The following is a 288,358-nucleotide window of genomic DNA, read 5'->3' as shown; positions in this document are numbered from 1 at the left end:
AATGAGTGTGTGTGTGTGTGTGTGTGTGTGTGTGTGTACATATATACATATATATATATATAGAGAGAAAGAGTTTTCTGGAATTAGTTATTCCAAATAAACACTCCAAATATTCTGTTTATTCTGAATACTCTGTTTCTTGCCCTATAGGCTGCAGTCTATGTGTGTTTGAACTCAAACAGTGGACCACAGACCTGGATGTTCTGCCCAGTAACAGCACAGAAGTAAAGATGATTGATTCTGCCTGGAAGGTATATTGTTAAGTTGACTTAATACTGTTACAGGTATGTTCCTCCTACTCAAATTTCACAACTCTCCTTTTCCTCCTTTCTCAAAAATACTAGAACAATGTAACCATATCTTCTAAACAGAAGTTGGGACTCATCGTGTGACAATGTTGTGTTCTTAGGGGGCTAAAGTGCAGAATCAGGAGAGGTAGAAAATCCAGGGGGTATAGACAGCATTGGTAAAGGAAAGAACACCCTGGTTTCCCACTAGGGGACCTTGGAGAGCTTACTCCCTGAACTTGGGCTTCCTCGTATCTACCACAGGCTTGGGACCAGGCCTTCTTAAGGACGTTCCAGCTCCAAAATTCTCCTCATGCTTATGGCTTAGGCAGAAAAGTCTTACAGATTGCTAACCAGTGTCGCTCATTCAGTACTATTTACACTCCTATCTGCACAGTCAACAAATCAACTTTTTGTTTAACAAACGTTTCGTGTATTCCTACAATGGGAGACTTTTTCCTTAGTGAGCACGTGCTCTCTACTGACAAGGCCAACGAGAGACAACCTGTACCCTTGTGGGTCGGAAAAGCACTAGCTGATGTAATAAATGCTTCCCATTTCCATCCCAGGAGGATGGTTCCACCTTCCTCCCTTGTAGCAGGCCTCAGAGGGGTGAGTGTGCAGCTAATATCGTGTGTGGGCTCTTGTTTTCACACGCTCTCCTTACTCCCCCATTTCCCTGAGCATTGGGCTTGTATCCTCCAACAGCGGAAGGTTTCACCAGGATCCTTCACACCTGATAGTTAACACGCTCAAAGGCCAGCTGTTATTCATCAAGTATTTGCTGGAGAGAAAACAGAAAGGAAAAAAGGAAGTCTCTGCAACGGCAGAAGCTTCTAAGCCAGCCTCTCAGTTTTCCAACCTGATTGCCAAGATGTCAGTTATGGTAGAACATGGCAGAGTTGGGTCCACCTTAACCAACTGGATAAGAGCTGGGACACCTGAAAGCACAGAGGATATTCTAGAGATGCGTGTTTGAAGGCACAGTTCCAAAATTCTCCGGGAGAGCCTGAAGTTAGGGTTCCTAACCAGGGTTTTCCAATCTCCAGTCCTGCAGTCAATTTGGAGAGTTGTAATCAGAATTCCTACAGTCAAACACATATTGGCGTGGATAAGAATAAATTATGTTTCATGAAACTGCTTCAGGTGTGTGTGTGTGTGTGTGTGTGTGTGTGTGTGTGTGTGTGTGTGTGTGTGTTATCTACTGGCTCATAAATCAAATGTATTCCAACTGTGGGTTGCAGGCAAAACACGTGCCATCCTCCATCACAGAAATCCAGTTCTTTTCATTCAAAAGTAAAACAAAGAATTAAAAGGTATAAGATCCTCACAAGGATAGAAATAAGGGAACTAGTTTTTCCCAAGGAAGAGGTGGGGGAGGGTTAACCTTGCATTTCTAGTAGCTACTAGGAGAGCCAGGGCTAGGTAAGCTTCAGTCACCGGGAAAGCCACAATTAGCTTATCTCCCTGATAAGTCCGGCTCTTCCCTCGGAGAATCCACCCTTTAACACCTTCTTTGGGGAGGCAGAGCTAAAAGACTAAGAAGTCATTTTTTTTCTTTTTTTCTTTATGTTTCTTGATTATATCTTTCTTTTCTGATTTGCCTTAGATCCAAGAATAGCAGAAAATGCATTTTGCAGGTATTTTTGTCTAGCACCTATGGTCTTCTGGAACCAGACATGCAAAAGTTGGCTTTACCACTTACAACTTACGTCACCCAGCACAAGTTGCTCACTTCTCTCTGCCTCAGTTTCCACTGTAAATGGGGAGAGCTATGTTATACAGATCAAATAAGAGTATACGATATACATTTAAATATATGAAAAGAGCTTAGGCTAGCAGCACCCTTGATTGTTACCCATCCTGGCACTGCCCTACTGGCCAGGGAACATGCTGGTGAAAGATTCCTCTCTGGTCTATCGGAGTTGTGCCCCATTTGCTCTTAGCAGACATATTCTGGGCAGCCTGGTGATATGACAGGAAGAACACAACCTCTGGAACCTCGACTTGGGCTCAAATTCTTAGCCTATTTATTTCCTCACCAAGTGACCTTGAGGAATTTAATTAACATCTGAAATTCTCTCTAAAGCAAATATCTAATACTCACCGGGTGGGAGATAATGCTTGTAAGACATTATCTGGAATGGACTGGCTCTCGTTAATTTTCTCCTTTCCCCTTTATAACAACTTCACAGGAAGAAGAAGAGTAATCCTAGTTCCAGGGCCCTTCACTGTGCTTTCCAGAAGTCCTTGGTGATGACTTTGAAGTCAGGGCATGACCCACAGTTCTGGCCCTCGCTAAGAATACGCCACAGGCAAATGTAACTTGAAATAGCAAGGCAAAGGATGCCTGTCCAATAAACTATATTCCAGACCCGGAGAACAAATGGTCATTCCCACCGGAATTGCCCTATTCTCATAGAATGATTTTAAATAATTAATAAAATAATTAATAATTAATAAAAATAATTAATAAAAGGATTTACAAGGTTAAAAATAGAGATTTTAAAGAATCATAATTTTCTTTAAGAAACAAAACAGGGGAGAGGCGCCTGGGCGGCTCAGTCGGTTAAGCGTCTGACTTCGGCTCAGGTCACGATCTCGCGGTCCGTGAGTTCGAGCCCCGCGTCGGGCTCTGGGCTGACGGCTCAGAGCCTGGAGCCAGCTTCGGATTCTGTGTCTCCCTCTCTCTCTGCCCCTCCCCCGTTCATGCTCTGTCTCTCTCTGTCTCAAAAATAAATAAACGTTAAAAAAAATTTTTTTAAAAATACATAAACATTTTTAAAAAATTGTTTAATTTATAATAGGATCATAATTCCCCTTCTTACTACAACTATTTTTTTGTTTCTCTGGTGATTATCTTGCAGTCTTTGCCCACATGCAGATAGTTTCTCATAGTTTCCATCTGGGAATAAACTATTTGTACTCCTACTTTTGTCCGTGGCATTCTTCATTTACCAGCACGGTTCTCACATTATCCCATAAAATAGCTCCAGAATTGACCATCTTATAAAAGTTTTATATACTATATTCAGGTTTGTGCTACGATAAATCTCTTTATGAACATAATTTTATTCCTTTTCATTTTTCTCTTTAGTAGATTATAATCTTTGGAAACATTATGATGACCCTGATGTTTTATATTCATAACGCATTTCCACATAAAAATGAGAATAACCCTTTGTTAACAAATTGTAGATTCTTCATCTAATGCAGCCAAGAATCTGGGGGTTAAATTCATACTTGGAGAAATTGGGGTATAAACTCGTTCAGACAGACCAGCCCTTAGAATCCATTCAGGCAATGCACCCATCCATTTAAATGACTGGGGAAAGTTGTGTGTTTCAGCAGCGGAGTCTCATGAAAAATCACCCACTGTTTCAAGAGATGGAAACCACCATGGACTTACTGGAAATCCAGCACAGAAGGAAAGAGATGGGGGGAGGGAGAACAGGAGGAGAGTTAGGTCAAATAATCTGTTACACATACATTGTGTGCAGCAAGAGCAAACTGAAAGGGAGCTCAGCATGCTTGAGGGGGTAGGATGTAACCCTGTCCTAAATGGGTATTATGTCCTATCGAAGTCTATTGTTTCATGGAGCCCAGACCTAACAATGTCCCATTGTGGCAAATGCAAAGACAAGCTGCTTAAATCCCAGTTTTCCCTTCATTTTCAGTCCCCGGGACTGTACCCCTGAGGATGGTTCTGCTCTCTCTGCCTGGGCTGTCACCCCACCGGCCATGTAAGTAAGGATGGTTTACAGTCTCCTTGATCTGGTTTGCGGGAACTAAAATTCTTTCGCGTCTTGGCTCTACTTTTTATTAAGTGTAAAGACTGTAGCACGTATTTCCAGGGAGATAACATGGAAAAACTATGCCTGGCATCGCCAACCTGGGGCCTCCTGCTTGTCTGCAAAGCCACCTTTGTAATTACGAAGAATGGCTCACACAGGTGGAAGATGCTCGTATAGGTTTTATGCAAATCAGTGGATGATTTGGTATTTTTCATTTTAAAAGGAATTTAAAGACCAACTTCAATTGCAATAAATGGTTTTTGCTTTAGATAAGCCTGGAATGGGCATTAATGCTAGGTGGATTTTAAAATCTCAGGACGAAAACAACGACTGGATGGCTACCAAACACTCTAGCTGCACACAAAATTCGGGGTCACGTGACATCTTTGTATTGCCACTGACCGCGCAAGGACTGGAGGACCAGCCACCTGGAAATGGTTCCTAAGGCGCTGGGATCACAGAAAGTTGCCTGGAAATCATCTACTTCATACCTCACCACCTAGATGGATGCTGACTTCTTACGGGAGGTTTTACATTGCCTATTGATGGTTTCCACCAGAAGCAAAGAAATGAAAACCCGAATATTTCCAAGAAGGGAAATGTTGTCCTTGCCAGTGTGCTGTGTGGTTGTGCCCTTCTGCTCTTTCCTCCCTATGTGAGTCAGAGGATCTTGGTACAGACTGACCCTGATACAAGACCCAAGACAAGAATGCCTGCTGGACTTGGACCTTCACAGAAAGAAGAGGCCGGGGGCGCCTGGGTGGCGCAGTCGGTTAAGCGTCCGACTTCAACCAGGTCACGATCTCGCGGTCCGTGAGTTCGAGCCCCGCGTCAGGCTCTGGGCTGATGGCTCGGAGCCTGGAGCCTGTTTCCGATTCTGTGTCTCCCTCTCTCTCTGCCCCTCCCCTGTTCATGCTCTGTCTCTCTCTGTCCCAAAAATAAATAAAAAAAAAAAAAAAAAAAAAAAAAAAACGTTGAAAGAAGAGGCGGGGTCTTGGGTCTCCGGGCTGATTCCTTTGAAAAGGGATGAGTTGCAGAAATGTATTTCTGTACTTGGTCAGGGAGCCAGTGAAGTGTAATTGGGAGAAAAGCATCCCAGCCCTAACACTTCCCTTTCTGGGGTGACCATGGGCTGACTGCTCAACCTCTCTGTTGTATCCCTTCCTTCACCTATAAAATGAGGGTGTAGCTGTCATGTCTTCCTCACTAGGACATCGTTGAGCAGCAAAGAGACAGGTAAAAGTGCTGTATAAAAGTAAGTCATTTGTATTTTGTGTTGATAGCAAACATTTGGGGAAGGATGGGACTTGGAATGCTTCTTCCAGGATCTACTAGTAACAAGTGTATCTCTTCTTAACAACCCCTCCTTTTATACACTGACTAGTTGAGAGGTGAGAACTGTGTTCCCCATTTGCTGAAGTCGTATTTCTTCCTTTCCTCCATGGGGGTTTGGGGTGATGGGAGACCAGCTGATACCCATTCAGATCTTGTGGGGGCCTATTAGGACTCAGCTCTGTGGAAAAGGTGGAAATGGGTAAAAGGAGGTGAAGTGCAAACCAGAGTACATATCTCTCTGGTTAGGACCATTTGATCAAATTTAATTTGTGTGTGTGTGTGTGTGTGTGTGTGTGTGTGGAAAATTTAGATTTAGATTGAGCTGGCTGGACTCAGTTTAGGTGATCCAAATTTTGTTGGCAACATCCAAAGTATCATAGTCAGGACCCAGTCGAATATATGCCTCCTTCTCTCTATTGGGCCTGATCAAGGTGTTGACCTTGGCCATGTCAATGTCATAGAGTTTCTTCACAGCCTATTTGATCTGGTGCGTGTTGGCCTTGACATCCACAACGAACACAAACGTGTTGTTGTCTTCTGTTTTTCTTCATGGCTGACTCAGTGGTCAGGGGGGAACTGGATGATGGCATAGTGGTCAAGCTTGTTTCTCCTGGGGGCGCTCTTCCCAGGGTATTTGGGCTGCCTTCAGAGATGCAGTGTCTTGGGCCTTTCGGAAGGTAGGTGACGTGCAGATCTTTTTTTGTGACTGTGGATGCCTCTCAGCACCACTGTCTCAGCCTTCAAAGCCTTTGCGTTGTTTTCGGCTTTGGGAAGGGCGGGGGTTTCCTTGTTCGCCTTTGGCACCAAATTTGTGAAAGAGATTTCTTTTAAATTACTTTTGTTTTTATTTTAGAGAGAGCGTGATTGGGGGAGGGGATAGAGAGAGAGGGATAGAGGATCTCAAGCAGGCTCTATGCTCAGCATACAGCCTGACTCAGGACTGGATCCCACAACCCTGGGGTCATGACCTGAGCCGAAATCAAGAGTTGGTCCCTCAACCAACTGAGCCACCCAGACGCCCTCATGAAAGGGATTTCTGATCAAACTTAATTTGGATAAACGAGACTTGGGTGACATTTTCGAAGTCGTATTATGATCTTCTTTACTTAAAATGTCTCTTTTTTATGTGTCTAGCATATTATGTATTTTTAAGATTCTCTGGGGTCCAATTCTTTAGATCTATCCCAAATCCCCTCATTCACTGAAATCCTTTTTCCTATCTGATTGTAAGCACATAGAAATATGTATGCTATCTAGGTAAGCACTGCATTCCCTTCACAGCCTCAGTGAATACTTAGGTGGTATGGGTGACTGAATGTCACATGGAACCTTGGTCATGATATAGTAGAAAAATAATAAGTTCAACTATAATTCTGGTATATGACTCATTAGAGCTGTTTCCCTGTCTATGAAATGAGGAATTTGGATTAGATTATCCCATCCAATTAAAAAATGGAGTAAACAATATCCTTCCGTATGGGGAGTTTCTCTTCTGCTTCTGCCCCTAGCCACCCTTTCCTCCCCCCACAGCTTAGTAAATAGTCAAGCCATCCATAGGAGCAGGGGGTGGGGAGAAGGAGAAGTCCTCGTGGATTCCTCTGGTCCGCTCAACCTTCACCAACCTCTCCAATATTCACCAATGGGAAAACCCAAGATTTCTCTAAGCATGTTTGATTCAGGTCTACAATCATGTGGGGATTGACTCCTAACACAAAATCTGTGCTACGCTCTGGGAATACAAAATAAGTGAGTGTCTGTCTTTTAAGGGTCTTCCTGTCTCACAGAACTGGAACATAATGAAGTCAGGACCCTGCAAGCCTGTGCTCAGGTAGGGAAGGCCACAGCGGGGCACCCGCGACACTACGGCCAGTCTCCTGGATCTCATGTCCCCGGATAGATCTCACAGTAACGTGGGTTCAGATTTGTGCGATTCCACGGCTAGCTTATACTAAATGGAGTGAACTGTAAAGGATTGGAACTCTAAGGACTGTTGAGCTACTTTCTCAACCTTCTAATATAATCAGATTTCTTTCTGTTGGAGGTGAGAGACCAGTGGCCGGAGACCCAGGTCTCCATTAACCTTCACACAATAGGGCTGATAAAGCCTCCTCTGCAAACAATGTCTCGGCAATCACTTTATCAGATGTAATTACATTTTCTAATCTTACAGTGACTTCCTTGCAGGTACTGAGGGACTCAGGTTAAGGATCTTCCCAAAGGTTATCTGTTTAGGTTCTGTCCAGTTTAAGGCTGCGGGTCTAAGCTTTATGAAGCATTGTCCTGGCTTTACAGGTGGTGTCCCAGCAGAGCAATCCTCTAAACCCAGGCAGATTGAACCCCCCATGCTAGGGGCCATCTAATCAAGGTCTATCTCCGAACAATGTCATCTAGGCACCACCCATGCCCCTCCCTTGTGCTTGTGGAGTCTGCGACTGATTCACCTCAAAGGCATTTAGTAAAATTCGGACTGAGGGACCTGGTTTATTTAGTGTGATCACCTAAGCTATTTTCGCCTCACCGGTGAGGTCTGGATTACACAGGAGGCTCATGGTTGCTAGACCCAAAGATTCCACATTCTAGGAAGCTGTCATTGTGATGATGTGATTACAGACGAGTGGCATTAAGACCTGCCCTGGTGTGAAATTGTGTTAAAACACACACACACACACACACACACACACACACACACACACATAGATGAGTGGCCCCGTTTGGTTATGTTCTTCGTCATCATCCAGCACTTCCGAGTTGTGAGTTAATTAAAGAAAAGAAGAGCTGGGGGTGAGAGGCAGAGGAGAAAATAACATTAAATATCTTAAAGTTACCCAATTCTTTCTCTTGATGAATTCTTTTCTTTTTGTGGAAATGCTTTTCTACTGGTTCTAGATGTTATCCAGCTCTGACCACGCTGCTTGCTTAGTGCTGATTTCATTACAAGCCCCTTTACCCTCTCCATCAACAATAGAGGCGTACCATATCCACCATACCAGCACCTACAAGATGAAAAAGCTCACTTTCTCCTTTCAAGTGAGAATCGGGGGTATCTGTCTGGTTAAGTCCTACAGACTTGCAGGGCCAGTCTTTGGAAAAAACTATGCAATACCTTCATCCCCAGCACATCGAGTCCTGTCCTTACACTCCCAGTCCTCATGCTTTACCTTTGTAAGTTACATCCAAGTTCAGGGGCGGCTATTAAAATGCAGAACAGCAGGGGCGCCTGGGTGGCTCACATTTGACTTCAGCACAGGTCGTGATCTCACAGTTCATGGGTTCGAGCCCCGTGTCAGGCTCTGGGCTGACAGCTCAGAGCCTGAAGCCTGCTTCAGATTCTGTGTCTCCCTCTCTCTCCGCTCCTCCCCCGCTCACATTCTGTCTCTCTCTTCCTCAAAAAAAAACATTAATAAAAAAAAATTTTTAAGATGCAGAACAGCAAAGGTGTCCTGATGAAAAAGTTCTCCTATATTTTTGTCACAAATTTGTCCTTTCAGAAGTGATCCATGCTTCTGACATCCAGTTAATGTAAGTACTGTCAGACAGAAATGACAAGATGGGATAAATTAGCACTGCTCTGATGTGATCAGGAAAGTCATGCCCAATGCAGTTTGGAAGCCTAGTGTCCTGTGAAAACCTGAAAAGCTCATCACAGCTCTGCTGCTAAGCCACCTCTGCGACTCAGAGTCACTGGACAGCTCCGTAGCTTGAAATTTGCCTTTTAATGAGGAATGGGACCTGTGATGTCACTTCTACGTTGCAAATGAATGTTCTGAAGGTTGTATTGGCCAAACACAGATAGTCTGTAGTGACAGTGGGACCTGAACTTGGACAGGACATCTTTCTTTCTTATGCCATCTTTAACTACGGGAACTGGTTAGTCTAACCTATTTATTTGTTTGTTTGTTTTATTTTAAAAAAAAAATTTTTTTTTCAACGTTTATTTATTTTTGGGACAGAGAGAGACAGAGCATGAACGGGGGAGGGGCAGAGAGAGAGGGAGACACAGAACCGGAAACAGGCTCCAGGCTCTGAGCCATCAGCCCAGAGCCCGACGCGGGGCTCGAACTCGCGGACCGCGAGATCGTGACCTGGCTGAAGTCGGACGCTTAACCGACTGCGCCACCCAGGCGCCCCTTGTTTGTTTGTTTTAATGTTTATTTTTGATGGGGGGCATAGCAAGGGGCAGAGAGAGAGGGAGAGAGAACAGGGGAGGGGCAAGGGGGAGGACAGAGGATCTGAATCAGGCTCTGCACTGACAGCAGAGGGCCTGTCATGGGGCTTGAACCCACAAACTCTAAGATCATGACCCCAGCCAAAGTCAGACACTCAACCGACTGAGCCACCCAGGCACCTGTAGCTTAACCTACTTAAACTTTTTTTTTTTTTAACGTTTATTTATTTTTGGGACAGAGAGAGACAGAGCATGAACGGGGGAGGGGCAGAGAGAGAGGGAGACACAGAATCGGAAACAGGCTCCAGGCTCCGAGCCATCAGCCCAGAGCCTGACGCGGGGCTCGAACCCACGGACCGCGAGATCGTGACCTGGCTGAAGTCGGACACTTAACCGACTGCGCCACCCAGGCGCCCCTGTAGCCTAACCTATTTAAAGAGAATGGTACTATTAATGCCAAGAGGAAAACTATCAGAAAAAAAAAAACCTAAATCCTAACCATTTTTTTGAAGTTACATTTATTAAATTAACATTTATTACCAAGTGCCAGGTAAGCTCTTCACAAAGAATCACCGTGTTAAACCTCACACCGACCTCTGGATATTTTTGCATCCATATTTGAGGTGAGGAAACTGGGAGTACAGAGAGGTTGGGAATGTGCTTGGGGTTACACCCTGGTAAATAGTGGAGCTGGGATTGGATTGAATCCAGGTTTCATGTTCTTTGCTATTATTCATGGCATGTAAAATTGACAGCAATTTGGGGGTGCCTGGCGGTACAGTCGGTTAAGCACCCCCTCTTGATTTTCGTTCAGGTCATGATCTCACAGTTGGTGAGTTCAAGCCCCGCATCAGGCTCTGCGCTGATGATGTAGAGCCTACTTTGGATTCTGTCTCTCCTCTCTGACTCTCCCCGACTTGTGTGTGTGTTTGTGTGTGTGTGTGTGTGTGCGCGCGCGCGCGCGCGCGTGCGCACACACACGCTCTCTCCCTCTCCCTCTCTCTCTCAAAATAAACTTCAAAATTAAAAAAAAAAAATTCACAGCAATTTGAATGGCATGTGTCCTCTGTGAACACCAAGGATTACATATAGGAATCAGCGTGTTATATAAGATTGGGGCTGGGACTGACCTACAAATTTCCTTTATTGACATGCACTTGGGTTTTTGTTTAAATGTCCTTTATAGACCTCTAAAGTAGGATCTGTAAGTTCTTGCACAAATCAGAAGACAATGCCAAAGATGCTTGTGGGGGAAGGGAAAACATGAAATATATTTAGATGGTTGAGGGCAGTGATCAGTTTCAAGCTCCTTTAATCCACTGACTGTTACTTGTACAAGTAGAATGGAAAGATCAAAGCCCATCGGTATTCCTACCTTTGGGGGGTGATCACTGTAATGGGTCAATTCCTGAAGACGTGTTAACAACCTCAGGTTGTCTCTACTCCTCCCACCACCACTAGCACTTCAGACCTGGAGACCTGAGCACCCTGCCCCCCTGTAATCTGTAGAGGTGGGGGAACATTGAGTGTAAGCACGCAAGCTGTGCGAAGAATTCACAGAGGACATAGAAGTTCCAGAACGGAACAGCCTCCAGGCTCTCCAAAGTATCTCATTTCCAATCTTACTTTGTATTAGAGAACGTGGTCTGGAACCACAGCCAGGCAGAATTAAAAGACAAAGGCCATTTTCCATGAGGGAGGGCCCTTCTCCACCTAACGTCTTTCCTCTCATATTCTTACAAAGTTATGACTTGCTGGCCCTCTAAGTGTGGACTCTCCCTTGAATTTCCCGTCGGCTGCCTTGCCCTGCAGCTAACACTGAACTCTCTGATAGCCTCCGCTTGTGAGTAAGCGATGGACAAATTTCCAAAAGAAGTGGGTGGGAGAGGACATTCAGGCCAAGGAAGCAAAGACCCGGAGAGGAGCCAACATGCAAGTAGCTGACAAACACTGAGCAAGGTTCTCCAACGTGGCTGCCCATTAGAATCACCTGGGGAGCTTAGGGAGGCTCCCATGCTCATGTGGCACCACAGATTAATGAATAGGACCTCCAGGGTTAAACAGCAGACATCGGTGGTGATCTTATGTGCATCCACATTTGAGAACGCGTATCCTGGAGTGCAGAGAGTGAGCCCAAAGAAAGGCCAGGAGTGAGCCTGAGGGCTGGCACTGAAAAGGAAGTAGAGGAGGTAGTGAGGCCTTTCATGAATTTTCTGTTTGCTAATGATGGGAGGACTGTGACCAGATGCTACTGATAGTGAATAAGGAATGGGAAGACAACAGTGAAATGGGAAGACCATGAAGAGACTGCTGTCATAGCCAGACAGGAGATGGCGGTGTCTGGCCAGGCCTAATTCCATATACAGTAAGTCTCCAGAGCACAGAGAAGGTGGGGTTGAGATGGTCGAAGAAGTGATATGGGAAGAATCAGGGATGGAGACAGCGACACAACCAAAGGGGATGAAGAATGAAGAGTGGCTCATGACGGTCCAAAGCAGCCTCATGGGCTTCTCCCACTATTGTTTTTAAGATGTGCTGAGACATGCATATGAGGCCAGATTTTGGGTCTCTGCACTGTGCTGTCATACTGGCCACAGGAGTCACTTACTCCCAACGGGATAGATAGGCAGATCCGAAGAGCAGAAGTTATTATCTACAGGCCAGCGGTGACCCACACCTATGTCTTAGGACCCTGAACAGGTTCCATCAGCATCATGGAAGAATCTCTAAAGTGACCATCTTCTCCAAACCAAAATTGGAACACATGATTTTGTATAACACTTCAAGTATAATCTCAGAGACATCATTTGGATACCAAAATCTTGAAATCCCTAGGCCCTCTTTACTTTCTATTTGAATATAAAGATAGGGTATTTAAAATAGGACTATCCCAAAAAATCCTGGAGGTATAACCTCCATAATCATATATAGTACATATTATATGCTTGGTAGAAAATCTTGAAAATGTTCACCAAAAATGAAGATATTAGCACAGGAAGAATAACAAGCTTTCTTATTCTTACAAATAAAATCAGAAGTAATACTCAATGCAGCCACCCAACCTAATTCAGTTCCTCTCTGTGCTACCTCTGCCATGTTATTTTTCATTATTGATTCAACTTTACAAAGTGAAAATGGAGCATAAGTCTTCTAAAATCTCTCATAACTCAAAACTAAGCGAAGTCATTTTGACAGAGGAAGGAGGAACCAAGAAATAAAGGAGTTTCCAGAAATGACAAAATAACAAGAAATCCTTTGATTATGTCTATAGAAAAAAGGTAATTTGATTTATGAACTAAAACTATGAGCAAGAGACTCACCCCCACAATTGCAAATTTAAGTAAGTATTTAGCATTCAATCCATTTGTAGATTTATTTCAGGGTACCAATAAATTTTACATTTCTTTTTTTTTAATGTTTATTTATTTTTGAAAGAGAGACAGAGTGCGGGTGAGGGAGGAGCAGAGAGAGAGGGAGACACAGAATCCGAAGCAGGTTCCAGGATCTGAGCCGTCGGCACAGAGCCCGACGCGGGGCTCCAGCTCATGGACCGCGAGATCATGACCTGAGCTGAAGTCGGACGCTTATCCGACTCAGCCACCCAGGCACCCCAGGGTACCAATAAATTTTAATGTCTAATAAAGACTGCTGAGTGGAGCATTTGGTCCTGACCTGGCAAAGCCCTCACACTTTCTCTGAGACCCCAGCGGCCCCTCCTTTCTGACCCTCAGATGCCACTTGTGTATACTGAGTCATTGGAATAAAGAAATGGTTTTTCTACAGTTCTGCCCGTTGGAATCCCCTAATGCAGAGTTTTAAACATATCAATGCCCCTAGAAATTTCCAAAACTGTGGAATTGGACTCTGGTAAATGGGTCCTTGGCATCAATAGTTTTTAAGGCTCCCCAACGGATTCTCATGCATTGCCAGAACTGAGAATCCCTGGATGAGGCAGATGATTTCTATGTTCTCTGTCAAAAACTAGGTCTCTATTTCCTTGGGGGCACTTCTCTCTCAGATTCCCATTCCAGAAAGAAAATGGCACAAGCTTCCTTTTCTTGTCAGCTATGAGACGCACACATGCAAAGAAAGACACCACACACAGAGGTCAAGACCAAGAATTTAAAAGGGGAAATGCTTTCAGACCTTGAACGTACCCTCACCACCACGGTGGCTTGGTCTGTCTTCAGGAGAAATTCTAAATGACTTCTAGCAGGTATCTGGTGTTGTCAGGTGCACCGTAAGGTCTTCGGGTGTGCGAGAAGAAAACGAAAACCGGACAGAGCCCTTGGCCAGGGGCGAGCGCTGTGCTACAGGGCGAGCGCTCACGTGGGAAACTCGCTCTCGGTGGTGGTGGCGGTCCCGCTGCTAACCTTTATGCCAGTGGAGTGAGCAGTTTCTCTAAATACAATAGAACCTCTGTCACTTTGAAGATAAGCTCGCACAGGCTGCTTAAAACAATAATTCTGTACTTTCTTTCCTGTTTCTAGATTTATTTTAAGTATTAGTATAAAATGTCAGAGCAGCTGATAGCCGCCAGATCAGTTTGTATAAAACTCAACTGCCTGTTTGTAGTATATTACAGCTATATTTGACACAGGAAAGCACTTAATCATGCATGCTATCAGCACACCACACCCACCTTTGTGAGGACCCTTGGAGGCTATGAGATTTATCACTGTGAACTTGAACTGGATGGACAGGCCCTAATGGATAATGCAGGCCGCTTCTGAGAAGCACGGGCTAAAAGTGTACCATCCACAATCCAACTGCCAAGAGACAGGTCAGGAAGGCACAGCCGCCTCCCAGGAATGGTCTGAGTGTGTCCCACCTATGCCCTGACTTTTATCTCAAGCCGCTGACATTTGGTGAGTGGAAACCTGATGACATCGTAAGAACGCCCGATGTCCCGTTTTGCCCTCAAAATTGCCTTTGATGAGGGCCCCCGAACCACATTTTTCTTCTCACCAACCAGTAAATCATACCGCGTAAATAGAAGAGGCTAGCATTCGCACAGCGTTTGCTACGCCCGTAGGCTAGCAACGTGCGCAGAGATTGAGCGGTGGTCATTCTCTGCGTTGTTTTGGACATCTGAGGCCGTGTGTGAGCCGAGCAAGAGGAGACTGTCCGTGGGGAACCCTGTGCAGAGGTCCCAGCCCTACGTCTTTCCTCTGAAATGTGAAGGGTTTCGGCCATGGGAGCTGGTGTTTGCATTTGATGAGAAGTCAAGAAATCTGGATTTCACTCTTGGTTTCGACATTCTCTAGTGAATATGTGACCTTACACAAATCACCTCTGACTTTCGCTTCCACCTCTGTAGCGGGGATGACTTGTACCCATGTACCCGATGAGGATGCACCCAGCCGGGGATGCCAATCTCAGAGGCCCGGAATAGAACGAATAGGAAAGGATCATCACGTTCTCATTAAACACTAATATTATTACATCCGTGTTTGGAATCACACTCTGTAACCAGACTGACTGGTCACAGCTCCGCTCCTCCAAGGCGTTTACTAAACTTCTCCTGGCCTCAATTTCTTCATTTGTAAAAAAGCAATAGGCGGAAATATAGATTTTTTTTTCTTTTTATTATGGACATTTTCAAACATATGTTTTACAGTAGAGGGAATGGTAGAATGCACTGCCATGTATACATCACCTGCCCCAAACATTTGTTCCTGAATTCCTTTACACCAAACCCCAGACCTCATGCCATTTTCACCCATCTCTCACTAATTGGGGTATGCATTTTCTAAGATCGCTGCCATGCCACTGTCACACCTAGCAAAATTAACAAGAATTCTTTGTCATCTAATACCTAGTCCATAGCCAATTTCCTCGATTGTCTCAAATATATATTTGCACAGCTGGTTGATTCACTCGGAAGGCCAATAAGGTCCAAATGTTGAATGTGGTTATTATATACCTTAAGCCACTTGTATTCTTTTTTTTAACATTTTTTTTTAAATTTTTTTTACATTTATTTATTTTTGAGAAACAGAGTGAGACGAAGCATGAGCGGGGGAGGGGCAGAGAGAGAGGGAGACGCAGAATCTGAAGCAGGCTCCAGGCTCTGAGCGGTCAGCACAGAGCCCAACGCGGGGCTCGAACTCACAAGCTGTGAGATCATGACCTGAGCCGAGGTCGGAGGCTCAACCGACTGAGCCACCCAGGCGTCCCATTTTTATTTATTTTTGAGAGAGAGACAGAGAGACAGAGAGAGACAGAGAGAGACAGAATGCGAGCAGGGGAGGGGCAGAGAGGGAGGGAGACACAGAATCCAAAGCAGGCTCCAGGCTCTGAGCTGTCAGCACAGAGCCCAATGTGGGGCTTGAACCCACGAACCATGAGATCATGACCTGAGCCGAAGTTGGGCACTCAACCAACTGAGCCACCCAGGTGCCCCCATTAAGTCCCTTGTATTCTACAACAGTTCTCTCTCTCTCTAAACCACAACATTGTTTTGTCGGAATAGCCCTATCATTCATCTTGTGGAATGTTCCACATTCTGGATTAGGTGGACTTCTTCCTTCTAGTGGTATTTAACTTTTTTCTCTCCATTTTCCGTATCTCCTGGGTTTAATGGTAAGGATTACATGAGTTAATATTTGCAAAACGCTTAGGGCATGTATTAGTTTGCCTGGGCTGCTGTAACCAAGTATCACACACTGGGTAGATTAAACAAGAGAAATTCATCATATCCTATCACAGTTCTGGAGGCCAGAAGCCTATAGTCAAGGTGTGGGCAGGGTCAGTTCCTTCTGAGAGCCAAGAGGGAAGGACCTGTTCCAGTCCTCTCTCCTTGTCGTGTAGAAGGTCGCCTTCCCCGTGTGTCTTTACATCACTTTCACCATATTTCTGTCCGCCTCTGTGTCCAAATTTCCCCCTTCTGTAAAGACACCTAATTAAGATCTAACCTAACGACCTCATCTTTACTAATCATATCAGCAATGACCTTATTTCCAAGTAAGGTCACATTCTGAAGTGTTGTGGGTTACCTCAAGATAAATTTGCGGGGACACAATTCAACCCAGAATAGCACAATACCTGGCACGCTGTAAAATTTCCATAAGTGTTAGCTAAGTTGTCAATAATTCCAGCATTAACATGTTATATTGTTACTCACTTAAGGATAAAGTGAGTTAATACATGTAAAATATTGACGGCAATACTTAACAGAGAGTAACATTTCTATAAATATTAGCTATGACGTTGTAACATATTACCCTATTTAGCAATTTTTAAATACTAATTGATATTCATGTTAGAATGTTACTTGTTTCGTAGTTTGTTAGTACCAATTTGAATTCATCAGACTCAATCAGACTGAGCCACAGGTGAAATAAATTTTAACAGGTAGGGGGACAGGAACTGGGAGCCCTAGAAGAAAAGAGGCCTCAGTGGGTACCCAACCAGCTCGGACCCCCTTCAAGGAAGGTCAAGTCCTGGCTTTCCTATGGTACCAGCTACACAACTCCAGGCAAGTCCCTTCTTCAGACGACGGTTTCCTTTCCTCTAACATGATCAAACGTGAGAAATTCTCCACGCCCCTTTTCATTTCTAAAATTCGAGGTTCTATGAGAAGGGTCAGGAACAACATAGGAGGCAACTGCCATTTATAAGAGCAGGAAAGCTATTTGGCAATATTGGTAATATCGGAAGTTTTTACTAGTTATTAGGCAATAAGTCACCCTTGAAATGCACTAGGAAAAAAATTATTCTAGTAAAAGTAGTCAAGTTGACATTCATCAATCTTCCTTTATTCCTTTATTTTCTTCACTTTGGTTCCTCCCTGGTTGTTGTGCCCCCCCACCCCTATTTCATGAACCATCTTTATTTGAATTTTTTGGCTAACAGTGTTATTTCTTCCCTGTTTTTTAAGCTTCTAACCAATTACTTCCTTTGTCTTCATTTTCCACTGTTTCATCAGCAAGCTCTCTTTCCTGACTTTTCTATTCCCCTCCTCAGTACATATTTTTTCCTCTCACTCATTTCTTTCTTCTCTCATCTGAATGAAAGAGCCAAAGTTTTTTTTGGTACAAAGATGGAATCACTTATAGCATCCCAGTGAGATTTCATGCCGAGAAATCTCTGCTCAGGCGAAAGCAGTAACACAGAAAGTTGCACAGCTGGGAAGGAGGACACAAGAGCCCGGGGTGGAATGACAGCTTTTCAGACCTCACGTGTGTGCAAACCCTCCCCTTCACCAGCAGAAAGTCCCTCATCCCCTGCTGCAATATTTCTCCTCTGGGGGCCGCTCCACTAGGAAGCTCAGCTAACAGGTGCATGCCTGCCCCGTAGCCCTCTGGGAAGACTGCTGGACGGGAGTGTGAGTCAGGAGGAGATCCCGCCACGGAGGCTAGGAGGAAACACGGCCTTTCATGATGTTGAGCATTTTCGGAAGAGTGAGAATACCCTTTCAGGTCATTAGAAATGCTGACTAATCAAGAAGAAAGCCTAGAGTCTACTGAGGGCTCTTAACATCTTTACATTGTTATTGCCATAATGAAAAGGGCCAAGAGGACAGCTGGCGGGGGGGCCGTAGGGAAAGGACAGACAGTGAGTCTCCTGCAGGGGAAGAGCGGGGCCGCCCCATGTAGAGCACCGAGGACATCCGGCCACTGCAGTGACACCTTCATCTTCTGTTCCCATCCATCTATCTGGAGCCCTTTTGATCTCAATCTAGCTTCCCTGGTAGGCTTCTCTCCTGAAAAGACGCAGCTCCCATTAGAAAAAAATTACGTGGCCTTTCTGTCGCAGACCAATCTCATTTGCTTGGACAGTATAGGCCAGTGTTTCCCTAAAACCTGTTTACCCTGGGGAAGCTGAGAAGCCAAGATGATATGACCGGAGCTTGGCAACTCTCCAGATACAAGGGATAAATGAGGAGGAAAGAGTCAAAGACAATATCAAATTTCTTTCTTTTTTTCTAAAGTTTATTTATTTGAGAGAGAGCGCGCAAGCAAGTGCAGAGAAAGAAAGAATCCCAAGCAGGCTTCCTGCTGTCAGCATAGAGCCCAGTGCAGGGCTTGATCTCACAAACCATGAGATCATGACCTGAGCTGAAACAAGAGTCAGACACTTTAATCCACTGAGTCACCCAGGCGCCCTGGCAATATCAAATTTCTTTTCTTTTTATTTAAAAAAATATGTTTTTTAATGTTTATCTTTATTTTTGAGACAGAGAAAGACAGAGCATGAGTAGGGAGGGGCAGAGAGAGAGGGAGACCAGAGAATCGGAAGCAGCTCTAGGCTCCGAGCTGTCAGCACAGAGCCCGACGCAGGGCTCGAACCCACAGACCTCGAGATTATGATCCGAGCCAAAGTTGGACGCTTAACCGACTGAGCCACCGAGTGGCGCCCCAAGAGTGAGACACTTTAATCCACTGAGCCACCCAGGTGCTCTGGCCATATCAAATTTCTTTTTTTTTTTATTTAAAAAAATATTTTTTTAATGTTTATCTTTATTTTTGAGACAGAGAAAGACAGAGCATGAGTAGGGAGGGGCAGAGAGAGAGGAAGACACAGAATCCGAAGCAGGTCTAGGCTCCAAGCTGTCAGCACAGAGCCCGACGCAGGGCTCAAACCCACAGACCTCCAGATCATGACCCGAGCCAAAGTTGGACGCTTAACAAACTGAGCCACCTAAGCGCCCCAAGAGTGAGACACTTTAATCCACTGAGCCACCCAGGTGCTCTGGCCATATCAAATTTCTTTTTTTTTTTTTAATTTTTTTAATGTTTATCTTTATTTTTGAGACAGAGAAAGACAGAGCATGAGTGTGGGAGGGGCAGAGAGAGAGGGAGACACAGAATCCGAGGCAGGTTCCAGGCTCCAAGTTGTCAGCACAGAGCCCAACAGGGGGGCTTGAACTCATCAACTGCGAGATCATGACCTGAGCTGAAGTCCGACACTCAACCGACTGAGCCACCCAGGCGCCCCTCAAATTTCTAAGTCAGAGTTTCTAGAAGGATGATACACCACATGTAGAATAGGAAAAAGTAGAATCTATCACAGTATTAATAATCCCAGGCTTTCCCTCGCTATCAACCCTCTATTTTAATTTTTCATGGTAGAAGGTCTGTTAGAAGCAGTCTATAATTGCAGGGGCTGTATTTCACTTCCATGTTCCTTTAGAAATATGGAAAGAACAGAGTCCAATGTTTCCATTTGTTTTTCTTTCATTTTTAAGGGCAGAAAAGTCTTTCTTAGATCTGCCCCCCACACTTTCCCCTATGTCCCACTTATCAGAATGATGTCACATGACCTTTCTTATACCAGTCACTGGTGAAACAAATATTAACCTGAAAGCCTGAACCAATCCTCTTGGTGAAAGCTTCAACACTCTGGACCTGAAGAGGGAGCCCTGGAGACCATACATGGAAACAAAATCTGGATTCTGCTATCAAGGGGGAAAGTGTGGGGGAGGGATGGCTGTTAGGCGAACAACCAACAGGATTTAGTACAACATGCGTATTGTCACTGGCGCTTTTACTTGAAGCCGTTTAGGCCCATCCCACTGATGTTTAGACAGATCTAGATGTGGACAATGAAATACCTGAGATCCTTCCATTGCTTTGCAAGAGACAGAAAAAGCACCATTCCTCACCCCCCGCCCCCCCCCCCCCACCAGAACTGAGATCGGGTCTTGAGTAAGTACATCCATCGCTATTCGTAGCCTCCATTATGTGCCAAGCACGGTGTGCCCGGGCACTCTTGCCACAATTCTGCAAAGTGAGTGCCTTGTCCCCATTCACACAGATTAAAGAAATCAAAAACAAAAACCCTGCTTCAAGGAAGGTCACCTACTTGTCAAAGTCACAGAGTTAAGCAGTGACAGAGGTGAGAGCCAGCCTAGTCCCGTTTCAAGTATATGCTCCTCTCCTTCTCTGCCATATAAATTCTCGAGCCCTTGGAAGCACAGGCTTCTAGGGTCTCTGCGTGAACGTGGAGTTGGGGGAAGGACAGTTCTCTGCTCTCCCGCAGGCATCCTGCTGCTTCAGAACACGGGGCTGAGGGTAGGGGTACCGAAGTCCTAGAGCTTGTGCAGGGGGAGGGAGCTGCCGACTGAGGAGCATCTGGGAAACCAGGGGTCAGAGTGGACAGGGCTTATGTCTCTTTCTGCCCAGGAAGGGTGAATGCCGGCACTGCTGATTATAAAGGGAGAAACAGGGCAGACTTGTGAAACTCTCAGACACATACGCTAGGGAGTCGGATTATTTCACAACACTTTGCTTTAGGAAATCTGGATTCCACTCTGCGTCCATCCAAACTACAAGTCAGGGTCAATGGCACAGTTTGTGTTGCACTTCACAAGGAACAGCGTTTCCGTGCACTATCTCCTCTGGGACCTGAGCTGCTACCCCCTCTCAGACGATAAAACTGAACCTGTAGGCCAGCGCGGTCCCAGAGAACTTTCCAGAACAATAGAAATGTTCTGTACCTGTCTGCCCGATACAGTAGCTACAAACCACATGTAGCTACTGAGCACATGAAATGTGACTAGTGTGACTGAGGAAGGGGGTTTTTAGTATAAACTCATGGTGGGTTAAGTTTAAAGAGCCATGTGTGGCCAGTGGCTACCCCAGTGAGCGAGGCAGTGGCAGCTGTTGGCTGACTTTTGCAAGGGTATTGCTTTAGCAAGCTCGACAACTCTATTTGTGGTAACACATTGTGACGGGAATTCTCCCCCGGTTCCTTGAGTTAATCATCAACCTGATGTAAGTGTTGGAAATTAAAATCTGTTGTGAAAACTTCTCGGGTATGAATTCGATAAAGGGAAGGAAACAAAAATAGTTGAACTGAACTTTCCCTTCTGTCAGGTCTTGATTTGTTGGGCAATGGGAGCATAGCATATATTCCATCACCTGAGGTAAGTTTTCCAGTCAGTTTGTGGGCAGAAGAATGAGCTTCTGCACCCAGCAACGCAGGTGATTGCATAAGATGGCCTATTCACTGAGGGGCATGGCCACAACTGTCCTTCGCCTTCTGTGAGAAAAAATAGAGTCAGAGTCTCTCTTGTGATTCACTCTGATAACCATAAATTCTGGAAGGTTCTAGGCAGCAAACAGAAATGATGATCTGACACCATTCCTGCTTACCAGAACTGGTTAAGCCCATTGAGGGGACATAGGGAGAGCAGGAGAAGGGGTGCAGGAAAGAATGGGCTTTCATCTGTGAAATCTCATGCTTTAACAAAAAAGGGGGGGAAGCGAATAACGAATTAGAGCACGTCTCCCAGGGGAAATATTTCATCCATTTTAAGGGTGTAAGTACAGTCTTCTATTAATTGAAACAAATACTTCCTCCTGCAGTATGGCAAGGACTCTCATCCCACTCTTTGTAAGGCCTTACATGCTGTGTCTTTATCTGGACTCTTTGCCTACTAAGGCATTTTGGAAATGGCTGAGAAAATCTGCCAATGACAACATCCATATCTCCCGCCCAACCATGACCTCTAGGAGGCTCAGGTTGCCCTATTGCGTGAAGCGGAGGGTTCTCAGAATGGACACTCCTATCTTCACAGCGTGCCTTCAGATAGGTCCCTTCCTTCCTGAACAGATAGAAGTGTAGTTTAGCCAGGCAGGTGACCCTTACCTCCACCCCAGATCTAGTCAGAAAATTCATTTCATCACCATTATTAATAGCTGGGTGTGCTAATGTTTCCTGAACATGATAAGAACCACACAGACTCAGAAGGAAACAAACCCATGACTCGGCACTTTTCCCTCCTGTTCGGCAGCCTTAGAAAGTTTCCTACTGGAGGTATGGATATCTATGGGACCCTGGACTCCTGGCCAATGTCTGCTTGAAGATCTAACATTGTGCAATTGAGTGTGCAGCCACTAAAATTCAGAAAAATAGTAGATAGGCTCTGTGTAATACCACTCTCTCACCCTCTGGCTACCTAAAGGTGATGAACAGAACTTAATTACAGCACCAGTTTCTATTTCCTGAATTCCAATTAGTTTGCCAAAGGGATGGAACCTAATGACCTGATATTTACTGCGAATTGTGTACAAGGTGTGTGTGTGTGTGTGTGTGTGTGTGTGTATACACAGAGTCACATCAGACTCTGTGCTGAGTGTGGAGGCTGCTTGAGATTCTGTCTCTCTCTGTCTGTCTCTCTCTCTCTCCTTCTCTCTCTCACTCATGCACTCTCTCTCCCTTTCTCTAAAATAAAAGAAAAAAGAAAAGTTAGAGCAGAGTATTTATGGGGGTTTAGGGCCTGGGCTAGGTGATGTCAAATATGATCTTGCAAGGTGGCGAATTGGCTAAAAGTGGGCAATTTATGACAATTGGCTTGGACCAAATGAGGACCAGATGGCCCTACTGGAAAAAGCAAAGTGGGAGTCTCATAGGACTTGGTAAACGAACTATTAGTCTTGATAAAAAGCACCATTTCCTAGCATTGTTTAACACACGAATTGAGAATTATTTGTTTCAGTTCTCACACCACAGAATGCAAGCTCCATGAGGGCATAGATTTATATTTCTGTTTGTTCACTTCTATTCTATCTTAAAGAACAATGCCTGGGGGCGCCTGGGTGGCGCAGTCGGTTAAGCGTCCGACTTCAGCCAGGTCACGATCTCGCGGTCCGTGAGTTCGAGCCCCGCGTCGGGCTCTGGGCTGATGGCTCAGAGCCTGGAGCCTGGTTTCCGATTGTGTGTCTCCCTCTCTCTCTGCCCCTCCCCCGTTCATGCTCTGTCTCTCTCTGTCCCAAAAATAAATAAACGTTGAAAAAAAAATTAAAAAAAAAAAAGAACAATGCCTGGCACTAAATAGGTATCAATAAGTATTTATTGTATGAAAGAATGAATGTTATTATTCTAATTTTTAAAATAAGGAAACAGAAGCTCAACTTCCCTAAGCCATATAACTAGATAGCAAACCATCTGAGATTTAAACACAGGACTCTTTGATTCTAAAGACAACTCTTTCTCCTGTACCACCCTGCTGAAGGTAATGAACGTTTATTGATGCCCCCTATTTAGTGTTTTAAAAACAGTTTATCATTTAATTCAATAACTTTACAGGGGAGGTTCCATCATTATGCTCTTATACAGATGAGACTTAAGGAAATTAAATTACCCAAGATCAAAAACTCCCAAGTGCAGAGAGATAGTTCTCAAAGTTAGATTATGGTGACTCAAAACATTATGCTATAGCCAGAAGGTGGAAGCAACTCAAGTGTCCATCAATGGATGAGTGGATAAACAAAATGTGCTATGTAGATACAATGGAATATTATTCAGCCTTAACGTAGCAAGAAAATTCTGGTATATGCTACAGCACGAGTGAACCTTGATGACATTATACTAAGTGAATAAGTGAGTCCCAAAAACCCAATCCCACGTGATTCTATTTATATGAGGCATTTACATTAATCAAAACCGTAAAGACAGAAAAAATGGTGGGTGCCAGGAGCTGGGGAAGATAAGGATGAGGATTATTGTTCAGTGGATAGAGAGTTTCAGCTTTGCAAAACTATGCTAAACAGTTGTGTGTCCAAAAAAAAATTATATAACCTTGATGAAATGGACACACAAAAACTACCAAAATTAACCCTTGAAGAAACAGAAAATCTGAACAGACCTATAACTAGTAAGCAAACAGAATCAGTAATCAAAAACCTCCCAACAATAAAAGCTGAGAATGACTTCGCTGGTGAATTCTATCAAACACTTTAAAAAGAATTAACATCAATCCTTGTCAAACTCTTCCAAAAACTTAAAGAGAAGGAAATACTTCTTAAGTCATTCCATAAGGCCAGTATTACTCTCACACTAAAGCCAAAGAAACCACAAACAATGAAAACTTCAAACCAATATCCCTTATGAATACTGATGCCAAAATCATCAACAAAATATCAGCAAACCAAATTTAGTGGTATATTACACCATGACCAAGTGAAACTTATTCCCATAAGAATAGAAAGAATGGTTCAACATCTGAAAAACAATGTAATGCAATGTAACAATGTAACGCACTACATTAACAGAATGGAGGGGGGGAGCCACATAATCTATTCAATTGACACATATAAAAATTCAAAAATTCAAAAACCTTTCATGATAAAAACACTCAGTATACTAGGAATATAAGGAAACTTTCTCAATATGATAAAGGCCATATATTTTTTTAAAGGACACAGAGCTAGGGGGGCCCTGGGTGGCCCAAACAGTTGAATGTCCAATTCTTGATTTCAGCTCAGGACATGATACCGGGGTCATGGAATCGAGCCCTGCATCAAGCTCTGCACTGAATGTAGAGCCTACTTAAGATTCTCTATCTCTCCTTCCACCTCACTCCCCCACTCATGCTCTCTCTTTCTCTCTCTAAAATTTAAAAGGAAAGGAAAGGAAAGGAAAGGAAAGGAAAGGAAAGGAAAGGAAAGGAAAGGAAAGGAAAGGGAAGGAAAGGAAAGGAAAAAAGAAAAGAAAAGAAAAGAAAAAGACACAGCTAATATAATACTGGAAAAAACTCTTGCTTATATGGTCAATTGATTTTCAATAAGAGTGCTAAGACCATTCAAGGGGGGAAAGACAATATGAAAACTTTTTCCTTTAGATCATTAACTAAACAAGGTTGCCTGCTTTTACCATTTCTATTCAACATAGTATTTAAAGTTCTAGGCAAAGCAATTAAGCAAGAAAAAGAAATAAAATGAATCCGAATTGGAAAGGAAGAAGTAAAATTATCACTGTTTGCAGATGACATGATCTTATATGTAGAAAACTCTATAGATTATACACACACACACACACACATTCATGTGCACACACAAAACCTGTTAGAGCTAATAAATGAATTCAGCAGTGTTGCAGGATACAAAATCAATACGTAAAAACCAGTTGCATTTCTATATGCTAGCAGCGAACAATTTGAAAAGGAAATTTAGAAAAAAATTTCCATTTACAGTAGCATCAAAAGGAGTAAAATACTTAGGCATAGATTTAACCAGGAAGACTTGTACACTGAAAACCACAAAACATTACTGAAAGAAATTAAAGAAGACATAAATAAATGAAAAGACATTCTGAGTTCATGGATTGGAAGACTTAGCATTGCTAAAAAGACAATGTTACCCAATTAGATCTACAGAATCAATGAAATCTCTATCAAAATTGTGTCTATCAATATTGTGTCTTGTGGGGCACATGGATAGTTCAGTCGGTTGAGTGCCCGACTTTAGCTCAGGTCATGATCTCACAGTTCATGAGTTTGAGCCCCACATGGGGCTCGTTGCTGTCAGTGCAAAGCTGGCTTCAGATCCTCTGTCCCCCTCCACTCCCCTCCCTGTCTCTCTGCCCCTCCCCTACTCATGCTTGCTCTCTCTATATATATCTCTCTCAAAAAATAAACATTTTAAAAAGATAATGTTGTGTTTTGCATAAATAGAAAAATCCATCCTAATATTTATGTGGAATCTCAATTTATGTGTTCTTAAAAAAAGAACAATATTGGAGGGTTCACATTTCCTGATTTCAAAACTTACTACAAATATAAATATAGAGTATTCAAAACAATGTTGTGCTGGCATAAGGACAGATGTATAGACAAATAGAATAAAATAACCCTGAAATAAACTTTCGTACATATGGTCAAATGATCTTCAACAACGGTGTCAAGACCACTCAATGAGAAAAGGCATTTTATTCAACAAATGGTGCTGGAAATTCTAAAATGAGCAAAAGTCTTAATTAGTCATTTCTCCAAAAAATATATGTCAGTGACAAATAAGCCCAGGAAGATGATGATAAACTCTACTAGTTACTAAGGAAATGCAAATCAAACCCACAGTGAGAGGATCCAGAATGTATAAAGAATTCCTAATCCAACAACCCAGAAACCAAACAACCCAAGTTCAAAAATGGGCAACAAGGAGCACCTGGCTGGCCCAGTTGGTACAGCATGTAACTCTTGGTCTTGGGGCTGTTAAGTTTAAGCCCCGTGTTGGATGTAGAGATTATTTTTAAAATAAAATAAAACCTTTTTTAAAGAGGCCATCAAAAGGATATACATGAAAAAATATACACAAGGGGGGTCAATAAGCTCACGAAAAGATGTTCATCATTAGTCGCGGGAGAAATGCAATTCAAAACCACAGTGAGATACCACTTCACACCCATTAGAATGGCTGTTATTAAAGCAAAACAAGACAAAAGCAAAAAATAAAAAGTGTTGGCAAGGATGTTGAGAGATTGGAACTTTTGTGCATTCCTGGTGGCAATACAAAGCAGTGCAGCTATAACGGTAAACAGTTTGGCAGTTTCTCAAAAAATTAAACATAGAATTACTGTATGGTCCAACAATTCCACTTCTAGGTATCTACTCAAAAGAACTGAAGGCAGGGACTCAAAAGATATTTGTACCCTGATGTTTTTAGTAATATTTTTTTAAGATTTTATTTTTAAGTAATCTCTACACCCAACTTGAGGCTCGAGCTTACAACCCTGAGATCAAGAATTGCATGCTCTACCAACTGAGCCAGCCAGGCGCCCCTTAGTAGTATTATCGATAACAGTCAAACAGCGGAAACAACCCAACTGTCCGTCAACTGACAAAGATGTTTCTAAATGTGTCATATACATACAAGGAAATATTATTCAACCTTAAAAAGGAAGGACATTCTGATACGTGCTACATCATGGATGAACCTTGACAACACAGAACAAGCCAGACACAAAAGGACAAATATTGGGGCGCCTGGGTGGCGCAGTCGGTTAAGCGTCCGACTTCAGCCAGGTCACGATCTCGCGGTCCGTGAGTTCGAGCCCCGCGTCAGGCTCTGGGCTGATGGCTCAGAGCCTGGAGCCTGTTTCCGATTCTGTGTCTCCCTCTCTCTCTGCCCCTTCCCCGTTCATGCTCTGTCTCTCTCTGTCCCAAAAATAAATAAATGTTGAAAAAAAAAATTAAAAAAAAAAAAAAGGACAAATATTATGTGAGTCCACTTACATGAGGTACTTAGAATAGTCCAATTCATAGCAAAAGAAAGTGGAATAGTGGTTACCAGGGGCTGGAGGGAGATGAGAATGGGAAATTTTGTTTAATGGGTACAGAGTTTCTGTTTGGCATGATGAGAAAGTTCTGGAAGTGTATAGTGGTAATCGTTGCACAACATGATGAATGTGTCACTGAATTGTATACTCTAAGGTGGTTGAAATGGCAAATTTTATGTTATGTATATTTTACCCCAATAAAATAAAATGAACACCCACATGCCTTAGTCCTTTATTAATGGTATTCTAGCCCCCATATAAAATCTTAACAATCACCAATCATCATTGAGCCTATTCATGTGGTGGGAAATAAAGGAGATGAAAAATAAGACGAAACATAGAAAGATGGAGAGAGGCAATAATAAGGAAAAAAGAAAAACACATGTGACTAGGTTTGTTGGCTGAAGAAAACCTTCTGCTACTTTGGAAAGTTTAAGGAAAAATGTGTTAAAAACTCAGGGTTTGTTTGTTTAATTTAATTTTAATTTAATTTAATCTTAATTTTTTAATTTTAATTTTGTTTTTTTTTTTTATTGTGAGAGAAGAAAGTCTTTTTATGTGCACTAATTCATTCCTTCCCTCTCTCCAATCCACAACTTATGAAATATTTAATGGTCATTTACTACTCATACTACTTACATAAGAACTGCTAGGGGTCTTAAATGTTCATTGGCTGATGAATGGATAAAGAAGACATGGTAAATATATATACAATGGAATATTACTCGGTGATCAAAAAGAATGAAATCTTGCCATTTGCAACAATGTGGATGGAACTGGAGGGTATTATGCTAAGTGAAATAAGTCAGTCAGAGAAAGAGAAATATCATATGACTTCACTCATATGTGGAATTTAAGAAACAAAACAGATGAAATAAGACAAAAAGAGAGAGATAGGAAAACCATAAGAGACTCTTAAATACAGAGATGAAACTGAGGGTTGCTGGAGGGGAGGTGGGTGAGGGGATGGGCTAAATGGGTGATGGGCATTAAGGAGGGCACTTGCTGGGATGAGCTCTGGGTGTCATATGTTAAGTGATGAATCACTAAATTCTACTCCTGAAATCATTATTATACTATATTTTAACTAACTTGGATTTAAATAAAATTTAAAAATTAAATTTAAAAAAAAGAACTCTGAGGTGTCTGAGAGTTTACTCTACTTAGAAGCTGGTAAGTTAGTCTGCTAGTATTTCATGGATGCTGGCAAAAGACACACAACTCCTAGGTCACAGACACAAAACATATATATATATATATATATATTGCTCCCTACATAGCAAACAGTATGAGCATCAGCATATTGTCATGAGTTCTTGCCCCCAAGTACCATGGGGTGGATGCAAATGAGCCCAGACAGGTACCTGCACACACAGCAAGTTCAGTTATAATACAGAAGAGAACCCTGAGCTTAGGGTATCTTTTATACTGAGCAGAAGGCTGCCTGCCCTTTGCCCCACAGGGAGACACTGCCTCTATCATCCAAGGATATTTACTATAAAAGTATTCTTGAAAAGACATAGAGCAGTCAATACTTCTGCAGGCAAGGTCTGCAGGAACTCAAGAGATCCATGGAGAACTGTTTCCCCATATATTCACCCCTCATTTCTACACCATCTTGGTTTCTAGTCAGTTTTCCCAAAAGTATGCCACTCAGTCATCCTCTACAATTTATCTGACCAACAGAGGCTGGGTCCAAACCCATTCAATGTTTCTCATGTGGCATTTAGTGAAGGCTAATGCCTTTAGGACTCTAGGCAGCAGGACGTGGCCAGTGCCGACCTCAACCATGCCCCTCAGGGTCCTGGATCCAATGAGGCTGAACGAATCCCATAGACCATCAAGGTCTTCTTTAGAAATCCAAGTGGCTTTCTCTTTAACTTACCATATTGATCTTTTAACTTGGCCCAATACATGAATCCACGTACAGAAGGAGGAAGTCTAGGGTAATTCTATCCATGGTAACAATCTTGGCCAATATATTTAGGCTGGCTTTCAAGGACAAGGTCATATCAGTACTCACTCCAGCTAAAATCAGGGGCAGATTCCATGCCACCTCCTCTAATTGGACGTTTCCCATCACAGGAAGAACTGGTGGTGGGGTGCATATAAATAAATAACAAGCCAATTATCCCTCCAGGACACTCCCTTGAGAACCAAGATATAGCTGTTTTGGGAAAGATCTCCACAGTTGTGTGAGGGCTACATGATCTCCTGATGGTATTTCCTTAAATATTGCAAAGTCTCCTACGGCCACCTTTAGAGGTGAAGTCCCCATGTTATCATGAGAAAGGCGGATTAACACCTGACTTCAGGCTAGACGTACAATACTGAGAGCGTGCAATTGTTGGGGCCATTCAAATGAGCCCTACATCGTTGGGGCGTATGTGAAAAGTCTGGCGATGTCAAGGACGTGGTCCTGGGCAGCTCATCTGGGTCTCAGTTCAGTTTAAATAATTGAGTCCAGTCCTTATTTTTAGGACGAAACCTATCCTGTTTGTACATGACACCAGAAGAGCAGTATTCATTCACCCCACGGAATGATGGAACAATGACTACAGGAATGGGGAGTGGGGAAGGTACCCAGTGGTGCCAACAAGGGTTTTGCATGACAAGGTCCTCCTCTGTTGCTCCCAACAAATTTCTCAGTAAGGTTAAGGCAAAGGATGATCAATCATGGTCAGAGTCGTCTGGTGGCAGACCCAGCAGTCTTAAATTTAAGTAACTTGCAACAGGACAAAGAAGGTGCACCAGGACATGTTCCTCTGAGAGGCTCCATTGTCCCTCACTCCCCCTCAGGAGGTCTAAGGCGTCCCCTTCCCAGGAGCCAGGATTCTTGCTCTCCCTCTATCACCACAAAATTGGTGTGGTTCATTCTAGTACCTGTAACTTCACCTGGTGTTCAAATATTTCACTATTCACACCAAGACCATTCTTTGGAAGGGTCAAGTACACAAGGGACAAGGACACTTTTATAGAACGTATAAGAGCATTTGTGTTAGTCTGCCAGGGCTGCCGTAACACAATACCACAGACTGCGTGGCTTATACAACAGCCATTTATTTTCTCCCAGTTCTGGAAGCTGAGAAGTCCAAGCTCAAGGTGCCAAGAGTGTTTTCCAGTGAGGCCTCTCTTTCCGACTTCCAAACAGCCGCCGTTTCAATGTGTCTCCACGTGGCCTTTCCTCTGCAGTTGTGCAGAGACAGACCCCTGGTGTCACTTCCTCTTCTTATACGGACACCAGGGCTAATGGATTAGGGCTCACCTTATGGCCTCATTTAACATTAATTACTTCTGTAAAGGCTGTAGCTAAAAATACAGTCACATCGAGGGTTAGGGCTTCACCATATGAACTGGGAGGTAGGGGGACACGATTCAGTCCATAACAACAGTTCCCCCCCCCCCAACCTTGGCTTGTGTGGGCCACTGTAGAAAGAATTGGTAAGCGGCGTATACTCGGTCATGTGATCATTATCTTTATCATCTAGGGCCATGCTAAGCCAACAAGAGAATTCAAGTGGCTGAAAGAGAGTATTATGTCTGTATAAGGTCTTCCTTTTGGCTCAGCTGCCCCCAGAAAGCATACCACCAGGCCAGCCTCGAACTGCCAATAGGTGAAAGAAAGGAACATAATGCTCAATTATCATAAGGAAAGTAACCAAAAAAATTTTTAAGTTTATTTATTTATTTTATGTGTGAGCAGGTGAGGGGCAGAGACAAGAGGGGAGAGAGAATCCCAGCACAGAGCCCGACGCGGGGCTCAGTCCCACAACCATGAGATCATAACCTGAGCCAAAAACAAGAGTCAGATGCATAACTGACTGAGCCACCCAGGCGCCCCTTTCAAATAGGTCTATATAACTATTGGGAGACAATTCCCCAGGGGGTCTCTCTGAACACCGTGAGCAAAGGCACTGGCTCTCTTTGTTCTGGACTCTTTTTCCCGGAATGTCTGTCTAGCATACAGCCTTGGAGAATGAAGATAATGTCTCCCTCCGGCGCAAAGAACAGCTGTGTTAACTTTCCAGTATAATCATGTTTCTCTCTAGGGCAAATATCAGGCAGTCTCATTGCCCATTACTAAAGATTTGGGCTCCTTGAACTTGGGGTTCTTTTCACGTATGCAACCCATTGCATGTGTAGGGTTCACATGCCCCTCACCACATTACTCTGTGGAATCGGACCCAAGAACCCTGACGACCCTGAGCAGCAAAGCCCTCCGTCTCTGGGACCCACGAGTCTCATGCCCTCTGCCAGCATCACTAAAATGGTAGCAGGCTAAGTCTCCAGTTTGCAAGTAGGATAAACCCTCCACGGTTCTTGATGATTGCCCCCCACTTCTTTTGTCCTGATCATTACCCAGGAAGCAGCCGAGGAGAAGACAACTCCTACCCGGGGACTCTGCCAAATTCAGCCCCCAAACTGTCTCACTAAGGGGTGTGGACCGGGAAAGGGGGAGAGAGTAGAGTCAGAACCTTTTTCTGTCAGTTCTTTCTTGTGTCAAATTTCGGGGAGGCTGTTTCAATGCTCAGCAACACAGGATGCCTGTGAGCAGTAGAAAATACAGAAGGTCCATCAAATGCTTGACTAGCAGCACACCGTTGAGCACCTTTGGCAATAAAAGGCTCGCCATTGTCCAGATGCAAATGGTCCAGAAAGCCAAACACTGGGCATGCATCAGTTTCACAGGCCACAATGCTCTGGCAGGGGTTGCTGACCGAACTGGAACAACAACAGCACAACCTTAAAAAGGATCAACGGCAGTGAGCCCTGACCAGGGTCAAGGGTCCCATTTAGCCTACCTGCCCGGCTGCCTGGAGCCGTCAAGGGCAAATGTCCCACAGGATGTGGTCTCCCACTTTGTGAGGGGAGGAAGGCGGCGTGGCTGAAGGGTGGAAGGCTGAAGTGTCGTCCTGGAGAAGTTTCAGCAAGGCTGACAGGGAGTCCTAGAGACACAGTCACCTGTCAGAGGCACCCCAGGAACGGAATCCATGGTGTGCTCAGCCATGGGCCGAAAACGGCCGTGGCGGCGTGTCTTCCGTGTGAACGTAGGCATGGATGGATATCAGAGCGCGTCACGCAAAGTCGTATCCAAACACGCTCTCCGCAAGAAGAAAGCCTAAGAGGTGCATTTTAGAGCCACCACCACCAGTTATGGTTATCGAGAAAATATTCCATAATAAACCACACTGTAAGGGAAGCGGGGACTAAGTAAGACTCTGAAATAGAAAAATGGAATAGCAAAACTACCGACGCCTGTCAGTATAATAGGAGCATTGTGAATACGTAATAGGAAAAGAACTAGACAGAGGGTCATATATAGTGTCAATCTGTACTACATAAATACTTGAACTTTAAGTAGATTCCATGAGGAACTAAAAACCATGTTTAAAGCTCCAGAGAGAAAGGCATTGTAGTATATATACAAGTTTTTTCATTGTGATAGAACACATTTCTCTTTTCTTGGTAACCACAAACAGCCTGAAGGCTTTCTTTCTTTCTTTCTTTCTTTTTAAGTTTATTTATCATTTATTTTGAGAGAGAGAGAAAGTGCATGGGCATGTGCGGTGCGGGGGGAAGGGCAGAGAGAGAGGAGAGAGAGAGAATCCCACGCAGGCTGTGTGCTATCAGCACAAAGCCGGGAGCCAGACTCAGGGCTCAACCTCGTGAGCTGATGAGATCATGACCTGAGCCCAAATCGAGCTGGAAGCTTAACCAACTGAGCCACCCAGGCGTCTCAGCCTGAGGCATTTCTTTTGGTCTTTTCTATTTATGGGACTCAGACAAGTAGGAGGAGGAAGGAGCAAGGAAACAGCCTCTCTCTTCTCGCAGCCCAGCTGGAAAAGGTCTTCCTTGGGCTGCCTGGGACCAGGATGTGGTGGAGGAAGAAAAGGGGAGCACGGGGTGCTGCAGGCCCAGAGAGCAAAGGCACATCATAATATCACGTGCCCACCTACATGTCAGTTCTTTTAAAGACCTATTGAGATATAACACACATATCCTAAAATTCGCCCATGTGAAGTATACAAATCAATGATTTTCAGTATACTCTCAGAGCCGGACAACTATCACCGTGATCTGAACTTAGGGTAATCACATCACCCCAAATATTGAAACCCGTTAGCAGTCATTCCTCCAACTGCCCCCACAACCCCCAGCCCTAGAAAACCACTAATGTACTTTCCGTCCTCTAGATTTGTCTATTCCGAGCATTCCACGTAAACGGAATCATAGTGGTCTTTTGTGCCTGACTTCTTTCATCTGACACAATGTTTTCACGGTTCATCCATGGGGTGGCGTGCATCAACATGTTGTTCTGTTTTATAGCCCAACAACATCCCATTGGATACTGTATTTGGACACACCACATTTTGTTTGTCCATTCATGAATTAGTGGACATCTGGGTTGCTTTCATGTTTGGGCTATTACGAATAATGCCGCTATGAACACTTATGTTCTGGTTTATATGCTTTGAATTTTCTTGGGCACATACTTAGGAGTGGAATTGTTGGCTCATATGACAACTCTTGTGTTTAACATTTTGAGGAACCACCAAACTGATTTAATTTCCACACCACCTGCACTGCACCAGGTCACATACCCACCAGCAGTATACGAGGGTTCCAGTTTTCCCATATCTTTGCTAACACTTGGTATTGTTGTCTTTTTGATTATAGTTATCCTTCTGGGTTTGAAGTGGTATTTCTCTATGGTTTTAATTTGCATCTTCCTAATGGTTAACGATGTTGGGCATATTGTCATGTGCCTTTTGGCCAGTTGCATATCTCCTTTGGAGAAATCTCTTTTCAAATCCTTTGCCCATTTAATTGGGTTACCTGTCCTTTTGTTGTTGACTTCTAAGAATTCTTTATATATTTTGGATACCCGTTTCTTATCAGACATGTGATCTCTGAGTAATTTTCTCCCATCCTGTGAGTTGTCTTTTCACTTTCCTGATATATCATTTGCAGCACAAAAAGTTTAAGTTTTGATATAGTCAAATGTATTTTTTCTTCGGTTCCTTATGCTTTTTGGTGTCATGGCTACACAACTAATTCAAGATCACAAAAATTTATGCATGCTTTCTTTGGAAAATGTCATCATTTTAACTCTTACACTCAGGTCTGTGATCTGTTTCGAATTAATTTTGTATATGATATGAGGAAGGGATTTGATTTCATTCTTTTGCGTGTGGATATCCACCTCTTCCAGCATCACTTGTGGAAAAGATTATTTTTACCCCATTGAACTACATGGCAATTTTAAGCAAAAAAACTGGTTCCGTTTCTGTGTGACCACGGTCTGAGGGGAGGGCAATCAGGCTCATTAATTCAGTCTCCTCACATTCCAGAATTCCTGGTACGCGGTATTTTGTGGGATAAGCCTCCTCCAAACACATTTGTTAACTAAACAAATACAAGAACCACACTTAACCTTGCCGAACTACCTAAGAACTTGAACCACTTCTGTTTGCTATAAATACACAGCGCTGTGAAGGAGACTGCTGGTCTCTATTGAAACTCGATCCCAAAGTATTTGTCTGGGAAGCTGGGGGACTGATTTTCCTGTTTCACCCATGACCTCTCCCAATAAATGCATTTATTAATTTCCATGAATTGTTGTGGCCTGTGGGAGGTGTGTAGCTGCCGACAGTTGTGTGGCTAGAAAATGCCGGCTGCCAGCTGAAGGCCACAAAGACTATTCAATCCCTCCTTCCCAGTTTCATCAATGCCAGGGTTCCTATGAGTTTATGGCACTGCTTGGCCTTCTATCTTACCGCAGAGAGAAGAATGGAGACCTGTAAGGATTCCAGGCCAATCCTACAGCAGCAGGGTGAGAACATCAAATTGGACCAACTCAAGCAAGCTACTTGGCACACGGAAGTCACTCAAAACATATTGGTAGAGAACATGAGAGATTTAATGCAAAGCCCGACAACTGTTCCATGGGGCTCCAGAAAAAATGGCCATGGAAGAGGTCTGGAAAGAGCTCAGAATCAAGCTCAAATGAAGGGTCATAATTATTTTAGGGAAGTCAGTCTCTAATTCAATCTGCACTGTTCTTTCAGGCTCCTGTTGCCCGTTCTAATTCTTGTACCACAGCTGGAGCCACAGATGTTCCAGGAAAATAACACTTGCACTGGAATCTTCTCAAATCCTGGGCAGGACCCACAGAAACATGGTTCGGCTTCCGCAGCCAGTCAGCACAGGGACACTGCCTTCTCCTCCCCCAGGAAGGGATGTGGAAAGGCTCATATCACAGGATCCTGACTCTGGAAGAGCCCTTACAGACTCATGACACTCTCTTTTTTTGTTTTAATTTTGTTAATGTTTGTTTATTTTTGAGAGACAGAGAGAGACAGAGCGTGAGCAGGGGAGGGGCAGACAGACTCCGAAGCAGCCTCCAGCTACAAGCTGTCAGCACACAGCCCAACGCAGGGCTCGAACTCACAAGCCATGAGATCGTGACCTGAGCCAAAGTTGGATGCTTAACCGACTGAGCCACCCAGGCGCCCCAAGACTCATGACACTCTCTTAAGCCCAGAGAATTAAGGCATTTGGCCTGTGTCATGCAGGGAATTGAGGTTGACGGACATATAGCTGTTTGGGGCATGTTAACATTCTGAGTCAAAATCACTGATGTAAAATAGTTTTTCGTTCAAAATCTGATGCTTCAAACATGTCACTGTTTCACCCAAATATTCAAGCTAAGGTTCTGATCATTGACATCAACTCTTAGGTAAGGGTGGGGGGCAGTTACTACAGTGTCAAAGAAAGCAAACCTAAATAGAATCCCCCTACCACCTCGTCGGGATACAAAAGACATCCTCTATCTAGTACCTTTTTCTCTGCATTAAATGCATCACAATGAGAGGTCAGTTGACCTTTTTTCCTTGGATTATTTCAACATTGTTCCGAGATCCTCCAGTGTGCACTTCACAGAGCCCAGGTGCCGGGCCACCGTTGAACACGGGTCCCCAGACCCTACTGTCAAGTTCGGCAATTATTTTCTCTCTCTCTGCAGCTGTGTTCCGAAGACGGCTTTTGTGGACCACCAGGAATTTCCTGTGATAGAATATCAGAAAGCTACTGGTGACTCGGAGGAGGTGACTTCACAGGGCAAAAGTTCCCTTTCTACAATAAACATTCTCAGTGTGGCCATGTCGGAGACTTCCTACACAGACCCCACACCTACGAGCCACTTGTCATCTTGACACCAAATAAGTCGAGAAAGAAACAGAAGCGTTTGTGAGGGATTCTCTGTTGTTAAAGTGAACTCGCCTACAGGTTCCTAGTGTATGGGCCTCATCATAAAAACCAGTGAAGAAGCAGCTCACCGAGAGAGGATTGTAAGAGAACTTAGGAGTTTTACAGAGCAAACAGGCAAGCCAGTTCGAGGGGGGAGGCCTGTCAAGTGACTCGAAGGCCCCTTAGCATCTTGAGGGGGGAGGAGCAGGCCGCCTCCCTGGCCCGCTGACCAGCCTCGTGCCCCACGGGAGGCCTGGGAGCAGCAGGGACAACCCGTGCCATATTCCAGGAAGCTTTGCCTCTCCAGCAGCCGCTGCAAAAGACCCCTTCAGATGAAAGCTACTCAAGACAAAAGCCAGAACCGCTCTCTGGTCAGCAGCAGAGCTGGTGCATACCTAAGACCTGTCTGACCTTCTACGTATCCGGGGCGAGAGTGGTCCGAGGGAAGGGGGCGGCCAGACACGCACCGCCAACGGGAGGCGACACTGCTGGCCAAACGTCCTTGACATTTTCTCCTCTATCTCTCAAATACTGCGCCGTACTCCCTAAGTTAGCGTAGGATGGTGGGCTCTCACCCACAAAATCTTATTCTTGGAAGCCGTCAGTATTATCCCTTGTAAATGAGAAAAATCTGGCTTGTTAGCTTGGTAGAGGATGAATCCATCAAAAGCCGAAGTGGGGGGGGGGGGTGCCTGGGTGGCTCAGTCGGTTGGGCGTCGGACTTCGGCTCAGGTCATGATCTCGCGGTTCGTGAGTTCGAGCCCCACATCGGGTTCTGTGCTGACAGCTCAGAGCCTGGAGCCACTGTTCGATTCTGTGTCTCCCTCTCTCTCCACCCCTGCCCAGCTCACGCTGTCTCTCTCTCTCAAAAATAAACATTTAAAAACTTAAAAAAAAAAAAAGCTGAAGGTGAGCCTCCACCCTTTGAAGGACCTTCTATAATAATCCGTATTCTCAGCAAGGGCTCTGGCCCTCACACTTGGCTGCCTCCGCCTAGTTTATAGGGTTGACTTCCCACTCTCGCTCGTTTCCATTGGTTAATATTTCTCGTTCATACTTGGAGGAGGTTGGTGTGTTCGTAGGCATGCACGCAGGACACTGGGGGGGCCGGGGCCTCACAGGGCTTTCTGGAAAAGGGTGAGCAGGCAGCCAGCCTCACACACCTCCTCCAACCCCTGTCCCGGGCATCGCCAAAGCCCTATCTCCCCCCAGGGGTCGAAAAGAAAAAGCCTGGTCCAACCCCTTTATCTTCATGGGGCTGGATTAATCCGTTCTCCTAAAGGTTTCCAAGTCAAAGAGCTTCATCCATTTCTTTCTTTTTTCCCTCTCTGTATGAATTGGAATCACAGGCAGGACTTCTACGCCTCTCACACTTTTTCTGAGTTTGCCTGTGGTGTCACATCCACTGCCTCCCTGTGAGGATTTGACAGGGGCTGCCTTCTAGACCACGGTGAGAGCGACCAGGCTCCCGCCCCCCTGCCGCCATGCCTGGGCATCCTGGTCAAGCCCAACATTGTGTGCAGGGGGCACGTCTGCCTGGAGATGATGATTCTGGGGACATGGTCTAGGAAAAGGAACCTTGCATGACAGGACTCGACTCCATCTGTGGCCAAAGGGCAGCTGAGATCTTTCAGAGGCATCCACGAGCCATCCCTCCATGCAGTAACCGGCCCAGGCACCACTGTCTCCGGGGAGGGAACAAAGCTCATATTGTAAAGTTTGGGGAACAGGGTGGAGACACACACCAGTCTCCCCACTTCTCGGAAGCCACTTAGGCCACCCTCAGTGGCCACTTTGTCCTGAAACACAGGCTACTGCCGGTTCCACAGAGGCTCCACTCCTGAGCTGCCCCTCCGTTTCTTACTGCTGTTTCTCCTTTCCCAGGATGCCTGGCTTCAGCCTTGACTTTCATCCATCGTTTAGCTTCCTCCTGGCCCATCTCCTAACCCATGGCTGAACCAGTGAAAATTAACATTTACAAACACATTTGTTTAGGTACAATAAACTGGCATGACTTCTCCTCTATAGAATATTCAGGAAGGATACATACAATGGGACCCGGACAGAGACCCAGGCCTGGAGGACTGGATGAGGAACCAGGAGGGATGTAATCTAGATCCCGTGAAGACGGCCCCTCCCCCCCGTAACAGAGGACCAGGTGCATCGTCTCCCCAGGCCTCCGCTGGCTTCCTCATTTATACACTAACAGTATCTCATCAGAGGGCCTCTGAGGCCTCGGGCTCTAAAGTTTCAGGTTTCTGAGATGGTTTCTGAGCACTTACCCAGGACCAGGTATAAAACAGCCCATGAAATTAGCATAATGGAAAAGGCAGAGGCTAAACAAAAAATTATAAACAAGAAACTGACAAGTGTCTAATCTTACTACAGAAGAAAACGGACAGTCCGGGTATTGGGACGGCACAAATATTTGCATCTGCCCAGTAGCACTCACTTGATTAAGGAAATGGCATGAATGAACATGTGAAGGAAAAGTACAGAAAATCGCAAGTTTCAGTGGGACATATGGAGGGCCTAATGATATCACCAGGACCACAGAACGTGAAGAACGAACGAAGAGCAAAGGAGCCCATTCAGGTTCTTACTTCCCTTGCCCCGCAGGGCTCATTTATTCTCAACAAACTGAAGATCCCTCAAGGGCACGGTCACTTTATGGTGAAATCTATGGCTGGTATCTTTTAAAGGCGGGAGTTGTCAGCAAAAGAAACTGACCGTGGCTGATTCAAACCAAAAGACGCGCTCTGAATTGTTCAGAGTATCTGTGGAGGCTGAAGAACTGGGTTCAGAAAACGGACAGGCACAAAGGCAAGCCAGGCCGGAGGAGGCCAGGCAAAAACACGGCACAGAACCAGACCAAGGTGGATAATGAGCACATACCCTGGGGGTTCAGAGTACACACCCTGAAGGCAGGCTCTTCTGTTCACATCCTATCACCAACTAGCTGTGCAACCTGGAGCAAATTGTTTAACGTCTCTGTGCCTCGATTCCTCATCCGTAAAATTCAACTAAAAAAAGATGCCATATTTCAACTAGTCTAAAATGCTGTCAACTGTAGAATGTACTGCTCTTTTATGAGCCACTAAGAGAAAACACTGCCAATTAAACTAGCACACAGGGCTTTCTCATCACTTCTAATTTGTTACATTCCATGAAAAGTCCTTATTAGATTTACTTAGACACAGGTTTTTATCCTGTCACTCTTATACATACATAAAAAGGAAAATACAATAAAAATAAACCAGGATACTTGTAGATCTTTCTCAGTTCAGAGCCCAACTCCCCTGAATGGCTTGTTGGGCTGGTCATTGTTGTCCACATGTGTCCACATGTTGGCTGCTAATCTCTGGGCCATCGGGGTCACTGGGCAGGATGTCTTCAAAGATAGCTCCACCATTTTTCTCCGGGACCTGCGGCAAGCCTCAGACACCCCTTCTCCAAGGTTCGGGGCTGCTGCTTTCTTGCCCTTAGCAGAAGCGTCTGGAGGTTTTCAGAACACATAGTCCTTGCCAAATGGTCCTCCAGGAGTTTGTTTCCTGAATCTGTGGGTAATCTCTTATGCCACCTAAGACAACTAAGCGTGTGCAGTAAGGCAAGGATAATGGCCACCAGCAGGCACGAACTGAACACCCACCTCCCTCAAGATGCCCCAGAAGCCGCGAGTGACAGCCATTCCTGTCGGCCCCCAGGAGACGGGTGTGAGGCTGTGTTCATTTACATTAAGGACTTACACCTAGGCCCAGACACTGTCAGCACTCAACGAGCATCAGCTCATTTTCTACGCTTAAGAAATACTTATAGCAGGGGCGCCTGGGTGGCTCAGTCAGTTGAGCGTCCGACTTCGACTCAGGTCATGATCTCGCGGCTCATGAGTTCGAGCTCTGCATCGGGCTCTGTGTTGTCAACACAAAGCCTGCTTCAGATCTTCTGTTTCCCTCTCTCTCTGCTCCTCTCCAACGTAAGCTTCTCTCTCTCGAGCATTAAAACAAAAAAAAAGTGTTTCTAAATAAAAAATACAGCAAATTGGGAGTGTGTCATAAAGGTGTACCTTTTTTTTTTTTTTTAAATTTTTTCAACGTTTATTTATTTTTGGGACAGAGAGAGACAGAGCATGAACGGGGGAGGCGCAGAGAGAGAGGGAGACACAGAATCGGAAGCAGGCTCCAGGCTCCGAGCCATCAGCCCAGAGCCCGACGCGGGGCTCGAACTCACGGACCGTGAGATCGTGACCCGGCTGAAGTCGGACGCTCAACCGACTGCGCCACCCAGGCGCCCCAAGGTGTACCTTTTTAAAAAAATGTTTATTTACTTGTCTTGAGAGAGAGAGAGAAAGAGGCAGAGAAAAACAACCCCAAGGGCTCGATCTCATGAACCGTGAGATCATGAGCTGAGCCAAAATCAAGAGCCAGGTGCTTACTGGACTGAGCCACCGAGGCGCCCCAAAAAGTGCACCTTTTCATCTCAGTTTTGTAGATTGAGCAGGGCACCTGGAAGACAAGGTTAAATGAGCTAAACTACTCTCCCACTTGCAAGCTTTCAGGAGAAATCTGTCAGGGGTGGCAACTATCAGAAGGGGAGGGGTAAGTGAAACAGGTTTTCTTTCGTTCGGCCAGATAGCCTGAGATCTGCTCTCCTCTGGACAATCAGTGTGTATGACCACTTAGCTGGGGTTCAGACCAGCTCAAAGGGTTGCTTCCAGCGAGGGCGGGGCTTTCCCTATGGTTCAGTGCAAGTGTCTAAATACGTTTGTTTTTTTTTTTCTAATCTCTATTTAAACTTAGCTCGTTAGTATGTAGTGTACTTGGGAACCCAAAACAGCCTCATTGGTTTTCTTTTGTGTTCCAAGAAGACTTGGAACATTGAATTCTATTTCTGTCCATGCCACCCCATACAACTTTCTCACCCAGCTCTTGCTGGGGGTGGTGAGGGTGGGGGAGGATGGAGAAGCTTCTGGCTGTGGAGCAGCTGTCAAAGGAGGGTGTGGAACAAAGACCAGGGCACCCTCTCCCCCATTCTGACCATATGCTTAATCAGAGAGCGGGCAAGAAGAGACCTGGGGTGGGGGGGGGGGTCAGCTGGCTAATGGGCCAACAGGAAAAGCCTTTATTCCACAATTCATTTTTTGAAATATAGGACATTCTAACCCTTAAAAACTGTCAGTCCCATTCCCCTGTATTTGCCTTTGGTACAATTTGGTGTTTCTAAGGGAAATATCTGAAGAATATTTTGAAATCTTGATGTGACAGGTCATTGGCTCCAGGGACCAGACTTCTGCTCTCTTTGGTTTTATCTATATGATGAGAATAAAGAGCATAGATCTAGGTGGCAGGCACACAGGAAAACTAAAGTAATTTTGGGCACTGGCCTTCTCTCTGCATTTGAAGGCCTCTGTGTCAGGCTTCTAGTGTTAGAACACCATTTCTAGCTCAGAATATGGCTTTGAGTGAAAAAGCATGAGTATTTTTTATGTTGGCAAATAACTGTCAAGTTGCACACTTAAAAGGCTGGGCCAACGTACGGTCCCAACAACAGTGACAGAGAGAACCTAGCTCCACACATTATCACCAACACTGGATTCTTTGAGGATTATTTCACATTGATAAGGTTATGGAGATTCCATACTTAGGAACTTCTTCTCTGAACTTCTCATTCCTCTATCACACTGCTTCATCTATCCAAGGTCATGCACATCTTAAGAGATGAATACCCATGCCTACTGAAGGACACAAGCCGATAAACTCGATGCGATAGGGCAAGATTCTCCTGACTCTCCCAGGGCACTAAGGCCCAACACAAGCTGGGAACCTCCCTCCAGGAAGCCTGTTCCTACAATCTGGAGGCACAGAACACAAAAGTGCCTCAAGGAGAGCTACTTGGGTGTTCCGGCCCCCCTAAAAAGACTGGGCAGCTCTTGGTGTGTGAAGACTGTGTGGCCGGGACTGCTGGGCAAGCAGTCATCACAAGTTCTGTTTGGTCACTTAGCCCCACCTTAGAGTTCTCTGGAGCTGGTAAGCCTGAAGTCTCAATTTATAGATTTCTTTGTTTATTCTAAAGGAAAGAACCAGGAAGTTCATTTTTACCAGTGACCTTGACTAGATGTCTTTGATGATGAAGTTTGATGGGTTAAAGGTTCATCATCGTTTATTTATGTCATTATAAAATGACGCCATCCTCGTTTTTATGTTTTTTTCACATTTAATGACCGTACTTCTTGTCGTAAATTATACCACATGCACACACGCACACACACACACACACACACACACACACACACAACTTAAAGCAAAAGTTTTTCATTTTACCTTACTCATTTTTATTGTAGCCCCAACAAAATTGTACATTATTGTACAAATAATGTCTTATCATTTTCAAAGATTTGCCCGGACTTTTAGAACAATAATTGTTTTAGTCTTTCTAAAAGGTTTTAGACTTTAACAGAGAAGTTTTAAACTATGTCCTCTCCACAGTCATTCATCAAATATAATGTGTATGTCATACTTAACATGTTTTGTATCATCTTTGTTTTCTCTTTGTTAACAGAGCAAAATGTTATTCCGATGTGGGGGGGGGGGAGGTGGGGATTGCATAAACAAGTGGCGGTCTTAGTTCACCCTTTAGAAGCAAAGGAAATATGAAGAAATGGGTCCCCCTAGTGTTCAGCATGTGCTACTGCAACATGCGAGAGCCGTAACTTGTATCCGAACTTCTCAAACTTTAATGTGTACAAAAATTATCTGGGGATCTTATTAAATTATCTGGGGATCTTAAAATTATCTGGCAGATTCTTATTCAGAAAGTGAGGGGTGAGGACTGAGATTCTGCATTGCTAACAAGCTCCCAGGGGATGCCCATGGTGCTGGTTCGTGGTATTTCAATGAGTTTGATAGTCGCGTAAATAGAATCAGAAAGTTGTAAATATATGTAAAGATCTTTTTACATGTTAAAAATTCAGAAGTCAAACTCATTTTCCCCTTTTCTACAAGAGGTTCTATGTTCGTTGAAATGAACTGGCGTTGTTGAATTACTAGTTTCAGAACAGCCAATTGCCCTAAATGAAATTCCTTTAATTACCAACCCTTCCTTTTTTGTAACTACAGCATCTAGGAACATGTCTACTTACTCCTTTGCCCATGCCTTACTGTTAAAACAGTTCTAAAAGTAACATTCCCATGTCCTATTTTGTCTCCCCAGCAGCTGGCACTGGCTAAATTGTACCAGGTGCCCAGCCTAATTGTCTAGAGACAGAAATTCTCCAGGGGAGAGAGCAAAACGCAGGGGGCACAAAACGCGTGGCCTCTGGCCACACAGCTGCAGGGAGGCCCAGCAAGCAGGGTTCACTATGAGATTCTGCCACGTAAGGAAAGAAGTCCGTGTTTTAGGCGCTGTCTTCCCTGAAGCAATCCACAGAATGTCTTTACAAACATGATGAGCGCGCGTGATTATTGGACCTTCACTCTGCTCAGCACTTGCTAAACGATCTGCATACCTCTTCTGTCGTTCTCAGCACCAGTCGTACTGAAGAAGGCAGTAATGCTCCTGCTGTTTGGCCGGGGAGGCTGCTGAGGCTTAGAGCTCTAATAGTTCTCCTGGGTAAGCAGCTGCTCTGGGACACACACCCAGGACCGCCTCATTCAAAACTCTCACTTTAAGCCACTTCGCTACCACATTTAATGCTAGCTTGACAGTGCACAACTTCCGGGCTTCTCTTCCTTAGACTGTTTGCAGCTGGATTTCAAATACGTGTGCATAGTGTATCACCTCAAAAAGCAAGAGTTTATCTATTCTGTATCCTTAAGATGCTAGCAGGGACTGTAAACGTCAGTTTTCCAAACTTGGGAAAGTCAGCGTCTATAGCTCTATAGTAAGAGACTTCAGTGAAAATCAACAGCCACTGTTGTCACCTTTAGTTTGCTCCCTGCCCTCCTCCTCCCCATTCTTTTTTATGGTCACCAACTCCAGGCAATGAAGAACTTGGGTCGGCCATGCCTAGACTGAGGTGCCAGCTCCTATAAAATTAAAGGTGAACCAGAGTATTGGGAGTAAGTCACTTACAGCATTTACTGCACTGTGATTTCAGTATTCATTCATTTAGCTGTCTGTTCCCTTCTACTGGTCTGTGTGTGCCTGTGGGGCAATGACTTTGCCTTTCTGATTTTAGTATTCCGGTGTTTAGCCTTGTATCTAGTGTGTGAGTACTTTATATTTGTTGAGTATATAAATTCATGAATAATTAATGATTCAAATTAAGTCAGACCAAAATCAAAAGTAGAAATTCCCTGAGAAATGTTCACATTTGGCCACTAGGTGGCAGCCTTGCCTAATCTTAGACGGCTAAATTGCTCCGTGTGGTGTCTTGGTGTGTGGGTGGGTGGGTGGGTGTGTGTGTGTGTGTGATGTTGACAGTCTCCACTTGAAGAAAGAACAATTTAGAACCACTTAGAGCTATACAGAGCCTCAGAGGTCATCGTTCCTTACTTCTGTGGATCCTTCACGACTATTTTTCAAAGTAGAAAGCCAACATCTCACTCTCAACAGCTACTACATACACAAAGCCAAGAGATCGCTAGGTAAACGAAGGAAAAGGCATGGACAATCCATTCATCTCAACATCTGAGAATGGACACCAGCTTCTTCTCCAACTTCAAACAATATCCAGCAGCATCTAATGCTTGCTTTGGAATTCTCCCTTTTCATTCTTCAGTCAATACAATGAAATTACAGAGATACTACAAATGACATTCACAAATGAGAAACAGTAAATGTGCATTAGGATGACTCCCCCACCCCAATCCCCTCAGGAGTTAGTTTTGTTCTAGGCAATGTGACTCCAGGGGGAAGCTAGGCTACCAGTACCACTGCATGGCAGCTGGGCTGTGCCCTAATTATTTCTCATCAGATGTGACTCCTAGCGGAAGGCAGAGCAAATAAATTCCTACCTCTCTCTCCCTTCAGCAACCTCTCGGTCTATGAACAGTAATCATGACCTATTTCCAGGGCAGCTCCTACCTGAGGAATTGTCCCCACCCGTATACTCAAGAGGCAATAAAAAGAGACCCACCTACCCCAAGAACTTTCCTGGACCAGAGTCATTCTTTACACTCAAGATAAACAACCTCCTACATTATAAATCTCTGGTCCTTGAGACCTATGGCCTTGTGTTATAAAATCATCTTTGAGTGGTGACTTGACGTTGACAGAATATTGGAGGCAAAGAAAAGAAAGACCCATAAGCTTCTGACTGATAGGAGAAGGCACTGCTAAGAAAAAGTTTTAAGACGTGTAGGAAGTACACAAGAAAAAGCATAGAATTCTTACACTTGAACAACCTGGCTGCAATTTTATGGCATGACACGTAGTATGTCTACTGCTATCATTTTATTTTAAACAAATTTTACACTGAAAAATGTCTTGATTTTAAAATATTTTAAAGTATGGGGTACCTGGCTGGCTCAGTCAGTAAAGCATGTGACTCTCGATCTCCAGGTCATGAGTTCAAGCCCCACGTTGGGCATAGAGATTACTTTAAAAATATATATATTCTTACACTTACAGTAATAAAGGTATTTTTGCCACATGCAGAGCAAATTACTAAATCAGAAATGAATAAGAGACACTAATACCAACCTTATGGAAATAAAAAGGATTATAAGAGAACACTGTAAATAATAGCATGCCAACTAATTAGGTATTCTAGGTGAAATGGATGAACAGCTAGAAAGACATAAACTACCAAAATGGATTCAAAAAGAAGAGAAATTTTGAAAAGATGTCTAACAAGAGATTGAATTGACAATTTATGAAAACGTCCCAATAAAGTAATTCATTAATTTAACTTAATAATTTAATTTAATTTAATTTAATTTAATTTAACAACTTCCCACAAAGGAAAGCACAGTATCAGATTACTTCACTAGTGAATTCTATCAAAAACTTTCTTTAATGTTTATTTATTTATTTTTGAGAGAGAGAGAGAGAGAGAGAGAGGCAGAGAAAGAGGGAGAGGGAATCCCAATCAGGCTCTGCACTGTCAGTCACTGTGCCAACTGGGCCACCCAGCTCCCCCCTCTACCAAAGATTTAAAGAAGAATTAACATCAACTCTTCACAAACTCCTTAAAAACCAACAAAAAAACAAAAAACAAAACAGGAGAGAACACTTCCAAATCATTCTATTTGCCCAGTATTAATTACTAAACCAGATCAAGACATCAAACTAAAACTAAACCAGATCAAGACATCAAAAGACATCAAGACATCAAAAGAAAACATCAAATATTGGGGCGCCTGGGTGGCTCAGTCAGTTAAGCGTCTGCCTTCAGCTCAGGTCATGATCTCACGGTTAGTGGGTTCAAGCCCATCAGGCTCTGTGCTGACAGTGCAGACCCTGCTTCCAATCTTCTGTCTCCCTCTCTCTCTGCCCCTCCCCCACTTGCTCTCTCTCTGAAAAATAAGATCAACATTTTTTAAGTTTATTAAAAATTTTTAAAAGAAAACATCAAATATAATTATATATGCAAAAATAATCAACAAAATACTAGCAAACCAAATTCAACAACATATAAAAATGATTATGTACCATGATCAAGTGGAATTTATCCCAGATACACAAGGTTTAGTATATCTGAAAATCAATCAAAGCAATACACCACCTTAATAGAATAAACTACAAAAACCACGTGATCATCTCAAAGACACAGAAAAGGCATTTGGCAAAATCCACCACCCATTCATGATAAAAGATGATAAATCCAACACCCATTCATGATAAAACACTCAATAAAATAGGAATAGAGGGGATTTCCTTACCCTGATAAAGCGCATGTATAAAAAAACCCACAATCATTGTTAAAGGTGATAGACTAGATAGATTTTACTCAAAATCAAGAACAAGGCTGACTGAATCCACTACTACTGTTCAACGTTGTCTTGGAAGTTGTACCAAGGACAATTAGGGAAAGAAAAGAAAAGGGAAAAGAAAAGAGGGAGGGAGGAAAGGAAAGGGAAGAAAAAAGAAAGAAAAAGAAAGAAAGAAAGAAAGAAAGAAAGAAAGAAAGGAAAAGAAAAGAAAAGAAAAGAAAAGAAAAGAAAAGAAAAGAAAAGAAAAGAAAAGAAAAGAAAAAGAAAAAGAAAAAGAAAAAGAAAAGAGGAAAGAAGGGCGCCTGGGTGGCTCAGTCGGTTAAGCCTCTGACTTCGGCTCATGTCATGATCTTGCAATCCATGAGTTTGAGCCCCATCAGGCCCTGTGCTGACAGCTCAGAGCCTGGAGCCTGCTTCGGATTTGGTGTCTCCCTCTCTCTGTCCCTACCCTGCTCATGCTCTGTCTCTCTCTGTCTCAAAAATAAACATTAAAAAATAAAAATAAAAAAAAAAGAAAGCATCCAATTTGTAAAGAGAAGGCAAACTATTCATAAAGGACACCTTTATGTTTTGAGTCAATAAACAAATATTAGCCCAAAATAAATCAAATGCCTAAATATAAAAACAAAAACTATAAAGCCCATAGAAGAAAACCTAGGAGTAAATCGTCACAATCTTGGATTAAGAAATCACTGGATATGACACCAAAATATGAACAATAATTGATACAACAATTGAAACAACAAATTGAGGGGCTCCTGGGTGGCTCAGTGAGTTAAGTGTCTGATTTCAGCTCAGGTCATGATCTCACAGTTTGTGAGTTTGAGCCCCGTGTCAGGCTCTGTGCTGACAGCTCAGAGCCTGGAACCTGCTTCGGATTCTGTGTCTCCGTCTCTCTCTGCCCCTCCCCTGCTTGTGCTCTCTCTGTGAATCTCTCTCTCTCTCTCTCTCTCAAAAATAAGCACTAAAAAAAAAAAGAAACAACAAATTGATGATTTGAACTTCAGAAAAATTAAAAACTTTTCTGCATGAAAGGACACTATCAAGGGGCGCCTGGGTGGCGCAGTCGGTTAAGCGTCCGATTTCAGCCAGGTCACGATCTCGCGGTCCGTGAGTTCGAGCCCCGCGTCAGGCTCTGGGTGGATGGCTCGGAGCCTGGAGCCTGTTTCCGATTCTGTGTCTCCCTCTCTCTCTCTGCCCCTCCCCCGTTCATGCTCTGTCTCTCTCTGTCCCAAAAATAAATAAAAATGTTGAAAAAAAAATTAAAAAAAAAAAGACACTATCAAAAAGCTGAAAAGATACCCCACAGAATGAGAGAAAACATTTGCAAATCATATATCTAATCAAGTTTTGTATCTTCAGTATATAAAGAACTATTACAACTCAACAATTAAAAGACAAATAACCCAATTAAAAAATGGACAAAGCACATGAACAGATAGTCTTCCAAAGAAGGTACATAAGTGGCAAATAAGCCAATGAAGGTGATGATTATATCACTAGGTATTCGGGAAATGCAAATGAAAACCAAAATGAGATACTATGTCACACTCACGAGAAAGGCTACAGGAAAAAACAAACAGACAGACAAACAAAAACCAGTCAGTCTTGGCAAAGATGTGGAAAATTGGAACCCTGGTAAATGGCTGGTGGGAACATAAAGTGGTACAGCTAATGTGGACAAGGTTGGCAGTTCCCCAGAAAGTTAAACATAGAATTACCAGACGACCCGGTAATTCTACTCCTTGGTATATATACCCAAGAGAATTGAAAACAGATACTCAAACAAATCCTTGCACGTGAATGTTCAGAGAAGCACTGATCATGGTAGCCAAAAGGTGGAAATAGCCCAAATGGCCATCAACAGATGAATGGATAAATAAATTGTGCTACATACACACAATGGAATATTATTCAGCCACAAAGAGGACTGAGGTTCTCATATATGTTATGACATGGACGAACTTTGGAAACGTCATGCTAAGTGAAAGGAGCCAGACACAAAAGACCACAGATTGTATGACTCCATTTAAGTGACAAATCCAGAATAGATCATTCCATAATGGTAGAAAGCAGATTGGTGGTTGTCAGGGACAGGGGAGAATGGATAGTGACTGCTGAACGGGTACAGGTCTCCTTTTAGCATGATGAAAATGCTCTAGAACTCGACAGAGGTAGTAGTCACACAACATTGTACATGTCCTAAATTGCACTGAATTGTTTAAAGTCGTTAATTTTGTTATGTGAATTCACTTCAATGAAGAAAATTGCTGTGAGGATGAAAAGAAGAACATTTATTCTCTGTAATGTCCAACCCTTACCTTATTCCCTATGACCTTCCTTTGCTTCTTTGCTCCAACAAGAGTTCAAAAGGTCTTAGAGAGCTTTATAAATGCGATGCTTCCTTCCTTGGTGGCAGTGCAATGCCCACTGCTCCCTTTGCATGAAAGGATTGCTCTCTCTGCCTTAGTTCACACCTACTTGGATTTGGTCACTTCAGAAGCCTTCCATGACCTCCCTGATGAGATCAAATTCCCTTTTGATATGCTGTCATCATCACACATAATTCTCAATCCAGCAATTATTACCTTTATAATGTTCAATTCATTTGCATAAGTATCTCTGCCAATTAGACTGTAAAGTGCAGGAGGGCAAAGATTAGGTAGTTTTGTTTTGTTTTGTTTTGTTTTGTTGGAGAGAGGGCGCACACAAGCACAGCCTCTATCTGCAAGGGAGGGGCAGAAGAAGAGGGAGAGAGAATATATGTATTTTTTAATATTTATTTATTTTTGAGAGAGCCATGACAGAAAGCGAGTGGGTTAGGGGCAGAGAGAAAGGGAGACACAGAATCCGAAGCAGGCTCCAGGCTCTGAGCTGTCAGCACAGAGTCTGACACTGGGCTCGAACTCACGAACTGTGAGATTATGGCCTGAGCTGAAGTCGGATGCTCAACTGACTGAGCCACCCAGGCGCCCGGAGGGAGAGAGAGAATCTTAGGCAGGCTCCACGATCAGCATGAAGCCCTACAATGGGCTCAATCTCACAACCTTCAGATCATGACCTGAGCTGAAATCAAGAGTCAGACATTTGGGGCGCCTGGGTGGCGCAGTCGGTTAAGCGTCCGACTTCAGCCAGGTCACGATCTCACGGTCCGTGAGTTCGAGCCCCGCGTCAGGCTCTGGGCTGATGGCTCAGAGCCTGGAGCCTGTTTCCCATTCTGTGTCTCCCTCTCTCTCTGCCCCTCCCCCGTTCATGCTCTGTCTCTCTCTGTCCCAAAAATAAATAAATGTTGGAAAAAAAAAAAAACTTTAAAAAAAAAAAAAAAAAAAAAGAGTCAGACATTTAATCACCTGAGCCACCCAGATGCCCGACAAAGATTATGTTTTATTCATCATGGCATACCCAGGGTTCAGTACTGAGGAGGTACTCAATAAACAAGCATTTGAATGTTTAATAGAATAAATGAATATTTGAAAATTCTTGGCACAGCGCCTTGCATATATGAGGTTCTTTACATGTAAAAAACCATTTTGGGAAAGAGTTTCGTGGTTCCTCAAAAAGTTAAACAAAGAATTATCATATGATCCAATGATTCCACTTGTAGGTATAAACCCCTCAAAAAACTGAAAGTAGGGACTCAAGCAGATGCTCACACACTAATGTTCATAGCAGCATTATTCACAAGAGTCAAAAGGTGAAAACAGCTCAAATGTCCATCAACAGATGAATAAGCAAAGTGTTGTAGATCCGTAAGGTGGAACATTACTCTGCAATAAAAAAGAATGAAGCACTGATACATGCTGCAACATGGATGGACCTCAAAAAATATTATGTCAAGTGAAAGAAATGAGACACAAAAGATCACATCTTTATCATATACTGATGTGAAATTTTCAGAATGGGCAAATCTACAGAGACAGGAAGTAGATTGGTAATTGCCTTGGGATGGGGAGAGGAGAAAAGAATAGATACTGACTGCTAATGAGCATGGCTTCTTTTCGTGATTATGGGAAAGCCCTTTAATTAGATTGTGGTGATGGTTGAATAACTTTGTAAGTATATCAAAAACTATCACATGCTGAGAATCACTATTATATGTGAATTATCTCAATAAAGCTGTTTTTAAAAAAATAAAAATGTACTAGAAAAAGAAGAGCAAATTAAATCTAACATAGACAAAGAAAGGAAATAATAACAATAAGCAGAAATCAAGAGACAGCATTATCCTGACACCAAAACCAGGAAAAAAAAATAGTACCAGAAAAAATATTACAAATTGATATCCTTCATGGGCAAAGGTGAAATAAAATCCTAATAAAATATTAACAAATCTTGGGATTGCACGGTTAGTTCAACATTAGAAAATCAATGTACTTCATCATATCAAGAAACTAAAGAAAACAAATATACGATCATCTCAATAAATGTAGAAAAAGCATTTGACAAATTCAACTAATATTCATGACAAAAACTCTCAGCAAACTAAGGATTAAAAAGCAATTTTAAAAAAGCTTCCTCAAATTCAAAAAGGTTATGTACAAATGATATATAGCCTGCATCATCTTTAATAGTAAAAGACTAAATGCTCTCTAATATCTGGAACAAGGCTAGGATGTGTGTTCTCACCACTTTCATTTGTCATCACATCTTCATACCGGAGGTCCTAGCTAGCGCAATAATACAAAACAAAGTAGGGTTGGGGCACCTGGGTGGCTCAGTCAGTTAAGTGGCCGACTTCAGCTCAGGTCATGATCTTGCGGTCCGTGAGTTCGAGCCCCGCGTCGGGCTCTGTGCTGACAGCTCGGAGCCTGGAGTCTGCTTCTGTTTCTGTGTCTCCCTCTCTCTCTGCCCTTCCCCCATTCGTGCTCTGTCTCTCTCTGCCTTTCAAAAATGAATAAATGTTAAAAAAATTTTTTTTTTTTAAACAAAGCAGGGTTGCAGGGATGGGATACAAACCAGACAAGAAGAAATAAAGTTGTCACTATCTGCAGATGACATGATTGTCTACATAGAAAACAGCCCCCACACACACAACTACCAAAAAGCTACTAGAACTAATAGTTGAGTTTAGCTTGGTTGCAGAATAAAAGGTCAACATTTTACAGAATCAATTTTGTTAATATGTTTATTTAAAAAAATTTTTTTAATGTTTATTTATTTTTGAGACAATGCGAGAGACAGAGTGCAAGCAGCGAAGGGGCAGACGGAGGGAGACACAGAATCCGAAGCGGGATCCAGGCTCCAGGCTGTCAGCCCAGAGCCTGACCCGGGGCTCGAACTCACAAACTGTGAGATCATGACCTGAGCTGAAGTCAGACACTTAACCGACTGAACCACTCAGGCGCCCTATTTATTTTTAATATATACAGTTAGAAATTGAAATTTTAAAGTGTCATCATTTATATTAACACCAAAAAAACCCCATATATGACATAAATCTAATAAAATAGGTCCAAGATCTCTATGCTGAAAAATATAAAGATCTAAATAAAAGATCTAAATAATCAAGATCTAAATAAAAGGAGAGGTGTACCATATATGTAGTTGGAAGTCTCAATAGTGTGAAGACGTCAAATCTCCTCAAACTTGTCTATAGAATGCAACACAAACCAAATAAAAATCCCAGCAGTTTGTTTTTAATAGAAACTGACAAGCTGATCCTAAAATTTAAAAGAAAATAAAAGGAGTTAGACTACCCAAAACAATTTTGGAAAGATAAAAGTTAGAAGACTTATACTACCTGATTTAAAGACTTACTGTAAAGGGTGCCTGGGTGGCTCAGTTGGTTAAGCGGCCAACTCTTGGTTTGGGCTCAGGTCATGATCTCATGTTTCATGAATTCGAACCCCACATCGGGCCCTGCACTGCCAGTACAGAGCCTGCTTGGGATTCTCTCTCCCTCTCTCTCTGCCTCTCCCCCACTCGTACTCTCTTTCTCTCAAAATAAATAAATAAACTTAAAAAAATAAAGACTAAACAGTGTAGCGATTCCTCAAAAAATTAAAAATAGACCTACCCTATGACCCAGCAATAGCACTGCTAGGAATTTACCCAAGTGATACAGGAGTACTGATGCATAGGAGCACTTGTACCCCAGTGTTTATAGCATCACTTTCAACAATAGCCAAATTATGGAAGGAGCCTAAATGTCCATCAATTGATGAATGGATAAAGAAGATGTGGTTTATATATACAATGGAATACTACTTGGCAATGAGAAAGAATGAAATCTGGCCATTTGTAGCAACGTGGATGGAACTGGAGAGCGTTATGCTAAATGAAATAAGTCAGGCAGAGAAAGACAGATACCATATGTTTTCACTATTATATGGATGCTGAGAAACTCAACAGAAGACCAGGGGGGAGGGGGACGGGGGGAAAAGTTACAGAGAGGGAAGGAGGCAAACCATAAGAGACTCTTAAATACTGAGAACAAACTGAGGGTTGATGGGAGGTGGAGGGGAGGGGAAAGTGGGTGATGGGCATTGTGGAGGGGCACCGGTTGGGATGAGCATTGGGTGTTATATGGAAACCGATTTGACAATAAATTTCATATAAATAAAATAATAAAATAAAGACTTACTGTAAGATAGGTCTAGTTATAAAGACCATGTATATTGATAGAATGATAGATACATAGATCAATGAAACAGAAGAGTCCAGAAATAGACTCATGCACATTTGACCAACTGATTTTTAAATTTTTTTTAATGTTTATTTATTTTTGAAGGAGACAGAGCATGAGCATGAGCAGGGGAGGGGCAGAGAGAGAGGGAGACACAGAATCCGAAGCAGGCTCCAGGCTCTGAGCTGTCAGCACAGAGCCCAACGTGGGGCTCGAACTCACAGACTGTGAGATCATGACCTGAGCTGAAGTCGGATGCCCAACCCACTGAGCCACCCAGGCATCCTTGATCAACTGATTTTTGCCAAAGGTGCAAAAATTATCTTTCAACAAATGATGCTAGAACAATAGAAAATCCATGTGCGGAAAAAAAAAGCTTTAATAACTTTGACCCATAACTCACACTCTAAACCAAAATTAACTTTATAAGTATCATAGAACTAAAAAGTAAAACCCAGAATTAAGAAAACTTTTGGGAAAAAAATAGGAAAAAAAAATCTTTGTAACCTTGGGTTAGGCAAAGGTATCTTAGATACAATACCAAAAGCATGATCCATTAAAGAAAAAAATTGATAAATTGCACTCTATCAAACTTAAAAGCTCTTCTTCAAAAGACATTGTTAAGAAAATGAAGACAAGTCCCAGACAGACAATATTTAAAAATACATACCTGATAAAGGACTAGTATGCAGTGTATATAAAAAAACACTCAAAAGACCATAAGAAAACAATCCAATTTAAAAATGTACAAAAATAGGGGCACCTGAGTGGCTCAGTCAGTTAAGCGTCCAACTCTTGATCTCAGCTCAGGTCATGATCACATGGCTGCTGAATTTGAGCTCCAAGTCAGGCTCTCCAGACAGCCACAGCCGCTTGGGATTCTGTCTCTCCCTCTCTCTCTGCCCCTCCCCTGCTCTCTTGCATGCGCGCGCGCTCTCTCTCTCTCACAAAATAAATAAATAAACTTTTAAAAAAATGGACAAAAATAGGAAGAGATTTCATCCGAGAAATGTGAATGGTACACAAGCACACGACAGTCAGTAGGGAAACCACAGTGAGATACCACCTCACAGCTATTACAATAGCTGAAATTGAAAAAGATGATTCACCAAGTGCTGGTAGGAATGAGAAGCATCTGGAATTCTCTTACACGTCTGATGGGAATGTCAAATGGCACACTCACTTCAGAAAACAGTTTCTACATGATGTTCACAATGTTCACATTTATCCACAAGAAAAAAAAGCATATATCTATACAAAGACTCACACGCCACTGTTCATCGCAGCTTTCCTTCTAATAGATAAACACTACAAACAATGCAGAGGCCTGTCAACAGGTAGCTGAATAAATAAGCTGCTTGATGGAACACATACTCCACAATAAAAAAGAGTGAATTATGTATACACACGTCGACATGGACAAACCCCAAATCATCTATAATCATAGTGGCTTTATTAATAAAACTGGAAACAACCCGAATGCAAACAGATGAACAAACTGTGGCACGTCCATAAAATGGAACACTATTCGGCAATAAAAAGGAGAAAATGAGCCGTAGAAGCAGTCAGCATGATTAAGTCTTCCAAATGCATTGTGTTAAGTGAGGGAAGCTAGACTTAAAATGCTATAAACTGTATGATTCCATCTATAGGAAATTCTAGAAAAGGCAAGGCTACAGGGACAGAAATCAGATCACTGATTGCTAGGATCTGGGCGAACAGATGGACTACAAAAGAACAAGAGGCAACTGTAGAGGTGACAGAACGGTCTTGACTGTGGTGGTGGCGGCGGTAGGACTGTATGAAGTTGTTACAATTCAACTCTACACCCAAACACCTTTACTACATGCAAATCACACCTCAGTGAACCTGACCCTTTAAAAAAGGAGATATCGCACACAGACAGTGCAGAGCCTGCTTGGGATTCTCTCTCTCCCTCTCTCTCTCCCTCTGCCCCTGCCCCACTTGCTCTGTCTCTCTCTCAAAATAAATAAATTAAAAAATAATAATATTTAATTAAATAAAAATAAAAAAGGAGATATCAATGCTTAGCCTTCACCAGGCCAAGGGAGCAGAGCCTCTTTGAAGAGGATGCAATCATGGAATGGGGTTGCAGTGGAAAGGGTTTGCCAAAGGATCAACAAACACGGGGGTTTTAGGGAAGAGGAGAAAGGCAAACCGTATGTACACAAGGCTGTGAACTTATAACACGAGAGATGCAACGATCATGACCCAACACATAAACGGCTCCTACTGACCTCTTCACTTAGGAAATAAGACTTCCTTTCTTGCAAAGGGATTTTACTTTAAATGTGGACTTACGAGAATTAGCAAGATCATGGCTACTTTTCGATTGATTTGGAGCAGGGCACACCGTCCAGGCTCTTCAACCAAAGCACACACTGAAAGCTTAGGATTCACACGGGACAGTTTATACTAACCCGATTACCTTGTTGAAGGGCACACATCGGAGTGTATTTGCCCTTGCATACGTATTCTGCTCCACACCAACGGAAAACGTACTTCCGGTTTCCCCACACGTAAGATGGAAAATACATTGACCTCAGAGGGCAGTTGTGAGAATTTCTGGCTCTTGATCTAAGTTCGTAGCAAGTTGTCAGAATAATTTTTGTACAGTCAGAAGAAATCAAGAAATATCAGGTTACCTTTTGGTTTCTTGTATCTTACAAATTGTAATGCTACTAATCTTAAGTTTGATGATGTTGCTTTTTTGAAATAATTACTTTCATTACTGAAAGTAAAATTAAAGGCTTTTAAAAGAGAATATAGGGGCATCTGGGTGGATCAGTCAGTTAAGCGCCGACTTCAGCTCAGGTCATGATCTTGCGGTTTGTGACTTTGACCCCCATGTCAGGCTCTGTGCTGACAGTTTGGAGCCTGGACCTGCTTTGGATTCTGTGTCTCCCTCTCTTCCTCTACCCCTCCCCTGCTTGCACTCTCTCTCTCTCAAAATAAATAGATAATGGGGTACCTGGGTTGCTCAGTCGGTTAGGTGGACTTCAGCTCAGGTCAGGATCTCACGGTTCATGAGTTCAAGCCCTGCGGCCAGGTCTGTGCTGACAGCTCAGAGCCTGGAGCCTGCTTCAGATTCTGTGTCTCCCTCTCTCTCTGTCCCCCCCGCCCCAACCCCGCATTCACATTCTGTTCCTTTCTCTCAAAAATAAACATTAAGAAAATTTTTTTAATAAAAATAAATAAATAAAAGAGAATATAAAGTTTTGCTGCTCATATTAATGAATTTTAGCCCTGATACTTCCATTTAAATCTTTTACACAATATGGGGTGCCTGGAAGGCTCAGTCGGTTAAGCATCTGACTTGAGCGCAGGTCATGATCTCACGGCTCATGAGCCTGAGCCCCATGTCGGGCTCTGTGCTGCAGCTCAGAACCTGGAACCTGCTTCGGATTCTGTGTCTCTGTCTCTCTGACTCTTCCTTACTCACACTCTCTTTCTCTCTCTCTCTCTCTCTCAAAAATAAATAAACATTTAAAAAAATTTTAATTTTTTACACAGTACTTAAAACATATATACCCATATAAAGGAAATTTAAACTACTTTGATTTTTATAAATCTATCCTATAATATATACACAATAACCTTAATTGGTGAAAATAAAACCATCATGAAAATGAAAAAATACATCTACTTACAAAAAAACAGAGGCTCCTGGGTGGCTTAGTCGGTTAAGTGTCCAACTCTTGATTTCAGCTCAAGTCATGATCCCATGATTTGTGGGATGGAGCCCCACATCAGGCTTTGCACTGACAGCACAGAGCCTGCTTAGAATTCTCTCTCTCTCTCTCTCTCTCTCTGCCCCTCCCCCTGCTTGCACTCTCTCCCCCCACCTCAAAAAAAAAAAAATACATACAGAAAAACAAAAAAAAGAGCATTACATAGTCAAAATCTTAAGTGATTAACTTTTATTTTCTTCCCTTTTTGTAGTTTCCAGATGTCCTATATATAGAGAGAGAATTTATAGGATCTGACAACATAGCCATTTAAATTTTTTCTCAATTTCCTAGATAGGTAAATGGCTTTTAGAAATTAAAAAAAAAAAATTTTTTTTAACATTTATTCATCTTTGAGAGACAGAGAAAGAGCGTGAGTGAGGGAGGAGCACAGAAAGAGGGAGACACAGAATCTGAAGCAGGCTCCAGGCTCTGAGCTGTCAGCACAGAGCCCAACACAGGGCTTGAACTCACTGACTGCAAGATCATGACCTGAGCCGAAGTCAGATGCTCAACCTACTGAGCCACCCAGGTGCCCCAATGGCTTTTATAAATTAACGGCAGAGCAAATCAGTGACTAAGTTACTGAAATTCAACTTAATCCTCCTGGTTCTGGGTCTAATTCCTACCATGCTCTCTCTTTAAAATGTACTTATTTGGGGTACCTGGGTGGCTCAGTTGGTTAAGCGTCTGACTTGGGCTCAGGTCATGATCTCACAGTTCGTGAGTTCGAGCCCCATGTCAGGCTCTGTGCTGACAGCTCAGAAACTGGAACCTGTTTCCGATTCTGTGTCTCCCTCTCTCTCTGCACCTTCCCCACTTGCACTGTCTTTCTCTCTCTCTAGCTCTCAAAAATAAATAAACATTAGAAAAATTAAAAAATTGGGGCGCCTGGGTTAAGCGTCCGACTTCAGCCAGGTCACGATCTCGTGGTCCGTGAGTTCGAGCCCCGCGTCAGGCTCTGGGCTGATGGCTCGGAGCCTGGAGCCTGTTTCCGATTCTGTGTCTCCCTCTCTCTCTGCCCCTCCCTCGTTCATGCTCTGTCTCTCTCTGTCCCAAAAATAAATAAACGTTGAAAAAAAAATTTTTTTTAATTAAAAAAAAATAAAAGAAAAATTAAAAAATAAATAAAACGTACTTTTTCAGCAGGTCCTGATACAAATAAGAAAGTGTAGCATGCTTCTCTTTTCATTAAAAAGACACTGATTATATATGAAAATTTTCAGGAGAAAAGCAACATCTATAGAATGGCTACCACAGACGGATGGTAAAAGAGGCTTAATTCACTAACACAGGCATTTATGTGCCAGGCATCGTGCTAACATTTTCTACAAGTAGTGACTTCTTCCAATCCTCATCATAATCATGTGTTAGGATCTATCACTATCCCCCATGGGAAACTGAGGCATGGAGAGGTTCAACAGTGATCACAAGGCCGCTACTGGGATCTGGGTCCAAGTAAACCACGGCTGGTGGCCCCCCAAACCGGCGCTCTGAGCCTGGTGCCTCTCCACAGATAACCTTCCTGAGTCCCCAAGCAGGAAGAGGGGGAATCCCCCCTTCACACCCAGGACAGCAGAACGCAGCGCTCAAGCTGCTAAAGGAGCCGGGACGCGGTCCAGGTCTCCGACAGGGACTTCTGCCCCCACCATTGTATGTCTCTCCAGCAAAGTGTCTAGAGACACAGCCATTCAGGGACCTGTATGAACATTAGCACACTTTATTCCCAGACACTAAGTTGGGTCACTCTGCCCTGTATCTGACATTCTGTTTACTATTCCAGAGCCACTCCATTGTCCGATAAATAGAGTAACATTTAAAAAAGAAAATAGGGGCGCCTGGGCGACTCAGTCGGTTGAGCGACCGACTTCAGCTCAGGTCATGATCTCCAGGTCTGTGGGTCGGAGCCCCGCATCAGGCTCTGTGCTGACAGCTCAGAGCTTAGAACCTGCTTCAGATTCTGTGTCTCCCTCTCTCTCTGTCCCTCCCCTGCTCACGCTCTCTCTCTTTCCCTCAAAAATAAATAAACATTAAATTTTTTTTTTAAAAAAAGAACTGCCTGTTTTATAAACAGAATGGACACTTTGGGGAACGTGCCTGTTTGGGCTGAGAATTATCTGCACAATTACAACACTAAGACCAGGATACAGCTGTTTGTGACTAAGCCCAGGTTCACTGAGTAAGTACTATCCAAGCATTACATCACCAGACATCTGTTTCCTGTTTTCAGTCTTCCTTCTATCATTCCATCCTGATTTCCCTTCACCTGTAGGCCACCTACGCGAGCCACAATTAAGCAAGTCTTGTCTCCTTTTCCGTCTTTAACTCAGGGTGACTTAGTCATTGTGCACGGAGGGGGTGGGGGAGATCCTAAGGGCCCTCAAAAGTGCATTCTGAGACTGGAGGGCTTTTCCCCGGGTAACCCATCTTTACATGACTAACTTCTCCCTCATTTCCAATTATGCACTTTTCCTGTGGAGGCAATACCAGCCCCTCCAAAAGGACAACTGTGAACTGAGTCACAAAAGAAAAACCTCCAGCAGCACAAAAAAGTCGAGGCACTAACTTACCTACAGCAATGTCCCCACACTCTGGTACACAAAAAAAATGGTATCTTTTGGGTTTGTTTCCATACTTCGTGTCCGGATGCAGAACAGGATGTGTTTAAATTTAAGGAAGTCTATGCAAATAGATGGAGGTCAAAGAAGCTTTCCTCAGCCCGAGGCAACATCTTTATCATCATGGCAATAGAGCTGAAAGAGACTTTAGAGGTCACTTTACACAACTGTTGGATTACACAGAGATTAAGTGTCACGCATTTCACACAGTTAAGAAAGGTAAAGTGACTCCTCCAATGACTCCTATTTCACATGGTTTAAGAACAAAAGCACAAAGGTTAAATACTGTAATGGAAAGTATTCAGAAAAAAGTGTCTTTGAAATACATTAGATGAAGGGCGCCTGGGTGGCTCAGTCGGTTAAGCGTTTGACTTTGGCTTAGGTCATGATCTCACGGTTTGTGGGTTCAAGCCCCATGTCGGGCTCCGCGCTGACAACTCAGAGCCTGGAGCCTGCTTCAGATTCTCTCTCTCTCCCTCTCTCTCTCTCTCTCTCTCTCTCTCTCTGTCTCTCGCTCTCTGCCCCTCCCTCACCAGTGCTCTGTCTCTCAAAAATAAATTTTAAAACTTTTTTTTAATAAAAAAGAAAAGAAATACATTAGATGTAATTAGCAAAGTCAAAACAGTGCAACAATCTATCCCTTTCTGATTAAAAAAAAAAAAAAAAGGCACCGAACAGTGGTTTATAGTTCTCTCTGGGAACCAGGTCAGGGACAGGCAACAGTAAGACAATATGGGCTTTTACTTTTTACATTTCGATATTACATCATTTCAAAATAAGTATGAAGTACTTTTATAACGTTAGAAAGTTTTGAGGGGGTCTTTTCCTAGCAGTGATTTAAAAGAAAAAAATGTATTCTACTCAACCCTTAGTGACTCACTGTAATCGTCAAAAAAACCCATTTTCCTTGTGCCTTGATATTTTTCTTTGCAACCTATCATCTCACTTCCTCTATACATGACATTCAAATACAACTGTTTAGATACCTAACATGGTAAGCGTAAGATGGCTTTATTGCCAAAATGTTCAGGAAAAGCAGGCACAGAGTACGAGGACTCCTTGGACGCTTCCTGGTGCTCTGTCAACACTCCGAAGACATTTGCTCACCCAGATTGATGAATTCACCAACTTTCTGACTTAATGTAAGTTACTGAACTCAGCATTCCGGAATGGTGAATGTACTAGTAAACAAAGAACTTAGAAGTTCTGCACTGTTTATGCTGTCCATTTCAGTCAGTTAACCTCGGAGTTCAAGTCTGGTCAATACCAAAACAGGGGTCAACCCCCTGCTGGTGGCCCAATGCATCCCACTCTTATTCACCCATCCTAAAGGAATTCTTTAGCTAAGAACATAAGCTACCAAGGTAAAGACTTCAGGCTCCCTTGCAGGAGAGAACTGTATCTAAGCTCTGGCCAATGGGATTTATGCGTAAGTTTTGCGTGGCAACTGCCAGGAATGTTTCTTAGGACAAGCTGGCTCTACTGCTCCCCGTTTGGATCATGAAGATGCACATCTCATTCTCGGGATAGGAGAGCTAAGCAGGGAGAAGCCATGGGCTTTGAGACTGGAACAGAGCCAGCAATCAGCCCTGCAGTGGTCTCAGCACTTCTGGGAAAAAAAATAAATAAATAAACATTATTTCCTTGAAGCCACCGTGATTTGCAGTTTCTATCAATGGGGCCAAAACTAATCCCAAAAACCCAACTGTCACTTGAAGTCTCTGAAAAATACAAACCATGTTTTTAAATTTTTGTCCTCTGAAATTCATAGGTGACTATCATAGAAGATGGTCCTAACAGTGATTTCTGTAAGTTCTGGGTTATTAAGGGTTTAATAACAAGCCAAACTATGTAATCCTGGATAAACATTTAAATCTTTTGGTGGGAGAGGAGCCAAGATGGCAGAACAGCATGGATGTTTTTTATGTGTCTCACACCCATGAAATCCAGCCAGACCAACACTGAACCATCCTACACACCTAGAAAACTGATTTGAGGATTAACACAACAATCTGCGCAATCTGAACCACAGAATTCAGCAGGTACGCAGCGTGGAGAGGCGAACTTGGGGAGCGAGAAGCCACGGGAAGGGAGGTGCTTTTGCAGGCAGAGAGGATGGAGACTGCGGTGGGGGGGGGGCGGATTTTGGGACAAGCACCCCTCCCCAAAAGCACCTGGAGAGAAAGTGGAAAATTGGAAACAGCCGCAGGGACTAAACGAAAAAGGGAGAAAGGAGATAGGAGAGGGTTTAAATTCCATTAAGACTATAAACAAGGGTAGCGCAAAGGCTGCAACTCTGCAGCTCCATACCTGGCGGTGCTCTGGTGGGAAGGGCGAATCCCCAGGAACAAAGTGGGGTCTGGGAGGTGCTCGGGCCACACAGAGAGAAGCGGTTCCACTGCTGGAAGGACATTAGGTGGAGACTGTGGAAGCCACCTGATCCCGGCAGACCCCGTAAGGCGGCCACATTTGCTGGTGCTGAAACAAGGTTGTCGAGGGTGAAGCCCGCTGCCAGGTGTGTGTTGTGATTTTCCATAATCCCTGAGACGCTGCTGCTACACCATCTTGCGACCTTTTTCTGGGGCGGGCTGGCACCTGGCCGCAGTCTCGGGGCACCGGCAACAGCAGGGTCTAGCAAGCGTACCTGGGTGCAGCCGACATTTGGCCATTGCTCATTCGGCCATTGCTCGGTGAGCCCCTCCCGCAGAGGGGCCGAACGGGTCAAGGCCGCAGTCCGTCAGAAGGAAGGGTCCGGGGAAAATAGCCGCATCTGAGACAAAACTTGGGAGAGAAGTAATGCCTGGGGCCTGGTCACGGAGAATCAAGCGGGGAGTGGACAGAAGCTGAAGAGAGAGGACAGGTGCGCAATCGCTGATCGGGGAGAACAGACAGGGTAGCTGGAGGACGCCATTTTCACGCTCCCGCGCACGCGCATACTTACGAGCGCCGCCACCATCCACCCCAGGAGGCCAGCGGCGCCATCTAGTGGAGAACGGAGCCGTCACACCGAGCCCGCCCGACTGGACCCACCGCGCTCTTCAAGAACACAAGTCTCACCGACGGCTTAGTTTATGGACTATGAAGCTCTACTGACTTCTAGGGGAAAACGAAGTAATTTCAGTCCTACTTCAATCTGTCAGCAGGCCCATCTATTCAATTTTCTTTCTTTTTTTTTTTTCTTTTACACGACTTTTTCTTGAATAAAGAGAAAAAAATTCATTTTTGTTTTTATTAAAAATATTTTTCTTTAATTTTTTTACTATGTTTTTTACATTTGTGTAACTTTTTTCAAAGTCTATCTTCCATTATTTTACTTCAGTGTATTCACCTTTTCAAATTTTCAAACGATTTCCTTTTTCTTTTTCATTTCTTTTTCTTGAATGCAGAGAAACTTCATTTTTACTTTCAATTTCTATTAAAAATATTTTTTAATTTTTTTACTATATTTTTTGCTTTTATGTAAATTTTTTCAAATTCTATTTTACTTCCATTTTAGTCTACTACAGTGTATTCACTTTCTCAAATTTTCAAATTCCTTTTTTTATTTCTTTTTTTTCTTGAATAAACAGAAAAAAATTTTATTTTTATTAAAAATATTTTTAATTTTTTTCTACTATATTTTTTTACTTTTGTGTAAATTTTTTCAAATTCTGTTTTACTCCCATCATTTCATTTTAGTCTACTTCAGTGTATTCACTTTTTCAAATTCTCAATGTCCCCCCCCCTTTTTTTCTCTAATCTATCAAACCACTTTCAACACCCAGACCAAAACACACCTAGGATCTAGCATCATTTATTAGATTTGTATGCATGTGTGTGTTCTACTTTTTTAATTTTCATTTTATTTTAATTTTTCTACCTCATTAATTTCTTTTCTCCCTTCAAAATGACAAAACGAAGGAATTCACCCCAAAAGAAAGAGCACGAAGAAACGACAGCCAGGGACTTAACCAACACAGATACAAGCAAGATGTCTGAACTAGAATTTAGAATCACGATAATAAGAATACTAGCTGGAGTGGAAAACAGATTAGAATCCCTTTCTGCAGAGATAAAAGAAGTAAAAATAGTAAGAATGAAATTAAAAATGCTATAACTGAGCGGCAATCACAGATGGATGCCGCGGCGGCAACGATGGATGAGGAAGAACAGAGAATCAGCCATATAGAGGACAAACTTAGAATAATGAAGCAGGAAAAAAAAAAAAAGGAGACTAAGGCAAAAGACCACGATTTAGGAATTAGAGAAATCAGTGACTCATTAAAAAGGAACAACATCAGAATCATAGGGGTCCCAGAAGAGGAAGAGGGAGAAATAGGGGTAAAAGGGTTATGTGAACAAATCATAGCAGAAAACTTTCCTAATAACCTGGGGAAAGACACAGACATCAAAATCCAGGAAGCACAGAGGACCCCCATTAGATTCAACAAAAACCGACCAACAACAAGGCATATCAGAGTCAAATTCACAAAATACTCAGGCAAGGAGAGAATCATGAAAGCAGAAAGGGAGAAAAAGTCCCTAACCTACAAGGGAAGACAGATCAGCTTTGCAGCAGACCTATCCACAGCAACTTGGCAGGCCAGAAAGGAGTGGCAGGATATATTCAGTGTGCTGAATCAGAAAAATATGCAGCCAAGAATTCCTTATCCAGCAAGGCTGTCATTCAAAATAGAAGGAGAGATAGTTTCCTAGAGAAACAAAAATTAAAGAGTTTGTGACCACTAAACCAGCCCGGCAACAAATTTTAAGGGGGACTCTCTGAGGGGAGAAAAGATGAAAATACATATATATAAATAAACAAATACCAGAAGCAACAAAGATTAGAAAGGACCAGAGAACACCACCAGAAACTCCAACTCTACAAGCATCATAATGGCAACAAATTTCTATCTTTCAGTACTCACTCAAAACGTCAATGGACTCAATGTGCCAATCAAAAGACATAGGGTAACAGAATGGATAAGAAAACAAGATCCATCTATATCTGTTTACAAGAGGCCCACTTTAGACCTAAAGACACCTTCAAATTGAAAGTAAAGGGATGGAGAACCATCTGTCATGCTAATGGTCAACAAAAGGAAGCCAGAGTAGCCATACTTGTATCAGACAATTTAGATTTTAAAATAAAGACTGTATCAAGAGATGAAGGGCATTATATCATAATCAAGGCGTCTATCCACCAAGAAGACCTAACAATTGTAAACATTTATGCGCCAAATGTGGGAAAACCCAAATATATAAATCAATTAATCACAAACATAAAGAAACTCATCGATAGTAATACCATAATAGTAGGAGACTTCAGCACCCCACTCACAGCAATAGACAGATCATCTAATCAAAAAATCAAGAAGGAAACAATGGTTTTGAGTGACACACTGGACCAGATGGCCTTAAGAGATAAATTCAGAACATTTCATCCTCAAGCAGCAGAATATAATTCCTCTCCAGTGCACATGGAACGTTCTCCAGAATAGAACATATACTGGGACACAAATCAGCCCTAAGTACAAAAAGATAGAGATCATACCTGTGCCTATTTTCAGACCACAACTCTGAAACTCGAAACCACCCACAAAAAAAAATTTGGAAAGGTAACAAATACTTGGAGACTGAAGAACATCCTACTAAAGAATGAATGGGCTAACCAAGCAGCTAAAGAGGAAATTAAAAAGTATATGGAAGTCAGTGAAAAGGATAACACCACAACCCAAAACCTCTGGGACACAGCAAAGGTGGTCATAAAAGTATATAGCAATCCAGGCCTTCCTAAAGAAGGAAGAAAGATCTCAGATACACAACCTAACCTTATGTCTCAAGGAGCTGGAAAAACAACAGCAAATAAAACCCAAAACCAGAAGACAGGAAATAATAAAGATTAGAGCAGAAATTAATGCTATCGAAACCAAAAAAAAAAAAAAAAAAAAAACCCGGAACAGATTAATGAAACCAGAAGCTGGTTCTTTGAAAGAATTAACAAAATTGATAAACCACTAGCCAATTTGATCAAAAAGAAAAAGGACCCAAATAAATAAAATCAAGAATGAAAGAGGAGAGATCACAACCAACACAGCAGAACTAAAAACAATAAAAGAATATTATGAGCAATTATATGCCAATCAAATGGGCAAACTGGAAGAAATGTACAAATTCCTAGAAACATACAAGACCAAAACTGAAACAGGAAGAAATAGAAAATTTGAACAGACCCATAACCAGTAAGGAAATCGAATTAGTAATCAAAAATCTGCCAAAAAACAAGAGTCCAGGACCAGATGGCTTTCCAGGGGAATTCTACCAAACATTTAAGGAAGACTTAACACCTATTCTCTTGAAACTGTTCCAAAAAATAGAAATGGAAGGAAAACTGCCAAACTCTTTCTAGGAAGCCAGCATTACCTTGATTCCAAAACCAGACAGAGGCCCCACTAAAAAGGAGAACTTTAGACCAATTTCCCTGATGAACATGGATGCAAAAATCCTCAACATGATATTAGCCAACCGATCCAACAATACATTTTTAAAAAAATTATTCACCACAACCAAGCGGGATTTATACCTGGGATGCAGGGCTGGTTCAATATCCGCAAAACAATTAACATGATTCATCACATCAATAAAAGAAAGGACAAGAACCATATGATCCTCTCAATAGATGCAGAGAAAGCATTTGACAATATACAGCATCCTTTCTTGATAAAAACCCTCAAGAAAGTAGGGATAGAAGGAGCATACCTCGAGATCACAAAAACCATATATGAACGACCCAACTCTAATATCATCCTCAATGGGGAAAAATGGAGGGCTTTCCCCCTCACGTCAAGAACAAGACAGGGATGTCCACTCTCACCACTGTTATTCAACATAGTATTGGAAGTCTTAGCATCTGCAATCAGACAACACAAAGAAGTAAAAGGCATCCAAATTGGCCAGAAGGAGGTCAAACTTTCACTCTTCTCAGATGACATGATACTCTATATGGAAAACCCAAAAGATTCCACCAAAAAAACTGCTAGAATTGATTCATGAATTCAGCAAAGTTGCAGGATATAAAATCAATGCACAGAAATCGGTTGCATTCCTATACACCAACAATGAAGCAACAGAAAGAGAAATCAAGAATCAATCCCATTTACAGTTACACAAAAAATCAGAAAATACCTAGGAATAAATCTAACCAAAGAGGTGAATAATCTATACACTGAAAACTACAGAAAGCTTATGAAAGAAATTGAAGAAAACACAAAAAAACGGAGAAACATTCCATGCTCATGGACTGGAAGAACAAATATTGTTAAAATGTCAATACTACCCCAAAGAATCTACATATTCAATGCAATCCCTATCAAAATAACACCAGCCTTCTTCACAGAGCTAGAACAAATAATCCTAAAATGTGTATGGAACCAGAAAAGACCCCGAATAGCCAAAGCAATCTTGAAAAAGAAAACCAAAGCTGGAGGCATCACAATCCCGGACTTCAAGATGTATTACAAAGCTATAATCATCAAGACGGTATGATACTGGCACAAGAACAGACACTCAGATCAATGGAACAGAATAGAGAACCCAGAAATGGACCCACAAACGTATGGCCAACTCATCTTTGACAAAGCAGGAAAGAATATCCAACGGAATAAAGACAGTCTCTTCAGCAAGCGGTGCTGGGAAAACTGGACAGCGACATACAAAAGAATGAACCTGGACCACTTTCTTACACCATACACAAAAATAAACTCAAGATGGATGAAAGACCTCAATTTAAGACAGGAAGCCATCAAAATCCTCAAGAAGAAAGCAGGCAAAAACCTCTTTGATCTTGGCCGCAGCAACTTCTTACTCAACCCGTCTCCAGAGGCAAGGGAAACAAAAGCAAAAATGAACTACTGGGACCTCATCAAAATAAAAAGCTTCTGCACAGCGAAGGAAACCATCAGCAAAACTAAAGGCAACCGACAGAATGGGAGGAGACATTTGCAAACGATATATCAGATAAAGGGTTAGTATCCAAAATCTACAAAGAACTTGTCAAACTCAACACCCAAAAAACAAATAATCCAATGAAGAAATGGGCAAAAGACATGAAGACACTTCTCCAAAGAAGACATCCAGATGGCCAACCGACACATGAAAAAAATGCTCAACATCACTCATCATCAGGGAAATACAAATCGAAACCACAATGAGACACCACCTCACACCTGTCAGAATGGCTAACATTAACAACTCGGGCAACAACAGATGTTGGCGAGGATGCGGAGAAAGAGGATCTCTTTTGCATTGTTGGTGGGAATGCAAGCTGGTGCAGCCATTCTGGAAACTGGTATGGAGGTTCCTCAAAAAACTAAAAATACAACTACCCTACGATGCAGCAATTGCACTACTAGGCATTTATCCACGGGATACAGGTGTGCTGTTTCGAAGGGGCACACGCACCCCCATGTTTATAGCAGCGCTACTGACAATACCCAAAGTATGGAAAGAGCCCAAATGTCCATCGATGGATGAATGGAGAAAGAAGATGTGGTGTGTATACACACACACACACACACACACACACACACACACACACAATGGAGTATTACTCAGCAATCAAAAAGAATTTAAGAGACAAAACAGATGAACATAAGGGAAAGGAAACAAAAATAATATAAAAACAGGGAGGGGGACAAAAACAGAAAAGACTCATAAATATGGAGAACAAACGGAGGGTTACCGGAGGGGTTGTGGGAAGGGAGATGGGCTAAATGGGTAAGGGGGACTAAGGAACGTACTCCTGAAATCATGTGGCACTATATGCTAACTAATTTGGATGCAAATTTAAAAAAATAAAAAATAAAACAAGTTTAAATAAATAAATAAATAAATAACATACTCTTGGTACATAAATTACCTTATAAACTGAATCTCAGATCAGCAATACAGAAGGTAGACAAGTGAACAAAATATTGCATTATTTAGGTTTTTAATTTTTTTATTTTAAGAAAATGAACAGCCAGGAATCATTTTATTCTTGCTGTGGAAAAATTATCATGAATTATTTAGATTTAATTGCAGCGGGACAAATTGCGTTTCTGTATGGTTTAGATACGACGTAACTTTGGAAAGCTAAATAAGCTTACAGATTGCTGAAACTTTTACATTAACTGAGTTTAATTTTCACAATACCAGCTGTTTTTATGGCTTACATAATTACTGAACAATTTTTCAAAAATCATTTAAAATGAATGAAAAACAAAGGTCTCCACTATCTATGAAATAAGTAAAATATCAGTTAGAACACTTACCTTGTTCAAGAAAAAGGCTAAGGGCTTAATCATTATTGTCTACTCTTTTCAGATGACTTGAGAAAATGAATTCGCTTGGAATTATTTCAATTTTGCTAGCAAATATTGTACTACTTATTCACTAGCCTTAAATCTTAAACTCCTATCCCAAATCTTAATAATCCAGAGTTGAAAGCTTTCCATCTTGACACTGGATAGAGCTTCCTGAGGCCCCTGATTAAGATGGGCAACCAGTAGCAACTGCTTAGCCTTGACAGGCCCACCCATCAATCCCGTTCCAGCTGCACCTTCATTTTGATTTGCAACAATGATAACACAGACCTGGACAAAAAGATCATGAAAAAAAGAACGCTCCCCTAAGAGTTATAATCTTCCTTTGGCAGAAAACCAGGGGGTTTGTTTCTTTAACTGAGAAAGAACCCGCACGGATTCAGTTCCTCTATACAGCCTTGCTTACTGCATTTTTATTTTAATTTTAGATAAAAATGGAAACGGGACTACATGGAAAATTTACAACCAGAGAAAAGATGATGAGAAATATACATGTTTCAGTCTCTTTTCTTCCAGAACTCTTTTACAACTCTGCTTTCTTGGAAGGAATTCATGAGCTGTAATACTTAAGGAGATTCTCATCTGTAGGTTTTAGGATTTTCTTATCTGCCATATTCACAACCCATCCAGGAGCAAGACCAAAGAAAATCTGCCTTGGATCCTTTCGAGTACTAAGCATTTTGAAGAGTTCATCTTTAGTGATATCAGGTAAAATATAGCCATACTTCTTGGCAAGTTCAAGTCTTGCTTCAGGAAATTTGGCAGGATCCGCCAGGTAACCACGATTCTTTGCATCTGTATAATACGGTACCAGTGCCTCGGGCGGAAGCATTCGTTTGGGAATGGGTTGTCCACGCAGAAAGAATGGAACAGGTTTGCACAGAATGTCTGAAAAGGTTTTAAATAAAAAAGATACAAATAGCGGCTATATGTATATGATTTTAATTATTAATGTGCTTAATGTTTATTTTTGATTTTAATTGTCAATGTGCTTAATGTTTATTTTTGAAAGACAGAGAAAGAGGGCAAGTGGGGGAGGGGCAGAAAGAGAGGGGAACAGAGGATCCGAAGCAGGCTCTTGTGCTGATAGCAGAGAACCCAATGCGGGGCTCGAACTCACGAACTGTGAGACCATGACCCAAGCAGAAGCCAGACACTCAACTGACTGAGCCACCCAGGTGCCCTTCTTTTGATTATTAATTTTTAACTACTACCAAGATGGGAACTTCCAAGAACTTTTTATTATTATTATTATTATTATTATTATTATTATTATTAAAAAGACTTGTCTTAAGTAAGCAAATGGAAATACTTCACTTTCCAAAATTTGGATCTTGAAAATCAAAGTTACCTCTGGGTTGCCAACAATGAGTGAATTTCTAAACATGGTATATAATATTGTATGTAAGTCCCATGTTTAAAAACAAAAAACCTGCTCATGACATAGTGACTGCGGAATACTAGAAGCCACACCACGAACAGGAAACCCTAAAACAGAAGACTGAGGTGTCCGAACCACAAGTCAGAGGGCCATGAGGCCTTTCAAATCCTCAAATGGCAGCCAGTAGGAGATGAAGAGGGAGAAAAAAGGGACTGCAGGACATCTTACCCAGGCTTCTTGGATCATAGAAGGCCGTAGTGACGACACCACCATTTCTTTCGATTGCAGCGATGGCTAGTTCTGAAGCCAACTGTACTTCAATATTAACTTTCGCCTTAAAGGTGTCAGCACCCTGCGACATGGCAAAGCAAAGTCTGTTTGTAGGCAGCTCGGCTAACGGTGGAGTATAAAATTATGGCAAGTTTTTTACACTGTGCTTTCTCCTCCAAAATGCCTACAATGTTACAGTAATTCCAACTCTAAATACCTCTGCTTCCAGGTCCTACCAAACAACATTCATTTCTTTTACGTTTGTTTAGGCTATCTTGTTTTACCAACTTTCATTCTCCGTAAGCAAGGACTACGCTTTCATCCTACATATTTAGTAGACAGCAACACAAGCATCCATCCCCAGTATTTCATTAATAGTGGACTGTTTAATCCCGACAACCCCATGACAAAATGATTGCTACACCAACTTCATAGATGGGGACACAAAGCACACAGAGGTTAAGCAACTTGTCAAGATCACACAGCTAGGATTCTAACCCAGGGAGTCCAGTCACAGCATGTGTTTTGTTTTGTTCTTTTTCAGAGCAAGGTTCAATGCTGTGTGTATCCAAACACGAAAGCCATTTTCACAAACATGGAGTCCTAAGTCATGCTGTAGATATCCCTGGGGCCTTTCCTGAGGGTGGGGGCTGTTCCAGGTACAGCAGGAGCTAACGTGGAAGGAGACAATACCGGCAGACATCAGAGGGATCCAAGAAGGGTCAGTTTACCTAATCATCCTTCTTAAACTTGCCATTAGTATAGGGCACCCAGTCCAGAATCAGCTGGCAGCCCATGGCCCATACCAGCCCTACAGTGCCCACAGTGCCCCACATGCCTGCTGTGGGAATCCAGGTTGTGGCCAGCTCGTGGTAGCACAGGCCCAGGAACGTGCCCAGCATCGCAGTGCGGGCCACAGCTCAGGGTGACGCCTGTATTTGTGTTCTTACACACAACATTCTACCATACTGAGATGGATAGAAATTTCTCTTCTTTATCCCTAAGTTAGCAAGAGGCCAAGAAATTTTTAATGATGGGATGAGTGGGCTGGAACCAGTGGAAAAATAAAAATCTGACAACAGAGGTGCCTGGCTGGCTCAGTCAGTAGAGCATGCAACTCTTCATCTTGGGGCTACATCTGAGCCCCCTGTTGTGTGTAGATTAAAAATAAAATCTTAAAAAAAAAAAATCTGGAGCACATGGGTGGCTCAGTCAGTTAAATGACTTTTTTTTTTTTTTAATGTTTATTTATTTTTGAGAGAGACAGAGACAGAATGCAAGTGGGTTAGGGGCAGAGAGAGAGAGGGAGACACAGAATCGGAAACAGGCTCCAGGCTCTGAGCTGTCAGCACAGAGCCCGATGCGGGGCTCGAACTCACGAGCCACGAGGTCATGACCCGAACCGAGGTCAGACGCTCAACCGACTGAGCCACCCAGGAGCCCCTAAATGTCTGACTCTTGATTTTGGCTCAGGTCATGATCTCCCAGTTCATGGGTTCGAGCTCCACATCGGGCTCTGTGCTAACAACACAGAGCCTGCTTGGGATTCTCATGCTCTCTGCCCCTCTGCCCCCATCTCTCTCTCAATAAATAAATAAACCTAAAAAATTAATTAGTTAATTAATTTTTAAAATTTTGACAATATCTGATCTTGGAGGGATCAGCTGCCTCTCAGACAAAAGATTCACTCTGCTTTTACTACTGATTTTATCACAGCCTCTAAAAGGACAAAAAAAGTAAGAACTTTTCCCTAGAATAATCAACACTAAAAAAGGTAGACTTGAACTTCCTAAAGTTCTGGTTTTGGTCATTTTAATTAGGCTGTACTACATTTTACTCTAATTTCAAAACAGATTCTGAATTAAAAGATGGTAGTATTACTATTTTGTGGTAATAGAATTTTTTTTTTGTTATTTTGGTGTGGTTGAATCAGGCTGGCTCCCAATCAAGTTCCTTTTATTAATTATGAAGCTTTAATGTACTTCAAAAACACTCCTTGGGGCGCCTGGGTGGCGCAGTCGGTTAAGCGTCCGACTTCAGCCAGGTCACGATCTCGCGGTCCGGGAGTTCGAGCCCCGCGTCAGGCTCTGGGCTGATGGCTCAGAGCCTGGAGCCTGTTTCCGATTCTGTGTCTCCCTCTCTCTCTCTGCCCCTCCCCCGTTCATGCTCTGTCTCTCTCTGTCCCAAAAATAAATAAAAAAACATTGAAAAAAAAAAAAAAAAACACTCCTTTGGGGTGCCTGGGTGGTTCAGTCAGTTAAGTGTCTGACTCTTGGTTTTGGCTCAGGTCATGATCTCACATGGGATCATGGGATCCCAGGGCTCGTTCGTGGGATTGAGCCCTGCTCAGTGAAGAACCGGTTTGGGATTCTCTATCTCCCTCTGTGTCCCTTCCCCAATCACACTTGCTCTGCCTCTCTCTCAAAATAAATAAACATTAAAAAAAATAGATTCCGGGGCGCCTGGGTGGCTCGGTCGGTTGAGCGTCCGACTTCAGCTCAGGTCATGATCTCACGGTTCGTGAGTTCGAGCCCCACGTCGGGCTCTGGGCTGATGGCTCAGAGCCTGGAGCCTGCTTCCGATTCTGTGTCTCCCTCTCTCTCTCTGCCCCTCCCCCATTCATGCTCTGTCTCTCTCTGTCTCAAAAATAAATAAACATTTAAAAAAAAATTAAAAAAAAAAAAAGATTCCACCCATTCCATCAAGTAAGACACAAATATTCCACCAAATAAGATGCATATTCTCACAGTTTTTTCCATCTATGATACTGGTCTGCATTTTATTAATCAATGGCACCTCTGACTCAATAAAATAAGGTCTTGGGGCGCCTGGGTGGCTCAGTCAGTTAAGCGTCCAACTTCAGCTCAGGTCATGATCTCACAGTTCACGAGTTCAAGTCCCATGTCAGGCTCTGTGCTTACAGCTCAGGGCCTGGAGCCTGCTTCAGATTCTGTCTCTCTCTCAAAAACAAATAAATTTAAATAAATAAATAAATAAATAAATAAATAAGGTCTTGCCATATTATTTGTGAATTTTAATTACTATTCCAAATTGCCCAACTATTTCCTTTTCTTGGGCATTAGAGTTAATTCTGGTGTTTTCAGTATTATAAGTACTATTTTTAGGAATGTCTTTATATCAGTTAAATTTCTTTTTTTGTTATTCCTTGAAAACATATATTCTGAAATTGGTAATTTTGTGCTCTGGATTAATTATTACCATTATTTATTGCAAATCTAAAATCCAGAAAAGGTCAACCAATTTACAGCTACAAATGTAACTGTACTTACTCAACTGTTGCCCTGGTGTAGTTTTCAGGATTATTTTCCTAGTTAATATAGATACATGCCTGAAAGCTGTTGGAATGTGCTGTCTATTGGCTGACAAGGTCACAGATTTTTCCATATTAATTTATATGTATATTCCCTTATATACCCAGAATAGAATACTGAGGCTTAACTGAGTATTTTGTATTTTATTTTCAAATCATTTTATTTGGAAAACTTTTATCCACAAGGTTCATTTTTTCAAAGGAACCTAAAAGATTTTTCCATAAACACATGCCTCCCTCTAGTGGACACTAAGTCACTTACATAGCTGTATTACTGACCTACAAGAAACAAAAGTATTAATGAAGAAATTTAACTGCTTATGAAACTCTTAGCCAATTTCTATAAATAGAAAAAGGTTTTGCTGCAGTTAGAATTAGATTTGATTCTGGGTGCCTGGGTGGCTCAGTCGACTGAGCATCTGACTTCAGCTCAGGTCATGATCTCACAGTTCGTGAGTTCAAGCCCCACATCAGGCTCCCTGCTGTTAGCACCGAGCCTGCTTCAGATCCTCTGTCTCCCTCTCTGCCCCTCACCACCCCCCTCAAAAATGAATACATATTGAAAAAATGAGAAATTAAAAAAAAAAAGAATTGGATTTGATTCATTCCTTGTCTCCATAAAACTAATTATTATGAGCCAGTATTTCCAATACTGAAAATATAGCAATGAACTAAAGTACTTGTCATTACATTTAGACATAGAATTTACATTATAGTGTGAAGAAGAGTATGAAAAAATAAATGCATTACTTGGTAATAAAGGTCAGGTGTTTATACATTCAAAGAAAAATACTTTGCACAGGGTAAAGCAGACAAGAGTATGAGGGGAGGGGAGGGAGGAGTTGTGAGTATTCTTTTATAAAAGGATGTCAGAAAAGATCTCCCAGATATGACATTTTGAGCAGAGAATCAAAGAGAGAGAGCCAGCTGTATCGATACACAGCAGAGCACCCCAGAACCAAGGACAAAGGCCATGCCAACTTCCTCAAACTACAACTGAGTATAACACAGTGTAATGGTTATATGGTAACTCAAAAGAAATAAAAATTGGGGGGGGGGGTGCCTGGGTGGCTCAGCCAGTTAAGTGTCCAACTCTTGATTTCAGCTCAGGTCGTGATCTCGAGGTTCATGGGTTCAAGAGCCCAGCATTGGGCTCTTCGTTGACAGTGGGGGGCCTGCTTGGGATTCCATCTCCCCCTCTTTCTGCCCCTCTCCTGCCCTCTCTCTCTCAAAATAAATAACCATTTAAAAAAAAAGAAAGAAAGAAAGAAAAATTGGGGCACCTGGGCTGACTTCAGCTCAGGTCATGATCTCACTGTTCGTGAGTCCGAGCCCAGCTTCAGGTGACCTCAAGCCCCACTCCGGGTAAGTTTGAGCCCTGCTCCAGGCTCTGCACACACTCACTCACTCACTCACTCTCACTCTCTCTGTCTCTCTGTCTCTCTCCCTCTCCCTCTCTCTCTGCCCCTCGCTCACTTGCTCTCTCAAAAAATTTTAAATTAATTAATTAAAGAAATAAAAATTAAAAAGGCAGAGTGTTGATTATATGATAATCAGAAATAGCCGCCTATGTGACACCAACAAATCTCATCCAGACTTACCTCCTCCACCAGCTGGACACCATAATCCCTTTTAAGTGGCTGGATGGTCACACCTCTCCCATTGACAAGCTGAGTTAAGTCAATAGGTTGAGTAGGATCCACTCGACCCAAATCAATAAGATATTGCAATCTATTCAGACTCAAAGGCTGATACTGGCGTCTGAAGCTACAAAACAAAGTAACAATTGGAACACTCAAACGGCTCTTCCCGTAAATTCTTCCGATCAACTCAAAGCTTTGTCCTCTATTTTCCTCCCTCGATTTACATGATTTAACAAAAATAAAACCATCCTGGGGCGCCTGGGTGGCGCAGTCGGTTAAGCGTCCGACTTCAGCCAGGTCACGATCTCGCGGTCCGTGAGTTCGAGCCCCGCGTCGGGCTCTGGGCTGATGGCTCAGAGCCTGGAGCCTGTTTCCGATTCTGTGTCTCCCTCTCTCTCTGCCCCTCCCCCGTTCATGCTCTGTCTCTCTCTGTCCCAAAAATAAATAAAAAACGTTGAAAAAAAAATTAAAAAAAAAAATAATAAAAAAATAAAATAAAACCATCCTGAGTGCAACAAAATCACATAATATCGCTTGCTTTTTGGCAATGAAACAGAACCAGAACTTCATTTCACTAAAAATAATTTGCCTAAGCATTTACTTCACTCATTTAAACAAATTTGTCAAATGTGACTTATGCATTAATGGAGCTCAAAGTAACAAGAGGAGTTGTCATTTATTGGGTGACTACAATTGTTCAGGTTTTTACATACATTATTGCTAAGCCTCTAACCAACCACAAGAGCTGGTATTACCATCTCCTTTGCCAGGTCTGAGCATCAAGTCCGGGCTTTTTTCCCCTCCTAATCCAGGCCAAATTTCATTACCAAAAATGATTCAGAGAAACAGCAATAAAAGTTTACCTCAAAGTGAATTTAAATTTCTACCAAGCAATTGTTTTTGTTTTTTGGTGGTTTTTTTTTGGTGACTGTCAGTGAAAATTAGGGATTTTTACTTTAAAAAGCAAAGCAACCTTACCTATGACCTTCATTAAACCCATATTTTGGGATTCGAATGTAAAATGGAGTCTGGCCTCCCTCAAAACCCAGTCTGGGCCGGGTTCCTCTCTGCCGCTCTCCCTTATGGCCTCTGCCACATTTTCGACCTCTTCTCTGACCTCTTCGCCGTCTTTCCTACAAGGAAAAGAAACGCCATTCATTTATCCAATCAACCAGTACTAACAGCTAACACTATGTGCCAAGCTCTGTTCCAACTGCTCTAACCTCCGCTTTTAAGTTAGCATCCTTGCCTCTGTAAATGTAGTGAATTCTTGTAACCAAAGTCCAAATTGTGTTTCAAAGGAAAAGTTCCAAGGACGGAATGGAGGTAAGGACTCTAGGATAGGCTGGAAATGAAAAAAATCCTAGAGTCGAACATCCACAACAAACAAGGTTTACACGGTATTTAAGAACACTTATTTTGTAATTAATTGTAAACACATAATCGTTACCCATGTGTATTATTTAAACCTTAATTTGTAAAGAAAGTATTTTTTTCCCAAATTAACTTCCTGTCACTTCGTGAAAACGAACCGATTCTTTAAATAATAGTGTGTTGGCGCTCAGTCCCGGGTTGTGAGTTCCAACCCCACGCTGGGTGGAAACAAAATACTTTTAAAGTTAAATAAATGACGGTATGTCAACTGACAGCTTTTCTAGCTGTATTCAGTGATTTGCAGAAAAGACAACTACCGTAATCAATTCAAATCTTTCCCACGAAAATAAAGTTAACGGGAAAGTAGCTCATCTTAAATCCAACTCTCCTGCGACTTCACGCCTCCGCCGTAATTACAGTATCACGCTTTACCATATGAACCTTATTACGAATTGGGACCGTGTTACGAATTGGGTTCTCCGTGCAGTTGAGAACAAGGGCTCGGCAACCCTACGTTTATCCCAACACCCTCCGCAAAGAGTGCGGGAGAACGATGGCGAGGGACAGGCCGCTTCCATCGCCCCTTCCCCCTGCGCGTCCTCGCACCGCCACCAGCCATTTACCGGTTTCCTGGAGCCTGGATTCGGCTTTAGGTTTGCCAAGCTCACACGTGGAAGGGCCCGGAGCAGGTCCAGAGCCCCTGTCCCACCGCCCTGCAGGGGACCGGCCATGACCCTCACAGCCAAGGCCCTCCAAGGGCGCCCGGGGTCGCCTCGGAGCCCACGTGGTCTCCGGGCGCTGCTTTACGGCCGCGGTCCCGCCCCTGTCGTACCGCAGGAACTGCTGCGCTCTCGGCCGCTGGGCTCGCCGGTGTCCGGGAGAGAACCCTGGTACCGTCCGAAGTTTTGCAACTTAGTCTCTGCTGCTCTACCTCGTTTTCAGGGTTTTAGTTCGCTGGGGGTGTGAGCGTAGTTTGGGAGACCGTGCCCTGACCTCGTCCCTGAGCCTACGACGTTTTCCCCGGCTTTAGAAAAGCGCGTATTGAAAACGCCATGCGTTAGGGAATCTAGGGAGTCCGTGTTTGGTCTGGCACGTTTTGTCGTGTCTTGGCCTCTAAGAAGGAGACAGTGTCTTCCCCGAGCTCCGCGTGGAGCCCAGACCAAAGTAACGGGAGCTAAGCCTTTAGCTTTGAGCTTCGCCTGGCTGCACGCGGTGAGAGACAAAAATAATACCCGGGGTCCAGCTATTAAAATGCCTGGCTCGTACCGACCTGTGAGTAAGACTCAAACTATGCGTTCTCATCCCGGTGTATCTACACTACATTGCTGTGCCTGAGCTGCTGAGATAACTAATTTCGCTTATTGTTTAATGATGTTAGCGCTTGGTTATGTGTCAGGCACGTGTTAAGTCAGCCTTATTCGGTTTATCTAAACAACCAGTCGTAGAGATGTTTTTATTTTTTACAGACCAAGAAGGTAAGGCTTGGCAAGGTCGAGTAGCTGGACCAAGGTCCCACGATAAAAAGCAGAGCCGGGATTCAAACTTCTACCTCCTTACAAAGTAGTATTTTTTATCATATAAAATTGAGTATCTGCAGCACAAAATACATAAGGTTGTTTTCATTCAAAAAATAGCAACTTCCCTATTTTTGCCTTGAAGGGATGTAATGTCAAAGACCATGTTCCCTCCTTTTGTTTTATTCTTTTTACATTTCACTGTCTTGCTATGGAGTTGTTCTTCCTGGTTGCTATTAGTTATACAATAGTGAAGTTGAGAAATTTGGGGAGGCGAACTACTTCTATGTTTGACAAAACCTTTCTGAAGTTATTTTGAATGAAATATAAAAGAAAGAAGATGCATCCATTTATTTAAGCATATTTATGAGCACGTCACTAACTTGTTACTGAGAAATATACAAAGATGAAATCAAATAGGATCTTGCTCCCAGGTTTTTTGTTTTTTTTTTTTTTTGAAATCTACAACAGGAAATTTGTCAAAATTGAGGGTTTTTTTTTTTTTAAGATTGTATTTCTTTTTTAAGATTTCCTTTTAAGATCATCTTTTTTTTTTGTTTGTTTATTTACTTCTTTTGAGACAGAGAGTGAGCAAGCACACGAGCCGGTGAAGGAGAGGCTGAGAGAGGAGAGAGAGAATCCCAAGCAGGCTGCACACTGTCAGCATAGAGCCTACTGCAGGGCTCCAACTCAACCCTGAGATGACCTGAGATGAGATCAAGGGTTTGATGGTCAGCTGACTGAGCCCCCCAGGCACCCCTGAAGTCTTTATTTTTAAGTAATCCCTACACCCAGTGGGGCTCAAATCCACGCCCTGGAGATCAAGAATCGCTTGCTCCACCAACTGAGCCAGTCAGGAGCCCCAAAATTGAGTGTTTTTTAAAAAGTAAAAAAAAAAAAAAAAAAAAAAGTAGGTCTCTTGTAGACCTAACAGCACAAATAGAAGAAAAATACAAATATGAGCTCTCTAAAACAATATAAAATACTCTATTGGGAAGTACAAAAGAAAATACAGAAAACAATAGAAACTAGTTCCTGACTTTAAGGGTTTCAATTCGATATATTTCATCATCTTTTTGTTAGAAATTTCATACTTCTGGGAAGAAAATTGCAAAATATACTGCAGAAAGATTCACAACTTTTTTTTTCTCTGCCTAGAAAATCGTTGCTTGAATTAAGTAGTGAATTTCTGGGTGAGTGTTAATACTAATAACATTTTTAAACATATGATAATTTTTATTGAATAAATGAGATACAGGAAATATAAAACAGTGTGCTGTACTTCCTGGAAGTAGATGTTTTTAGTCATGTAGGTGATATAATGTTATTGGGGCACATTAGTTAATAACAGTGGAAATAATTGTCGTAAATTGTAGGCTATATGTTTGTTTATCCCATATCCAACATGTTGAGGAAGCATATAAAACTCTCAATGTGATGAGTATCATCGTGTTGTGAAAATGTAAATTAAGGTTGTGTAATAAATAGGTCATTAATCCTTATCTTAAGCCTGTGTAAGGTTTACATCATCATTATTGTATGATAATATTTATTTAGCACCCACATGATTGGGGTATTGCAGTAATATATATTAAACACCCACAAGATTGAGGTGTTGCACTATACCCTGTTTAAATCATTGAGAAGACTTTGTAATAAAATATTTCAGGGGGGTGTGGGTGGCTCAGTCAGTCAAGCCTCCAACTCTTGATTTTGGCTCAGGTCCTGATCTCATGGTTCATGAGTTCAAGCCCCATGTTGGCCCCTGTGCTGGCAGTGAGGAGCCTGCTTGGGATTCTCTCTCTCTCCCTTTGCTCCTCCCCTGCTTGCGGACTCTCTCTCAAAATAAATAAATAAACTTTAAAAAAAAAAGTCTTCATAAAAAGAAAACATTTCAGTGACTGCTTAAGGTCCATCCTGATTCCAGTCCCAGTTAATAATGACTACTGCATCATTATATAAAAAGAATGAAATGAATCCTGTAAAGGTGGTATAATTTGAAATTCCTTGGGAAGTCCTCTTTCTCACACACTCCTAAATAATCTTTTGCCACTTATCCAAGGACCCTAACGGTCCATCAACATAGATTAATTCCTTTGAACTCATTTAAAATGAAAATTCTCAGGGTGCGGGGTAGCTCAGTCGGTTAAGCATCTGACTTTAGCTCAGGTCATGATCTCTCAGTTAGTGAGTTACAGCCCCGTGTCAGACTCTATGCTGACAGCTCAGAGTGTGGAGCCTGCTTCAAATTCTGTGTCTCCCTCTCTCTGCTCCTCCCTTGCTCGTTCTCTCTTTCTCTCAAAAACAAACATTAAAAAAAAAAATTTTTTTTAATGAAAATTCTCAAAGTGGGTAGAGAATGAGAGTTGGGGACGTGAAAATAAAGGGATAATTTTATCATATAAGGCAGTTTACATGAACCATAATAAAATACACTAGGAAGAGGCTAATCAACTTACCCCTCTGTTTCTGAGATTAAAAAGCAACAAAACAAAAACATGCACATAAACTCTCCTCCTAAATGAGATCACACATTAAAGAATATTTCGGCAGGGATGGGAACAAGAGGAAAAGAATTTCAGTTATTAGATTATTACTGACTTTTTCTGTGACCCAAGAACAAGTCATTTTTAGAGTGCAACCAAGAACAGGCTTATTTTGTGTTTATCAAAGTTGAGAATTGGAAAACAACTAGAGATGAGAGTTTCCTTAGTGAAAAGAGGAGGAACCCAGGTGCAGGAGAGCAGTAAATCCCTTTGATACTGGGAAAAAACAATACCAAGAGGGCATGGGAAGGGGATGGAAATAAATGTCACCCTGATAAAACCTACCTAGTTTTATCAAAGATTGGCCCTGACTTATAGGTCTTCATTTATACTTGAATAGTTTTTGTTTTAATTTTATTAAAGTATAGTAATGCATTCATTTGTTTGGAGAAAAATCAAATAGTACAGAAGAGTCTCATGAGAAACAGTTTTCCATAGGCAATCAACTTTTAACTTTCGTTTTTATTTCATCAGGTGAGTACCTCTATATTTATAAATTAAACTATCTCTACCACTAATTGTTTTATTAATTTTTGACATTGTATATTCACTTGTCTTAAGATAGATGAAGATTTAGATAATTTAAACTATTTCCTAGTATTTTAGTTTTCTCTATGGTAACTGTTTTTCAAATAATGTGAGTACTTTAAATATCTATCTCTTGAATTGTCAATTGTCAAAAGCATACAGAAACTCCTCACTCTGTGTAAGAAGAAGGCATTGACTCATCTAACCTCTCACACTTTTTGGCCCCTTCTACTTACAACATCTTTTAGCTATATATTTATATATATATATATATTTTTTTTTTTTAACATTGTCATGGATATAAATAAGAAGCTACAACAATTACTGTATCTGCTCTCTCTCTCTAGAGCAATTTTCAGTGTTTCTCTTTCCTGCCCATAAAGAACTAGCTGTCAGGCTAACAAGCTTTCTTTAAATTCAAGATCACAGGGGCGCCTGGGAGGCTCAGTCGGTTGAGCGTCCAACTTCGGCTCAGGTCATGATCTCATAGTCTGTGAGTTCGAGCCCCACATCGGGCTCCGTGCTGACAGCTCAGAGCCTGGAGCCTGTTTCGGATTCTGTGTCTTCCTCTCTCTCTGACCTTCCCCCGTTCATGCTCTGTCTCTCTCTGTCTCAAAAATAAATAAACGTTAATAAAAAAAACAAAAAAATTTAAATTCAAGATCACAGACCCCAAATTGGTCATCCTATTCCAGTGTCCCAGAATACTTACTTTTTCACTCTCCACAATGACTACTTTGTATCTTCCTTCTCAGCCAATGATTTTCCTTTCTACTTTACAAAAAGAACTCATGAGCTCAGGCATTTTCCCACATCCCACCATTAAATGTACAATCCTTCCCATCATTGCATGTATTCTCTATATCCTGTTAAAGACAAGGAAGTGGCTTCCTCCTGCTAATGGTCAGTCTTTCCAACTGTGATCTGGACTTCCATGCCTCCTACCTGCTTAAGGATTTTGTTGTTTTGAATATCCCCTATCTTTCCCACATCAGCATCATCAATCTCTCCTCATGCCAGGTGGTCTCATGAGCGTATAAAAACACATGACTAGCATTGATTAAAAAAAAACTATACCACTTTTCTTTATCCCATCATCCCTCCACATGCCTTCACCTGTATCCATCTTTCTGCTTGCTCTCCTAGCAAAACTCCTCAAAAGAGTTCTATGTAGGCTATCTCTGTTTCCTCTTCTTTAATCCTATGTTTTCCTATGAATAACCTCCATGTTGCCAATTCTGATAAGAAATGCAAATCAAAACCACAATGAGGTATTGCCTCACAAATGTTAGAATGACTACTGCCAAAACAAAACAAAACAAAAGATAATAAGTATCGGTAGGGATGTGACGAAATTGGAACCCTGTACGCTGTTCCTGTTCATGGGAATGTAAAATGGCGCAGGCACTTTGGAAGACAGTATACAGATTCTTCAAAGAATTAAAAACAGAACCGCCATATGATCCAGCAATTCCACTTTTGGGTATATACCCAAAAGAATTGGAATCAGGATCTCGAAGAGATATCTCCTATGTTTATTGCAGCACTATTCACAATAGCCAAGATCTGGAAACTGCCCAAATATCCAATGTAAGACAAATGGATATAGAAAATGTGGGATATTGAAACTAATGTAACATTGTGTGTCAATTATATTCAAAATTTTTAGAATATGTGGGCTATACATATAATTAGATATTATTCAAACTTAAAAATTAAGGAAATGCTATCATTTTTGACAAGATGGATGGACTCGGAAGACATTATGTTAAGTGAAATAAATCAGTCACAGAAGGACAAATACTGCATGATTCCTCCTCTATAATGTATCTAAAATAGTCAAATAAGCAGAAAATAGATTGGTGGTTGCCAGGAGATTGGAGTGAGTTTGATAGGAGTTGAGATGGGAGAGTTGTTTGATGGGTATAAAGTCTCAGTTTTGCAGGATGAGTATGTTCTGGAGATCTACAACATTCAACACTCTGTTGTTAACAGTGTGGTATTACGCACTTGTTAAGAGGGTAAATCTTATGTTCAATATTCTTACCACAAACAAAAAGCCAGGGGACAAAGGAAATTTTTTGGATGTGATGGATATTCTTTTCAAGTTTACTTATTTATTCAAGTAATCTCTACACCCAACATGGGGCTCAAATTCACAACCGCAAGATCAAGAGTCACAATGCTCCTCCAACCGAGCCAGCCAGGCACCCTGGTGATGGATTTTCTTATTACCATGATCGTGGTGGTAGTATCACAGGTCTAAGCTTACATCCGAACTCATTAAAGTGTATACATTACATGTGTACAATTTTTGTATATTATACCTCAATAAAGCTGAAAAAAATGGAAATTCTCTGTTCTTTTAAAGGAGTGCTTTGCATCATTCAAGGCAGTTGATCACTTTGTCCTTGAAATACTTTGTGTAGTTTCTGGACCACCCACATTTCTGGTTTTCTTCCATCCTGGTTGATCTCACTCACTTTTACCGAGTTGTCTTAAACTATCTGCTCTCTAAATGTTGAAATTTATTTTTTCTATTCAGATATTCTCTCAAGGTGATCTTAAATGGTTTATAGATTCTCAGATTTATATCTGTATCCCAAATTGGAGTTCAACTTGTATGTATCCAGCTCCTTAATTGATATCTTGACTAAGATGTCTTAACATCATCAAAAGGGGATTCTAGATTTCCAACACTCTACCACAATCTTCCCCAAATTCCTCTTCCCTTATATTCTCCTTGTCAATAAATGGCACCTCTGTTTCCCTAGTTATTAAAGCCAAGACCTAAGAGTCATTCTTAATGCCCCTCTTTGCCTATTTCATCCATCAACAACACCTATCACTTTTACCTGTAAACATAATGCTGGTTCAAACCACCACCATCTTGCCTAGAACAATGCTGCAGTCTACTGATGACTATTTTCACTTCCACTCCTGTGCCCTTCCAATCCATTTTCCAAAAAGTCAGAATGTCATTACCCTTCAGTGACTTCACATTGCTCCTGAGTAAAATGCAAACTTCTTACCATGGCCTATGAGAATCAGGCTGATCTGATTCAATTTCATTCAGTGAATAAAATAAGTCTTTTTTTTTTTTAAGTTTATGTATTTAAGTGGGGGAGGGGCAGAGAGAGCCCTGAGCAAGCTCCACACTCTGTGAAGCCTGACGCAAGGCTTGATCTCATGACTGTGAGATCATGACCTGATGCAAAATCGAGAGTTGGGTGCTTAACCAACTGAACCACCCAAGCACTCTAGGCAAGTCTTCTTATGGAATTTTCTGGGTTATTTCTTTTGCGGGGGGGGGGGGTGGTGAAATACAATAAATAAGTACAAATAAAACTATTTCTCAGAATAAGGAGTACCATGGAGACAATTAGGGGATTTTGTTAGGGAATAACTGATATTTGTGTTGTCTTTTAGACTGAATGGTCAAATATTGCCTCTCTGAAGGGACATTTGAACCAAAGGACACAAAAGATTTTTTTAGCATTTTCTAAGAAAAGGTTTATTTCTTGATTACATTATAAGCCCACTGAAGATGAGCTGGGAACTCTATTCCTTATCTTTCTAATCCTAGGACTCAGGATGAGAAAGCAGCCATATCATGAAACCTGCAGGTTACTATGACAGATGGAAAGAGGATTCTGGGGGGCTCTCACACCAGGAATGGAAATCTCTAGTCTGAAAGTGACACATGTCTCTTCTACCTACAATTTATTGACCGGACCTACTGACATGACCTCACTTAAAACAAAATCTGGGAAGTGCAATCCTACCATGTCCTGGAGGACAGAGAATCAGAAATATTTGAAAAAAAAAACCCACCACCTACAGAGTCCTTCATGTTCACAAAGGAAAGTTTATAAAAGGGAAAGGTATAGATGCGTAGTAGCAAGAGTTCTCCTACAACTATACAGTGCCATAGTGTTGCTAGGTGTGGTCCCTTTGGTAGATGTAAAATAGAAACAAGATGGTTTGGTGAGCCTTTCCAAGTCTTGCTGGTATCCAATCCTAAGACTCAGGAAATGATTTCCTACTATTATACAGAACTGGAAGAATGAGCCCACAGAATACTACCTAATTCTCCCTACTCAGGATTACAATTTGCTCAGCTTCAGTCTCACTGCCTTAAACTATTCTAGAAGTCAAGAACAGTCTGGAAATATGTGTATTCTCCACATCAGCATTATAGAGCAAAAATCAAATAAATGGGCGCAAGACTGGCTCGGTGTTTTTTTTTATGGCAGATTATTTAATTTCAAGACTATTTCTTATATATTACACATACATTTGCAGAAAGAGTAAAATGTTCAATCAAGGTTATAAATGCCACTAAGACATATATGTTCTTCTAGCATTTTTATGGTTTCTTTGTCAAAAAAAAAAAACCCACTTAACCCTTTGTCCTATTTGAAATCTTTCTATGGCGAGATATTTCAAGACCAATGTTAAATATAACTAACAATAAGCTGAACACCTATGTGCCCACCACCTACCTTGTGAAATAAAATAGTATTTTTATAGTTGTAAGTCTCTTTTTATACCTAACCATATTCCTATTTCTCCCAACTTCCCCAGAAGTAGTCACTATTCTGAACTTAGAATTTATCCTTCCTATGCATTTCTTTGTACTTTTACTCTGTCTCTATATATCCATTATCAACATATAATATTTTGAGATTTTTGGCTTCTGGCAATGATGGGGCAAGAACTGAATAATAATATTTAAAAAGAACAAGATTTATCCTCCCACCACACACAGCTAAGCAACCAGACAAAATATACAGCATAATGGCTGGTGGATATTAGACAACAGGCACTTCTCTGAGAGAAATGAAACAAAAATTTTGAGTTATATTATTGTTCCAACTGATGGCGTGGAGCGAATTTCCAGGCTACATCCAGGGAGGAAGTACCCAAACAGAGCCCTCTAGTCTCCCAGAGGTGAAGAGACAGAGTCTGTACCGGGAAAGCCTACTAGCGTTTATGGGATCAAGTACAAGAGAAGAGAAAGCTGCACAGGAAAAGCTCCAAATGTGTGTATCAGTCAGCACATGTGTGTGAAGAAACCACTCAAGGCCAGTGAACGGCCATGAGAAAGATGCAAGCAGAAGCTTTACCAGAGTTCACACAGGGCTAGGAATACTTTATCTTACCACTAGCCAAAAAAAAAAAAAAAAAAAAAAAAAATTCCTAACACAAGGACATTCTCAAAATGTTACTGCATAAGGGCTGGGACCAAATTAGCCCTTCAGTAAAGGCTGTAGTGGACCCGCCTCGCAAAGCAAAAATGCGAGCCTCAAATAGACCAACTTAACAAGTGACTTAACTGCATTCCCAAACAAAGGCCGAAAATATTTTAAGAAAAAAATTCAGAAACTCCAACAACTAACAAAATACGAAAATAAAATCCACAATATTTAGCATATTGTAAAAGAAAAAATTACCAGATATGCAAAGAGGCAAGAAAGAAATGAAATAAAAAATCAAAGTAGATCCAGGGGCGCCTGGGTGGCTCAGTCTGTCGAGAGTCTGACTTCGGCTCAGGTCATGATCTCACAGCTCGTGAATTCAAGCCCCGCGTCGGGCTCTGTGCCAACAGCTCAGAGCCTGGATCCTGCTTCGGATTCTGGGTCTCCCTCTCTCTCCCTCTCCTCCGCTCATGCTCTCTCTCTGTCTCAAAAATAAATAAACATTAAAAAAATGTTTTAAAGTAGATCCAGAAATGACAGAGATGATAGAAACAATTGGCAAGAGTGTTTAAACAGAATAAATATAGTTCATATGTTCAAGATAGAGGACCGATGAGCATTTTAAGAAGACACAGATGTTAAAAAAATATCTATTGCCCAGCAATGTAAATATACTCAACCCTACTAAACTGTACACTTATAAATGGTTAAGATGGTAAATTTTAGGTTATGTGTTTCACCACAGTTAAAAATTTTGCTAATCCAAAAGACAACAAACAAACAAAACTACAAATAAATGTCTAGAGGTGAAAAATACAATGTCTGAGAAGAAAATGGTATGGGTAAAATTACCAGCAAGTTATACACTGTAAAAAAAAGAGCAACAAACAAAGACTTAATAGAAATCATTTAAAATGAAATGGAGGAGATACTGGGGAAAATAAAGCAAAGAGGAAATTATAATCTTTTCGATGGATGATAATGGACAATCAGATAGCCATATGCAAAAAAAATCTCAATCGTTCTCTCATACCTTATGAAAATATAGTTCAAGATGGATCATAATAAATCTCCTAAATATAATAGCTAAAAGTATAAATCTTCTGGAAGAAAACATACAAGAAAATGTTAGTCATGTTGGGTTAGGCAAAAATTTCTTAAAGCATAAACTAAACTAAAAGGCATAAACTATAAAAGAAAAATTGATAAATTTGACTTCATGAAAACTAAAAATTTTAGTCTTTAAAAGGCATATAAGAAAATGAGAAGTTCAGCCACAGATTGGGAGAAAGTATTTTTTTAATGTTTATTTATTTTGAGAGAGAGAGACCAAGGGAGGGGCAGAGAAAGAGAGGGAAAGAGAGAATCCCAAGGAGGCTCCACACTGTCAGTGAACCAGTTTCATGAACCGTGAAATCATGACCTGAGCCAAAATCAAGTGTCAGATGCTTAACTGACTGACCCATCCAGGCGCCCCTGGGAGAAGTGTTTTTAAAACGTGTCTCTGATACAGTATTTGTCCCTAAGTGTGTAATTCTTACAACATAATATTGAGACAACCCAGTTAAAACATGGACAAAAGATGTGATCAGATATATAAAATAACTATTTTAGAGAATATTTTACCAGGTTTTTAAAGAGTTAAGGCTTCACCTTCTACATGATTGAGCAGTCCCACTCCTAGAAAAATGGGAGCATATGTTCACAAGAAAACTTGTACACGGTTGGTAATAGCAGCTTCTTTGTAATAGCCCCAAACTTGAAACAACTCAAATGTTCCTCAGCAGGTGAACAGATAAACAACGGTGTGTCGTGGGATGCTACTTAACAATTTAAAAAGTGAACAGTTGATACAATACGGATGGATCTCTAAATAGTGATGCTGAGCGAAAGAAGTGCTAGAAAATGATCAGGTCTCTTGAAAGAAACAATATATGGTATCTTAATGTGCTTTTAAACTTCTTACAAAATTTCATTTTTTTTGTTTGTTTTCAAAAAATTCAGTGTTGTTTTTGGGGCACCTGGGTGGCTCAGTTGGTTAAGCGCCCAACTCTTGATTTCAGCTCAGGTCGTGATCTCATGGTTCCTGGAATCGAGCCCCGCATCAGGCTCTGTGCAGACAGAGCTTGGGATTTCTCTCTCTCTCTGCCCCTCCCCGCCCCCCCAAATAAATAAATAAACATCTAAAAAAAATCAGCATTATTTTTGAAATCTGTTCATGTTGCTGTATTTATCCACCATTCATGCATTGTCACCTTTGTATAATATCATATGAAAATAACCATGAATTCATCCATTTCCTGTCAATGAGTGTTTAGGTAACTCTTGGTTTTTCACCTTACAAACTGATGCTTTTAACATTCCTATAAGTCTCTCTGTGCACATATATGTGAGGGTTTCCAAGGTATGCCCCAGAGCAGAGTTGTCAGGTCATAGTTGCTGGTAACCTTAAAAAGTAAAAACTGCTGGTTATTTTACCAGCAAAAGATGGGTTTGTTCAGGAATAAAAGCGAATTATAATCTGGGACAAAGACACTGTGGCAAAACCAAAGGTAAGTCCGGGGAACAAAGGAGAGGTAATATTATTCTTTTTTTCTTTTAAGGAGAAAAGGGGTACGTTGGGAAGGTTGCTATAAACTAAAAGTCCATTTGAGTACATTGGGAATTTGACATCTGGTGCCTTCTCATTGGTTGAGCTGCCTGGGGGGTGGAGGGGTGGAGGGAGGAAAGTGGCTCTTGCTCAAGCTGAAGTAGCAGAGTAGTAGCCACAGGCAAAATGAAGCCCAAGTAAGGTCAAGTCTATCTCTTCCTGTTGGGTCTGCAACTGACTAGGCATGGTAGGGCAGAGCTCCCCCTGCCCAAACCTCCCCACTCTGTTTTAGTGAGGTTTCATGTTACTGATTTTCTCACATTGCACATCTGCAACTTCACTAGATCTTTCCCAACTGTTCTGTAGCTTTATTCCATTTTTTCTTTAGCAGTGTGTGCAATTTAACATGGTTCTGTTCTTTCCAGTAACACAGGTCTAAAGTAGTAAATTGTTTTAATTTGTCTTTCTTTAATAATTTGAAAAGTGGGCACTTCCTTGTATTAGTCATTTGGATTTTCTCTTCTGGATATTGCCTACAATTTAGTGGGAGGAATAATGGAGAAACCATCTGAATTTTCTCTCAAAGGTAGCCAGTTATTCTGCTATCATTTACCGAAAAACTCATTTTTCTATTGATTTGAAATGTCACCCTTAACATATCCCTATTTCTCTTATGTTTCTTTTTTTCTTGCAGTTTTCATTCCATTTTACAACTAAATTGACTCAACTAAGGGAATTCAGTAAAGGATCCGATCTACTTGTACTTTCTTACATTGGTAATTTATTCTTGTAGCCAATGTAATTCTAGGTGATATTGATGGGCAGGGAAAACACTTTTTCTTCTACTCTCTTAGGTTCAGTAACTGCAGCCTGGCAAGCTGAATTGACAAAAAACGGATTAATAGGAGAAAAAGGGTCATTTCATATGCCTGTGTTGGGGACCTCACAGAAATGACACAAAAACTCTAAAGAGTTGGAGCACCTTGCTGGCTCAGTCTGTGGAACACGTGATCTTGATCTTGGGGTCATGATTTTGAACCCTACGTTGGTCCTTGAGATTACGTAAGGAGAAAAAAATGACACACAACTCTAAAGAGGTAGTCAGACATAGAGGCTTATGTACCATTTGAAGAAAGGGAAATAAATTTATGGAGAAATGATAAGACAAAAAGGGTTTTGAGCTTCTAGGGTTTGTAAATTATGGGAAGGTAAATTTGTGAGGGAACTAATGAAAGATAAAAGTTATTTAGCAAAGTTTGTCTGTGAAATAGCACTTTGGTGCCAGCTTTCTCTGTCTTCTTTGTGGCCATAAACCTCCCCCCAGGAGAGGAGATTTATGACCGTCCTGTTCTTTTTTTCTTAATGTTTATTTATTCTTGAGACAGAGACAGAGTGTGAACAGGGTAGGGGCAGAGAGAGAGGGAGACAAAGGATCTGAAACAGGCTCCAGGCTCTGAGCTGTCAGCACAGAGTCCGACGCGGGGCTTGAACCCACAAACTGTGAGATCATGACCTCAGCCGCAGTTGGACGCTTGACTGAGCCACCCAGGCGCCCCTTAGAGTTTCTGTTCTTAAAAATTTTTTTTTTCAACGTTTATTCATTTTTGGGACAGAGAGAGACAGAGCATGAACGGGGGAGGGGCAGAGAGAGAGGGAGACACAGCATCGGAAACAGGCTCCAGGCTCCGAGCCATCAGCCCAGAGCCCGACGCGGGGCTCGAACTCACGGACCGCGAGATCGTGACCTGGCTGAAGTCGGACGCCTAACCGACTGCGCCACCCAGGCGCCCCTAGAGTTTCTGTTCTTAAAGGAAACCCCAAGATGGCTTCTTTCTCCATCTATTGTTTCTCAGTGGCCTTAAGGCAAAATGATCAATATTGCCAAATGGCAGAATTTGGGGCATGAATTCTGACCCCCTTCAATGTCACATGTATGGTAGGGTTGGTACCTCAAATTGCCATATTTCTTTTTTTATATTCCTGGATTTTCCTGCATGTCTATTCTCCCACGCGCATGAATTTTAGAATTATTTTATGAAATTAGAAAATTTGATTGGGATATTCAAAAATAATTGTTATCAAAGTATAAACTATTGGGATTTTAATTGGAAGTACATTGTGTTAGTAACTCTGAGCAAATTAATAACCTTATAACAGTGCATCTTCCTATCCAATTATTTGCTCTCGTACCCTGGTGCCTTCATGCTTTTTCTGATATAGGTCTGATACATTCTTGTTAAATTTTGCTTGAATACATTTTTTTAAACTTCTATTGCAAATATTTTGTCTTCCATTAGATATTCTAACCAGGTATTGTTTGTAGACGGAAAAACCACTCATTTTTGTATATTGATTTAGTAATTAGCTATATTGCTAAATTTTCTTGTAACTACTCATTAAGTTTTCCCTATTTTCTGTTAATTCTGAAAATAACTATAATTTTGTCTTTTTTCCACTATAGTTCTTTCATTCCCTTACGGGAGGAAAAGAGAGATCAATTAATTAGAACATTAAGGTTCTTTAGAGGATGTATGACGGGAGAATCTTGCAGGAATAGTAGCATTTGGATAGGGAGGGAGGGGCAGGTGACTGAAATACACGAAATTGAGCAGTTCAACTCCGCATTGTTGGAAGTTAATCGTTAGAACGGATTGGTGCCCCGGGGAACTATACATATTACATCATAGAAAAAGTCACATACTAGGGAATATGTCGTGGTCACAGTAAGAACTAAAGTTTTTCTCTATTTAGATCACAACCAAATACTTAAAAGCCTGACATAAACACGTATACTCCTATGTGAAATGTGTCACATTATCATTTTCAAGAAGTGAGCACCAACTTAACATTTTTGAATTCTCAGCACTCCAATCCAAGATACGAGTCATAAAAACAGCACCAGTAAGATCCCCAACCCTTCAGCATTCTGGTTACCATGTGAATTAAAGTGGAGTGGGTTTTTGAAACCCTTTTGTTCACCAGCTTCCTTCCCTACCTTAGGTGCTACTCTCTAAAGATTGTATAGATCCTTTAAGTTTCTCCACTGAATTGCTAACTTCTTCAACGTGTATTTATTTTTGGGACAGAGAGAGACAGAGCATGAACGGGGGAGGGGCAGAGAGAGAGGGAGACACAGAACCGGAAGCAGGCTCCAGGCTCTGAGCCATCAGCCCAGAGCCTGACGCGGGGCTCGAACTCCCGGACCGCGAGATCGTGACCTGGCTGAAGTCGGACGCTTAACCGACTGCGCCACCCAGGCGCCCCTGAATTGCTAACTTCTGAAGGTCAAGGCATTTTGGTTTTAAGCGTTTCTGCCTCTTGTCGCCTCCCGGATACACAAAGTGATATAATTTGAGCCACCGTGCAGAAAAGGGACCACCAATCTTGTGCTTAAATCAGTACAGTGTTAATATTCGTCAGTCACAAATTGTGGATCCACAATTGAGTGTTTTCCTTTTTCAGGTGAAGTTTAAAGGAGGAGGGGAGTCGACCCCCAAACTGCACACTAGCAGAGCCCCGAATGGAAATACGGCAAAAGCTCCACCGGCCTCTCCAGTCCAGTCCTTCTTGACTCTTACGAACTGAGTACAGCCCTGGTTTCAGGAGACAAAGGAATATCCGGGACTGGGTACGACGACTGGCTTCGGGGATAATTATTTTCATTACGGGGCCCCAGGAGCGGAGGATAAAGCTGGGCTCCGGGGACCACGCTGCTGGCCTGGGCCTCCGAGCCTTCCCCGGGGTGCCCGGGACGCCCCACGGGCAGGAGCGCCGCGTGGCCACCCGCACCGAGCGCTCGCGGGCCGCGGGGCACCAGAAGGTCCGCTTCGGTCGCAGCCAATCGGGCGGACGGAGAAGCCGGGCATTGTGACACGCCGGCCGAGCGGGCGGCGGGGGAGGGGCGGGCCGACCGGCGTCTCGCAGCGCGGGCGCGCGCGGAGCCGGCGCAGGGCGGCCAGGCGCCTCGTTGGCGCGCACGCGCCTGAGCGCGCGCCCGGAGGGGCGGGCCGGGACTCTCCGCTCGCACGCCCTTGGGCCGGGGCCGGGCGCCCGCTCTCCGTTCCGCCGCCGACGCGCGCCGTCAGTCGAGCCGGTGTATGTGCGGCAATAACATGTCCGCCCCGCTTCCCGCCATCGTGCCCGCCGCCCGGAAAGCCACCGCTGCGGTGAGTGGCGGCGGCCAGGGTTCGGAGGGGCCCGCTCGGCCCGCCGCCGGCTGCCGCCTCTCGCGCGGGGTCGGCGTCGCAGGCCTGTGGGCGACCGGTGGGTGGGCGCGCTCCGCCCTGCCCCTCGTGGGGGTCGGGGGGGTGGGGAAGAGCGGCTCGGCGCGGGCGGAGGGCGCGTGCGGAGCGCCCCGGGGTCGCGGCCGGCCCGGAGGATTCGCCTCCCTCCCGCTCAACGGCCCCCGAACCCGAGTCCTCCGCATTGCGGAGCGAGTGCGGCCCGCCGGACCCCCGGAACCCTCCCCGCCGCCCCCCCCCCCGTCCCAGCTTGGGGACAGTGGCGTTAGCGGACAAGCGCCTTAACACGAGGGTGGCTTTCTAACCTGCTTCTGTCTCATTTGTGATGAGGGAATGCTTTATTTTCTTACCTCGCACTCTTGTTCTAAATTAAAGAAGTTTGAAGATTTCGTGTCTCCCAAAACCAGAGGTGCTGTTTTTTGGTTTTGTTTTGTTTTTTGTTTTTTTTTGTTTTTTTTTTTGTTTGTTTTTTTTTTTAGGAAACTTGGGTATGAGGATCTCAAACTTTTTATCCCCGCCCGGAAGTTCCTTTTTGCGATGGAAAAATTCGGCACCGTATGCGAAGCTTGCATGGTTTGACTGGAAAGAGACAAAGTCTTTTTCTCAAAATGGGTGGACATTCGCACCTAGGAATGTCTACTTGGGACCTCTTTTAAGTGCTAAAACGCCACCTCGATTGTCTTAGGAACTCGGGGAGAGAAGTTAAAGATTTTCGTCACTTAAGAGGTCTGTAGAGATTGATGGACTTGCTGAAGGCAGTGCTCTGTGATTGCGGCATCATCCACCGTAACCGAGGCCTCAGTGTCTAACGCTTCTCTGTGGGTTTGTTTAGGCATTGCTTATTAATTTTCCCTCTTCTCTTTTAGGTGATTTTCCTTCACGGCTTGGGAGATACAGGGTAGGTACCGCTGGTAGTAAGAGTAATGAAATGGGGTTATGCAACCCTACTTACACCATCAAAGGTTTGTTTAAGGCCTGGAGGATTGTATAAAAAGAAGATTGCTGTTAGTCCTGCTTCTTACAGCCCAGGAATAAGATACAACCTTTTCATTTTTGAATTTTTCTCTCATCATCTTAAATTTGTCATGTTTCGTCTCCTGTTTCTGGAACATATTAAAATTGCAAACTCTTCTCTGAGTTGCTGGGGGTATTGGATGCAAGAGATCGGCGGAATGTTTGTAGAGACAGCGTGCAATTGAGAACTTTCTCCAGGAGTTAAAATTGCAGGACGGGCTGAGAAGTAGTTGGTTTTGATAAGACACATAATAGCAACGTGAGGTCTACGGTGTTCTGATTGAGAGCTTAGATAGTCCCTTAAAAGAAGAAATCAGTTGAAGTGCAGGGGAGAACACGCAAAGATTTATTTGGAGGCTGATGAGCCAAATTTTGTTGTGCTAACTTTAGTCACATGATTTATCTTTCCCTTAGGCTTTTTCTGTATTGAGAGGTGTGTGTTTTGGAAAGGTTTTTGGTTTTTTTTTTTACTGTTTTGTTTTATTTTTGAGACAGAGAGAGTGCGAGCGGGGGAGAGGCAGAGAGAGAGGGAGACACAGAATCCGAAGCAGGCTCCAGGCTCTGAGCTGTCAGCACAGAGCCCGACGCGGGGCTCGAGCTCATGAACCGGGAGATCATGACCTGAGCTGAAGTTGGACGACTGCATCAGCGAGGTGCCCTGAGAGGTTTTTGTTTTTAATGTAAAGCAGTGATTATCAGGGGCACGTGTCTGGCTCAGTCAGTAGAGCCTGTGGCTCCATCTCGGTCTCAAGAGTGGTGAGTTCAAGCCCCACATTGGGTATGGAGCGATAAACCAACCAGTGATTATCAATTTGAAACTTGGGCAAAATTACAGAACTGGAGGAAAACTGAAGATAGATAAATTTTGGATAAAGTAGCCCAAAACCATTAAATGTTCTTTCCAAGGAGGTGTTGGGCTGGATGAATTGTTAAAAGTGACTCCTAATATTCTTTTATGTCTACTAAGTAGAGGTGCATGACACATACCTTGTATGGAGCTGGGGAACAGGTTGCAGGACTCTTTCTGGCAATCATGTTGTCTTCTGAAAATGACAGACTTTTTTTTTTTTTTTTTAACTATTATTTAACTGAAGAGAGTCTCCCAGCTCTTTTACAACCAATCCCTGACAAGTCAAGGAGGAACTTGCTACCCTGTAACTTTCTCTTTAAGGAGATCCAGGCCTAAAGAATCAGTCCAAGAGAAGAAAGCTTCAGTGTAGGAAGATTCTCTGTAGACCCCAATTTAGCCAGACTCCATCCATGAGCTGAAGTTAAAGACTGAAAATGATGAAGGAAATGTGAGATTAAAATTACCAAGAGCATCCAGGCATCTTGACCAAGAATTAAGTTTATGTAAAAAATTAAAGGTCTCCAATTCTAAAAATATTTCATGAGATAAAAGCTGACTCCAAATTGGTCCCATGAATACATGGTGAAATTCAGAAGCAATCAATCTGACAAGTGGCAATTTAATGTTTAAAATATGGGTTAAATTGGCGGATGATGGGGCTTAAGTGATTTTGTTCGTTGCTATAAAATTGGGCAGGTTTTGCCTTTTTTTTTCTTTTTTCTTTTCCTTTTTGGTTAAGACTTTTGTAGAACCAGCCAAGGTATACTGTCTGGTAACATAGGTCTCCAGGTCTGTGTCTTTTAGATTCCTCAGGAAAAAAATGGTGACCAAATATGATTGGAAGACCCATGTAATTCTATATTTTGACAATTCTAATATAGAATTTCCCCCACATTTTTGTTTCTGAGATTGGTGCTCATTTTACTACACGTGTGTTTATTGTGGTGGTGATTTTTTTTTTCCCCTTAAAAAGCTGTTTTTTTCAGTGGTGTCTCTTATTTAGATTATGTCTTACTGTCCAGGAAATATGAAGTGGCATATTGTCCTCTTGAAAAATTTTCTAGCATATGCACTAGCATGTTTAAAACTCTGAAAAGTTCTGCTGTAAAGGAACACCTAGGATAAAATGTTGCTAATAACATGTATAATAAACTGTGAAACTAGTATTCAAAGAAATACGTTTTAGACTATACTGTATGGTGTGAGATCACAGATTTCCTTCTAAAATAAGAGTAGCTGTTAGGATTATGAAAATGTTGTATTAGTATTGTAAACAAATTCAAACTGTAAATATGAGAGGAGAATGAAAATTAGTTGAAATCCAAAAACCCAGAAGTACTTATTTTTGATAGCAATTTAAAAAATGTTGCATTTTGAAGTATTTTCAAATTTGTGGAAGAGTTGCAAGAATAGAGATTGCTCAATACCTTTTACCCAGATTCACTAATCTCTGTCTATTGAATAGGTTACTATGTTTGCTGAACCCCCTGAGAGTAAATTGCAGTTATCCTGATTCTTTATTTCCAAACCCTTTAGCATGTATTTCCTAAGAACAAGGAGAGTCTTTTTTTTTTTATTTATTTATTTATTTTTTTTTTTAGGAGAGTCTTTTATGGAACCCCAGAACAGTTCATCACGTTTGGGAAATTGAACACTTAATATCATTGTCTAGTACAAGAGTTATTCAAACTTTACCTGGTGATACGTCCTGTTCATTGCATCATGTCAGGATGCAAATGATAGCATTTGTCCCCTTGTTGTTTACTTGGATCACTTGAGCATGATGGCATTTTCCGGGTTTCTCTACTGCAGTTATTGTCCCTTTGTAGTTTAAAAAGCAACTTGTAGGGAGATACCTTGAGACTTTGCAAATTGTACGTTAAGCTTTCACCCAATGTTTTTAGCATCCGTTGATGATTCTTGCTTGACTCGGTTGTTAATATGATACGATTTTCTAAGTCTGTCACTCTATGTTTATTAATTTGCCCCTACCCATTTTTTTGTACGGACTATAAATTTAGGGAACGGCATTTCATCATTGTTACTGTGTTTTAAAATTTTTAGCTCTTTGAAAACAACTGTAAATTTACATAAATGTTTAACAGAAGTAGTGTCTAGAGCTCCTGATGCTCTTCCTCTCAGATTACCCAGTTGTTAACATCTCTGGAACAATTGGGACATACTGAAGAAGTATTGCCTCATTACTCTGTAAAATTTCAGTGTGTATCTTGTAAGTACAGGAACATTCCCACATCACCACAGTTAACCATCAATCAAGAAGTTAACATTGGTCATCAAATATCTTGCTTTTGTCATCACATTTTTCTTGATTTGACCCAATCATGTCTCTTACGGGCCCAGGATCCAATTCAGGATCACATGTTATGTTTAGTTATCATGTGCCCTTAGTCTCCTTCAGTCTAGAGCAGTCTTTCCTTGTCTTTCGTGACTTGACACTTTTTGAGAATACGGGCCAATGACTTTGTGGACTGTCCTCAGTTTGGGTTTATGTAATGTCTCCTTCTGACTTAAGCCTTTTTTGACAAAAATAACACAGGTGTTGCTGTGTTCCTCTCTATGGATTGTATCAGACACATACTGTGTTGGTTTTTGTTCACTGGTGATGCTACATTTTTTCACCTGGTTAAGATAGTGTTTGCTCCATTTCTCCACAGTAAAATTAATAACTGTGTTTACTTAAAAATATTTTGTGGGGAGATGTAGCAGACTATGAGTCTGGAGTTCTTTCTTGTCCGGCAAGAGAGCAGATGCAGAATTGAAAGGCTAGTGTTCGGGAGGAGACAAGAGCCCTGAACAGGGGTTTTGTCTCCGGATTTATTGAGCTCATAAGATATTACTCACGTGGTGAACGTGAAGAAAACAAGATCTTACACACGTGAACGTGGAGAAAATAGACAGTAATCACTAACTTGTGTGGAAGAAGCAAAGGGTCTGGAGGGCAAGTGGAGTTTGTAATCAAAGAACAGTAGTATATTGGCGTCAGATGGACAGTAGTTTCCTGCAGGTGATGTAATAAGCTACTCCTGACCCCATTATAATGTCCTGCTAGCTATCCTCGGGTGCTTTCTCCCCCATGGTGGCGGCTTTCCACTCTAAGCTTTTTTCTAACCCATTTATGTAAGTAGAACCTATTTCCCCACAGGGAGATGCTTCGATATTATGAAAACATGTTTCTCACCAAATTTTCACCTATGGATTTAGTGTCCATTAATGATTCTTGTCCATACCTATTATTGTGAAAGTTCCAAATGATGATCTTTTCAAAAAATCCTTCATTCTAGATTTATTCATTGGCAACTCTCCCTTCTCCCTTACTTATTATGTATACATATATTCATTTACTCATTTTAAAGTGTCAAATCAGGACAGACTCTTGGATTGCTGTTTTACTCTGAGGGTTACAAACTTAAATCTATCATATTTTTGACGTCAAATCATCTTGTAGTTGGCTAGCGGGAGCCCCTTCAAGCTGCTCTTACGGGACATGTCTCGATCATTCCTTGAGCACTTCCCTGCTTTCTGATACAGCAAGATCTGTTCCAGGATCATCTTATATTTTTCCTACTTCAGTCCTGGGACTCAGCCATTTTTTTCAAGAGCTCTGGTTCCTTTTCGTAGAGGATTATTTAGGAACCTAGATCTGAGTGCCGGATGTGCTTGTTGAAGGAATCGTTACTTCTAGATCCTTTCCGTAGACAAAACTGGAAGTGTAGCTACATAACATACATGTGTGGACACACATCTATATCAGTTTTGAAATTTACATATATTAAAATTTGGGGCTTTATACTGATTTCCTCCAGTTCCAGTCAGCACTACTGGGATTGTGCTAGCCTTCCCTCTTTCCGTATTTGTAACTCCATAAGAAACCTGGCTTCTGTTCTGCAGTTTTGGCCAGTAGTGCGTTTTGGCATTGCCTCATCACCCCTCCAGGTGCCCCAGCCCACAGCTTTGCTTCATACATGGGAACCACCTCCACACCTGACCGCCCCCTTGCCCCCACACAGCTGAATGTGACACTTGAAAGCTCAGTTCCAGGGAAGGAGAAAAGGCCAGGTGGAAAACTTGGCCCTCTTCATGTAAATTTCCCTCCCTATGTTCCAGGAGTTACTGGTCTGTATTACCAATCTACATGAGAATTTTCTAGGCTGTGGAGATTTTAAAGCTTAGAAAAGAAAGTTTCAAAAGAAAAAAAAAACGGGGGCGCCTGAGAAGCTCAGTCGATTAAGCAGCTGACTCGATTTCGGCTCGGGTCAGGATCTCATGATTCGGGAGATCAAACCCTGCATCGGGCTCTGCACTGGTAGTGCGGAGCCTACTTGGGATTCTCTCTCCCTGCCTCTCTCTGCCCCTCCCCTGCTTGCACGTGCTCGCTCTCTCTCTCTCTCTCTCTCAAAATAAACGTTAAAAAGACAAAAATAAAGTTTCAAAGACAAATGTTTAAGTAGATTAAGTCTTAACTGAGAGATCAAGTAAGATCAAAAATAATATTGAATTGGCAACATGGGTATATTTTGTGACCGTTCATTTGCAGGTCTTTTTGTAATCAAGAACTAAGAGAATTATAGAGTGGGATTTGGGGATCATTTAGTTACAAGGACTAGAAAACTGTTCAACTAGTTTATACAAAATTTATGGAAGGATACAAGATAGCTCATTAGCATATAAGCTCCAAGAAGGCAAAGATTTTTTTTAATTTCATTGAAATAAAAGTCACCTGAGAACACAGGTTTTTTCTATTTAACTTAATACTTACCGTACCATACCATAAAAGTCACCTGAGAACACAGGTATTTTCTATTTAACTTAATACTGCATCTTCAGGGCTTGGATGCTACTGGATACGTAGAAGAACTAAGTGTTGAGTAGATAAATGAATGAATGAGGAATTAAGGGGCAAGACCTATAATGGGAATTAGTCACCAAGTATATTAAGTTTCCTAGGGCTGCCATAGTAAAACACTACAAACTAGATGGCTTAAAGCCACAGAAATTTATTCTGACAGTTAAAGAAGTTAGGAGTCCAGTGTCAGGGTGTCAAAAGGACTACAAATGCTCCCTGCAAAAGCTGTTGGGGAGAACCCTGTGCCTCTTCCAGGTTGTGACAGTTCCTTGGCTTTTGATAGTTACTTCCAGTCTCTGCCTCCCTCCTCACATGACCATTTTGCTGTTAATCTGTGTACTTTCCTCATTTTTTTTTCTCATTTCTAATAAGGACACCAGTTACTAGATTTAGGGCCCACCCTAATCCTAATAAATCCCATCTTGATCCTTAACAGATTACATCTGCAAAGAGCCTATTTCCAAATAAGGTCACGTTCTGATGTTCCAGGTGAACATGAATTTTGGTGGGTACTATTCAGTCAACTGCATGCACCAAAGTGCCTTTCATCTCTCTGCTTTTCATCCCCTTGTGGTTTCTTACTTTTGCTTCCTTCTGTGTATTTGCACAATTTCCTCAGCTGACACATTTTTCTGATCAAAATGGACCACCCCAGCTCTGACTTTATATCAACCCTAATTCTGGTGTTCAGTTAAGAATCTGACCCCATCTAGGGGCACCTGGTAGCTCAGTCAGTTAAGCGTCTGACTTTGGTTCAGGTCATGATCTCATGGCTCATGAGTTCGAGCCCTGCGTTGGGCTCTGTGCTAACAGCTTGGAGCCTGGTGCCTGCTTCAGGTTCTGACTCCCTCTCTCTCTCTGCCCCTCCCTGGCTCGAACTCTGTCTCTCTGTCTCTGTCTCTCTCTCTCAAATAGAAACAAACATTTTAAAAAACTAAAAAAAAAAAAAAAAAAAAAAAAATCTGACCTAATCTTGGGGCACTTGGGTGGCTCAGTTGGTTGAGCCTCTGACTTTGGGTCAGGTCATGATCTCATATCTTGTGGGTTCAAGCCCCGCATCGGGCTCTGTGCTGACAGCTCAGAGCCTGGAGCCTGCTTCAGATTCTGTGTCTCCCTACTCTCTCCCCATCCCCCACTCATGCTGTATCTCTCAAAAATAAGTAGACATAAAAAAAAAAAAAAATGAATCTGACCCACCTTGGATCATTTTGCTCTTAGCCAGATAGTTGGTAAGACTCATTAGGACAGGTAGGAGAGATTCTGTAACTGTGATGTGCTACTGGGACAGGGATGGTAATAAGTAGTGCTTCTTGTACAAACCTGGAATCTTTGTTTTTAGTTCCACACCATATTACTATGGAGTAGTGAGCATAATGGAAATAGACTTTAGTTACTTTGTTGTAGTCTTTTCTAAAAGCACAATTGAGAAATAAAATAGTGTGAATTTGTGATATTTCTTGGGATATGCCTGGAAATTTTTTTTGGACTCAGAAAACCTTTGTATGTATATGTGTGTGTGCATGTTTTGTTTTCTTTTTCTGTTTCAAATAAGTGAAATATATTCTGATTGATCTAGGTTTCTGAACAGTAGATTGTTCATTTAACTGAAGCTTTGTGTCGACTTCTTGAATCTTGAGGTTTCCACTGACTTTGAAAATTAACAAAAGGACTGGAAACAAGTTGGCCATACTTTTGTATAATTCAGTTACAGTCAAAGATCTTTAGGGGTACCTGGGTGGCTCAGTCGGTTGAGCATCTGACTTTGGCTCACGTCATGATCTCACAGCTCATGAGTTTGAGCCCTGTGTCTGGCTCTGTGCTAACAGCTCAGAGCCTGGAGCCTGCTTCAGATTCTCTCTCTCTCTCTCTCTCTCTCTCTCTCTCTCTCTCTGCCTGGAGCCTGCTTCAGATTCTCTCTCTCTCTCTCTCTCTCTCTCTCTCTGGTCCTCCCCTTCTCGTGCTCTCTCTTTATCTCTCTCTCTCTCAAAATAAATAAACGGTAAATTAAAAAAAATTTTTTTAAGAAAAATAATAAAAATAAACATTCAAAGAAGATTTTTTATAAGCGATGGGGAGATTATGGATGGGAAAACTAAGGACTGGAAAAGCATTGATTCTCATACTTTAATATGCATAAAAATCACCTGGAAGGCTCAATGTGGTCCCCACCACCAGAGTTTCTGATTCACTGGGTCTGGGATGGGGCCCGGCAATTTGCATTTCTGACAAGTTCCCAGATATTATTACTGATCTGGAGAGAACACTTTGTTTTGTTTTTTTTTTTTTTAATTTTTTTTTTCAACGTTTATTTATTTTTGGGACAGAGAGAGACAGAGCATGAATGGGGGAGGGGCAGAGAGAGAGAGGGAGACACAGAACCGGAAACAGGCTCCAGGCTCCGAGCCATCAGCCCAGAGCCCGACGCGGGGCTCGAACTCACGAACCGTGAGATCGTGACCTGGCTGAAGTCGGACGCTCAACCGACTGCGCCACCCAGGCGCCCCAAGGAGAGAACGCTTTGAAAGCCACTAGTCTGAGCTGTCTGTATCCACGCTTCTACATAGAGGCAGAGTTGGACTAGAACTCAAGATTTCTGTTCTTTTTCTCATAAGAGTTCTTAGTATTTCTTGTGTAGAAGAGTGGTTGGCAAACAGTGGGCCACAGTTCAGTTCTGGCCTGCCCCTTTTTAAAAACTTCTTCAGTTGTTAATGTTATTTATTGAAATATGATTTGCATATCATAAAAGCAACTCTTTTAAAAGTGTACAATTCCATAGTTTTTAGTATATATACAAAGTTGTGGAACCATCACTAAGGTGTTAATTGCAGGATATTTTCAACATCCCCCAAAGAAATGGCACACCCCTTAGCAGATATTCTTTATTCCCTTCCCTGGCAACCACTAATCTCCCTGTGGTTTCTATGGATTTACCTCTTCTGGATTTCTCATATAAATGGAATTGGACAATATTTGACCTTTTTGGTATGCATTCTTTCACATAGCATGTTTTTCAGGTTCATTCATGTTGTGACATGTATCAGTACTTTATTCCTTTTATTCTCAAATAATATTCCATGGAGTGATAGCCATGTATTGATCTTATGAATATACCATAGTTTTTAAATTTATCAGTTGATGAACATTTGAATTGTTTCGTCCTCTTGGCTGTTATGATTAGTGCTACTCAGAACATCCATGTGCAAGATTTTACATGAATATAGGTTTTCCATTCACTTGAACAGTTGCTGAGTCCGTGGTAACTGTTTAACCCTTTGAGGAGCTCCCAGACCGTTTGTTGTCCACAGTGGCTGTACCATTTTCCTGTTCTACTAACAGTGTAAGAAGGTTCTGATTTTTCCACATTCTCACCAGTATTTGTTATTCTCTTTCTTTTGGATTATAGCCATCCTATCGAGTGTGAAGTGTTTGGGTTTTTAATTGCATTTCCTAGTGACTGATGAAGTTGATCATCTTTTCATGTGCTTATTTGGCCATTTATATATCTTCATTAGAGAAATATCTGTGCAAGCCCTCTGCCCATTTTTAAAACCAAGTTGTCTTTTTTCTTGTTGATTTTTAAGACTTTAAAAATATATGCTAGGGTCTCCTGTGCAGCTCAGTCAGTTAAGTGTCCAAGTTTGGCTCAGGCATGATCTTGCAGTTTGTGAGTTCGAGCCCTCCATTGGGCTCACTGCTGTCATCTCAGAGCCTGCTTGGAATCCTCTTTCCCCCTTTCTCTCTGCCCCTTCCCCACACTCGTGCTCTCTCTCTCTCTCAAAACTAAAAATAATAATAATTAAAAAATAAAAATATATTCTAGGAGAGCCTGGCTGGCTTAGTTGGAAGAGCATGTGATTCTTGATCTCAGGGTCGTGAGTTCCAGCCACACATTGAATGTAGAGATTACTAAAAATAATAAATAAACTTAAAAAAATAAAAATAAAAATATATTTTAGATAATGGAAACCTCATATATGTGATTTTCAAATATTATCCCCCAATCTAAGGGTTATTTTTTCACTTTCTTGATAGTGTACATTAAAGCACAACAGTTTTAATCCTGATGAATTCTAGTTTATCTTTTTCTGTCTTTGGTCACTTGTGCTAATCATTCCATATCTTTGTTGCCAAGCTTCCCCAGTTGTTAATCTTATACTACATTGTGCAACTGTGCATGCATTCAAGCTCTTTCTCTGTCTCCATGTGTATATGCTCATTATCTAGTAATCAGAAGTCTTTTTTTTTTTTTTTTTTTTTGAGGGAGAGAGAGATACATGGCCCAACTGAGGGACAGAGAGAAAGAGAATCCCAGGAGGGGCGGGGAGAAACAGAGAGACAGAGAGAGAGAATCTGAAGCAGGCTCCAGGCTCTTAGCTGTCAGCACAGAGCCTGATGCAGGGCTTAAGCTCATGAACCGTGAGATCATGACCTGAGCCCAAGTCCGATGCACAACCAACTGAGCCATCCAGGCATCCCCTAATCCATTCAGGTTTTGCCAACTTTCCCAACTATGTGTTTCCTTCCTGGTCTAAGATCCTTTCCAGTAATTTGTGTTACTTTTAGCTATCATGTCTGTTATGAAACAGTTTATTAGTCTATCTCTCATTTCCTTTATATATAGATGTATATATATATTTTTAATTTTTTTAATTTACCTCCAAGTTAGTTAGCATATAGTACAACAGTGATTTCAGGGGTAGATTCCTTAATGCTCCTTACCCATTTAGCCCATCTCCCCTCCCACAACCTCTCCAGAAACCCTCTGTTTGTGCTCCATGTTTAAGAGTCTCTTATGTTTCCCCCCTCCCTGTTTTTATATTATTTTTGCTTCCTTTCCCTTGTGTTCATCTGTTCTGTGTCTTAAAGTCCTCATATGAGTGAAGCCATATGATCTTTGTCTTTCTCTGACTAATTTCACTTAGCATAATATCCTCCAGTTCCATCCACGTAGTTGCAAATGGCAAGATTTCATTCTTTTTGATTGCCAAGTAATACTCCATTGTGCATATATACCACATCTTCTTTATCCATTCATTCATCGGTGGACATTTGGGCTCTTTCCATGCTTCGGCTTGTTGTTGATAGTGCTGCTATAAACATGGGGGTGTATGTGCCCCTTCGAAACAGCATACCTGTATCCCTTGGATAAATACCTAGTAGTGCAATTGCTGGGTCATGGGGTAGTTGTAGGTTTAGTTGTTTGAGGAACCTCCATACTGGTTTCCAGAGTGGCTGCACTAGCTTGCATTGCCACCAACAATGCAAAAGAGATCCTCTTTCTCTGCATCCTCGCCAACATCTGTTGTTGCCTGAGTTGTTAATGTTAGCCATTCTGACAGGTGTGAGGTGGTGTCTCATTGTGGTTTCGATTTGTATTTCCCTGATGATGTGTGATGTTGAGCATTTTTTCATGTGTCGGTTGGCCATCTGGATGTCTTCTTTGGAGAAGTGTCTGTTCATGTCTTTTGCCTGTTTCTTCACTGGATTATTTGTTTTTTGGGTGTTGAGTTTGACAAGTTCTTTATAGATTTTGGATACTAACCTTTTATCTGATATGCCATTTGCAAATATCTTCTCCCATCGGTTGCCTTTTAGTTTTGCCGATTGTTTCCTTCGCTGTGCAGAAGCTTTTTATTTTGATAAGGTCCCAATAGTTCATTTTTGCTTTTGTTTCCCTTGCCTCTGGAGATGTGTTGAGTAAGAAGTTGCTGCGACCAAGATCAAAGAGGTTTTTGCCTGCTTTCTCCTTGAGGATTTTGATGGCTTCCTGTCTTACACTGAGGTCTTTCATCCATTTTGAGTTTATTTTTGTGTATGGTGTAAGAAAGTGGTCCAGGTTCATTTTCATAGCCTTTATATTTTTAAAATACAGAGCCTTACCTTTGTATATTCTGTAGAATGACCCTCAACTTAGTTTTAATGTTTTCTCATGACTGGGCTCGCGTCATGTATTTCTTTTGGCAACAGTTTGAGATATACCGCACAATTCACCCACTTGAATTCTGCAGTTCACCCTTTAATATATTCACAAAACTGTGCAGCCATTTTTATTCCAAAAAGAAACCCTATACTCGTTATCACCCTGAAACCCGTCCCCCTATATTCTCAGCCCTAGGTAACCACTATTTTCTATACCTATAGATTCACCTATATTGGACATTTCGTATAAATGGAATCATATAACGTGGTCTTTTGTAACGGCTTCCTTTACTTAACCTAATGTTTATAAGGTTCATCCATGTTGTCGCATATGTTAGTACTTCATTCCTTTTTCTTGTTGATCATATTTCTTTGAGTAGAATTGCTCGTTCATATGGTAACTTCATGTTACCAGCAGTACATGAAAATTCTGATTTCTCCCCATCCTCATTAACACTTGTTTCTGTCTTTTTTTTTTTTTTTTTAAGATTTTAAAGTACATCCAACATGGGACTCAAAACTTACTACAACCTTGAGATCAGAGTTTGCATGCCCTGCCGACTGAGCTAGCAAGGCACCCCTTGTCTTTTGATTATAGCCATCCTAGAGGGTGTGAAGTGGTATTGTGGTTTTATTTGCATGTACCTAATGACCCTTACTGAATGTATGTTTTGCAAATATTTCTCCCATTCTGTAGGTTGTCTTTTCACTTTCTTTGTAATGTTCTTTGAAGCATAATGGTTTTTAATTTTGATGATTTTTTTTGAAAATTTTGTTGTTGCTTGTGCTTTTGGCATCTAAGAAATCATTACCCAATCTAAGGCTACAAGATTTCCATGTATTTTCTTCTGGGAGTTTTATAGTTTTATCTCTTAGGTTTAAGTCTTTTGAAATTGGGAAGTGTGAGGCCTCCAACCTCACTCATTAAATTTTTTTTAAATGTTTATTTATTTTTGAGAGAGAGAGAGACAGAGCATGAACGGGCGAGGGGCAGAGAGAGAGGGAGACACAGAATCGGAACCAGGCTCCAGGCTCTGGGCCATCAGCCCAGAGCCCGACGCGGGGCTCGAACTCACGGACCGTGAGATCGTGACCTGAGCTGAAGTCGGACGCTTAACCGAATGAGCCATCCAGGTGCCCCCAACCTTATTCATTTTTAAGATTGTTTTGGCTCTTCTGGGTCTCTTGCATGTCCAAATGAATTTTGGAATTGGCTTGTCAATTTCTGCAAAGCCAGCAATGATTCTGATAGAGGTTGCATTGACTCTGTAGATCAGTTTGTGTGTACTGTCACCTTAAGAATATTAAGTTTTCTGGTCCATGAACATGAGATGTCCATTTACATAGATCTTTAATTTCTTTCAACATTTTTGTAGTTTTCAGAGTGAAGTCTCATATACGTACACACACACATGAACTCACATAGAAACACACATTTAGGGGCGCCTGGGTGGCTCAGTCAGTTAAGTGTCCAACTTCGGCTCAGGTCATGATCTCGCAGTTTGTGGGTTCAAGCCCCACATCAGGCTCTGTGCTGACAGCTCAGAGCCTAGAGCCTGCTTTGGATTCTGTGTCTCCCTTTCTCTCTGTGCCTCCTCTGCTCACACTCTCTCTCTCAAAAGTAAATAAAGATTTGAAAAAAATTAAACACACATTTACACATGCAAGCACTCCTACAACTCTAGAATAGTGCCTGACTTAGTGTTGTTATATAAGTGTAAATATTACTACAGTTGTTACTGATTTTTCTATATGCCTTTAACACTTTTGGGAGAGGTGTATTAAAATAGAAGAATAGTTAATACAAAAGCATTCAACATTTTTGTATTTGTTTATTTAATTTTAAATTGTTTTTTTTTTTTTTAATTTTTTTTTTTTTCAACGTTTATTTATTTTTGGGACAGAGAGAGACAGAGCATGAACGGGGGAGGGGCAGAGAGAAAGGGAGACACAGAATCGGAAACAGGCTCCAGGCTCTGAGCCATCAGCCCAGAGCCCGACGCGGGGCTCGAACTCACAGACCGCGAGATCGTGACCTGGCTGAAGTCGGACACTTAACCGACTGCGCCACCCAGGCGCCCCAAATTGTTTTTTTAATTTTAAGTAGCCTCCTTACCCAACATGGGGCTTGAACTCATCACACAAGAGTCGCATCCTCTACCACCTAAGCCAACTAGGTGCCCTGCATTTAACATTTATATCTGGACCATTTCACACAAAAAATGTCCTAAGTTACTTTTTAAAAATTTTTTTTAATTTCTTTTTTTTTTTAAATAAGCTCTGTGCCCAGCATGGGGCTTGAACTCATGACCTAGGGATCAAGAGTCCGTGCTCTACCAAATGAGCCCAATAGGCGCCCCTTAGGTTACTTTTCCTTTATGCTTTAATAGAAGTAACATGTAGGAAGTATCAGTTACGATGTCAAGTGTAAACAAGTAGGTACTGTATGTATGTATGTATAGTATGATCCCATTTTTGTAAAATCTGTATCTGTTGCTTAGGTGTTATGCGTGAAAAAAAATCAGAAGGAAGTGCACCAAAAGATAACTGCTTATTTGCAGCTAGAAGGATTGTGATTTACTATTTTATTTTTTTTAGTTTTTCTCGTATTCCATTTTGAACACGTATAATACACACAAGGAAAGAATGTTAATTAAAGTTATTTTCATTAGAGTAGAAGCATGTAGAGATATTAGACAACTGATTTACTTCTGAGGTTTCTTCCATCATATAAAATATGATTTATATTATCTGTCTTGTCTACTTTGTTGTGAGGTTATAGAGAGATAAATATACCTGTATTTTGTAAATAGTAAAGCCCTATGGAAATCTGTGAAAGAAAACACACTGCTCTTCAGAAATCAGGAGAGTTCATCTTTATTTGTAGACAAAGCTTAGTAGCCTTTGGGTTGTTGTGGCGTGTTTTTTTTTTTGTTTTTTTTTTTAATTTTTTTTTTTTTCAATGTTTATTTATTTTTGGGACAGAGAGAGACAGAGCATGAATGGGGGAGGGGCAAAGAGAGAGGGAGACACAGAATCGGAAACAGGCTCCAGGCTCTGAGCCATCAGCCCAGAGCCCGACGCAGGGCTCAAACTCATGGACCGCGAGATCGTGACCTGGCTGAAGTCGGATGCTTAACCGACTGCGCCACCCAGGCGCCCCTGTTGTGGCGTTTTAATAGCATTGACGGCCCATACTTTTATGGTATTATAAAGAGCTACATTTATCCTTGCAAGTTTTTTAAAGTACTATTCCGTTACTAATTTATTAGGATTTAAAACAGTATCTAATGGCTTTATTCACATAATTTCCCTCCAGGCATGGATGGGCAGAAGCCTTCGCGGGTATCAGAAGTTCACATATCAAATATATCTGCCCGCATGCGTAAGTATTTTAATCTTTACATTTGTGAGTCAGAATCTGGAGAGGAATCATTGTGATACCTTTACTTTTCTAGAAAAGCATTTAAATATAATTTGTTTTTGTCCTTTTAAATATTTGGTTTAAAAGTAAAGATTAGTAAATTCTTTAAAACTAAACTGGTGACTTGGCTACATAGAATTTTTTTCCTGTTATGTTGGGAAATTTAAAATAATGTTCTGTTGAAGGTCAGTTGAACTGAGAACCAGAAAAATTCCTTTAGATATACAAACATCTGAGATCTAAGGATATCCACAAGGGGATTTATTTACTTGTCAAGTTTGTCTTTACTATGTTGGAAACACTCCTAAAGTTTATCAGGTAAAGGCATTGTGATACACCATGGGGGAAAAAAACCACAGGTTTTGAAGTCTCATAGGTTTGGTTTTAAATTCTGGAGATGCTTGTGGATGTCAAAAAGAAACTAAAGTTTTCAGGAAACAGAAAATTGCTGAGATTGGCAACATTTTAGGTCAGAATGTTGCCGAGAAACAGTAGCCATGGAGAAGACAACTGTGATTCGAGTTCATGCTAATAGGTTAGTTCATCCTCAGAAGTGGTGGTAGCAGTAGAGCTGATAAATGTGAAAGGAGAAATGGAAGGAGGAAACATATCTGATTAGGTAAGAATACATTCTGTCCCCTTTTTATCCTTAAATAGGTGGTTCATCTTAACCTCTGTAGACTACCAAATACTCTGGCCAGGGTTACTGTGTCCTCTATTCTGACTCATGTAAGAGACAATTCTTTTTTTTTTTTTTTTTTTTTTTTAGTGTTTATTTTTGAGACAGAGAAAGACAGAGCATGAACGGGGGAGGGTCAGAGAGAGAGGGAGACACAGAATCTGAAACAGGCTCCAGGCTCTGAGCTGTCAGCACAGAGCCCGATGCGGGGCTTGAACTCACGAACCGTGAGATCATGACCTGAGCCGAAGTCAGACGCTTAACTGACTGAGCCACCCAGGCGCCCCAGAGACAATTCTTGATTAATTAGAATGTTCTCATGTGTTGTGATTGGCCCCAAGATTGAATTTGATTTAAGGCCATTTCCCAACCTAGGGAAATTCATGTTCTCAAAGAAATTGTGATAAGATTTGTAACCTGTAACTAAGGAAGACTTGTTTTATGAATCAGGAAGATAGTGATGAGATATAGTGTATTTATTTCTCTTTCCTTTTTATCTAGCTACATTCAGGTTATCCAACAGATTGTTCATCAAAGACTTGAACTGAGTGTAGTGGACACTGGCAAAACGTCTATTTCCCATATTTATTTAGAGGTCTCTTAAGCAACTACATAGCTGAAACTTAGAAAATAAGCAAAAATATAATCTGAGCATATGGGAATTGATGTACCATATCTGTGTGGTAAATTGCTCGTTTCCTTAGACTTAGCCAGAGTCTTATATTTTATGCATTTCCAACTGTCTTGGTTACACATTTTTGTAAGAAAATGTCTGGCTTGAAAGTATTAAATAAGAGTGTTGAGAAAGGAAAATGTTTTTATTTGCCAAGCGTGGTCCTGAACACCTGCTGCTCTGTCTTCAGAACACATTTGGAGGATGTGTAGAGAAAATGATGCAATGTGGATGTGGTGACACAGCTCAGTGTTGAAATTGTAGCATACAATTTTGTGTAAGCCTGAAGTAATTCTCTATCCTTCAGTGATGGAATGTATCAGGTTTTATGCCTTGTTATATTACTCTCACTTTGCGGTTTTTTTCTTTCCTATGTAGACCAGTTATGCCTGTAACATTGAATATGAACATGGCTATGCCTTCCTGGTAAGTAAGAATTATTCAATAAGACCTTTTTATTTACACTTAGTTTTTTTGTTTTTTATTAGAAGTGCTTTTGCATATAGCAATTTTTAATTAGCTATTTTTAAGTTGCAAAGTTACATAATTAACTTTACGTTTAACCTTTAATTATTTAAGTTTTGTATTTTAGATTCAGGGGTAAACTTGAGGAGCTGTGCCAAGAGGTAGAGGAATGGGAGAGAATAGGTAGATAGAAATAGTGTAGAAAATATCTCCTACTGCCTGATAAACCTTTGTTGGTTTGAGTGACCCCATGTGGCATAACTCTGATTAAGCCACAACCTTACACCCTTCCAACCTCTTGCTTTTGTGGAGAGTTGACAAGTTTTTAAGGAGACCACTTCCTCTTCCGCACTCTCAAGATATTTTCACATTCCCTGTATGTTTTATAGTCAGGAAGTAGAGGCAGTTCTTCGTTCCTCTAAGCTACTTCCAGTCTATTGTCCTCTTGTCCTCTCTACTTGTTGCCACCCATTTCTTACCCACCCCTTCACTTCCTTTCTGTCTACCCTAGATTTCTTGGCAGTTTTCACAGGTTCCTGCCTATTTTGCCCTTTGGTTCTTTCATCTTCCTTCTCTGGCAAAACTCCCATCCAGAACCACAGTTTCTAGCGAACGTAGCTAGAGACCACAATGAGAGGATATAACTCAGTAGGGAAATGGAAAGGGCCTGACAGAGAAGAGGAAAGCTTCCTTTGGGGCTCTGGTTTGAGGTACCTACAATGTACGATGAAAACATTTTGAAGAATGTGGCTAGAGATCAGTATAATACCTCTGCTTAATAGCTATGAGATGGTGCATGAGAGAGTGACGGCGTAAAGTAGCTCTGTCCCATTGGACTGACCTATGGTGCAGTAGAAGGGGAGGGGAGTGGCTGGAACTCATTGCAGACTTTTTAGGGGAGTGTGCATCGCAGTTCCTGCTTGGGTGTAGGACTGGATTAGGTATTTTCTTAGATGTTCTTACTCTAAAATTATGTGGCAGTGTGATTTTTTAACATTAGAATCTGTATCTAGTTGGTGAAAGGAACGTGTAGAATGTCATATTCACACATTTAAGTTCTATTTTGGCCTCTGTAGACATTTTAATTTGAGTTTCATGTTCATGGTTTGCCCTTTTAATCCAGACTACCATGAGTTTAGTGAAATGTACTTACCATAAATACATATTTTTAGAATCAAATAGCTCTTTTAAGATTTTGCCTTGTTTTCCAGGTTCGATATTATTGGGCTTTCACCAGAATCACAGGAGGATGAACCTGGAATTAAACAGGCAGCAGAAAATGGTAAGTACAGAAAAATTTTACGAAGACAAAAGAATTCTTATTTTAGTGGCTTCAGTAGTTTTATTGATACTGATGAAATCCGGTGTACAATTATCTGAACTTAGTAGGTGATGCTATTTCCTTTCTTTCTGATCACACTCTAAGTTGTTTGCCAGATGGACTCCCTTAACTGTAGGCAGCGAAGGTGAGGTGAATAGGGAAGAATGGTCTTTATCAAACTTAGTATCTGTGGATACATAATTTTGCTTTTATTTACAGCAGCTAACAGAGAAAATGGCAACTTAATCGTTGTGGCCAGTTATCTTCATTAAGGAGACTTGAATTAATGATGGATGTAATGATATAATCATGTGTGATGCAAATTATGTTAGTGGTTAATTTTCGTGTGGTAATAATAATAGATGCCGCTGATTGAACACTTAGCTGTTTAAAACGACAGGTAACTCTTGTATGACTTAGCAGGTGGGGTGACCTTGAGGAGTAAAGCTTTGCGAAATTCAGGGGAAGTGGTCCCAGCACTGCTTGCCGGTGGGCAAGCAGCTACCAGTCGCCAGGCCCCCACAAGCCTTCTCTCCTCCCAACTGGGCCTTTTCTGCCACTTCTGCTTCCTCCATGCCACTGTAAATAAATCCCTCAGGTTTCCCAGCACTTCTTTTATTTCTTAACCCCCTGTTCCTATTTTCTAGCCCATTCGTCCATGCCATAGTCAGGGTGTTGCTTGCTTTTCATGCTCAGTCTAAGAACTAAACTTTATATAAAAAAGAAAATAATTTTTCATTCGGGCGTTTGTTTTTTGCAGTGTTTTAGAAAAAGCAGATTTTTATTTTTTGATAGAAAGGAAGTATGAAATTGGAAATTCTGATCTTAAAAAATGAAACTCTTGGGGCACCCGGGTGGCTCAGGAAGTTGAGCACCCGACTCTTGATCTTGGCTCAGGTCATAATCTCATGTTTCGTGGGTTCAGGCACTATGTCAGGCTCTGTGCTGACAGTGTGGAGCCTGCCTAGGATTTTCTCTTTTCCTCTCTCACTGCCCCTCCCCTGCTCGCACTCTCTCTCCCAAAATGAATACATAAACTTAAAAAAATAAATAAAATGTCACATTGTTGTAAAAAAATTAAACTCTTGCACATATGTAAAAAATGAAAGGACGGGGCGCCTGGGTGGCTCAGTGGGTTAAGCATCTGACTTCAGCTCAGGTCATGATCTTGCGGTTCGTGAGTTCAGGCCCCATGTCGGGCTCTGTGCTGGCGGCTCAGAGCCTGGAGCCTGCTTCGGATTCTGTGCCTCCCTCTCTCTCTCTGCCCCTCTCCTGCTTGTGCTCTTTCTACCTCTCAAAAATAAACAAACACTAAAAAAAAAAACACATAGCACTGATTATAAAGAAAAATTTGAGGAGTCAGCAGTTTTATAGTTAATGATTTGTGTCAAAGTGTTCTGCAAAACAAAAGAACCCTTTGATTTTTTTCGTACATCATTTAGTGGCTATAAGAAAAATTAGAGTTTTAAAATAATAGAAATGAACTTTTTTTTTTTAATGTTTATTTCTTTTGAGAGAGAGACCGAGCAGGGAAGGGGCAAAGAGAGAGAATCCCCAGCAGGCTCCCCTGAGAGCACGGAGCCCAACACGGGGCTCAAACCTGAGAACCGTGAGATCGTGACCTGAGCTGAAATCAAAAGGTGGACACTTAACTGACTGAACCACCCAGATGCCCCTAGTAGAATGAACGTTTTATTTATTTATTTATTTATTTATTTATTTATTTATTTATTTATTTATTAAAAATGTTTGTTTTTTTAAACGTTTTATTTATTTTTGAGACAGGGAGAGACAGAGCATGAACGAGGCAGGGGAGGGTCAGAGAGAGAGGGAGACTCAGAATCTGAAACAGGCTCCAGGACACTTAACTGACTGAACCACCCAGGTGCCCCTAGTAGAATGAACGTTTTATTTATTTATTTATTTATTTATTTATTTATTAAAAATGTTTGTTTTTTTTAAACGTTTTATTTATTTTTGAGACAGGGAGAGACAGAGCATGAACGGGGCAGGGTCAGAGAGAGAGGGAGACTCAGAATCTGAAACAGGCTCCAGGTTCTGAGCAGTCAGCACAGAGCCCGACACGGGGCTCGAACTCACGGACAGTGAGATCGTGACCTGAGCCCAAGTCGGACGCTTAACCGACTGAGCCATCCAGGCGCCCCAAAAATGTTTATTTTTGAGAGAGAGTGCGAGCAGGGGAGGGGCAGAGAGAGAGGGGGACAGAGGATCTGAAGCAAGCTCCATGCCGACAGCAGACCGCCTGATGTGGGGCTCAAACTCATGCACCACGAGATCATGACCTGAGCTGAAGTCAGATGCTTAACTGACTGAGCAACCCAGGTACCCCTAGAATGAACTTTATAAACACTGTAAATCACAAACCATGTAATCTACATTTCTTAGGATTTAAAATGGCAACTTGAGGTACAAATTCCTATGATTCATTGAAGAGAGAGAAATATAGAATGTATATGGGCAGAATTGACGCAGGTAAAAGAATATCCATTGATTGGTAAGAGAAAGAACTTTTGTTTACAAATGACATAAATAATTGGACGGGGGTGTCTCACTGGCTCAGTTGAAAGAGCAGAGTATGCGACTCTTGATCTCAGGGTTGAGTTCAAGCCCCACATTGGGTGTAGAGATTACTTAAGAATAAAATCTTAAAAAAAGAAAAAAAAAAGGAAATAATTGAACTATTTAAGCAACACCTGCCAAATATGAGTTTTATAATGAAAATACATCCTCCTTTTATATTTTAATAGAGTGCTTCAAGTTTTTCACGTATTATTCACCTTTAACATACCTTGTGCTTTTCTGTAATTAATTTATCCTGTTTAAAATGGTATCAGGCTTAACTTTTACAGTGTTGGTGATTTAATTTTATGTTGTTTTTAGTAAAAGCTTTGATAGAGCAAGAGATGAAAAATGGCATTCCTTCTAACAGAATTATTTTGGGAGGATTTTCTCAGGTAAGGTAAAGTTTGGGTGATATGTCATTGGTATATTTATCTAGAAAATCTGTGGTTCCCATCCTTTTCTATGGAGGAGTCTTTTTTTTTTTTTTTTAGTAGATGTTGTAGAATCTGTTACACTATTGTTAATGCTGAATTAAGTTCAAATGGATTACATATAGTTAATTACAAGAGTGTTCTCTTTTGCTTTTCTAGTTTTCTCTCTTCAGCTATTGCCTTTCCCTTCTAAATTATATCTTTAAAATAAATTTATTTGGCAAATTGATAGGAACTTGGAATGTATTTTCTTAAAATACTAATACACACATAGCTAGGTTTCTAAGTTGATGCTATGTACCCCTTTAAACAAAACTCTAATTTAAACACAGGTATAACTCCCCTCTCCTAGGAGGAGACTACTGATAGGAACAATACATTAGAAGACAGGAGAATTTCTTCTCTCTTTCTGTCACAGATTCCCGGTGGTTGAGCCCCATAGACTCCCCCTGCAATCCCCTTGAGACAAGATCTAAGTAGGGGCTCCCACAAAGTGACCCACAATGCTGGGGGCTGCTGGTTGTCCCCGTTGCGTTCTTTCTTCCCACTGGAGGAACTGGAGGCTCCGGGGAGACTCTCTGGGTGGCGCTGCACTGGTCAGCGTGTAACCACTTCTCTTCCCTTCCAGTGTGGTCTTTCTTGGTCTCTGTGGGACAGGGGTGCCTCCGCCTCCCCTCCGTGTGCTAGGATTCTCTCAGTGGTGCCCTGTCCATGATTAGATGTTAGTTCTTGTAAGAGGGAGCAAAGTTAGGAATGACCTGTGTCCCATCTTGGTGACGTCACTCTGTCATCTTTCTTCTTTTCATCTTGTAAAATAGATTTTAGACTTTAAATATGTGATGTTTATTTTTGGTATCTTCTTCTTTCTATACTTTTTCTCCTACCTTCTATACTTTTTCTGCAGACGTAGTTACCTCATATTGACCTTATGTCTTTATTTCACCTATCCCCACATTGCTGTAGCTTCTAATCTGTGAATCTTCTAAGTCAACAACTTAGTGTGCAGACTGAATACCTGAATTTGGGCAATGTTAGAATTATGGAATTAATTATGGAATTATTTAGAAGTTAAAATCTAGTAGCCGGTTTGTTGATTCAATATGGTAAAAAAGATGTTACTGATTTGGTATTTATTGAAGTTCAAGATAATGTCTATTGTAATACACATTGTGCCATAAATATAGGTATAGAAATGAATGCTTGATTCGAGTAGGAAGCTAACATAGGAGGCTATGTGGTTGGGATTCATTGATTACAGAAAGCAACTCCTAGTACCGTAAGCCAGAAAGAGCAAGTTATGAGTCCGTGGGGTCACATCAAGGAAACCAAGGATGAGAATGAAGCAAGGCCTCAGGAAATATCTAAGACTTGGAGAGCCGTCATGACTTTCTCTCCATCTTCCTTGTTTCTCTGCCCATCTGCTTCCTTTGCCTGTTCATCTAGAGTTGGCTTTTTCTGCCGTCGCAGCCTATAACTTTGCCAGTTCTTGAGTTTACGTGTCACCATCCCAGCTGCACAGAGACAGACTCACAGTCACTGAGTTCCAGTTTCAAAATCTTGAGAAAAAGAACTTGACTGTCTCGGATGAGTTGGAATCTCATGTTCTCATGGGCCCCGGTGACCCGTGGGGATGGTCAGAGTGACGTGGCATCCAGGTGACTAACGGGAATACAGTTCCCAGAGTGCAGGGTATTTAAGCTGGGGTGGATACTCTAAAGGCATCTGCTACAGGGTCCTTATTGTCTTGAATTTTTTAGAAAAGAGTACCAAGTTACAACTAGATTTGATTTTATACCTAAGACTTTTCAGAGGAGAAAATAAGTAACTAAGTTTAGAATATTCCTAAGGCATCTGTAAGTGCAAATATACTGTTAACTCTTTCTCAACTGATTGGGTGGTCCCTGTGTTCTCACAGTGATCTTCAATGTAGAGAATCTTACCCTTTAGGACATGGTGGAGTGGGGTGTTTGTGTTTCTAGGAGCTTGTCTGATCTGACTTGACATCAGTCACCCGGGTTGATTTTTTCTTTAATGGACATTATAAATAACAAGAAATCAAGTTGCTGTTAGCAGAGCATGTGTTCCATTGACTCTTTCTGTTGTCTTTCCAGGGAGGAGCTTTATCTTTATACACTGCTCTTACCACACAGCAGAAACTGGCAGGAGTCACTGCCCTCAGTTGCTGGCTTCCACTACGGGCTTCATTTCCACAGGTAGCCTGATTGAAACTTGCAGCATAAGATTACTGAGTTAAGGCAGATAATGTTGTGAGAGGGTCATTTTTTTTTTTTAATTAATAAACTGTATATTTTTAGAGCAGCTAAGGTTCACAGCAAAACTGAGCAGAAAGCACACAGAGTTCCCACATGTGCCCTGTCCCTATACGTGCACAGCTTGTGAACACCCCGCAGCGTGGTGGTGCGTCTTTGATAATCAGCAAACCTACACTGACACACAATATTATTACCTAAAGCCCGTAGTTTACATCAATCATCCTTTTTTAAAAAGGATTTTCCTAGACTTTTGTGATCTGTATACTATACTGTCTTTACTGTAGATTGCATAGAATGGGGTAAAAAAGAAGTCCTTTTGTCACAAATCTTCTATTTGTCAACGTTTATTTTATTTTTGGGACAGAGAGAGACAGAGCATGAACGGGGGAGGGGCAGAGAGAGAGGGAGACACAGAATTGGAAACAGGCTCCAGGCTCTGAGCCATCAGCCCAGAGCCTGACGCGGGGCTCGAACCCACGGACCGCGAGATCGTGACCTGGCTGAAGTCGGACACTTAACCGACTGCGCCACCCAGGCGCCCCACAAATCTTCTATTTGAAGTGTTTGATACATTTTAAGATACTTATAAAAGGGGAATTTTTTACACATAGAAATAACATTTTTAAATATTCAATATTCTTGTTGATTGCTAGCAGAATTTTACCATAGAATATAATTTCTAAGTACTCTATAGTGTAAAGCAGCATATAACACACATGGGAGGTGTGGACATTTATTTTCAGATTCATCTTTAAATCTAGGATTTTTTTCCTTTATCATTATATAGCGTTTGTTTGGTGTCTTACACGTAGTAAGTGCTGCTGATTAACCGTCTTATTTAAATCGATTAAATAAGATCCAGCTAAAGTGTACCTCTCCTGTCAAGACACTGAATATAATAAAGAATAATTAAGATACAGTCTGCTTCAAGGAACCAGTTCGTTGGCAAAATAATAATACAAGACAGGATAATCATGTGTCCTGTAAAAGTTTATTTTTTTAAATTTATTTTTTATATGAAATTTATTGTCAAATTGGTTTCCATACAACACCCAGTGCTCGTCCCAACAGGTGCCCTCCTCAGTGCCCATCACCCACTTGCCCTGTCCTGTAAAAGTTTAAATAAAGAGTTGTGGGGAGCATAGGGATGGAAGGAATTTTATTCCCGTGGCCGAATAGAACCTGTGATGTAAGTAATAACATATGTACGTGCATATCTATCTGCAGTTGTAAATGCCTGGCATAATGCTCTATACATTTGAATAAATGATACTGGTTTTTTTGTTTTTTTTTTGCAGGGTCCTATCAGTGGCGTTAATAGAGATATTGCTATTCTTCAGTGCCATGGAGATTGCGACCCTTTAGTTCCCCTAATGATTGCTTCTCTTACTTCTGAAAAGCTAAAAATGTTAGTAAACCCAGCCAATGTAACCTTCAAAACCTACCAAGGCATGATGCACAGCTCATGTCAGCAGGTAACTGTTTGGAAGCAGAGACATATTTACCACTTTTCCATGTGATGTTTTTAACTTAAGTAGCATTTGATTCCTTGGGTATTTAAAGGAGTTAATTAATGAATTCACATTGAATCATAGGTGAGGACTTAGAGTTTCTTCAGTTTGATTCAACAGATATTCACTGTTTTTCCTATTACATGCAAGTTTTGTGCATAATTCAAAGACAAATAAAAAACAGTCCTTTTTATTGCAATTTAAGCTAAATTAATTGAAATTTAATAGGGGAGAAGGGTATATATCCAAATGTGTAGAAAGCAGAATGTGATACGTGTTATATTAGAAGTTTTTAAAAGCATTCTAGAAAACTGAGAAAAGCTGAGATTCCTTTTGTTTTGGGAAGTACAGAGATCATGAAGGAAGAGCTGGATTTGAAAGAATGGGTAGGATTTGGATAGCAGGTGTACAGAGAAAGGACTGTGGGGTAGGGAAAGCAAGCTGACCAGTTGGGCCATAGTCTTATGAAAAGCTGGGTGTCCTCATAAAGTAGTTACAAGGAAGAGTTTTAGGGTAACGGAGGAGACGATAATAATGATTGAGTTTAGTGAACGTACTGAGATTGATGTACCCCCATCATAGCAAAATGGGATGTTGGAAATACTTGTCTGGAGCTCAGGCCTGTAGTAGAGATTTAGAATAATGGCCAATATTATTGATCACTGAAGAATTACCATGGGGGAATATCAGGAAAAAAGCTGAGGGGTAGAACTTGTTTGAGGGGGGTAGGATTAGAAAGGAGTTAGGTGTTGAATGAGAGTACGAGAGGAGAGAGTTTCAGAGCGGTTGGGTGCCTGGCTGGCTCAGTCAGAAGAGTGTGTTGCGACTCTTGATACTGGTTTTGAGTTTGAGCCCCAAGCTGGGTGTAGAGGTTGCATACGTATATACGTACATACATGTGCAAACTTTTTTTTTTAATTGGTTAAATTATTTAAGGAAAAAAAGAATTTCAGAGTGGAGGGGAAGAGTGTCCCATGATTCAGAGAACAATTAAGGAAAAACAGGCCAGGAAGAAAGCCATCTGTGACCTTGGATGCTTGGAAATGGAGCCTGCAGCGGATTGAGTGAACTAGATAGGGATAAGGACCTTTATTAAAAAGGTTTTTGTGAAAGGGGGAAAGAGTAGGAAGGCTCTTTAGTCAATGGGAGAAAAAGACTCCCATGGGTGGGGAAGAAGGAGGGAGAAAATGAAGTGAAGAGAAGATAATAATCTAATGGGAGAATCTTAGGGAGATCAAATAATAATGTAGTTTAAAGCCCTAAAATGGGTAGTGCTTGCCTTCAAAGAGGAGAACATCACTTAAGAATCTAGAATAGGATGGATGAATATAAACAAGGATTGTTGAGGTGGGTAATAGTTGAGAGCTCACTTGAGATCTTCTTTGTCTTTTCAGTGAAGTGGGAGATATGGTCACTTGGCAAGAGTGAAGGAGGCCTGCATTGGTTTGGAGGCTTGAAAAGGTCTAGAATAAAAACTGATTACCAGTCGTTAAGGTAGTCCAACTTAACTTAGCTTTGCAACCACTGAGTGGGTCTGAATCGTTTGCTTTAGGGGCAGAGAAAAGAGGTATTAATATGATTTATCCAGAAAGACAAGGGGCCTAGGATTCTAGGGTGTTACTGAGAACATGGTTGAAACTGTCGGCAAGTTTTGAATCCAGAAAGCAGGTGGGCTGACACTCAGGATCCAGGAGGGACTGAGGGTCTAGAGCAGTGGGTTCTTTCTTTTTTCTTTTTTTTTTTTAATATGCAATTTATTGGCAAATTGGTTTCCATACAACACCCAGTGCTCATCCCAACAGGTGCCCTCCTCAACGCCCACCCCCTACTTTCCCCTCCCTCCACCCCCCTTCAACTCTCAGTTTATTCTCAGTTTTTAAGGGTCTCTTATGGTGTGCCTCCCTCCCTCTCTCTTTTTTCCCCTTCCCCTCCCCCGTGGTCTTCTGGTAAGTTTCTCAGGGTCCACATAAGAGTGAAAACATACGGTATCTGTCTTTCTCTGCCTGACTTATTTCACTTAGCATCACACTCTCCAGTTCCATCCACATTTAGAGCAGTGTTTTTCAAAGTAGGCTTTACATTACAAATACCCTGGAGCCTAATAGAAATGCAGACACCAGAACTTCAAACTCCGCATTTCTTTTTTTTTTTTTACCTTTATTTATTTTTGAGAGAGCGCAAACTGGGGAGGGGCAGAGAGAGAGGAAGACACCAAATCCCAAGCAGGCTCTAGGCAGGCTCTGAGCTGTCAGCACAGAGCCCAGCACGGGGCTCCAACCCACAGACCATGAGATCATGACCTGAGCTGAAGTCGGATGTCTGACCGACTGAGCCACCAATCAAACTCTGCATTTCTGATTCAGCACATTGGGGGTTAGCAGGTAAACTCAGGTATCTGTGTTTGTATAGATGTGTTTTTAAAATAAAAGCTCTAGGGGCGCCTGGGTGGCTCAGTCGGTTGGGCGTCCGACTTCGGCTCAGGTCATGATCTCGTGGTCCGTGGGTTCGAGCCCTGCGTCGGGCTCTGTGCTGACAGATCAGAGCCTGGAGCCTGTTTCAGATTCTGTGTCTCCCTCTCTCTCTGACCCTCTCCCGTTCATGCTCTGTCTCTCTCTGTCTCAAAAATAAATAAACGTTAAAAAAAAAAAAGCTCTATTGGGGCACCTGGTTGGTTCAGTTGGTAGAGCATGTGACTCTTCTAAGATTTTATTTAAGTAATCTCTACACCCAGTGAGGAGCTTGAACTCAAAACCGCGAGATTAAGAGTCTCATGCTGTACTGACTAGCCAGCCAGATGCCCCAAGCATGTGACTCTTGATCTTGGAGTTGTGAGTTCAAGGCTCATGTCAGGCATAGAGCTTACATACAAAGGAAAAAAAAAAGTAAAATAAAAGCTGATGATTCTTTGCAATCACATTGGAGAACACTGGACTGAATGATTAGGAGCAGAAAGTGAGAAGAGATAAAAGGCACAAAATATTTTATGCTATGGATTTAGCATTTCATTCTAATGAGGGAAGGCTAAAAGCTAGGTTTTTCCACCCAAGCTTAGTTGACAGTAATTGTATCCTTACTGATACTTCTCGGGATAGGTGTTGTCACTCCTAAGGCCCTTTGTCCGCACTCAGCCCCAGTGTTTTGTTCAAGTAGAGCAAAGTGCAGACCATTTTCATGGGACCTCAAAATAGTTGGGAACTATCATTTGAACGTACAATAATCATCATAGTCACGGGAAATGTTCTGAACTTTCTATCGTAGCCTCATTTCTCTGTTACAACTTTTCATTTAATAGAAGTGAAAATGTGGTTTCGCCTTACCTAGGCACACTGCAGATTTATTTGGTGGTATTTTAGTGGGGATTTAATTTCTGATTTTGTAACAGCTTGTTAAATCACTTTATTCCAAACAGGAAATGATGGATATCAAGCAATTCATTGATAAACTTCTACCTCCAATTGATTGACGTCACTAAGAGGCCTTGTGTCGAAGTACACACCAGCATCGTTGTAGTAGTGTAGAAACCTTTTCCCGTGCCCAATCTTGAAACTTCGGAAGTTTGCAGTGTTAAAATGTTTTGCAAATACGCACCGATAACACAGACTACGTAATAATATCTCCTTGTGGGAAATAATGGTCTTTTAAGTTTCTATACGTGTATTTGTATGATTCAGAATATACTAGTATTAAAATAGGTGAAGCAGCTGACTTTTTCCCAAATGTAATTCAGCAAAATAATAAAATACTGTAACCAGATTTTTTATTACATCATTTGAAAATTATCAGTATGCTTAATGAGAATTTGTTCAGGTATAAAGGAACAGTTAGGATATGAATTATTTGTGCATCTTGTGACTTAGTCTGCAGACTTACTCCAAAATGTAGACACCATGCATTATGTGTATTTTTATATATGTGTTCCTTACATACTTAATGATTGCACTACATAATGAGAGTGAGGTGTTACTGCATTATTCCCAGTAACGGGAGTAATGCTTCTAAGTGTCAGTAAAGAGTAATATTGCTCTCTCCAGTTGATGGCCCTTTTATTTTGGGGACCAGGCTTTACTTTCCCTGATATCATTTCTATTTAAGGTTTTTTTTTTCCTCTCCAGAAAGGTGTTTTCTTTTTTATCCTTCATAAAAGACCAAATATTGGCTCCTTGCTGTAGACCTCTCCTGCCAATACATGCTGTAATTTGACATTCTGGATCACAGATTTGATGGTATTTTAAATGTATTTACACTTACATAAAGACACCTGACATCACTTTAAACTTCCTACACTACTTACTTCTTAAACTATACCTTACTTAGTCCAAAGTTAGACCGATATAGTTATTAGAATCTTCAGTCTAGATAATTGGAATAATTCTGTGGTTGTATTTTTCTGTAATTAATGGAAGGGTAATTATGTCATATTCTAGTATGTTCTCGAATATTTAAGACAGATTTTAAAAACTGTAATTTCTAAGATGATTTGCTCTAAGATGATTCTCTTCGTAGCATAGTTTTAGTTTGTACATATGTTTGAAACCAACTACTGTAGGAAATGAACAATCCATTAGAAAAATTTGCTTTATTTTTATCTGCCAATGGACTTATTTGAAGACTTCACTTTAGTCAGATGTTTTTTTTTATTTGATTTTACATAGTTGAATTTTTCAGATTATTGGTAAAAATGATTTGAAAACATGTATGGGTGACAACAATGAATCACAACTCAATACATATGGTGTAGTTATCACAGTTTAACATGTAGCAAAAATGTACACTTGATATTTCTGATCTGTTGTTAATTTTTCTGCTGTATTCCAACTGACTAAAACAGTGTTAGGGATGCATCTTTATAAATGGGTGCTAATTGATAATGGAAATAATTTAGTAATGGATTGTACAGAATGTTAATAATGAAGCCATATGTTTATGTCTGGATTAAAAATTTTTAAACAATCATTTACTAAGTCATTTTGCTTTACCTTGAAGAATATAAATTGTTGTTTCAGTTATATAAATCAACAAGATCTAATTTATGGCAAGAAATATTCTGTTGAAATGTGCTGTTATGTGGGACGATGTAAATCTTTTTCATGGTTTCTACCAATGTGAAATAAAATTTAATTCTGACTTTTCTGTGACTCCTTTTTCAAATACTGTGTTTAATATTTGGATTTACCTTCAAGGGGCCGTCTGTACTGAAGGGGGAAAATGACAATGTAATCATAAGAACATATATTCAGAAGAGAATTTTTAATGATGGTATGGTTAGCCTGGAATGGAATTAGGCATGAGAAAAGCTTCTCTTGTTACTCAGTTTTTTTTTTAAGATTTTTGTTTTTTGTCGAGAGAGCAAATGGAGGGGCAGAGAGCAAAGGAGAGAGAAAATCTCAAGCAGGTTCCTTGCTCAATCGCACAACCTGAGATTGTGAGCTGAGCCGAAATTAAGAGTCAAATGTTTTTAATCGACCAAACCATCCAGGCATCCCTCAATTTTAATGACCTAAAAAAAATTCTGAAGTTTGGTTTTCAGTGTTTTTAACCTACTTAAGAAGTTCGGTTTGGGGTTTGCCAGTCTCTTCCTTATTTGCAGTATGCATGGTATTTTTAAATTAGTGTCATGAGACGGTTATCCAAATAGTTTTTTCTCCTTTTATTTCACCATTAACTTCTAGCATGTCTCAATAAAGGAATCCTTTCTGTTGTGGCTCTTAAGTGGTCCTTCATTTTCTGCTTTTGAATACTTCAAACGACCAGTACCCTTTTTGTGAAGCAGCTTGTTCTATTTTTGGACAACCCTGATGGGTAAGTGGGTTCTGGACCAAAACATTGTGTGCAACCTCAACTCTTTGAGACTTCACAGCTGTGCCTTATTTCATGTGATAATCTTTATTTCGTCATCCTTTTTAAACTATTGTGTTCACAGATGTGGTCAGAGTGTGGTATTATTACTCTATTGACAGGTAATAGCAGTGCCTTATGTATATATAAATAATTGGAAAATGTGTCTACTGTTGGAATCAGTCTTATTGCTACTTTTATTTTTTTAATTAAAAAAAAATTTTTTTTTGAGAGAGAGAGGGAGAGACAGAATCTGAAGCAAGCTCCAGGCTCTGAGCCATCAGCACAGAGCCTGATGCAGGGCTCGAACTCACGAAACCATGAGATCATGAACTGAGCTGAAGTCCGATGCTTAACCCACTCTGCCACCCAGGTGCCCCAAGTTTAAAAAAAGGTAAAAGTAGAAACATGACGTACATCTGCACTCCTAACAACATACCATTTTATTTTGTAAAAATTATTAAAAAGTGAAGATGTAGGGGCGCCTGGGTGGCTCAGTTGGTTAAGTGTCCTACTTCAGCTCAGGTCATGATTTCACAGTTCATGGGTTCGAGCCCCGCATCAGGCTCTGCTGACAGCTTGGAGCCTGCTTCGGTTTCTGTGTCTCCCTCTCTGTGTCCTTCCCCTGCTTGCTCTCTCTCTCTCAAAAACATTAAAAAAACTTTTTTAGGTGAAAATGTAATTTGTTAAGTACTTGAGATAGTCTAGGCACTATAATAGTGTTTTATAGCCTTTATTAATACAATCCTCACGTCAACCTTATCTTTATAGGAGAAACTGATAGCTAGAAAGATGAACTGTTTGCCTATAGTTACAGAGCTATTATGTGTAACAAGCAGGATTCAGAATGCTGTGCCTGACTCCATGGTCTGCTACGTTGCTGTATGCCCCCATGATTTCATTTAAACGCTGTAAACAGGGGCACCTGGGTGTCTTGCTCGATTAAGTGTCCAACTCTTGATCTCAGCTCAGGTCTTGATCTCGGTCGTGAGTTCAAGCCCCATGTTAGGCTCTACGCTGGGTGTAAAGCCTACCTCAAAAAATGCTGTAAACAAAACTTCTTCCATACAATTCAGAACACCTAGAATTGCCAAAGAACACAAAAAACAAAATGATGGTAAACCCCAGCCTACCATAAAGAAATTACAATCTCCAGTGCCCAGGGAGAACTGAAAAGGAAACGGAAAACCCACAAGGTACACCTGACTTTGGGGCTCGGAAAATAACTCCCCATTACACAGCCAGGACCCTTTTAAGAGCTACAATCTTCACCACAAAGTAGACTGGAAAAACAATCTGACCCCTCAGGAAGGGACGGGGGAAGCTTGTCTTATTTTGGCGTGGGCTCTGGGCTGGGAGAGGAGGGAGCTCTTCCCCTGAAATTGTTTAGCTGGAAGCTTGTATTCATATATATTTGGATCTTGAATTAATACTATTTATGTGGCCTGGAAACATAAGCTCATAAGTTAATGCGTCAAGCATCTCCTTGGATTGACTGCCCCTCAAGCACCTGGAAGAAACATTTTTTTTTTAATTTTTTGTTTTAACATTTATTTTCTTTTTTTTTTTTAACATTTTTATTTATTTTTGGGACAGAGAGAGACAGAGCATGAACGGGGGAGGGGCAGAGAGAGAGGGAGACACAGAATCGGAAACAGGCTCCAGGCTCCGAGCCATCCGCCCAGAGCCCGACGCGGGGCTCGAACTCACGGACCGAGAGATCGTGACCTGGCTGAAGTCGGACGCTTAACCGACTGCGCCACCCAGGCGCCCCTTAACATTTATTTTCAAGAGGCAGAGAGAGAGACAGAGTGTGAGTGGGGGAGGAGCAGAGAGAGAGGGAGACACACAGACTCCGAAGCAGGCTCCAGGCTTTGAGCTGTCAGCACAGAGCCAGACGCAGGGTTCGAACCCACCAACCGTGAGATCATCACCCGAGCTGAAGTCAGACGCTCAACCGACTGAGCCACCCAGGCGCCCCTGGAAGAAACAAATTCTTTACGGAGAGTGACATCCTCAATGTAGGCTGCATAAATTGTCTGCCAAAAGTGAGCTCCACTTTCTTCCCCAAAGTACAAACCATAGGAGGGAACAGTCTACCTGCCACAAATGAATACAAGTGGCACAAAAGAGAAAAAGATCATTAGACTCTTCAGGAACTTTAAGAAATAGAATAGAGAGTGTTGAGAGTGTTAATCAGAATAAACAAGTGTAAAGACAGTACCAGAAAATTTATAGAAACAAAAAACAGCCACTCGAGTGAAAAATATATCAAGTGAGAAGCATTTATGACAATAAAATATTTGAAACAACCCAATGTGGAATTAAAAAGCCCAGCTAGGGGCGCCTGGTTGGCTCAGTCGATTACACCTCTGCCTTTGGCTCACCTCATGATCTCACGGTTAGTGAGTTCGAGCCCCGTGTCAGGCTTTGCACTGACAGCTCGGAGCCTGGAGCCTGCTTCAGATTCTCCCTCTCTCTCTGCTCCTCCCTCACTAACGCTCTGTCTCTCTCTTTCAAAAATAAACATTAAAGAAAAATTTTAGAAAGCAAAATGAGTTACCAACAGGTTTAAACTAAATCCCTAATGAGGCATTTCATGGTGGAAACACAACTGAACACCATAGAGAAAGATCATCGTGGCAATTAGGAAGAGCCTATTCAGACTGTCCACATACAGTACACTTAAGAAAAACAATGCTAGAGGTCAGAATAATGGAATAGTATCAAAGTTGGAGAGAAAATGGCGGTTTGGAACTTTCTACATAAGTAAACTCATTTAAGAGCAAGGGCAAAAGAAAACCATCTTAAAATATGTAGAAAGTTTAGAAGGAAGAGCTTAGTGACAGAACCTTTAAAAGATGTTCTTTCAGAGGAAGGAAAACGGATGAAGAGGAAAGGAGAGCTACAAGCAATGGGGAACAAAGTATAAACTTTTGAACTGATTGCAGAAAACCAATCCTAATTTGGGGGCTGAAACACGAGATAAAAATTAAGTATATGCAAAAGTATTATAAAATGGTACTTTATACACCAGCAATGTTTCCAATTCCTCAGAAGAAAAAAGGAATACTTCAGTGTCAATTTAACAAATCATGTACAGGATTTGGAGGCTGAAAACTACAGCAGGCTGATGAAAGACCTCAAAGCAGATCTAAATAAATGGGAATCTATATCATGTTACGGATCAGGGGATTCAACATAGTGACGATGTTAATTCTCTCCAGATTGATAAAGTTCAATGCAATTTCTATCAGAAACTCAGCAAGATTGTTGTTGCTATACACAAGATTATTCTAAGATGTATACGGAGGGGCGCCTGGGTGGCTCAGTCGGTTGAGCGGCTGACTTCCGCTCAGGTCATGATCTCACGGTCTGTGAGTTCCAGCCCCCCGACGGGCTCTGTGCTGACAGCTCAGAGCCTGGAGCCTGCTTCGGATTCTGTGTCTTGCTCTCTCTCTGCCCCTCCCCATCCTCACACTCTGTCTCTCTCTGTCTCAAAAATAAATAAAACATTAAAAAAAATTTTTTAATGGGGATGGAAAGGCAAAGGAACTAGAATAGCTTAAACAATATTGAAAAACTGGGAGAAATCTACCAGATTTTGAGACTTATTATATAGTAACAAATCGAAACTAGGTGGTATTGGCAGAGAGATAGACACAAGATGAACTGAACAAAATAAAGCAGAAATAGCCCCCCGCAAGAGCAGCCAAGTGAATTTTGACAAAGGTACAAAAGTAATGCAATAGAGGGATGGTGGTCTTTTAACAAATGGTGCGGGAGCAGTTGGATATCAACTAGCCAGAAAAGTGAACCTTATACAGAAGTGAACTCTGTATAATGAATCATGGATTTAAATGTCAAATATGGGGGCGCCTGAGTGCCTCAGTGGGCTCAGGTCATGATCTCGCGGTCCGTGAGTTCGAGCCCCGCGTCGGGCTCTGTGCTGACAGCTCAGAGCCTGGAGCCTGTTTCCGATTCTGTGTCTCCTTCTCTCTCTGCCCCTCCCCAACTCATGCTCTGTCTCTGTCTCAAAAATAAATAAACATTTTAAAAAATGTCAAATCTGAAACTAAAAATTATAGAAAAAAACACAGGAGAAAATCTTGGGACGTAGGGCTTGAAGCGTTTCTAAATAAGACACCAAAGTAAAATCCTTAAAAGAAAAAAATTTAATTGGACTTCATCAAAATTTAAAACGTTTTTGCTCTTTCGAAGCTCCTGTTAAGAAGATAAAAAGACGAGCTAAGACTGGGAGAAAATATCTCCAAACCACATATCCACATGCCCAGTTTCTAGAATATATAAAGAATTCTCAAAACACAACAGTAAAGAAGAAGAAGAAGAAGAAGAAGAAGAAGAAGAAGAAGAAGAAGAAGAAGAAAATAAGCAAAATTCACAAAGACATATTTTATTGAAGGGGCTGCATGGATGTCAAATGGCTCATGAAAATATATTCAACATTTTACTAAACCATTAAGGAAATGGAAAATTAAAACCACAATAAGATTATTGCCATATACCTATTAGAACTGCTAAAGTAAAAAATGACAATGCCCAGGGTGCCTGGGTGTGTCTGTCGGTTAAGCATCCAACTCTTGGTTTCAGCTCAGGTAATAAACTCAGTTTGTGAGTTCAAGACCCACATTGGGCTCTGCACTGACAGTGCGGAGCCTGCTTAGGATTCTCTCTCTCTCTCTCTCTCTCTCTCTCTCTCTCTCTGCCACTCCTGCACTCTCTATCAAAATAAATAAACAAATAAACTTAAAAGTAATAATGACAATGCCAAGTGCCAAAGAGGATGCAGAGAACTCAGATCTCTCATATGTGGCTGGTTGGAATATAAAATATCATAGCCACTTTGAAAGTTAGGTAGTTTCTTTAAAATCCAAATAAAACAGACCGAGCAATTATAATCTTGGGCATTTATGCCAGAGAAAGGAAAGCTTATGTCCACACAAAAACCTGTACATGATTATTTATAGAAATTTTATTCAAGTCAAAAAGTAGAAACAAACAAAATTATGGTACATCCATACCATTGAATACTGCTTGCCAATAAAAAGGAATGAATTACTGATGTACACAACAACTCTGATTGATCTGAATGGCAAAAAACAGCTAATCTCCAAAGGTCATATCTGGTAGGATTTTATATAACTTTGTCAAAATGACAAAAGTGTAGAAATGGAAAACAGATTAGTGGCTGCTGGGGGTTAGAGATGGTTGGGGGAAAGTAATGGATATGACTAAAAAGGGATATGAATGAGATCTTGGTGGTGATGGAATACTCTGTATCTTGATTGTGGTGGTAGTTACACGAATTAATACATGTGATAAACGACTGTGCACATAAGTGTCAATTTCTGGGTTTTGATACTGTATTATAATTATGAAAGATTAACCATTGGGGAAATTTGGTGAAGCATACATAGGACCTCTCTGTACTATCTTTACAATTTCTTTTCAATCTGTGAATGTTTCGAAAGTTTTTTTTTAATTAAAAAAATGTTAATGTTTATTTGGAGAGAGAGACAGAGCAAGCAGGGGAAGGGCACAGAGAGAGAGAGAGAGAGAGAGAATCCCAAGCAACCTCCACACTGTTCGTGCAGAGCCGGATACAGGCCTGGAACTCATGAACAATACAATCGCTTAACCGACTGAGCCAACTAGGCACCCCTAATTTTATTTTATTTTAGAGAGTGAGGGAGAGGGGCAGAAGGAGAGAGAGAAAGAGACAGAGAGAGAGAGAGAGAGAGAGAGAGAGAGAGAGAATCTCAAGCAGGCTCCACACTCAGTGTGGAGCAGACATGAGACTCTATCCCACAACCCTGGAATCATGACCTGAGCCAAAATCAAGAGTCGGATGCTCAACTGACTGAGTCACCCAGGTGCCCAAAGTAAGTTTGTTTTTTTAATGTATAATGGGAGGGATGATAAAAGTTGAAATATTCTATGGTTCTTTTATTTTCTGAGAATAGATAAGAAATATTCATTCCCTTTAAAATTTTTTTTTTAACGTTTTTATTTATTTTTGAGACAGAGAGAGACAGAGCATGAACGGGGGAGGGGCAGAGAGAGAGGGAGACACAGAATCGGAAACAGGCTCCAGGCTCTGAGCCATCAGCCCAGAGCCCGACGCGGGGCTCGAACTCACGGACCGTGAGATCGTGACCTGGCTGAAGTCGGACGCTTAACCGACTGCGCCACCCAGGCGCCCCGTCATTCCCTTTAGATTAAATATTCACAACGTAAAGCAACTAAAGCAAACAAACAAACAAACAAACAAATGTATGTAAGTTCCAAACTAGTGGGGATTAGGAGGAAATAAAGCTCGATGTAAAAGATAAGAAAGGAGGAAAGACAAAATGTAGAACAGGAAGTTTCATGATATGATAGATACAAATCCAAAAATAATAGTAACTACGATTGTGAATAGATTAAATTTTCCAGTAAAATGACAGAAGTTATGAGATTGGGCAAAAGAATGAGATGAAGCTATATTTTAATTACAAACTATTCTATTTAATTACAGAAAGATTGAAAGTAAAGGGATGGGAAAATGTAAGAAGCAAATATTACCAAAAACTAGGTTGGCTTATCCTAAATTAGTGTGATGGAAAATACATTTTAAGGCAACGAACACATGTTCCACAAAGACTTGTACATGGATATTCATAGCATTATTATTCATAATAGCCAAAATGTGGAAAGAACCTAAATGTCCATAACTGATAAATGGATAAAGAAAATGGGGCATCCTTACAATAGAATAGTATTCAGCAATAAAGAGGAATGTTATGACATGGACGAACCCTGAAACCACAATGCTGAGTGACAGGCACCCGTTACAAATGACTTCATCTTATTTGATTTCTTTTATGTGAAAGACCAGAATAAACAAAGCTGTTTTTATTTTTGTTTATTTGCTTGACCAAGCTGTTTTTAAAAATAGACATTAATGCAAAGGGTATTATTGGGGATAAAAATGATTACTACGTCAGGATAAGAGCGGTAATTCTCCAGGAAATATGCTAATCTTTAGCACGTATGTACCCAATATGGTCTTAAAGTAGGCAAAACAAAAATGATGGTGACATCAGTGAAAGAGGTGGGCAGAGAATTCCTAAGTCCTGTGCCTCCACAGAAATACCAAAAAAACGTGGCAAAAATTGTCAGAATAAGCTTTATGGAACTCTGGAAAATAGTCAAAGGTTTATCATAACCAAGTGAATACTTTTTTTAATGTTTATTTGTTTACTTATTTAAAGTTTACTTATTTTGGAGAGAGAGAGAGAGAGAGAGCAGGGGAAGGGCAGAGAGAGAGGGAGAGAGAAAGGATCCCAGGCAGGCTCCACACTGTCAGTACAAAGCCATATGTGGGGCTTGAACTCACAACAGTGATATCATGACCCGAGCTGAAATCAAGAGTTGGACACTTAACAAACTGAGCCACCTAGGTGCCCCAACGTTTATTTATTTTTGAGAGACAGAGAGAAACAAAGCACAAATGGGGGAGGGGCAGAGAGAGGGGAGACACAAAATCTGAAGCAGGCTCCAGATTCTGAGCCGTCAGCGCAGAGCCTGACGTGCAGCTCGAACACATGAAGCGTGAGATCATGACCTGAGTCAAAGTTGGAAGCTTAACTGACTGAGCCACCTAGGCTCCCCCAACCAAGTGAATACTTAAGAAAAATGTGGGGTGCCTGAGTGGCTAAGTCGGTTAAACAACCGACTCTTCGTTTCAGCTCAGGTCATGATTTAGCAGTTTGTGGGTTTGAACCCCGTATCGGGCTCTGTGCCGACAGCTCGGAGCCTGGAGCCTGCTTCGGATTCTCTGTCTCCCTCTCTCTGGGCCTCTCCCCCACATGTGCTCTTTCTCTCTCTCTCTCTCTCTCTCAAAAATAAATAAACATGAAAAAAATTAGAAAAGAAAAAAAAGTTGGCTGAAACCAGTAAGAAAGTTTTGCATCATTTTAACTTACCCTTGCTTAATCCCCCACTCCCAGGTCTTGAAGATGGAAGTCCACACTCCCAATGTGAATTCCAGATTTCGGAGAAAGCAAACCAGATTTTGTTTCCAAAAAAAAAATTGTGATTGACTCTTAGGTGGCTCCTTGAAGGACTAACCTAAAGGCCTTTTTCCTTCCTTCCTTCCTTCCTTCCTTCCTTCCTTCCTTCCTTCCTTCCTTCCTTCCTTCCTTCCTTCCCTAAGTCAGAACTCTCTCAGATTGGGGAAATAGCTATGTGGAGGATGTTGCTCAAAAAATATTTAAATGCAAATGAACCAGCCGCTAACACCTGGGGAAAAGGATATAAGTTGGGGCAAAAAATAGATACACTGAAAAGCCTGGGAAGAAAAAGCTAGGGAATGAATGAGATGTCCTGGGGAATAAAAGCTTGGAAAGCTTCCACGATTCTTGGAAAGGTAGGAAATGAATGGAATGTTGCATGCAAGTTGCATAAGAGAATATTATGAACAACTGTACGTAAAAAATTTAGATAGTCTGGTGAAATGAACAAATTTCTTAGAAACATACACACTAAGGTGACATACACCTTACAAAGGTGACTCAAGAAGGTGTACAAACATACAAAGGTGACTCAAGAAGAAATAGAGAGTCTGGACAAACTTATAAGTGATTGAAGGAGTAACCAAACGTCCCAACAAAGAAAAGCCCAGGACCAGGTGGCTTCACTGGTGAATTCTACCAAACATTTAAAGATTTAACACTAATTTTTTTCAACTCTTTCAAAACAAAAGAGGATGGAACACTTCCTGATGCATCTATGAGGCTAATATTATCCAGATATCAAAGCCATTTAAAGACAACTACAGACCAATTTTCTTTATTAGTATAGATACAAACATCCTTGACAGAATAATAGCAAACACAATCCTGGAGCTTATATATGTGTGTGCATATATATGTATATTTAAAAATATTTATTTGTTTAAGTTATCTCTATACCTAACATGGGGCTCAAACTCATGACCCCAAGATCAAGAGTCCCACGCTCTTCCAAATGAGCCAGCCAGGCGCCCCCAATCCTGGAACATATTAAAAGGATTACACACAATGATCAAGTGAGATATATGTCAGGAATCCGAGAATGATTCAACATATGAAAATCACTCAGGGGCGCCTGGGTGGCTTGGTCGGTTAAGCGTCCGACTTCGGCTCAGGTCATGATCTCACGGTCCGTGAGTTCGAGCCCCGCGTCGGGCTCTGGGCTGACAGCTCAGAGCCTGGAGCCTGTTTCAGATTCTGTGTCTCCCTCTCTCTCTGCCCCTCCCCTGTTCATGCTCTGTTTCTCTCTGTCTCAAAAATAAATAAATGTTAAAAAAAAATTAAAAAAAAAAAGAAAATCACTCAGTATAATCCACTATATTAATACAATGAAGGAAGATTTTGACATAATCATCTCAACTGACACAGAAAAAGCACTAGACTAAATTTAACAACTATTCAAGAGAGAAATGCTCAACAAACTAGGAATAAGGAAACTCCCTTAGCATGATAAAGAGCATCTGTGAAAACCCCACAACTAACATCACACTTAATGGTGAAAGCTTTCCTTCTAAGATCAGGAATAGGAGAAGGATTTCTGCTTTCACTGTTCCATTCAACGTTGTATTGGAAGTTCTGTCAGATCAGTTAAGCAAGAAAAAGCATTAGGGGCACCTGGATGGTCTCTTGATCTCAGGGTCACGAGTTTAAGCCTCAGGCTGGGGGTGGAGCCTACTTAAAATAAAGAAAAGAAAAAGAAACAAAAGGCATGAAAATTGGAAAGGAAGAAGTAAAAGTCTTTCCCAGATGAAATAATTTTACTATGTAGAAAATCCTAAAGAATCCCCCCCCCCCAAAAAATAGAGCTAAATATACTCAGCAAATTTGCGGGATACAAAATCAACACATAAAAATAAGTTGTATTTGTAAACACTAGCAATGAACAATTTGAAAAGGAAATTAAGAAAACAATTCCAGGGGCGCCTGGGTGGCTCAGTCAGTTAAGCGTCTGACTTTGGCTCAGGTCATGATCTCAGGGTTGGTAGGTTTGAGCTCTGAGTCTTGCTCTGTGCTGACAGTTCAGAGCCTACAGTCTGCTTGGTATTCTGTGTCTCCCTCCCTTTCTGCCCCTCCCCCCACTCATGCTCTGTCTCTCAAAAATAAATAAATATTAAAAAAGTTAAAAGAAAACAATTCCATTTTCAATAGCATTCAAAAGAATAAAATACCTAGGAATAAATTTAACTGAAGTAAAAGATTTGTACACTAAAACCCACGAAATATGGTGAAAAGAAATTAAAGTAGATCTAAATATATGGAAAGACATTCCATTTCTTTGAAAGATTTTTTGTTTTTTAAGTAATCTTTACACCCAACATGGGGCCAGAACTCACAACCCTGAGATCAAGAGTCACATGGTCCACCAACTGAACCAACCAACTCCCAAGACATTCCATTTTTATGAATCGGAAGACTTAATCTGGTTTAAATGGCAATGGCAATCTTCATGGCCTTGGATTTGCCAATGGTTTCTTAGATATGACAATAAAAGTACAAACAACAAAATAAAACAGATAAATTGGACTTCGATAAAACTGAATAGATTTGTGCATCAAAGATCACTGTCAATACAACCCTCAGAATGGGAAACAATATTTGCAAATCATATCTGATGTCTAGTGTCGGAAAAATACAAAAAACTCTTAAAACTCAATAAAAGACAACCTGATTAAACATTGAGTAAAGGATTTGAGTTAGACATTTCTCCAGATGTACAAATGACCAACAAGCACAGTAAAATATGCTTAGCACAGTTAGTCATCAGGGAAGTGCAAGTTAAAATCCACTTGGCACCCACTAGGATGGTTAGAATAAAAAATATGTACAAAAACAAGCGGATGTGGAGAGACTGGAACCCTAGTACATTTCTGACGGGAATGCAAAGTGGTGCAGCTGCTGTGGCAAACAGATGGCAATTTCTTAAAATTAAATAATTACCCTAAGACCTAGCAACCCACTCCCAGGTACATATTGAAAAGAATTCAAAATTTTGTATATGAATATTCATAGCAGCACTATCACAAGAATCAAAATGTGGAATAGTGCAAGGTAAGTGGAAACGATGCACATGTACATCAATGAATGAAGGAAATAAAATGTGGTTTAGCCATATAATGTGATATTATTCAGCCATACAATGGAATGAAATAGCTGCACCATAAATAAACCTTGAAAACATTATGCTAAGTGATAGAGGCCAGTCACAAGAAGTCCCATATTGTATAATTTCATTTATATGAAAGGATCAGAATATTCAAGTCCATTGAGATAGAAAACAGGTTAGCGATTGCCAAGAGTTGGGGCAGGGAAATCAGGAATGACTGTTTGAAGGGTACAGGGTTTCTTTTTGAGGTGATGACATTTTCGGAAACCTTTTTGGAACTAGTGGTGATGGCTGTACAACGTCGTGATTGCACTAAATGGTACTGAATTGCACATTTTAAATTAGTTAAAACGGTACATTTTATGTTGGTGAAGTCATTTGTATATAGGGAGACACAAAATGTGGGCCGCCCCTGCCTAAGTCACAAATCAAAGTCAGCGTGCCCTTCATGGAAACACCTGTCAAGGAAACCTAGCCTACACCAATCACAATCTTCCAACTCAGCTTTAGCTAGCCTACATTAGCCTGGAAAACAGGACCTGTTATGTTTATAAGGAAATCTCGTACCTCTTAGTCAATCGGGACGTGTTCCCTCTTCGCCTCTTCAATGCTCTGTAAATCTCGCGCTTGTCCCAGATCCCTGGGGATCTGTGCTCCACTGCTTGTAAGGCAGTCTAGTCCCCCCATCGGTGGATTATTTTCTCTAGGATAAAGGATAGCAAGCTCGTTACTAAATTGTTCTAGTTTTGTCATTTGACAATATTGTGTGTGTTTTACCGCAGTAAAGACAAACTGATTCTTTGGGGGAAAAACAAAAATCACAGTTATTAAAGTAAATGTACAGGGATGTCTGGCTGGCTCAGTGGGTTAAGTGTCCGACTTCAGCTCAGGTCATGATGTTGCGGTTTGTGAGTTCGAGCCCTGCATCAGGCTCTGTGCTGACAGCTCAGAGCCTGGAGCCTGCTTCGGATTCTGTCTCCCTCTCTCTCTGCCCCTCCCCTGCTCGTGCTCTGTCTCACTGTCTCAAAAATAAATAAAACATAAAAAAAATTTTTTTAAAGTAAACGTACAAATCCACAATCATAAATGAAGATTTTTATACATTCATGAATAGAATACAACAAAGTGAGATATAAATATTTGAACATTAAGTTGTGGCCAATGAGCCTATATGGCACCTCCTATCTGCTATTATAGAATACAAATTCTGTTTCAGGACACACAGCATATTTATAAAAATGGACAAATCTTAACAAATACCTTAGAACCCGTTACTTCCCAGTCATATAGTTTCATTACAATGTAAGATGGGAATCAATAGGAAGATAATTTAAAAATGAAATGAAATACATGAAATCAACATTAGGGGGAAAAGTCAAATGCCTCTTCTCCCCAAATAACTGAGCTAGAAGTAGGAAAAAAAACATCTGTCATGTTAGTATAGAAAAAGCATTACTAGATGGTGCATTTTGATAGTTAAATCTGGTGTGGGGATATGTCTGCAAGTAGCATGAGTTGGTAGTAAAACGTGTAATTGGGCAAAGACCTACTGAAGAAGCCTATACTCTCCAGTATTAGTAACATAGGTATTTCAATTTTCTACATTGGCTTTGTGTCGTTAGTCATAACCCTTAAATTAAGGATGTCAACTTCCTCACTGATCTTTGGAAGCAGTTGAGATGCCTCATTTCTTTTTTGAGAACGTTTCTGTCAAGTATCATTCAACTCCACTCAAGTACTGTGTTCGACATTCTGAGTCTGAAAACAAGCCGGACTGGGTCTCGGTGCTTCGGCAGCTTACAAACGAGTTGACTTTTAAAAGGGGGACGCTTAAAAAGATCAAGTCCGTATTTTACGAGACTACTTCGGGAAACCGGGCGGGGCTCTGCTTTTCACGGTAGCCGCCTCTCACGGAAAAAAGGGTCGGGCTCCGACCGCCTTTAAAAACCGCCAACGTTCCGTCCCCCACGCCCGCCGCAGTCCCAAGCCCCGCGGGTCTCCGCAGCCTCTCCAGCTCCCCCCGCGCCGTGGTTGGGCCGGAAGCGCACGCGCGGCAAAACTCGGCCCCGCCTCCTGCAGACTTTTACAACCGCCTGGCGGGAAGCTCTCCCGCCCAGTTTGCGCCTCTCCTCATTGACGGCGCCTCGGTCGACGCCCGTCTGGCGGGAGCCTCGGCGCGCGGGTTCCCAGCGATCCGCCGTCGATTGGCAGTGCCTGAGCGGCGCGCGCGGAGCTCGACTGGCGCTGCCTGCGGGGGCGGAGTCGCTGTCTCGGCCGCCGCCGCCACCGCCGCCGCGGGCTTGGTTTGCGAGGAAGGGCCTAGGCCCGGGCCTGCTGTGGGGGGCTCGCCGCGCGCCTGGGCTCGCGTCCCGCCGTCCCCTCGGCCCCAGCTTCGCCCACTTCCGGACCCAGACGGGGCTGGGCGCGGGGAAGACCTGCCGAAGCCATGGAGGACGAGGTGGTCCGCATTGCCAAGAAGATGGACAAGATGGTGCAGAAGAAGAACGCGGTGAGCGCGGCGGGCGACGCGGGCCGGGAGGGAGGCCGGGCGGCTGGCGGGAGCCGGACGTGGCGGGCCTGGGGCCGGGCCCTCGGGGGCTCCCGGCCCGCCCCCGCCGGCCCTTCCCGCGGGGGAAGGCGGCGTGGACCGTGCCGGCGTCCTGGGGCAGGCGGCGGGGCCCCGCGCCGCCGGCGTTAGCACCCGTTCGGGGTACTTCCAAGTCTCTTCGTTGTTAGTACAGAGGAGTAAACCTGATCGAGGGTAGATTTACTCGCCAGTTACTTCGCCCATTTAGTTTAAGAATCGAGGAGTGTAGAGAGCCCTTCACAGTTTGGGAGGATTCGTTCCCTTTGCCGCGATCGCTGGCTAACAACTAAAAATAACATCGCATGGAGGTTTGTGAGACGTTCTGGACCTCAAGCGGATGAGTTACAATTCTTGTATCTTAATTTTTAGAAGAATGCTAACCATGCGCTTGATGTATCTCCACCACGCTACGGGTTTGTTTAGCAATCAAAAAGACAGGGCATGCTAGCGTCTTTGGCAAGTTGCTAAATGTGTTTTTCAAAAGTGGATCTTGTTAGGTGGTAGTATGTAAAAGAGCTATGATTAAAACGCACGCCCTCAGGGGTACTGACTGGTCGATGGATTTGGACAGCTGTCACTGCTGAGTACTCTTAAGTGGTTTACAGTTAATACCGGTGGCGTTATCTTGTTAATCGATAAAGTGTGTATGTATGTGAACACGTTGTGGTTTGTGTGAAGTCTTCCAGTTTTGCATTTTTTGTCCACCACTGTGTGTACTTTCAGTCCTCTGATGCAGTGTCACCTGTTTTCAGCTAAAACTCCATGATTGTCTTCGCCAGAATTTATTCCACCCTGCTGGGTACATTTTCAGCATCCGTGTATCTGAAATAACTTATTCCCGTCTACGAAATAAATTTCCTGTCAAACTAATGTGAAGGAGAAAGAGGATGCTCTGATTTGTACAGCACTTTGGAATTACAAAGCACCTGTGCAAAATTCTCTACAGACCCACGACACAGCTACGGTGTACCCATTTTGCAGAGTAAGAAACTGAGTCAGAGAGATTAAGTAGTTCGCCCACTTAAATTAAGTACTGAGCAATTTGGATTAAGCTAGGACCCAGGTTTTCTACTGGACAGCATGCCGGAGCAGAAAATAGTGTTAAACGCTGAATTTTTTAAGACTTTGTATATAGTCTCTTCCTCTTTTTTTAACAGGTGCATTGCCTGGCATGTAATTTCATACCCCGTTAATCTGTATTTGCAATTTTGGCCTTTTAAAATATTTCCTGTTTGTTTTCTGTTCCAGACATTAACCTTTACCGTTTAGTTTTCTCATTGATACGGCCCTTTCATTTCCCCACTGCAAGTGATGAGATCTGGTTATTTAACAGGCTGAGCATTTATTTTGTTTAAGCTGGAAAAGTTTTTTTCTTTGCCTGGAGTTCCCTGGATTCCCACAGTAGAAGCTCCTTGGGGAAAAAGGCCTTTTGTTGGGTACCTTTTTTCTCTACTCAGGCCATAATGTGTATCCATTAATCATCTAATGATTGTTTTCTTTCCTTGTAATAGGTGTTTCATAAAAATGACTAATTCCTTAGTGGATAAATATGGAGAAGACCAGTTTGTATTTATTTGCAGTTCTCAAGTAACAAGCAAATAATGAGTCTGGGTGAGAATGAGGAACAACTTTACAGACACTCCTCAAATCTCATTTATCTGATAGTTTGAAACTTTACCAATATGAAAACTTAACCCCAAAAAGAAAGATAAAATTGACTGGCTCTTTTATGTTTTTTGTTTGTTTGTTTTGTTCCTTCTTCTTTTCCCTGTATATCTTACAGAAATTCAAATTGGCAAATGAAATAAAGAGAAAGGGGTCTTGAATGACTCTCTCTTTGCCTTCCAAAGCACATCATTCCACAAATAGCTTTTTTAAAAATTAAAAAAAAATTTTTTTAATGTCTATTTATTTTTGAGAGTGAGAAAGACAGAGCATGAGCAGCATGAGCATGAGGGGCAGAGAGAGAGGGAGACACAGAATCCGGAGCAGGCTCCAGGCTCTGAGCTGTCAGCACAGAACACACGGGGCTGGAACTCATGGACTGCAAGATCATCACCTGGGCCGAAGTCAGACGCTGAAGTGACTGAGCCATCCAGGGGCCCCTAAAAATTTTCTTTAGAGAGCGTGAGAGCATGAGCAGGGGAGAGGGGCAAAGGGAGGGCGGGGGGGAGAGGGAGAGAGGGGGAGAAGGGGAGGGACAAAATCTTAAGCAGGCTCCATGCTCAGTGTGGAGCCCAACACGGGACCTGATCCCATGGCCCTGGGATCATGTCCTGAGCCGAAATTAAGAGTTGGACCCTTAAGCGACTCAGCTACCCAGGTTCCCCCACAAAGAGCTTTTAAGGAGGTCAGTAATTTAACAGAAGTTGTTCTGGGGTTTGTAGGATTATGGTAGATTTGTTTCTCCCTCTTTTTTTTTTTTTTTTTTTTTTGTGTGATGTCCAGATTTTTCTGTGAGCTTTTTAAAATATTAAAAAAAATTTTTTTAATGTTTGTTTTTTTGACAGAGAGCGAGAGAGAGCATGCATGAGTTGGGGAGGGGCAGAGAGAGAGAGGTAGACAGAATTCTCTGAAGCAGGCTCCAGGGTCTGAGCTGTCAGCACAGAGCCGGACGCAGGGCTCGAAATCACGAACTGTGAGATCATGACCTGACCCGAAGTCCGACACTTAACCAACTGAGCCACCCAGCTGCCCCTAAAATATTACTTACGCTAGGGGTGCCTGGCTCAGTTGGTTAAGTATCGGACTTCGGCTCAGGTCATGATCTCACGGTTCGTGGGTTCGAGCCCGGCGTCGGGCTCTGCTGACAGCTCAGAGCCTGAATGGAGCCTGTTTCAGATTCTGTGTCTCCCTCTCTCTCTCTGCTCCTCCCCTGTTCACACGCTGTCTCTGTCTCAAGAATAAATAAACGTTAAAAAAAATTTATAAAAAATATTACTTAAGCTATGAAAAAGTAAACTTTGCTTGAAGAATAGTAGTTGTCCTCTTTAATTGACAAGTTTAAGTGCTGTTGTTGGATATTGTTTTGTTTTAATAAAAAGGTTAGGTGTCACCTTTAAGTAATAATAAAAACAGCTACTATTTATTGAATTATTACTCTGAGCCAGGTATTCAGCTAAGTATTGCCTACCTATTCCTCAGTTTTACAAGATAAGTATTTCAAAAGTAAGGAAACTATTTGGAAAGTAAAGTGAGTTGTCCTAAACCAAATAGCTAGAAATGAAGAGGTGAATCTAAATCTGTTTTGCTTAAAGTCAGTACTATGTTAAGCGGCAATGTCTCTAGAAGACCCGGTTTTTGAAACTTGCATGGGTGCAGTTAAGTGAATATAAGGCCAGGAAGTAAGGGTGTTTGTTATTCTGGGGCAGGAAGGTTTCCATAAATATCCAATCAGTATCCTGACCTTAGTATTTATCCAGAATGTTGCCCTATCTGTATAATTGATCTTAAACAGTGTTAGCAGTTTTACAAGTGCCCACTCTGAGGCCTTGATGAGCCACGTAAGTTAGTTCCAAATATTCAGATATTCGTTTTTTTTTTAAACTATCACTTAAAAAAAATTTTTTTTATTGTGTATTCCTTTTTCTAGAGAGAGAGACACACACACATAGAGCATGAGCAGGGGAGGGGCAGAGAGAGAGGGAGACGCAGAATCCGAAGCAGGCTCCAGGCTCCGAGCTGCCAGCACAGAGCCTGACGCGGGGCTCGAACTCAGGAACCGTGAGATCATGACCTGAGCTGAAGTTGGCCGCTTAACCGACTGAGCCACCCAGGCACCCCAGATACTAGTTTTTTTTTTAAGTTTATATATTTATTTTGAGAGAGAGCACATGCCAGTTGGGGAGGGGCAGAGAGGGAGGGAAAGAGAATCTTAAGCAGACTCCATTCTGTCAGCACAGAACCCAGCTCGAGGTTCGAATTCACGAACTGTGAGATTATGCCCTGAGCTGAAATCAAGTCAGATGCTCAGCTGACTGAGCCACCCAAGCACTGCTGGTATTTGTTGTTTTTTTTATAATTTTTACTTGATGTCAATAGGAAGTCTGACTCCTAATCTGGGCTCAAATCTTGGCTCTTCTGAACTTTAGCAGTGTGATCTTAGGCAAGTTCCTTAGCATCTTTAAAATGTCTTTTTTTTTTTTCTTTTGGTGGTAAATTGGAGATGACTTAGTAAAGATTAGATGAATATGAAATTCTTGACAATGCCTAAGATATGGTAAGGGCTAAAAAACCTTGTGTGTTTTTTTTGTAAAGGATTTATGACATGACTGTAGAAGAAGGAGTGAGGTAACTTAGAAGTTTCAAATTCATAGATTTTGTGAGTAGTGTTGAGCTTTGTTTATTATGATTTTTTCGGTGAAGGCTCGACTGAGTAGAATTCAGTTGTTAGGAGAGAAGTTGAAATTGTATGTCAAAATACAGGAGCTGGTATACATGGAATGTAAATTTTTTCTTTTTTTTAATTAAAATTTTATTTATTAGAGAAAGAGGCAGGGAGGGGTAGAGGAAGAGAGAGGGAGAGAGAGAATCCCAAGCAGGCTCTGCACTGTCAGCACAGAGCCTGATGTGGGGCTTGAACCCATAAACTGTGAGACCATGATCTGAGCTGAAATCAAGACTTAGACACCTAACCTACTGGCCACCTAGGAGCCCTAAAATTTCTAAGTCTTCTACCTGATTTGAAGAAAAAACTTCAGTTTTCATATGAGGGTTAGACTGATTAGTATAAATCAAAATTTAGAATGACTACACATAGTTTTTAATTTTTTTATTAAATTTTTTTTAATGTTTTATTTTTTAAGAGAGAGGGACAGAACACAAACAAGGGAGGGGCAGAGAGAGAGGGAGACACAGAATCTAAAAACAGGTTCCAGGCTCTGAGCTGTCAGCACAGAGTCCAGTGTGGGGCTTGAACCCACGAACCATGAGATCATGACCTGAGCTGAAGTTGGATGCTCAACGGGCTGAGCCACCCAGGTACCCCTGACTACACACAGTCTTTAAAAACAGTCTTATTAAGATATACAATATAGTTCACCCCTTTAAAAGTGTACAGTTTGGGGCACCTGGGTGGCTCAGTCGGTTGAGCATCCGACTTCGGCTCAGATCATGATCTCATGGTTTGTGAGTTCGAGCCTTGCGTTGGGCTCTGTGCTGACAGCTTGGAGACTGGAGCCTGCTTCGGATTCTGCGTCTCCCTCTCTCTCTGCCCCTCCCGTGCTCATGCTCTGTCTCTGTCTCCTTCAAAAATAAATAAACATTAAAAAAATTTAAAAATCTTTCTACTCCTACCCCTCTCTCTCAAAAATGAATAAACATTAAAAAAAATGTAAAAAAGTGTGCAATTCAGTGGTTTTTAGTATATTCACAGATTTGGGTAGCTCTTACAACACTAATTGAAGAGCACTTTGATCACTCCAAAAAGAAACCTGTACCCATTAGGTAGTCACCATGTATCTGCCCCCGCAACCACTTATCTGTTTGTCTGTGGATTTGCTGCTCTGGACATTTTCTATAAATGGACTTATACCACGTGTGTTTGTATAAATGGAATCACACAATATGTGGTCTTCTATGACAGGCTTCTTTCAGTTAGTGTTTTCAGGATTCATCTATACTAACAGCAAGTATCAGTACTTTGTTCCTTTGTGTTGCAGAATAGCACTCCACTGTACTGGTGGACGTACCACATTTTGTTTATTCATTCATCATTTGATGGACATTTTGGGCTGTTTCCACTTTTTTGACCATGATGAGTAATGCTGCTAAGAACGTTTTGTGCAGGTGTTTGTGTGGACATATGTTTGTTTTTTGGTTTTTTTTTTACTCTTGGGTATATACCTAGGAGTAGAATTGTTAGGTCATATAACTATGTTTAACCTTTTGAGAAATTGACAAACTTTTTCCAAAGTTGCACGATTTTAAATTCTTATCAGCAGTTGGTGGGCATTCCATTGCATGGAGTCTTCATCAACACTTGCATGTTTTTTGATTATAGCCATCACAGTGGGTGTAAAAAGGTGTCTCATTGTGGTTTTGATTTGCATTTCTCGGATGACTGATGATGGTGAAAATTTTTCATTGTTGGCCATTTCTATATATTTGGAGAAATGTTCAGATCCTTTGCCCATTTTTAAACTATTTGTATTTTTGAGTTGTAAGAGTTCTTTGTATTCTGAATATTAGACTTATGGAAGACAGGATTTGTACATATTGCCTTGCATTCTGTGGGTTATCTTTTCACTCTCTTGATAGTGTCTTTTCTTTCAGTTTTGATGAAGTCAATTTTATATATTTTTTCTTTTGTTTGGTGTAGAATAAATGCACATTTGAGATGACATAATAAAATTATAATTTCTAGTATATAGTGATGTTCCTGAGCCATAATTCAAATATTTACAGTGTTTCCTTTTAAAAAAAAATGAATAGCATCTTAGTTTTTTAAGCCTTGAAATCTTATAATTCTTACTGAGAGGTGTTTGAGTTGATTGAGGTTAAATAATGCTTACTTAAAATGCTGGTTTATGGCTTTTTGAGAATATTGTTATGATGGAAGTACATAAATCTTTTTATCTCTTTGTATCCCTTATCAACCATATCCTACATGTCAGGCACTCTATTTCAGTACTTCATATTTTTTTATTACTCCATTTGACCATTTGAATTCTTCTAGGTCAGTGTATTATGCTGTCCTACATATGAAGAAACTGAAGCTTGAAAAAGAAGTAACATTCTCAAGATCTTATAATTAGGAAATGGCAGTGAATAGATTTGAATTTCGATCTGATATATATATATATATATATATATATAGGTATATCTCTCTATATCTATATAGATATATCTCTATATATAGATATATCTCTATATATGTCACGCATATCTATACACACATACGTATGTATATATAAGTGTGTGTGTGTGTGTGTGTTCTTAACTGTATATTCCATGTTGCTTCCTTCTCCATACATCTTCTTGAGGAGGATGTTTGTGTCCTATACAAAGTTGTATATGCTCTGTGCTAAGTACAAGTTTGAATGCAATATTTTGTAAAAGTACTTGTTTCTGATGGCAGATAGTACCAACCATGTAATAAAGTCATGTGATAGTATTGTTTATTCTTCAGCCAGTACTGTGAACTAAATTTGACTCTGGAAGATAAGGTAGAATCTTTCTTTCTCTTGCATCATTATCTGTAGGAGATGCTGCAATCTAATAGACTTGACCTTTAGAGGCAGGTGATTATTGGGGAAGGATAGAATTTAGTTTCTTGTTTGGTAATGCTATTCACCCAAGTTCACAGAGCAGAACTGCTACCAGTGGACCTAGGAAATGGAGAGAGCAGCGGTGTGAGGGTCTGGAGATTATAATTCTTGTCCTTTTATATTACCTATCAGTTGGCCAAGTCACTTTCCTTTTCTGAATTTGTTTCTTTGTATAATTGAAGTTTTGAAGTAGATATTCAAAGGTTTATGTTTATTTTAAATTCCCTGAAGTCACAAAAGATTTGTCTTGCTCACTGTTGTATCCTCAGAGTTTGGTACACAGTGTTAGTATTTGTTGGGAGGCATAAGTATAATTTGACAGAAGTGAGTAGATTTCACCTTTTTTAGTTAGTAATAATCATATGACTGTGCAGGTTTCCTAAATTGTCTGGATTTTCAATTCCTCTTCTGTAAAATGGAGAGAAAAAGATTACCTTTTTCTATAGGGTTTATTGTGAAGATGGAATTGCATGTATATATATGTGTGTATACATACATATGCACATATATATACACACATATATAAAGGGCTTACCATGATGCTTGGCACATAGTAATATTCAAAGAAGCTTTTGTCACTGAATTAATATATATGATCATCTGTTTTTTGCCTTTTTGTTCATTTAGATTATCATAGTTGTTTATTTCTTAAAGAACCGTGATTGAAACATTCATCTTATTTGGCCAGAACACAGTGTAATTATGAGAAAGGTCATAGCGTCATCCAATTAATGTTATTTTGCTTTTTCTTCCTTCCATAGCTTGTATCTCTAATTTCAGTCTCACCAAAGAGATCTGAGTGTAAAGGGAGAGTGTGATGAAATTAATGCAAATCTTATCTATTGCTTGGAAAGCAACTTAAACCTTATGCCACATTGCTGATGTGTTAGAAGAATCAACTTTATATGTGGCAGACCGCATTATGTAAGTCTAAGGAGACGCTGCATTTTCAAGGACTCCTAGAAGTGTGGTTCTTTATCTTCCTCTCTAATTGATCCTAGGTCAGAAATGGATTGGAAAGTCCATGGAGGCATAGGTAGAAGAAAAACGTCTATGGTAGTTATAGGATACAAGTCCACAATCTCTTAATCAAAACTTTTAGAGTCTGATATATTTGAGAATTCCAAAATTGTCACATTTAAAAAAAAAATTTTTTTTATTGTTTGTTTATTTTTGAGAGACACAGAGTGTGAGCCGTGGAGGGGCAGAGAGCAAGGGACACACAGAATCTGAAATAGGCTCCAGCTCCGAGCTGTTAACACAGAGTCCAACGTGGGGCTCGAACTCATGAGCTGTGAGGTCATTACCTAGCTGAAGTCAGATGCCTAACCAACTGAGCCACCCGGATGCCCCTCAGGTTTTTAAAAATTAAAAAAAAAATCCATATTTTTAATTTGTTTATTTTAACCATGTTTATTTATTTATTTTTAATTTACATCCAAGTTAGTTAGCATATAGTGCAACATGATTTCAGGAGTAGATTCCTTAATGCCCCTTCCCCATTTAGCCCATCCCCCCTCCTACAACCCCTCCAGTAACCCTCTGTTTGTTCTCCATATTTAAGAGTCTCTTATGTTTTTTCCCCCTCCCTGTTTTTATATTATTTTTGCTTCCTTTCCCTTATGCTCATCTGTTTTGTATCTTAAAGTCCTCATAATGAGTGAAGTCATATGATATTTGTCTTTCTCTGACTAATTTCGCTTAGCATGATACCCTCTAGTTCCATCCATGTGATTGCAGATGGCAAGATTTCATTCTTTTTGATTGCTGAGCACCTCAGGTTTTATTAAGATAATATGGTGCATACATTATATATCTTCAACAGGATCTGGGCAGTTCCTAGTAATCAGACATTAACATTTTTATAGTGAAATGTAGTACTGTCACACGAAGTGGGATATATAGAACATAAATGGCTTTACGTATGTTGAGATTAGGTGTTGTTGGCAAATGAGTTTGTTGAAAATCTGTGAGAAATCTTGCTTTTCAAAGGTTTTTGGTTTGGGGATTTATAGATGTGGGATTGAAGAACCCATTTGCTCACAAGATGTCATTTCTGTAGAATTTCTGATTAACAGTAAATTTATTTATTTATTTATTTATTTATTTATTTTTATTATTATTTTTTTTAATGTTTATTTATTTTTGAGACAGAGAGAGACAGAGCATGAACGGGGGAGGGTCAGAGAGAGAGGGAGACACAGAATCTGAAGCAGGCTCCAGGCTCTGAGCTGTCAGCACAGAGCCCGATGCGGGGCTCGAACTCACGGACCGTGAGATCATGACCCGAGCCGAAGTCGGACGCTTAACCGACTGAGCCACCCAGGCGCCCCTAACAGTAAATTTAAAGTCAGTGTTGGTTTTCTTCTCTAACACCTGCAGTGTTTCACTGTTTTTAGTTACCTCTAAAAATAATTTGTAGAATTTTAAGATCAGAAGGGATCTTTAAGAAGTAAATCGTTAAAATCCTTCATAATAAAAAAACAAAACAGGTGCCTGGGTGGCCCAGTCGGTTGACTGTTCAACTCTTGTTTTTGGCTCAGGGTCATGATCTCATGGTTTGTGAGATTGAGCCCTGTGTCAGACTCTGTGCTGAGTGTGGAGCCTGCTTAGGATTCTCTCTTCCCCCCCTTTTCTTTCTCTCTCTCTCGTCCCCTCTGCCCTTCTCCCCTGCTCACACTCTCTCTAAAAAAAAAAAAAACTTAAAAAAAATCCTTCATAGTAACCTGTCTCATAATTGTTTTTGAACTTAAGTTTTAAATTAAAATAACATACCTGTTGCCAGAAGGAAAGTTAATGTTTTTTTATTCTCCACAGCTGAGTCTGTTGTCTGTCAACTTTATTTTTTTTAATTAATTAATTAATGAAATCTCTGCATCCAACATGGGGCTCTGACTCATGACCTCTGAGATCAAGAGTTGCATGCTTTACCCACTAAGCCAGCCAGGCACCCTGATGTCAAGTTTATTTTATTTTACTTATTTTTTAAGTGTCAGTTGTTTTTTTGTTTTTTTTTTTTAAGTTTATTTATTTTGAGAGAGAGAGCGCATACCCAGGGGAGGTGCAGAGAGAGAATCCCAATCAGACTGCGCTGTGGGGCTTGATCTCACGACCTGGAGTCATGACCTGAGGAGAAATCAAGAGTCAGATGCATAACTGAGCCACCCGGGCGCTCCTGTCAAGTTTAAATGGAAAAATTACATGACTGGAAGCCTTGACTCAATTTTATATTTAAGAAATATGATAATGCCATGAGGGTTCCGTGCTTGTTTCTTCCTTGGGGGTACATGTTGAGGGACATGCTCTGGGGCTTTCTAGTTCCCTGGGGTATGCTGTGTTTCATTGATTCGTAGGGTGCCTAGTTTTTGTATTTTACCATTTCAGAAAGCAGAATGAGTTACACATGTATTGTCGACCAGATGGCTATTGGGATGTACTTTCACAGGCAGAACATCAAACCCAGCATCAACATTTGCAGAGTGGGTGTCAGTGGCTTGGAAGAAACTCTTAAAGACATTAGTGGAGTGCTCTTTGAACCTTAGGGAACCAAATGGTTGAAGAGCAGTGGGGGTGAAAACAACTAGCTCTCTACACACTACAAAGCCAGGTAAGAGCTAAAGGCTTTTAGCTCTTTGATGGCTTCTTCTTCTTCTTCTTCTTCTTCTTTTTAATGTTTTATTTATTTTTGAGACAGAGAGAGACAGCATGAGCAGGGGAGGGGCAGAGAGAGAGTGAGACACAGAATCTGAAGCAGGTTCCAGGCTCTGAGCTGTCGGCACAGAGCCCGGTGTGGGCCTGGAACCCATGGGCCATGCGATCATGGCCCTGAGCCGAAGTCGGACACTCAACCGACTGAGCCACCCAGGCGCCCCTTTGATGGCTTCTTTTATGAAATGCTGCATTACTACTGTTTTCTCTACAACTTTTTTGTGGATAAAAACAGATATAATTGAATCTGAGTCAATAAGTGATTCATAATCATTGGATTCTGAATGTGAAGTAGTTTTAGAAGCACCTTAGCTAATTTATTTTGCTTATGTTTTTCTTTTATGTATGTAAAAGGTGGCACATGATCAAAACTTCAAGTTTACAAGAATTATAAAAGTGTGAAGAAGTGATAAGAAAATACTATGATAGTTTAATAGTTTTTTTATTAGTGGCATATAGAATAATGTGTACAAATATAGTACATTAAGTGAATATTAAACTAAGTAAAATATGATTAAGTGAGGGTATTAGGTTAAATATGATACATAAATGAATATCAAATTGGAATATTTGGCCACAAGGTATAAGGTGGTGCTGTTGCTTCTCATTTCATTCCTTTTTTAATTTCAGGTGCTTTATGTAATTCTTTTAGGAGTCTTATTTTGTTCTGTCTTCATCATCTATATGGGAGTCTTTGATTCTAGATGGCAGTGGACAGGCCTGTGAGCTTAACATACATCTTAATTCTGAATTTTCTCTCAGAATCTGCTTTTTACTACTTTGTAGGAATTAGGTAGACAGTATTGTTTCTGTGGTTTTTTTTAATTAAAAAATTTTTTTTAATGTTTTTTTTATTTTTGAGAAGAGAGAGAGTGTGAATAGGGAAGGGGCAGAGAGGAAGAGAGACACAGAATCTGAAGCAGGCTCCAGGCTCCAAGCTGTCAGCACAGAGCCCAACGTGGGGCTCAAACTCATGAACCGTGAGATCATGACCTGAGCTGAAGTCAGACGCTTAACCGACTGAGCCATCCAGGCGCCCCAAATTTTTTTAATGTTTTATTTGTTTTTGAGAGAGAGAGAGACAGAGTGTGAGTGGGGGAGGGCCAGAGAGAGAGGGAGACACAGAATCGGAAGCAGGCTCCAGGCTCTGAGCTGTAAGCACAGAGCCCAACGTGGGGCTTGAACGCACCAACCGTGAGATCATGACCCGAGCTGAAGTCGGTCGCTTAACCGAATGAGCCATCCAGGCACCCCAACAGCAGTGCTTTTCTGACAGATGAGTAAGAAACAGGAGACCTCAAGAGAATTCTAGTAAAGACAGGCCCTTTCCCACTCTCACTGTGTGTGAATGCTAGAGGTGCTATAGTATCTTCTGACCCCCGTTCCTGCTTTTTCAGGGTTGGCTCCTTAATCAAATAGGTGTTCTTCATGGAAATGTGGGGTGTGTTATGCTACCAGGGTAAGAAACACATTTTACATTTCAAATTTGGACACATATAAACAAATATTATTTAAAATGAACTTTAACAAACAAGTGCTGGTCATAGTCCAGTAAATGGATCTTATGTTCCTTTAATGAGTTGCAATCATTATTTGGAAAACACTACCCCTCTTTCCCTGCCCCCCTTTATGTATGTATGTATACATATATATATGTGTGTGTGTATATATATACATATATATGTGTATATATATATATATATATCATCCTGGTATGCACACATATATGTGTATATATATGTATACATATATATATACATATATATATACACACACACACACACACACACACACACACACACCATCCTCATATGAATAAGTGAGCCATAGTGAGTTGTGGATGGGAAAACGTAAATTTAAATCTCTAGTTAGTCCTTGTTTTACCATCTGGGAAATTGCATCTGCAATTATTTTATTTTATTTTATAGGCTGGAGCATTGGATTTACTGAAGGAGCTTAAGAATATTCCCATGACCCTGGAATTATTACAGGTATGTGCTAAAATGTGTCATGATTTGGATAGATAATTGTCCTAAAATGCCAAAACATTTTTACTACCAATAAGTTTTTTGTATTGTCCTGTTATGGTGTAAATCATTATTAACTCTTGTTTTTTTTTTAAAAGATGGTAACATAAATCAATAATCTAAGTTATCATTATAGAAAAAGTTGCCTTCTCAAGAAGAATAAAATCTAAATCTTCCAAGTTTGTAATCTCACCGTGAAAGGAAAGGAAGTTGGACTCTTGGCCCTGATTTGATTTCCCAAAAGCTCACTTTCTTTGTCAGTGACAGCAGCTGCCATCAGGACACCAGCCTCTGGGGTGCCTTTTAGCAGCCGTTCCTCATTTCTCCCCCTTCGGCCCTAGGAATCACTAATCGAGCCACATTTTTGTCTCTACAGATTTACCTATTCTGGAAGTTTCATATAAATGAAATCATGTAATATATGACCTTTTGTGTCTGCCTGCCTTGTTTTTTTTCCTTTGAAGATTAAAAAATTTCTTTATTTTAATTATGATCTACCCCTCAACGTGGGGCTCAAACTCGTGACCTGAAGATCAAGAGTCGCATGCTCTCCCGGCAGAGTCAGCCAGGTGCCCCTTTGGCCTTTACTCAGCATAATCTTTTCAGGGTTCATCCATGTTGTAGCATGTGTCAGTCCCTCGTTCCCTTTTATGGCTGAATAATAGTCCACTGTATGGTTATACCACATTTTGTTTATCCATTTGTCATTTGATGGACATTTGGGTTGTTTCTACTTTTTTGGTTGTTATGACTCATGCTGCTTGCTGTGCACATTCATGTGCAGGTTTGTGTGTTTTTGGTTCTCTCTGGTAGAGATCTGAAAGAGTCGAAATGATGAGTTGTATGGTAACTTTATGTTGAATATTTTGAGGACCTGCCAGACTGTTTTCCCACGTGACCGTATCATTTTACATTCTCAGGAGCAAGTAAACGAAGGTTCCAGTTTATCCACATTCTTGCCAACGCTTATTATTTGTCTTTGATTATAGCCATCTTACTGGGCGTGAAGTGATATTTCTTGTGGTGTTTATTTCCATTTCCCAAATGACTAATGTCGAACATCTTTTTCATACGCTTCTTAACCAGTCATATATTTTCTTTGGAGAACTGTTTTTTCAGATCCTTTTCCTGTTTTGAAATTGGATAATTTGTCTTTTTAGTTTTAAGTTGTAATAGTTCTTTATATATTCTAGATACAAGTCCATTATGAGATACAGGATTTTCAAGTGTTACCTCCCCTGGGCTTTACTTTCTTAGTGGTGGTCTTTGAAACACAAAAGCTTAAAATTTTGTTGTAGTCTGATTTATTGTTTTCTTTGGTTGCTTGTGCTTTAGTTGCCTAATTCAGGGCTACAAAAATTTATTCTTTTGTTTTTTAGCTTTTTCATTTAGTTCTGTGATTCATTTTGAGTTAATTTTCATGTGTGGTATAAAGAAGTCCAATTTCATTCTTTTATGCATGGATAGCTAGTTCAGCTTTAAAAAAAATGCTATCTATCTATCTATCTATCTATCTATTTATTTATTTTTGAGAGAGAGAGAGAGAGAGAGAGAGAGAGAGGGAGGGAACGTGAGCAGGGGAGGGGCAGAGAGAGACACAGACACACACAACACACACAACCTCCCCCACCCCCCCAGAATCCGAGCTGGCAGCACAGATCCTGACTCGGGGGCTTGAACTCACGAACTGTGAGATAACTTGAGGCCAAGTCAGACGCTTAACCGACTGAGCCACCCAGGCACCTCTCACCTTTTTAAAATATTCTTCTCTCTAATGAATTATCTTGAGATCCTTATTGAAAATCAGTGACAGAAAAATGTAGGGATTTATTCCTGGATTCTTAAATCTATTAATTGTGTCTCTCCTTATATAGGACCACATTGCCTTGATCATTGAGGTTTTGTAGTAAGTTTTGAATTTGGGAATTATGCGTCCTTCAATTTTTTCAAGATTGTTTTGGCTATTTTGGGTCCCCTGTATTTCCATATGAACTTTAGGATAAGCTTATCAATTTCTGCACAAAAGGCAGCTGGGATTTTAATAGGGATTTTATTTTAGTCTGATTTTCTTAGCATTGCAATCTTAACATTTAAATCTTATGATCCATGTATATGGGATGCCTTTACATGTATTTAAGTCTTTAATTTTTCTCAATGTTTTATAGTAGCTCTATGTTTTTACTTTAAGATTTAGGGGGTATCTTAAATCATCTTGGCGGAAACTCATGAGTGATCATAAAGGTGATCTTTCTTCTAGAGTATACCAATCTGCTTATTTCCTGTGATGCTGACAGCATCTCTTAATCTCACTGCTCATTCCTCTCTGCTTTACCAGCAGTGTGCATCTGATTCCCTAAGTCAGCTTAGTGGCCTCTCCATCTTTTCAGGGTAGTGTCTTTATAATTGCATAGCTGGTGTTCTATAGAAACCAGATGGCCAGCCATGGGCAAAGGCATACATTTTCTGTGTCCAGAATTTCACAGTATATAGTTGATCTCAAAAACCTTCATTAGTCCTGCAAACAAGAAGCCTGTTTAAATCTACAGTCCTTAATGTTATTTGAGCACACAGTACTTTTTTGTAGGGCACTTCTTATATCCTATAAATTAAAGTCTACTGGTTTTAGGAAAAGTCCAGAGTCTAGAGAATTCTTAGAGGTACGTTTAGACTTGGTTATCCAAGTAAAATGGCTTCATAATCCTTTCTTCTCTCTAGTTTCATCTGCTGTTCCCCAAATACTCTCTTCAAAAGGAGGAAAAAAACCTACCCAGATCTTTGTTTTTCACTCTACCTCAGCAGCCTTGTTTCTTATTATTCTTGACTGGATAGTCTCTTCCTTAGAGAAGTATGTTTGTTACGGATTCCTGCATTCTCCGGATGGATTTTCGTAGGTTTTAAGTAGGAAATTATTGACTCTTTAGTGATGAAAACATCCTGTGACAGTTAAAAAGCAGTCACCCAAAGTACATGATTTGTTCATGCTCTTCCTGTATCTTTGCTTGCCTCTGACTACCTCTTAAAGCTCCATTTTCTTTGCCAATCTGTGTCAGCCCCAAGCTTCAGAACTGTATTAGTGGCTCAAATGATTTCTTCTACTCGTTCCAAAAATAGATTTTCTTCTGGGTGGGTGGGTGGGGTGGGTTTTGGGGTGGTAGTAAGGAAGAGCTGTGAATGGCTGCTGGAGGAGGAGTGCCAAAGGCATCGGGATAAGGAAGTCAGACCTGACACTCAGTACTTGCTTGCAGTTGCAGGCCTGGCTTCTAAGCAGTGAGCTGTATCCACTAGGACAGCTCTGGGTCCACACAGTTGTAGGCTATGCCATCTGGCCCAGGAACTTGCTTGTGGACAATTTTCTATATTGAAGTGTTTTAGAAGAGTTCTTTAAAAAGTTCTAAAGTATTTTCTTCATTAAAAAAGTTCCAAGAGCATTTTATTAAAGCAGTAAACCACTTTCTTTGGGGGGAAACCCTCCCCAAACATTAATCCCAAACCATTTTAGGATTTTAGAATTGTGGAATCCCCTTTATCTTTCTGCTGTGGAACCTTATCTGCCTTGCACAGCTTTCTTTCCATAGATACAGCTTAGGCCATTCTGGCCAAACACATGTTCTAAATTCTTGAGCAGAATTTCTGTCCTGAATCTCTTTGTTGAGGAGTTTGAATAATTTAGCAGGAAAACTGTAAGTACCCATTTATTACTCTACCGTAAAGTTTACAGCAGGGATTCCTGCTTTTTTTAACCACTAACAATTCCTTTTGTTGTTTTTTTCTTCCATTGACCATGTGTCTTGAAAGATCGTCTACTAACAACTTGAACTAACTAAATAATTTACCATTTGTTTTTTTATTTATCATCCTTAATTGGCCTGTCACAGCTTTTGTGTTCTTTGAGCACAATTTGAAAACCATTGATGTCCTGGAAAGAGCTGGACTTTGGAGGTGCATTTAAATCCCAGTTTTGCCAATTAGGTATGGTGTATTGCTGGATGAGTAGGGATAATGATATCAAGCTTAAAGGTTGTTAGGAAGGGGTGCCTGGCTGGCTCAGTCAGCGGAGCAGGTGACTGTTGATCTCAGGGTTGTAAGGGCAAGCCCCACATTGGGCATGAAGTCCACTTGAATAAATTAAATTAAAAAAAATAAATGGTGGTTAGGAAGATTAGTGAATACGGATGCTCCCAGCGTATTTGTGGGTACGTAGTATTATCACATGATATATTACTGTATTCTGTGAAGTCCTTTTTTTAACAAATGTTTATTTATTTTGATAGAGGGAGAGAAAGGGGGGAAGGGCAGAGAGAGAGGGAGAGACAGAATCCCAAGCAGGCTCTGCACTGTCAGTTCAGAGCCTGATGCGGGGCTCAATCCCATGAACCGTGAGATCATGACGTGAGCCGGTGTCAGGAGTCTGATGCCTTAACCGACTGAGCCACCCTGGGGCCCCTCTGTGAAGTCCGTTTTAGTATCTGTAATTGTATGCTGATGTGGGGCAAAAAAAAAAATGTTCTTAAACCTCTGTAGATGGTAATATTCGAGTATCCTCATTAAAGTTGCAGCAGATGATCCACAAAGTAATCTACATAGAAGAATATATAGAAGCAAAGAAGTGCGTATGTTAGTCATGGTTGCTTCATGCCTTCTATATAATACAAATATTTTATAGTTTATTCTTACCTTAAGGGATATGGAAAGACTGATTTCATTTTACCAGTTAACCAACCTTATTACAATAGCAGCTCAGCTTATCTGTCTGCAGATCTCTGTGCTAATAACCTTGAGTCCAGTGTTGATCTGAAGATGCATGTATCTTAATTGTATAGTATACTATTATAAGAATTCAAATAACTCAGGTTTTCTTCTGGTATACCATGGAAACAGGAAAATGAGAAAGAACAGAATGAAGCACTAAATTGTCTGAAATAAAGACAGCTTACACAAATTTTTTGTATTCCCTTGCAGTCCACAAGAATTGGAATGTCAGTGAATGCTATTCGCAAGCAGAGTACAGATGAAGAAGTTACATCTTTAGCAAAGTCTCTCATCAAATCCTGGAAAAAGTTATTAGGTATAATTGATCTTCCCTTATGTGTATTCGTGATCTGGTTTATTCAAACATTTGGTGTTTGCATATTTTCCTGTTTATAAATATAGATGTATTGAAATCAGTGCCTTATATGAAATGGGAAGGGTGTTAGTTTGACCTCCTTGAGGGTTTTGCTTTTTAAACTAGTCAAATTTAGCCTTTTTTGTTTTCTTAAATGAGTTTTGTTTTTTTTTTTTCAACGTTTATTTATTTTTGGGACAGAGAGAGACAGAGCATGAACGGGGGAGGGGCAGAGAGAGAGGGAGACACAGAATCGGAAACAGGCTCCAGGCTCTGAGCCATCAGCCCAGAGCCCGACGCGGGGCTCGAACTCACGGACCGCGAGATTGTGACCTGGCTGAAGTCGGACGCTTAACCGACTGCGCCACCCAGGCGCCCCATAGCCTTTTTTGTTTTCTAAAACTTACAACTGGATGCCTCTTTAAGAAGAAGAATTTTCCCCATGGGGAAAGTTGTCATACATTTTAAAAACGTTTTTGAAATAATTTTCTAACTTACAGAAGGTTTACAAGAATAATAAAAATAACTCACATGTATACTTTTTCTAGACCCATTAATTTTTAATATTTGCCATGCTTGTTTTGTCATTACTTGTCTTCTCTTTCTCCGTATGTACATATTCACACACGTACACATTTTTTCTGAACTGTTTGAGAATAGGTTGCATCTATCATGCTTTACCCTTTAATACTTAAGTGTGTGTTTCCTTGGAACAAGTTTATTTTCTTACATAATCATAGGAAATTCAGGAAATTTAACATTGGTACAGTACTTTAATCGACAGTGCAGGTTCCAGTATTGTCATGTGTCCCAGTGGTGTCCTTTAGAGCTTTTTTTCTTCTTTCAGAACAAGATCTAGTCTAGGATCACGTAATCTAGTCTCCTGGTCTGGAATAGTTCTTAAGCCTTCTTATGCTACTTACAATATTGACAATTTGAAGAATACAAGCACTCATCTCACTTTATGTAAAAAAAAGATTTTTTTTAATCTTTATTTTTGAGAGAGAGAGAGAGAGAGCGAGAGCTTGCATGGGGGAGGGGCAGAGAGAGAGGGAGACACAGATCTGAAGCAGGTTCCAGGCTCTGAGCTGTCAACACAGAGCCCAACGTGGGGCTCGAACTCATAAACCGTGAGATCATGACCTGAGCTGAAGTTGGATGCTTAACTGACTGAGCCATCCAGGCTCCCCGCACTTTATCTTTAATAGCATGTTCCTGATTTGGGCCTTATTTGTTATTTTCTTATGATTAGATCAGGTTGAGCAGGCATAGTTGGAATACTATATAAGTGTGTTATATCCTTCTCGGGTGTCACCTCCAGAGGCATTGATGCTGATGACGTTCATTTTGATACAACCCAGTCAAGGTGTACACCGTGTAGTTTATTGTTTTTTCTGTTGTACCTAATAGGTATTCTGTGAGAGATACTTTAAGACCCTGAAACTATCTTGCCTCTCATCAGACCTCCTCTCATCCCCTGTTTAGTATTCACTGATTTTTGCCCAGACCACATTTTATAGTGATAGTCGCAAAATTGTAATTTTCTTCAATATTTCTAAGTCAGCATTCTACTGTCAGTATTCTACTATAAGAAAGAACCCTCCTTTTACTTTCCAGTTGTTTTTCTATTAGTGTGGACACATGGATTCCTATTTTATCCATTACTGTTCATATTTATTTTGATATTCCCATTTTCCCAGATTTGACCAGTGGGTACCCATTCAAACTGGCTCTTGTGTCCTTTTGACATCCCCCGCCCCCCTTCAGTTTTCTTGATCTCTTTTTTATATTCTGGAGCCAGAAAATGTGTTGGGCTCATCTGTCTTCCCTGCCCCAGCCCTCGAATCAGCCATTTCTCTAAGCAGTTATTAGCTTTATGTGGAAGAGAAAAATAGAAAAAGTTGAACCTTTTACAATTTCAAAGACATCAATAGCAAGAACAAAAAACCTTATTACTTCTGAGATCTTGGAAACTAGGGACTAAAAATTGTAAATTGGGATCAATGACATAATTTTTGTAATGTCTGTAGGTAAGTAAACAGTATTGTGTGATTCTTAAATTTATTTATTTACTGTGGTTATTCAACCGAATTTTTTTTTCTTAGGGAATACATAATGAGGTATTTTGGGATTAAGGAGCATGATATCTGCTACTTACTTTCAAATAGTTCAAAAGAACTATGCCTGTGTGCACAATGATGTGCATGTGTGAATATATATGACACATGCATGCGTATCTGTAGGGGGCAGTGAGTGAATGAGGAAGCAAGTGTAGCAAACGTTAACATTTGGCGAATCTGAGTAAAGTTTCTTGTACCATTCTTAAAACATTTGTGCAAGCTTTAGATTATTTCAAAATCAAAAGCTTTTTAAAATAATCTAGTCTTTAAAGACCAACTGAAACTTTGTGTGTTTATAATTAATTTAAATTTTAAGTCGAATTCCATATTCTAAAGTAATGAAAATTTGCCATAGACACTGACTGAGAATGATATACATGTGTTTTTATTTCTGGAAAGATGGTTTACATTTTGTGGGACATTGTAGTTATATTTATTTAATCTTAATTTAAAGAAGTTTTACTCTTTTATACTTTTTGGAGATATCTGATCTCATTACAGGTTCTCTTTTAAAATCTTTTTTTTTTTTTTTTTATGTTAAAAGATTTCCATGTTCATTAGATAAAATTTGGGGAGTTGGAGGAGGAAAAGAAATCATCCTTAAGTCTGTCTCTAAATACAACCATCAGTTAATGTCTTGTTGCATTTCTTATCTTTTTTTCTCTTGGTGTATAGCTTTTGCTTCAGCTGTATTTTTTTTTATGCTGTATGTATACTTACTTATATTGCCTTTTTTAATGAAAAACATTTGTGTCTTTATATCATCAATTCCATTTTATTGGCTTCAGAATAATCCACTGGGTGATTGTGCTTTAATTTCTTACCTGTTAGATATCTGGTTTTTTAGCTTTATAGCTATTATAAATAATGTCTTGATGAGTATCTTTCTGCCTAAAGCTTTTTCTTTAGATTATTAACTAGATTTCTAGAAGATTTATGACTGCTGCTACATGGTAGCACAGTTTTGAATACTTGCATATGCCAAGCATCAACCTTTATGAATGCATTTAATCCTCCCAGGAACCCAGTGTACTAGGTGCCATTATATTTCCCATTTTCTGATGAGGAACGTATGCATTGAGAGATTGAGATTAAGCATTCTGTGCACGGTTGGATTGGTAGTGAGGTGTGGTCTGCAGTCAGTCCCAGTCCAGAGCTGGAGCACTTCTCCCTGGGTCTGTTTTATTGCCCACGACGCTGTATTTAGGTAGCAGGAATGCCCTTACTGCTCTGCTTCCTCAAAGGATTGCACCAGTTCTCGTAGAGCAGTGTGCGGGACCCGTGTGACCGCGCTGGATCTTCGTTAGATAGTATACTGCATTGTTGTGCCACCTTTCAGATGCTCTCTACTCCCTCAGTTTTGAAATATTTCTCAGTCCCTGTTATACTCTTTAACGTCTTTATTAATTTTTGTTTCCTACCTCACAGTGCTATACCATCTTTAGGTTTTGGGGCCTTTCACGTGAACTGTAGAGAAAAAAGAGGGGTAATAATGGGGCGCCAGGGGGGCTCAGTCATTTGAGTGTCCGACTCTTGAGTTGGCTCAGGTCATGATCCCAGGGCTGTGGGATTCAGCCCTGCATTGGGCCCTGCACTGAGCTTGGAGCCTGCTTAAGATTCTCTCTCCCTCTCTCTCTCTCTCTCTCCCTCTCTCTCTCTCTCTCTCAGATAAAAAAATAAAGGAGGGCAATAAAATTAGTATCTGAAAACTAACACTGTATCATAGGGGGCCTGAATTATATTTCAGATTTGGTAACCCTAATGTTTACAAGATAAGTTCTAGAATTGTGATTTGTTCCATTTTCTTATCAGTTAGCCTCATCTAGATTAGCATATTAAAGTCATCTGGCGAAGTTTTAGAGATTTTGATGCTCAGGCCTTACTGTCAGAAATTTGGATTGATTGGAAAAAAAATTAAAAAAAAAAAAAAAGGGGCGCCTGGGTGGCGCAGTCGGTTAAGCGTCCGACTTCAGCCAGGTCACGATCTCGCGGTCCGTGAGTTCGAGCCCCGCGTCAGGCTCTGGGCTGATGGCTCGGAGCCTGGAGCCTGTTTCCGATTCTGTGTCTCCCTCTCTCTCTGCCCCTCCCCCGTTCATGCTCTGTCTCTCTCTGTCCCGAAAATAAATAAAAAACGTTGAAAAAAAAATTAAAAAAAAAAAATTGGATTGAAGCTCCAAGATAGGAGCTTGAGCATAAGGATATGCTTAAAAGTCATCTAGGTGGTCCTGATGATCAGTTGAATATATGTTCTTTTATATCCTGTGCAGAGGAAGATGGGGAAGTGAAGTATTTATGTAGCTCTTATTATGTAGGGATCAAAATGTAGATAGATGAGTGGGATAATTTATGCAGTAGATCCAGACAGTTTCTGAACCCAGTTTCAGAAGGCCCTTCTGGCTGATTTAAATGCGAATGGTTCTTTTCATTGTTAAAGGATTGCACTGGTTCAACCTGTTTTACACCCCTTACCTCTTTTTTTTTTTTTTTAACACCTTCTTACCTCTTAAAGCTTGTGTACTTGGTATTACTTTGCAGATTTTTTAAGATAGAGGAAGTGTTAGATAGGCCATACTAATCCTGAAGTCTTTTTTATGAAAATGTTCTTTAACTACTGTCCCTGAAATAATTTTTTTGACTTCGTGAAAAATTGTTAAAATAAGATTGCTATATATGCTTTGCACTTTAATTTTTAAAACTTTTAAATGTTATTTTGAGAGAGATAAGGAATGAGAGAGCGAGTGTGGAGAAGGGGCAGAGAGAGGGAATCCCAAGCAGGTTCCACGCACTGTCAGTGTGGAGTCCTACACGGGGCTCAAACTCATAAACCGTGAGATGACCTGAGCCAAAATCAAGAGTTGGAAGCTTAACCGACCGCGCCACCCAGGCGCCCCTGCACTGTCATTTTAAAAATGACAGTCGGGGGGGCGCCTGGGTGGCGCGGTCGGTTAAGCGTCCGACTTCAGCCAGGTCACGATCTCGCGGTCCGTGAGTTCGAGCCCCGCGTCGGGCTCTGGGCTGATGGCTCGGAGCCTGGAGCCTGTTTCCGATTCTGTGTCTCCCTCTCTCTCTGCCCTCCCCCGTTCATGCTCTGTCTCTCTCTGTCCCAAAAATAAATAAACGTTGAAAAAAAAAAAAAAATGACAGTCGGTTAAGCGTCCGACTTCGGCTCAGGTCATGATCTCACGGTCTGTGAGTTCGAGCCCTGCGTCGGGCTCTGTGCTGACAGCTCAGAGCCTGGAGCCTGTTAAGGATTCTGTGTCTCCCTCTCTCTCTGCTCCTCCCCTGTTCATGCTCTGTCTCTCTCTCTTTCAAAAATAAATAAACGTTAAAAAAAAAAATTTAAAAAGAATAAAATGACAGTGCTGATGTTATTTCCATATTCTTTCTTTTGTTCTATATGTTTTTCTCCATTTTACTAATTAATGAATATATTTTTTTTAAGACTGTATTTTTAAGTATACTTTTCTCTATTTTAGGTTCCCACTGGCATATGAATTGTGCTTCCCACCAAAAGAGGGAGGTTTTTTTGGGGGAATGCTGACTAAGCATGCATTGTGAAAAATACCCAAGTACATATGTTAATAGAATAGCTTACATAAACTTTATTTACTGTTGAAAATTTAGGATTTTTGTGTTTTTTTGTTGTTACATAAATAACCTGGTAACATGCAGTAGTTCCATTTTGTAATTAAAAAAAATTTTTTTTAACGTTTATTCATTTTTGAGACAAAGAGAGACAGAGTGTAGGTGGGGGAGGGGCAGAGAGAGAGGGAGACACAGAATCCGAAGCGGGTTCCAGGCTCTGACAGCTCAGACTGGGGCCTGACATGGGGCTCGAACCCACACACTGTGAGATTGTGACCTGAGCCGAAGTTGGATGCTTAACTGACTGAGTTACCCAGGTGCCCCTGTAATTTTTTTTTTAAACAAATGCTAACAACTGAGGGATTTCATAATTTTTAGATGGACCATCAACAGATAAAGACCCTGAAGAAAAGAAAAAAGATACTGCAGTTACATCACAGAATAGCCCTGAAGCAAGAGAAGAAAGGTATGTCACTTTATGGAAATTCATTTCTGTTGGAAGTCATAGTTCTACTTGACCATCACTTCCTCCATGGTTGTATTTTGGTTTTATTTATGGTCACTTATGTGTACTCCTCTTTCTATTTTGTAATTAAATGGAATTAGTAAATGTTTATACCAAATAGAATATTCTAAGGTTTCTCATAGGATTTTCCTGGAAATTTAAAAGAGACTTAGAATTCTGACATTACATAAATAAGGAGAAATTATTATTTACACTGTATTCAACAAGCTTAATTGAATGGAATCTTTGGGATAGCATTAATAGAGTTGATAATGAAGGCACTGATTAAGGCTTCAGGTGGTTGGGGGGCAACTAGGTAGCTCATTCGGTTAAACATTTGACTCTTTTTTTTTTATTTTTTTTATTTTTTATTTTTTTTATTTTTTATTTTTGGGACAGAGAGAGACAGAGCATGAATGGGGGAGGGGCAGAGAGAGAGGGAGACACAGAACTGGAAACAGGCTCCAGGCTCTGAGCCATCAGCCCAGAGCCCGACGCGGGGCTCGAACTCACGGACCGCGAGATCGTGACCTGGCTGAAGTCGGACGCTCAACCGACTGCGCCACCCAGGCGCCCCAAATCTGACTCTTGATATTAGCTCAGGCCTTGATCTCAGGGTTGTGAGTTCAGGTCCCTTGTTGGGCTCCACGTTAGATGTGGCGCCTACTTTAAAGAAAAACAAAACAAAAAGCAGGATTCAAGTGGTTGCTTCCTTTATTTACCACATTCCATTTTTGATTTTTTTTGGGGGGGTGACCTGGATCTAACTCTCTTTTTATGCTTTTTTCCTTCCCAATTTAGCTGTCATAAGAACTGAAAAAGGGTTCAAATTTTTCCTTACCTCTTGTGAGGCCTTTGTTCCTCTCTTCTTGGGAAGCTTGTGTTTTAACATTTGACTTTGATTTAGAGCAGTAGTTCTCAAAGTTTGGTCCCTGGAAGGGTGGGGAACCTGGCAACTTGTTAGCAAAGCAAAATCTGGGGCTTTACCCTGAAACTACTGAATCAGGAATTTTGGTGATGGGGCCCAGAAATATGTTTTTAACAAGCTATTCACATGGTTCTGCTGCACTCAAGTTTTAGGCTACTTATTTTAACTTCATTTATTTCTTAGTATTTTTCCCCAGAGTGATAATATACCCCTCCTTTGTTCAGTAACAGTGACCTATGTCCCATACACTGTTATTTTACGCATTAGACTAACTAAACTTAGTCTAGATGCTAAAGGAAGTAAGCTAAAGACAGGGTTTAAACATCAGGTGTTAATAAAATTTATTCAGTGTTTTCTAACTCTTTGAGATAGTTTTAGACTTTTAAAAAATCGTAAGAATAGTAAAGAGAATCCCCAATTGCCAGTGTATGTGTATACACATACATTTATGTATGTGTACACACATACATTTATGTTTGTGTACATACTTAAGACACATGAATAATTTTATTTTGAACCAAATAAGAGTCCTTTTTTTTTTTAAATTTTTTTTTTAATGTTTATTTATTTTTGAGAGAGGAAGAGACAGAGTACAAGCTGGGGAGGGGCAGAGAGAGAGAGGGAGACAGAATCCGAAGCAGGCTCCAGGCTCCATGCTGCCTGCACAGAGCCCGACGTGGGGACGCGGGGCTTGAACTCACGAACCTTGAGATCATGACCTGAGCCGAAGTCAGATGCTCAACCGACTGAGCCACCCAGGTGCCCCTAAATAAGAGTCCTTTATATCCCTAAATACCTCAGTGCATATTTCGTAAGAACAGGACATTTTCTTACATCTAACCACAATGTAGATCTTAATAATCTGGAAGTTAGGATTAATATGATACTTTTTTCTAATCTATAGGACTTACTCGTATTTTAGCGGTCTTCCCCTTATTCCAGAGGAAAAAGATTTTCCAAAGTATCATCTAAGATCACATACTGCATTAGCTATCATCTCTGGTTTCCTTTAATATGGAGTAATTTTTCAGTCTGTCACTGTGTTTCATGACCTTAATATTTTTGGAAAGTATAGGCCATAATTTATGAAGTTTTTAACAAATGCTTTCAATTGTGTTACATTCAAAGTCATTTGACTTAATGCCTTGAATATAAAATATAAAAGTATAGGCAGATCATTTTAAATAGATATTGAAGTAGGAATAAGTTGGTAGTGTATTTTTATCCGTTTTATGTAATTGAAGTTTAGGGATAGAGCCTGTTGACAAAAACATAGTATTATCAATATGAAGTCTGACAAAATGGTTGGTATCTGTCCACGCGCGCGCGCGCGCACACACACACACACACACACACACACACTCTCACACACACTCTGAAGAAGACAAAGTTTCTAGGAGATGATTAAATGTAGAAGGATACAGAAGGACTGTTCTGTCCACTGTATCTGTTTATGAAGTTTTAATTTTTTATTAAAAAAACAATTTTTTTTAACATTTTTTTTTTTTTTAATTTTTTTTTTCAACGTTTATTTTTATTTATTTTTGGGACAGAGAGAGACAGAGCATGAATGGGGGAGGGGCAGAGAGAGAGGGAGACACAGAATTGGAAACAGGCTCCAGGCTCTGAGCCATCAGCCCAGAGCCCGACGCGGGGCTCGAACTCACGGACCGCGATATCGTGACCTGGCTGAAGTCGGACGCTTAACCGACTGCGCCACCCAGGCGCCCCCTAACATTTATTTTTGAGAGAGAAGAGACAGAGCATGAGCAGGGGGAGGGCAGAGGGAGAGAGGGAGACAGAGTCTGAAGCAGGCTCCAGGCTCAACGCTGACAGGCTGACAGTAGCAAGCCTGATGTGGGGCTCGAACCCAAGAACTGTGAGATCATGACCTGAGTCAAAGTCAGACGCGTAACCAACTGAGTCACCCAGGTGCCCCATTATTTATTTATTTATTTTTAATTTTTAATTTTAGAGCAGGGGAGAGGGGCAGAGGGGGAGAGAGAGAATCCCAAGCAGGCTCTTCGCTCAGCAGGGAGCCCGACATGATGGGGCTCAATCCCACGACCCTGGGATCATGACCAGCCCTGCATCAGGCTCTGTGCTGGCAGTGTGGAGCCTGCTTGGGATTCTCTCTCTCCACCCCCCACCCCTTCCTCCCTCACTTGCACGTGCACTCTTTACCAAAAACAAACGAATAAGCTTAAGAAATGTTTTTAAAAAAAGTTAATTGAAACCCCGCAGAAAGTAATTTTAGTGAGACTCTAAGAAGTTAATCAGCAGCAGTTGAAATGATCGGGTTGACTCAAAAACTATTAAACTGTCCTTGACTGAGTTGATGTTTCTATGGAGAAATTAAAGAGACATTTTTATATTCTTACAATTCATTTGTCACTATACATGTTTTTTATTCTGAAGGGAGTGTTTTAAATATAAACCTCTTTGGTTGTCTAATTGGAATAAGGTTTTTTTAACATTGTTTTTCCCTCTAGTTTTGGTTGAGAGCTGTTGTATTCTTTGGTGTCATCCCCTCCTCCCCTTGTATAACCGAAATCCTTGCTTTTTATTTATTGTATTGAGCTGTAATGTGTATTTTCTTAAATATTAAAAATGTTGTTTAATGTTTAAAAAGATCAAATGTTTAGTTGGTTAAAAAAACATGAAATGAGTCTCAGATTTAATAAGATTTTAACTTTTTAGAAACGTGTATGCAACACCATTTTTGTTTTCATGTCACTGAATACTGTGTCATTTGTTTAGGTCAAGAAATTTTGTTTTTGGATAGTAATGCTGTTATTTTAAGAGACTTTTTCCTGACCTCTTTTTGGCGTGTATGCGTGTGTGTGTATTTTAGTAGTTCCAGTGGCAACATAAGCAGCAGAAAGGAGGAGGCAAATGCCCGAGATACTTATGTTTCGTCTTTCCCTCGGGCACCGAGCACTTCTGATTCTGTGCGGTTGAAGTGTAGGGAGATGCTTGCAGCCGCTCTCCGAACGGGAGGTAAGTTTAGTGTGCCCTGTTCCATCGCCGAGTCCTTTGTTTGCGCCACCTCTGCCGCAGCCACCCCCGGTGTGTCTGCCTCCCCAGCAGCAGCCCCGTGCTAGCTACTTGCGCTGCTCAGTGCAGGAGGACGTTGTGGCAGACAGGGCTTACTGCTGGCAGAGAGGTACGGGCATCGTGGGGCCTACTGTGTAGTTCCAGGGAAGAGATTCCTTCTCGTCTATGGATGTTTCCTTTGTTTACAGTAACTTAAAGGGTTTTCGCAAATCTTTCCCCTCCACTTGTAACCTGCAAAGTATAGCTGGCCTTTGAACACTGGGTTTGAACTGCGCAGGTTCACTTATAATGCAGATTTGTTTTCAACACAAACAGTACAGTCCTATAAATGTATTTTTCTCTCGTGATTTTCTTAATGGTATTTTCTTTTCTTTAGCTTACTTTATTATAAGAATACAGTATATAATACATGTAACATGTAAAGTATGTGTTGTTTATGTTATTGGTAAGGCTTTTGGTCAACAGTAGGCTATTACTAAGTTTTTGGGGAGTCAGAGGTTATATGAGGATTTTCTACTGCATGGGGTGTTGGCGTCCCTAACTGCTGTGGTGTTTGAGGGACAACTGTAATTACTCTGCTCCCCAGATTGAGCGTTAATGATACTGTATTTGGGTCCTGTTGTTAAATGTTAGTATGAAATATGGTATTTAAGTTTTATATTTGTAATTCCATTTTCTACCTTTTTTTAAGTGAAAAAGAGATCTTGATTTATATATATGCGAGCCTTAATTTAATTTGAAGTTATCCATTCTTATGTAAAATTTTAACTTTTAAGTTTTACATATAGAAATATTTATCATCTTATACAAGTTCATTCTTTTTCTTTTCTATTATACTTGATCCATAGTTAGTATGACCTGTTTTTCTCCTTACTCTGCCTTTTCTATTTTGATTCCCTGTTTCTTTATATATTTTTTCTTTTTTCTTCCTAGTTTCTTTTTATTTCCTTCTATCTGTTTGAATATTTGCATAGGAGTCTTCTGAGTGTGTCCATATATGTGATTGGCAGATGAAATGAAGGGTTTCTTTGCATTGAAGCCTGAGTCACAGGAGACAAGACAGTTCTTTCTATAACTTTCTCTACTCTCTGCTGGAGCAACCAGAATTTATGGAGTTGTGAAATGAGGAATTGCCTGCTAGATCAATTACTTCCCCACTCCTGAGGGATAAGGAGCCATCATTGCAGGAGCACTGTGGACATTAGGTGAATCCAGGAGAGTCTAGTGGGTAGTAAAGAGACCAGATTCTAATGAAACTAAACAAAAAGGACTCTTTATTAAGGCAATGGGGTTGAAGAAATAGGAATGCAGTTTAATTTACTCTCTATTGAAATTTTCTTTTAATATGTCATAATCACTTATTCTTGACAATTCTTTGTGCCTGTGTTTAGATGACTACGTCGCTATTGGAGCCGATGAAGAAGAATTAGGATCTCAAATTGAGGAAGATATCCTTTCTGTGTATATTCATGACTGTTTTAAATAATCTGGTATAGATTAACTTTTTTTCTTCCTGTATAGAATTTAGAGTTTCATTTTTCAGTTTCTATCTTGATTGTATTGTTTTGCTGGGAAACAATAGGGCATGTCATTTTATTGTTGTTTTCTTGTTAATCAAAAGGAAAACATATGTGTTGATAGTATTTTTACTTCTCTGCCTTGCAAATTGAGAATATAACACCCCAGCTGAAGTCGTGCAAAACGGTGCGGAAAACATACACACCACGTGTGAAGTAGGGTCTCATGTTTGAGGGAACTCAGCAAAGCATATGAGGTCCCCTGACTTCATCATCAGGAGGGAAGTGTGTTTGTGCTGAGCACCATTGAAAGGGCTTTGGAAGAGGGGACTTGCATGTCTAGGTGACAGTGTGACCCTGGAACTATCCATGGCCTTGTTAGATGGCATGCTGTGCTTGGGGCTTGCTTTCTGTTGAGAGGAAAAGAACCTGCTAAACTAGCTTCTTGCTGAGCTGGGGCAAGAAGCGATCCTTTGGGGCCACCGTGAATGGGTTTCTTCCCAGTGGGTCCCAAAGGAGCTGTGTCATCAAGACTTTTAGGATCCTTTGTAGAATTCAGATTTGGGCAAGCAAAAGTTTATATAAATTCAGGCTTCTTTTTACAAGTTTTCTCAGACTGAGTACTTAAGTTACTTTTTGAAACATTTCTAATTTGTGTGCTGCTGGCATTAAACATTATGAAGAAAGTATTGGTCATTCTTGATATAAAAGTAGGATCACTATTACTTGCCAGTTTCAGATCAAGCAACGAGGTAGAAGCAGTGCCTTGTTAGCTTAATCTAATGTTGGAAACTTGTGGAGAACTGCTTAGAAATTTCAGGTATTCTTATTTTGGTGAACTAGGGAAAAAAATACCTTACTTCTATAATTTAACCTTTTTTCCTTAACGGCCTAGTACCTATATATCAAGAAATAAGGAATACAGACATGAAATACAAAAATAGAGTACGAAGTAGGATATCAAATCTTAAAGATGCTAAGAATCCAAATTTAAGGAAAAACGTACTGTGTGGAAATATTCCTCCTGACTTATTTGCTAGGATGACAGCAGAGGTGAGTATATGTGAAAATAATGTTTCCATGATGTGACTACATGATGCCAAGTAAAATCTGTCTGAATGATGAAGTTCTATATAAATACTATATTTATAATAAATCCTTATTAGCTATTCTGATATTTATGTGTGTAACGTACTAGACAAATATGTAAGGTGATTGAATCAGTTGGTGTCAGTACTTTGTTGCTTACACAACTGTCCCATGATCTTTGGTTGATTGCCTTAAATCATTGTCAAAAAGCAAAAGTGTTTTTACTTACTTTGGATTCACATGAAATTGAAGATTTGAGTATCTAGTTGCAAGCAGACTTTGTAACTTCTGAGTTCTTTTCATGGTTAAACCCCATAAAACTGGTCACATCATATCGACTATTCCTAAATTTTAGGGAATGATGGAAAAAAAATTCAGAGCTTGCTATTTATAGACATAGCTGTTCATACTCTGCAGTCTCATTATTTTATTATGCATCCAAGAGAATGAATTTGTCTCTATAGCTAATAAAAATTGTTATATTTTTAAAATTTATTTTTTAAAAAACCTCATTAAAATAACTTGAAACTTTAAATTAGAGACCAGAGTGTAATGATCGTCTATATATCCATCACCCACGCTTCTGATATTTTCAAGAGTTTGTCACCCTTTTCACCTATCCCTTTTTTCTTTTTGCTTCTTTTCCCTTGAGACATTGTATCTTTTTAGTTTATAAACCTGCGAGAGATAACCTTTAAAAATATAACTTTCTACATTGTCATCACTACATCCAACAAAGCTAACAATAATTCCTAATTTATATTCATATTTTCCTGATTGTACATTACTTTCTGTCAGGATCCACATCAACATATTGCCTTTAGTTTGGTTTCTAAAGATTCTGTATATATGCATTTAAATCCATAGCAGTCTCTTCTCTTACCCCTGCCCCCTTTTTTCCTTCATGACACTGACCTGTTGCAGAAACCAGTTTATTTCTTCTGTATCCCACGGTATGAATTTTCTTTTTCTCCCTCATGATGTTACTTAAGTTTTCTGTAAACTGGAAGCTAGCTCTCTAGGCTTGATTACACACAAGTTCCGCTGTTTTCCCCACAAAGACTTGGTAACTGGTGATTTTTGCTCCGTGTTGCACCACATCAGGAGATGCACAGCGTCTTACTGCTTTGGACTGTTAGCACGCTGAGATGGGTCAGCGGGTTTGGATGCGGACAGTCCGATGCTCCCGTTGTAAAGTTCTCCTTTGACCTTTCGTCTCGTGTTCGTCTCATGATGCTCCTTGCCTGAATTGGTTATTTTATTAGGAGTTGCAAAATAGTGACTTCTAAAGTTCTGTCACTCCCTTCACATCTTTAGCTAGATTTCTTTGACAAAGAAGCACTTTCCCTTATAAGCTCAGGCACTTAGTTACTCTTTTGGGTTGGATAGGAAAGGCAGGCAAATGTGGAACTGTTGCCCTTTAGCTAGCAGTTTATCAGAATGAGGAGTTGGTGCCGTAGTAATGGCCACTGTGGGCTTTTGTTTCTGCTTTTGCATCCTTGTGCTCTCCTTTTTCAGTATCATCATGGATTTGTGACATTTTTATTTACCCAGTGGGGATTGATTCTGTACAGTAATTTATTTTGATGGCTGAAGAAACTGTCCTATCCTTGGCTAATGGGAGCTCCTTCGTCTTAGCCCCTCTGTCCGTTTGACTCGACTGCAAGAGTCTTTGGAGGCTTCCATGCTTCTCTGGCACAAAAAGATGACCCTAGCTTATCCTGTGCATTTCTTGACTCAAAATGGGAACTGAAGATTCCTCCAAAGGTCCCTGGTTCCTTTTTGGGGAGGGCGATGGTAGAGACCATAATCTGGATACTAGAGGTGCTAACTGCTACAGGATTGTTACGTTGTTTATAAACCTTTAAACAGTAAATCTCATTTTCACATACAAACTTAAAAGTATTTGAAGAAATTTTAAAAGGAAGCAAATTTACAAGTTCTATGAGGAAAAATACTAATTTTTCACTTTTAAAACTTTAGAAGTTGATTTTTGTTCTATTATTATTAAGCTAATTGAACATAAAAAGCAGTCAGGATATATATAGAAGGTGCCTATAACTGAGTGGTATTGCCACCTCCTTGACAGGAAATGGCTAGTGATGAACTCAAAGAGATGCGGAAAAACTTGACCAAAGAAGCCATCAGAGAGCATCAGATGGCCAAGACGGGTGGAACCCAGACTGACTTATTTACATGTGGCAAATGTAAAAAGAAGAATTGTACTTACACACAGGTTTGTGATTGTTTATAGATTCTTATTTTCATATGAAGAATGCTTGAGGGTATTATGCTAAGTCAGGTAAGACAGAAAGACAAATACTATATGAGTCACTTATATGCAGAATCTAAAAAACAAAGGAAATGGATAAACCAAAAATGTTTGAAACACTCAGATACAGAGAGCAAACTGGTGATTGTTGGAGAAGAGGGGTGGAGGGGTGCATGAAATAGGTGAAGCGGATGAAGAGGTACAAACCTCTAGGTATAAAATAAGTCACAAGGATGTAACATACAGCATGAAGAATACAGTCAGTAATGTACTAACTTTGTATAGTGACAGAGGGTAACTAGACCTATTCAGATCATTTCATAACGTATAAAAATGTCTAATCACTTGTACACCTGAAACTAATCACAAAATTGTATGTCAGTTATAATTCAATTAAAAATAACTAAATGGAATGCTTGCAACTCTTGTTTCAAAGCAAGTAGTAAAGATAATTACTGGTACTTTGATATTTCTCAAGAGGAGATGTGGTCTTTTCAGTGTAAGAATGCTCTTTTAAAAAAAATGTTTATTTTGAGAGAGAGCATGCACGTGCACAAGCAGCAGGGAGAGGCAGAGAGAGAGAGAGAGGGACAGACAGAGAATCGCAAGCGGGCTGCATGCTCTGTGGAGCCTGACAGGGGGCTGGGTCTCATGACTGTGAGATCATGACCTGAGCTGAAATCAAGAGTCAGACGCTCAACCACCTAAGCCACCCAAGCGCCCCAGAAATGCTTTCTGAATACTAACAGATTTCACTTAATTGAAAATAAGCTGATATATTTAGACTTTCATGGAAATTGTTACTGTGAACGCTATATGAATTAAAGAAAATTAATAAAACACATTATAGGATTTAATAAAATGCCCATATTCTTTTTCTAAGAGTCGAGCAGTTGATTATTGGTTGGCATATAATCAGGTTATAATTCTTTTTATTTGGCAGGATCATACAATTTAAGGAAAGTTCTTTATTCTTCCTCACTTGGAGCATGGCTACTTTTAGCTTAACTGCTTTCCAGACACCGATTCCTTTTCTGCCACATATTGATGACTTTTATCTTCAAATAGAATGTGACTAACCCTTTTTGTTCTTGAACAAAAGAGCTGTGAAAAGAGCCACATAATGATTATTTTTGTTGTATATGTGTGTGAAAATGGTTTATCAAACTATCATTAATTTCATTTGTCAAGAAGGTATTTTTGTGCTGTGTCTGTAATCTACTAAATTCAAAGATTCCCCGTTAGAGAATAACTTACAGTTAATGTTTCAGGGTAATAGATTTAGGGAATTGAATTTTCTGATTGACAGAAAATTAAGCTGTTAAGAAAGTAGTATTACTAAACTCTGTAAGTTACAGAAAAGATCCTTTAGTTTGTTCTTTAACGTTTAGAGGATATTCTGTTCTCAAGGTTAAAAATTCAAAAGGTACAAAAGATTATGCGTAGAAAGTTCCCTTCCCACTTTCGCCTGCAGCTAGTTGGTCCCACCTCCCTGGAGGTAAACCAGGATTACTCGTTAGTTGTGTGGCTTTCTATGTGTTTTATGCGTGCATATACAAATATGAATATATTTTTGTTTTCCATTTTATTTTGTGTGTGTGTGTGTGTGTGTGTTTTGGTTGGTTCGTTGGTTTATTTTGTAATCTCTACACCCAACGCAGGGCTCTAGCTCACGACCTTGAGATTGAGAGTCATATGCTCTTCCGACTGGGCCATTCAGGTGTCCCTGTTTTCCCATTTCGTAGAAATGTGGTAGCACACTACATAAACTTCTGTCTCTTAGTTTTTTAGCACTGCATGTTCAGATATGCTCTACTTAACCAATCTAAAGTCCTCTACCTTTTTGAAGTATTTCATTTAATCATAGTTATATATCTGATATTTCAGTATTCTGTGAAAGTATTACTACTGATAGTCACTAAAATACATTAACAAATGAAAATGGCTTCAGAAATATCTGAGTTTGGATTGCTGTGTTTTCTTTTAATCATGTAGAAAAATCTCAGCAATGAAAATTCTATCCTGAAAATGCTGCGTAGTAGGAAGTATTAAGTGTAAATAGAAAGGTATTTAAAATAGAATAAAAAAATTCTGTCAGTAGATCTAAAACTTCCCAAGTTGTCAGAGTAACAGATATAAAAGACTTAAGTTTGAATCTTGGGTTAACATGTATCTACCAGGAGACCAAATTTTTTCCAGAGAGCAAGAAGTTCCTTATACTTTTAGGGCCCCAGTTTAGGAAGTATTTAGATATAAATACATGAGAATACATCAGAAGGATTTTTCAAGGCATTTTTTATCTTAAAGCCTTAAGTAAACAGAATGCTATTCTTTTGAGAGTGCCTCTTCTTTATCTTCCTTTGGGCTTTTGAGTTAAAAATCATGTTGATAGTTTACAGGTATTGTGAGCTGCTGATCTTTGAAGTGGTAACACATACTGGATTCCTACATTCAATTTAAATATACGTTATTCAGAATACAGTATTTAGGTTCTTGCCTTCATCCATTTTCCTTATCTCCCCTATACTTAAACCTAAGAGTAACTTTTTTTTTAATTTTTTTTTTTAACGTTTATTTTATTTTTGAGACAGAGAGACAGCATGAATGGGGGAGCGTCAGAGAGAGGGAGACACAGAATCTGAAACAGGCTCCGGGCTCTGAGCTGTCAGCACAGAGCCCGATGCGGGGCTCGAACTCACGGACCGCGAGATCATGACCTGAGCCGAAGTCGGCCGCTTAACCAACTGAGCCTCCCAGGCGCCCCCCCTTTTTTTTTTAATGTTCATTCATTTTTTGAGAGAGAGCCGTATCTTGAGTGGGGGAGGGGCAGAAAAAGACAGAGACACAGAATCTGAAGCAGCACAGAGCCAGACTCAGGGCTCAAACTCATGAACCGCGAGATCATGACCTGTGCCGAAGTCGGACGCTTAACCGACTGAGCCACCCAGGCACCCCACCTAAGAATAACTTCTAACTTTAATAATGTATTGTCAGCTTCGTTCGGGAATGCTCACTTGAAAGAGATAATCTTCTGTCTTTGGAACCTTGGTTTCAGGAATTCTCTCAAGTGGAAAACTTCAGAAGTCTGTTATGTTGCTAAAATTTTTAAAAATCATATTAGCTTATTATTTTTTTTCCCTGAGTTCTCTTTTTAATTTAAAATTTTTAGTGGTGGTAAAATACACATAACCTAAAATTGAGCCTCTTAACCATTTTTAAGTATACAGTTGAATAGTAGTGCATTCATAATATTGTGCCAATCTCCAGGATTCTTTTTCTTTTGTAAAACTGAAACTCAATACCCATTAAAGAGTAACTGTACATTTCCCTAACTCGTGGCAACCACCAGTCTCCAAATTTGGCTACTCTAGGTAGTCAGAAGGATAAATGGAATAATACAGTATTTGTTCTTTTCTGTCTCTGGCTTATTTCTGATATCTATTCTAAGATAGTAATTAGAAACACAAATAAAGGTCTGTGTGCAGAGCAACATCACTAATCATCAGGGAAATGCAAATTAAAACCATATAGTATTCATAAATGGCCATCCATATTATAGCATCTATCAGAATTTCCTTCCTTTTAAAAGCTGGATAGTATTCATGGAATGTATATATCACATTTTGTTTATCCACTCATCTGCTGGTGGACATCTGCTTCCACCTTTTGGGCTATATTGTGAATAATGCTGCTATGGACTTCTGTTGTACAATACCTCTTTGACACCCTGCTTCCCATTCTTTTGAGTGTGTCAGGAGTGAGATTTCTGGATTATAGGGTCATATTAGCCTTTTAAAGCAATGTAAAGTACCTATTCATAGAAAAATTGGAAAACACAGGAAAATATGAACAAGAAATTTAAAATCACCCGTTAATCTGTGCTCAGAGAGAACAGTGGTCAGTATTTTGGTACCTGCAGTATTTTGTGAATTTTTTCTTATCTAGTTACAGCCAATCATTTTAGATACAGTTGACCCTCGAGCAACACAGGTTTGAACTGTGTGAGTTCCCTTCTACACAAAGTTTTTTCAGTAAATATATATCCGGTGTTGAAAATGTATTTTCCTTATGATTTTCTTAGTCACATTTTCTTTTCTGTAGTTTGCTTTAAGAATTTAGTATATAGGGGGTGCTTGGGTGCCTCAGTTTTGTCTGACTCTTGATCTCGGCCCAGGTCATGATCTCATGGTTCGTAAGATAAAGCCCCATGTGGGCTCTGGGCTGACAGCGTGGAGGCTGCTTGGGATTCTCTCTCCTGCTCTCTCTTTCCCTCCCCCGCACGTGAACACACATGTGCTCGCACTCTCTCAAAGTAAATAAACATTAAAAAAAAAAAAAAAGAATTTAGTATATAGTATTTACAACACACAAAGTATGTGTTAATTGATAGTTTCTGTTATTGGTAAGTAAGGCTTCTGGTCACTAGTAGGTTATTAGCGGTTACGTTTTTGGGGGAGTCAGATGTGGATGTTCAACTGCATGAAGAGTCGGCAGTCTTAACCCCCAAATTGTTTAAGGGAGGAATGTACTTCTTTTCACTTAGCTACTATAAAACATAAGCCTTTTCCTTTAATTATTTGAAAAAAAAAATACAAAACCTGGGTAAACATCTTAATAGCTATATAATGTTCCATCAGATAGGTATGCTCTTATTATTTCCCTGTTGGATATTTAACATGTTTCTAGTGTTTGTGCTGTTGTAAAATTACACTCTTCAAACATTCCTGTATGCAAATTTCCAACCCCCCAACTTTATGAGGAATTGGCATATAATTTTATGTATTTAAAGTGTACAGCGTGATGATCTTATACACATATACATTGTGGAATTATGACCAAGATCAAGATAATTAACATATTCATTACCTAGTTCACTCTTCCTTCCCTCCTCCCTTCTTCCCTCCCTCCATCTCTCCCTCCTTCCCTTCTTTCCTTCCTTCCTTCCTTCCTTCCTTCCTTCCTTCCTTCCTTCCTTCCAATGAGAATGCTTTAGATCTACTCTAACTATAGTCACCGTGCTGTACATTAGATCCTCAGAAACTTACGTTTTATAACTGAAATTTATACCCCTTGACCTATATCGCTCCATTTCCCTCTTCTCCCAGCTCTTGGCAACCACCTTCTATTCTCTGTTCCTATGAAATCATTTTTTCTTTTTTAAGATGCTGCATATAAGTGATACCATACAGTATTTCTCTTTCTCTGTCTGGTGTATTTTATTTAGCATGCCTTCCAGGTCCATCTGTGTTGTCTCAAATGGCAGGATTTCCTTTTTAATGGCTGAATAATATTCCATTGTGTATATATATGCCCCCTTTCTTTATCCATTCTTCCATTGAAGGACATTAGGTTGTTTTCATAGCTTGGCTATTGTAAATAATACTGCAGTGAACGTGGGTGTGTAGATACCTCTTTGAGATACATATTTCCTTTCCTTTGGATATATATACATAGAATGGGATTGCTGGATCATGTGGTAGGGTTTTTCTTTTCTTTTTTCTTTTTTTTAAAAGTCAAGTCTACCCCTAATGTAGGGCTTGATCTCACAACCCTGAGATCAAGAGTTGCATGCTCTACCAACTGAGCCAGCCAGACACTCCTACAGTAGTTGAAGTTTTAATATTTTGAGGAACTGCCATCCTGTTTTCCGTAATGGTTGTACCAGTTTACATTTCTACCAACAGGGATCCCTTTTCTCTACATCCTTAGTCTTTTGTTTTTTTTTTTTAAATATTTATTTATTTTTGAGACAGAGACAGAGCATGAACGGGGGAGGGTCAGAAGGAGAGGGAGACACAGAATCCAAAGCAGGCTCCAGGCTCTGAGCCGTCAGCACAGAGCCCGATGCAGGGCTCGAACTCACGGACTGCGAGATCATGACCTGAGCTGAAGTCGGACGCTTAACCGACTGAGCCACCCAGGTGCCCCAGTCTTTTTTTTTTTTTTTAATGTTTGTTTATTTTTGAGACAGAGACAGAGCATGAGCAGGGGAGGGGCAGAGAGAGAGGGAGACACAGAATCTGAAGCAGGCTCCAGGCTCTGAGCTGTCAGCACAGAGCCAGACGCGGGGCTCGAACTCCTCAACTGATGAGATCATGACCTGAGCCGAAGTCAGATGCTCAACTGAGTGAGCCACCCAGGCACCCCAGTCTTTTTGATATTAGCCATTCTAAATGGCTGAAGTGACATAAAGTGATGTATCCTTGTGGTTTTAATTTGTATTTCCCTAGTGATTAGTGATGTTGATCTGTACACAGGTCTTTATTTGTGTTTCTGGTTACTATCTTAGGTCAGATACCAAGTTCTTAGGTCATAGAGAGTGGATATTTAAGGCTCTTACCTTGTTGCTGCCTCACTTTTAGAAAGGTAGTGGCAGTTTATATTTTTTAGAATGAAACATTTATATTTTTACATCTCTGCTAATTTATAAGAGAAAACTGATGTATCTTTTAAGTGATGATGAAATTTTTCTATATTCGGATTTATGAAAAATATAATGTGTGACTTAGATGATTTCCACTTATCTGGGAGAAATTAAACATGAAAAGACAAATATGGAATGATTTAGAAAAATGGAAGTTTTGAAATATGTGTCCTTTTGGCATTTATTTCGCTTACCTGAACTTGTTTCAGGCTCTTAAACATTTTATTGTGGTACTATTGTGGTTATTGTATCTCCTCATATAGAATGTTCTTATTGAGATTGGACTTCTTACAGTATTGTAAAAAGTAATATTTTTCGCTTGATTTTGCTGTAGGTACAAACTCGTAGTGCTGATGAACCAATGACAACATTTGTTGTCTGCAATGAATGTGGAAATCGATGGAAGGTATGGCACTTTCTTATATTCATATTTTACCCATTTATAATAGATTTCTTCACATCGTTTTATTAGACTACCTAGCTATCTAGATATATATATACGCTCATGCTGTTCAGTGTTCTGCAAGTCAATGACGAACTATTTGTAAAGGAATATACTATACTATACTCTTAGAAATTAAGAATGTTGGGGCGCCTGGGTGGCGTAGTCGGTTAAGCGTCCGACTTCAGCCAGGTCACGATCTCGCGCTCCGTGAGTTCGAGCCCCGCATCGGGCTCTGGGCTGATGGCTCAGAGCCTGGAGCCTGCTTTGGATTCTGTGTCTCCCTCTCTCTCTGCCCCTCCCCCGTTCATGCTCTGTCTCTCTCTGTCCCAAAAATAAATAAATGTTGAAAAATTTAAAAAAAAAAATAATAAAAAAAAAAAGAAATTAAGAATGTTAATTTTCCTGCCTGCATATTGTCTTGGTGCAGGAATAACAGGATTGAATCTTAAATGTGCAATTACTGTGTCATAGTCCTGTGTATACTATATTCATTCAGTTGCTTCCACTGTTGTACTTCCAGAAAATCTGTACATGAGTATTACCTGTCCTCATGGATTTGTGATTCTGGGAAGATTACTTTACCTTGTTGAAATCCATTTGCCCGATGGTTTTAGTGTTTATTTTAAGAATTAACAGATGAGCACTGCCATGGTTTTGGTAGGCTTTTCACTGAGCCTTCTTATCACCTATATACTCCTGAATTAGCCCCACATAGGCAAGCTTATGTTTAAGTGATCCCTTCTTGAGTGATTTTTGTGAGCCACAGAAATGTAATTTAAACGTGAGAGAAGATTTACACATCACTTCTGAGACCAAATAGAGATAAGGATGTTCAGTTTGTTTGGTTGGAGAGCTCACCTGGTAGGAGTATAGTCTTTGGAGCTAAACAAGTTTTGAACTCCTTTGTTGCTTATCTTTTTAGTGTATTGTAATTTTACGTCCTGTTAAGTGTAAGTAATATCTACATCATACGCTGTGGTGAAGAGTACAGATAATATATTTAAAGTGCCTGATAATTGTTGGTCTTCCAAAAATGCTGGTTGTATTTATTAGTTTTTGAGAAAGCTTGTTTGATGCTTTTTTTTTTTTTTAAAGCTATACTTAGCTTTAGACCTTTTGCTCTAATGCTTAAATTATTCACGTAAGTTAAAGCATTTCCTGAAAATCAGAGGTGAATTAAAAGTAGACAGGTGGGAGTATTCTCCACAAATATGGTATAGGATTTGGGCCCTAGACATTATTTTAGAGGTTGAAGTTTTCACATTGGTTGAAGAGAGGGACATTCATTATTTTCAGTCCTGTTGAGCAAGTCTGGCTTTTCCAGATAGCTCTTTGGTTTACTTTGCATAATGGATGATGATGATGATGGTTACTATTACTGTGCACATTGCAGTTTGTTTTGAATACAGGCTGCGTGCAACATAGCTGTGACATAGTACCTGCTGGATTTTAGGAGAGTTCAATTTAGTGTAGAACGGTGATGCATAGATAGGGTGGCTTACTCTAGAAGTGTAAGTTTGAAATGAATTTTTGTTTTGGAATTATTTTTTTTAACATAAAACATTAAGGGCACTTAAAAAATATTTTATACTATTTCTTCAGTTATATATTCCTACTGATTCTAAGTTGGAAAAGTCAAACACATAGGATAGGAGACTATTCAGTCTGAGAAATATAGCATCTTTTTCAAAAATGCCTCTTCCTTCAGCAGTGTAAGGTGTATACTGTGTTAAATAGGGGTGGGGTATACACTCCATTGTCTGTATTTAAAGGTCTCATGAAATACTTCTCTCTTTTTTTTTTGGCAGTTCTGTTGAGTTGGAAGAAATGGCAAAATGCCTGGACCATTAAATGGATTTTCTAATTAGCTTTAAAACTAGGCCATCTAGTTTTCCTGCAAATCAGATTTTTAAAGTAACATACATCCCTTGGGTTAGTCTTGGTTTTTGACATAGCATTCCTTCCTTAAATGCCTTCTGTAGTATCAGATCATTAGGGAGACCACATAATAATTATATGGTATCTGTTTCAAAACATTTTTTTTTTCATTTTTGTAGTAAGTTGATATTAAACTTTCGGCAGTTTATTTTTACCTTTTTTTTTCCTTTTAAAAGGAAAACGTACCTTAACTTTTTTACAGTCCAAAACATACACTGTAGAAATGTTATTCTTCTCAGTTAATACATAAATGGAAATTGCGTTTTTTCCCCATATTGGCACATACCTGCAAATAGCAAAGGAGAAGAAGAGGTAATATAAGTTTATCAGATGTGTGTGTATTCAGATAATACTTGACCAGCTTATCTAAATTGTACATAATATTTGAACTAGCCTATGAGATTGAACTTAATTATTATGTTCACAAGTCTGGGATAATTAGATATTATTTTGCATTTGTAACTAACCGTGATAATCATTTCTTGTAATTTCTTGTACATGTTTATGACTTGTTCTTAATAGATTTTACTTTTGGAAACATGACTTGACTTTGTTGAAATCAGTTTGGTTTTGTTGTTTATTTACCTGTTTGACTTTGTAGTGTATTTTGGTTTTGCAGAACACTGTTGTAGTTGAGTAGGTTTTTCAAAAATCCCAGCAAAGGCAAAGAATGAAATCTTCTGACCATTTTCCCCCTCATAGGAAGACATACCTGGGAAGAAAATGTTAGTGTTTTAGTGCAGTATAGTTACTGTAAACAGTTTATGACTTGATTTTGATTTGGAAATCTTTACTGACCAAGGATTAAGTTTAAGGACTATATATATAAATCATTAAAGCTGTGGTCTTTCCATATGGAGGTTGATAGAAAATACTTTTGTCCTGAGTCCAATTTCTCGACTCTTTTTCTGTCACACAATGAATGAGGTTGTTCAACAAACTGAATATATGGGCTGTAATGCAACTGGTGTTACAGTACAGATCTTAGAATTAAATTTTTTTTAAGTGCGTACCATTTGTTTTGTTAGGAATAAGCAAAAATGATTTTCACGTAGATTCCTTAGGGTACACTTGCTCTAGCACATCTGAGAGGCCACTTTTACAAAGCCCCCATTTTTATCATGCTAAATCGATATTCTATCAGACTCCTGTAGAAAGACTTCAGTATATGCTTTGCACTCCCCTTTGCTCCCTTTTCCCATTTTTTAAATGCAAATCAATTTGATGTAACACAGAAGACAACATTAAAGGTCCATGTTGGGGCCCCATGTGTGAGCATTGACCCACTGGTACTGTCCTATCTCTACTTTGTCAGTTCTCAGATTAACCTTTATCACTTGAAAAATAAAGTGCATTTTTGGAAGAATAAAACTAAAATAGTACCACTTTTAAATTAAGTGATCCATTTTTAAATTTGTAATCCAATAAAGTTTCTTGTTATTAAACATGTATCACATTTTGTCATTTTATTTAGACATGGACACTTGCTCTACCTTTGGTTTCAAAATTTCTCTCCCGATTCCTAAAGTTTTTAAAGGATGGTTTTAATTAAGTGATGCCTGCCCAGTTTTAAGTGAAAACTAGTGTTGAGCTGTAGTACAGAGCATGCTTTTCTCTTCTCTTTTCCTGGACTCCTGGGGAGGGAGGCAGGAGCGGTTCCAAGTAGAGCCCACAAGCATAGGCCGTGTGTGCACTTAGCGTGATCTGAGAGACCGAGACTAGTGAAAAATACTAGCCAGTTGTGAAGCCATAGGAAGGAAATGTTATCACAGGTAATACTCAATAATATTTATTTCCAGGACAAAGTAATTGTGTTAAATGAATACACATAAGAATTAAATTAGACCTATGTGGTAGGAATTAATGAAGAACCATCCTAGGAAGGCAGAAAATAACCACCTTGGTTTTCTTGCTCAGAGGTGATTATAAGCATTGATTACCCAGTATTGCTAAGCCATGGCAAAAGTTCTGAAACATTTATGTACACCCAAACATCGAAATCTGTTTATATCTTAAAAATGGGGAAATAAGTTTAAAGTACTAAGATAGCAAAAGAAATAACAGACTATACTTTGAATTCTTATAGGTGCACAGTGATCGTCCTTAGAGGTCAAAGTTTAAATTGAGGGTTTGAATTTACTTCTCAAAATAAAAACTACAGTTAAAAATGTTGGGCTTTAAAGAGTTTTAATCTTAACTCTCCTCCTTCCATACCATCCCCCCCTCCCCACACACACTCATTTAGCTGTAGAAAATTAGCCCTTTAAGAAGAGATATCCCACCGGGAACTGTGATGTGAATAATCACTGGCATAAAAATCCACATATTTTTGTCAGTTTCAAAACTAAGAAAAGTACCAACATCGAAGATGCTGCTTCACAGTGAATAGTCGGGCTCTGTGCCAACAGCTCGGAGCCTGGAGCCTGCTTCAAAATCCGGGTCTCCTTTCTGTCCCTGCCCTTTGCCTTCTCTGTCAAAAGTAAATAAACATTAAAAAAAAAGAACACAGTTACTGGTTGACAAGTCCCTAGGTAATAATGGAAACATTATGTTGGAGAAAGGTGAAGTCAGTTGAAGTCAGTCGAAAGTAGTAAGAGCTGTGTATTGGAAAAATCTCACGTGGCTCTCCTAGATAACCAACAGCTGTGACTTACGAAGATGGAGTTGGAAAGCTTCTATGAGACACTTGTTCCCTGCTGGATCTTTTAACACCTAGAATACTTGTCACATAGTAGATGCTCATGTGATAGTTTTTCTTGGTTGTATTTGTGTATTCCATTTGTTCTTGACCGCATAGGAGCTGAGATGTAAAGTGTGTTCCACATGTTGAGGACCCGTGGAAGCTGGTTAGATAACCACCGGTTGGCAGTGTTTTGGACTCCCGACCGGCTGACTGATTGATTGCGAGAGCAAGTGGGCGAGGGGCAGAGAGAGGGAGACTGAGGATCTGAAGCCGGCTCTGCTGAAGGCAGTGAGCCTGACGGTGAACCGCAAGATCATGACCTGAGCTGAAGTCAGATGCTTAACCGACTGAGCCACCCAGGCACCCTTAGATGCACAGCTTTAATTTTTTTTTTTTTTTTTTTAACGTTTAGTTTTGAGAGAGACACAGAATGCGAGTGGGTTAGGGGCAGAGAGAGGGAGACACAGAATCTGAAGCAGGCTCCAGGCTCCAGGCTGTCAGCACAGAGCCCGACGTGGGGGTCGAACTCACGAGCTGTGCTGTAAGATCGTGACCTGAACCGAAGTCGGACGCCCAACCGACAGCCACCCAGGTGCCCCTAGACTCCCAACTTTAAAGGAAGAAATGTAATGAGTCAGAGTCTTGGGAGTTCTCTTTTGGTACCTTAATTCTGCAAAGTGATGCAACAGTTTTATCATTAATGGAAACAAGCTTTTTTCAAATTGACTTGTGTACTCTGTACTTGTTTACCCAACTGGTGGATGGAAAATGAAAGCACAGGTGACTACCTCAAATGACTTGCTCTGATTCCTCTCCCTGGGTGCTATAAAAAGACAGCCAATTAGTATTATTACTTTTTCCTTTAATGGCCTTGGCTACAAAGATAGCAACATTTGATATGTGATCTGCCGTATGGTCAGTTAAATCAGCCCAAGCGTTTCCAAAATTGGAGAACTGAGCTACTTTGAAATAAAAAGATTACTTTTTTTTTTTTTTAAACCCTTAAACGTGGTTTACGGCATATATCCAAATCATTTTTATAATAATGCCATTTGAAGGTATAGCTGATGTAAAATAAAAAAGCAGGAACCGTGAGGGGCCTGGGATGGAATGCCCTAGCTACCCCTGTCGTCTTTTTGGCACTAGGGCCCAAACATCTTGTCCGACCCACTTAGCCTTCTTCCTTCCGTGTGACCCTGGGGGTCGGCCGCAGTGTTCCCCTCCACTCCACACTCCTTCCCTGAGCCTGCTGTCTGAGAGATGACAGAAACACTGTTTCTACTGGGATAGCTAAACGAGCAGGAACTGCGTCTAGGGCTTCGCTCTGCCATTTTGCCCACGATACGCACAGTGTCTCTGTGTGATGAAACCGAGGGGAGTTGAGATGGAGAGACGGTGTGGGGAACACTGTGTCTGGATCCAATCCCGGGGAAGCAAGAACTACCCTGGACTTCTCCTCAGGAAAGCCATTCAATTTCCTTTGTGTTTTGGCCAGTTTGATCTGCATTTCTCTAACAAGCAACTGAACAAAAGTTTTTTGGGCGCCTGGGTGGCTCAGTGGGTTAAGTGTCCGACCCTTGATCTCGGCTCAGGTCATGATCTCACAGGTTTAAAGTTTAACTTCTCAGCTAATGGATATGTATATTCAGAATGGTAGATATTTCCAGATTGCTTTCCAAAAAGTCAAACTAGTTTACCTGTCAACAGGATAGAAAGGCCCATTTCCTGACACGTTTGCTAATAGTGGATCCTAGCAAACCTTTGGTTTTGGCAGATCTAGAGGGGAAATAGTAACCACTATCCTCTCGTTTGAATTTGAATTCGGTTTAATCTTTTTGTCTTTATGACCATCGTTTTTAATCTTTTTAAATAATTTTTTAACGTTTATTTATTATTGATAGAAAGAGACAGAGCGTGAGCAGGGGAGGGGCAGAGAGAGAGGGAGACACAGAACCCGAAGCAGGCTCTGGGCTCCGAGCTGTCAGCACAGAGCCCGACGCGGGGCTTGAACTCACAAACCGTGGGATCACGACCTGAGCCGAAGTCGGAAGCTTAACCGACTGAGCCACCCAGGCGCCCCTATAATGTTCTTTTTTTAAAAAGCTCTTATCTTTAAACCGTCCCGGAATTTTTATTTATATATCAGTTTTTTCCAAATGGAGCGCCACCCACCCCAACAAACTCTTCAAAGTTTACTTAAGAATATTCAAAAACCTTGGAATTGCATTGAATTTGAAGGATACTTTTGGAGTGGCTTCCGGATTCTTTCGTATACATAGATGGCACTACCCATTTACTCACTGGATTAGTAGGTAGTAGTCGGGAGTTCCATAGCCACACGGGCTGTGATGATCTCTTTCTGAGATGTGACACATTGTGAAACAAATTTGGAATGGAATGTTTGTTTTTTTTAATTATGGAAAATTCTGTTTTCATGGTATAACTCCAGTTCTACAAACATTTATCAAATACTGTTCCTAGATTATATATATAATGAGCGATAAGGTTTATTTCCAATGCCACTGGAGCTTACGGTCTAATGGGACAGATTGGTAATCATAATTTGTAAACTCAGGTAAGTATCCGTATAGGAAAATCCTGGAATCCTAAAGAATGGCACCCAGCACAATGGAAGTATGAATCAGGAGGTCAGGTAAGGCTTCTTGGAGGCAGTCGTGTGTGGGTAAATCTTAAAGGAATGGCTGGAGTTAGCTGACTGAAGGGTGGCGTTGTAGAGAGGGGTACGGGTAGCAGTATGAACGGTATGAGTGGTTATGAAGGTAATAAGTGCCTTGTCTATAAGCATATATTCTAGGATCTAAACCGTGTGTGGGGTTGGCTAGGGAGCCGTAGCCCGACTATAGAGGCCCTTGCTTGTATGCTATAATGAGAATTTGGTATTTGTACTCTGGGCAATCCGGAGTTACTAAAGATTCTAAGGAGTAGAGGGAGGGTGTTGGGCAGATTTGCGTGTAAGATGTGGCATTTTGGAAGGTGGATTTGAAAGGCTGAGATCGGGGCAGGGAGACCAGTTAGGGGGCTCTTGGCAATGATGATGGCAGGTGTGAGATAAAGGGGATGGGAAGAAGGAAGAGACCTGAGAAATATTGAGGAGTAAAGATGAGCCGGGCTTGGCGATTGTGTTTGCGAGGAGAAAGCAGGGAAAAGTTAGCACCTGGGTAGGAGCGTGGGTGGCTGGCTGGGTGATTGGGGAGGGGCTTGGAGGTGGGGGGCCAGTGGGTGAGAAGTCAGAATCTGGATGTGTTTCACTCCTCTGGGATATACGAGGGGAGGGGTCCGGCCGGCAGCTGATTGTGACGTGTTGGAGGAAATCTACACCGGGTCCTAATTTGGGAGCCATGAGCATGTTGGCAGTAATTGAAACAATGAGAAGGGGGTAGAAGACCCGGGGGACTCCTACAGATTAGTAAGGTAAGTAGTAAGCCAGAGCCTAAACCTCGCATGTAACCCTTCTTATTTAATCGGACGTTCCCAAATATTGACATGTGAAAAAAAAAGAGATAAAACTCTTGTGCTTTATTTTTTTAGAGTGAAAATGCCCATATTTCTTCGAATAATAAAAACGGAAATATGCTTATTTGAAAGTTTTGTTACGAACACGACTAAGCTGTGAGTTAAAAGTCCATTCTTTAGGCTGGCAGATTGCGATGATAAAACAGTGACTTGTCAACAAAAGAATTTTCTAAACACTACTTCCCTTACGGAACAGGAGACCGACCCACCTAAGAGCACAGTTCCTTACATTATCTGGTATAGATACACATGCACCTATATGTATCCGCATACGCGTCTTCTGAGAGCGCAATACGGTCCTTATGAGTAGTGGGGACACATCTTGGTCAGATGGGAACTGGGGTCCGGTAATGGCACTGATAAGCAAAACATTCAAGACAGCCCGACGGAAGGAAGGAGTAGCTAAGAAACACTTGAATGCCTTTTCTTTGGGAGGAAAGTCATCAGATACTGAACTCAGACAAAACGAAAGCAGTCCTGTTTGCTCCAGTGGACGTACATGCCCCAGGCACGATAGTTTTCTAGTATATCCTTCGCCATTCGCAACATGCGACTGTTACTGTGAATGTAAACATACTATCTTTTTCTAAGGCGGCCGTACCCGTCGTTTTCCAAAAGTGTCACTAACGGTGGCTGCAGCTGACATTGTGAATACACAGCCTTCTGTGGAAGGAAGCATCTGTTATTAAAATAGCCCGCGGATGACTCTAGCAAGAAGATCCTACTGTCTCTAAGTTCCCTGTACTAGACATAGTCCATGAGTTCTTTTATTATTTTATTAATAATAAATACATTTGATAACATCCTATGCTTCGACTGATTTCTCAGATAAGGACTGAAGCAAATCTTTATAGAGGGCAGAGTTCATGAACCGGGGATACGAGTCTCTGTGCATTAAGGTGTAGATCTGAAGTTGGGCGTCATCGAATATGTGTTGGGAGGGCTCTCCCATGTTCCTGTTGATGACTTCTCTTACGCGGGAGTCCAAGCTGACCTGCCAATCGAAACAAGTAAGAGTTGTGTTAGATCTGTGTCTCTCCGGAGACCCATCCCAAACTCCCGTGGCTTTTTTTTTTTTTTTTTTAAATCCCAAACCAAACAAAGTTATCCGAAAATCTAAATTGCTGAAAGAGAAACGGAACACATAGTGAACAGGGGTTCTCTAACTTCAGTGGCATCAGAAGCCACTTGTTAAACAGATTGCAGGGCCCCACCTGCAGAGTGTCTGATTCGGTAGGTGTGGGGAAGGCGTGACGATGTGTGTTTCTCACAAGTAATGCTAGTGGGGATCGCGATGCTTTAGAAAACCACATTGTCTTATTTATTAAATTATTTTGAGTTCATTTATTTTGAAGGAGAGAGAGAGAGCACACGCATAAGCTGGGGAGAGGAAGAGAGAAGGAAAGACAGAATCCAAGAAGGCTGTGCCATCAGCACAGAGCCCCATGTGGGGCTCGAACCCACACACTATGAGATCAAGAGTCAGATGTTCAACCAACTGCGCCATCCAGATGCCCCCGTTTTCCTTCTTTAAAATGTACAGTGTCCTTGGAAGAAAAAAGCATGCACAAACTTACCCCTTGCTAATTTCTTAACACCATTAGGGCTAAAACCTGGAGGTCCCAGGCTGTAGCCAGCTAAGAACACAGTCACAGATTTCCAGGAATGTCCGACCGGCTGCCGAATGGAAGCTACTCAGAGCCCTGGGCGAGGGTTAAAAGCGCACAGGGCCTGTGTTTAAATCCCAGCTATGCCACCGCTTAGTTTGGGGGCTTAGGCAAAGTAAACCGTGCCCTAGCGAACTCCTCCACAAAGGGGATGATGATGACGGTAGCTGGGGGGTGGGGGGATTTAATGAGAATTTATTTAAAGTGCGTGGAATTCAGGAAGTCCTTAGTAGATGTCGGCTCCTTCTCTGATGTCTGCCTCGTCCTAGAGAAGGCTGTCTCCTAGACCAGAGCAAGCCGCTGGGCTCAGACTTTCCCCAGGCTGCAGAACTGAACTCACACATCTTCCCTGCTGCGTGAAGAACATTTACTGGCCCCTGGCCCCCAAGCTTATTCCTGCAGCAGCCCTCAGCACGAGGCAGTCCTCTCACAGAAGCTTCCCGAGTGTCAGGCCCGGGGGCCCAGGGGCACAGCTCCTGCCAAAGGAGGGGCTTGATACATATCATTGGCTGGAAGGAAGAAGAAATCATCTGCTCTTGTTGGAGAATTAAACCGAAGTACTACAGAAACCACTGGGGACATTCTAGCTCACACACAGATGCGGCACACGGAATTACTTCGTTCTCTGCGGCCTCCGCACGAAGAAGGTCTCTGGGAGTGTCAGCTCGGGATGACGGAACGGACACAGACGGCTGCTTCGTGAAGGGGCCACCCAGGGTGTGACGACTCTGCCAGGTGCTGTGTTGGGGCTCTGCACCTGTCCTCCCTTGTAATCCTCCCAAACGAACAGGGACATGGTGATGTCCCCTTTGTACAGATGAGGAAACAGACGCCCAGAGAGGTGCGGAAATATACCAAAGGTTATGGAGCCACTAAACGAGAGAACCAGGGTTCAAACCCAAGTGCATCTGACCCCAAAATCTAAGCTCTTAAAAATGTCGATGCTGTTATATTTCAAGTAATAGATGCCTACTTTGGGGAAGAAAGGGTTATCTTTTCATACCCATTTTTGCTTCACACGTTTGCTAACAAGTGTTTCGGTTCTTTGATGCTTTAAAAGTCAGTGAGGAAAAATCGCATCTCAAAAAAAGGAAGCAAAATCATGACTAAATGAGAATGTGTAGAAGCACTATATTGAAGGACGAAAATTCTCTTGCTTTTGTTAACCCAAACTGGAAATGACTTTTCTGAACTCTACATTCATACGTCTGTCAACGGAGTAGCTCCAACTTAAAAACACAAACTTAAGCAAAGTGGAGCCCCGCTGTCTTTCTCCCAGGCATGATCCCCGTCCTGTCTGCCCAGTTTCCATGAACTATGCCACCGTCCAGCCCGCCCAGACATGTGGGAATCGTCCAGACGCTGGGATTCACCTCAAATGAAACCCCGCCTCTCTGGTTTCCCTCCAGCTGACCCCACTATGGCTCATCGTGTCTTGTCTGCAGTAATCAGTCTGGTAGCTTCCCCCGCCTCTCGTCTCCTCCTAATCCACTGTGCAGCTACACCGGTCTTTTGAAAACCCAAATTCGACGATGTTGCCAGGCTAACATCCGAGGGCTTCCCAAGATGACCATCAGAAAACCTCAGCATGGCCCCCAAACGCTTCGATGCTCTTAGACCGCCCCCTTTCCTGAACTCTCTTCCTGCTGTCTACCAGCAGCCCTAGTGGTTTGGGAGACGTGTCACGGTCAGTGTGCCAAACTACTGACGTTCTCACAGTTCATGGGACTGCATGCTTTTACCCTCGGCACATCGAGTCCCGTCCTCTGGGATGTCTTCATCCCGTTGTGTTTCTGGTCATTTCCTTTTCACATCCTTAGTTCGTCCATGGCATCTCCTAGTTCCTGTGCCTCATTCCTGCCCCACCCCCCGGTTGATGGCTCACTCCGCCAGCCCATGTGGCACACCAGGGACTCCATGTCTGTCTGCCCCCTTGACCGAGCTCCTTGACAGGAGAGGCCCTGGTTTATTGACTTGATATTCTTAGGGGCACGTAGGAGGAAAGAATGGGTGATTTTACAATTAGAGCTACAAGATGCTGGGTTTTGAGATCAACCTGACCCCCTAGATTTTAGCTTTGGAGGAACAAAAACTGGGGATGGAAACTTGATTGATTTCACTCATCTGATTTCTCTGCTATAAGGAAAGGACCCCCTAGGGAAAACCTTCGCGGCCTCCGTATCCTATCAGTGATGCTATTTCTATTAAAATAAAAGTACCTGTAAAAAAGATTTTGCTCAGAATAAGGGGATACTTTTCTTTAGAGAAATGCTTACAGGGTAGAATAGTTTCAAGCGGTGTTTACAATAAAATGCACAGACTCCCCCTCCTGGAGAATCCGAGGAAAGTCACGAATGCTTTTTTTCCCAGAAAAAGGCACAAAATCTTTCACAGAGTTTAGGGGGCACTCAGAGCCCGCTTGTGAGACCACAGTCAAAGGCACCCGAATGCCACGAGTCTGGGTGCAGTGTGTTCTCTATTTCGGAGTAACTGTAACCGTGTCAGGTGACCAGACCCTGAGGGGGTTCATTTGACCAACGGCCTCCTGGGAGGAAACCTCTGGAGTAGGGTACGTACCTCTTTCGGAGAAAGAATGGAAATGTAGTCTTCGTAGATTGTCCTTGCTTTCTCTTCGATAACGGTCTTATTAGCTTCCTTTTTCAGCTCCTCACACGCCATCCAGAAGAGCATATTTTCTTCACTGAATTCTGTTCGGAGGAACTCCCGGAAGGCATTCCTTCCCGCCGGGGTGAGCATTACCTTGTCGAACGACTGAGCCCAGGCGCTGACTTCTTCCAGAGTGGGGCTTGGGCTTTGGTGGAGACAGAAAGAGAAGGGCCAGGGGGCCGCGGTTACTGGTCTTCGCAATTCAGCACCAGAAACGCACCTTCTCCCCAACCGGGAATGGAAATGGGCGCCTAGGAAGAGAGCGGGAGCTGTTCCCATTTCCTGGCAAAAGCACGTGCGTGTGAAACTGTTCTCGCCGGAGGGCATGGCCACTGCCGAACTGCCGGGAAACCGGTCGCTAGGATGGCTGCTGAGAACGCGTGCGTTTGCACCTAGAGGAGTCCCGGCAAAGCTTTAAAATTGTTAACGGTGAAGAAAAATCCCGGAAGCAGCTGACCAGAACTCTCCAGTCCCCCGCGACAGGACTAAGGCAGACCTCAGCACACTGCCTTCCAGAACAGCAACGGGACTGTGTCTCGTTTGTGGTTTTTAACACTGGAAAGAGACCGGGGGGGGGGGGGGGGCGCCTGGGGGGCTCAGTCGGTTGAGCGTCCGACTTTGGCTCAGGTCACGATCTCACACTCTGGGAGTTCAAGCCCCACGACGGGCTCTGTGCGGACAGCTCAGAGCCTGGAACCTGCTTCGGATTCAGCGTCTCCCTCTCTGTCTGCCCCTCCCCCACTCATGCTCTGTCTATCTCAAAAATAAACGTTAAGGAAATTTTAAGAAAACATTAATTTTTTTAAGAAAAAAATTAATACAGAGGGATCCCATGTACCATGTGCCCACTTTCCCCGAGGTGACGTCTTGCAAAACTACAGTACTCCACGGTCCTCCTGGACATCTTTGATAGTTGAGTTCTGCTCGCTTATTTTTGGGATTCCACCTTTAATCGGTTTAAACATTTCAGAGACGATTATTTTACATTGTATTACAGATAATTCTCACACCTGAAGTCCTTCAGGCTCTGAATCCAAGTATTGTTTCTACTGCCTGTCATTTGGGGGCTGTGTCCTTTTAGTTTTAGGTTAGCTTCTGGTTGGTCTTCGCCTTTAGAAAATGGAGAGTGAAAGTTGGGGAGATTTTCTTTCCTCTAGAGAGGGTGGGTACCTGCTTCTTTGGAAATACATCTAGGAGGTGTCACCGACCCAGGACCACCAGGGCTCCTTTCACAGGTCAGGGCTTAAGCTGCGATGTCCCTTTCAACGCCCTGTCCCCACCCTGCTCTGCACTTGTTCTCAGAGAAAACCCTCCTGCCCGGTGCTTAGCTGTCACCACTCAGGGTTGTGCTTATTTTTCATTTGGTTTTGTTTTTCAGGCACTTTGTTGTTTTCCTTACTGTCTATGAGTCCAGCGATGCAAAAACTTGAGAATTATGCAAAATCTGTTGTTCTGCACCGGGGGGGGGGGGGCCTCCCATGATCTAGTCCGCCATGCTGCCGAAGGTTCTGTGTTCAGTTTCGAGGGGTGCGGGCTGGGTACACAAAAATCGGATATGTAACTACTTGCCCTAGTTATTCATAGAAAACACACACTCACATATACAGAGGTTCGTGGTGTAAATTCTATGTCCCTTTCTTGAAATTGTATCTTGAAGATGGATTATAATGACCCAGCAGTGAAGCATGCATAAAAGCTCAAGACCAGAGAAAATGGGTTATAGAAAGTAGTCAGCAAACAAAAAAGAACATAGACGTTCAAACCATAGTTTCGAGTTTAGTTTCTAAATTAGATTCACTGTGTATAGAAGGATCCCATTTCAATACAACTGTGTATAAATGCATCGAAAATTCCTTTGAGGATATATAGAAAAACCACTGATGGCAGTTATATCCGGAGATCGGGGCAAGGTCTACAAAAAAAGGAAGACTGGGTTTTTACCGCAAAACTTTTGTAGTGCTGGGCTTTTGTTTCCATATTGGGTAGATTTTTCATCATGAACAAAAAGTATTGTGTATGAAAACCTACAGTAGCTGTCATAACTAGGAAAATTCGTTTTTTTGAAAATTTTTAATGTTTATTTTTGAGAGGGAGAGAGACAGAGTGCAAGCAGCGGCGGGGGCAAGGTGGGGGGCAGAGAGAGAGGGAGACACAGAACCCGAAGCAGGCTCCAGGCTCTGAGCCTGTCAGCACAGAGCCCGATGCAGGGCTCGAACCCAAGGACCATGAGATCATGAGCTCAGCCCAAATCAGATGCTTAACCAACTGAGCCACCCAGGCGCCCCTAGGAAAATTTGTTTTGAAAGAAAATGTTTTAAAAGATGTTGAAAATATTATTTAAAGCATAATAATTTAGAGTAATCTGCATAAAAATCTTGGAGTCTTTTCAGAAAGGTTAATCAAACTGGTGTGGCTGACTACAGTGTGCTAACTTATGTTCCCTAAATAGGAGGATTCAAAAGATACCTTTTTACTCCTTCAATTTAAGAAATATATATTAAAGAATGACTTTGAAAAACTTAAAGGCAATCGGTAGTAGACGTTTATTTATTTTTTACTTATTTATTATTTTTAAAATAGGAGAGAGCAGGGGCACCAGGCCGGCTCAGTTTGTAGAGCGTGCAACTCTCGATCTCAGGATCGTTTAGTTGGAGCCCCACATTGGGGGGTGGAGCCTACTTACAAAAATAAAAATATAATAAAAATAATAAAAATATTTAAAATAAGAGGGAGCATGTACTTTCCGTAGTACTGAAGAACCTAAAAGCAAAGAAGGCACAGTTCATGTAGCAAAAGCCAAAACCCAAACCAAACAAGCAGAAATTAAGGAAATAATTAGGAGGTCTTACCAGGATTCAAAGAATATGCTGGAAGATTAAACTTACCAATCGTCATCAAAACAACTGACCCACTGTAACTCGATTCTAATTCCCCATTTAGAGACAGACCGACCCTGGGCCAAAATCCGGCGTAATGCTATTTTCAGGAAGCTTACTAAGTATTTAAAAAATTAAGAACAAATAGACAGGCAAAGACATACGAGGCAAATGCAAATAATAATGTCTAAGTAGAATGGGAAACACAAGGCATTAAGTTAGAAAGAGTCATTTCACGTTATTGAATTTAATCGAGAGCAAGTAATGGCCGGCAAATATTGCGTGCTCCCAGGCTCACGACAACAGCCACAATAAACTAGTATTATCCCCATTCCACACACAAGGAAACTGAGGCAGAGTGTGGCTAAGTGCCCGAGTTCGCACTGGCAGGATGGGTACAGCCAGGCCTAGATGTGGGCATTCTGGTTCCAGACAGAAGAGCCTTAAAGCTTTGGTACAGAATACAACATACTAGAATACGTAAGATAAAAGTCATTTTTTAAAGTTTGTTTGTTTTAGTGATCTCTACACCCAACACGGGGCTTGAACTCACAACCTCCAGATCAAGAGTCACACGCTTTTCCAACTGAGCCAGCCAGGCGCCCTCAAGATAAAGGCTATTTTTAAACAAACTCATAAATTTTGCCAGATTTAAAAAAAGTTTTTATTTATTTTTTTAGTAATCTCAGCATCCAGTGTGGGGTTCAAACTCATGACCCTGAGGCCAAGAGCCTCACGCCTCCAGCTGAGCATGCCAGGTGCCCCAAATTGTGGAATATTTTAATATGCTTCCCAGACTTTGAGAAATCTGGGTGAGGATAAAGAAGATAAAGAATGGGGGGGAAAAAAACCCACACACTTAAGTAACCTTTTAGGCTACTTGGTTTGTTTTCCCTTCAAAAATAAGCAATGTAATACAAGACCTATTTGAACACAACTTTTAGGGTATTTGTCTAGTATCTGTAATTATACAGGCATAATACCAAGAAAAAGTATTAGAATAGGGAAGTGAGGGGCGCCTGGGTGGCGCAGTCGGTTAAGCGTCCGACTTCAGCCAGGTCACGACCTCGCGGTCCGTGAGTTCGAGCCCCGCGTCGGGCTCTGGGCTGATGGCTCAGAGCCTGGAGCCTGTTTCCGATTCTGTGTCTCCCTCTCTCTCTGCCCCTCCCCCGTTCATGCTCTGTCTCTCTCTGTCCCAAAAATAAATAAACGTTGAAAAAAAAAAATTAAAAAAAAAAAAAAGAATAGGGAAGTGAAAGTAAGTCAGTACAGGAACAAGAAGAGGTAATTTGGGGTGCCTGGGTGGCTTGGTCACTTAAGCATCCAGCTCTTGATTTTGGCTCGGGCCATGACCGCGTGGTCATGAGTTTGAGCCCCGGGTCAGGCTCCACGCTGGCAGGGCAGAACCTGCTTGGGATTCTCTCTTTCCGTCTCTCTCTGCCCCTCTCCTGCTTTCTCTCTCAATAAACTTAAAAAAAAAGAGAATTTAAAAATCTGACATGGAAAGGAATTTATGTGTTTTCTTTCTGACTTTTCCCCCCCAAAAGACTTAAATTAAAACAGTAATACATTAGCTGAAGTATAAATTTATAGTTAAGAAAAAAACAGACCTTTAGAACTTTCCTGAAAACCAAACGTGTGTGTTTCGCTATGGTCTTTTTACATTTTTTTTTCAATGTTTATTCATTTTTTTGAGAGAGAGACACACACACAAAGCACAAATGGGGGAGGGGCAGAGAGAGAGGGAGACACAGAGTCCGAAGCAGGCTCCAGGCTCTGAGCTGTCAGCACAGAGCCCGACGCGGGGTTCGAACTCACGAACCGCGAGATCACGACCTGAGCCGAAATCGGATGCTTAACTGACTGAGCCACCCAGGCGCCCCTCACTATGGTCTTTTTAAAAGTCTGCTTTATGAAAATAGGATAACGTCATGTTTAGTCAAGAAGCATCGATTTATATTTGTGATTAGCAGGGATGAGATTAATAACGGAACTAATTTTTCTCCCTGTCACATAATGAATTCTGCAGAGAGAAAATGTGGTGCCACATTATGATTTGATGTTATTAAGTTGCAGTTAGAGGAACTGTGTGTTACAGTGCAAAAAAATCAAAATGATAAGGCTAGCATTCTGTCAGTTTGGCAAGCTAAACAATAACGAGACTTTACCTTTCTTCACAGGTTGGAAGGTCTTCTCGTCTGAGTTCATGGGAGGCCCTCCTGGGTCTCTGTTCTTCTTGGTTTCTAACAGTAAGACTGCATGAAACAGGACATTTAAGTGTCACTTGAGATCATTCTGTATCAAGGAATATGTTAAAGGTTTTCTTTTTAAGTAATCTCTACACCCGTGGGGCCTGAACCCACAACTCCCAAGATTAAGAGTTGTATGCTCTATTGACTGAGCCAGTCAGACATATCAAAGAGTATATTAAAAAAAAATTTTTTTTAATGTCTATTTATTTTTGAGAGAGACAGAGACAGAGTGAGAGCGGGGGAGGGGCAGAGAGAGAAGGAGACACAGAATGTGAAGCAGGCTCCAGGCTCCGAGCTGTCAGCACAGATCCCTACGTGGGGCTCGAACTCATGAACCGTGAGATCATGACCTGAGCTGAAGTTGGACCCTTAACTGACTGCGCCACCCAGGCGCCCCCTCAAAACATATATTATTAAAATTTTTTTAATGTTTATTATTTGTTTTTGAAGGAGGGAGGGAGAGAGAGAGAGAGCACAAGTGGGGTAGGGTCAGAGAGAGAGGGAGAGACAGAATCCGAAGCAGGCTCCAGGCTCTGAGCTATCAGCACAGAGCCCGACGCGGGGCTTGAACCCACGGACTGTGAGATCATGACCTGAGCGGAAGTCGGACGCTCAACTGACTGAGCCACCCAGGCGCCCCCATGAATATTTTAAAGAACTCCAGGTTACCAAGTAGAATTTCTTTCTTTTCTTGAAAAAGACTGACCCAGATTGGTTTCCTTAAGAAAACCAAAAGTATGATGCTAAAGTATTAGCAAAATCAATGATCATATTGTGGTCTACACTAGTTGAGGGAGAGTTTATGTTTAGAATAGTTATTTTCATAAAAACATGTCCATTAGAAAGTAATAAAAAAGGTCAGGTTATCAGGATGTTTTGGGTTTCATTTCATTTTTGCACCTTGAAAAAAAGTGTATGTTCTCCAGTCAAAATGGAGGTTTTAGATCTTCATAGGCACAAATACAAAAGTGTTGGAGAAAACCAGGAAAGCATACAATCAAAGTTTATTATCTTCCACGAGATTTTAAATTTCCTTATATCCTATACATTTTTTTTTTGTAAATTTATTCCAGTTGTTTTTGTTGTTACTGCAAATGCAATGTTCAACTCCACCTAATCTCCTAACTGGTTACTGTTTGTACATATCAACTTTCTTTTTTTTAAGTGTTTATTTATTTTGAGCGAGAGAGCGTGCGCAAGAGAGAGCGCACAAGTGGGAGAGAGGCAGAGAGAGAGAGAGGGAGAGAGAATTCCAAGCAGGCTCCGAGCTATTGGTAGAGAGCCCAGCGTGTGGCTCAAACCCATGAACAGCGAGATCATGACCTGAGCCGAAGTCAACAGTCGGACGCTTCACTGACCGAGCCACCCAGTCACGCCAAGGCTCTTACTTTCTTAATAGCTTTATTGAACCATCGTTGACACATCATGAAGTTACTTGTTTAAAGTGCACAACTCAGTTGTTTGCGGCATAATCAGAAGGTTGTGCAACCATTACTCCAGAAGGAAGCCCCATGTAGCAACCCCTCCTCATTACCCCCGACACCCCACGTCCTCCGGCCCTGGACATGTGCTAACCTATGTCCTGTCTCTCTAGATACACCTCTTTTGAATGATACAGCATGCTGTCTTTGGTGACTGCCTTCTTTTCACCTGGCATGTTTTCACGGTTCCTTCATGTTGTAACGGGTATGAGTACTTCATGCCTTTTTGCAGCTTAACCACCTTCCGCTGTGTGGTCATATGAAGTTTGCTATCCATCAATCAGTTGATGAGTATCTAGGTTATCTGCCCTTTTTGGCCATTATAAATAATGACACTGGACACATTCTGTGGATGTTTGTTTTTCTCTCTTGGGTAGATACTTAAGGATGGAAATGCTCTCATATGGTAACTCCATTTTTAACATTTTGAAGAGGTCCCAAACTCTTTTCCAAAGTAGCAGCACCATTTTGCATTCCTACCGGCAATGTTGGAGGGACCCCTTTTCTCCACATCCTTGCCAACACTTGTTACTGTCTGTCCTTTTTATTCTCGCCAGTTCAGGGGGTATGAAGCGGTATCTCATTGTGGTTTTGCTTTGCATTTTGCTAAATGGCTAATGACGTTGAGTATTTTTTCCTGTATCTATTAGTTATTTGTACGTCTTCTTTGGAGACCTGTGTACTCAGATCCTGTGCCTGCCTTTAACTTGGTTTGTTTTTTAGGGGCGCCTGGGTGGCTCAGCCGGTTAAGGTCGGACTTCGGCTCAGGTCATGATCTCACGGTTCTGAGTTCGAGCCCCGCACCAGGCTCTGTGCTGTCAGCAGAGTCTGCTTCAGATCTTCTGTCCCCCTCCTCCCTCTCTGCCTCTCCCCTACTGTGTCTCTCTCTCTCTCTCTCAAGATAAATAAACTTAAAAATATAAATTGGTTTGTTTTTTTTTATTTTGGAATTGTTAAGAGTTCTTTACATTCTGAAGGCTATTCTTTTTTACACTAATTCTGTATCTTTCTACGATTTGAATTCTTTTGTGTTTGCTTCAGCTGAGCAGTCATTCTCTTGGCATTTCCGAGCGTACTCTCGTATCTTCTGCAGATGGAGAGCCTTCTCACTTCTCTTCCGGTTCTTAGGCCTCAGGTTGTTTTCTCTTGCCCAGTTGCATCAACTGATACTTAAAATCCAACGTTAAAACAGCAGGGGACAACAGACATCCTCGCCTGGTTCTTGCTTTTGGGCAGGAATGCTTTCAGTTCCCTATTAATTTCAAAACGGGGGCGCTTGGCCGGCTCAGGGGCATGTGACTCTTGATCTCAGGGCTGTTGAGTTCAAGCCCCACGTTGGGGGTAGGGATGACTTCAAAATAAAATCTTTAAAACGTTTTTTCAAAATGGATTATTACCGTTATTTCAGTTTGCTTTATCTGACTATTGCCACTGTACTATCTTTTCTATCCTCCTTATTAAACAGCTTTCCTCTCCACTCTTTCTACCATTTTATAAAAGCAGTTCAGCCTATTTTCAGCACATCTGCTTTATGGATTTTCAGCAATGGCGTGTGTGCGCGCAGCTCTGTTTTTCTTTAATGCAAAGTCATCAGACGCGCAGGACGCTCCCGCCTTGTTGCTTCCGCGATGCCAGTTTCAGTAAATAACGGTTTCTGAAAACAAAAACAAACTTAGGAGGCATCTGGAGGGTGTGCTGGCTGCAAGAGCGTTAGTACTGCTTGACTTAGGCTTCTTTTGTTACGCAGAAAACATCACTACACAATGGGTACGAAAAATCCAGGAGGAACAGAAAGGATGAATTTGACACAAGGTTTCTAAGAGGCCCGGAAGTTATATTGTGAATTGAATGACACAGTCTTCATTTAAGCTTTGATATTTTTTCCACGTCTCATTGTTTTTAGAAGTAGGAATATATATATATATATATATTTTTTTTAAATGTTTATTTATTTTTGAGACAGAGAGAGACAGAGCACGAGCGGGGGAGGGTCAGAGAAAGAGGGAGACACAGAATCTGAAACAGGCTCCAGGCTCTGAGCTGTCAGCACAGAGCCCGATGTGGGGCTCGAACTCACGGACCGCGAGATCATGACCTGAGCCGAAATCGGCCGCTTAACCGACTGAGCCACCCAGGGGCCCCAAGAAGTAGGAATATTTCTTAATGAGATAATGTGTTCCTAAAAAAGTGAGAGGTATACTTTACGTCAGTTTTTAAACCTGAGTTTCTTGTTAACTGTCACAGTAGAACAAGCCAAGAAAACGTTGCGGGCGGTTAAAATAGTTCCTCGCCACATGGAAGAACTATTCAGTGAAACAAGTCCCATGGTTAGATACATTTTGGTAAATTTTTTAGTTCTGAAGAGGAAGAAATTCTTCAGTCTTCTAGAAGGGGAAAGAAAAAGTTTATGTTTTAGGGATCAAGCATCTGAATGGCTCCTTTCATAAAACGAAATGCCGTAAGGCCATGAAGCAGAATTCTGAGAGAATAACAAGGGCTTACAAAACATACTGACATTTACTCTTCTTAAAAATCGACTCTACTATGTATTAGCAACAGGGATAAATCGCAAGGGCATGTTGGGGGGGAAAAAAAATCAAGGAGGTTAAATATTGAGACAGTTGAAGTTTGCTGTGTACTTTCTTCCATCCCATTTCACCCGTCTACTCCAGAGAGAATACCATCCTGAATCTGTTCTCACTCCATTCATAGCTATGCTACTCTATTTATAAATATAAATATATATAAATACAAACACATATTTCAAATTTTGCAAAGGTATTATTATACGATATGCACTGCTTTACAATCTGTTTTCTATTTTTAATTTTTCCTCCAGCACATGAATTTTTTTTTAATTTTTTTTTATTAAAAAAATTTTTTTTTAACGTTTATTTATTTTTGAGACAGAGAGAGACAGAGCATGAATGGGGGAGGGTCAGAGAGAGGGAGACACAGAATCCGAAACAGGCTCCAGGCTCTGAGCCGTCAGCACAGAGCCCGACGCGGGGCTCGAACTCACAGACGTGAGATCGTGACCCGAGCCGAAGTCGGCCGCTCAACCGACTGAGCCACCCAGGCGCCCCTACAGCACATGAATTTAAATGCTGTGTGGTATTGCACTGTAACTACACTGCAAAATATTTACCCATTTTCCTGTTCATGAACCTCATAGACATTTTCAGTTTTTGTCAAACAGATTCACGCTTCCATGAATCGTCTCATACCTGTCTCCTTTTGCATGTGTGCAAGAGTTTTTTTTTTTAGGGTAGAGTGTTACATTTAGAAGGCTATGTATTTAGGGGCGCCTGGATGGCTCAGTCAGTTGACTGTCCGACTTTGGCTCAGGTCATGAGCTCATGGTTTGTGGGTTCGAGCCCCGCGTCGGGCTCTGTGTTGACAGCTCAGAGCCTGGAGCCTGCTTCAGATTCTCTGTCTCTCCCTTTCTCTCTGCCCCTCCCCTGCTTGCTCTCTCTCAAAAGTAAATAAACATAACAAAAAATTAGAAGGCTATGTGTTTAACTTTCATATATCTGATCCTTGTTTGTAGGAGCACAAGTGGATTATGTTTCCTGTTTTATTTCATTTGCTTATTTTCCTTTTGGTCATTATGTTCTTATTTGTCTCCTGAAGTTCTTTCTTTATGTGCTCTAGGTTTAATTTCTTTCTTTGTTAAATCCACTGTAATTATCTTCTCCCAGGATGTTCTATCTGCTCATTTTATTTCTGATATATTTTGTTAAACACATTTTAAAAACTGTTTTATCCAAATATAATTCATACACCATACAACCCCCAATTGCAATGGTACCAGTCAGTGGTTTTAGTTTATTAATACAATTGTGCAGCCTTCACCATGGTTTTAGAACAGTTCATCATCACTGTTAAATGAAGCTCTGTATACATCAGCACTAACTCCCATCTCCTCTAGTCCTAGGCAACTGCTAATCTACTTTCTGTCTCTATTCTGGACGTTTCACATAAATGGAATCATACAGTAAGTGGTCTTTTGTTTCTGGCTCCTTTCACCTAGCATCATCTTTTCAAGGTTTATCCATGTTTTAGCAGTTTTAATACTTTATTCCTTTGACGGTCAAATCCCATTCCACTGTATGGATATACATCACGCTTTGTTTATCCATTCGTTAGTTGACGGACATTTAGATTGCTTCCGGTTTGGGGCTAGTATTAATCACACTGCTATAAATATTCGTGTACAAGTCTTTGTGGGAAATAGATTTTTATTTCTCTTGTTAGGCACATTTTAACCTTTTAATGTGGCCAACTTAATGGATCTTTTAAAAAAGTAATTCTTCCCAGTGCCAAGATCACAAAGATATTATCCTATATTTTACTCTCGGCCTCTCACCTTTAGGCCTGTAACCATCTGGATGAGTTGATCTTGGCTTTTTGGTTTTTTTGTTTTTTGTGGTTTTTTTTTGGGGGGGGGTAGGGAGAGACTGATTTTGTACGTGATGCAATACAGGAATATGAGTCTATTTTTGTGGATTTGGATACCAGGTAGGGTGACCAACTTTCCTGGTTTGCCTGGACTCGTGGGTTTTCTGGGACGTAGGGCTTTTCACTGCTAAAACCGAGACATCTCGGGCAACTGGGTTGAGCTGGTCACCCTAATACCAAGTATCTTGGGGTTTGCTGAATAGTTTATTCTCTCTTTTGTCAAAACCACTTTTGTCCTATGTTTATAGTTTTCTGTATTTCTTTTCTCGTCTTCCATTGGTGTGGAAACTACATGTTGTACTTCTGACTAATGAAGAATACCATTAATTTGGGAAGAAAATGTAACTTTGGTCTAAGTTACTTGGTGTGTCTACCATGCACATGAGATTATTTGTTTATGACTTTGGATTTATACTTTTTAGTGTTTGTTCATTTATTTTGGGGGAGAGAGAGTGCGAGCAGGGCAGGGACGGAGAAAAGAGAAAGAGAGAGAATCCCAGTCAGGCTCTACACCGTCAGTGCAGAACCCAGTGTGGGGCTCGAACTCACGAACTACAAGATCATGACTTGAACTGAAATCAAGAGTCAGACACTTAGCCGACTGAGCCACCCAGGTGCCCCTGTACTGACACTTTTTAACACACAATTAAATATGACATTTTATAGCTATATTTGATCAGTCTTGTGTCCATCATTGTTACTTGTTTCCCATGACTACCCTCTGGGTTCACTTTTTCTTCCTGAAGTATATCCTTCCTTATTTCTTTTAGGGAAGGTCTGAAGGTAGTTAGCTCTCTAGGCCTTTGTATGTCTGAAAATGTCTTATGTTATCCACACTCTTGAGTCATAGTTTGACTGACTTTTTCATTACTTTTCTTCCATTCTTTGAAGACACTGCTCTCTTATATTATTTTAGTCAAAGTTATAATTAACATACAGTGTTGTATCAGTTTCAGGTGCACAACTGAACAGTTCAACACTGTTTCTCATTGCTCTGTTGTCTGTTAAATACACACACAATATGTGCTACGGAAGTGTTGGCTAGGGCGATGATGCCTATGTACGGCTTTATGATTTATTTGCCGTGGCCGGTGCCAGTAGAAGCCTACTCTGGGACCTGTGGCCACCCGCTGTGTCTACTCCATCAGTCCCATACATTGTTCAGGCCATGGTCTCAGCCTTCCGTGTCCCTCTAAAGCAGCAGAGAAGGGAGGGGTGACGGGGTAAATGGGGGTCTCACCCACACCAGGATATCCCTGCACATCTCTCGCACAATCAGCTTTAATTAGCTCACTGAAACTCATTAGCAGAGTGAAGGCTGGAAGGTGGGGCCTAAACGTAGTCCCTTCACCATTGGCGGGTATCCTCCCTGGATACCCACGTGTGGAGGGTGTGCCACACGTGCTTCTCCTCCGGTTTCCAGCCGAGTCCTTTAGACGCCCCTCGGGGCTGAAGCCTTGCCTTGACCAAACCAGACCGCTCGGCTCCTGCCAGCCCCATCTCCCCCATATTCCCACCTGCTGTATAGACCAACCACCCACCACCATGGTTCCATCAGTCCTTGGAGTGTCGTGTTGCCGGCTCCCATCTACCAGATCGGAACTTTCTGGAAGTTAATGCCGGCCCAAATCAAGCAAGAGATCAAACTCTCCTGGACATTTAACTTCAGCCTCCACTGGCTTTACCCCAATTATAACGGTCCTGTCACTGTTCTCGATCAGCTACACTGTCACCTGGTCGTCTTCTCCACTGGGGAGTGAGGTCTTGGCTCAACATAAATTTACAATAACTTAATTTCCAATAATTTTAATTGCCTAAAGTCAGGCACACATTTGGTAGGCAATAAGCACTTTTCATAGTCACGATTTCAGAAATGCCACCTAAAGTTCCTACGATTTCTAGGTGTAAATTGTATACACTTCTCCAGAACTTTAACAGGGACTCAAATGGTCAAGGATATTTTATATTCAAGTTGTGTCTCTCTCTTTTTAAGCAAACGCTGTGTATCTTCCTGTACCAGTAAGTTATCTTGTGTTTTTACGTTTTTCTCTGTTAAGCATAGATTTTGACATTTCTCTTTATTAAAAATTGAAGTTGATAAAAGAGAGGCAGAAGATAAAAATCCATGCTCTCTCTACTTAACCTTTTAGACCCACCGTGACTTCGAACACTTCTACCAAGCCTTTATTACCAAGTAGAGTGCCTGAGTTCATTCCTTTCTAACCATCTAGTTACTGTTTTTGCCCCCAAAGTAATATTTTATCACCAACTGCCTTAGATTATTCTTTAGTTGTTTAACACACTAAACTGATTTGAATAGAAAGTCCCTTAAAAGCTAGGATACGTGGCCCCTTTGTGTGTGTGTGTATATGCATATGTGTGCATGTGTGTATGTATGTGTATATGTGCGTATGTGTGTGTGTATGTGTGTGTGGCTCTGTGTGTGGATGTGTCTGTCTCTGTGTATGTGCGTGTTTATATGCATGTATGTGTGTACATGTCTCTTTGTGTGCACGCATGCAAGCATGTGCATGCATGTGTGTACATGTATGCATATGTGTATGTATGTGCATGTCTCTGCGTATGTGTCTCTGTGTATGTGTATACATGTATGTGTATATGTATGTGCATGTGTATATGTGTCCGTGTGTGTATATATATGTATGTGTCTGTGTGTATACATGTATGTGCATACATGTATGCATGCATGTGCATATGTGCGTGTGTTTGTCTCTGTGTATGTGTGAGTGTGCATGTGTCTCTGTGTACGTGTATATATGTGTGTCTGTGTGTCTCTGTGTATATATGTGTGTATATGTCTGTGTATGTATGTATGTGCATATGTGTATACGTGTCTGTATGTGTATCTCTGTGTGTATGCGTATGCATATGTGTGTGTCTCTATGAGTGTGTGTATGTGTGTGTATGTGTCTCTGTGTGTATATATATGTGTATGTGGGTGCATATGTATATATGTGTCTCTGTGTGTGTGCATATGTCTCTGTGTATGTGTATATATGTGTGTGTATGTGTCTGTGTATGTGTGTATATGAGTGTATGTGTGTGTCTATGTGTCTCTCTGTGTGTATGTGTATATATATGTGTGTCTGTGTCTATGTGTGTGTATGTGTATATATGTATGTATCTCTGTGTGTATGTATGTATATGCATGTGTGTCCCTGTGTGTATGTATGTGTCCCTGTGTGTATATATGTGTGTATGTGTATATATGTGTGCGTCTCTGTGTGTATATGTGTGTCTGTGTCTCTGTGTGTGTCTGTGTCCCTGTGTGTGTGTCTGTGTCTCTGTGTGTGCGTCTGTGCGTGTGTATGTGTCCCTGTGTGTATATATGTGTGTCTCTGTGTGTATATGTGTGTATCTGTGTCTCTGTGTGCGCGTCTGTGCGTGTGTATATATGTGTGTGTATGTGTATATATGTGTGTGTCTCTGTGTGTATATGTGTGTGTCTGTGTCTGTGTGTGCGCGTCTGTGCGTGTGTATATATGTGTGTGTATGTGTATATATGTGTGTGTCTCTGTCCCTGTGTGTATATATGTGTGTGTATGTGTATATATGTGTGCGTCTCTGTGTGTATATGTGTGTGTCTGTGTCTCTGTGTGTGTGTCTGTGTCCCTGTGTGTCTGTGTGTGCGTCTGTGTGCGTGTCCCTGTGTGTATATATGTGTGTGTCTCTGTGTGTGTCTGTGTCTCTCTGTGTGTGTGTCTGTGTCCCTGTGTGTCTGTGTGTGCGTCTGTGTGCGTGTCCCTGTGTGTATATATGTGTGTGTCTCTGTCTCTCTGTGTGTGTGTCTGCGTCCCTGTGTGTCTGTGTCCCTGTGTGTCTGTGTGTGCGTCTGTGTGCGTGTCCCTGTGTGTATATATGTGTGTGTCTCTGTGTGTGTCTGTGTCTCTCTGTGTGTGTGTCTGTGTCCCTGTGTGTGCGTCTGTGTGTGTGTGTATGTGTCCCTGTGTGTATATATGTGTGTGTCTCTGTGTGTATATGTGTGTGTCTGTGTCTCTGTGTGTATGTATATATATGTGTGTATGTGTCTATGTGTGTGTATGTGTATATATGTATGTATCTCTGTGTGTGTGTATATGCATGTATGTCCCTGTGTGTGTGTGTGTATGTATATATGTGCGTGTCTCTGTGTGTATATGTGTGTCTCTGTGTCTCTGTGTGTGTCTGTGTCCCTGTGTGTCTGTGTCTCTGTGTGTGCGTCTGTGTGTGTGTGTCCCTGTGTGTATATATGTGTGTGTCTCTGTGTCTCTATGTGTGTCTGTGTCTGTGTCCCTGTGTGTCTGTGTGTGTGTCTGTGTCTCTGTGTGTGCATATGTGCGTCCCTGTGTGTGTATGTGTCCCTGTGTGTATATATGTGTGTGTCTGTGTATATATGTGTGTGTCTCTGTATGTGTGTGTCTGTGTATATATGTGTGTCTGTGTCTCTGTGTGTGTCTGTGTCCCTGTGTGTGTGTCTGTGTCCCTGTGTGTGTGTCTGTGTCTCTGTGTGTGCGTATGTGTGTCCGTGTGTATGTGTCCCTGTGTGTATATATGTGTGTGTGTGTGTATATATGTGTGCGTCTCTGTGTGTATGTGTGTGTGTCTGTGTCTCTCTGTGTGTGTGTCTGTGTCCCTGTGTGTATATGTGTGTGTGTCTCTGTGTCTCTGTGTGTGTCTGTGTCCCTGTGTGTGTGTGTCTGTATCCCTGTGTGTCTGTATCCCTGTGTGACTGTGTGTCTATGTCTCTGTGTATGCGTCTGTGTGTATGTGTCCCTGTGTGTATATATGTGTGTGTCTGTGTCTCTCTGTGTGTGTCTCTGTGTGTCTCTGTGTGTGTCTGTGTCTGTGTGTGTGTCTGTGTCCCTGTGTGTGCTTCTGTGCGTGTGTGTCCCTGTGTGTATATATGTGTGTGTCTCTGTGTGTATGTATATATATATGTGTGTATGTGTCTATGTGTGTGTATGTGTATATATGTATGTATCTCTGTGTGTGTGTGTATGCATGTATGTCCCTGTGTGTATGTATGTGTATATATGTGCATGTCTCTGTGTGTATATGTGTCTCTGTGTCTCTGTGTGTGCGTGTCTGTGTCCCTGTGTGTGTGTGTCTGTGTCTCTGTGTGTGCGTCTGTGCGTGTGTGTCCCTGTGTGTATATATGTGTGTGTCTCTGTGTGTCTGTGTCTCTCTGTGTGTGTGTCTGTGTCCCTGTGTGTCTGTGTGTGTGTCTGTGTCTCTGTGTGTATATATGTGTCTCTGTGTGTCTGTGTGTGTGTCTGTGTCTCTGTGTGTATATATGTGTCTCTGTGTCTCTCTGTGTGTGTGTCTGTGTCTCTCCGTGTGTGTGTCTGTGTCCCTGTGTGTATATGTGTGTCCCTGTGTGTGTGTGTGTCCCTGTGTGTGTGTGTGTCTGTGTCTCTGTGTGTGTCTGTGTCCCTGTGTGTCTGTGTCTCTGTGTGTGCGTCTGGGCGTGTGTGCGTGTCGTCCTTCAGAGATCCCGTATCAGCGGCAGGCACGCAGTGCTGTCTAGAAGGAATCGCAAGCTGGCACTACTCAGGGGCGCCCCCTCCCGGTCGGCGTAGTGACGACAGGGGCCCAGGGCTTACCAGGAACAGCTACAGCAGCAGCACCAGCAGAAGCAGCAGGCGTTGGAGCCGCGGCTCCCCGCTCCGTGCTGGCCCGGCGCGGGGCCGGTGGTCTCCTGGGCCGCGGGCATCTGCCGTTTCCGCACCTCCGTCCGCTCGGATCCCACGGGCTGCAACAGCGCAAGGAGAAGGGGAGGGGGCGGTTACCGCCACACAAGGCCAGGGAGTCCGCTGTGTGGACCGCTGAGAAGATGCACTGTGTCTCTCCCCACGTCATCTCCGCCAATTCTGGCCAAACCTGCTGCTTTTAATCCGTGAGTATCGCCAGCATTCACGCACGTCTGGCACCTGCCAAGCTCTGTGAAGAGCCTGATGAGTGGAGGGTCCCCGCCCTAACGCCCCCGGGTCAGTGGGGGGCGTCAGACGAACACTCCCAGCACCTACGTGACCACGTGGCGGCGGGGTCTCCGAGGAGGGCGTTTCTCAGCCTGGGCGGTCCCTCCGGGCTGAACCACAGGGGCGCAGCCGACAGCTGAGCTCCGGATGCCCACGAGGCCAGAACACGGACGTGGGAGGAAGCCAGGCCGAGATGTCAGGCATGCTACCCAGGCAGGAGGAGGAATTGTCCCAAGAGGAAGGCCACAAGTCCCGAGACCCCACTGACAGACAGTCAGGTCTTAACTAGCTGCGAAACCTCGAAGAAGCTACCCGCCTTGGGTATGCGCAAAGCCCTCGGCCTCTGCCTGCGAGTGAGTGTTGGGCAACTATTCCCAGGAAGCAAGGGAGGGCTGTGGCCTGTGGCCTGCTCCGACCTATCCTGGCATCTGCGGGGACGGTCTCCTTGGCCCACCTCAGTGGAGGTCAGGCCTCTGTAGGCGACGTCTATACCCCTCAACCTCTCCTCTTCCCGAGGACCACAAGAGTGGTTGAAGGAGACACGCAAAAAAGCGGGGGAAGAATGAGAAATTGCTGGGTGCGCTTTTGCGTTTGATACTATCATTCAATTGTTGGTGAAGTAAGAAGCAAAAAAATACCAAAGCCACATTAAAGAACCTTAAAGAGGCCTTTGGGATTAAATTCTGCATGTGTTACTCTACTCCAACACTAGATTTATCTCTTCCTACTGTGACCTATTCTTATATTCTATTGAACTTTGTCTTAATTATTATAGTTTCAGTGTATGTTTTTACACTGGGGAGGTGAAGTTCTCTTCATGGATTACAAAAAAATTGTTTCTGGCTATTCAGGTCTTTTTTCATCCAGTTGAATTTTGGAATCAGCTTTTCAAAGTCCAGAAATACCATGTTGGGGTTTTAATCAGGACCACACTGAACTTATAGATAGATTTATGGGAAATGACATCTGTTGTAAAGTAGGCTTCATGCCCAGTGCAGAGCCCAACTTGGGGGGGCTTGAACTCACAACCCTGAAATCGAGACCTGAGCTGAGATCAAGAGTTGGTCGGTCCACCGACTGAGCCACCCAGGCGCCGTGGTAATTGTTATTTTCTAAGAGATACTGATGCAACTTGCCTCATTAAAAAAAAAAAAAAAATTCCCAATAGCTTCCTAGAAGAAGAAAGGATTATGACGTAGTAATGTCAGTAGGTTTCAAGGGACTATGTTTCCAACATCTTTGCCAACACTGGGTCTCCCCAATCAGTACCTGAAGTATTTGTTCATTTAGAGCCCGTCTTCTGTATATTTTAAAGGCTTTCCTCCAATAAGTCATGCATATTTTTGACAGGTTTATTTTGAGTATGTTATAGATTAGTTTTTGCTGCTGTTGTAAACAGCAAGCTTCTAAATAGTTATTTTGGTGCATAGGAAGGCTAAGTGTTCTATACCTGCCTTCCTGCTGAATTCTCTTATGAATTCTAGTATTCTTATGAATTCTTTCTACTGATTCTCTTGGGTTTCCTAGTTGGATGATTATACTGTCTATAAATAGTCACACTTGCCTGTTTACTTTCTGTACCTTTCCAAGTACAAGCATCTTTCTTCTGCTTGGTCTTATTTCACTGGCCAGGAGGTTCCATAAATATTGAAAGTAGCAGTATTATTAGGGAACTTTGTCTTCTTTAATTTTAAAAAATGTTTTATTATTTATTTTTGAGAGAGAGAGAGAGAGAGAGCGAGAGACAGAGAGAGCGGGAGACACAGAGTCCGAAGCAGGCTCCAGGCTCTGAGCTGTCAGCAAGAGCCCGATGCGGGGCTCGAACCCAGGAACCGTGAGATCGTGACCTGAGCCAAAGTCGGACGCTGAACCGACTGAGCCATCCAGGCGCCCCACCTTTGTCTTCTTTAATGACAGCCCTTTGCCCACATGTGTCATGTGTGCTGGGGGTTTCCGGGAGAAGATAACTTCAAGGATTGAAGCAAACTTCCTTCTATCATTTACATAGTACAACATAAGTTGTGCCTGCCTATCTTATTAGTTAACATGTTTCATTTGTTTGTACATGCCTCATTTGTTAAGTCTAGGGAAGACTTAACGATTTAGTGAGCAAACACTGAGAGAACATCATCTGGTTGCTCATGGCTAAATACAGTCTTTAGAAATCAAAGGCAAATGTCATCCATGTCTGTTACACGTTTTTGAAAACAGCTTTATTGAGTGTAACAGACATACAGTCTGCACATGCTTAAGGGATGGAATTGTAAGTTTTGGCATGTACGTGCCTGTGAAACCGCCGCCACAATCCAGACCACATTATCAACTGCAACCTTCCTCACACCCCGTGGGCGTCCCTCCCTCTGGCCCCTCTCTCCTGCTCCTGACCATCACTCACCTTTCTCCCACCATATGCCAATTTGCATTTTCAAACAATTTTATACAAATGGAATATTTTTTGTCCGGCTTCTTTCAATCAGCATAACTATTCTGCGATGGGTTATGTGTATCAATCATTCATTCCTTTTGTAAAAATTTCTGAGCAGTATTCCATTGTCTAGAGGTACACAATTTGCTTATCCATGTACCTACTGCTGGACTTTTGTCATATATATATATATGACATTGTCTTCTTTTAAAAAAAATTTTTAATGTTTATTATTTTGTTTTTGAGAGAGAGAGATAGAGTGTGAGTGAGGGTGGGGCAGAGAGAGGGAGACACAGATCAGAGGCAGACTCGAGGCTCTGAGCTGTTAGCACAGAGCCTGACATGGGGCTTGAACTCACGAGCTGTGAGATCATGACCTGAGCCGAAGTCGGACATTACCCGATGGAGCCACCCAGGTGTCCCAAGACATTGTCTTCTTTTGAACATGGAAGTCTTTCATCAGACAAGATGAGAAGTGTATGTTGCTGAGATATTAAAATTTACAGCATGGGGTTCAGTTGGAACATGTTTCTAGTTTGTTCTTCCACATGGAATAATACTTGATGATTATGTTCTTTTAGTATTTCTATTGGACTAGTCATGGTTGTTAACCATTTTCCTAACTTATAATTCCTTTCTTTTCTCAGTGTTCCACATTTCAATTCATCTTTGTAGCTTCAACTTGGTCTCATAATCTATTTAATTTTTCCTCCATTTAACGTTAGGATCTCTTGTATGGTTTCTTGGAAACCTTAGATGTGGTTCAGTAATTTTGACATCTTGAATCACTTAAAGCTTTGGATAAACAAGAAATATATGCTATTCCTATAAAATCTACAAATGACCTATGCCCTCTTAGCTCCAAAATTTCTAGATGAATAGCTGATGATGAATGATGGTTCAATAATTTTGACATCTTGAATCACTTAAAGCTTTGTATAAACAAGAAATATATGCTATTCCTATAAAATCTACAAATGACCTATCCCCTCTTAGCTCCAAAATTTCTAGATGAATAGTTGATGATGGATGATGAAATCCTAGATGAATGGTTTTCACTTGATTACTAGACACTGGAGTGTTGGGTGGAGGGAGCAGTTAGCCTTGACGATTTATGCCCTGCTGAGCGTTGGTGGAACAGGAGAGTGTGAGAAAAAGCAAACAATGCTAATAAAATCTGAATATTAAGGATCAGCAACATGTTGATAATTGTTGAAGTTGTGTCATTAACACGTGGACTGTGTTATACCTTCCTCTCTACATTTCAGTAGGCTTGAAAATTTTCTTTAATAACTTATTCTTCAAATTTAAAATGTTGAATTCTATCAACAGTTACAAATCTATTGAGAATATGAATCTATTAAGAATATGAATTTCCTCCTCTGAATAGTTGATGAAGTAAATTAAATTGATGAATTTCTTAATTTTGAATCACCCTTCCCTTACTAAGTAAACTCTTCTTGGGTCTAAAAGATGGTTACTCTTATATTATACTGCTGAAATGGATTAAGTTAATATTTTATAAGGGATGTAAAAAAATCTGTCTATCTATCTATCTATCTATCTATCTTTATTAGGAAATTATTTTCGTCCTGACGATTTGCAGTTTGCCTGTAAAATTACTGGAATCTTCTAAGAGTGGCTGGTAGATTATGTTTGCAATTTCTTCTCTGACTTCTGTTCTTCTTCAGCTTCTTTCTTTGAGCATCAAACACATGAATTAAAAGGATTCGACCTATTTACAAGATTTTTAAAATAAACCATGGGTATGAATTAGCTCAGCCAGTCTTTCATATGATGACATATGGTCTGATCGGCCAGACTAGCTTCATGGATCTTTTTTCCTTTGCCCTCATCGTATCTGTGGCAGAACTCTGTACACATTTCGTTTCCATTTGTTCTTCCCAACTAACATGGAGTCAGCGCTTCTTCATCATGGCTACTGTCTTCTTCTTTTGGTAGGTGCCTGGTAGAGACTGCTGGGCATCACTTCAGTGTCTGTTTGGGAGACTCAAGCATAGCACAGGCATAATGCCCCCCAGTAGCTGGCTGCCTTTGCCTGAGGAGTTCTATGAGTGCAAGACCAATGTCAATGGCCTCAGATGCTTTATTCTATCATTTATGGCATTTCCTCAGCCTGAGGAAATGGGAATAACACGGGTTGGCAATTTATTAAATATTTAGATCTTAACCAAAGGATAATCCTACTCAAACATGGCTTTTCCAAATTCCCAGGAACGTGGCATTGAAGAGAATTCCTTCAAAGTTCAAGTAAAAGCCAAGGCAAACTCTTAATGTTGACCACAGTCTTTCAGTAATTTGGGATAAAAAGTCGTATCTTAGAAAAAAAATTTAACCTACCCATAATTAGCTCAGGAAGGTTATTTCTTATTTTCTGGTAAACTTAAGCCTGGTGGTTGGATTCCATTAATAGCTGCTTATTTCCATTATAGTTTCCAACCTCTGAGAACAGCCATTTCTTGAACTGCATGTTGGGAATATGATGACACATCAAGTATTATATGAAAACAATCTTATCTCTAAGGCCTAAGACCCGAGCTCCTGTTAGAATCATGGACAACGGTTGGGGTGCCTGGGTGGCTCAGTCGGTTGAGCATCCGACTTTGGCTCAGGTCACGATCTCACTGCTTGTGGGTTCGAGCCCCACGTTGGGCTCTGTGCTGACAGCTCAGAGCCTGGAGCCTGCTTCGGATTCTGGGTCTCCCTCTCTCTGCCCCTCCCCTGCTCATACCCTGTCTCTCTCTCTCTCTCTCTCAAAAATAAACAAACATAAAAAAAAAAAAAAAAAAGAATCATGGGCAAGGATACAGATTCATAGACAAGATCCCAGTGAAGGAGAACCAAGCACCTTAAGGGACATAAATTCAAAACCATCCTGAGCAATTCGTAGAAAATGATCCTACCATCAGGGGACAGTTCAGGCCCTTAAAGAGTTAAACCAATATACAAGGAAACTTGAGAGGACTAAGTCCCATGAAGGCAACCCCAATCCCAAATCCATCTATACAGCCTCTGAGTTCCTTTTTCTATCACAAACCTTGGCTCTTGAAGTATGTTCCCTCTGGGCAAGTACCCCTCTGTAGATCACACGTGAAAATTACTAAAGGGAAACCTCACTAAAATGGAGTCAGGGGACCAGAAGGGGGAGCTCTCACCCCTTCTGGCTCAGTGTCAATTACAGCAAGAACTGCCAATTACAGACCCCAACAGAAGACTCCTTAACAGGAAAGAATCATCAATTACAGGCCACAACAGGAAAAGATACACATTGCCTCTCCTACAAGAAACTGACGACCCCAGCAACTCAGCCAATGGGAAACCATCATCACCATGAACTCTTGCTTTTCTCAAATGTGTATATTTTCAAAACAATCCCTCCCCCAACTTCCTCCTCCATAAAATAACATTATTCTCCTTTGTTGGACTAGCCTATGGTTTTTTTGCCGTGGCTTGCCTGTCCTGCATTGCAATTTTCTGCTATTCTCGAATAAACCTGTTTTTTGCTGGTAAAAGAACTTTTACTTTTATCACAGTAAATGTCCTTAATTTCTGTTTTCATTTCTACTATTCTTTATTTATCTACTTGCTTGAAAACTATTTTGTCAGTTTTCTCCTCACCTCTGGCACTAAATTTGTAGTTCGTTTATTTTCAGTCATTGCTGTTTTCTAATTAATGCATTTTGGGCTACACATTTTTATCCAATTACTGCTTTGATCATAGCCATGAGTTTTGATGTGTGGCACTACTGTTGAATTCTAAAGAGCTCAAATCTAATTTCAGCTCAGATTTTTTTTATCCAAGGTTTTTAGAAGTTTATGTAAAAAAATTTTTTTAAATGTTTATTTTTGAGAGAGAGAGACAGAGTATAAGTGGGGGAGGGGCAGAGAGAGAGGGAGACACAGAATCCAAAGCAGGTTCTAGGCTCTGAGCCACCAGCACAGAGCCCGATGCGGGGCTCGAGCTCACAAACTGTCAGATCACGACCTGAGCCGAAGTCAGACGCGTAACCGACTGAGCCACCCAGGTCCCCCTTAAAAATAAACTTCTGAGGGGCGCCTGGGTGGCTCAGTCGGTTACGCGTCTGACATTGGCTCAGGTCATGATCTCGTGGTGAGATCGAGCCCTGTGTTGGGCTCTGTGCTGACAGCTCAGGGCTTGGAGCCTGCTGGGGATTCTGTCTCCCTCTTTCTCTGCCCCTCCCCTGCTCACACTGTGTCCCACTCTGTCTCTCTCTCAAAAATAAACATTAAAAACATTTAACAAGTTTATTTTTAGTTTCTTGACTAGCCTCTCACTAGCGTCTGTATATTTTTTGCACTGATTAGAAAATGTAGCCTGACTTTACGACTTCTGAATATATTGAGATTTTGGGGTAATCTTCTTCGAAGTTTAAAAAGAGGTAGCTTTACTTACCTACAGTTTTGCATTTTTCAGAATATCATATAAACGAGATGATACAGTGTGTAGCCACCTCTAGAATTTTCCATTCGTTTTCCGGGATCATAATGTCAATGGATGCAAGAACCTATTAGTCTGGGCACTTGCGCCACAGCGGGAATGGGGCGGACCCAGCACAGGACACTCGTCCTCACGACTAACAACTCCATCATTCCCGCGACGCTTTTGTTATCCTATGTTGCAGAAGTAACCGATTTGAGTTTTGCCTTTTCTCTGCCTTCGCACTGAAGAAGCTACTAATGAAGTCAAAACGGGGTGGGAGGAGAAGGCAGAGAACTATTTCCGGTATTTTATCGCTTTAGGAATTCCAAGTACACCAACCCTACTAGGTCATAGGTTTGGACTACAAACAAGCGTGAGACCCCTTTTGCACTAACCACACCGGCACACTCACCAATTGTGCCTTCTTTCCTGTCATGCCCTATACCTGCCTTCCCCGATATTTTTTTCGAGCCTGTTCAACCGACTGGAACAAAGCTCCCTTCCTCAGGAGCCACTTCTGGTCATTTAACTTCCACTGCTCGCTGAGCTCCCACTGACAGTGGCGCTGAGATGCACGAAAAGAACAGTGGTGATACTCCAGGAATATTCTCTGTGCTGCAACCTTTTTTTTTTTTTTTTTTTTAAATTTTTTCTTTTTTACATTTATTTATTTTTGAGAGACAGAGAGAGACAGAGCACAAGTCAGGGAGGGCAGAGAGAGAAGGAGACAGAGAATCCCAAGCAGGATCCAGGCTCTGAGCTGTCAGCACAGAGCCCAACGCGGGGCTCGAACTCACGAACCGCGAGATCGTGACCTGAGCCAAAGTCAGATGCCTAACCGACTGAGCCACCCAGGCGCCCCTCTGTGCTGCAACCTTAAGAGAGACTCTCGTTTCCTTGTTCTCTGCAGTAACATTTCTGAGTACTTAGCAGAATTTGCTCCTGATTTTTACCCTTCTTTTGGTCTTCCTGCCTTTTAAGTTTCCGCAGTCTGGAAAAGCTTTTTTCTAACATTAATTTTGCCCTGGATGCAGGATGGGTTTTCACAGATACCACCTTTACTCGTATAGTCTACACCTCGATCCTGACACGCGGGGCAAGCACACCCAGGGCGCGCTCGATACGTGGCGCAGGGCTGAGTGTCAGCCTCCCGCAGGTTCTGCAAATGTGTGTTCTTCAGGTTGGGTGCTCACCGTAGGGTGGGGGCAGTGGAGGGAGCTAGGACCCAGGACCCTCTCAGACGGTGCCTAACTTCTGAAAAACTAGAAGGATTCAAGTGAACGGGCTGGGGAAAGGGAACTGGTAAAAGTCCTTACACGCGTTGGAGGGAGGTGCAACTCTGGTGTGATGGGCTCCGGGCTTCTGGGACCTGAGAGCGGCTATTTCTGAAGGTGTTTGGCTTTGAGTGGGGTTAAACCCCATGGGATGTCTCTTTCATTCAAGAATCTGTACCATGGGGGCGTCTGGGGGGCGCCTGGGTGGCGCCTGGGTGGCTCAGACTCTTGACTTCACCTCAGGTCATGATCTCACGATTTGTGAATTTCAAGCCCCGCCTCGGACTAACAGTGTGGAGCCTGCTTGGGACTCTCTGTCTCCCTCTCTCTCTGCTTCTCCCCTGCTCATGCTCTGTCTCTCCCTCAAGGTACATAAATAAACCCCAAAGAATCTACCCCTTGAAGTTCGACAAACAGACCAACTGAAATCAGCAGGGTCCATTTTACTACTCAGCTCTCCCTGGGGTTAGCTTAGCTGCTTAGTCTGAAAACAGCAACAGGAGAACGTGGCTTTCTCTGAGTCACACGGTCCAAGCGGTAACACCGGATCACCTGATGCTAAGTAAGTCACAACCAGGCCCACTGCCCGTCGAAGGCTTCCACCCGTTATTACTAGCTACTGGGAAAGAAGCTGAACCCAGGTCAACAGTGATGTTTCTGTTTTCTTTAGCTGGATCCTGAGATAAACCAATTTCAAGTCTGAGGGAATGGCGGCACGTTGCCCTGTGGTACAGTCATCACCACAAAGAAGTCCAACTCATTCGAGCTCATGAAAGATTAACGAAGAGCTGGAAGCTACTTGCACTGACTTCGACATGGTCAAATGGACCAAAACTCCAACCAGAGCTGTGTCTTCTATTTTATATGACCCAGAGAGCTAACGGTTTTTAGTAGCTCATGGGTTTTGGTGGGAGATCTGAACTCTTCCTCTGTGTAAAACTATGAGCTTTCAAAAATTTGTCTTGGTTTTACTGTCTGAATGATTTGGGGGCTATTTTAAGACAAAACCGGCTCATTGTTCTAGAAGGGGAAGTCAACTGAAAGCGTACTAATAACAATAGACATTTCAGAATTACAATTACTTCCAGATGGATGCTTACACATGTCCTCACCTCTTAAAAAAAGTACTTAAGTATGTTACCATCTGTTTTGCAGTGACTTTGAATGGAAATCTTTACTCTTCTGTTTAAATAGCTGCGGCCAAGTTTAAGACTACAATAGTCATGTCTTTCGCTTCTTTTCTGTTGTTACTAAATGAACATATTGTGTAACTCAACTTTTATGATGGCTTTTGGGAAATATTAGAAGTAGTAAGAGTATGATCTGAAGGAAATTAATCAATTATGCATGTTTTAAGTTGTTCTTTCTTAATGCCAACCAACAGTTCAAGAACATCTTGCGAGTACTGATTGAAATCTTCATCCTGGGCTTTCCTTATCCCAGGAGACCATGGGAATTTCTCAAGGAGATTGTAGATGGGTGCATTCCCCACGATAACTTAGCCCAGAGGCACCTCTCAAAGTACTGAATGTGAACTGAAATGCTTGTGGGCCTGCTTTGGGGAATCTTCAAATCATTAAAGAATGTGTCAGTCAGTCATTAATGGTGCGCATGAGAACTTCTGCCGGCTTTTTAGTGTTTCTCAGCAAGGAAGAGGCCCTCTAACAAGAATTTATGAGCAATCACTGCAAATTGCAGGGAAAAAAAAAGGACAACATATTTGCAACATGGAAAAATTAATGCCTACATTCGAACTTACTTCAACGGACAAACCTACCCATGGTCTCCCTCTTCCTGTCTCGATAGCAACGCTGTTGTCTCTCCAGTTGTCTACGAGAGCTTGAAGCCACCCTCCGCCGCTCCCAGTCACAACTCCTGGCAAAGCCAAATGAAGTCTGTCCCCAGGATGCCTTTCGCCTCCACCCCCCACTACTTCTCCGCGTGCCTTAGGTAACGTCTCCAGCCTTGGATTATGAAGGAAGTCTCTGCCCTCCATTCTGGCCTTGGCTCACTAGAAAAAGGGTGAAATTCTGGAAGGAGCTATGAGAGAGTCGTCATTGCCCTTCCTCCCTCTATGGTCTTTCTTTTTTACTCCTTCTGAGACACCATTTTAGGTGGTACTTGGTAGGGAAGGAGTTGACTTTGCGATGAGTGTGCTTTTGCTTGGGAGATACATTTTCATTTTGGATAGCTGGGAAGGTGAGGTTGGGGGAGCAGCGAAGCAGAGGTTATCGGGGGCACCTGGCTGGCTGTCAGAAGAGTGTGTGAACTCTTGATCTCAGGGTCGTGAGTTTGAGCTCCATGTCGGGCATAGAGATTACTTAAAAAAAAGAAAAGAATAGGTTTTCTTTTTTTCTCTTTTTTTAATGTTTATTTATTTTTGAGAGAGAGAGAGAGAACGCAAAGGAGGAGGAGCAGAGAGAGAGGGAGGCACAGGATCTGAAGAAGGCACCAGGCTCTGAGCTGTCAGCGCAGAGCCCGATGTGGGGCCCGAACCTATGAACCGCGAGATCATGACCTGAGCTGAAGTCGGACGCTGAACCGACTGAGCCACCCAGGCGCCCCAAGAACAGGTTTAAGGGAAGCAGCATGGACAGTGCTAGGTCATCAGGGTTAGAAACCTGACAGAGACCATGGGCAGAAACTGGGCAGGACTGTGGTCTGCTTCTCGTAGTTTCTTGTCTGTTATGTCGCAGGGACCTAACTGCTGTGGAAGGTGGCTGGCTGGAGAGCTGATGTAGTCAAGATACAGTTAATATGAATTCTGGGGCTATGTTAGCTAGCATTCCAGATTAGTCAAATTTGACACACTTTTCTAAACTGGCATTTCTTTTCCTGTAACGATTGTTGGGTGTCTCATCTGTTCCCCATACCCAAACATTTTAAAAAGAAACCTACATCAAAACATCAATATAGTGTTTTTTTCCATGATGGTGGAATAGGAGTGCCTAGCATATAGGAGGCACTAGAAATAATAGATGCAAAATATATGGACATATCTACACGAACATACATACATGCACGCACACACACACACATGCACAATATTGATAGCACAACGGCTCCATAAATTAACCTGCCCATTTTCATTTAGAGGAAATTAATTCCCAATGTATGAACAGATTCCACCTGATCCCTCTGTCAAAAATATAAAAATCAGGGGCTCTTCGGTGGCTCAGTCAGTTAAAGCAACCGACTGTGGCTCAGGTCATGATCTCATGGTTTGTGAGTTCAAGGCCCGCATTGGGCTCTCTGCTCTGAGAACAGAGCCCGCTTTGGATCCTCTGTCCCCCTGCCTCTCTGCCCCTTCCCCTCCCCCCCAAAAAATAAAAATAAAAACATTTAAAAACCATAAAAATCAGTCATTTCTGGGGGTGCCTGGGTGGATCACATGGTTAAGCCTCCGACTCTTGTTTCGGCTCAGGTCATGATCTCACAGCTTGTGAGTTCAAGCCTCGAGTCGGGCTCTGTGCTGACAGCGTGGAGTCTGCTCGGGATTCTCTTTCTCCCTCTCTCTCTCTCTGCCCCTTCCGCTACTTGCTCTCTCGCTCTCACTCAAAATAAATAAACTTTGAAAAACCAGTAATTTTTGTTTTGACATTTAAAAGTTTAGCTTTTTCTTCATTTTCACAGCAAGGTCCCTAAAGTAATAGTCAGTGTAATGATTCCATTGCAGACACAGCCCGGAACAGCTGAAATAAGGAAGAAATACCAAGTGATGGCGGTCACATTGCCGACGGGAGTGCAAACCGGTCCGACCACTCTGGAACACTCCCAGAATCCACAAAAGCTGACTGCATTCGCACCCTCCGTCCCAGCCGCTGCAGCGCTTAGTACACATTCCCCGGAAAGGGTGCGCCAAAAGCATGCGTTCCTAGGCTACTCTTGGATGCACTATACACAGTAGCCTCAAACTACTCAAATGTCCGTCAATGGCGGGATGGCTAGATTGCGGTGTGTGCATCCAATGGAGTATTATTCAGCAATGAGCATGATCGATCTACAATCACGTCGACACACACAAGAATCTCACCAACAGGGGCGCCTGAGTGGCTCAGTCGGTTGAGTGTCCGACTTCGGCTCAGGTCATGATCTCACGGTCCGTGAGTTCGAGCCCCGCGTCGGGCTCTGTGCTGACGGCTCGGAGCCTGGAGCCTGCTTCGGATTCTGTGTCTCCCTCTCTCTCTCCCCCTCCCCTGCTCATGCTCTGTCTCTGTCTCAAAAATAAATAAAAACATTAAAAAAAAAATCTCACCAACAACGTGGAGTTAAGAGGAGCCAGACGGAAAAAGATGGTGCCCTGCGTGGTGCTATTGCAAGAAAATACGAACCCTGGCGAAATCGTCCTGTGCGGTCAGGGGTCAGAGCAGGGCTTCGCCTTGGTGAGGACGTTTCTGGGAACTTGCGGTGCGCGGTCGCCACAATCTGGATGCCGGTTACAGGGGTGTGGGCAGGGGGTACATGCGTCAAACCATAGGTGTGCTTTTCTCTCTGTCTGGCATGGTTTTAAAGAAAGCGAGCATGAAAACAGGAAAGCCGAGAAGACACGGGAATGGAAGGAGGGTGGAACAGGGGTTTATAATTATCCCGGGTGTCTGCCACCTGCCAGGGCGTCCTGACTTCCCGCGCCCAGGAGGCTCCAAGCAGGGGAGCGCTCGCGGGGAAATCTTCCCAGCGCTAAGAGCGTGCACATGGGCCTGCAGGTGCTGGCTCGCCTCCGCTCGCCTCCGCACCTGTTCCTCTGCGATCTACTCTCGCTGCCAGGGGTCTGCCCCATGCTTTCAATGTTTTTGACCCTGATGTCGAAGAACCAGAGAGCATCATGGAGGAGGCGTGTTTTAAAGCGTGTAAGAGTGCCTGAGATGCTGTCCATTTCACACGGCAGCCCTGCAAAGCTCTTGGCAGAAATCTGGAGTCCAATGAGCGCGATCGCGGCCTCGCGCGCGATTTTTGTGTGTGCCGCAGCATCCTGGGGCGTTGTCAACAAGACATTGTGAGAAATGGTTGACATCCTTCCTGGCTGCTTCGTTTCACGGTGTCTCAAAGGTGGAAAATATGTCGAGTCTTTGTTTGACGACTTATCCGGGGGATCAGGCAAAGAAAGGGTCAAAAGGTTAAAAATATGACCACGTTGTTTGTTTTCAAAGGGTTTTCCTGCTGAGCTGGTCACACTTTTATTGAGCTCCCCAGTGAAGTGGTCCGGGGGTGGGGGTGGGGGGCCGCAGGGTGAGCCTGACCGTCTCTGCCAGGGGCGCATGTTCTAGTCAAAGAAGCAGACAAAAACCATGACAGCGAACAGGTAAGAAAACTTCGGGCACGAGATGTGCTAAGGGATGCTAAAAGGGTTGACACCCCGTAACATGATGAGGGTAGTGGCCAGGGAAGGTCTCTGAGAGGGGGACCTGAGATGAGACCAACGATTTGGAGGTAGGCACACAGAAATGTTGGGGGTGCTTCTAAGAAGGAATTACAAATACGAATGACACTGGCACGTTCCTGGAACACGCAGGAAGGGTGGTGAATGATGAAAGGTGGAAGGCGTTGAGCACACGTGAGTCAGGGGGATGAGAAGGAGCTCAGAGACCAGGGACCTCGGATTTCTCCAAGAGGACTGATGGAGAAGTGCCAGAGTGAGCCAATGGGCCATGGGCGTGGGTTTCGGGACGGGGTTTCGGAGGCGGAGCAGCGGGGGACGGCTGACTCCAGGGATGGTCACATAAGTGAGGGCTGAGGTGTGGGAGAGGAAGAGACTTCTGGAACCGAGAAATTAAGGAGCTGAGAGGCCAGAGGGTGGCACGGGTCATTTACAGGCAAGTTGAAGAGATCAGGAGTGATGACAGGGCCAGTGTTGGAGAGGAAATGGCACCCAGATGCTGGAGTCTTCTACTCCAGAGCAGGGACCAGAGGCTACACAGATGGCTGAAAGGGGCAGAAGCAGGCTCCAAGGATACGCTTTCAAAAGAAGTCTATGTTTTTTAAAATTGTGGTAAATTTACATAAAATTTATCATTTTCACCATTTTTAAGTGTAGAGTTCAGTGGCACTAAGTACATTCACACTATTGTCCAACCATCCGTCTCCAGAACTTTCTCCTCTCCAGCTGAAACTGAATTCGTTGAACACTGACTCCCCGTCCCCACCCACCCCCGGCCCCTGGCAACCACCACGCCACTCTCTGTCTCGAAAGTTCCTCCAATAAGTGGGTTCATCCAGGATCTGTGCTTTGGTGTCTGGCTTGTTTCAGTCAGCCTCGGGTCTTTGAGGTTCAGCCATGTTGAAGCACGTGCCGGAACTTAAGAGGTAGGGTTTTGAGGGAAGAATGTTTTGGAAGTGGCCACAGACCCCTGTCTTGCTTCTAAGGATGGAAGTAATGGGTACAATTTCAGGGGCGCCTGGGTGGCTCAGTCAGTTAAACACCCGAGTGGGGCTCAGGTCATGATCTCGTGGTGCGTAGGTTCCAGCCCTGCCTCGGGCTCTGTGCTGATGGCTCAGAGCCTGCAGCCTGCTTCGGATTCTGTGTCTCCCTCTCGCTGCCCCTCCCCCACTGCGCATTGCAGAAAAAATGGCTGCAATTACCAGGGCCAGGGCGGGAGACGTGCTGTCCGAGGAAGGAGCCAGATTTCAGGGGGAGAAGGGAGACAAGGGCCGTTGAGACACTTGTGCAAAGCTGGGACGTTCTGCCGATGGCACAGTGAGCTCCAGAGAGCACAGCAGCTCCGCTGAAGCCAGACCACAAGGTGACCACCTCGGTGGGGACCGGGATCAGACACCCGGTGAGCATTCCAGGTTTATTTGGGGAAGGCCCGCAAATCTTGGGCTGGTACTTAAAGAATAGTTGTTGGGGGCACCTGGGTGGCCCAGCTGGTTGAGCATCCAACTTTGTTTTTGTTTTTATTTTATTTTTGAGAGAGAGAGAGAGAGAGACAGAGTGTGAGTGGGGGAGGGGCAGAGAGAGAGGGAGACGCAGACTCCGAAGCAGGCTCCAGGCTCCGAGCTGTCAGCACAGAGCCCGACGCGGGGCTCGAACTCACGGACCGTGAGATCATGACCTGAGCCAAAGGGACGCCCCACCGACTGAGCCACCCCAGGCTACCCCTGAGCATCCAACTTTTGACGACGGCTCAGGTTATGACCTCACAGTTTGTGAGTTCAAGCCCCACGTCAGGCTGTGCGCTGACGGTGTGGAGTGGAGCCTGCGTGGGATTGTGTCTCTCCTTCTCTCTGCCCCTCCCTCGCTTGTGCTCTCTCTCAAAAGAGATAAGTGAACTTAAAAAAAAAAAAAAAAAAAAAAGAGTAGTCGTTGAAAAATAATGAGCAACTGTTCCAGAACTTCCACAAGTGTGTGTGGTGGCCTGTGGCGTGTTGGGAAGAGAGACCAGGGGGTTTCGAGTCTGAGGCTACTTCTATTCTGACCTTTGCCACGGGTGTGGCCTGGACCCTACTGCGTCATCTTCCCAGGCCTCTGCCTCATCTGCACACCAGCTACCTGGAGATTTACTGCAAGTAGTAGAGAGAGAATGGAGACCGGAGGTCTCTGAAGACTACACAGTGCTACTCTAACACCGTTCTTATTAGCTTAAGTTAGTACCGACTGGCATTTAGTGTAACAGAGAGAAGGAGTAATGTGGGAGGGAGGCCTTTAGATTGTGTTCTAAGTTCATAAACAAATCCAGCCTATACCTTCGTATCCGTATCCACCCAGGTCCCCACTTATCCAGCCTCGGACACCTGGCACCTGACCCTTCACAAACCTAGAAACCGAAAATGGCTCCCGCTGCTCGCAGGTGGTAACAGAAGAGCCGAGGGAAGCGGGAGTGGGGAGACCAGAGAAGAGGGGGTAGGTGCGTCAGCTTGCCACCAGGAGCGGGGGAGCGCTTCTCGCGGGTTCCCCGGGGAAGGCCGGCGAGGACCTGCCCGAGGCCCGGGCAGGGAGACGGGTCCGGCCGGGACTCTGCCCCGGTCGGGCCTGGGCCTCGGTTTCCCCACCTGCAAACTGAAGGGGCAAGGCGACCACGAAGCTTTTCTTCTTATCCGAAGATGCTACTCCATCGGTGAGACGTGCAAACGCTGCCTGCCTGGTGAAAAAAGCAGGATGCAAAGGGTCCAAAGGCCACATACCGCGGGACGCCTTTCAGGGGACATACCTAACGAAGCTGCAGAGACAGAGGTGGGTCAGCGGTTGCTAGCGGCTGCGGGCGAAAGGGCTGAGTGACAGCTAGGGGGCGTGGGTTTCCTCCTGGGGAATGAGATGTTCGGAAACGGATTTATGGAGATTGCCACGCACTCTGAATATATTAAAAGCCATCGAACTGCACACTTTAAATGGGCAAACCGTACGTATGTGCATTACACCCCAATGAGACGGTTTCTAAAATGCCGTTGCCTTACGTAGTCTTGTCACCTGAAACGAATGTAACATTGTGTCAACTATACTTCAATTAAAAGCTTTTTAATGCTGTTATTTTCTCTTTATATATATTTTATTTATTTATTTTTTTATTTAAAAAATATTTTAACGTTTATTTATTTTTGAGACAGAGCGAGACAGAGCATGAACAGGGGAGGGGCAGAGAGAGAGGGAGACACAGAATCGGAAACAGGCTCCAGGCTCCGAGCCATCAGCCCAGAGCCCGACGCGGGGCTCGAACCCACGGACCGCGAGATCGTGACCTGGCTGAAGTCGGACGCTTAACCGACGGAGCCACCCAGGTGCCCCCCTAAAATGCTGTTACTTTAATTGACTTTAAAGGCAGCCTGTGGGACTGCAGGCGTCCAAAAGAGCAAAAGCACCGGCTGTGAGTTCGATCCTGGCGCTAAGGTCGTGAGCTGACCCAAGTCATTTGCCCGCTGGCCAGTCCCACCTGCTGTTTGACAGAGGTAACTTGCCCCGGGCCTGGTATTTAATCCGAGCTGTTAATCTGGTTAGGTGTGACAAAGCAATTCCCTGGCTTGGAGCCCAGACACATCAGAAAAGGAAAGAAAAATGCCCAGGGGAGAAAAATAGGAGGGAGAACCCTGGTGGGGAACAGCAGCTGCCGTGAGCGGGGGCAGGGGAACCGGGTACACGCGAAGAACGCGGGCTCCGAAGTGGCCAGGGGGAGAGGGATACAGGGCATCACACAGCACTGGGTGGGGTCGGCGTGGGGACTGGCAGCCCGGTTCCGGAAGGAAATGCTACGTCCATAGCCCAGAGCTGTGTGCGGTTGCTAATATTTAGAGGTCCTTTTTTAATGTTTATTTTCTATCTTTGGCGGGGGGTGGGGGGGAAGGGCAGAGAGAGACAGGGGAACAGAGGATCCGAAGCAGGCTCTTCTGACAGCAGCGAGCCTCATGGGGGATGGGGTGGGGTGGGGTGGGGTGGGCGGGGGGTCTTGAACTCACGAACTGTGAGATCTTGACCTGAGCCAAAGTCAGACGCTTCACACACTGGGAATGTGTTAAAGTCTGTATTTGAGGAAAAAAAAAAAAAGAGAAGAAGGTGCCATGAAAATACTTCCCCAAACATCATGTTACAGTGGGAAATTCAAAAGAACGTGCCAGTCACATTCTGTGGCAGCATTTCAGGGCTCCCTTTGACACGGAGGGGGGTTGCTACAAAGATCAGGAATGCAAGCTGTTTCCTCGGTTGAAAGCACAAGTGCTCTTGACTATTACGTTCCCGGTCTTTCCTACATGCAACAGTGGAGGCGTGGTTCCCAGAGCGCACGTGGAGGAACAGAAACGCATAAGCTTCACGGGTTACATTTCGGATTTTATTTAACAGAGAAGACGGTGCGGAAGTGCAATGCGTGCCACGTCGGCCCTCGCTGTTCCGTCTTCTGCCTACCACCCCCCTCTCTCTGGTTTTGAAGGCTGACTACATCTAGAGCCCAGAGGGTATCGTGTACTGTGCTGTACGTGCCTCCACGTAACCCTAAGAATGTGAATCGAAATTCGACGTGCATTTAAATTTTAAATTTTTTTTTTCAACATTTATTTTATTTTTGGGACAGAGAGAGACAGAGCATGAACGGGGGAGGGGCAGAGAGAGAGGGAGACACAGAATCGGAAACAGGCTCCAGGCTCCGAGCCGTCAGCCCAGAGCCCGACGCGGGGCTCGAACTCACGGACCGCGAGATCGTGACCTGGCTGAAGTCGGACGCTTAACCGACTGCGCCACCCAGGCGCCCCTCGACGTGCATTTAAGTCCTCCACGCACTCACTCACGAAAGCGTCCGAAGCATGGGCTGTTAAGAACGAAGCCAGTTTCTTCTGTGGTCCTGAGGGGATACAAGGAACATATCCTCCCAACCAGAAAAAGGACAAAGCCCCTCTCTGCTCCCCTAATTGCCACCCCTGCCCCATTCCTCGCCACACTCGGATTCCCTTCAATACTAGGACAAGGGTCTGGGAACATCTGGTCTCCTCAGAAACGTTTCTGGAGGTGCCACAGTTTCCTCAACTCGGAAGCCTTGTCCTGATTAACCATGCGGAGGGGGAAGCGCAACCTTCCTAGTCGGAGCCAGCCAGGGAAGCTGAAGGTGGGAGAAGGCCGTGCAGGGGCGAGGGTGAGGGGGCTAGGGGGCTGCCGATCAAGGAGGCATTCCCTCCAGGGGGACAGGGCGTCAGAGGGCGGGCCTGGAGCTCATACTGTCAAGGTCTTTTGACGGCCAGAAGGCTCCTGTTATACCTGCCAAATGTATCCAGACACACCTTGTGCCTGTTAGCCGCTCTGTCAACGGTGAGCCGACCTACCAAGCATCCAAAAGGCCCTTAGGAGGGGCGCCTGGGTGGCGGCTCGGTCGGTCAGGGTCAGGGTCAGGCTTTGGCTCAGGTCACGATCTCACGGTCTGTGGGTTCGAGCCCCGCGTCGGGCCGTCCGCTGTCAGCACAGAGCCTGCTTCAGATCCTCTGTCCTCCTTCTCTCTGTGCCCCTCTCCCACTCATTCTCTCCTTCTCTCCCTCTCAAAACATATAAACTTAAAAAAACCCCACAAAGGCCCCTAGGAAATAACATTCTTAGCATAACTAACAGGGGTTGGTCCTCCAGACTCGGTGCCCTTCTGATGCGAGGAAGTAGAAGTTCAAGCACCATCCATGAAGTGGTCTAGTTAAGTCACTGCACCCACCTAAGTCGATTCCAGCCTTTGGATCTAACATCTAGTTTGCAGAAATTTAGGGAGCAGAGGAACAAGTTAAGCACCATGAGGAAGAAGCAAATGCATTCGTGATGTAGGACAATCCATGGGGCAACGGGTCCAGTTTTTTCCAAAGTTAGTACGTGAAAAAGATGAAGGGTGGAGAAGGCAGTCGGGCAGAGACGAAGGAGAAACAACGTGATATGGTCAGTGTTAGGGACTAAATTGTGTCCCCCAATTAAAAAAATTTTTTTATTGTTTATTATTTTTGAGTGAGAGAGAGAGAGAGACAGAGAGCAAGCAGGGAAGGGGCAGAGAGAGAGGAAGACACAGAATCGGAAGCAGGCTGCAGGCTCTGAGCGCTCAGGACAGAGCCAGACGCGGGGCTCAAAGTCACAGACTGCAAGACCATGACCTGAGCTGTCGTCGGCCGCCTAATTGACTGAGCCACCCAGGCACCCCATGTGTCCCCCAATTAAAAAAAATTTAATGTTTATTTTTGGCAGAGAGAGAGAGAGAGAGAGAGAGGGAGAGAGAGAGAAAGAGAGAGACAGACAGAACAAGGGGCAGGGGAGAGGGGGAGACACAGAATCCAAAACAGGCTCCAGGCTCTGAGCTCTAGGCACAGAGCCTGACGCGGGGCTTTGAACACACGAACCATGAGATCATGACCTGAGCTGAAGTCGGGCGCTCAACTGACTGAGCCACCCAGGGCGCCCCAGTCTCCCCAGTTTTTATGTTGAAGTCCTAATCCCCACTACTTTAGAATGCGACTGCATTTGGACACAGGGTGTTTAAAAGAGGTAAGTTAAAATAAGACCATCAGAGTGGGGTCACGATACAATCTGACCGGCGTCCTTATAAGAAGCAGAAATTTGCACAAAGACAAGGAGGATGAGCACGCACAGAAGGAATAACACGGGAGGGCACCGAAGAGAGCTGCGAGCCGCGCCAGGGACAGGGGCCTCAGGAGAAACGAAACCTGCCCACACCTTGATCTTGAACTTCTGGCCTCCAAATTGTGAGAAAAGAAACTTCTGTTGCGGTGGTATTTTGTTACGGCAGCCCTAGCAAATGTTAAATGATGCAGATGTTAAATGTTAAGTAGATGTTAAAGGATGTTACAACAGTGTTAATTTTGGTGGGTTCGGTATTATACCGAAAAGGTATATATACAGAAAAGTTATTCTCAAATGTGCTTAGTAAAGGTTATTAGGTTTCTTAAAGTGACATTCATTTTTATTTTAAGTGTCTTCAATGAATAACAGTTGTAATGAAGCTTCCGATCATGCCCCCCCCCCAACCCCCCCCCCCCCAAATGATTCGCTGGAACTATGGAAATGCTAAACGCTAAGGACAGGGCATCCTTTTTTTAAATCACAAGTGAGAGTAAGACCTCACCCAGGGCCGTGGAAGCCTCCACCACTGGGGTCCAGTCAGCTGGGGCTCTCCTAATGCATGGTTTATGCTGGCCACAAATCTTACGGACATCAGATTTGCTAGATGAAGAACGAATTTTCTGCCAGTCACAGCAGATGGATTGTGAAATGTGCGGATGGACGTGAAAATTAAGGATAACCAAAGTGTACAAAAACCTGTGCTCATAAGTAGCTAACCACTCTTCTCTACTCCTTCCAGGACTATCTGGGCAATTTTTTCCTCTTCTTTTTCACAAATTCTACTTTCCTACATAGAAAATTCTCCACGATCCTTTAGTGGATAGTAGCCCTGGGTCCTCAAACTTTGACTTACATCCGTGGTCAGTTAGACTTTTTCATCCTGTGACAATGACAGCAAGCTCCCATCCTAAAGCTTTTAGGTTGTAGGCAATTTGAGCCTCCGAAAGCTGCTACCATTGAAGTTATACACACAGGCTTTTGTTTCCCTCTGGCCCTTCTTCATTAGTACTTTTGAGGTTTGCTCAATGTCCCTAAGTTTTCCACCTAATGTGAAAATGCAAAACGTAGAAATGGTGGATACCATTAAGGAACCTTAAGGAAACTTAAGTTAGATCCTGACTTCATTTCCTATAGGAGATTGTCTTTAACTGAAGTTTTGGTCTGTCTTTCTAACGTTTTTTTCTTAAGAGTGCACAATTTTGGGGGCGCCTGGGTGGCTCAGTCAGTTGAGCGTCTGACTTCGGCTCAGGTCATGATCTCGCAGTTCGTGAGTTCAAGCCCCATGTCGGGCCCTGTGCTGACAGCTCAGAGCCTGGAGCCTCCTTTGGATTCTGTGTCTCCTTCTCTCTCTGCCCCCACCCCTCCACTCTCTGTTTCTTTCGCTCTCAAAAATAAATAAACATTAAAAAAAAATTTTAAAAAGGGTGCACACTTCTTCTAAGAAATAACATTGCTAGAGGTTGAACGTCACATATAAACTTTCATATAAACTATTTCCTACAAAGACGCAGTCATACTTCATTCACACTTACATTTAGGTTGTAGATGAGAGGTAGGCAAACATTTTCCAGAAAGGACTGGAGGGTGAATTTTGTAGCCTTTGCCCGCCATTTCGTCTCTAAAGCAACCGCTCAGCTCTGCTTCTATTAGCACAAAAGCAGTCACGGACATCACATAACTGAACGAGTACGGCCGAGTCCCAATAAAACTTCACGGACGTTAAAATTCAAATTTCAGAATATTTTCACGTGTCACGACACATTATTCTTCTTCCGATTTTTTTCCTCCAACAGTTAAAAAGTGTGAACATTGAACCTCTGGGCCAGTGAACACATCTAGCTGCTGGGAGGGTGGTGTCCCCACAGAGGGTATGGAGGCCCCATGCCCCTCCCCCATGCCTTGCCCTCCACATCTCTTGCACTTGGCTGTTGCTGACTTACTGACCTCCGCTGAGCAAGAAGGAATGCTACTAGCAGACTGCCTTGGATTTGAACTGTAACTCTTCCTGAGTCCCCAGCCTGCCAGCCTAGCCCTGCAAGAGTCTGGATGTGCCAAGTTTCCATCATCGTGTGAGCCATTTCCCCAAAATAAGTCCCTCTCCCTCTCTCTCTCTCCATATATATATATATATATATATATATATATGGATATATATGGAATATATATACAGAAAATAAAAATATCACATTTTTAGTTATTTTTTAAATGTTTATTTTTGAGAGAGAGCGACAGAGCAGGGGAGGGGCAGACAGAGATGGGGGGAGGGGCAGAGAGAGAAAGAGAGAGAATCCCAAGCAGGCTCCACACTGTCAGTGCAGAGCCTGACGCGGGGCTCAAACCCACGAACCAGGAGATCATGACCTGAACTGACATCAAGAGTCAGACACTCAACTAACAGCCACCCAGGTGCCCCAGGATGAATAAATGATTTTTTTTAAACGTAAAACCATATTTAGGGGCGCCTGGGTGGCTCAGTCGGTTGGGCGTCTGACTTCGGCTCAGGTCATGATCTCGCGGTCCGTGAGTTCGAGCCCCGCGTCGGGCTCTGTGCTGACAGCTCAGAGCCTGGAGCCCGTTTCAGATTCTGTGTCTCCCTCTCTCTGACCCTCCCCTGTTCATGCTCTGTCTCTCCCTGTCTCAAAAATAAATAAATGTTAAAAAAAAAAATTAAACAAACAAACAAACAAACCGTATTTAGTGTGCAGGCCATACAAAAACAGGCAGCAGTCTAGATCTGGCCCGTGTGCCTTAGTTTGCTGACCTGTGTGGTAAATATATAGAAACTCTTCGTAGATTGTTTACAGTTTTAGAAAAGTCCAGACCGATTCTAGGGCAGTGACATCCCATTGATTATGCCAAAGAATTTCCCACCATAGCCTTATGAGAATTTAGTATGCTGTAGCAAAGCAAGCTACGTATCATGAAGAGCCTACCAAATTTACATTTCTGCCTCTGGCCCAGGCCAATCCCTTCATTTCAAAACACATTAATCCAACCGCCTACTTGCCGCCACAGTTGGACCTCTGTAGACATCTCAAGCTTTAGGATCTAAAATGGACTCTTGTGTCTCCTCTCCTGCCCCCTCTGTTTCCTCTCCCACCTTCTCCAAGTCCATACATGGTGCCCCTAGTCACCCATATCCGAGGAACCACCTTGATTCCTCTCTCTGCTGCTTACTCATTGGCCAGGTTGCCAGATCTCCAGAGTAGACATCGGGTCTACTCACCTTTCTCCAGTTCCACTGCCCACCCGGCCCAGGTGGGCATCATATTTTGTGTGGGACACTACAATGACCCCCCAATCCACCCCCTTCTACTTTACCCCCCCCCCCACCCCCCCCAGATTTTCCATTACAGTGGTAAGAGCTGAGTAGGTGCAGTAGAGACCATATGGCCCACAATGTCTAAAATATCTACTGATTACAACAGAATCCACAATTTTGTGAGCCCCCTCCTGTGGTCTTCAGTGGCAATCTATGACCCTAGAAGAAAATCTAAACTCCTTATCAGAGCCTACTTTTTCCACTTATGGCTTCCAACGAATCCAGAGTTTCCCCGTTGTCTACATGAGCAAATGGAGTAGTCATCACACCTTACATGTAATTTGTGAATTGATTCCATGGAGATTTCCAGATCCCATTTTATCAAGGGGGAAAGTCAGACTCAGAGAGCTTCTGTGATGTGCCCAACTTCCCAAGTCAGCCCCCAAAGAGACTGGGGTGTAGATCATGAAGAGACTGGGGTGTAGATCATGAAGAGACTGGGGTCTAGATCATAGAGAGACTGGGGTCTAGATCATTCGGCTGGAGGCTCAGATCCATCCACCCCACAGTGCCTTGGTCTTCACACCACACCTGGCCCTGGGCCACAGCTAGACGGATTCGGGTTATTTTTGGAGTAAATGCCTCTGGAGTCCTTCTTCTCAGCAGGGCTGCTTCAGATTGGAATGGAAACTCCAGTGTACTCCCTTGGGCCCGTACTCCCTCAGTGTCCCCAGGACAGTCTCCGGGGTCTGAGCTGACGGAACGTTTTTGTCTGCTGTTCCTGGGGTGTGTGGGGGAGAATCTGTGTTCCTTGAGGTTCTGGTTTTCTACAGTGTGTGCCAAAATAGCTACTGAATGTTAGGTTCCCATCCCCCCTTGGCAGGAAGTGTTAAATAGCTAGATATATTGAACAAACATCTAAAACCGAGAAAATTGCAAAGAACCAAAATATTTAATAGTTATGCATTTTGGCCTATCTGTAGAGCACCATAGCTAATTTGATAATCTTTTTGTGAGACAAATAGGCAGTTAGATACAGAGATCCAGAAATGAAACCCCCATCCTAAGGGACGCATAAAAAGACTCAGAGAAGACCAGTTTCCATTATGGAAGTATAATCTATTTGCATCTCCTGATTCTCAGAATAGAGTTATTTTATTTTTTTAAAAATTTTTAAATGTTTATTATTTTTAAAATTTTTTAATTCTTTATTTTTGAGAGAGCGAGAGAGAGCGCGTGCCGGGGAGGAATACAGAGAGAGGGAGACACAGAATTCGAAGCAGGCTCCAGGCCCCGAGCTGTCAGCACAGAGCCCGATGAAGGGCTCAAACTCACCAACCATGAGATCATGACCTGAGCCGGAGTCGGACGCTTAACCAACTGAGCTACCCAGGCACTGCATCATAATATATATACACACACACACACACACAAACACAAATATATGTATAGAATATATACATGTATAATATGTGTATATAATATATACATACATATTTTTTTCACGGGTGGAACTTTTTTTTCTTAATTTATTTTTTAAGAGACATCCGAATTAGCATATAGTGCCACAATGATTTCAGGAGTAGATTTCTTAATGCCCCTTACCCATTTAGCCCATCCCCCCTCCCACAACCCCTCCAGCAACACTCTGTTTGTTTTCTATATTTAAGAGTCTCTTATGTTTTGTTCCTTTCCCTGTTTTTATATTATTTTAGCTTTCCTTCCCTTATGTTCATCTGTTTTGTCTCTGAAAGTCCTCCTATGAGTGAAGTCATATGATATTTGTCTTCCTCTGACTAATTTCGCTTAACATAATACCCTCCAGTTCCAACCACGTAGTTGCAAATGGCAAGATTTCATTCTTTTTGATTGTCGAGTAATACTCCATTGTATATATATACCACATCTTCTTTATCCACAGAATACATGTATTTTAAACAAATATATGCTCTATGTAAATTAGTATTTATAGTTTTAATACCTTCATGATTTGGAACATGTCACTGAAAGATACAGAAAAGAAATAAAGTCTTTTGTTTCGTTTATGACGTTTGTTTAACGTGCCCAGGTGAGTTCTTCACTTTATTAGATTTTGCAGAATTTTACCTTTTTGCCTCTTTGTACCCTTTCATCCACCCTCCTTTAACCTGAATTTATTCACCAAGTTCTGGTCAGGATATTCAGATGTTTTTGTTACTCAGTCCTTCATTTCCCCAAAGAATAATAGCACAGTCTAACAAGTCACCTAAAGGGCCAGAAGTGACTTACCTTCTTTTTAAATAATTTTTTTAAATGTTTATTTATTTTTGAGAGAGAGAGAGAGCAAGAGAGCGTGCACGGACGGACACACACACATTAGTGGGGAAGGGGCAGAGAGAGAGGGAGACAGAGAATCCAAAGCAGGCTCCATGCGCAAAGCGCTATGTGGGGCTTGAACCCACGAACTGGGAGATCATGACCTGATCCAAAGTTGGCCGCTCAACCAACTGAGCCACCCAGGGGCCCCATGACTCAACTTGGTTAGCAAAGCCTTCGCTCTGGTAGGAATTAGATAAATTGCAGTTTGCTGCATGACCAGATCCTACACTTCTTGTGCCTTGACTGACACCTGCCCTCACACTGGAAGGAGAGCAGTCTCCTCGGAACGTGGAGGCCAGACCACTCTCGCTGCGCTAAGGAAGTTAAAGACAGATAGGCCTGCAGCCTCAGGGACACAGACCCGAGGTGCCATCCTGCTTGCTCTGGTCAGGGGAGCCCTGTGTATCCCAGAAGCACCCATCTGCCTCCAGGAATACTATTTTCATCTCCTATTTAAAGATTAAGAAAGAATTCTGTCCACGTTTATTTAGTTTTTTTGAGAGAGAGAGAACGCATGTGTGCGCGAGTGGGGGAGGGACAGAGAGACAGGGAGACACATGATCTGAAGCAGGCTCCACCCAGGCTCTGAGCTGTCAGCACAGAGCCTGACCTGGGGCTTGAACCCACGGACCGTGAGATCATGACCTGAGCTGAAGTCGGACGCCCAACCGACAGAGCCACCCAGGCGCCCCTCATCTTCTATTTAGGGCAGAATCTAATTGTTTTCATATACTAGTACAGTCTTTTTTAAAAGAAACAGATGCATAAGTCAAAATAAAAGTGCAGCTCGGTAACAGAAAATTTAATATGAAGATTAATTGTATTTAAATCATTCATGAGGATAATGTTAAAATTACTCCTAGCCCCCACACAGACTCTCCTCTGCAAAAATAAACCAGCTGTCCTTTCCAGAGAATACTGGCAGACTTCTTAAAGCATTCTTAATATTGTTTTCTTATTGGCAACATCTTGTAATAAACCCTACTGGATATGACACCAAGTAGTCAGATGTGGGTTTTATGGAGAGATTTTACTTTGGATTATAATTCTCTGTTACTAAATTTTGTTTGTTTACTTTGTGGTCTACAAAAGATAAAAGTTTTGGCAAAATATGAATTCATACGCTTATTTAGTTATATTTTCACAGATATTAAGACATAAGCATAGGCCTTTTATATTAAAAAACCTTTCAGAACCTTGTTTAAATGGTAGAAATCTTAGAATCTGTACCAGATATAAACATTATCAAAATATGAGTGTTTAAAATCAAATTATTCAGGAGTACCTCGGTGACTCAGTCGGTTGGTGGCTCATGAGTTCGAGCCCCACATTGGGCTCTCTGCTGTTAGCACAGAGCCCACTTCAGATCCTCTGTCTCCCTCTCTCTCTGCCCTTCCCTCCCACTTTCACTCCCTCTCTCTCTCTCTCTCTCAAAAATAAACATTTAGAAAAATAAATAAAATCAAATTATCCATGTTCAGGGGCCTAAAATAATGATGGGTAAATATTATAGGAATACTGGTAACAGGTTCCATTTACTGGATACTCTCTTAAATGCTCCATTTCTTGCTCTACATTTCTTACCAGAAAGTAAGTGTAATTATCCATGCTATATATATTCAGAATTAGAGGTTCAGAAAACTAAGTGAGTAAAGTCAAGATTCAAACTCAGCTTTCTTTCATCCCAATGCTCATGCGTTTTATATCACATGACTGCAATATGAGACATGAAGAGTTGCAAGGATTCTAACATATTTCTTTTCCTTCTAACATTTTTAAGCTCATGAAGCATATAGGACACTTTATAGTTGTGAATGGCAAGATTTTTAACGTTCACTTTCTGAATTACATTGGAAACAAATGTAATAGAAAGATACAAATGTGATCCAAAAGTAAAAAGAAGAAAAAGAAAGAAATGAAAAAGAAAGAAAAGAAAAGAAAAAAAGAAAAAAGGAAAAGAAACTTAATCAGGGAAAAACATTTTCAAGAAAAAAGGCAACAGGTCAGGGCAAACCGCTGTTCCTCTGCACCAACGAAAAAAGTCAGGTAAGTAACTAGAATCACATTTTTCTAAAGACTCAAGCAAAAAGATTGAATGAGCTAAGGTTTCTGAGAGAGCTCTTGGAAAAGTGAGCAGTCTGTCACCAGGTGTTCCCCCCCCCCCCCCCCCCCCGCTGAGGGCACTTGCCCCCTGGAGGCGTGGGATGAGACTATAATGGGACACCGTAAGGTCAAGTGGAAGACCCAGTGTCCGTCTGTAACAAGGTCTCCTCAAACACACGGCTGGCCTTCTCAAGACATCTACCCAATGTGCAAGTCAGCCGGGGAAGGTGGGGGCAGAAAGCCAGCTCAAAACCTCTGGAGGGGGCAATGGATGTCTCAGTCTTTCAAGACCCAGGACATAGAAACCCACTAGGCTCTGACTCTGGAGCCCAGAAGGAAATACCCGAGGAATGGGGGAAAGCCAGAGGTTACCTACGTCTTATTGAAATTGCATCTGTCCCCAACTTATCTCAATACCTGTTAGTAGTCAAGTGGTGAAGCCCCTCATCCTCCCAGAGGAAATCCCTCCAAGGGAGATTGCCGGCTGGTGGATGCTATGACTCAACCTACACAGTCTCTTCATATGCAATGTGCACCTACAATAAAAACTGGGGGGAATGTGAAGAGACAGAAAAATGTGACAGAAGAAGCAAATAACAGATACAGGCTCACAAACGCTATCAATATTGGATTGAGTAGCCAAGAATCAGATGGACAGAACTGATGGGAGATTTCATTGGAGAATTTAAGTGTATTGAAAAGAATCAATTGGACATACTGCTTTGAGAACAAAACACTTTTTGAAATTAACAACTCCCAAATGGTTTGACAAAAGACTGGGCACAGCAGAAGACAGGCTCAGTAAACTAAAACAAGGTCAAAAGAAAATATTCAAATTGAAGGAGAGAAAGACAGACCAAAGAAAAAAAAAGAAAAGAAAGAAGGAAGGAAAATGGATGCAACAGAGCATCAAATAAGAAACACAAGGGAAGAAAGGGAAAATCTAACATGTATGGTTTGAGTCCCAGAAGCAGGAGAGAAGGAAACAGGTAAGAAGCAAAATCTGAAAGATGTTGAGTGAAAATTTTCCAAAATTCATGAAAGATATCAATCTACAGATATAAGAAAATGAGGGAATTGAATGCAGGATAAATATAAAACCACACCACCTTTATTCTAACTGTGGCAAGCCAAAACCAAAGAGAAAAACTGTAAGCCAGAGGAAAAAGTCATGTTACCTTCGGAGAAGCAGGACCTTACAACAAAAACTATAGAAGACAACAGATAATGGTGGGAGATGGTAAAGGCAAGGCACAGCCTGGGATGTGACATACACGTAGACACACGGACATTTTTGACTTATATCCAGAATATATACAGATCTCTCTCTTTTTTTTAAAAGTAGTTTTCATGCCCAGGGTGGAGCCCAACACAGGGCTTGAACTCACGACCCTGAGATCAAGACCCTGAGACCAAGACCTGAGCTGAGATCAAGAGTCAGATGCTTAACCGACTAAGCCACCCAGGTGCCCCAGAATGTATAAAGAACTCTTATGGATCAAAAAGGAGACAGACAACACAATGGAAGAACGGGTCAAAGGCTTGTAGAGGCAGTTTACAATAGATGACATATGAACGGCCAACAAAAAGATGGTCAACATCATTAGTAATCGGGGGAATATGAACTACAACCACAGTGAATTACCACTACACTGCCACCAGGATGACCGAATTACAGGGGTGGACGACACTAAGTGCTGGTGAGGATGGGGTGTAAATTGGCTTGGGGTGTAAAACAGTTTGAAAAACTGATAGTATCTAGTATCTAAACATATACTGGATCCATTATCTAGCAGTCTCACTCCTGGGCATCCAATGGAAATAGGGCTTATGTTTGTCAAAAGACATGAATCAGCATATTAATATTAGCATTATTCGCAATAGCCCCACACTAGAAAACACCTCAAATGTCCTTCAAAAGTGAAACAGTTAAACGAACTGTGTTGTGTTAACACAAAGCAACACTGGGCAGCATTGAAAAATCATGAGTCGCAATATGCAACAACGAGCGAATCTCAAAAAAAAAAAAAAAATGCTGAGTTAAAGGACCAGATGCAAAGATTACGTACTATGTAATTCCATATGAAGTTCAAAAAAAAAAAAGGCTCAGCTAATACAGCTGACCCTTAAACAACATGCGGGTTGGGGTGCTGACCGCCCCCATACGGTTGAAAATCTGCCTATAATTTTTGACTCTCCCCCAAACTTCACAGCCTCCTGTTGACTGGCTGCCTCACCAACAGCATAAACAGTCTATTAACACATATTCTGTATGTTATACACACTATATACTGTATTCTTACAATAGAGTAAGCTAGAGAAAAGAAAACATTACTAAGAAAATCATAAGAGAGGCACCTGGGTGGCTCAGTCGGGTAAGCGTCTGACTTCGGCTCAGGTCATGATCTCACGGTCTGTGGGTTCGAGCCCCACATCGGGCTCTGTGCTGACGGCTCAGAGCCTGGAGCCTGCTTCTGATTCTGTGTCCCTCTCTCTCTATCCCTCCCCGACCAGTGCTCTGTCTCTGTCTCTAAAGAATAAATAAGTGTAAAAAAAAAAAATTAAAAAAAAAAAAAAAAGAAAAGAAAACCATAAGAGAAAATACTTTTAGAGTACTATCCTGTATCAAAAAAAAAAAAAAAAAATCCATGTGTAAGTTGACCTAAGCAGTTCAAACCCACTGTTCAGGGGTCAACTGTATATGGTTTGAGAACTTAAAAGAGCCGTTGGTTACCTGTGAGAGTAAAGACTGGGAGGAAGCAAGAGGGGGCCTTATGGATAGCTAAAATTATCCTGTACCTTGATCGAAAGCAGTGGTGAGTGATCTTGCCCCCAGAAAACATTTAGCAATGTCTGGAGACATTTGTCATTGTCCCATCTAGGGAAGGGTGCTATTGGCATCTAGGGGTAGAGGGCAGGGATATTGCCCAACACCCTACAATGCACAAGACAGTCTCCCAAACAGGGAGGTAGTCAATCCAAAATGTCAGTGATGCTAAGGTGGAGAAAGGCTGGTCTAGATAGTTACATGGCGGTATGCTCACGTAAGATTTATTAAGTTGTACATTTAAGATGTGCACACTTTACTGTAACTTATGACTCAAATAAACAAAGGTAAAAGCAATAACAAATGTCACAAAAGTATGTTTAGCTCCTCACTGAAATTTAGCAAACTTCTGTAGAAACTTTGTTTCAGTGTTATAAACAGTCTAACTCAATAGCGTCCTAATGACCTGCATTTGCCAGGAATTACATTAAGTCAGAACTCTTTTTGTACCGTTCCCATTAAATACCCAGAAGCATCTAAACACTCCTATATAGGAGAAGACATATGAATTAGTATCTGGGTTATTGCTAGGAATGGATATCTGTAGAAATATAATAAAGGTCCAGTTAAAATCTTGGATTGGGAGTAACCTGTTCTGTGAGTGTTCTGCAAGACGAGCAAACATTTCTAATAAATTTTAAGTTGATAAACGAGAGACGTCTTGCAATACGAGTAGTATGTGATGCTGAATGCCACGTGATCACAAGTGAACCAATGGTTCTTCTCTCCCTCCCTCCCTCCCTCCCACTGCAGGATTGTGCGTGATCATCAATGCAATGCCACATTTCCACAAAATCCTCAAAAGGAGGCAAAAGCAAGTGTCATTGGACAGGTTCCTTGTTAAAATTGCATAAGATTGCATTAAATCGCATAAGATTCCATTGAGCCAATAGATAGCAGTGATTCCATTATGATAGTGGAAGTTGTCCTACACGGTAACGATCCTCTCTCTTGTCTCCCTCATATCAGTCACAAGGGTCTTCAAAGGTAAGTGGAGGTTAATTTGCTTTTCTTTATAGTTTGTATTTTCTTTATTATTTGTATTATATTATGATATCGTAATCATTTTTAAAAAAATTTTAATATTTAATCTTGAGAGAGAGAGAGTGAGAGAGTGAGAGAGCGCGCGAGCACGCGGGGCAGGGGCAGACAGAGCGAGACACAGAATCCGAAGCGGGATCCAGACTTTGAGCTGAGAGCATACAGCCTGACATGGGACTCAAACTCATGAACTGCGAGATCACGACCTGAGGTGAAGTGGGGTGCTTAACCGACCGAGCCACCCAGGCGCCCCTGTAATCATTTTTATATGATTATTTTGGGGTTGTGGAATGAATCATGTGAGTTTCCATCATTTCTTATGGAGAAATCCTCTTTGATACACAAGTGCTTTGGATTACAAGCATGTTTCCGGCATGAATCATGCTCGCAAGCCAAGGTTTTACTGTATATGGTATAAAGTCCACACTTTTGGGATTTTCTTGGAGCCGTCAGCAGATAACAGAAAAACAAATGTGTCCTTTTAAGCAGTAGTCTAAGCTTGGTTCCAAAGGTAATAACTTATCACTGATTACCAAGAAGTTAAGAAATGTACTGGTACCTTAAGTCTCATTCTTACTCCGCCCTGAGATGTAAAATTCATTTGCAAAGGTGGGTAAGGCATACGTTGCCTCATGCTTTCCGCTGTCTTGCCATAAATGCAACAGCTCTGTAAGTTTCTGTTGATCTAGCCAGCCAGCCCTAGAAGGGTGACAAGTGCTACGTGTTGCCAGCCTCAGAACGTCACCACAAACCTGTGTTCTAGCTCTTGAGCAGATACTGCTCAGGTAGTGTTAGAGGCGATGGGCACCTAACGGAGATAAACCAGACAACAAAGGATACTCCTCTACTTCACTGCTGGGCGACTAACAACCCGCTGCTGGGTTGTAACCCAGGACCTCGGGGAGTCAAACTGCTAAGTAACCGCATGAGATGCCATTGTCTAAAATCCAAATGCTAACTGTATTTCAAAAGGGTTTCTGGGGCGCCTGGGTGGCGCAGTCGGTTAGGCGTCCGACTTCAGCCAGGTCACGATCTCGCGGTCCACGAGTTCGAGCCCCGCGTCGGGCTCTGGGCTGATGGCTCGGAGCCTGGAGCCTGTTTCTGATTCTGTGTCTCCCTCTCTCTCTGCCCCTCCCCCGTTCGTGCTCTGTCTCTCTCTGTCCCAAAAATGAATAAACGTTGAAAAAAAAAATTAAAAAAAAAAAAGGGTTCTACAGTTTAGCATAGAGTTAAATAATTAGAAATTGAGCACTTCCAAACCAGAACAGTTAACTGGCTTAAAAAAAAAAAAAAATCAGTGAAATAATCGAAGTAAAACACCACTGCTGGGCAACAGGGCTGATGATGCCTATTTCACAAATGAGTCCCCATGCAAATAGCTAGAATCTAATCAGCCGGATTAGAATCAGGGTGATTTCTTCTGTTTTTTTTTTTTTTTTTTTTTTTAAATTTTTTTTTTTTCAACGTTTATTTATTTTTGGGACAGAGAGAGACAGAGCATGAACGGGGGAGGGGCAGAGAGAGAGGGAGACACAGAATCGGAAACAGGCTCCAGGCTCTGAGCCATCAGCCCAGAGCCCGACGCGGGGCTCGAACTCACGGACCGCGAGATCGTGGCCTGGCTGAAGTCGGACGCTTAACCGACTGCGCCACCCAGGCGCCCCAGGGTGATTTCTTCTATGACTCCATAACATATACTATCACTTCATGCTTTCACTCATATCACACTCGCGTGTGAATGGCTGCTGCAAAAGCTTATTCAATTGTACTACGAACTGACTCACCCATGCAGGGTTGTCTAAACTCTCGAGCTGCTCAAGGTAAAATTCAGGGACCATCTCGATAGCACCGGGTAGTCAATGACTCACACTTATTATACTAAAGGCTAAGCTCTGACTCAGAGCGAACCCTGTTAGTTGCTGACTGACACCATACGTAGTTGAATAGAAGAAGGTCACATCGTGAGTCACCTGGTGGTGCACCAAAAACCAACTTGAAATATTCCCAATTGGATAGTGATTCACATTATAATCAGATCGGGACTTGACTTAACACATGTGATTTCAAAACTCAGTTCTGCTGAACTGGCTTGGGAGACTGCTACAAGGTCACTCCCTACTTAATGCCCTGTATTTCTGTCTAAGAATACACGGTAGGGGAGGTGTACAGAGGCGCAAAGTCAAGGGTAAAATATCCAGTTCGCGCACTGGAAAGAACCATGGTCTCCCTCTTCGAGGATGCAAGCACAGTTCCCAGAAGGGCCTTCTTCGGAAGACACATCGTTCTTATAATCTTAAATGACTCTGCAAGGCCAGATGCTTCCTTGAAAGGTTCTGCCATAGAATTCCTAAACTGTTCTGTGAGGGCTGGACCTTGAGGCCACCAGCTGCATCTGTCCATGGAAGGTGAATGTCATTAGTCATTAGACTGCCACATGCAGAAATGAAAGAACTGTAGGATTTTGGGATTGATATTCAGGTGCCTGGAATGGAAGTCATTTAAAAGTGACTGCATTAAAATCAGAAAGCTTTTTTTCTCTTTCATTCTTGCTTGTCCACAGTCTGGAACAATAAAATCTCCTTGCTATGTAATTTTGAAGGCCTTTCCTAAAAAGCTCTCTTAAGTCAGCGGGAGGGGAGATTTTAAGAATTTACAAAAAGCTCAAAAGTGATTTCTAAGGTAAAACTGCTCCAAGGGATTAACAGAACATACAACCAAATGCAGACTTGGGTGGGACCCTGAATTCCAATGCTGGCTCTCCCTCTAGCTTGATCTGTGATCTCAGTCTACCTTAGGTAAGTTATGAGGGTCTACCTTCCGCTGTGAGAGACCATAATCAAGCTGTGGGACAAGAATAGCCAAATTACTGCCCGGTCTTTCTTGTGTTGTATATAACACATGGCTTCTAGTTTCCTATTTGTTAAAGGTTCATAAATCTGTAGCAAACAGGAAAACATCAGCCTGGTTACGTAGGAGCCCTAAGGAGCAGGTCAGGAGACCTAATTCTAATCATATTTGGGGCCCTATTTAACTGGAGATCTTCAGTAAGGAACTCTACCCTCTCTGTTTCCTCAGCTGTAAAGTGAAGGAATCTGACTTTTATCATTCTAGGTATTTTTTCTTTCTTTCCTCTTAAAGTGATCTCTGTGACCAATCTGGGGCTCAAACTCACAACCCAGAGATCAACAGTTGCATGCTCTGGGGACTGAACCAGCCAGATGCCCCTATCTTTCTATATTCTTTTTGGCTAAAATGTTTATAATCTCATCTTAGAGGAGTCAGCATTTCTAGCTCCCAAGGTAAGTTTCCTGATGCTCTTAGATATAATTGACCCGGTGCAATATTTTAAGGCAGACATTGGATTTTCTGTATATACTATGACCTAATGTGTATTTTTTATTTTTTATTTTTTTTAATTTTTTTTCAACATTTATTTTTATTTTTGGGACAGAGAGAGACAGAGCATGAACAGGGGAGGGGCAGAGAGAGAGGGAGACACAGAATCGGAAACAGGCTCCAGGCTCCGAGCCATCAGCCCAGAGCCCGACGCGGGGCTCGAACTCACGGACCGCAAGATCGTGACCTGGCTGAAGTCGGACGCTTAACCGACTGCGCCACCCAGGCGCCCCAATTTTTTTTTTTTAATTTTTTTTTCAACGTTTATTTATTTTTGGGACAGAGAGAGACAGAGCATGAACGGGCGAGGGGCAGAGAAAGAGGGAGACACAGAATCGGAAACAGGCTCCAGGCTCCGAGCCATCAGCCCAGAGCCCGACGCGGGGCTCGAACTCAACGGAGCGCGAGATCGTGACCTGGCTGAAGTCGGACGCTTAACCGACTGCGCCACCCAGGCGCCCCCTTTTATACCTACCTGTTTTACAAAGTGAAGTATTTTGAAGGTTAGAGATAATTTTCTTAAAATGCTGTTTTAAATGTGTATGCAAATATTTCATAATTATTTGACATAGAGTCGAGATGATGTAGAAATGCATTGTATCTAACATTTACATATCAACATAGAAAATATTTACTGTTTTTCTAATTTTGGTGATGGATATCTTCTACTTTATGGCATACCAAAAAAATGCATTTCAAAAAAATGCATTTTGTTCCTGATCTTTTTCTATACTGTTTTGAAGGCGACTTAGCCAATTTAGCATAAATACAGTAACAGTAATAACAGTTTTTGTTTGGCATGTGGCAGAGCTCTAATGTATTAATTTACAGAATGTGGGCAGCTGCCCTATCAGATAGAGCTTTTTTCTTATTCTCATACTGCAGACGATAAAACAAAGGCACTAAACGTTAAGTAACTTGCCTGAGGTCACACACCGAGGCTGGGATTTGAATTCGAGTTTCTGAGCTCAGGACTCTGACCTATCGGGCAATAGGGCCTCTCATACGCATTACTGATGCGAGATACAAAAGATGCCACCTACTGAGAAGACAGGATGAGGCACAGCAGAGGTTATGAACAAAAATTAGGTTAGGAGCAAAACCAAGAATTTCCAGAGAGTCATGTCATTACAAACGTCCTTGCCAAGTCTGGGGAGGAAGTCAGTTCATTTCTTGAACTCAGGACCCTTGTTTAGGCAATTCCATAATCTGGAACCACTAGAAGTAAACTGAAGCCAAGCCACGCAAGGGGCCCTGGGCCCCGGAGGAGGGGGACAGACCCAAGTGGGGTGAATGGAGACTGGTGCAGGAGCTCAGGCTCTCCCCATACTCCAGGGGCAATACGGAACCAAGAGGGCGGGTGACTGCTTCTGCCAGGCTGTGGACGACAGGAGTCCAGCCCGCACACAAGGCGCCGGGCGCGGTTGGGACGCCCAGCCAACTCCAGCCAGTCCGCCCGGTTGGGACAGCCGGGGTCCAAAGGCGCGACGGGCCTCCGCCGGATTCGGAGAAGCAAAGGAAGGCAGGCGAGAGTTCCCCTCGAGCGCGCTCCTTCTCCGGGACGGAAACCGTTCACGTTCACTCCTCTAACCTGGCGGCCGCGGGCGCAGCAGCTGCAGCAGCAGCAGCACGCCGGGTTCCCAGCCCGCGCCCCCGCTCCGGCTTCGAGCACCATCCACCGCCGCGTCCCGCCCGCTGCTCGGGTCGCGCGCAGGGCCTGGCCGCCCGCCGGGATCTTCCTCTGAAACTGGCGAGTCCGGAAAACCCACTCCCGTCTCCGAGCGCCGCCTCCACCGGGGCCCTTCCCCGCCCACTCACCCCCACGCGGGGTGGGCGGGTCGCCGAGCGCAAACCCCCCGGGGCGCACCGTTTCCCGCCCACTCCCCGGACGCCGCGCACGCAGACCCCGCCCGAAAACGCCCACCCGCTCGCGGCTCGCAGCCCCCTCCCAGGCTCCTCCCCCGCCCACTCCCCACAGCTGGGGGAGGGGAGTCGCCAAGCACACAGACGCCCCCCACCCCCGCCGCACGTCTCCCGGTGCCCTCATGCCGGCGCGAGGCCCCTCCTCGGTCCCCGGCGCGCGCACGCCCCCTTCCAGTCCCCGCAGCCGGGGCGCCCCGACTCGCTCCAACTTACCGAGCGCAGCTCCGAGAGTGCGGAAGACCCAACCGCCAGGGTTTGCTCCAGAAAAACACCCGCGGTGCCCGCACCTTAACCGCCGTGGCCAAGGCTGGGGGCACAGTTCAGTCCATTCTGTTTTCAAGAGCTTGAGCGCAGACCCTTCAGGGTCCGGCTTCCCGCGCCCACCTGCCGGGTCCCCCGCCTGAGTTGCGCTTTTCCTAAAGGGAGGCTCTGCGAGTCAGGGAGTGTCTCCTCTTCCTTCCCACCTGCGCTCCAGCTGCCCGCCTCCAGCGCCCGGCCGCTTCCTCGCCCTTCTCCCTACCGGTGAGAACGCCGACGTTTCCACCGCCTGGAGTTCCCCACAGCTACTTCGGGGCTCAGTACGCATTTCAGGCTTCAAAGGCCACCCTCCCGCGTCCTCTACCCACTCACTGACCTCAGGCCACGGAGGCTGAGTCGTGCGGACGCCCGGGTGGACCCGGCAGAAACTGATCCTGGGGGCTGGACGCCCCCCTGGGGACCCAGGCACACCCTCAGTCCATACACCCCCACGGTACGCACTGACCAACCTACGCGGCTGGACCCGCGGATGAGGCGACCGCTCCGCTCCCGCCACCGCGGCGACAACGAGGGCTCCGGGCCCTGCGTGCGCGCCCCGCTCCGCCCCGGCCGCTTCCCACCCCGAGGCCTTAGGGTGAGTCCGAGAGGGGGCAGGGGGGCTGGGGATGCGGGGTACTCACGCTTCCACCGTCCGCGCGGCCAGCCGGAGGGGAAGCTCCGGCCAGCTCGCCTCCGTCGGCCGTGCGCATGCGTCCCGCGTGTGCCTTATTTCTTATCACAATACCAACTGGTGGCTTTACTACGCCCGCGGTCGCTCTCCCCGGTTTTCCTCTTCCTCCGCCTCGGTCTTCCCTCTCGCCGCCTTCTCCCTCCCTCAAGCTCCCTCCGCTCTGCCTCCTCCCCGCCCCCTCACTCCCTCCTCCCGGGCCGGGCTATCCCGGTCTCGCCTCCCTCTGGCGGCGGCGCGCTCCACTGCGGCGGGGGTCCGGGGGTCGCCCCAGGCTCCAAGCCGGACCCAATCCGCGGCGGGACTGTAGCCCCCTCCTCCGGCCCGGGATTAGGCAGAATCGAGGGTGTGGGCGCGGAGCCGGGCGAGCGCGGAGGTCGTCTGCAAACCCCCCTCTGCGCTCCCTCCGCTTCGGCGCGCGGGGGCCGAGCGAGACTCCGCTGTGCCGGAATGCTTGCTCAGACCTTGTGAATGAAGGAGGGCGGAGGGAGGTGCGAGTGTGAGTGTGCGGGGGGTGCGCCCGGAGCGGAGGGGGTGCTCACGCCGTGGACTCCCCCGCCTCTGGAGGGCAGCCCCCTACCTTCTCTCTTTCCCCGGGCTTCTCCTAGCTCTGCCCTCCCCCTCCCCCCCCGTGCAGCTTCGTCCCACCCCCGTGCAGCTTCAGCCTCTGCTGGTCCCTCTCTGGAAAGGGGTTCCACGCCCTCTTCCTGCCGCCGATGCCGGACGCCCCACCGGGGTGGGGGTGGGGAGGTGGGGGCTGGCTGGCTCCGGATTCCGGATCCCGCTGAGACCCCAGGCTGCTGCCTTCCGTCCCCAGGGGCTCCGAAGTCTGGGGGTAGGGAGAGCCCTAGAAGGGGGGGTGGTGGGGAACGCTGCCGCCCAGCTCTGCGGGCACAGAGCATCGAGTGTCCCTATACACCCCGCCGCGTGCGCTCGGGAGCGAGGCGCAGGCGGAGGCCGGAGCCCTGCGCCGGAGCTCGGAGGGCTAAACTGAAGCTGGAAGCTGACCTGACACAAAAATAACATCACGTCATTTCCTCCCCGGCCTCCAGAGCTTGCAGACGCTGAGGGCAGGGGAGTGGGAGCGCGAGGTGGGGGCGGAGGCGCGTCGGGGGTAGGCTTGGAGGAAGGGGGTTGAGCGACGCGCTGAGAGCGAGAGTTTGAGAAGCAGGCTCAGGAAGGGCGAGGGCTCCCTCCCGTTTGCATTGACACTGGAAGGAAATGGTCCAGGGAAAAGTAGCTTCGAGGGTCTACTACGGAAAGGGGGTGTCAGGCGAGGCGCCGGCGCCTTTTCCTTGAACGTGCTCAGGCCTCTCGACCTTACCACCCAAACTCTCTGTCCCGCGCCCCCCTGCCCCTTGCTGGCCAGAGCCCCTGCTGGCCGGGCTTGGAGTGGGTCAGTGGGGGTTGGAAGGAGCTGGGGATGCTGGCGTCCCGGTGAGGCCGGGGGTGGGGCGTGGGTGGAGACAGTGGTACTCACGGGCATGGGCGAGCTCTGCCCCGCGCAGGCATCCTCTTCCTTGGGCAGGCGTCCCCCTGGGGGCCTAGGCAGTGCCAGAGCCGCCCGGAGCAGCAGCGAGAGGCGGCCTGGCCGCTCCCCGTGCCCCCGCGAGAGCCCAGCCGCCGGCAGGGCGCAAGCGGGAAGCAGGAGGGAGAAGTCCGGGTGCCGCTGGGGAGCCCCAGAAGGGGGTCGCTGGAGAAGGTGAGAGAAGAATCGCGCGAGGCCAGAGAGCGTGCTAAAAAGCAGGTTGAGCAGCTTCGGGGCAGCGGGCGCGTCTGAGAGCTGTGCAGGGCCGGCGGCAGGAAGAGCAAAAAGTAGGGGGAGAGAAACAAAACCAACACGCCATTAGTGTTGGGTCCAGCTACAGACTGAAAATGTGCTTTTAGTGCCATTTCTACAGCATTTAGAGGCTGTACATTGGGGTGCAAGAGAAGTTCGGTGAGAGCAAAAGGAAAGGCCTTTGGTTAGATTGTCCTTCCCCTTTCTCTCCTTTCCCCCCTTTCTTCTTCCTCTCCCCTTGCCCTTTCTAACTTGGCTCCCCATTGTCGTTCTTGGACCAGCTTCAATAACAACCTGGAGCTTGTTGGAAATACAGAATCTGGGACCCCGTCCTGAATATTGCATCAGAATCTGAATGTTAACATTCCCAGGAGTTTCGTGTGCACCTTAAGTATGAGATGCCTCTGTGTTCATATCTCTTGGTTCTTTAGAATCTCCTACGAATGCAATTCTCCTAGTTCACTTAAAATTTTTTTTTAATGTTTTATTTATTTTTGAGACAGAACATGAGCCGGGGAGGGGCAGAGAGAGAGAGCAAGACAGAATCTGAAGCAGGCTCCAGGCTCTGAGCTGTGGGCACAGAGCCCGACGTGGGGCTCAAACTCACCAACCGTGAGATCATGACTTGAGCCAAAGTCGGACGCTTAACTGACTGAGCCACCCAGGCGCCCCACTCCTAGTTCACTTTCGCAACTCTTGCTCTCCTCTCTTTCCCTCTCACCTTTCCCACCTCCCAAGGTGCCTGGAGCTCTTCCTGCTGGAGGCACAGAAGTTGGACTTGGTTACTACTAACCAAGTGTCTAGAGAAGTGTCTGGGGAGAATTGGATAGTGGCAGAAGACTGAGGGATCCCAGACCCTGGCCGAGTGGAAGACGGGGCTGGCTCATTTGACTTTGGTCATGCTGGTGAGAGTGGGTGGGATATCAGGACTGTTTTGGGGGCTCATGAGGGCACAGTATGCAGGGCCCCTTTGTGCACCCTATGTATCCATCTTATTTTCAGGAACGCAGGCCTTTCCACCTTCCACTTCTTGCTTAGGGTATCTACAAGGCCAGTGTGAAGGTAAAATTATTGTTATTATTTTCTTTGAAAGTAGAGGGAAGCATTCGTTTAGAAGTCAGAAGCCCAGGGTTCTAGACTCAGCCTTGCAACTAACACCACGGCCAACCTTGGGAAAGTCTCTTTATTCTTTGAATTTTTCTACTTCACTTGTGAAGTAAAGGGATTGAAGTCAGTGGTTTTTTAAGGTCACCTGCCTAGTCAGACTCTCATTTTTGAGCTCTTAGAGCTTCTTGGTCCACTACCATTGAGTGAAGTTACGGTCCAGAACCTAACTCAGCCAATCCAAACAGCCCCCTCAAGCAAAACAAAAAGACAGTTTAATCTGTTTGTGAAAAACAAGCGTGGTGGTTGCCAAGAAAAGTGAAGATGGAGGCGAGACGCAGCGAATAAAAGTGACTGGGTGGCGAGGCGCGGGAGGGGACTAGGCTAGTGGGCGGGAAGGGAGGGAGTCCCAAGGGCGCGGCGGCCGCTCTCCAGGGTCCTGAAGGCGGGAGCGGCCGCGGGCGGCCTCGTGGGCTCGGCGAGGATCCCCCCACCCCCACCCCCACCCCCGCTTTGTAGTTGCCAGGCCCGGCATGTTTTCTTTGGGCGGTGGAAGTCTTGTGGGAAGCGATTGTCGGGAGGGAGGAGGGAAACCTAGCAACCTATTCTCATTCATGAGACCCTTTCTTGGAAGCCGCCGAGCTTGTTGGCTGATTTGTCTCTCGGTCGTTTGTATGCGCTCGGGGAGAGAGTGAAGCTTGGTTTGCATTTCCGAGTAAGTTCACACTGTGTCGCTTCCCTTATTACCTTTTCCTGGAGAATGGGGTCTTTCTCCTAGTATTCTCATTGTCCCCGTTCGTTGCTGCTCTCCCCTCCCCCGCTTTCTGGCATCGTGCGTTTATTTTAGGGGTTGGAGCTGAGAGCCCCGGAGGCTTCTGGAGCAGCGCCAACAGCTCACTCGAGGCAGGGGGAAATGAGAGATTTGGAAAACGCTCAGAGCCGCCGGCCTTGCCTTGGCGCCCAGCATTCGTCATTCAGGGGAGGAGGGCAGAGGACGAACCCCTTGGTCTGGGGTTGGGGTGGGGGCTCAGTCGGCGCCAAGTGAGCTCAGACGCCGCCGCCAGCTGGACCTGGGCGGGTCTCAGCTAACTTCGCGCGCACCTGCCAGTTATGGCTGGCCGGTGGCCGGCCGAGGCAGTGTATGCCTCCAGCGCTGAGCTGGATGGCAGCAGAAACCTAACCGGAGGAGGGCACAGGGTCCTGAAGGGCCCTGTGCAAAGGAAGTCAAGAAAGAACCGGGTCAGTCCCTGGTTACCCAGAGCTTGAGTAAGCCCACCCACGACCTTTCCCGACCAACCTTCACTTGAGGGCTTGAACTAAGTTTAAGCTGCTGAAAATGAGCAGCAGGCACGCTTCTGCGATGCATGCCCCACTCCTAGGGGCCTGAAGGAAGCCTCTTGGGACATCCATGGGTCCCAGAATTTGTGCCTCAAGTTCATATTTTCAAATGGTCTTGTGAGAATGTCTGAACCTGTAACCTGACCCTTCCCTCTTCTCCCCTTCCAAGTCCTTCTTCTTGGGTCGTTTGCACCCCCCCCCCCCCCACGTTCGCTTCATTAGGCATTTTGCTTCGGTCCTTTGCTTCAAGACAGAGACGCTTGTGAGGGAAAATAGTGGAAATGTTCAGGCAGAATAAAAGTCTGAAACTCAGCCCCAGAAACACAAAGCCCGGCTCCACTGCTCCTTTGGAGACATTCAGCTTTTACCCTTCCCTGCACTGGTCTTTTCTCTCCGGATCAGCAGCCTGCCCTCCAATGCTGGCTGGTGTCTGGAGTCACAGGGAGTCTGGGGAGGGACCGCTGGCTTCTCTAACAAGCAGGGATGTGAAGCATGATAGGTGGAGGGTGCTGAAATCTGACTTCCTCTGGCCCTCCTGGCAAGGACAGAGCTCTGGGAGTATTAGTGTAGCCACAAAATTCGATCTGAGACAAGTTATCTGAGGAAAGACCTTCACCTGCCCGCAGTACGCTAGAGATCCCTGTCTTCCTGTTAGGCCAGATTCTAGATGACAGTCAGACGATTTCACTAATATTAGCCGCAAAATGGAATCATCTTGGAATCTGTATTCTTGGAAGCACTGCTCCTTAGGGATCCAAAAGACTTAGGGAATACTTTAGGAAGATCGAATGTCCATTTCCCTAATTAATCATATTGGCTATTGAACCATGTCGAGGAAAACATCACCACATCCAAATCAATATATGCAAAGTGTCATCCCTTTAGAAGGCAAATTGAAAATTTTTATTCACCCCTAAATAGCATCGTTTCATAAAAGAAACATCCATGGCAAGATTAAACTACTTTTAACGAAAAATTTCTGAGAGGCTTTAGAATAAAAATCACAGTTAGAATGGAATTTGAAATTGATTTAATTTTATGAGATGACCTATTTTTTTCCCCTGGATTCTTTTTTTTCTCTTCAAAATTCTGTTTTGGTGTGGTTTGACCATATTATATATTTTTATTTTACGCTATTTGGAGAGACAGTTCCTCCGCTTGGATCCAAGAATCTAATTGACAGTGATTTAAAGCTATAATGGCAAGTCTTTGCTTGTGCTGACTACAAACCATGCAGATTGGAAAATGGCAAGATATAAGATAGACAGATCGTGGATATTAAAGTCACAGGTTAATATGAATTTGAGGCCAACCAAACTGTTAATAACATGTTTCTATTAGGGTTCACTTCAAATCTCAGTGTTCCTAGTGAAAGTACAACTGTTAAAAAGAATATCCCTGTAGCTCATAATTAGCGCTGACTTCATACATTCTTTTAATAACTTTTTAAGTGGATCTATGCTTAGGGCTTCTATGGAGGTGTTATAAGTAAGTGTCGTATAATGGAACATTGATAGTGACGAAGGCGGGGCTAGGAACAGAAGTGGAGGGGGCCAGAAATGAGGACTACTTAGGTGACATGGTTGTCTGGGGAAGGGACTCACTGCAGGTTCTGTCTGCTCAGTTCCTTCAGAGACACCTGGGCCCTCTGCCTCCCGCTGATGTTGTCAACCACAGGAGGAGCTTAGGATAGGAGGTGGGCCTTTATTTGAATATATAGTCTATCCTTATATTTATTGGCATTATATGCAAAGCTGAACTCTTGATTTTCCCCTCCAAACTTTCTTCTCCATCTCAGTGAATGGCAACTTGATCATTTTCGTTTAGGTCAAAAACATTGGAGTATCCCTGACTTCTCTCTCTCTTTCATACACTTCAGCAAACTCCCAACTGCTTCTTATATTCGCAGCTATCACTCTGTGTTGTAGGCTGAATTGGGTCTCCTCCCAAAATCATATGTTGAAGTTCTGAACCCAGTACCCCAGAGTATGACCTTGTTTAAAAATAGGGTGGTAGCAGATATAATTAGTTAAGATGAGGCATGTTAGAATGGCGTAGGCCCCTAAGCCAGTATGACTGGTGTAAAATAAAAGGCAGAAATTTGGACAGACACACACACACACACACACACACACACACACACACACACACAGGGAGAATTCCATGTGAAAACGAAAGTAGAGATCAGGGTGATGCATCTACAAGCCAAGGAATGCCAAAGATTGCCAGCAAACCATCAGAAACGAGGAAGAGGCATGGAACAGATTCTCTCTCAGAAGAAATCTGGCCACAAGACTGAAACACAGAAACCCTTCCTCAGTTTCCAGCCTGTTGGCCTGCTCTGCGGATTTCAGACTTGCCAGCCAACACAACTGAATGAGTCAATTCCTTAAGATAAATCTCCCTCTCCCTCTCCCTCTCCTCCTCCTTCTCCCTTTCTCCTCCCTCCCCTCCCCCCTTCTCCCTGTCTCATAATCTACCTATCACCTATATATCCTATAGTTTCTGGTTCTCTGGAGAACCTTGACTAGTACTCTCTGGTACAGGTGTTAACCATCATTCACCTGGACTATTGGGTTATCCTCCTAGCTGGTATTTCTATTTCTCCTTTGTCTCATTTTGCCTCATTTTGCCTCATATTCCCTTAATACTGAAGCCAGGATTTTTCTTTAAAATGTAGGTCAGGTTAGGTCACTCTGTAACTCCAAACTTCGTATTGGCTTCTCATTTCAGAGTAAAACCCAAAGACCTTACACTAGCCCTCAAGGCACGACATGAACAGTCTCATCCTACCACGAAGGTTTCCTCTTCCTATACAGCTAGTCTTGCAATATTGGTTTTCCATAGCACTTCTTACTGTTTGACATACTATATATTTACTTCTCTATTTGTGTGACGAATGCAGTAACTTTTTGTTTTTTGCTCATTCCTATATGAATAGGGTCTAGAGCACTGCTTGGACCTTAACAAAGTGCTCAGTAAATATTTGTTGGACAAATGAATGAAAAAACAAACATAAATATTAATCACTCATAGAAAGGGATGTAAGTCTGACACACGCTACCACATGGATGAACCTTGAAAACATTATGCCAATTGAAAGAAGCTGGACACAAAAGGACAAATATTATGTGATTCCACTTATATGAGATACTAAAAATAGGCAAATTCATGCAGCTAGAAAGTAGCATAGTGGTTACCAGGGGCTGGGAGGAGAATGGAGAGTCACTGTATAATGGATGCAGAGTGTCTGCGTAGAAGAGTTCTGGTAATAGACAGCGGTGTTGGGTCTACAACCTTGTGAATGTATTTAATGTCACTGAATCACACACTTCACGATGGCTACAATGGTAAATTATTTTGTTATTTATATTTTACCACAGTTGAAAAGAAAACATTAAAAACTCTTCAAGATGTGAGCTCAGAGGAGCCCGAGAATGTCCACCCCGTGGGGAAAAATGGCGAAGTGAATCAGTCCTGATTCTGCCAGAGTTTTCACCCATCTCTTGGGGTTCTCTCATTTTGATTTCTGCTGCCACCAGCTAAAAGTGTTTCAAGGTAGGCATTGCCAACTCTCATTCTATTCTACAATGTAGTGGGGCTTAGACTGTAATATGTAGAAGTAGAAAGAGAATAGCTGAAGCAGGGTTCAAGAAAAGTCTTGTAAGCCACTCATTTATTCGTCTTTTCAGCATTTGTCTGACACGTTTGTCACATGTGTCTCAAGTACCAGGCACTGTCCTAGATGCTCTGCAGTCAAAGTGAGTCAAGAAGAAAATGACCTGCTGTTAGAGTGTGGTGAATGAGGGGATAGTAAGAATCCATGTAGACTTGCCCCATGGAGGGCAAGTAAGTCACGGCAAGGATTTTGGATTTTATTTTAAAAGCAGTGTTAAGTCACTGAAAGGTTTTAAGCAAGAGAGTGACATGCACTGATTTATATTTTTAAAAGACTCCTTTGGTGCTTTGTGTTGGAGTGAATTGGAAGGGGACACACACGGGGATAGTGAAACACCAGGCTTGGCGATGGTCCAAGTGAGAGAAGATGATGACTTCGACAGTAATGGGAATAAAATACAGAGAAACGGATAGACTGAAATATTTTAGAGAGAATTAATTGCATTTCAGGTGGATTGAAGTGCAGGCTGAGAAAAAGGGAATTAAAGATAATACCCAGGTTTTCTGAGTTGAGCAGTTGGGTGGCTTGCTGAATTGAGGAAGATGGGGAGGGAAATCAAGAATCCTGGTAAACACATTTCTTAGATGCCTATGAGTCATTCAAATGGAGATGTTAAGAAGGCTGCTGTAAAAGAGACTTGGGCTGAGGGTAGAGGTCTGGGTGGGAGTCTAGGAGATGTAAATTTAGGAGTTATTGGCGTAATATGGTATTTAAAGCTGTTGGAATTGGGTAGGATTTCTAGAAAGAGATGAAAAGATAGAACAAGATTGAGTCAATTTAAGGAATTTGAACCATGTCCAGATGGAAATGGGGAGTCATTGACAAAACTTAATCAGGGAGTTCACAGGGTCAGGTTTGTATTGTAGAAGGATCTCTCTGTCCTCTGGTGTTACTTAGAGGCAGGCATGATTGGAAAGAGGGATCAGGGAAGATGCTGTTGCAATAATTTTTTGGGAAATGATCTAGAAAAGCATTCAGTGGGATGGAGATAGCTAGATGAACAGATCAAGAGATACTTTTGAATAGTGTGAACAAAACCTGGGGATTGATTAGAGGTGGGAATGAGAGCAAGGGCAAGGTTATGCCTCCCAAATTTCAGTTCAAAACCAGATGGATAAGGTGCCATTTTACTGATATCGAGAACTTAGGAGAAGAAGAGCTTGGGGAAAGGTAAAGACATATTGCTAATTTTGAAGAACTTACTAGACACATAAATCTAGACGGTCAGTAGACTTTTGTAAATTCTTGTGTGAGCTGTAGGAGACCCAGCTGAATGGACTCATCAGTCCATAAGCTGCCTCAGAGCCTTTGACACTGCTCAGATTAGCCAGGGATGATGAGTCCAGTGAGAAGAGAAAAGGGCCAAGGATGGAAACCTAGGGAACTTCCAATATTTCAGTCAATAAAGGGAGAGGAGTTTGCAAAAGAGGCCGAAAGAGGGCAGCCACGGAAGTAGAAGGAAACAAGGCAAAAGGGACATGCGCTGTTACATTCCAGACGCTGGCTATTTCTTTCTGTGAACCCCACAAACAGGTATTGGCCTCATCTCCCTTTTACAAAAAACTATATTGGGACTCAGGTGAAATAACTTGGCCCAAGACACTTATCTAGAAAACAACAGAAGTTTGAAGGAATTTAAACAAAACCTTGGAGTATCCAGTGACTAACTACCCTTTGATCTTTAGCAAAAGGAGTGAATCGTGTGTGTGCATGCTCGCGCATACGTATATTTGTATATGCATAGCCTGTCTCTGGGAGGTTCCAAAGCCGCTGTAAGACTGAAGAGTGGTTGCCTCGGGTGGATCAGGGAGTGGCGGTTGGCCACTGGCCAGATGGATGTACTATATTGTATACACTTTTATGCTCTGTCTTATTGTCATAGAGTCTGTACTAAAGAGTTTGGCTCCACCCCCTTTTTTCATGCTTGATTGATGGCTGACAGCTTTCAGTCCCCACTACTCTTCTTCCCTTTTGCCCCACATCTGGGCAACCTGATGGGACAGCCTAGATGCTTCCTCCTTTGGCACCTGCAGGACCTTCCCGCGGTGCAAGTCCTGGCTCTTGCAGAGCAGAACCCTCAATTCCCACCTTACCATGAAGTCCCAAGCCACTCTCCTTCTGCTCTCTTAAGCCATTTGGACCTGTTAGCATCCTGCCCTGCTCTCCTCGGAGGGCCTCATTATGTGAATAATAAACCTTTCTACGCTCTCTTGGTGTTCGTGTGGCCTCATTGGTCTGGACGTCTGAACCAAATTTGGGGTGTGTGTTGGGGGGAGGGCCCATTCTGCCTATGTAGAGGTGACCACAGCAATTGTATTAGTTCACAGCTGTAAGGCTGGACTAGTCTAATTCTGAATTGTCTAGTTCAAAAATATAAATTAACTAAAATATTTTTATTTTCTTATTTTATTGTTTTATTTTTATTTATTTATTTTTTAACTAAAACATTTTTAAATGGTGGGAATAAAAAAGGTCCATGTACCAAAGTCCGAAGATTTTAAGATCTACGTGGGCCTTCTCCGCCATCTTTCTTGTTTGTTAGCTCACTAAAAAAACTGGAAAAGAAAAAAAAAAAAACTAAACTAAACTAAAACCTGTGCTCTTCCTTCCATGCTCTTCCATATCTCTAGAGATCAGGAAGGGGATTATTATTACGTAAAATATCAGAAAATTGAAAAGAAAAATTCCAAATGAATTTTTGAAGCTTTAGTGATGTTTTATGGGCTCTCCAGCTCTATAAAAATTTCATTTGTCCAATTTACTCTATTTTAAAAAATAATGGATGCTTACAATTAAAAAAAACATATATATGTGTGTATGTTGGTATGTATATACATATACATTTGTGTATATGTGTGTACACACACACACACACACACACACACACACACATATCCAAGCAAGCTATTCCTAGGGAATAGTAAGCAGTACTCTAAGAAAATCCCCATTATATTTTGCATACTTATTTTTATCATAAAATAATTGCCATGTTTTACCCCAATGTACAAGCACAAAATGTTCTCATACATGCGTCTCATTACTCACCACGCCCCATCCTTACAGCTATTTGATGAGGAAACTACAGACCAGTGAGCTCAGATGATTTGTTAGGACTGGTGGGGAGCAGAACTGGGCCACCGACCAATGCCTCCGACTGCCATACTTCTTGACCCACATCCAGGAGACATGGTCATTATTTACTGATGTCAGTCATGATGATCGACAAAGACAGTAACTGAAGACAGTGATACTGTTGATCCATATCCCTGAATGCCCCCGATAGTCGCTAATTGTAGTTAAATGCCTTTGACCACATGATTTCTCTTAGACCAAAATTCCAATTTCCCCTCCTTGTCACACCCAGCAAGTAATGAGAATTCCATGACCTTTAGGCTTCCAAGCTGCCATTGGAGATCGAATTACTGACGTCTCTAGGCACTGGCTCAGTTAATCACATGGCTGCTGATTCTCTACTTTCCGTAGTAATACAGTTAGTTTGCTGAGGTCCTAAAAGGACAATACAGCTTTTGTAATAGCCTGATTTACCTAAAACTTCAGAACAGTATTTTGAGTCCTAACAGAGAAGCCCTAACATTTTAGCCAGTAAAGAATAACACATCAAGTGAAGGCTTTAGGAGAATGTGCCTCACGTAGTGTCAGACACCTTTCCTAAGTTAAATCCATGGAGTACAGAATATTGTTATTCTGGAATGAAATACAATACAGTTGAAACCCTGTATAATTTATAAAGTTTCTCTTTAATTATTAATTTTTTTCAAGGAAGCTTGTAATCTTCACGCGGCCAAGCTTTCCACAATGATTGACCAAGTCTAATAAACTTGTAAATCATACATTTATTAATTTCACTTCATATGCAGTTTGTCTTCAGAGGATATAGAACAGGTTAACAAGGTTCATATTGTAATAGTTCGTCCTAAGGCTTTTCAAGGATTGATGTCAGTAACTATGAGAAATGAAAAACACTTTCATCAAAATCCTATGAGTTGGTAGAAGCAAACAAGCTTGGAAAACGCAAGCGTGAGAACTGCAGGGGACAGGGCTGCTCATATAATTAAAAGTCTTCTTTTTCTTTTTAATTAATTTTTTTTCTTAGACGGAGAGAGACAGAGTGCAAGCAGGGGAGGGGCAGAGGGAAAGGGAGAGACAATCTGAAACAGGCTCCAGGCTCCGGGCCGTCAGCACAGAGCCCGATGCGGGGCTTGAACCCACGAACTGTGAGGTCGTGACCTGAGCCAAAGTTGGATGCTTAATAGACTGAGCCACCCACGTGCCACCAAAGTCTCGTTTTTCTTAAGTTGTCTGTATATAAAAGTTTCCAACACTGCCATCATTTGAATCCTAACATTTCCCCTGGGCTCGGTTGCTCCACTAAGGTGCTTAGTGGAAAGAAGGGAGAAGAGAGGTGAAAGCACAGAGCAGGGGAAAGGCCGTAGTTGGAGGAAGGGGTGGCAGTCAGGAGAGGGAGGTTCTACCAGCCCTTTCCCTTGTGACTTTGAATAAGTCTGTGCTCATCTGGGCTGTACTTTCTTTTTCTGTACAGAGAGGTTTAGTGAAGATGGTCTCTAACAGCTGATTTCTGGGTTCCGTGTGCGTGCCCTTTTCTGACACATAATCACTTTGCATTGTCCTCTCTTGGGACTCCCTTCCCAACACACGTAAACGTGTACACACAACACACACACACACACACACACAACCGTGTACCTTAGAGCAGAGAAGCAGAGCAGAATCCAGAGGGAGTTCTGGAGCCAGCATGCCTCCCCAGGCGAACGCTTTTCAGCATCCCCACTGTGACTCCCCCAGCTCGCTTAATTAAATTACAGCATCCTCCCGAACAGTTTCTGCCTTGGAGTTTGCACAGCGTCTGAGTCCACTCTGATCTGCTGCCCCCCCCCCCCCCCACAGAAACACTGATCTTTCTAAGAGGCAAATACAGTCATGTTACTCCCCTCCCTCTAACCATTCACTGGTTCCTCATTTCTCTATAGGTCCTAATATGGCATGTAGACCTTTTGTGATTTGATCCGTACTCTGTTTACTTACCCACTTTTCTTTCTCACTATCACTTTGTACTCAAAGCTCCAATCATGTTAAAGTTCCCCAGTTCCTAAAATCCCCTTGTTCATTCTCATTCCCGGTATAAATTCTCCTTCTGCTGAATCCTTACCCATTCTTTTTTTTCTTTTTTCTTTTTAATATGAAATTTATTGTCAAATTGGTTTCCATACAACACCCAGTGCTCATCCCAACAGGTGCCCTCCTCAGTACCCATCACCTACCCACCCCTCCTTCCCACCCCCCATCAACCCTCAGTTCTCAGTTTTTAAGAGTCTCTTATGTTTTGGCTCTCTCCCTCTCTAACCTTTCTTCTTCTTTTTTTTTTTCCTCCTCCCCCGTGGTCTTCTGGTAAGTTTCTCAAGATCCACAAATGAGTGAAAATATATGGTATCTGTCTTTCTCTGACTGACTTATTTCACTTAGCATAACACTCTCCGGTTCCATCCACGTTGCTACAAAAGGCCAGATTTCATTCTTTCTCATTGCCACGTAGTACTCCATTGTGTATATAAACCACAATTTCTTTATCCATTCATCGGTTGATGGACATTTAGGCTCTTTCCATAATTTGGCTATTGTTGAGAGTGCTGCTCTAAACATTGGGGTACAAGTGCCCCTATGCATCACTACTCCTGTATCCCTTGGGTAAATTCCTAGCAGTGCTATTGCTGGGTCATAGGGTAGGTCTATTTTGAATTTTCTGAGGAACCTCCACACTGTTTTCCAGAGCGGCTGCACCAGTTTGCATTCCCACCAACAGTGCAAGAGCCTTACCCATTCCTAATCTGCTCCTCATCTTCTCTCCCAGGGCAGTCTCCTACTTAGCCTTCAAATCTCAGCTTAGGTGCCGTTTCCTCCAGGAAGCTCTCCCAGGTTGGGTTAGCTGCCCGTATGCTTGCTCTTATCGCAGCATTTCCTGCACTGAATTGTGATAGTCTGTGAGGGTCAGGACTTTGCCTTGTTCAAACCCGTGTCTCAAAAAAACCTAAAGCCGTTCTGAGACATAATGGGTGTTCAATCAATATTTGTTAAACGAATGAACTTAGAAATGACACGATCTAAACAACCTATCTCAAATCTTCGTAAACCGCAATAGATGAGAAATAGCAGGATAGAAGCGGCCACAGTTCCATGCGCAAGCCTCCAGGGCATGGGGCTTATTAAAATGGGTGTTAGGAGAAGGAGTGATGCAAAAGGGAACACAGGCAGGTCTTTCTTAAGGAGCCTGGCCTCCGTGTCCCAGGCCACGGTCCCAGGCCAGACCCACCGATTTCACGCTGACGGAGCGCAAAAACCAACAACCAAGATGGCAAGAACAAAGGAAGACACTGTTCGCCTCAAAGTGGAAATTTGTGACAGGGCCCAGGAAGTCTGCCTGGGCCTTGTAGCTCTTCCAGTGGTTTCTAATAAACCAAGCTTTGTGTGAGTCTCACTGAGGCTGCACAGGGCCCCGTCCCAAGGCTCGTTCTCTCTCTGCTGGCCCGGCTGCCTGGCCTGGCTGCTGGGAGAACTTGTTAGCCATCATTGATTTCTTTGAGTTGGACTCCACTGGATTGGATTGCTTTGCTGTGCATTTTAAAAGGGGTGTTTTTCTTGAGGCTGGAAGTTGGCACTGACTTGAAATTACAGAGTTTGAGACCATTCAGGATCCATAACTATCATTAATGTGCTTCACAGCACATGAGATTCTAACGATGGTCTTTTTTTTTTAATTTTTTTTTTTTAACGTTTATTTATTTTTGAGACAGAGAGAGACAGAGCATGAACGGGGGAGGGTCAGAGAGAGAGAGGGAGACACAGAATCTGAAACAGGCTCCAGGCTCTGAGCTGTCAGCACAGAGCCTGACGCGGGGCTCGAACTCACGGACCGCGAGATCATGACCTGAACCGAAGTCGGCCGCTCAACCGACTGAGCCACCCAGGCGCCCCCTAACGATGGTCTTAAAGAGGTAGAGAAAACTCAGTGTTTCACCCATGTGGTGGGAACAGAGTAGGGAAATAACACATTTCTATCTACTAATCAATCAACAAATCAGCATTGACTGGGCTCTTACCATGTGCCCAGTACGTGTGGGGCTCTGCCCATGGATGGGAATAATGAAGTTAACAACTGTTGTGGGGGAAACTGGGTGCAAATCAAACATGCAGGTCCCAGGGGTTCCTCAGGACAGCAGCGCGGGACCAATGGGAAGCCTGGACCCGTGGGTGCAGATTGTGTTTTAAAATTCAAAGTACTGATTAAAAAAAAAAAACTAATAAAATTATGTATGAGAGGTAACATTGTCTTGATTTTATAGATGAAAACTAAGACTCAGAGAATTAAACCCGACGTGGACCCGAATTCGAAAACCAGTTCTCGCCATGACAAAGACATTGCTCTTATGTCATCATACTGCCCGGTTTGTACCTGCGTACCAAAAAGATGCACCTAGCTGAACTTTTGCAGTTGGGATAAAGGATGCCTTCAAGCACTCAGACTTCCTTTATTTCCAACGCAGTGTTAGGTTTTACTGGATGGCAATCCTGCAATGCCGTAACGTCCAGCAGATGTCAGCATTTACCATTCTTTGACTCCCTCGGGTCTTGGCGTTTGCAAAGTTTTAGGGCTCAAGAGCCTGTCTTGCTCTTGGGCTCCCCAAAATTGCTGTTGCATCTGGGCGCGAGGTGGGGAGCTGTGTGCCAAGAGGGTGCAGCCGAGCGCCGAGTCTTGACTCCGTGAGAAGGCATTTGAAACTGTCACGAGCCTTCATTTTTTTTCTCCTCTCTTTTGTGATTTCATGTTTCTAAAAACCAGCTCATTTCTTTTCTTTTTTTTTTTTTTAAAGATGTTTATTTATTTTGAGAGAGAGAGTGAGAGCGCATGCTGTGCGAGTTGGGGAGGGAGAATCTCAAGCAGGCAGCGCGGAGTCCGATATGGGGCTCGATCCCATGACCCTGGGATCATGACCTGAGCTGAAATCAAAGAGTCAGAGGCTCAAGTGACTGAGCCACCCAGGCGCCCGAAAACCAGCTCATTTCTGATGGATGAGCCAAGGAGACTTCTAACCTGGCCTTTGGCCAAGGCTGCACAGAGAGAGAGGAGGCTCTCGAAGTGCCAAGAGGACGCCGGGAATGCCGCGGCGTCTCTGTAATCAGCAGCAGCAGCCGGTGCCAGATGCAGCTGGGATTTGGCCCAGCCTGGAGTGTGGCTTCTGAGAAGGGGCCAGAAATAGCCCCAAACGCCAAGGTTTCTCTTCTGCTCAGCTTTTAGATGCCTCAGGTTACACCCCTGCAAGGTCTTCCTGTGGCCCTAACCTTAGAATGCCTTACAGATTTGGTGAGAAGGAACAATCTATTAAATATATTTACATCTAAGTGCAAATGAATTTGAACTTTAATTTTTTTTTTTTTTCTAGTGAGAAAAACCAGGCCAGACTGAGAAAATGAGTTGCCTCAGGTATGCCTGGAAATGTGAGAGAAGCGTCTCGGGAAGGGGAGAGGGGAGAGTGAGAATGGCAAACTTCCCTGATCTCCCAGTCTGTGCCTGGGAGACCTTCTTTGGCTTCCTGTCTCCCACACTCTCCGCCTCTTCACCTTGCCCATCTCAAGTGCTGTAAAGAATGCACAAAAGGCAATGATTGGTTCCCCAAAGCCTGGACTCCCTCAGGGGCCACCACAAGGTGGAAAATGCTGGCTTTCTTTTCCAAAATTGCAACTCTGGGACAGGGGAAGCTTACCGACCTAATGACACCAGTAAGTTGTTGGAAATAGTCGGTTTGCCGCTATTTTAAAGAAAAGACAAACACAGAAAGAAGGAAGCAAGAGTGCCTGGCTTTTATTTGCTAACCGTGTATGCTTATTGTTCAATCCGGCCACCTTTCTCTGTAACGAACGTGTCTACACAATTAAGTGCATGTCCTCTTTGGATGCTGCTGATGGTAACAAAGCTCTCTCCTTGACTGAAAACTGAAAACAATATACCCTTCAGAACATGTGACATTCTGGGCAAATGGTCACAGATGAAAGTCTTAAATAAACGGGGCTCGGTCCAACTTGCAGAAGCAGAGAGAGCAGATTCATCACAGAATGGAGAAATGTGGTGTGAAATTGGTAATATCAAATGCTTTGATCATTTCTGTCTAGTAATGTTTTATTCATTCCATTTGGTCCTTTCTGCTTAACCATTCTTACATAACCTCGAGCAGCCTTTAATGATAATTTGTAGGTAAAATTATTCACGTAGCAGTGTGTCTGGGCTATTAGACACACTGGACCTGAACTGGATCAATCTGGCCTGACTCAAGGGAGCACAGAAGGTCACATCAAACCTCACCATCCACCATGTCTGGTGGGGGAAAGGGTTTGTCTGGGACTAGGCTCCAGTCGCTGGGGGAGCCCACCCACAGATCTTTGCTAAATAGGGGATAAACAGAGGAGATGTGTGGTGCTGAACTGTCTTTCTAGCACCTTCCACAGACTCCTAGGCTCAGGTTCCTGAGCGGCCGGGCTCCTGCCTTCCTGCTGTCTCTTTTTATCTTCTGGTCGCACACAGTCTGAAAAGTTCGTTACCAAAATGCGTTGAGACTATGCTTATGATATTTTAGTTCACGTTTAGGTCTTATTTCAAATAAAAGCCCTTGGAATGGTCTATCCGTTGAAAATGAAGCCTTACAATTTTTAGTGCTGAGAATTCAAAATTCTATAAGCAAAATATATATTCATATGGAAAAACATATTTGGTTACATCATTGATGTCAGATTCAATTACTTATGTACTCTGCAATTTGGGTTTCGTTATTGAATATTTGAAATCTATTCCAACAGTCACTGCGTGGCTTAAACTGAATATTGTCTGTCAGCATATTTGCTTCATTTAAAAATTCCTTTTCTCGGTCTTTTTAAATGCAGTAACTGTGAAACCATTCTACCAAAGTTTCTAACATAAATAGCCAGATGACACAAACCTGATCTGAATTGCTTTTACCCACAGAATAGAGATACATGGTTCAGACAGAACCTATAACAACAAGTTTACAATCAAACGTTCCCAGTAAAGTTCACCTACATCTCTACCTTGCAAGAAGGCAAAACTTTAATGTAAATTTCCTAAGATATTTGCAGTGATTTTATGGTTTTGTGAAGGCTGGCTTGATTTTCTTTTATTTGTTTACTACACCCAATGTGGGGGTTGAACTCACAACCCTTAGGTCAAGAGTCACGTGCTCTTCTGAGCCAGCCAGGCGCCCCAAGGCTGGCTTGGTTTTGACAGGAAAGCCAACAACATGATTTTATGAGATCCTTTGAATAGGGAAAATGAGTCTTAGATATCTTTTTTTCCTAACCATTAATTTAAAATCTGAGCATTGGGGCACCTGGGTGGCTCAGTCGGTTGGGCGGCCGACTTCGGCTCAGGTCAAGATCTCACGGTCTGTGAGTTTGAGCCCCGTGTTGGGCTCTGTGCTGACAGCTCAGAGCCTGGAGCCCGTTTCAGATTCTGTGTCTCCCTCTCTCTGACCCTCCCCTGTTCATGCTCTGTCTCTCTCTGTCTCAAAAATAAATAAACGTTAAAAAAATTAAAAAAAAAAATCTGAGCATTTATGAGATTTGGGGGGGGGGGAGGGGGGAAGCCCAAACAGTATGAGGCCAACCAGGGCAGTATGTTTTTTTAGACTTCCAGACAGGATCTTTTGCCATTTTTAAAGATTTTTCTGAAAGGTCAGTTGTGCTATCCAGTGGATGTCTGAACCGTGTGCTAACAGCTCCCACTGTGGTATAAATAGATACATGGAAAGTTGTATTTGTGTATTTATGAGTCTATTTGTTGCTTAATTTCAAAGGGTAAATTCTAACCTCCAGGCTTTGAGATGAAATCTTTTTATTATGTGTATTTTCAAATAAAACCCGGAGCGAATATACTCGTGAACTCTCGTATGTATCACTCAGTATTAGCATTATTGCCAATTCTGCTTCATCGTTCCCCCTGACTCCCCACTTCCCCAGTCATTTTGAAGGAAGTTGAAGGTCACATGTCTTTCTTCTGAAACCATTTCCGCTTGCCTCTTAAAGGATTTTTTTTTTTTTTTTTAAGCATAACCAGTCTCTTCTGACTTCCTTTTACTGGACGTGAGGAGTAGGACCCATGTTTCCGATCTCCCTTCCTCTTGTATCTGTGAATCCAAATGGAATTGTAAGCCCCTTCCCCCGTTTGTGTCTCCTTTTTTAAAATTTTTTTTTCAACGTTTATTTATTTTTGGGACACAGAGAGACAGAGCATGAACGGGGGAGGGGCAGAGAGAGAGGGAGACACAGAATCGGAAACAGGCTCCAGGCTCTGAGCCATCAGCCCAGAGCCCAACGCGGGGCTCGAACTCCCGGACCGCGAGATCGTGACCTGGCTGAAGTCGGACGCTTAACCGACTGCGCCACCGAGGCGCCCCTCCTTTTTATAATATAACCAAACTTTTAAACAATAACCACCTTTTGCAGTCACTTTTTACATCGAATACCTCCATCTGAGGGACCGTTTCAATAATTACCATCAATCCTTCCCAACCGGGACTGCCCCATATTTGAATTCTTATTTTGCCCTCATTTATCATGGCTCTGAAACATATTTCCACGTGATTTGTGCAGGAAGTGTGGCTGTGTCAGAACCCATACACTTGCCTCTCTTAAAATCTCTCTCTCTCTCTCTCTCTCGAGCGAGCGAGCAAGGGCAGGAATGACACTGGCTTGGGACATAAAGTTTCTTTCTTCAAAGCTCTCCTGCTGTAAATCAGTTTGTCTTCAGTTATTTAGTGCTTCAGAGATTTATAAGATCTATAAGATTTCCAAGAAGAGGAGCGCTGTTAGTGCTCGATTAGGACTCTGTGGTGGTGCCACAGTACCCTGGAAGTTAAGACGTTTCCTGCCAAGTGAAATAAGTGAGAGAAATAAAGATACCATATGATTTCATTCATATCTGGAATTTAAGAAAAACAAATAAGCAAAGAGAGAGGGGGGGGGCAAACCAAGAAACAGACTCTTAACTATAGAGAACAAACTGGTCCCCAGAGGGGAGGTGGTGGGGGTTGCTGGGGGAAACAGGTGATGGGGATTAAGGAGGGCCCTTGGGATGAGCACCGGGTGTGGTCCGGAAGTGGCGAATCGCTATATTGTGCACCTGACGCTAATATTACACTGTATGTTAACTAACTGGAATTTAAACAAAAACTTAGAAAGAAAAGAAGCATTGGGGAATTCCGGGACACCTCCAGGGAACAGGGACTTACTACTGCACGTCGTCCCCCGCGCTGAGTGTTGTGTGAATCATAGCGCCCAGGAAGCCACCCAGAGGCATCAGTTTTAGAATCACCACCCCATTCATTTGTGTTTTCAGGAACTCTAGGTTTCCATTCTCAAGAACAAAAGCAAACTTGGGCTACATGAGAAAACTACCTAATGCCAGATATCCTTTAACCCATTCTCATTCAGAAAAACTTCCGAAGAGCAAAGAAATACCTTAAAATACTATTGATCTTTGCCAAAACAAATCACTTTGCAGCACCAGTGGAGATGTTGGCCTCTGAAAATATAATCCAATGGCAAAAACCTAATTTAAAAAAATTTGTTTTTATATTTATTTATTTTTGAGAGACAGAGAAACAGACCACAAGTGGGGGAGGGGCAGAGAGAGAGGGAGACACAGAATGTGAAGCAGGCTCCAGGCTCTGAGCCATCAGCACAGAGCCCGACGCAGGGCTCGAACCCACGAACTGTGAGATTATGACCTGAGCTGAAGTCGGACACTCGACTGACTGAGCCACCCAGGCACCCCCAAAAACCTAATTTTTAATGTAAAACCCTCAAAGACAATTATTTAAGTGTCTAAGTAAATGGCAAACATGACCAAAACTTGTATTTAAAATTTTTATCTGAAACTTTGAAGAATAGAACTCATGTGGATTTTTCTGGTACATTGTTATTTTCAGAATAGAAGAATCTTTAGTTTTGGGACACCTGGGTGGCTCAGTCAGTTAGGCATCCGACTTCAGCTCAGGTCATGATCTATCTCACAGTCGGTGTTTTTGAGCCCCGCGTCAGACTCTGTGTCTCCCTCTCTCTCTCTGCCCCTCCCCTGCTCACGCTCTGTCTCTCTCTCTCAAAAATAAATAAATATTAGAAAAATTTTTAGAAAAATCTTTAGTTCCAGTGTGGAAAATAAAACGTTGGGTGTTAGTAAGCAAGCACTTGGTTTGTAGATATTCCCACTGGAGGGAAGAGTCGCATTTTCTCAGAAGCCTCCTTTATGATAATTCATGAAAAGTAATTAATGGCTGGTTTTTAACTTCAGAGGATTGGCTTTTCGAAATCAATTGAAAAGCACAGATACATATTATACATTCTTTCATGTATGTATGCATATGTACATATTTTTAAAAAATATACATGCTTTTCTGAAGTAAAAGGAATGCCGTACTCCTTTTGTAGTCATCCAAGTTTTCTCTTACAAGTGGGGCCAAGTGGGAGGTGTGGTGGGAATGGTGAGGCCTCTCAGTACCTGGGTCATCTCTGTGATGTAATGTAAACCTCCTTTGCGATCACATTGGCCACGTGCCCAGCTCTGATCAGGGTGAACGTGGATGGAAGTAATGACATTCACCTCCCTCAGAGGGAGTTAAGCTTCCTTTCCCACTCTCCCTTTCCTAAGTATGCCTGGAGAGTGACTTTGGACCCACTACGTGACAGAGCCACCAAGATGGAAGCAGTGTGAGTCCGGGGTCACTGGGTAGAGTCTGACCTACCCCAAACTGTGGCATGACTGAAAAATATGCTTTTATTGTTAAGTCACTGAGATTTGAGGGGTGTAGTTGTTACTGCAGCATGAACTGGCCTACCCGACTGATACAGACTGAGTTGTCTGAGTTGGGCTGTTTGCACTAAAGATCTAATATTTCGTGGGATGCCTGGGCGGCTCAGTCGGTTAAGCGGCCGACTTCGGCTCAGGTCATGATCTCGCGGTTTGTGGGTTTGAGCCCGCATCGGGCTCTGTGCCGACAGCTCAGAGCCTGGAGCCTGCTTCAGATTCTGTGCTCCCTCTCTCTCTGCCCCTCCCCTGCTCACGCTCTGTCTCTGTCTCTCAAAAATGAATAAACGTTAAAAACAATTTTTTAAAAATCTAATATTTTGTGTCTGGTGTTTTTGTCAGCCAAGTGGAAACATTTATTTATTTGTGAAAACATTTCTTAAATTTTATGAAAATTATATGAGGGATTTTAGCAGTTACTTTTTGCCATTCACTTTGGAATCGATCACTGTTTCACTTCTTACTTTGGAAGGCATGAGCTGGTGGTCTCTTAGATCTTCATCAAGGTAAGAGAGAGTCCAAATGAGCCACATAAGCCAAACTCTGGGATGATAACCATACGCTTTAGGATAAGCTGAAATGTTATTTGACTTTATTTTTGTTTGGCTCTTAATGTGACACGATTGCCCTGGGTTCCGTGAGCTAGTAATTGAGGAACTTTTTCACCTTTCCGAAGACTACACCCATGGGCTTCCTTAAGGTCCTCATCAAAGGAAGGCAATACACAGATGGCTCATGGAAAGCCCTGAACCTGGAGTCTGGTGAGCCATCCCGCCTTTGAGTTAAAGACAGTCATGCTCGTGGTGAGCATAGCATAATGTATAAAATTGTCAAATCAGTATGCGGTACACCTGAAACTAATATAACATTGTACTTCAACTATACTTCAATAATAATAATAATAACAATAATAATAATACTTTGCTATACTCATCTAGAGACCCCCTATAATAGGTTCTGGAGGATTGCCAATTAACATTTGCATGCGAACTATAGAAGATATAATCACAACAACGTGCTTCCAAATGAACCTTTTTCTCAAGAGGTTTGTGAACATCTTAAGTGTTAAACTAATTACTACAGGAGTCTTTTCAGAGGGCTGTCAAAAAAAAAAAAAAAAAAAAAAGAACTAATTTTATCCCTACCGAACTTACTCTTTCACAAATGGAGGCAGGACAAAATAATTTTGTCTTCTGAGTACATTCATGTTGAGGTATTGGATACTAGAAGCATAATTCTTTTTTACTAAGATTTTTTTTTCTCTTCTTTTCTGTATCCTTTTCATCACACAAAGCACCATTGTCTTTGTAGCTACCCTTTGGGGCCTTGACATTTATTTTTCTCCTTTCAGTGTATAACGTCTCGAAACAAGTGCTTTGATCAGCTGCTCAGGGGATCACACGTCTGGAACAGGAGGGCACTTAGAAGCCTGTGCTCTTAGAGGCGCATTGATGTTGGAATGATATGAAAAATAATTTCGTGGAGGGGTGCCAGGCTGGCTCAGTCTGTAAGGCATGCGACTCTTGATCTCAAGGTTAAAAAAAAAAAAATTTTGTGGAAGGAACTTTCTTGTCTAAGCTCCGACCATTTTCATTACTGAAGAGGGATGCCTACACATATACACACATAAATCTGTATCGATAGATGGATTTGACTTCTTGCCAGTGTGGCTTTTTACTTTCTCTCTTTCTCATGTCTGTCACTTAGGAATCGATTAGCCCAGGGGACACCCTACCTTCCACTAGCACTCCTTGTCCTGAATGAAAGAAAGGAAGCAGAAATCCTGATGGAGAAAAATATGATGAAGACAGGTGCGTGATTATAGATGCGGGGGTATGAATTTATTCTGTAGTAAATTAGTGGTGCATGTTGGAGTACTTTAGGCTGAATGCACAAAGAAAACCCTATTAAGAAATCTGGCTTCAGGCCCATGAAATTATGGTCTGCTTTGTAAATCACTGTCAGAAGCCACTGAATTAGTAAAGAAATCAGTACCAAAAAAACCTAGGTTCAAATCACCACTCAGCTGACTTCATACAACGTAACCAACCAGTGTTTCTGAACTTGGGTTCTCATCTCTAAAACAGGTCTAATGACATCAGTGCTACTGACCCAGTGAAATTGGTTCGAAATGAAAAGAACAACCAGAAAAACCACGACGAAACACGCAGGCAGTGCTCTGTGGGTATCCTCAGTCTACCGGCCTTTGGAGGTTTGTTTTCTTTTAACTTTCTATTTTGAAATCATTATAGATTCATAGTAAGTTCCAAAAGAGAACGTGCAAAGTGGTCCCAGGCACTTTTCACTTAGCTTCCCCAATGGAAACTGCATGACTGTTGTATAACATCAAAGCCAGGAAACCCACATTGGTACCATTCGTAGAACTTACTCAGATTTCGCCAGTTTTATAAGCACTCATTTGTGTGTGTGTGCATGAGCGCGCGCGTGTGTGTGTGCACGTACTTCCAAAGAATCTTATCACATCTGTACGTTTCTGTCCCCACCACTAAAATCAGGAGAAAGAACTGTCCCACCCCAAAGTTCCCCCAATCTTTGGCAGCCATGAATTCATTCTCGAACTCTATAATTTCATTTCAAGAATGTTATATAAATGGAATCATACTTTACTCGGCTTTCTGGGATCATTATTTTTTTTCACTCTGCATCATTCCTTTGAGATTGTCTAAGGGACATATATCAATAGTTCATTCCTTTTGTGTATCAACCGTTGATTCTTTTGGTTGTTGTTGGTGCAGGGGTTTCCTTAGTATTCCATAGCATGGATGTACCACAGTCCTTCATTCAACTTTTGAAGGACTTTGGGGATGTTTCTAGTTTTTGGCTGTTCTGAATGAAGCTGCCGTGAGCGTTAGCATACAAGATTTTGTGTCAACATGCGTTTTCATTTCTCTGGGATAAAGGGCCAATAGCGAAATAGGTGGGCCATGTGACGGTTGCATGTTTGGGTTTGAAAGAAACTGCCAAATTGTTTTCCAGACCGGCTGTACCACTGTGCATTCTTACCAGGAATATATGGGTGATCTAGTTTCTCTACATCCTTGCCAGCACTTGTTTTTTTTCAGTTTTTCATTTTAGTCATCCTGATAGGTAGGAAATGATATTTGATTGTGTTTTTAGTTTGTGTTTTCCTTGGGGCTATGATGTTAACTATCTTTTCGTGGGTTTATTTGCCATCTGTATATGCTCTTTAATAAAATGCTAATATTCTAGTTGGATTGTTTGTTATTTTATCCCAGAGTTCTGAGAGTTCTTTACATAGTCTAAACACAAGGCCTTTGTGAGATATACGGTTTGCATATATTTTCTCAAAGTCTGTAGCTTGTCTTTTTATCCTCTTAATTAGGCGTTTTGGCAGAGCAAAAGTCTATTTTTGATATTTTGAGGTTCGACTTATTAATTTTTCCTTTATGGACTATACTTAAAAATTTTTTTTTAACATTTATTTATTTTTGGGGCGCCTGGGTGGCTCAGTCGGTTGAGCGGCCGACTTCGGCTCAGGTCGTGATCTCGCGGTCTGTGAGTTTGAGCCCCGCGTCGGGCTCTGTGCTGACAGCACAGAGCCTAGAGCCTGTTTCGGATTCTGTGTCTCCCTCTCTCTCTGACCTTCCCCTGTTCATGCTCTGTCTCTCTCTGTCTCAAAAATAAATAAACGTTAAAAAAAAAAAATTAAAAAAAATAAACATTTATTTATTTTTGAAAAAAAAATTTTTAACGTTTATTTTTATTTTTGAGACAGAGAGAGACAGAGCACGAACGGGGGAGGGTCAGAGAGAGGGAGACACAGAATCGGAAGCAGGCTCCAGGCTCCAAGCTGTCAGCACAGAGCCGGATGCGGGGCAGGAACCCACGGACCGCAAGATCATGACCTGAGCCGAAGTCGGCCGCTTAACCGACTGAGCCACCCAGGCGCCCCTATTTTTGAAAGACAGAGAAACAGAGCATAAGCGGGGGAGGGGCAGAGAGAGGGGGAGACACAGAATCCGAAGCAGGCTCCAGGCTCCGAGCTGTCAGCACAGAGCCCAACGCGGGGCTCAAACTCACGAACCACGAGATCATGACCTGAGCCGAAGTTGAACACTTAACCGACTGAGCCACCCAGGTACCCCTCTGGACTATACTTCTGATGTCTGAGAACTATGCTTAGCCTTAGGTCACAAAGCTTTACAAAAAATTGTTTTTCCAAGAAGTTTTATAGTTTTCCTTATGGTTGTACTTTTCAAGTCCGTGATGCACTTTGAACTAATTGCTGTTTAAGGTGTGAGGCTTAGGTTTTAGATTTTTTGAATGTTCTTATCAATGGCCTCTAGGCATCTAGACACATTCTAGCCCGTTCTCTCCCTGCCTCCTTTTCTACATTTCTAGACATTATTTCACATTCCATCTCTTTCACTCTTTCATTAGGCCATTTTCAGTTGCTCATACACCATCCTAACTTCTTATTTCCTTAATGATTGAAAGATTGTAATTACGTGGATATCCTCTACCATTGACATAAGTCACGCCGATAATATGATCATATGCTGATACGTTTGTCTTTCCCACTATATTGGAAGTCTGTTGAGAGGAAGGAGCACATCTTTCTCAAAACCTGGCCCAGGTTTTGCAGATCATGTGGATACAGTCATATTTGTAGAATTAAAAGGAGATGAGTTCTACCCTCCTTGTATATGCTGGACGAGGGACGTGTTCACCTATGTGACTGTCTCTATTCAGATGCGACAAAAAAGATGTTTTGAAGAGGCAGAACTGATTGGAGAGAGCAGTAGCATCCCGGCAGGATCACTCCTGACTGCTCACACGTGGGCTGCACGGGCTGGAACCTGTTATGAGGTCAGGATGGCAGCTAGGATTGCCTGGTGTTGGTGGTACATTTGATTCCAGGATGCTGCGGGAAGAGGCTGCTGACTCGCAAATGCTTTTCCAACTCATTTGTCTAGGATTCTGCTTAAAGCGTACCCCTCCATACAATGAGAACTTGGCAATTACATGTGTGTGCGCACCTATGTGTATATCACGTGCACGCACAAAACGTACATTGCTGTTCCCCAGAGTAGCCTCCAAGGTCTACCTTTCAGAAATCTCTTTTGCATTTAGGCTTAGATGCCCATCAGTGAAGGGCTTCTGGCCGGTATATCCATTTCATTTTAGTTTCCTAAAGACCTAGTGCTCAGGTGATAACAGGGGCTTGAAGTTTCACAACATCTGTCTGAAAGCTCAAAAATGAAGGTCAGTACATTTCTACAGAAAAATCTTTTTAATGACTTAGTAAAAAACACCACACTTGGGGCACCCGGGTGGCTCAGTCGGTCGAGCGTCGGACTTCGGCTCAGGTCATGATCACGTGGTTCGTGAGTTCAAGCCCCGCGTCGGGCTCTGTGCTGACAGCTCAGAGCCTGGAGCCTGCTTCGGATTCTGTGTCTCCCTCTCTCTCTTTGCCGCTCCCCCGTTTGTGTTTTCTCTCTCTCTCAAAAATAAACATTTATAAAAACAAACAAGCAAACAAAAACACACAGCACTTTCCTTCGTCTTGTGCCAGTTGGTTAAAATCACATGACTGACGAGAAATCATGATTATGATCAGGATATGAGCCATGGTAAAAGGATAGATACATTTTTTGGTGTTAAAGTATTTGGAGAGGTTTGCGGTAGTACGATTGCAGCATTTAATTCTGAGCTCTGATCATGGGAGGACAGTAACACATACTCATCCCCCTCCACTCTGAATAATCTTTTACGAGATGATTCTATTAATAGTTAAGAGGATTTACAGGCTTAAACTGCAAGGATACACACAACACGGAGCAGGGAAATTGTCACTGTTTGGGGAAATGATGTTATCTATTGATAGACATCCACGCTTCGAAAATTCACCTTAAGAAACTGTGAATTTAGGAAAAACATCCCTTAGCTTCTTAATGTTCTTACGTTCCTGCATTATTTTATCAGTTTTTTCTCAAGCAATTTCTGTAGAAAGTGGTCGATAATTTTTCTTTCATTACTACACGCGATATAATTTTTATTTCGGAGAAAAACATCTAAGCCACAATAGCCACAAAACATTAATAGGCATAAGAAACTATGGCTGAGTTTCCTGCCTTTGAAAACATTACCTCCTGAAACAAACAAATAATAAATAGGTAAGCATTTGTCTTAGTAAAGGGAAGCTGCATAGGTTGGAGAAAACTGGACAGAGAAGTTAATTAATTATCAAGGTTCTAGTTTTTCTCTTGCGGTCGGCTTGAAAACATTTTGATAAATTGTCAATAAGATAGAGTAATAGCTCACTGAGCCAAAGCTTGCTTATGGTTTTATAATCTTTCCAGATAAACCTTTTCCTTGTCAAGAAAGCATCATGGATGGTGGAGATCATCTTACCTTGACGTCACGCACAGCCTCGGGGCTTCCTTCATTTTCCATGGTCTGGTGAATATTTGCATTATATCCCTCAGCCCTAGGCAGGGGCAGAAATTGCTTCCACATAGATGGCCCGGAGAAATGTTTCTGGAGGCACTCTTGGTTGTCTTGGGAAGGACTGGGCATGTTTTTACAGTAAAGCTCCAAATGAGTCCAGCCTGATTTTAACAACACTAGCCCAGGGTCCACTCTATTTCTCTTCGTTTGGCCAATGCTGGGCCATCCGTCAGTCAGCCAGGGAACCTCTGTGGAAAGTTACGCTATTTGAAGCAAAAGGCTTATCTGTTTGGTGGGTCAGCAGTTTATCCACGGTTCTTTAGTGTTCTATTCCAGGTAGAGCCTCCTATTTTGAATGTCTAGGTATGTTAGGACTGCCCCCTACTGGCAGAAACATACTACTAATTCAAATTTAATCTTAAAATTGAAAGAAATGATTTAAGTGATCTATCGCTTAGGATATAATGATAAAATAGATTGCTTCGCCATATTCTGCATTAGTTGTGTGAGACACAGACCAGGGCCTGATAATCTTGTGCTATGCAGTCGAGAGACAGGTGGTCTGCCTTAATCTATGTAGGTTTCTTAAAAGGTCATTTTAGCAGGAGTCAGTTTTGTGGCTAGAAATGTATGCTCAACTCATACCCAAACTGAAGCCCAAGGATTATTACACTTCTTGATTGGTGTCATGTAGGATGAAAGTGATTTTTCTTATGAGGTAACTAGTCATCTAATGATTAAGCCAAGAGTTGGCTTCTAACATCATACTGCACATTTGTAAAGTGTGTAAAGTGTGTAAAATGACCCCAGGGCCCCAGAATTGGTATATGAAACAAACACAATCCCTATAAACATCTTGGCTTCCTTTTTTTTTTCTTTTTGCAGAAATTGATGAATTGATTCTAAACTTCACATGCAGTTGTAAGGGACTTAGAATATCCAAAACAATCTCATAAAAAGAAGAGCAGAGTTGGAGGATTCACATTTCTCAATTTTTTTTAAACATTTATTTATTTTTGAGACAGAGAGAGACAGCATGAACGGGGGAGGGTCAGAGAGAGAGGAAGACACAGAATCCGAAGCAGGCTCCAGGCTCTGAGCTGTCAGCACGGAGCCCTACGCGGGGCTCGAACTCACAGACCGCGAGATCATGACCTGAGCCGAAGTCGGATGCTCCACCGACTGAGCCACCCAGGCGCCCCACACATTTCTCAATTTTAAAACTTACTATAAAGCCACAACAGAGCAACAGAACAGAATTGAGTCTATAGGTAAATCCATACGTCTACGGTCAGTTGGGCTTTGACAAAGTGCCAAAATAATTCAATGGAGGAGAGAATTGTCTTTCCAACAAATGGTGTGGAACCCCTGGACAGCTCCAGGCAGAAGTTTAAGTTGAAGTTCTACCTCACACCACATAAACCATTAACTCAAAATGAATCCTAGACCTACATGTAAGAGCTGAAGCTATAAAACTCATTTTCTTAGAGGAAAATGTAGGGGTAAATCTTCGTGGCCTTGGATTAGGCAAAGCTTGCATAAGTACAACATCAAAACTCAAGGCACGAAAGAAAAAGACCGGTAAACTGGACTTCATCAAAATGGAAAACTTTGATTTTCTAAGAACATCATCAAGAAAGTAAAAAGATAACCCACTAGGAGACAATATAGAAAACCACATATACATAATAAAAGAATTTTATCCAGAAAATATAAAGAGGTCTTCCAACTAAAAATCAAAGGGGCATCTGGGTGGCTCAGTTGGTTGAGTGTCCAAATTCGGCTCAGGTCATGGTCCTGTGGTTTGTGAGTTTGAGCCCGGCACAAGGCTCGCTGCTGTCGTGCAGAGCCTGCTTCGGATTCTCTGTCTTCCTCTCTCTCGGCTCCTCTCCGGCTCACACACTCTCTCTCTCTCCAAAATAAAAATTAAAAAAATTAAAAAAACCCCAGAAGTTAACTAAAAATGGGTGATGTGTCTAAATAGACGTCTCTCCAGAGAAGGTATACAAATGGCCAATAAGCCCATGAAAAGATGCTCAACATCATTAGCCACTAGGGAAAAGCAAGTCGAAATCACAATGATTTTACATGTAACAGGTTGGCTTTAATCAAAAAGGCAGACAAGGACAAATGTTAGCGAGTATGTGGAGAAAATGGGACTCTCACGCATTGCCAGCGGAAACATAAAATGTTGCAACCACTTTGGTAAACAGCTTGGCACTTCCTCAAAACGTTCGACATAATTACCCTAAGACCCAGCAATTTCCTCCTACGTGTCTACTGAAGCCAGAGAAGTGAAACGTGTGTTCACATAAAGGCCTGCATAGAAATGTCCAATAACTGGAATCAACCCACATGCCCATCAACTGATGAACCAAGTGAAGTAAATCTGTACAATGGAATATGACTCAGCAACAGAAAGGAATAAAGTTCTGACACAGGTTGTAACATGGATAAACGTCAAAAACATGCATAGAAAAGCCAGTCACAAAAGACCACATCGCGTGTGATTCCATTTATAAGCAAGTGTCCAGAGTAGGCACATCTAGAACGTAGATTAGTGGCTGCCTGGGGCAGGAGGGTTTGGGGGAGAAATGGGGAGTGACTACCAATGAATCAGAGGTTTCTTTTTAGCGTGACGAGAATGTCATAAAACTGATTTCAGTGATGGTTTCAGAACCCCGTGAATACCCTAAAAACCATTACGTTTGTATACGTTAAACGGGTGAATTAAGGGTGTGTGAATTCGATCTCAATGATGCTGTTGAACTTTTTATAAAAAGAGAGGCAACTGCTTCAAGCGACCAGATGTTTCAGCGCAAGTGCAGTACGTACGTATCCAGATGGTTCTGTTCCCTGGGGTCAGTTGAATGAAGATATGGTTGAACCATATCACTGGTCTCGGTGGGGGTGGGGGTGGGGGTGGGGTCCCAGGACCTGATTCTGGACTCAGAATGAAAATGGGATAGGTGGTATTAGTTATCTCAAATTGACCTGTGCCGTTTTTGGAGCTGGAAGGTTATTTTGTCCTCCCGCCCATGTTGTCTTTGTGCATTTTGTGCCTGGGGAAACCTACCTGAGATTTTCGGTGGTATGTTCAGGGGCTCCATCCGTGTAGTCCTGCAGTTGGGACCAGCCTCCCCGTCTTCACATCCTTAGGCCAGAACACATGGTCCCGAGCCACTCTGCAAACCGAATCATTCACGTTTCTCTTTTTCTTTAATGCTGTCCTTTTGGTCCACCAGCATTTTTCTCTTGCTCTTTCATTTTTGCACACTCGATTTTTGGTGTCAAACCTTGGAGGAAGCATTTCTTTCTAACGTTCATGACGTTCTCCTTAGCATTTTCCCCACGCTTGTAAAAATCCTCGTTTTTGGAAACTTCTTTCTAGTTAATAGCCATTTGTATGAAAATTATTTCATCTTAAATCGTATTTGTTACTAATATTATCTAGGTCTGCGAATAAAACGCCTCACGCTCCGTTCTTGAGAGATCCTCGTAAACATTATTGTTTCATATTCAAGGAGGGGGTGTGTGTATAGGGGCACAGTAGCACCGATTGGCCTCCCCTGGCATTCTGTGTAAACCCAGTTTGCTAGAGATTGTAGCGAGAGGAATTTGCATGAAAAAAGAATTTTACAATCTGTCCAAGTTGAGTCAAGTACTTGTTGGCAAATATATCTTTATTTTCCATTACTTCAAGAAAAAGGGCATCTCCTAAAGGGTCAATGTAACCGAGAGACCTGTGTCTAGGAAGCATAAACAGCTGAGAGAGTGGCGAGAGGAGGGAGATTAGTGGACCATCAATCTATACGACTCCAACTTGGTCGTTAGCTCCTGAGAGAGGCAGAAAGCTGGTGGATTGACAGCCGATTGAGTAAATGTTAATGGAGATGAACAGATAAACCCTAAGCCCGGAGGAGCCCAGCCAACACTCTTCCCTCATGCAAATGAGACTGATGATAGGCGGGTCCAGGGAAGGAAATCCTTACTGGGGTCCATCTCCAATTGCAGACAGTCCTGGAAGACCCAGACAGGGAACCTTCCAAGACTGCCCGAGTGGTCATAGCTCAGGTTGTGGATCCCGGCATTTGCTCTACTGGTAGGAGGATTGCAGTCTTTGCTGTCTGTCATGGATCCAAACGGTGACCTTGTTTTTCCTCCATTACTGTGTGTTAAAAGCGTTAGAAGAGTGGTAGAGGACTCACTTAACCGTGGATCGATAGCCTTAAGGACCCACACGTGGTCCAGATGGAAAGGCGTGCAAATCACTAAATGACCCTTGACTTTCAGCCAGATGCAATAACCGGAAAAGATTGTGGGTTGTTCGTTTAGAGTGAGTGAATACATTCTCTCTCTCTCTCTCTCTCTTTCTCTCTCACCTATATATCTCAGAGAGAGAGAGAGAGAGACAGAGAGGGCATAGGCACACATGAGCAGAAGAGAGGGAGAGTGAGAGAATCCCAAGCAGGCACTGTGCTGTTGGTGTAGAGCCCAGCACGGGGCTTGATCTTGCGACTGAGATTATGTCCTGAGCTGAAATCAAGAGTCAGACATTCAACCAACTGAGTCACCCAGGTGCTCTAAGAATGAGTAAGTATGTTTAAAAAAATTAAAAAAATTTTAAAAATTTTTAAAAATTTTGAAAGTGCTTGACAAGAGCTTGGGAAAAAGGCTTTTATAGAACAGATGTGGCAGCAGAGCAAGGAAATCATGTGATTGGCTATAGCTTAGGCAGGTGACTAATTTGGGAAACCTTGTTGGCTATTTGTGATTGTTTAGCGTCATTGTCTATGGTACGAGTGCGTTTATAGAAATTCACCCTGGGTTACACGGGCTACCAAGGCATTAGAGGAAGCTTAGTCTAATGGCCTCCTTGGTTAATTACTTTCACAATTCCCCCTGTTGGCCATCTTCTCGTACGTGATGGATTGATAAAAAAGTTTTCTATTAAGGACCCCCTCCCCGGTCACTGTCAGGGTTGAGGTTTTCGCTGTGAAACTCCTAGGTTATCATGACAGTTTTATGGAAATTTTTGCTATTCATTTCCTTGTTCATCTCGTTTCTGTCCTCCCAGCTCAGTGAGACCATCTGATGGCTACAAGCATGTGTTTAAGGCTTTTGAGAGATACTACTTAAAAAAAAAATTTTTTTTAGTGTTTATTCTTTTTAAAAATTTTTTTAAATGTTTATGTATTTTTGAGAGAGGGAAAGACAGAGCGCAAGCTGGGGAGGGGCAGAGAAAGAGGGAGACACAGAATCTGGAGCAGGCTCCAGGCGCTGAGCTGCACAGAGTCCGACTCGGGGCTCGAACTCATGAACTATGAGATCACGACCCGAGCCGAAGTCGGACGCTCAATCGACTGAGCTCTCCAGGCGCCCCTGAGAGATACTACTTTTAAGCAGACCTAACATAAACATGATTATTGTTGAAAAGTCCATGTATCAACTTTTACTTACAGCTATCCAATGCATTTGTTCATTTAAAGAAAATTTTTTTTAATGTTTATTTATTTTTGAGACCAAGAGAGACACAGAGCATGAATGGGGGAGGGTCAGAGAGAGAGGGAGACACAGAATCTGTAGCAGGCTCCAGGCTCTGAGCTGTCAGCACAGAGCCGGACGTGGGGCTCAAACCCATGGACCATGAGATCATGACCTGAGCTGAAGTTGGAAGCTCAACCAACTGAGCCACCCAGGTGCCCCATTTGTTCATTTTTTTAAAAGATTTCTTTTATGTTTTATTTTTAAGTAATCTCTCTACCCAACTAGTAAACCTAGGTAGAACTAAAGTTCTATGTTTGCCTTATATTTAATGTTGATAACTCTGAAGACATGAATGTTTTCATTAAACCAACCAAACTTAGACTAGCTTTTATATACCAAAGATGATCCCAGATCATGTGAACTTGAGAAACATTTGGGTTAGTGTCTATATTTCTGAGACGATACTTAATTTCTATGTAAATACTTAATTTATTTTTCTTTAAGCCAATTAAATAGAGTGTCTTTACAAATTAATTTTGCCAATACCATCTGGAGTAGAAAAATCACACATATAACACACACACATGCACACACACACACATAGAGAGAGAGAGACATAAATAAACATATAGCAGACACTTTTTAAATTTTAGCTATGAGACAAGTCTAATAACACAAAACTCGCTAGTTTCCAAAGGAACTGTTGGATCCAAATTGTGTTTCTGGCAGTTGGAGTAAATCAAGATTACTTGCTCTGGTGACTAAAACTTCTTACTAGTGTTTGTGGAGAGGATTTATGATACTTCCAGTTGCTTTTTGTAAATAACTTTTGAAGAGGCAATTTTTAATTCATTTAGTCTCTTAGAAGCTTCTGCATACCAATCAAAAGATGTATCCCATTATTTTGGGGAAGCATCCTTTTTCTCTAGGGCACCTTGCAAATGGATAAGGTTATCTAGGTTAAAAGTTCCCTACTGTGGCCACTGTAATTCAAGATTATCTTTGGTAAGGTTCACCCACTCGTTCAGACAAACTTATGTTCTGGGATCGTAATTTTTCTACACGTTCTCAGCCAGAGTTCTAGATGGAGGAGCCCCAGACTCTTTGGGCTTGGAGGGACCCATTTTGTTTTACCTGTGGACCGAGTCTGGAAAGAGGAATGCTCAAATACAGCTGGAGAGCTCACGGTGCAAAAGCGGCAGAGCTCAGCTCCGGGAGGAACTTTCTGCACCCTCAAGGAAAGAAGTGGTCACGGTAGACTCTGCAGGTATCCGTGCCGAATTGCTCCCCGAGGGCCACCAAAGGTCTCCTTTGGGTCCTGTTTCTGACACCGGAACTCTAAAAAGACAAACGGAGGCATACTAACATTTTGAGGAGTTTATCTGAGTAGATGTGGATTCGAATCAGGGAGTGCCAAACCAAACGTGGTTAGGGGTGCCCGGGAACAGGGGTTGGGGGAAAGGCTTTCATAGAGTGGAGGCAGAGGCGAAGCAAGGGAATTATTTGTTTGGCCACCGCTTAAGCCGTGGCCTCATTTAAGAAAACCTAGTTGGCTGTTTTGATTCCTTGCTCTGAAATTTTGTTGCCTGGAAGGATACAAGTGCATTTGTGGGAATTGACTCTGGCTTAGGTTTTGGTTTGCTCACGTAGGCTGCCGACGCATGATAGCCATCTGGGCCTAATGGCCTCCTTCAACAATGGCGTATTAAGGTTACAAAGTGTGGAGGACCAACTGGCTGACACGCGCCCTCGAAACAAATCGGGGAGTCAGGCAGCAGTCCAGGCAACGCTTGGCCATGCTCTGTTTCCTACCCTTTGCCTCCTTCTAATTAGGATCTGTATTTCTAAGGGTAGCGACTCAATGGTGGCCCCTGGAAGACAGGCCCACCTCAAATCCGGGGAATCTGTGGATGTTTCCTTGTTCAGAAAAGGGTCTTTTGCAGATTAGTAATTAGGCGAAGGCTCTTGAGATGAGGAGATCATCTTCAGGTGGGCCCTAAATCCGATGACAGGGTCCCCACAAGGCACAGAGGTGGAAGCAGCAGTGTGACCAGGGAGGTCGAGATTGGAACACTGCAGCCACCAGAAGCTGGAAGAGGCAGGGACTGGATTGTCCCCCCAGAGCCTCGGGAGGGAGCATAGTTCTGCTGACACCTTGATTTGAGACTTCTGGCCTCCAGAACGGAGAAAGAGTACACTTCTGGAACTTCTGGGGTTTTTTAGCCTCCAAATTTGTGACAATTTGGTACAGTGGCCCAAGGAAACGAATACCGTCAGAAGTCCTTTTCTCAGTCCGAAGCCGTGTTTCTCAACTTTTTCCTTCATTTTTGACCCATCCAAGAGAGAACAAAAATGAAGCTAAAATTTAAAGTGATTTTAGTTTCTCCCTAACAAAAGAAGTTAAATACTAAGGAAATTTTGGTAGACAGGGTTGAGTCATTATGGGTCTCAGGCCATTGGAATGTCCATGTTTTTTCTCAACCTCAAGGACCATTTTGCTACCTTGAAGACAATATTATGTCCCCAGTTTCCATTGAAAGTACAAGGTCTAAAAATATAGGAAATGACTAAGAAGGAGAAAATTACTGGGGAGGGAAGCATTGACACTGTAGACAGAAATCAGTGGAAATTTAGGCCGGCTAATCTTTTTTTTTCTTCCTTATTCATTTTGAGAGAGAGAGAGAGAGAGAGAGAGAGAGAGAGAGAACCTGTGCACACAAGTGGGGGAGGAGCAGAGAAAGAGAGAGAGAATCCCAAGCACGCCCCACGTTGACAGCACGGAGCCAATGGGGGGTTCAATCCCACGAACCCCGTGAGATTAAGACCTGAGCTGAAGAGTTGGACACCTAACCACGACTAATCTTTTGTTTTAAAAAAGGTATATTTGGAGAAAAAGCTATTAAAAAGTCAGTTTGTGACCTCTTGGTCAACTTTCAAAAGTTTCCTGAGAATAATAGTTATTAAAATGAACATTATATTGCAGGCAAACTTTGATAGCAGTGTAATAGAAGAATATAGAGAAATGTTTAAGTTTGGATTAAACAGTGACTGAATGATATAGATAGCGTTATAGGTAGGTTCTGGACTGGGGCTTGATTGATAGTTGGGGTGACTAGCGGAGGAGAGCCAAGAGGGCACTCCTGGTATAAGGAGAGAGGTGGAGCGAAGGAGAGGACACGAAACCTATCAGGTCTCTTAAGCTTGTGATAACAGTTGGACTTCCCAAGGGAAGTAATGGTGTTGGGTCCACATTGCAGGGAGCATTGAATGCTAGACCAGGAAGTCTGGATTTTGTTACACGGGCAATAGGGAGGCAGTACATACTCTTCATCAATGTTTATGTCCTAATCTCTTCTTTTTATAAGGACACCAGTTATATTGGATTAGGGCCCATCCTAAGGACCTCATTTTAACTTAATCACCTCTTTAAAGACCCTACCTCCAAATACAGTCACATTCTGAGGTACTGGGGATTGGCACTTCGTCATCCGAATTTTGGGGGGAAAGACACAATTTGGCCCAGAGCAATAGTAACATAAATCAATTTTATGGCAGTGGTTTAACTTCTTACATCTGTGTTTTCAATGTATTTCCCCCAGGAATAAATACAAATTCAATCTTTTAATCTTTTGATGTTCTTCCTCTATCTGTACTCTTGACACATTGATATGAAACTTAGATATTTTCAGACTCAACATACAAGAAACTGATGATAGAATAAAATTTCTTACTCTCTCCTCTAAGCTTTACAATTAATAATTAATGAAATTAATGTTAATTAATTAATACATTAATACATAAATCATTACATAACAAAATATATATTTTATATATGTAATATTGTTATTACATAACAAAATAATACAAAAATAAGTTAAATAAATTAATAAAATTAGTGTTTTCAACTATTTGTAAAAACGTCAGCTTAATGTATCCTTTGTTTGTATGTGTTAATCAAAGATATTTTATTATAATGAAAATAACCTAAATTGAATTCCTTGATTTTGATCGAGTTTAATTTTTGGTTAATTCATTGACGTATGAAAATTACCCATGGAATTGTCACCTGTTCTGGTTTATGATTTTCTCTAGTCCTACCAAAAATACACGTACAGTATATGCTGCAGTTTGAATAATTTCTAGATCTACCAATGACATTCAATTCCTTTCTGTAGCATGACATTAAGCATTCATTTTTATGATATCTTAAAGTATGATATTTAAAAACTATCTTGAAAATGAAGCCCTGGACCCCTTTTCACTATCAGACCTAATAGGATAATGAGATGTGTGTTGATGTGGGTCGGTGAAAGCCCTGTTTATCTGAGTGCCTCAGAAAAAAAAACATTCTGCATGAATAAAGTGAAAAATTTCTTGATTTCTCCACTTGGTTTACTTTGAAACCTGGCCAGTGAATAAATACATTCAATTGATGGTAGTGAGAAGTCATCCTTATGAAATTTTAGGGAGGCTATAGTCCGGATATTAGCTCCTTGAGATATGCAAGAGAAGTTAAGGGGTGCCTGGGTGGCTCAGTTGGTTAAACATCTGATGTCAGCTCAGGTCACGATCTCACGGCTTGTGGGTTCGAGCCCCACGTCGGGCTCTGTGCTGACAGCTCAAAGCCTGGAGCCTGCTTCCAATTCTGTGTCTCCCTCTCTCTCTGCCCCTCCTCCGCTCATGTTCAGTCTGTCTCTCAAAAATGAATAGACATTAAAAAAATTTTTCTATCTATCTAATCTTAAATTCCACTATAGGGAACATACAGGGTTATATTAGTTTCAGGTGTGCTTAAAAGCAAGGCCCAAAAGGATTAAACTGTGGGTAATGTATGTTCTGGAACAAAACTCAGGAATAATGATAGAAATAAAAAAATACCCTGGCACCCAAGTAAGTAAAATCCACCAGTTCTGGCGTTTAATAAAAAATAACCAATACCTTGTAAATTGTAAGTGTGCACATTCTCTCTCTCCCTGCACCGTGTGTGGACACAGTGAGAAGGTGGGTACCTCCAAGCCAGAAGGAGACACCTCACCACTAACTGAATGGTCAGCACGTGTTCTTGGACTTCCAGCCTCCAGAACTGTGAGAAATAAAGCCCTGTCGTTTAAGCCACTTGGTCTGTTGTATTTCATTTTGGCAACGTTAGCTTACAGAGTTTTCTTTTTCCTTCTTTTTTTTTTTTTTGCTATTTAAAAAAATATGGCACGAAAAATCCTTGCACATTTATCTTTGCACGCTCATGCAGCAGACGTTCCCAGAAGTTTGATGGCTGGCTTATGGGGTGTGCACCCGTAACACTGGAGTAGATACTTACGCTATTCTTTCCAGCAGGGCCTCTTTGTGGTCAAATGCGCCACAATGACGTCCTTCTGTAATGGTAAGGCCATGTATTCCCGCCACAGCCTAGAATGTGCCTTCATATTTGGCACGACAGATCAATCAGATACAGGTAGGCATTCTTCTGCTTTCTCCATAGGAGCACCACTGACATTTTTGGCTAGAAAATGCCTTGTGCGTGGTACCGTGCTGGTATCCCTCCCCAACATTCATCATCCGTAGTCCCTGGGCATCAAATGCTAGAAGAACTCCATCCCTAATCATTGCAGTAAGCCCAAAAGTCCCACAGAGTTTCAAAGACCCCTGAGGGGGTTCCTTTCTCCACTCGCAGAAGCTCTGAAACATGTATCAAATTTAAAATATTATAATTAATGTTGTATGTAAGTGATGAATCACTGACTTGTACTCCTGAGACCAATATTGCACTGCATGTTAACTGAAATTTAAATAAAAAATTTTAAAAAGTAAAAAAAAATATTATAAAGAAATAGTTTTGGGATTTACAGCTTTGTTACCAACGAAATTTTTTACTGAGCTATTATTGTGGTTAGTATCTGCAATCTTTCTTTGATTCCAATTCCACAATTTTCTTAGTAAGCAAGTCTTTGATTAATTTCGGCTAGAAGCTCGCATATAAACGGACTCAATCTATAGCATTAAATTTATTAAAAGAAAATTTCAAGTAAGAAGAACAAACACAAGGAATATCCATGTACATTATTCAGATTGAAAAAGTTTAACACTTTGCAGTATTATGTAGAGTTTTTAAAAAAAACTTTAGGGCGCCTGGGTGGCTCGGTCGGTTGAGTGTCTGACTCTTGATCTCGGCTCAGGCCATGATTTCATGGTGTGTGGGTTTGAGCCCTGTGTCTGGCTCTGTGCTGACAGCATGGAGCCTGCTTGGGATTCTCTCTCGCTTTCTCTGCCCCTCCCCTGCTCTCTCTCTCAAAATAAAATAAAACTTAAAAAAAATATTTTACTTTAGAAATACAACATAGATACGACGTAGGGCCCCTCTGAACATTTATACTAGTGTTTATCCTTTCCTCTATGTTTGTGATAGAATAATGGCCCCCTAAAGATTCTACTTTCTAATCTCTGGAACCTGTCAATATGTTAGCTTACATGGCAAAAGGGAAACATGGTGACATATGTCATTAAAGTTAAGGACCTCGAGATGGGGAGAGTTGCTTGCATTAGCCAGGTGGGCCCAATCTAATCCCATGAACCCGGAAAACCAGAGAACCCCTATCAGCTGTGTTGACTGAGTCTCAGAAGGCGCTGTGACGTTGCTGACTTTGAAGGTGGAGGGAGGAGGACATGGGCCAAGAAATGCAGGCAGATTCTAGAAACTGGAGAACACCGGGAAATGGA

General features: G+C 42.3%; 5 protein-coding genes across 8 annotated transcripts; 2 read left to right on the top strand and 3 right to left on the bottom strand.

Moving 5' to 3' along the window:
* Window positions 1-69,834: 69,834 nt before the first annotated feature.
* MRPL15 (mitochondrial ribosomal protein L15) lies at window positions 69,835-78,813 on the bottom strand. Its single transcript, XM_047073727.1, has 5 exons — window positions 78,660-78,813; window positions 77,641-77,795; window positions 76,621-76,786; window positions 71,647-71,770; window positions 69,835-70,925 (listed from the first exon to the last, which is right to left on the bottom strand). Exons 1-5 carry the CDS (start codon window positions 78,765-78,767, stop codon window positions 70,588-70,590), a joined length of 891 nt encoding a protein of 296 aa, XP_046929683.1. The 5' UTR covers window positions 78,768-78,813; the 3' UTR covers window positions 69,835-70,587.
* LOC124507647 (cytochrome b-c1 complex subunit 10-like) lies at window positions 72,295-72,712 on the bottom strand. The gene has a single exon (XM_047073930.1). The coding sequence runs from the start codon at window positions 72,588-72,590 to the stop codon at window positions 72,420-72,422; it is 171 nt and encodes a 56-aa protein (XP_046929886.1). The 5' UTR covers window positions 72,591-72,712; the 3' UTR covers window positions 72,295-72,419.
* Window positions 78,814-94,452: 15,639 nt separating the features above from the next.
* Window positions 94,453-125,787, top strand: LYPLA1 (lysophospholipase 1). The gene is made up of 9 exons (XM_047073929.1): window positions 94,453-94,581; window positions 95,523-95,554; window positions 110,623-110,688; window positions 112,458-112,505; window positions 113,756-113,826; window positions 116,767-116,840; window positions 118,991-119,092; window positions 120,451-120,627; window positions 124,073-125,787. The coding sequence occupies exons 1-9, from the start codon at window positions 94,513-94,515 to the stop codon at window positions 124,124-124,126; spliced, it is 693 nt and encodes a 230-aa protein (XP_046929885.1). The 5' UTR covers window positions 94,453-94,512; the 3' UTR covers window positions 124,127-125,787.
* A 14,091-nt stretch (window positions 125,788-139,878) lies between these two features.
* TCEA1 (transcription elongation factor A1) lies at window positions 139,879-183,701 on the top strand. 2 transcript variants are annotated; one of them, XM_047073927.1, is made up of 10 exons: window positions 139,879-140,185; window positions 153,168-153,230; window positions 158,226-158,331; window positions 164,454-164,541; window positions 168,363-168,508; window positions 169,957-170,013; window positions 170,981-171,135; window positions 173,261-173,407; window positions 180,202-180,273; window positions 182,121-183,701. In XM_047073927.1, the coding sequence occupies exons 1-10, from the start codon at window positions 140,123-140,125 to the stop codon at window positions 182,127-182,129; spliced, it is 906 nt and encodes a 301-aa protein (XP_046929883.1). In that variant the 5' UTR covers window positions 139,879-140,122; the 3' UTR covers window positions 182,130-183,701. The 2 variants fall into 2 exon arrangements, with proteins under 2 accessions (XP_046929883.1, XP_046929884.1); XM_047073928.1 differs by lacking the exons at window positions 139,879-140,185; window positions 153,168-153,230 and adding an exon at window positions 157,152-157,235.
* A 5,571-nt stretch (window positions 183,702-189,272) lies between these two features.
* RGS20 (regulator of G protein signaling 20) lies at window positions 189,273-276,286 on the bottom strand. 3 transcript variants are annotated; one of them, XM_047073723.1, is made up of 7 exons: window positions 276,122-276,286; window positions 250,873-250,880; window positions 249,402-249,714; window positions 209,475-209,623; window positions 197,846-197,932; window positions 192,712-192,946; window positions 189,273-189,461 (listed from the first exon to the last, which is right to left on the bottom strand). In XM_047073723.1, the coding sequence occupies exons 1-7, from the start codon at window positions 276,284-276,286 to the stop codon at window positions 189,273-189,275; spliced, it is 1,146 nt and encodes a 381-aa protein (XP_046929679.1). The 3 variants fall into 3 exon arrangements, with proteins under 3 accessions (XP_046929679.1, XP_046929680.1, XP_046929681.1); XM_047073724.1 differs by lacking the exon at window positions 250,873-250,880 and having other exon boundaries at window positions 249,402-249,704; XM_047073725.1 differs by lacking the exons at window positions 249,402-249,714; window positions 250,873-250,880.
* Between the last annotated feature and the right edge of the window lie 12,072 nt (window positions 276,287-288,358).

Source organism: Lynx rufus, unplaced genomic scaffold, assembly GCF_022079265.1.
Source record: "Lynx rufus isolate CCGP_SWC_20201006 ecotype Redwood Valley unplaced genomic scaffold, mLynRuf1.p SCAF_12, whole genome shotgun sequence".
NCBI lineage: Eukaryota > Metazoa > Chordata > Mammalia > Carnivora > Felidae > Lynx > Lynx rufus.
This window is presented reverse-complemented; position numbering and strand designations above follow the sequence as displayed.

Bases quoted from the DNA above. Each gene is read 5' to 3' on its own strand.
- LOC124507647 (XM_047073930.1), bottom strand. From the start codon at position 72,590: ATGCTGGGCACGTTCCTGGGCCTGTGCTACCACGAGCTGGCCACAACC.
- MRPL15 (XM_047073727.1), bottom strand. From the start codon at position 78,767: ATGGCCGGTCCCCTGCAGGGCGGTGGGACAGGGGCTCTGGACCTGCTC. The intron at 77,796-78,659 runs GTAAATGGCTGG...TTTTCCTTGTAG, and splicing joins ATCCAGGCTCCAGGAAACCG to GAAAGACGGCGAAGAGGTCA. The intron at 70,926-71,646 runs GTAAGATGTCCT...AAACCTTTTCAG, and splicing joins CTATGATCCAAGAAGCCTGG to ACATTCTGTGCAAACCTGTT.
- LYPLA1 (XM_047073929.1), top strand. From the start codon at position 94,513: ATGTGCGGCAATAACATGTCCGCCCCGCTTCCCGCCATCGTGCCCGCC. The intron at 94,582-95,522 runs GTGAGTGGCGGC...CTTCTCTTTTAG, and splicing joins CCCGGAAAGCCACCGCTGCG to GTGATTTTCCTTCACGGCTT. The intron at 113,827-116,766 runs GTAAGTACAGAA...TGTTGTTTTTAG, and splicing joins TAAACAGGCAGCAGAAAATG to TAAAAGCTTTGATAGAGCAA.
- TCEA1 (XM_047073927.1), top strand. From the start codon at position 140,123: ATGGAGGACGAGGTGGTCCGCATTGCCAAGAAGATGGACAAGATGGTG. The intron at 164,542-168,362 runs GTATGTCACTTT...TGTGTATTTTAG, and splicing joins CCTGAAGCAAGAGAAGAAAG to TAGTTCCAGTGGCAACATAA. The intron at 171,136-173,260 runs GTGAGTATATGT...CCTCCTTGACAG, and splicing joins TTGCTAGGATGACAGCAGAG to GAAATGGCTAGTGATGAACT.
- RGS20 (XM_047073723.1), bottom strand. From the start codon at position 276,286: ATGCCCAGTCCTTCCCAAGACAACCAAGAGTGCCTCCAGAAACATTTC. The intron at 197,933-209,474 runs GTAAGCCCTGGG...TGTTTCATGCAG, and splicing joins TGCTGCTGTAGCTGTTCCTG to TCTTACTGTTAGAAACCAAG. The intron at 189,462-192,711 runs GTACGTACCCTA...TTCGATTGGCAG, and splicing joins CCATTCTTTCTCCGAAAGAG to GTCAGCTTGGACTCCCGCGT.